General features: G+C 42.3%; 5 protein-coding genes and 1 long non-coding RNA gene across 6 annotated transcripts; 3 read left to right on the forward strand and 3 right to left on the reverse strand.

The window, feature by feature from the left end:
* Window positions 1–10,906: 10,906 nt before the first annotated feature.
* mtnr1bb (melatonin receptor 1Bb) lies at window positions 10,907–80,413 on the reverse strand. Its single transcript, XM_034099830.2, has 4 exons — window positions 79,457–80,413; window positions 20,946–21,064; window positions 18,315–18,659; window positions 10,907–13,765 (listed from the first exon to the last, which is right to left on the reverse strand). The coding sequence occupies exons 1-4, from the start codon at window positions 79,662–79,664 to the stop codon at window positions 13,343–13,345; spliced, it is 1,095 nt and encodes a 364-aa protein (XP_033955721.1). The 5' UTR covers window positions 79,665–80,413; the 3' UTR covers window positions 10,907–13,342.
* On the forward strand, window positions 51,223–52,139 carry LOC117459009 (uncharacterized). Its single transcript, XR_004553470.1, has 3 exons — window positions 51,223–51,256; window positions 51,397–51,549; window positions 52,055–52,139. It is a non-coding gene; the product is annotated as an uncharacterized lncRNA (long non-coding RNA).
* Window positions 80,414–117,048: 36,635 nt separating the features above from the next.
* Window positions 117,049–191,865, reverse strand: LOC117458026 (protocadherin Fat 3). Its single transcript, XM_071205361.1, has 51 exons — window positions 189,007–191,865; window positions 188,767–188,901; window positions 188,231–188,432; window positions 183,015–183,133; window positions 181,654–181,852; window positions 173,236–173,297; window positions 171,882–172,196; window positions 170,082–170,292; window positions 168,788–168,859; window positions 166,333–166,469; window positions 164,837–165,112; window positions 164,429–164,639; window positions 164,067–164,281; window positions 163,332–163,490; window positions 163,085–163,206; window positions 162,816–162,998; window positions 162,595–162,709; window positions 162,212–162,493; window positions 161,407–161,757; window positions 160,930–161,103; window positions 160,286–160,816; window positions 159,087–159,451; window positions 158,623–158,776; window positions 157,954–158,061; window positions 157,057–157,240; window positions 156,488–156,708; window positions 155,383–155,835; window positions 154,931–155,065; window positions 154,450–154,843; window positions 153,412–153,608; window positions 151,613–151,766; window positions 151,275–151,508; window positions 150,828–151,006; window positions 146,829–147,042; window positions 145,995–146,209; window positions 145,199–145,336; window positions 144,845–144,988; window positions 144,243–144,440; window positions 141,611–141,888; window positions 140,253–140,815; window positions 139,513–139,644; window positions 139,243–139,400; window positions 138,640–139,156; window positions 138,231–138,384; window positions 129,155–129,311; window positions 127,676–128,086; window positions 125,807–126,053; window positions 121,605–121,694; window positions 120,879–120,938; window positions 120,570–120,608; window positions 117,049–117,776 (listed from the first exon to the last, which is right to left on the reverse strand). Exons 1-51 carry the CDS (start codon window positions 191,863–191,865, stop codon window positions 117,049–117,051), a joined length of 14,151 nt encoding a protein of 4,716 aa, XP_071061462.1.
* Window positions 191,866–193,674: 1,809 nt separating this feature from the next.
* On the forward strand, window positions 193,675–206,136 carry chordc1b (cysteine and histidine-rich domain (CHORD) containing 1b). The gene is made up of 11 exons (XM_034099688.2): window positions 193,675–193,916; window positions 198,031–198,080; window positions 198,158–198,214; window positions 198,363–198,517; window positions 201,003–201,103; window positions 201,399–201,457; window positions 202,859–202,929; window positions 203,961–204,066; window positions 204,231–204,350; window positions 204,458–204,520; window positions 204,871–206,136. The coding sequence occupies exons 1-11, from the start codon at window positions 193,853–193,855 to the stop codon at window positions 205,042–205,044; spliced, it is 1,020 nt and encodes a 339-aa protein (XP_033955579.1). The 5' UTR covers window positions 193,675–193,852; the 3' UTR covers window positions 205,045–206,136.
* Window positions 206,137–208,722: 2,586 nt separating this feature from the next.
* On the reverse strand, window positions 208,723–211,593 carry LOC117458840 (tyrosinase-like). Its single transcript, XM_034099512.1, has 5 exons — window positions 210,761–211,593; window positions 209,794–210,010; window positions 209,499–209,646; window positions 209,240–209,421; window positions 208,723–209,017 (listed from the first exon to the last, which is right to left on the reverse strand). Exons 1-5 carry the CDS (start codon window positions 211,580–211,582, stop codon window positions 208,758–208,760), a joined length of 1,629 nt encoding a protein of 542 aa, XP_033955403.1. The 5' UTR covers window positions 211,583–211,593; the 3' UTR covers window positions 208,723–208,757.
* Window positions 211,594–214,458: 2,865 nt separating this feature from the next.
* grm5a (glutamate receptor, metabotropic 5a) lies at window positions 214,459–239,925 on the forward strand. Its single transcript, XM_034099729.2, has 18 exons — window positions 214,459–214,624; window positions 215,447–215,758; window positions 215,845–215,978; window positions 216,551–216,812; window positions 217,233–217,347; window positions 219,428–219,677; window positions 226,149–226,384; window positions 226,488–226,609; window positions 226,690–226,814; window positions 226,896–227,064; window positions 230,980–231,106; window positions 232,393–232,510; window positions 233,324–233,510; window positions 234,775–234,933; window positions 235,361–235,486; window positions 235,622–235,804; window positions 235,898–236,064; window positions 237,070–239,925. Exons 2-18 carry the CDS (start codon window positions 215,531–215,533, stop codon window positions 237,947–237,949), a joined length of 3,588 nt encoding a protein of 1,195 aa, XP_033955620.1. The 5' UTR covers window positions 214,459–214,624; window positions 215,447–215,530; the 3' UTR covers window positions 237,950–239,925.
* Window positions 239,926–242,772: the final 2,847 nt, after the last annotated feature.

A 242,772-nucleotide genomic window follows, 5' to 3' on the forward strand; every position in this document is an offset into this window, starting at 1 on the left:
ACTGATCACGGGGTTTGTCAAGCTAAGCACATGGTGTAGTCCCAAACGATAGCTGAGGATTCTGGGTAGTGTAGTGTCTTCTGCCGTCCAAAAACTCCGAAAATATATTTGTTTCTCCGAATCGAAGGGGGAAAATACAAAAGCATTGTACACAATTCAAACCAATCAATGTTGTGTAATTAACAAGGACAATTTGGTGTTTTTTAGTCGATGAGTAGTGCAGATATCACTGTAAAATCAATCGACAGTAAGGAGAATAGGCTACTTACTTCCGGGTGTAAAATTCTCCGTTATCCAATGGGAATGGACGCTCGTAATACAATACAGGGGACATGATCATTATCTTTTAAATAACGTTAACTGAAGGGAACAATCTATTTGACACAGCTGAAGCTCTGGCCTTCCTTAAAAACGAACTAATTTAATAAAAATAACAGTTGCATTACACACAATGCACGTTGTAGAAATGCGTGTGTGCACCACGACAAAGGAGCCTCATTCACTTTACATTGGGGTTGTTTGCGTGGTGCCGACACGCAAATGTAACAAAGTTCGTGACTCCACCACGCATTGTGGTGTTAAGGAGTCGTGGTGGAGTCACGCATTCTGGTGAGATCTGGTTGTTTTTTTCACCTACTAAGGGCAGCAATCAATTCCTTCCTTTCAAACTATCTTTCCATCTCCTACCCGTATAAGAGAAGAGTCTTCAAGTGCAAGGCAGCTGGGTGTATGGACATGAGGGAGTTGAAACTTCAAAGTGTGCACCACTCATTGGTAAAAGCTCCAATTCTGAGCCTTAAGAGAGAACCACTACTACAGGAAGCTCAGTCAAATCACCCTCAAGACATCCTAATATAAAATAAGAAATGAGTTCCAAGTGCCAAAGGTTCCACCTTGGCGCTACTTACTCGTACTGCTTCTCAAACAGTACAGATAAACCATAAAATGATATGAATGTCACCAAAATAAATACAGATAATGTTCAGTTTCAAATTCACTATTGTTTTGTTTTAAGATTAAAAGTTTAAAAAAAAAAAGAAATGTTCAAATAGTAGATGAATATTCAAGAGGTCTTTAAAAACATCACACTGATCATCAAAAGTTCATAACATGCTCATGAATATTCGAAAATATTCTGAACTTGCCACAATCATCCAAAATTCATGAAATGCTCATAGTCATGAAAAGTTCATGAAATACTCATGCACACTTTTTGGGGTTTTAAATATAATGTTGTGATTGGCTGGATAATGAAAAGTTCATAAATTGCTCATAAAAGTCTGTCATGAGCAAAACAGGAACTTTATATGAATGAACAATGTTCATAAACATTTCATGAACTGCTCTTTAAAATGGTTCATGAGCATTTTAAGAATGTTGGTTCATGAACATGACAAGTGAACATATAATGAGTTGTTCATGAATGTTTCATGAGTGCTCATGAACAGCTCATAAAGTCATGAACTCCATCTCGCAGGGGTATAGCCTTTCACTCTGCAAATTGCTTACCTCACTCCCACCCCTAGCATTTTTTTCACCTACTAAGGGCAGCAATCAATTCCTTCCTTTCAAACTATCTTTCCATCTCCTACCCGTATAAGAGAAGAGTCTTCAAGTGCAAGGCAGCTGGGTGTATGGACATGAGGGAGTTCAAACTTCAAAGTGTGCACCACTCATTGGTAAAAGCTCCAATTCTGAGCCTTAAGAGAGAACCACTACTACAGGAAGCTCAGTCAAATCACCCTCAAGACATCCTAATATAAAATAAGAAATGAGTTCCAAGTGATGTATTCAAAAAGAAAACCTTGCAAACACTTTGTCAGGAATGAAATATAAAACAATATTTGAAGGGAGAGCCACACATCGAGTATGATACATCAATTTTATTTTCCGTAAAGAACTGTACATGTAATGCATATCTTTTTACACACGGTTCACTTTGATGAGGTTCAGTGTCACAACCGAGTCGTGTTGAATTCTTAAGATCCATTACATTCCACAGATTTCCCTTTGGTTTCTCTGAACATCCTCTCGTCCTGCACCTGTTAGTGAATTATTCTCAAGGAGATTCACCTCATTAAAACAACATAAGACAAAAGCATGCACATTCGCACAGCATCTGGAAAACAAGACACAACAATGTCAATCCCACATTTCAAAATGTTCCAAAAAGACACATTTTTAATTTTTTTGTTTTCAATCTGGTGGCTCGTTTAAAACTGAAAACAAAACATTGTGAAGCAGGAATTATTGTCTAACATTCCTTAAATAATTCAAACTATGGGCAACCAGAGCTCCTTCATCACAGTGTAAATGTTTATCAGATAAAAATGATTTGTGCTTTGCAAACATTTTAAAAGCTGTTCCATGTTTGTATTAATGGTTTAAATCAATTGGCTTCCTATCTGTAAACTCCAGGCATAAACAGCCTCTGTTTCTGTGGTTCGTCATTTCATTTCCCGTGACAGTAAACTGTAAGCACATTCAATTACCAGTATGTTCCCAAGGCGTGTCATTTTATTTTCATCCAAGTGAGCGGACGTACCTTGCTCCTAATTAGATCAGCAGTGCACCCTTTTCTGCCTTAAGCTTTGAGCTGATGTTGTCCTGCTGTTGCATAACCATGTGTGACACAAAAATAAAACTGGCTACCGTATAATGAGTATCTCAAATTGAAAACGAAAGATAGAGAACATTGAGGTTTAAGAACTTGTACTCTGAATGTCCCATGAAGCTCAGAGTTGATTATGTCTTACAGTATACCTGCTTATGAAGAATAGTAGACATCTACAGATCAAGATACAATGTTGTATTTCTGATCATACCAAAGCTTTAGTCACTGATGAGGTTTCTATAATTTGGGAATATGTTGTGACATATGGCTTGCAATTTTAAACTGTATCCATAACAAATAAAATGAAGCGACTGTGTTAATAGCAGCTGGCAAATACAAGCTACTTCATATGCATCATTTCCCTCATGTTACTTTTTCTCCATAAGATCATATGGTAGAAAAGCTAATGTCTGAAACATCTGTATTCAGACATTTGTGAAATGTCTATGTGAAGCACTTTGGACTGCACTTGTTGTATGAAAGGTGCTATACAAATAAAGATTATTATCAGGAAATGTCAAACCTGCTTCTATAATGTGCACATATTTTAGGGATGGTGACATGAACGCCAACAGCATATTGCAGAAAGAGTGTGTTTGAGCACAGCACTCAAAATGACTAATACTAGCGTTAGCTTTCATCTTTCAATGAGAAACAGTGATAACCTCCACTGCCCATTTCTGTTTAAAGACACTTGTATGCGTTAGTAATATACAGAATATGTTTCTTTTTCAAATCAAACCAAAAATCTGCTTTAATTCACAGTTTTTTTCAGAACCTAAAATGTTTGGCCTTAGTTACAATCACTACCACTGTGCTGCGGCATCTCTCCTGAAAATGTGAAGCTCACCACATAGTCAGGCATGTATTAATTTACCAGAGAATAAAAGTATGTGTTATTAACTTCAGCTACATTAAAAGGTAGAAGGTAAGAAATACATCCAACTACTAAATACTGTTATTTGACCTTTTTGTTTTTGATAAGCATTGTAATGCCACTTTATTTCACATTGAAAACCATATTCCTCCTAGGATTTGGCACACTAAATCATTACCTTTATATTCCACATTAAAGTTGAATGAGAAATGTAAAAACTCAAGCTGTGAAGTTCAAACATGGTTTGTGGATCTATCCTTCAAGCTGTCGAGCATGGCGTCATTTTTCGGTCGCACGGTGAAAAAAACCCAAAGTAAGGGTGCAGACGGTGAGCATAGGGAACATAAAGGAACATAGTTGCATAATGTGGATGTAGGGTAAAAAAGTAAAAGAGAGAGAGATAATGTTTGTTCTTCTGTTTCGGCAATTGAGTCTCTTGCCTGAGGCATGCATGTGAGCTTCAGCACAATGCTGAAGAGAAAACTCGGCTGAATCCAAATATCTCTCAGAGGGGCGTGGGGAGTGGCTCCTTATTTTCATCTAAAGTAACAGACAGAGGGTGTTTCTCAATGTCGAGGAGTCTAATCATGGCGGCGCGCACAGTCGCAGCGGCTCGTAGCTCTTACTTTCTGTGCTTTCTATGTGTGTTTTCGTCCGTATGTCAACTAGCCAATGTTACGGTTAGCAGTGCGAATCCTATGTACAGCCGCAGGGACCTACTTACGATAGGATTACAGTGCAATGTGGCGATAACAAGTGCATTTTCGCACTCCCACAATATACCGGAAGAGATAGCCAGGACACCGGGCTCTCCGTGGATTGTTGTCGGCTCCACCAGGCATCGGAGGCGGAGGAGGAGCAGGAAGCAGAAGCGGGGTTGCCGGTCCGGTCAACTGGCTAAGCTAAGGAGACAACCTCACAAACCACCGCTACCCAGCATCTTTCTCACGAACGCCAGATCCATCCTCAACAAAATGGATGAACTAAACCTACAGATGTCTGAAAATAAATACGTACAAGATTGTTGCATCCTGATCATAACGGAGACATGGCTACACCCACTTATCCCAGACGGAGCCATTGAGCTAGCGGGGCGAAGAGCATACCGCTGGGACAGAAACATCGACTCTGGTAAAAGCAGAGGAGGGGGGTTATGCATTTACGTAAATAACAACTGGTGCAAGGATGCCATAATCATGGACAGTCATTGCTCTTCAGACCTGGAGTACTTGACGGTGAAATGCAGGCCTTTTTACCTCCCTCGTGAGTTTACCGTTGTCATAGTAACAGCTGTCTACATACCACCAGATGCTAATGCTAAAATAGCGCTAGGCTACCTGCACAGTGCTATCAATTCACAACAAAGCACATATCCCGAAGCCGCCCATATCATAGCTGGTGATTTCAACCATGCAGACTTGAAGACAGTTCTCCCAAAGTTTGTACAACACATAAAATGTGCTACCAGGGGTAAAAACACATTGGATAAGGCCTACTCAAACATTAAGAAGGGATTTAAGTCTGTACCACTACCACATCTAGGGCAGTCAGATCACCTGTCCATCCTTTTAACCCCAGCATACACCACTGTCAGGAGGAAAACTCAACCCACCACAAAGACTGTTAAAACATGGCCTGAAGGAGCTTCCTCGCAGCTACAGGATTGCTTCGAAAGGACTAACTGGGATATTTTTGAGGTTCAGGACTTGGAGGAGTACGCATCAACTGTACTCTGCTATATACAGAACTGTGTGAATAATGTGACTGTTGAAAAACGTATTCAGATATACCCCAACCAGAAGCCCTGGATGACGAAGGAGGTCAGAGCTCTCCTCAAGGGCCGAAACATCGCCTTCAGGTCTGGTGATAGTGCTCAATACAGTGCAGCTAGAGCCAACCTGAAGAGAGGCATCAGGGATGCCAAAGTAGCCTACAAGAGGAAGATTGAGGACCACTTCACCAACAACGATCCACGGCGGGTGTGGCAAGGTATACAGCACATCACCAACTACAAGAACAATAACAGCACAACGGTTGACGGGGACGCCTCACTGGCAGAGGAACTTAATTGTTTCTTTGCTCGTTTTGAGGTCAATGCAGTAGAGACGGACACAACAACCTCACCAGCATCCAACAGTCACACCCTCACGGTGCAGGAGCATGATGTGAGGTGTGTGCTCAGAGCGGTGAACCCGAAGAAAGCTGCAGGCCCTGATGGCGTGACGGGAAGGGTGTTGAAGGAGTGTGCAGACCAACTTACGGAGGTCTTCACAAAGATCTTCAACCTGTCACTCTCCAAATCCATCATCCCTTCATGCCTGAAATCTGCCACAATCATCCCTCTGCCGAAAAAAAACAAAATCTCCAGCCTCAACGTCTACCGTCCGGTAGCACTCACACCGCTCATCATGAAGTGTTTCGAGAGGCTGGTCCTGCAGCACATCAAAACCATTCTCCCACCCACCTTCGACCCAAATCAGTTTGCGTATAGAGCAAATAGGTCTACAGAGGATGCCATCGCCACTGTCCTTCACAGTGCACTGTCCCACCTTGAACACCAGGGGAGCTATGTGAGGATGCTCTTTGTTGATTACAGTTCTGCCTTTAATACAGTCATCCCGGGAAGATTGGTTTCCAAGCTATCTGACCTAGGATTTTCCCCAAACATCTGCCAATGGATTAAGGACTTCCTAACTAACCGCCCCCAGACAGTGAGAATAGGCCCTCACCTCTCCTCCACCCTCACACTCAGCACCGGTTCACCACAAGGCTGTGTGCTGAGCCCCATGCTCTACTCCCTGTACACCTATGACTGTGCCCCCACTCACCCCACCAACACCATCGTCAAGTTCGCGGACGACACAACCGTGGTTGGACTGATCACAAGAGGAGATGAGTCAGCCTACAGGGATGAAATCCAGAGACTGGCAGTGTGGTGTTCAGATAATAACCTTGTTCTGAACTCCATCAAAACAAAAGAACTCATTATAGACTTCAGGAAAAACAGCACAACACCAGATCCACTGTACATCAACGGCAACTGTGTGGAAAGGGTTCCCACCTTCAGGTTCCTCGGCACACACATTGCTGAAGATCTATCCTGGTCTATCAACACCACAACATCTGTGAAAAAGGCCCAGCAGCGACTCCACTTCCTGAGGATCCTCAGGAAAAACAACCTGGAGGAGAAGCTTCTGGTGTCTTTCTACCGCTGCTCCATAGAGAGTGTGCTGGCATATTGCCTAACCACGTGGTGTGCCAGCTGCTCAGAAAAGGACAGGAAAGCCCTTCAGAGGGTCATCAACACAGCCCAGAAGGTCATCGGCTGCTCACTGCCTTCTCTGGAGGAACTCTTCAGCCAACGTTGCCTCAACAGAGCAGGCAAAATAATTGCAGACTCTTCACACCCTGGACACTTCCTGTTTGCTCTTCTGCCCTCCGGTAGACGCTACAGGTCAATTCAATCAAGGACAAACCGAATGAAAAACAGTTTTTACCCCAGAGCCATACGAGAACTGAACACCGTCAAACGCTGAACTGAACAGTTACAACTTCCAACTGCACTACTTTTTAATAGTTGTATTAACCTATGAACTGATCGACATCAGAGATGCAAAATATCATCCCTGTGTTGTTTTTTTATATTGTAAACTGTATTTAAATAATGTGCGGGCATGTATGGATGTGTGAGCATGTTTAATGTGTATACGTTTATATAGATGTGGAAATGTGGAAATGCACTGCGAGGATTGCTTTTTTTTAAATTTCGTTGTACCTGGTGCGATGACAATAAAGGAATTCTATTCTATTCTAAAGGTTTCCCCCCACAGTAACTCAACTCATTGTATGTACAGTACAACTAACCCTTTTTAACTATGCGTATTTCTTTGGTTTGAATGTTTAAAAGTCATGTAAAACATTCCTCTTTTTTAGTTTTTGTTAAAAGTCACCTATTATGCAAAATCCACTTTTTCATGTATTTTCTACATAAACATGTTTGATGTCCCCTCTGTGGAAAGAGACTCTGGAAGTTTCAGGAACAAAGATTCTCTCTCTTTTTGTCCTGATCCATTTATATAACAACCTGTCTGAAAATGAGCTGATTAGATTTTGGCCACTTTATGATGTCATAACGATGTGTTGGCTTGTGTAACCATTAGCCAATCACCAACCAAGGTAACCCCCCCCCCCCCACCACCTTATCACCTGAATCTCCTCCTAGAGCACCATTGTGTTCTTTGTAACCAAATATCTCTCAGAGGGGCGTGGGGAGTGGCTCCTTATTTTCATCTAAAGTAACAGACAGAGGGTGTTTCTCAATGTCGAGGAGGCTTGCTTGGTAGCACATGTACCTCCGAGTCAGTTGCTTCAGAAGCGAGGCAAGAATCCTTCCTAGCATCGGAAAATGAAGAATTGTGGAAGAGGGTAACAGGTGTGCAGGTGTGCGTCATATGCGAGGCCCCGCCTTAAATGGAACCCGACTTCCACCAAAGATTTGGAAATTGGTCCATGTGCAAAGCATTGTGGGGATTTTAAGACTGCGGAGTCTACACATGTGCAGCCTCGAAATTTCCCGCAACGAAGGACGCCGGCCTCAGTAGCATTCCAAGTATCCTGGACATTGGAACAGTCCTTCGGCGGCACTCGATGACGTAGTATCCTTGAAATAGTGGCTCTGGAGCAGCCTTCCTCGACATTGAGAAACACCCAGAGAATCAGCCCTTTTGAAACAGGGCTGAAACAGAGGGGATTATGGGATGCTGCAATGATCTGTTTGGTATTTGGAGCCAAAACGGAGACTTGTTTTGTGTATATCTGAGACCTATAATATATTGATGAAAAACAGTATGATAGGGCAGGAGTTCTCAAACTTTTTTCAATAATGTACCCCCTTTGAAAAAGAAATGCAGCCAAGTACCCTCTGATCAGCGCAGGAACAATGTGTTAGGGATGACAAGCCTATAAAGACGTACAGTACAGCGCTGCACCATCAGTGTCTGATTTATTAAAACAACAACATGTAACTGAGAAACACTTAAATGCTACGTTTCAAATGTTTACAATCCATCACTAAATTCATGGCAAACCCATTTTAACATCATGCAATAACACTGAGACGACATTAGTTGCATTGAACTGATCTTTTTAATAAGTTGTACTTACAATGTAGTGAAACATGGGCTTGTGCTTCACTGAGCACCTTTGTCATGCTGACAGGGAGGCTAACTGCAGTTATTACACTTAGTGTTTTGAAATATGTGTAACTCTGTTCATATAAAACCCACACTGCTCAAACTTCCTTACTTTTCCTAAAATTGGTTTATATATTTATTTTGAGGCGTGGGGAATGAAGAGAAAAAGATATATGAGCATTTTATGAGCATGGGATTTTGACCCCTCATATAAACATATGCATGATAGAGTGCCGCAGTGACGCGTCCTAAAACCCGGAAGTAAGCTGCGCATGGGTTCCCTCAACAAAAAAGCAATGAGATTTCTCCATAGAATTTTGGTATATAGCTGAAAATAAGGTCTGTGGTTGAGACACATTTAAGAGACGGATCACGTTTTGTTCAGTCGGATAATCTCCACATGTCTACCCTACTTTTATAATTTTCGAATCATAAATGTAATCGATAGATTTATGATTGTGGCACTATGTTGCGCTATACTTTGCGGCCACACGCCGTTTCCAAGCAACGCTTATTGTTTAGTTGTCCTTTGATAAGCAGGCAGTCATATGATTAACTAGAACTAGCTAGATCTGATAGATTTGGACATAAACGCGAGTGAAGTATAACTGGACTCGAGCGAGAGATCAGATCAGCTGCTGCTGACGGAGAACACGCAGCTCTGCATGATCACAGCTCCGTCGCTGTGACGGACCGGTGAGCGGACCAAAATACACTAAGAGTTAGACCTAACACACTTAGCTAGTTTATCTACTCTGGAACTAGCTAAACTAGTTATACATATATGTATTTTTTACTGTCGGGTCACTTATTACAGGTTCAGCGAGCTGCACGAGACTGACTGTCAGGAGAGGGAGAGCACCCCGTTTATTGTTCCCATTTTATTATTCAGCGTTACTGTAAGCCTTTGAATAAAGTAGTTCATCTACTATTAGCAGTTTGTGTAAATGCATTACTTATGTTGTTTTCCATTAACATAAAATAAATCTCAGGTACCCCCTGCAGTACTCCAACGTACCCATAGGGGTCAGCGTACCCCCATTTGAAAACCACTGTGATAGGAGACCTTTAAGTTTTGCTTTAAACGGGGCTACCCGCTGCAATGGAAATGCGCCATAACATACCTTATTCTGACTCCTAGCACTACTTCTGGTCCTCCGTCGCTTCACACTTGCAGAGGGCGATTTCTCAACTGGCCGAACTGGTGTCCTGGTCGGAGATGACACCAGAAAGACCGATGGCACTGCATCTCCATTAAGTAATGGTTGTTTAATAAATCCCATTTTATGTTTATCATAATAAATGTTCGCTGCATACATGCGCCTGTGGATCTTTCGGTTCGGGCCGAGCACATTTCGCTAGCCACTGCCTCCGAACGTACTTCCTACGCTTACCTTTTGGCAATAGATGGAACCGAGCATTCCGTGGATTGTTCCTATCCGTATTGTGGCAATGTTTAGCGATACAATGAGGCATATTTCTATAGAATTGAGAGAGTAACGAGAGTAAACAACATGAACATCAATTTGTCCTCGACACCAAAGGCATAGTTTACGTCACTTCCGGTAAAATGGCGCCGCCCACAGGGTTGATGTTATTTCGGTAATTAATCAGTTTAAAATCACTGATAACGTCATCGGATTAAAAAAAAAAAAAAAGACTGGCAGAGACTGGTCTGTTTTATCGGATGATAATTATTTAAAAATGCGTGTCATGAGCATTCCCTCCCTTTAAGCTCTTTCTACACTGCAGTAACCTGGACACAACTCACACTTCCCGAGTGACCTTCTCACCTTTCCTTATGAGGACAGCATTGTGTCGCCATAGAGTTAACTAAATCTTTATAATTATCTCATTCTTATATCTTTAGCAAATACTCTATATGTACCCTTGCCCTCCTCTGCACCGCAAGGGTCAAATAGGTGCTTCCAAATATTCATATTTTTCTTTCAATTCAAACTCTCCATGTGTTACCATTGTTGATCTATGGCTTTGCACATGTGTACCCTGTATAAGAACACACAGACGTGTTATCATTTCAAATGTGAAAAATTCAACCCCAAGCATTTTTATTATTGTGAGGAACTTCATTTGTTTGTTTTTTTAAATGTATATGATATTTGTATATATTTTTTGTAGGTTCTAATGAAAGTAATATACTTATGATTCAATTATAAAAAAGTATTATTCAGACTATAATTTGCAATTATAAGTTGATTTAATCAAGCCACACTGGAATACAAATGTTTGTGGTAAAGCAACGTACATTCCCATTAAGCAAGAGGTTGTTTTTGAAGCACTTTGCAGTTGAAAAAGAGAGCATTAAACGGTAATACACTGTTAATCTGTTAGGTTATTGAGCTTCAGACACATATATTACAATTCCAAAGACATCTCCATGACAATATACCACAGTTAAATACCACACTGACAGTAATACAAATTTGAAATGTCAGTAAAAAAAAAAACGGTGTTGCACGACAACATGTTCAGTAGGCACCCTGAGATGGAAATACAGATATGAGCAGTAACTTCTCAACAATTTACATCTTTCAGCGCACTGTTCAGTTGAGAGGCAATGCATGTCACTCTTCTGTCAGTTTATTTACAACCAAGTGACAGTACAACTCCACAATACATCCCTAGCTGTGCTCTTTTTGTTGTTTTTTCCACGTTAAAAGCATCAAAATGTGGCCGTGATGAACAAGGTTTGTTTTATTAACTACGAAAACACATTACCTATGAAATGAAAAGCTAAAATGTTGCATAAGTACTTCAGAATAAAGACAAATAATTTATCACATTCTGCATACAGCATGATGCAGTAGCCAGAGCGACCTCCTTTATAACTCGCTGCACATTCAGTAAATGTTTTTACCAGCTTTCCTTTTTCAAGGTGCTGGAGCTTTTCAAACAAAGAAGGCAGGAGATCATCCTGAACTTGCTGTGTATTTCAGTCCTTTAGTGTGCCTGATGTGCAGCATCATTTCACACTGAATCAGTCAAATAAATAAATATAGTAAGGTGAAGGACTATTTTCCACTGGATATGAGTTTTAGTTACAACTGATGTTGAATCAGGACCACTTTGTTTCAAATTGCATAGCAAAGTGTTCTTGTGCACATACTAAAATGCATGCTGTAGTAGGCCTACTTGGCTATTCATGGGAATAGTTCTACGATGTTGTTAATATGTTGCCATCAGTGTATGGAGTTGAGCTCTCGCTGTGTAAAGACAGCACTGTGGGTTTTCTACAGTGCGGAAAGAAGTACTAACTGTATGTGATACTACAAAGCGTATTAGCATTAAAATAAACTTAAAGCCCTTCATTAAAAATACCTAATAAATCAATTTCAGCACAGTACTTGAGGAAATGTACTTTCATACCACCACTGATATTCTCTAAATTAAATAGTAAATGAATAGGTTAAGACTGAATATATATGTATTGTATATTCCTTTGTTCTAATAGCCCTATCTTCACAGTTGTGTAGTTTTTATCACAATTTATTCTTTTTTAAATATTTGTATTTATTGTGTAACGCTACAAGCTACATGTGGCTTTAACTACACATGATGAAATATGTTGAGATGTTTTTGTGCTCTTTATAAACTCATATTGCACTGATATAGCAGAACATTAGACAATTAGGAGTCAATATAATGTAATTGTGACTTATTGTAATATTTTGGGGGAAAAACATTAGAGAAATTAATTTATTGTAATATCAAATGAAGCCTTCAGGGAAAAAGATGGGTATTCTTTTCCGAATTTTTTTTGACACATACAAAAATACTACGAGGTGAGTATTTACATGCAGCTCCCAGTTACATTTCATTAAATGGTACATTTTAATTTTCAAACCAAAGCAGTTGTGCAGTATTTGTAGAAGCAATTGATACAGCAGCAGCAGATATGTGGGTTTCCTCCACATTTGTTTTGGAACTGAAAACTAAAAACAGCCATGTTAATTGGCACATCTTATATTGTGTGGTTCTAGCTTTGTGCATGACTTGTTGCTAATTTCCTGAATTATGTTTTATGTTCATTACTAACTTTGTGTTTTTCATTTATTTCAGTGCAAAAACGTTACATTACGGTCACCACATCATACTGATTATGTACACAAAGACATCATCTCCTCTTCTACAACTCTAGCATTCATTTGAGGCAAGTTATTTGAGGCTTTTGAAGTTACTAAACAGTAGTACATGTTTACCAGTGGTTACCCCGGGTCCACACCAGCAGACAATAAAGGATGTTACATATTTGTGAATTATTAATGTACCATTCATATTGTTTTGAGGTGTACGAGTACAATGAAACTGCAATGCTTGGCTCTATTCAACCAGGACAAAGCAGCATCTTTAAAATGTTTCATCTGTTAATACTTTGTTGTGGAAACTCAACCCTGTTTCGCACTTTAGCAAAGTTGTTGAGTGAAATGCAAAAATAAATCATTACATGATTCTCCAATACTTTTGATGATTGAAACACTTTTTGACAAGTTACCCTGCACTTTATTCTGATCAATGTAATTTAACTGAAACTAAGCTACGGTATGTATGTCAGTTTCATCTGTGACACTTTAGCTGCACCACTGACTGGATGTCACATAAAAACAGGATTACCATTTAACAGGCTCATAGATTTAGATGTCATTCTTTGTTTGACCGATCTCTGACAGAGTCGTTGTTGTTGATCGGTTGAGGCGGCGACTGCTTGCTCCTCACGCTCCTGCCTTCCGTGGCGCCTCGCGAAGTCTCTGTCACAAAGAGCCGAACCACCCAGTTTGACGTGACAATGCGTTTGTACTCGTTCCTGAAATTCCGGTTGAGTAAGCCATAGATGATGGCATTCAGACAACTGTTAAAGTAGGCCATGAAGTAGCTGACCACAAAAAGCCATTCTGGGATCCGGGGAACCACACGAGACGGATCGATGGCCACCGCCAAGCCAATCAGGTTAAGTGGAGCCCAGCAGATGGCAAACAGCACGAAGACCACAAACATGGTGATGAAATTCCGCACGTCACTCGGTCTGATGCGAGGACTCTCCTCTGATTTCACTCTGCGTCGCACCTGGTGAAAACATACAAGATAGGAATTGGACTGTTAATGAAAGGCTACCATTCTCTGTCTCTCTTTGTTACAGTCATACAAAAATACTGTCTTGAACTCAAACAGATACGCTGCTATGGACAATGTTGCACTAATGTACATTTCCCAAAGATATTGAACTGACTGTTTGTATATTGATTGTTGTGCTTTTATGTATGTCTTAATGTGTCATGTGTCTGTTGATTGTGTACATAAAGGTATATACACATTTTGCTACATATCTTTATATATATTTGTATTTTTGTATTCGGGATTGTGGGAAACGGTATTTCGATCCCTCTGTCTGTACACACAAACTGAAAGATTGACAATAAAGTTGACTTTGACTTTGAGATATTACTCCAGAGGTCTGCCAAATCTAATCTATGTGCTTCTCAATCATGATATCCCAGCTAATCACTTTGCTCAACTCCTGTTATATGGCATTAAGGATGTCTATGATGGTATGATTAATTTTGTTCAGTATTTACTCAAACAGTAGAGGGTCAATAATTAAAGGTCAACATTTTAAACCTGGGAGCAGGCCCGGTTCTACGGGGGTGCATAAGGGTGCATTGCACCCTCAGTTGAGTCGTTATGCACCCTTAATTAATAATAATAATAATAATAGTAATAATAAGAAGAAGAATATTAAGAAGAAGAATTTAGTTGAAATAAAATAAATTGGAATTGTGGTTAAATAACATTGCTGCATTTATTTGGTCAATTTAAACTAGGGATGCACGATAATTATTAGATATTAGGAATTATGACGTCATCCCGTTAAACCCGATAACAGTATTAATAGCCCCGATAATATACAATATATTTTTTGGGTAAAAAAAAAGAAAAAATACTGCGGTGTGGGTGGATTGGGATGAGGCGTGCTTGTTTTTCACTCGGCTCCTCCCGTTTTGCCAGTACTGTGGTATTAGTGGTTTAGGAAGAGGGGAGTTCTTCACAAATCCAGCGCTCCCTAATACTTCGACCTGATCAGTCACCTGAAACATCGCCATCGCTACGATGGTGTGTTAAAAGCGTACGAAGACAATAATACAATAGAAAGTGTGTGTATGTGTGTGTGTGTGTGTGTGTGTCTGCACGCGCGCGTTGGAGCTATGTGCAACTCAAGGCATATGCTCGAACCGGAGCTGCCTGGACGCTGCAATCATGTTGCTGAGTGTGCTGACTTTTCGTACAATGTCCCACTGTCTGGCTTCCTGCATAAAGTCAAGTGCTCGGCGCAGTTGTGGCGAAATGTCGCTCCTCTGTTTTCATTTAAACAGCTCCTTATATCCGTTAGCGCAGCTAGCTAGCACCAGATGCTAACAACAACAATGCACGTAAGGTCTCTCTCTCGCTCGCTCGGACCACACATACACACACCCTCCCGGTCCTCCAGATCGCCAGTCGGTGCCTGCCGGTGAGCGTGGAAGTGTGGTCTGCCACAAGCGGGCAGCAGGAGCGGCGCTGTCAGCATCAGCTTGTAGATGGTATTTTAAACTCGATGCGCTCTGAAACTACGGGGCGGCCAAGGTAAAAAAAATACACATGCGTTAATCGCGTTAAAATAATTAGTGGCGTAATTTTTTTTTTTATTATCGGTATCGGTCTTGAGAAGCAGGAAGTTATCGGTATCGGTTTCAAAAAACCAATATCGTGCATCCCTAATTTAAACGGTAAGTAACGTTATTATGTCAGGTGCGTGTGACCTGTGCCGCTGCGCGTTCGTCATCTGCAAGGTTCTTACAAAGCTATCAGTGTCAGTGATGGACATCAGAAAATGGTTAAAACAACCAGCCCTTATCGCCAGCAGTAACACTGCATCTACTGCAGGTAATAACAGTTCAGATCATGGGGACATTACGTTACCCGCGGCCACTGTCGTGGATAGTGCTGCGTACCTGGACTCACATTCAGGTTCAGGTCCGGACTCAAGTCCAGAGGTTCAGGTTCAGGTCCGGACTTATAAGTCCGGACCTGAACCCATGTCTTGTGTCAAGTTGTGTGAGTAACTAAAGTGAACTTATTGTGAGCTAATTATCAATTGAAAATTAACAATAATCAACTCAAATTCAAACTCGTCAGGTTTATTGTGCTCCCTTCCAACTTGTGTCTACATTTCTCTACAAAGTATAAATGTAAAAAAAACACTTTTTGCCACTTAGTCTACAAATGACTTATGACAGCAACTACAGTGAACTACTACAAAGTTCAAACATTTATTTCATTTACCAAACTAAAGTAACCGAACAGTCCCTGAGCTGACTGAGCCTAAATCCCTAAAACGTTGCTGAAAGGTAGAGTGTAGAGTAGACTATACGCATTACACTGTTAAACACCTACTATACAGTATACACTGTAGTGACTGAACAATCAGAGTGTACTGTACTGTCTGTACACCATGTATTTTCTGTGTACAGTATACTGTTAGAAATTAAAATCAATTTTGAATTAAATACACTATTTAATTTAAATCAGTTTTATTCTGAAAAAACCGGAAGTTCACACTATTTACTAAATACTTTTATTCTGAAAAGTATTCACTTCCGGTTAGCATTAGCATGTGGCGAAATGCTACGTTTTCAAACCGTGAATCGAAGGTGAAATGACATGTGATGTTGTACACTGAGCACACTGGGATTAGCACTCATTTATTGACGCTGAATAACGTTTATCAGGGAATGTTTAAATAACCACAGACACCAGAATATACGTAAGTGCTAGTTTTTTTGCGAGTCCAAGTACCGGTTCCCGACGTTCCGGTTTTAACCGGACTTGAAACGAAACTTTTTACAAGTCCAGTACCGGTTCGGCTTGCCGGTACGCAGCACTAGTCGTGGACAATAACGCCCGACTCGCCGGCTTTGCCCGCCTCGCCCACGGAGGCGGAGCAGCCGCAGCGGTCTTCGTTGCCCCAAACACCGCCACCCCTCAGCGGCCCGCATGTGCCAGAGGACCTCGGTAAAACAGAGCCTGCCCAGGTATATTTAAAAAAGTGCCTTATAAAAATAGCACTTTACCACTGCACCCTCTCTCTCAGATGCACCCTGAGTCATTTTGTTCTGGAACCGGGCCTGCCTGGGAGTGACCACCGTATTTGACTATGGCTGCGGCCACACGAGGACGAAGACGGCTAAACGCATAGGATTAACGCAAACGCAATCGCAAACAAGCTTCCGTCCACACGCAATAGTTATCCGGATAGTGTCTGCCCACACGAGACCGCTCCGTTTAGCTCCAACCGCTGGAGAAGCTGCAGTACATATGCAGGAGCCTGTACGTGGCGCTGTAACTTCCTCCACAAAAGCAGCGAAGAAGCATGGTTGTCATGGTTGCCCTTCTGTTTATTCTCCGCGGTGGGGGCCGAGGGAACCGGGCAGAGTTTTTCGCCAGTTAACGTATATTAAAGTTTAAATCTTCCGACAAAATTATAAAAGTGCTGGTCAAAGGTCTTCTTTGTTATTTATTGAGCTTTAAAATAAATGAATAACGACTCTATATATTATAATAATAAAATACACGGAGCCTCTCTTTTTCCTCCCTCTCTTTGGACAGCGTCAGTGTCTGTCTCATGCAGCAGCTGATCCAGTAATGAGTGACCCGGCCGACAGTAAAAATAAACATATTTATAACTAGTTTAGGTAGTTTGAGAGGTAATTAAAATAGCTAAGGGTGATGATCTGACTTGAAGTGTGTGTTTTGCTGCAGCGGGAGGAACTGCAGGTGAGCAGAGCTGCGTGTCTCCGTCCTGTCAGATTACACTTCACTCGCGTTTAGGTCCATATGGAGAGAAAGATAAATAATCTGAATTCAGTGTGCAGTTTACTTTGACGCGGGGGTGAGCAGCAGAGGTGGAGAGAGGCGGGGCTATTGCCTCATCATTATCAGAAAATGATCGTATAGGGCGTACACACGGAGCCGTTGGACCCCCCAGAGCGTTGCGTATGCCTTTCTATCCACTTTGGGACCCGTTATTGTTTCCTCAGTCGTTTAGTGCCGTATTCAGTCGTCCTCGTGTGGCCGAACGGTCTATATGACACTAAACAGTAACGCAAACGACCGTTTTAGTCCTCGTGTGGCCGCAGCCTATGTTTCAGTCCAATTTGGAACTGAAACCTTGTATCATTGTTTGGCCCAAGGGTGTGTTTTCTTACACCTGTTTGATTCAAGGCTTTTATTGTCATTTGTACATAGCTACAGTGTAGATATGTCAATGAAAATCTTACAGTGTGTACACAATACAACAGATAAGTAGTGCAAGTAAATACAATTATAATAGAATAGAAATAGTGCAAGAAGGGTCTATATACAAGTAATTGGAATATGATATATTAGATAAATAATGTGTGAGTTGCAAACAGATTAATTGTATGGATGTTCTTTCAAAGTTCAGGTGTTTAACAGTCTTAAGGCCTCTGGAATGAAACTGTCCCTGAGTGTGTTGGTTTTAGACCTGATATTGAAACCATAAAACGTTCTATCTGGGTGCAAAGACACGAATAACCACAGAGAGAAGCATTAGACTGACCTGAATCACAAGTACCCAGATGCGTAGATAACAGAATGTAACCACTGCAATGGGAACCAAGAAGTGAACCACCACCACGGCCACTGTGTAGGAGCTGCTGACATTCTGGTCGAAGGTGCAGGAGTAAACCCTCGGGTCGTAGCGCAGGGAGCCGACGAACAAGTTTGGGATTATGGCCACGACTGTGAGAACCCAAATTAAGGCAACACACAGCAGAGTGTTGCGATAGCTGTACAGCCGACTGTAGGAGAATGAGTGACAGATGTAGCAGTATCTGTTCACTGCAATCCCAGTGATGTTGAAAATGGAGCCAATGACACTCAGCCCCATAACGAACCCGCTGACCTGGAAAGAGAGAAAGGTGTCAGTGTATAAGGCAGTGGTGTCCAAACTGTGTGTTATAGTGAGTGTTAAGAAGCCCAATTTTCAAATAAATTCAGTCAATTAAAGTTGAAAACATTTTCTAACAAATCTAAGAAAAAAGCCCAATAACACATTTACATGACAACCTTGAAATATACCCTTCATATTTATTGTTTTTACACTGAACAAAAATATAAACGCAAAACACTTTTGTTTTTGCTCTCATTTTTCATGAGATGAACTCAAAGATCTAAAACATTTTAGGGCTAGGGTTAGGGTTAGGGTAATGTTGTGAATCGAGTGGCCCATGGTGGTGGTGGGCAGGGATCACCAACTACATTTGTCCAAGGGCCGAAATGTAACCAATAGACACTATCGCGGGCCAGCGATTTTTATATAGCCCAGAATTTTATAAATAGTATTCATATTACTTTTGGAATACTTTCTTTTTCCATAACAGATGGGTATGTTTTGGTGCACAGGAGACACTTATTTTACTGTTTTCATGGCTTATCAAGAACTCAAACACAACATCTTGGTGTCATTCTGGACAGCTCTCTCATCTGCACCCCACATAAAAAACATCACCCGGACTGCATTCTTTGTACTGTCTTAAAACCTTTCCTTGGAATATGTTATGAATTGTAAGGTGTCCTTGGGTGCTTTGAAAGGCGCCCCTAAATAGAATGAATTATCATTATTATTTATTATCTGAAACGATGTAACAACTTTTAAAACTTGTTTCAGTCACTTGCCCCATGCATTCAGCAGCAGCAGGCCATTCACTTTGATTTGATCCCGTTATAAATGTCATCATTTCGACAATAAAGAAATGCTAAATAAACGCACATTTTATCTAACCATCTCCGTTTCTAACTTTCAATATATTTTAAAAGAGATCTCTCTCGCTCATCTGCGTGCGGGGGCGGAGCCTCACAGACACCCTGGCGCTGCATCTCTCTCTCACTCACATACATGCTGCAGCGCTGTGCAGTGTGCACACAGTTCTGCCGGTAATGAATATTACATTTTGTGAGGAAACTTTTCCACCAATAATTCCAATAAGTATTCCAAAATGTATTCACTTCAGGTTTACGAAAGTAACTGTAATCAGATTACTCATTTTTCAAATGTAACGCCAGCTGAATACAGTTAGCCTACTTGATTTGTGTATTCTGATTACGTAATGCCGTTATGTATTCCGTTACAACCCAACCCTGCTTCTAGGCTACTGTCCCGCAGCTCCAGCATCTCTGTTGGACTCTGTCGCAGCGGGGCTACTGCTGTGGTGCGGAGCGCATTAACCAGACTCTTCACAACGAAGGATCACTTCTTCTTCAGGGGAGGGAAGGTTTCGCAGTAGGCAGTCTACTGTCCCGCAGCTGCTGCCTCTCTGTTGGACTCCGGTACTGCACCTTACTCACGAGACGTTGTAAACAAAGAAATGGGTGGAGGGCGAACGCAGTAAACACTCCGCCAACGCCACAGTCACCCCCGTCGTGCGGGCCGGATGAGAATGTCTGATGGGCCGGGTGTGGCCCGCGGGCCGCCAGTTGGTGGTCACTGGGTTATGGTATGGGCAGGCGTATGTTATGGACGACGAACAAAGGCCACTCGATTCACAACATTACCCTAACCCTCACACCTATACTGACTGGTTTTCGGACCCCCCCAGATCCCCCCAATAAAGCAAAAATGCACGTTTCAGAGTGGCCTTTTATTGTGGCCAGCCTAAGGCACACCTGTGCAATAATCATGCTGTCTAATCAGCATCTTGATATGCCACATCTGTGAGGTGGGATGGATTATCTCGGCAAATGAGAAGTGCTCACTATCACATATTTTTTCAGATTTGTGAACAATATTTGAGATAAATGGTTATTTTGTGTATATAGAAAATGTTTTAGATCTTTGAGTTCATCTCATGAAAAATGGGAGCAAAAACAAAAGTGTTGCGTTTATATTTTTGTTCAGTGTATAAGCAACCTGAAGCTTGGATGAGCTGCTAACAAAATAAATAAAACCCTATGGAGAGCTGGGATGTACAGCATTTTCAGGCATCAAGAATTATTTACCTTCATTGGATTGATTTGTCCAACTTTTAACTGAACTTATGAGGCGATATACCTCTAGTGAGCGTCCCAGACCTTCGTATATATATTTCTGTATGTGGCCCTCGTGAAAAAGGATTTGGACACCGCTGGTATAAGGTTTACTTGCTTTGTATTGGTAGTGAATGGAAACATGCTGATACTAATGTGATCTTACCATGCATTGTGTGTTCCCCACTGACCATCCATCGTGGAAGAGAGCATAGAGAACCATGGGGTAGGGGTAGAAAGCTACCACAAGGTCGGCAAAGGCCAAACTCACCACGAACACATTACCTGGAGAGGAAGACACAGAGAAGCAGTCTCTTAAGTACATTCAAAGTAACCTTCTCCCTGATTGTGAGATGAGTCGTGCGCTTCATTACGCAGGCGACACCATAATCAGGCTGTTCCTTTAATTCCGCTCTAATGGCTTCACGCCTCATCTTCTCATCTCAACACATTGATTTGCCTCCTGATAGAATGTGTAAGTGGCACACTTTTGATGAATTAACATTTAAGTGCTCACATATGCGCATGTAAAACAGCTTCGACATGTTTTGCAATGACATGCTGTTTGTGTTGGGATGTCAGAATCCATATAGTACCCATATACTGTACTCTATAATACAGTTGTATACATTTATAGCTTAAAGCTTGCATTTGTTCCAGAAAGCTATACTTTTTATTAGGCTGGAATGAGTTGTGGACTATGATTTATGTTCTTTGTATTGTATAAATGTGTTGTTGTGTTGATTCATAAGTTAAAAATAAGGTATTTTTATTGACTGTTCACACCATCGTCGACTGCTGGCTCCTCACTCCTTTGTTTGGCTGAGAGAGCTAACAGCTAACGAAACAACACATTTATATCACAGCTCTGTTAAAAAAAGAAACAGTTAACAAGAAGTGTTACTCAGTAAACTGCAATGAAGATGATCTGCGATCCACTGAGTGTTCCAGTTCCCGTGTTGTTTTTCCTCGTTCGCCCATCTTCACACCTGCTCTGTATCAGCCTCGTTAGTCCTTCCCTGCTCCCACAGCACTGCCTAATTTCCTCATTCCTCTCACCTGGGCTTCTCCATCTTTCCATCTGCACTTCATCCCCTCGTCAAGTTGTTTGTAGAAGTCCTGTTGTTTTTGTTCCCTCTCGGTTTAGCTTCGTGACATTAGGTTTTGCCTTGTTCACCACCCAAACCTTCACTTTATCTTCTAAGCTTTTGGTAGTGTTAACTTTACTGAGATGTAAAGTTAATGTCACCAGAAAGCAAACAGAATTCATTTATACAGCAACCTGTATAATGCTTCACAATCAAATCTAATCAAGTGCATACAAAAATCTGAAAAACGGAATATTGATGGTACCTGACTAAACACAAATTAAAACATAGCATACCACTTTCTATCTAAATGCCTGTTTGATCAGCTGGGTTTCTTTGGTCAACAGAGTCTGAATACCTTCTTTCTATAGTCTGTACACTATCCCAATGCTTAGGTTCTGCCGACTGGAAAGCAGGCTCTCCCCAAGTCTTTAAATGTGTGATACATTTAAAAAACCCTAAGTAGAGGATCTTGGAGCACAGCTTATGCAGAAAGTCCATGGTATACTGTAGAGCCTGGTTATGTTCATTTATTAGTATCAAAAACGATAATAAACAAAGAATCCTACACACCAAGAAGCACAAATATTAAACATTCATTATAAATAAAGTATACCACATGTAAGGCAGATGAATCAACTTCAATCAGGATAACTGGAAGGGAAAAATCATTAAATTAAACATTTAAATTGCACTCAGGATACATGTTGTATTAGATAATGCAGCTATGTTATTCCCTGTGCCCCTGCTTGGAATAACATGCTGCATAATGAGGGGAAACTCTCAAGGGACCTGCATTGAAAGAAAAGAAGTAAGGGGGTTAAAAAACAGGAATGGCCTTTATAATTAAATGAAAAAAACGGGTCTATCATTGCTTACAGAGAGGGAGAGAGGGCCATCCACCCTTAGCGAAGGGCTTACAGTGATGAGTGTTATAATTATCAGAGCATCAAAGGGCTTGAGAGTGGCAGCTGAAGCATCCATGTCGAAAATATCCCCATAATAAGACTGATAAGACATGTGTCTCTATCAGTAAGCACCCATATTTAAAAATGAAATACAATATGGGGCGAAGCCTGCGAGCTAGTTCAGGCAGTCAACTCGAACAACACGTGGTGCGTCTCGTCCCTCTTACAACCAACCAAACACATTGTCCTTAACTTGCCGCTCTATTTAAGCTGCCAGGTCTTCCTGCCTCTGCCTCGCTAATGCTGCTGCCACTGCTGTGTTTCATGTTGCTGCTGCTCGCCTGCCCCACCACCACCCCAGCTTCCACCCCAGCTTCCACCCCAGCATCCACCTTTAGGCTCGTGGGAGAGTTATCTAATCATCACTCAATGTTCTATGTACATCTGTGGAGTGATGAGACCCGAGCCTAGACGCCAAACTTAAACTATATGCTGCTTCTAATAAACATATTAAGAAACACGTGAGTTGTCTGACTGAAATGACCATGATTAAATGTGTGTATGCGAGGGGTTATGGCAAATGCAGCATATAATTTTCAATTACAGCCCGATGAGACTTAAAAAACTAATAGTGTTCCTTCTTTCCAGTGTTTTCCATTATTAAAAGGACTGTGGGCCATGGGGAAAGAACAAAAGAAGATTCTCATTTAAGGGTTCCTTTAACACGTTAAACGGATAACTTGTTGGTCTGGATTGTTCATTATCAAATGCTTTGTGTGTGTGGGCTTGTGTTTCATTTCAATCACTGCATTATGCAATGAAGGTAGACGCACATAAATCACGGTTAAGACAGTTTGTGTTTGAGTTCAACCTTGAGGCTACAGCCTTATTTAACAAAATGATTGCGACTACTTTTCTTCTAGTTATTTTAAAAGGCTTGCTAGTTCATTTTTGCAGCATTTTTTATAAACTTGCTTTTATGCGTTTCGACCACAAAAAGATGCATTTATGTGATGATTTAATTAAAGGTCCCATGTCATGGACATTTCTACTGATCATAATTCCATTGTTGAGGTATACTAAAATACATTTATATTGTGCAATTTTCCAAACTCACAGTGCATGGTTTCTCATACAGCATCTCTGTATAGTATGTGTATTCACTCTCTGTCCTAAACGGCTTGTTGGAGCTCCTCCCTTTGAGCCCAGTGGCCGTCTGCGAGACAGCGAGACACAGCGAAACCCAGCCCGAACACACACACACGCACGCAGCCTGGCTGGGAGTTTGTGTGTGTGTGTGCCCAGGCTGAGTTCCGCGGTGTCTCGCTGTCTCGCCGATCCCACACCATGTGAGCCAGCTCACAGTGTCCCGCTCCTCGCAGCAGCCAGCCTCGCAACGTCCCGCAGAGTGTGTGTGTGTGTGTGAGGAAGTCCGCTGATTGGTCCAAACGTAACGGCTCCGCGCACTATACCCGAAATACGTCACTATACCCAAGAAGTGGAAACACAATGGAAAAAGAGAAATTCCCAACGAGGCGTTCTGGGGCAGCATAGACAGGTATTTTCTGTGTTAGAGTTTTACTCGCTACAGGGTGTACTTTGAGGGTTTGTGACTCTGCAGACTGTTTACATGCATATAAAGCTACATAACACACAAGGGGACGGGTAATAACAGGAAAAGCATGACATGGGACCTTTAAGACTAACTGATAACATTTTGTATCACTAACCTCTCTGTAAACCCGCTCCACACATCTGATCACTTCTTCATTTCATTCTCTCTACCCCTTTCCAAACATAACAAACTAATCTCTTCTCATCCTGCACCTGTCCGCCGTAACCTCCTTTCTCTCTCCCCCTCTACCTTTGCCTCATCGGTGCTCTCAGCCCTCCCTTCCTCTGACTCGTTCCAACTCCTACCTCCAAACTCTGCTGCAGAAACTCTCCTCTCTACTCTCTCATCCTCTCTGGACTCTCTCTGTCCTCTCACATCTCGGCAGGCTCGTCAGTCCCCTCCTGCTCCCTGGCTAAATGACGCACTGCATGCTAATAGAACCGTCCTTAGGGCAGCAGAGCGGAGACGGTGGAAATCCAAACACCGCGACGACCTCCAAACCTATCAGGCTCTCCTCTCCTCTTTCTCTGCTTCGATCTCTCAGGCAAAAAGCACTTTCTTTCAAGATAAGATCCAATCTTCCTATTCCAATCCCAAAAAAATATTTTGCATCTTCTCCACCCTCCTGGACCCCCCCAAAGCCCCTCCCCCCTCCTCACTTCTGTCAAGCGACTTTGTTAACCACTTTGAAAAAAGGTTGATGATATTCGCTCTTCTTTTTCTGACTAACCTCTACTCACCGCTGGGTCACCAGACCCTCCTTCCACCCGCACACTAACCTCCTTTTCCCCTCTCTCGCCAACTGAGGTTCTTACCCTCATTACCTCTGCCCGCCCTACCACCTGTCCTCTGGACCCTATTCCTTCAAACCTCCTTCAGACTATCGCTCCTGATATTCTACCGTTTCTCACCCATTTCATCAACACTTCTCTAACTTCTGGTCACTTTCCAAACAGTCTCAAGGAGGCAAGAGTAAACCCTCTCCTAAAGAAACCCACTCTCAACCCGTCTGATGTTATAAACTACAGGCCTGTCTCTCTCCTCCCGTTCCTGTCTAAAACACTTGAACGTGCTGTCTTTAAACAACTCTCCTGCTATCTCCATCAGAACAACCTTCTGGATCCGCACCAGTCTGTTTTCAAGGCAGGTCACTCCACAGAAACTGCTCTCATTGCTGTCACTGAGGAACTGCACACTGCCAAAGCAGCATCCCTCTTCTCTGTCATCATCCTTTTGGACCTGTCTGCTGCATTCGACACGGTGAACCATCAGATCCTCCTTCGCACTCTCCAAGAACTTGGAGTTTCAGGCTCTGCACTTTCCCTCCTCACCTCATACCTCAAAGACCGTACCTACAACAACAAACTTGGAGAGGGTCCGAGTCCGACCCTTGTCAATTAACATTACAGGGGTCCCTCAGGGCTCTGTTCTTGGTCCCCTCCTCTTCTCCCTGTACACAAACTCGCTCGGATCTGTCATTAGCCCGCATGGTTTTTCATACCACTGCTACGCTGACGACACCCAATTAATTCTGTCCTTTCCCCGCTCAGAGACCCAGGTCGTCGCACGCATCTCTGATTGTCTAGCTGACATCTCTCAGTGGATGTCAGCTCATCACCTAAAACTCAACCTTGACAAGACTGAACTGCTTTTCCTTCCGGGAAAAGATTGTCCCACTCTTGACCTGACTATCAACATCGGCACCTCTGTTGTTTCCCCGACCCAGACTGCAAGGAATCTGGGTGTGATCCTATATAACAACCTGTCCTTCACTGCAAACATCGCTGCTACAACCCGTTGCTGTAGATACATGCTTTACAACATCAGGAGGATACGTCCCCAGCTGACCCAGAAAGCCACGCAGGTTCTGGTCCAGGCTCTCGTCATCTCACGCCTAGACTACAACTCCCTCCTGGCTGGTCTACCTGCATGTGCCATCCGACCTCTGCAGCTCATTCAGAATGCAGCGGCTCGTCTGGTCTTCAACCTTCCTAAATCTTCCCACACCACTCCGCTCCTCCGCTCCCTTCACTGGCTTCCGGTAACTGCTAGAATTCACTTCAAGACACTGGTACTTGCATGCCATGCTGCGAATGGATCTGGCCCTTCCTACATCCAGGATATGGTTAAACTGTACACTCCAGCGTGTGCACTACGCTCTGCATCAGCCTAACGACTCGCTGCACCCTCGCTGCGAGGGGGACCCAAGTTCCCATCAGCAAAAACACGTGGGTTTGCTTCCTGGCTCCAAAATGGTGGAATGAGCTCCCCATTGACATCAGGACAGCAGAAAGCCTGCACATCTTCCGGCGCAGACTGAAAACTCATCTCTTTCGACTCCACCTCGAGCGATAGAATTACTAACAAAGAACTGCTAACAGAGCACTTATATACTAATAAAGGACTGGCTTATCTATAGCCAGTTGAGTAGCACTTGAAATGCTTGGCTCTATGAAACCTGATGTACTTATATGATTCTGTTTTCTTCAAGGTTGTGTCTTCCTGGTCGAATGTACTTATTGTAAGTCGCTTTGGATAAAAGCGTCAGCTAAATGCAATATAATGTAATGTAATGTAATTAAAAGATGTTTAAAAAGTGCTTTTTAAAGTTGCTTAAAGAACTGCACTTGATCATCAAAGCCTATTTTGATGGAGATCATTTTAATCATGGCTGTTATTGCATTCGGTTGAAATTAGAAAGCGGAACTTGAATCATCCATTATGCAATGAAAGTTAATGAACATACATGTAGGAAGGATCTTCTTTTAATTATTTTTGTATAAACTAGACAGTTTCTGAATTTTTTTAATCAACTTCTCATAGAAAGTTAGTCATAAAAACCCTCCAAACTTTTTTCCACAAAGGCATTTTAAATCAAGCAATCACAGATGAGTGCCAATACAAGTTTTCTGATATGTGTGATAATTTGATTTGACATTTACGCATCTAACTGAGTCACCTCTAACACATCAAAGAGTGCAGCATATTTGGAATGTTGACATTTCAGCTTGCCTTACACAAGCTTTACAATATTCAGACAATTATCACTCTGCTGTGAGAGCCATGTTTTAATTTTGAGTGGCAATCACCACTTTTCTAAAATATAAAATGTCTGAACTATAAAATGACCCCTTTGTTCCACTGCGCTGCCATAGCATCACAAAACATGTGACTCACAACAGCGTCCCATAAACTCTTGTATAGCTGCACAGCTGTTGCAAGCCTTTTCATGCATAATTCAAAACTAAATCACCTTTCAGGTACTTTAACAAACTTTAATTTATTTCATCCTTTCGCTAAAGCATTGTTTAACAGAGAAATACATGGAGGGGTACTTTTTGCCATTAGGTTTATTGATGAGAGTGGAAGTCATGAGTAGAAAATATAGTCAACATAATGTTAATTGTGTGTAATGGTGTAACAAGCAACGTAAAGTATACAAGTAAATCTTTTGTTAGTGTGTTATTTCTACTAAGGAACTGATGGACATGTATTAGGACTGTTATTCGGTTGTAAAAACATGGTGACAAAAGTGTAAAGAGAAATCCTTTCTGTTGATCACTTTTCTGACCGTGCTGGTGTAACTGTCTTCATTTTCTGTTGTTCATTTGTCCCACATTGTATTTTGGTTCCAGGGTTTCCGCTAGGATTTTTTCTCGCCGGTCAAATGTCCGGGCAGAATTTATTTTACCGGACTAATTTGAAACTTACCGGTCATATTTCAATAATAATAATAATAGTTGTGTAGCAGAGTTTCCGTTAGCAGGTAATTACCGGACTATGAGCAGATATGCTTCAGTTTAAAACTCAGTTCACGGGGCTCATTTTTATATTGCTTCAGTTTATAAACGTAACAGATCGAAAAATTCAGATTCATTTTTCAATAAATGATTCCACAAACAACAAACAACATAATTATTACATTCAAACAAACTACTTGTAGTAGATAACGTACATTATTCAGAAGTTTACATCAACTTTGAATAATAACACGGGAGAAACGGATCCTCTCTTTTCCCCTCTCCCTCTCTCTCTCTCCTGACAACCCAGTCTCACGGCATTTCATGTTCACCAACACGATTTTTAATCTATTGATTCGTGTTCACCATCACGATTTGCCCCTTTTTTTCGTGTTGCACAGCACGATTTTAAAAGCAATGTATTTCTACTGGTAACGTGTTTCGTGCCTGCAGGCTGCAGCACGTCTTTTTCTCCGGTCGGGTCGTGGAAGACCGGAAGCTGTGTGGTTCATAAAAACATGTTCTTACTCAATATCAAGCCACAGTTATTGCTTTTATTTTAAATCGTATAATTTCGGACTTTTGTTGTCGTCTGTGAGGAAAATAAATGGGGCTCAGAGCCTCAGGATACTGAAATCTATATTTTTTAAATCTTTCTTTCCTTCTAATTTGTTATTCTTTTCAAAATAACACACTGTTATTTACTCACCAATAACACACAATTATCCTTGCTTTTATTTATTGGTTTAATTCCATAATCTCGGGCTTTTTTGGCATCCGTCAGGAACTGAATTTCAAAATAAATATAACCAGAAACAGACGTAGGCATTTCGGGCGATTACCCAAGATCCTCAGCTATGGTTTTAAGCTCGCTGATTGGATGTGTTAGCCGCAATGCATGCTGGGAGTTGGTGTTTATATTATATGAAATCCGGAAAACATTTTAAAAGTATAAAATAATACTTAATTCCGAGTGCTCTTGCTTTTCTCTTTGAAAGTCATCACATAACGGCATTGTAATACACGGTTCGACTGCATTACATATTACAGATCTGCCGTAGTTCTTTATTTAGAGAGCCCTGATGAGAAGACCTTTGGAAAAACTGGAAGAAATGGCGCCGAAACTGAATACTTGACGTGGATCATAAATATATCAACAATTAAACAACATCTTCAATTTCTCTTCACACAATACGTCTCCTTGCAGTATCAACACTAATTCGGCTGACTTTTACATTTGATCTAATCCATAGATAGGTTATATTTACACCATAACGGTGCACAGCTGATAGAAAAGGACTGTAGTTTGTAAAGATATTACTGATTTTCTTTGAATGTAAGAATGTAAATACTGAGTCTGAAATAGTATAGCAATATGCTGTAAAATGATGTGAAAGCATACATAAAACTATACATCTTCAGATGTTGTACATACACACTAATAATACAACGTTATTATGGCTGTGTGTACCTTGTGTGCACCTCCTAGTGGTTAAAGCAAGTTATTGAATTATTGTTTTTATGTGTTATATTTGATTAAAAAAATATTAAGAGTACATACTTTCATAGGGGGAAAGTATAAATATAGAAATATAGAATATAAAAAATCAAGAAGATACTATAAGTGATCTCTACAATAAAACAGTTTAGTGCAGGATGTACAAAGATATTAATAGGAGGAGGTGCAAAACAGAAAAACGGATTAACCTTTATTTAAACATTAAATATTAATATTAAGCCTGACAAAGTAATTAACGTCTACTATATTGCTTCCCTGCAATGTTAACTATGTTGAAGCACTTATTTTAACTGATATTATACACATTAATTATACTCTTATGTATGTAGATAGAATAAGAAATGTGCAGAATATGACAGTTTAATGGTGGAGGTACACACATATTGATAGATGTCTTGTAATGCACTGTTGAGGAACCTGTGACGCAAGTTTTTCATTCATTGCATAACTACACCGTAGTTGTGTATGATATGTCAATAAACCTTTGAAAATCTTGAAAGGGATGTGCAAAATAGCCATAATATACAGTCTTTAATTAACTATTAGTAGAGAATAACGAGTAATGAATATACTTTATTACTTGTTTCCATTCATGTCAATTGCAGATACATGTTTAGTCTTCTCAAGCACCAACTATCAAATATCTCTCCTGATTGTTGGCACTTGACAATCACCTTACCTGAATTTTACTCAGGTGTAACTAAAGTCTGATTTAAGGGTTGTTTATATATTTCACATAATTAATCAGAATCTGCAAAGTAACTCAAATAAATGCAGTGGAGTAAAAATACCAGGTTAACCACTGAATTGTAGTGGAGTAGAATTACAAAGTAGCAATGAGCTGTCATGTGGGTATATATTAATGCTGCGCATTATGGACACAAGTGATTTTCACCCATTTATTAATTATATGTTTTACATTTGATAACACCAATGTGTTTAATAATGGCAACTTCTAATTGTGGGAAAAACGAAAACGTTCAGTAGAGACGTCCCATAGAACATTTTGCGAAACACAATAGCCAGCATGTGTAGTTCTGGGGGGGTGTTCGATTCCAGTTTTGGATAATCTGGCGTGGTTTCGTTCCATTTCACACAGCTGTTTGACGCTCTGCGTAAGGACTGTAGTCCTAAACGATAGCTGGGGATTATGGGTAGTGTAGTGTCTTCGGCCATCCTAAACTCAGAAATGTCGACAATCGCAATGATGTTCGAAATGTCCCTTATAGGCCTACGTCTGTTTCCGGTTATTTTTATTTTGAAATTCAGTTCCATGACGGACACCAAAAAAGCCCGAGATTATGGAATTAAACCAATAAATAAAAGCAAGGATAATTGTGTGTTATTGGTGAGTAAATAACAGTGTGTTATTTTGAAAAGAATAACAAATTAGAAGGAAAGAAATATTTAAAAAATATAGATTTCAGTATCCTGAGGCTCTGAGCCCCATTTATTTTCCTCACAGACGACAACAAAAGTCCGAAATTATACGATTTAAAATAAAAGCAATAACTGTGGCTTGATATTGAGTAAGAACATGTTTTTATGAACCACACAGCTTCCGGTCTTCCACGACCCGACCGGAGAAAAAGACGTGCTGCAGCCTGCAGGCACGAAACACGTTACCAGTAGAAATACATTGCTTTTAAAATCGTGCTGTACAACACGAAAAAAAGGGGCAAATCGTGATGGTGAACACGAATCAATAGATTAAAAATCGTGTTGGTGAACACGAAATGCCGTGAGACTGGGTTGCTCCTGACAGCACGTCAGTTTCTCATGCAGCGCCTGCAGCTCGCTAAACAGAGGGCGGGGCTTCAGGTGATTATGCAGAGCTGCGTGTCTCGGTCAGACTCAGAAGCCGATCTGATCTCTCTCTCGCGTCCGGTTACACTTCACTCGCGTTTATGTCCATATCGATCAGATCCAGCTCTCCTGATCGGCCTTTATAGAGAGCACCGATCAAACTATTAAGAGTGAATATCGGCCGATAATGACCGGCGGCCGATTGATCGGAGCCTCCCTAATTATTACCAGACAATTTGACCGTCAGGTTTTGAATTTACCGGTTTTTTATAAATTTTACCAGCTAAAAACCGGTAATTACCGGCTAACGGAAACCCTGTTTGGTTTCTACTTTATAAAAAAAGAGGTGGAGCTATCTGCGGTGTGTTGTGTTACACTTGTTTTATTAATCGCTTTAAGTGTTAAACAGAACTACAGAGCAATACAGGATGTTATAGGAAACTAAGGGAAAAGATGCAGCCAAAGTTTATCAGCCCCTCTATAGGTGACTAGCAGCCTACGAGGTACGTTTTTTGCTGGTTATTTCTGAAGTTGTGTGTGTGTGTGTGTGTGTGCACGCGTGTGTGTGTGTGTGTGTGTGTGTGTGTGTGTGTGTGTGTGTGTGTGTGTGTGTGTGTGTGTGTGTGTGTGTGTGTGTGTGTGTGTGTGTGTGTGTGTGTATGTGTGTGTGTGTGTGTGTGTGTGTGCCGTTTATCGTGTGGGTTAGCATGCATATATTACATATTTGTTTGTGGCTAACCTTTTGTATTTGTCTGTGTTTTAACCCAGTTCTCACGGGTTGGAATAGATAGTTTAACTACGAAAATATTCAAACCCCATATTTGAAACAAGATCTCAGCCTTGTGTCATTAACTGGAGGGAGCTACAGCTGGTAATGCCTGAGGACTGGATAAACTGACATTGCCACACATGCTTTCCTCTGGCACGGACCCAGAAAATCAGTGTGTGGCTCTGAGTGGGGGTGTAATTTGGACAAGCAGCTGCTTGGAGACCTTGCATGTTTTGAATTTCCAGATGAAAGCATATACACACTGAGGCGTTACATTTTTTATTTTGCAGAAGCAATTTATTTGGCTACACCAATCAAAAAAGGAAATGTACAAACATGCATGGTAAACAGTATTTTTTGCACTGCCGGAAGTTTTTACCGAATTTTTTTGCTTAATAAGACTGAAGTTTGCATAGTTTAAGGTAATTCACAAGATGATTGAATATCGAAATAAGAACAAAATCGAATCTTGTTTGTCAAAGGCATACAGATTACTGTAATAAACCATTTTAGATCCATCTCAGTAATAACCCTTTCACCATGGGCAGATTGAGAAAAATGGTTCCTCCAATTTGCCTTTTTATTTTAAAATGTCTTTCCTGGGAAAGGACAAAGGCAATTTCGCCTAGTTTGCATTTAAATGTGTGTTCAGTGAAGGAACAGGGCCTGTACAAAAAAGATGGTAAACGAATAATGGCAATAATGGGGACAAAATCCAGAAAGTACTTATGTGGAGGGAAAAGTGGTCTCACATGTGAATCACATCTGAAGTTTCACGTGGAAATACTCGTCCTTCAAAGAGAAGTTGGGAGCCAATCTAATTTAATTTTAGAAGGGTTATTAATACAATCCCCACAAGACATGATATGGCCAATTCACAGCCTCGATTTTTTTTTTATAATAAAGCTGTCATTTCTGATTTCTGCAATCTGTTAAGAGGGAAGAGTGTGACACAAAGGCAAAAGGGAGGCATTGGTTGAATCAATCTGCAGACATGAATGAACAAAGCTGTCAACAGGAAATAGAGAATTAGGAAAAATGGTGGAAAGAAAAAAGGGGGTTAAAGGTTGGCAGAGGATCGTTCGCAGAAGAAGATAAGAGAGAATGAACTGATGACAGAGGACAAGATCAAATAGCTTTGTAGGTAAGGCAATAAACCATGCTGTCATCACTACTATAAATCAGGGCCGTTTCTCAGCATGCCAGCAGCTTTCTCGCCCTGCACTGTCTGATCAAACGTATCTGACCCCCCAAGGAGAAAAGAGACAAACCTTCCCTCCAGTGTCAGGTCTTTAGTATTCACTCAGCTGCTCTTGAGATTCCTTAAGAAGTTTTATATGGAATGACTTGACACACAAACCGCCCTTCCTCGCACCGTAATGATGCTGCTTTTTTCTTTTCTATTCTATGCTATTTCCAACGTGTTTTCAGAGGTTTTTCTCATAGAATAAAAAGAGACCCGACACTGACTGAGACTGCAAGGTGAATGGTCAGGCTATGCTGCCAGTCTGACATTGAATTTGCAGCATGACTGGCTACTACTTTAACGAAAATAACATTAAAGGTGTTCTGCATCACTACCACATTAAAACAAGTCCACAGAAGTGCTGTGTTTATATGCTCTAACTATTTCCTCAGGCGAATACTGAACAGTGAGTTAAACTTCCCTCTCATAAGCTCACACTTTTTTTGCTGGAGCAAGGACAAATATAGCCCTCAGTACTTTAAAAGTGTCTGAGTGCTTTTTCAAGACCAAAAAAAGAAGCTGCCAAGGAGGTAAACATCACAGAACTGTTGGAAAAGTGTTTCTTCAATAGCCAGACATCTTGTAACATCCACACAAAGACAACTGTGGTGTTGAGATGGCATCATATTGATCTGGGACTGACATTTGAAGGAACACAATATTGGCATATAAACAAGTGAAACAAAAAAATATACTTTTGATTCTTTGATGAATGTAATCCTCAAAATCCACATAAATAAAGCACTAGACATGTCCTTTTTGCATACAAATGCATGCCTTACTCATCATCATATTCCAATATATTCTAAGCCCCTATTAAATTATTTCTATGTGTAGAGGAGAACATCTATTTTGGGTGAGCTAATTGGTAAGAAAAACATCCCTTGGGTAACATTTTCATTAAAACGAGAAAGTATGTGACAAGTATTTTTAATTTGACCATCTTAGTTTATCTGGAGGTGGGTGCTGGAATCCTAACCAGCTCAAAAACATCAACCATGGATCAGCAGTATATTCAAAAAAAGAATAAAGAAATAACGCAGTTAACTTTTGCATCGTACAAAAAAAAATACTAGAAATGTAATTCAGTTCAAGAAAATCTTCAATGTTGAAGAAGTTTTTGCGACAGTTCATGCAAAGTTTTATACAAATCTAAGTATGCAAATATATTATAAGTTTGCCCTCTGTACACAGAACACTAAACTGCTTTCTAAAGCTGTATTCATTAAGGGTTATGTTTCTGCTCTTTATGCTGTGTGTCTATACTAAAACGAGCTTATCAAAGTCACTCATATTCTAGTTTGTGTATGCATCGGTATGTACTGCTAACATACTGATCCCACATTCATCTGAATACCATTCATTCCAAATGTGCTGCCCCAGCCTGTGCAGGAGTGTGTGTGTGTGTGTGTGTGTGTGTGTGTGTGTGTGTGTGTGTGTGTGTGTGTGTGTGTGTGTGTGTGTGTTCATCTACAAACTATGCCACCAAGTGTTACTGTTCATACATTATTCAAAATGTTATCTGTGTGAGGGGCTGAATGGACTCTTTTTGGCACAGACAGTCATTTGTTTAGTACAGTCCTCTGGGATATTTCACAAATATGTCAGAACAATTGCTTTTCACCTTGCAGCGATACATGTGAATTGGAAATTGCGGTAGACCAGAAATCTCCTTTTAAAATCGTACGCTCATTTGTTTTGCCACGTAAAAAATAGCATGGTGATAACATGACGAATTTGATGCATCACCATAATGATCTGGAAAACAGGCTATTTCCTCTGGGAACTTTGTTATGATTCTGGATTCTATATGTATGTAATAATCATTAGAACAGCATACTTTGAAAACAGATTTGATATAATAACTTCATAAATAGAGCAAGGTCAAAATCAGGAAAGAATGAATGCAAATGTACATGGTGTAAACATTACCGTAAGTGACAAATAGAGCAGACTAATGTTTTAGTATCACATTATGACGATGATAACATGACAGCATGTCATGAGAAAGTACGTTTTGGGATCATTAAGTCAAAATGCTTCTTTTTTTTACTGCAGTTATGATTAATTGCTCCATGGAAAAAAAGTTAGTTTGAAATTACAATAAGAAGAGTCAGCGTTCATATCCAAATAGAGATGTCAGCATATGGACAACATTGGTGGAATGGCAACATAAAGTGATTTAAAATGTTGTCAGGTGGAAGGATGAGTGAAGGATTTAAGGCTGGTGTTGTTATTCCACACACAGAAACCGCTAACCTTCCCAGCAAATGTGTTTTCTGTGTCATGACCACGCATCGTGATTCTGAATGGGTTGCCAAGGAAAATAACCTTTAACTCGGCTTACTTTTATTTATTTTGTCTTTCTTTTCAGAGAAGATAATTTGACGTATGTATTCAGAGTCAGCACTCACTTCCCAAGTGTCCAACTAAATGTTTCCTTGGGCAAAATGGCCTGTACCGTAATAATTCCAAGCAAAGTAGCTTTACAGTAATATGGATTTTTAAAAAAAAGGGTCTAATCAATAAGGGCTGGTTCCGTGGGTGGACTTCTAATAATAATTCCTAATTCCTTGCATTTATTATAGCGCTTTTTCCAGTGCTCAAAGCGCTTTACAGATACACATTACACACATATGTTTTATACATGCAATGGTCACTGTGGACAATACCCACAGGAGCAAGTTCAGGTGAAGTGTCTTGCCCAAGGACACACCGGCTTTACAGACGCAGCAGCGGCGGGTTTCACCCCTTGATCTGATGATCATTGCACAGCGCACTGCGTCACACCGTCCATCTTCACGCCTCGAGGTCATCGAGGCGCTTTTACAAGTACACATTAGTATTATACATGTACTGTGGACATTACCCACAGGAGCAAATCCGGGTGAAGTGTCTTGCCCAAGGACACAACGGCCTGACGCAGTGGCGGCGGGATTCGAACTGGAGTTCCCCAGCACTCCCCCTTGATCTGATGATCGGATGCACAGACCACTGCGCCACCCGTCCCCAACTTCTGACCAGATTATGGTTGCTCAAACATTTCTAGACAGCACTATCAGAATTGAATATGATAATTGCTCCACATAAGTACCATACTTATTACTAGTACCATACTTATGTATGTCCTTAGTCCTAGACTAAGTATAGATGGACTCATTTGTATTTAAAGCTCAATGATGTTTGTAATTAGTGTTTTTAATGGTATCATTTGCAATTTTCATACTAGCTTTGCTCTGAAAAAACGGGTTTGTCAGGAACAACATGAATGAACTTTGATATAGAGATGGAAAAATAACTATTCAGTGTTGTTGCTGAATGTGATACATAATGCATGTTATGTCAGGCTTTGTGAATGTGCTGTGAGCCAGAGTCCATGTGAACATCTCACAAAAATGGGCACTGCCAAATGATTTCTCATCATTTGTCAAAACAACAAAAAGAAATTGGTTTAATGAGCCTGTTATGTAACAACACTTTGAGCCTATCATGTGACAATAAATGTCAAAGAATTCCAGAAAAGCAAAATCATTCACAAAAAAAAGTGTTGAATATTTTCAAAATGTGCTTCTTTTTTTTGTGGTAGCACAAATTGCAGAGGTGGATTTCTCAAAAGCAAATCTGCATGGTACTTCCACCACGGGGGAATTTGAGATTAAGGTACTATGAGGTTATGTATGATGACAATATTCACTGGTGTCAGCCCCTGACTTGTGATTACTGAACTGAATGAGGACACCTTTAAAGAGATGGAAGGAAAGACAGAGATTGAGCAGGAGAGATCTCGGGATAATCAGAAAACATCTGAGAAATCCAGCAGTTCAGAGGCTGCATGGAAGTTCAGGTTTGATATTGATCAGAACAATCAACAAAGACACTTTAGTAGTTTCAAAGACTTGATGTTTGAAAGTTCATCCAACACAAACAGGAAGCTTGAGTTTGTCTCCAGTTCTCTCAAACATGCATGTCCACGCTGCTCGTATCTCAGTGATTGAGGACTGCGCTGTGATTTGATTAATGAGCCAGAGATTAAAATAATTTCTCCCCATGCATGTTAACAAGCAGCTGGTGATACAAGGACTGCAATGTATGTCGTGTTAATGTGGAGGGTGAAAAACCTTCACATATGGATATGACGAGTGTCCAAGGCCGGATTAACCATATGGGCAACCTGGGCAAGTGCCCAGGGGCCCTTGAGCAAAGAGGGCCCTCAGTGACAAGATTTATAAAAAAAATTAAAAAAGAAAAAATGTATTAATTTTTGTATTACTACGCGGCGGCGGTGTATAGCCGACTCACAGCCCCACCCTCACTCATGTCACATTTTGTCACGTGAGCAGAAATCATGGATGGTGCCGGTAGCCAAACGCCCAGCGGGGCTGCGAAAAGAAAGAAAAAGAAGAGAGAGTGGCGGCTGCATTAAAAAATATGCCAACAATAAATTGCTTTTTCAAAAAAGCAAAAAGTGACGAAATAGGCCAGCAACAACCACAAGGAACAGTGGTGGCGGTCATGGAGGATGTTGTTGAGCTAGCGAGCAATGTTAGCCTTGAACCTAGCATGCTAACGCAGCAGCGGGTAGAAGAGGAGGAAAAAGATGAAGACGAGCCTGACGAGGACGTCACAGAGCAGGGTGAAGGTTCGAGTTCATCAGAAGTTCCCTGTGTCTCTCAGGACCCTGCTTTTGACAAATAGGTGTGCGATTTGACATGCCAGATTGACTGAAAATTCTAAATATTGGTCATGTTGGTAGGATTGGGTAGGCGTGGTGTTACTTGTTGGTACGTGGGTTGGGGGGGGGCCCATGAGCGCTCAGTGCCCAGGGGCCCCTGGAGGTACTAATCCGGCCTTGCGAGTGTCAGGCAATAATTTACCCTGCATGTGCTACTTCGCCCTCTGACGCAGATGCCCAGCCTTGGACAGCCGCTATCTCCCTTAAGGAGGGGCTGCCCTAGCAAGTTGTTGTTGTTGCCAGTTTATGACTGGGGGTAACTCTCGGCCAGAGATAGTTTTTGTTGTGGACACCTGGAACACATCCTTCTCGGGGTGTAGATGACCCCGAGCCAATTGCTTCAGAAGTTTCCCTCACAACGAGTATGTAATATGCTGTTAGAATAATACATCCTTGTATTGATGCTTAGGGATATTTTTATATATCCGCAACTCCTAAACTAAAACTGTACTATAGTACTCTTCAATACCTTTGTGTTTGTCAAGGCTGCTGAAAATAAATGATTTCTAAAAAGATCTGAAAGTTATGAGGACATGTTGTAACTAATGTGGATCTCAAGCCTGTCCTGGCATTCCAAGTGCCATGTTTACCATCTTAGCTGAGCATGTTAACATGCTAACAGGGGCTTATTAGCACTTATCACACATAGCAGTTGTTCTATAAAAACAAACTCCCAATCCGATGGCAAAGTTTTCCTCATTACTTTTGTTACACTTGGCACTGGTTTATTTCTTTAAGTTTATCTTTGAGGAAGGTTACGACCTCCTGTTGTCATACATTTCCGGCATTTCCAATTCTCTGCTGGTGTCAGCGTTTTAGTTAAAAGAAAAACCTTAGTGAAAACCCAAAGCAGAAGAGTAATTTACTGCACAATACTGCCAGTCAGCTCTTCATGTCGGTGCCCAGCAGTTCATCTTGGCTGAAGGTGATGACGCTCACCAGCCAGGCTATGCTATCCCACTGTGGGCAGCAGCAGCACATCCTTCTGCTGGGCGGGGTATTTATAACCAACAGTAGGAGAGCAGTAAGTGTGAAGAAATACAGACACATTGAGGACTATACAGTAAAACCACACAAAAGGTTGCTGAAATATGGTATAAAACTTTGTGGGGGAAATTGGAGGAATCATGTACAAAGTCCCCCAACGGTAATATACTTGATATACGAGTTGCTTTTTAATAGCTGCAACGAGAAAACAACAAGAAAGTCTAAATACGAACGCAATACATCATATAAACTGAAAATGTGTCCTGGAGAATATGGCTGGAAAAATAGTTGATAAACAACCTCCTCCTTTTCATGCGAAGTTGCTGTGGCACCATAAGCACACACAAACCTTCACTGTGGACTCATAATGTCACTACTTTGACAAAAACATGGAAATAACATTACTTGTTAGACGCTTTTATCCAAAGCGACTTACATACTCTATACTGTGGGCAATCCCCACAGGAGCAATTTGGGGTGAAGTGTGTTGCCCAGGGACACAACGACATGCTGACTGCAGCGGGGTTTGAACCTGTGACCCCGTCATCCGAACACCTACGCACTCATTAATCTTACCTGACCTCGGGTGTGAGTGCATGAGGATCAACTCGGCACAACAATGCTCAGGTCAGTCAGTAACCCTTTACTGCCAGATTTCTTCAAACTTGATTTTCAATTAGAGGTGATGAAGCTTCCTGTCTCCCTAACATGCACATATAGTAGGCCTACACGTGTTCCTGCCGGTAGCTGACGTCTTCTGGGTGTAATTGAAATGTTTAGCTGCTGGGCGGAGGATATTTCTTGGAAAATCAGCAGACTAGTCGGGATGTAGGGAGTGTGAAAAGAAATGCTTTACCCGACAGAAAATTAAATTTTGAATGGGGAAACTTTCACTACAAAAAAGTTTGTAATAATGTGTATGCTTAAACGGAAAAAAGCAATTTACTGTGCTTTTTTACGTTATAGCGATTTTCTGTTCTTGTTTTCTCCAGTCTGTAATTGTATCTTACTTAAACAACAGGTCTCGCAGCTAGAGCTGTTTGCAATATCCCCCGCTGTCTGAAAGCCTATTACATACGGAAGTTGTCACGATTCTCATGTTATGTCACGTTTGTAGTTTTGTCTGTGTTGGTGTTTTTCTTGTCTTTGGGTTTCCTGTTTTATTGTGTAAAGTGTTCACCCCCGTTTCCTGCCTGTCTGCTTTCTGTCTGTTTCCCTCCCTGATTACCCGATTGTGTTCACCTGTTGTCCTTGTGTTTCTCCTCCCCTGTCCAGCTGTGTCTTGTTCTGTGATGATTCTGTGTATTTAGTCTAGTCTTCCCCTGTGTTCCATGTCGGTTCATTGTTTCCCCTCCATGTCATTCCACGGTCTGTGTTCCTTGTGCTGCTTTGGATATTTTGGATTCTGCCTTGTTTTTGCCACAGCTTTATTATTTAATAAAGCTCGCTTTTCGTTATTCTGCATTTGAGTCCTACCTGCTTCACCCATTCGTAACAGAATGAACCGACCACATTTGGACTCAGCAGATTTTAATGTTTTGGCCCCACAGGCGGAATGTCTTGGGTACTCTCTGGAGTACATTTTTTACACCTGGAAGAACGCCTCATCTAGACGGGGTAAAGAGGCTGCTTTGAAGGAGGCACGCCGGGAGGTTGCTCGCAAGCCCTGGCTCAGGAGCTTGTTGCCTGAGTGGCTACAAACCTTTACAAGTAGCCCTGAAGAATTGTCACAAGCTTATAACCCTTTCCTGGGATCCGACTACTGTCCTGTTGAAGGTCCACAGAGTCTCCAAAAAGACTCTAGGAGACGCAGGGCCAGGATTCCAGCCCGTGCTCCAACAGCCATGATCCCGGCTTCAGTTCCGGTTTCCACAGCCATGGATCCATGCACCAGTACCGGCCCGCAGAGCTATGTTTCCTTGCTCGATTACCTGGCCCACACAGCCATGGTCCAGGCCTCTGTTCCGGTTCCAGCGGCTCCAGTTCCAACCTCAGACCTTTTCTCAGGAACCCGTCTGGCGTTTGGAGGTCCACGGAGCCTCCAAAAGGTCTCTGGAAGATGCAAGGCCAGGATTCCAGCCCGTACTCCAGCGGCTCCGGCTCCAGTGCCGGTCCCAGCAGCCATGGTTCCGGCCCCAGCAGCCATGGTTCCGGCCCTGGTTCCGGCCTCAGCAACCATGGTTACAGCCCCAGTTCTGGCCCCAGCAGCCATGGTTCCGGCCCCAGTCCTGGTCCCAGCTGCCATAGTCCCTCCTCAGGTCACTTTCCTAGTCCCTTCTCTAGTCACTTCTCTAGTCCCTACTCAAGTCCCTTCCCAAGTCCCTTCTCTAGTCCCATCTCCAGTTCCCTCTCGAGTCCCCTCTCCAGTCCCCTCTCGAGTCACCTCTCGAGTTCCATCTCTAGTCCCTACTCAAGTCCCACGTCTAGTCAATTCCCTAGTCCCATCTCTAGTCCCTCCTCTAGTCACTTCTCGAGTCCCCTCTCCAGTCCCCTCTCGAGGTCCCTCCTTTAGTCCCTCCTCTAGTCCCCTCTCTAGTCCCTCATCAAGTCCCCTCTCAAGTTCCCTCCTCTAGTCCCTCATCTTGTTCCTCCTCGAGTCTCTCTTCTAGTCCCCTCTAGAGTTCCGTCTCTAGTTCCCCTCTCGAGTCACGTCTCAAGTCCCTACCCAATGTCCTGGTCTGTTGGAGGTTCCGCTGGGGGTCCTGCCAACTCCATGTCCTGTCCCGTTGGAGGTCCCGCCGTCTACTCTCCTGCCGGGGGTCCTGCCAATCCTATGTCCTGTGCCGTTGGAGGCCCCGCCGACTACTCTCCTGCCGGGGGTCCTGCCAACCCTTTCTCCCGTCCCGTTGGAGGTCCCGCCGACTGCTCTCCTGCCGGGGGTCCTGCCAACCCTTTGTCCTGTGCCGTTGGAGGCCCCGCCGACTGCTCTTCTGCCGGGGGTCCTGCCAGCTCCTTGTCCTGTCCCGTTGGAGGTCCCGCCGACTACTCTCCTGCCGGGGGTCCTGCCAACTACTCTTCTGCCGGGGGTCCTGCCAACCCTATGTCCTGTGCTGTTGGAGGTCCCGCCGACTGCTCTCCTGCCGGGGGTCCTGCCAATCCTATGTCCTGTTCCTCTGGGGGTCCCGCCGACAACTCTTCTGCCGGGGGTCCTGCCAACCCCTTGTCCTGTTCCGTTGGAGGCCCCACCATCACCTGTCTCACCGGGGTCCTGCCAACTACTGGTCCTCTTCCGTGGGGGATCCTGCCGAAGCCTGTCCCACTGGCTCCGGTTCCTGTTCGGCCGACACCGGGTCCTGCCCGGCCTCCGGAGCTGTCTGGTCTTCGCCCTCGAGCCCGGCCCCCTGAGAGCCGCGGTCTTCTCCCTCGAGCCCGGCCCCCTGAGTGCCGCGGTCTTCGTCCTCGGGCCCGGCCCCCTGACTCTTCCTGCCGCTGCTTTTGCCCTCATGCACGGCCCCCTGAGTTTGCCCGCTGTGGCCTTCGCCCCTTTTTGAACTTTGCCTTGCCCCCAGGCCGTCCACCCGAGACCCCGTCCTTGGTCTCTGCCTTGCTCCCGGGCCTTCCGCCCGAGACCCCCTCCTTGGTCTCTGCCTTTCCCCCGGGCCGTCCGCCCGAGACCCGTCCTCCAGACCCCCTCCACCCACCCTTTCTTGGCCCTAGTTATGTGTCCTCCCTCCGGTCCCCCTCCACCCACCCTGCTGGACCTTTTTTTGGGACGTCTGGGATCCGTCCCTTGAGGGGGGGGTTCTGTCACGATTCTCATGTTATGTCACGTTTGTAGTTTTGTCTGTGTTGGTGTTTTTATTGTCTTTGGGTTTCCTGTTTTATTGTGTAAAGTGTTCACCCCCGTTTCCTGCCTGTCTGCTTTCTGTCTGTTTCCCTCCCTGATTACCCGATTGTGTTCACCTGTTGTCCTTGTGTTTCTCCTCCCCTGTCCAGCTGTGTCTTGTTCTGTGATTACCCTTCTGTGTATTTAGTCTAGTCTTCCCCTGTGTTCTATGTCGGTTCATTGTTTCCCCTCCATGTTATTCCACGGTCTGTGTTCCTTGTGCTGCTTTGGATATTTTGGATTCTGCCTTGTTTTTGCCACAGCTTTATTATTTAATAAAGCTCGCTTTTCGTTATTCTGCATTTGAGTCCTACCTGCTTCACCCATTCGTAACAGAAGTAATGTCAAAGGTCACATGTCATGGTCCTTTCTACTGATCATAATACCATTGTTGAGGGATATTACAATAGAAAAATACTGTGCAATTTTCCAAACTCACATTGTTTCGCATACAGCATCTCTGTAAACTACGTGTATTCACTCTCTCCACTAAACGGCTAGTTGGAGCTCTTGCCCCCCTCCCTGTGAGCCCAGTGTGCTCCGATTGACCAATCCACAGACTTCCTCACACACACACGCCAGCTCAGCTGATGTCTCCTCCGGGCTGCTGCTGATAACAGACAGTTGCGATCGCGGCGAAATTCTCTCTGCGTACCCATTCTCACAGCGTTTATCAACCTTTTTCTTCTCAATATCAAGCCACACTTATTATTTTTACTTCGGCTGAGACTTTGTGTGTGCTCCGAGTGATTCACAACGTCCGATTGTTTCACATTGTGAATCGCGCTGAGCTCCGTGGAGGTGTGATTTCCTTGTTTAGCGATACACAGCCAAACTCACCCTGAGCACACACACAGTCTCAGCCGAAGTAAAAACAATAAGTGTGGCTTGATATTGAGAAGAAAGGTTGATAAACGCTGTGAGAATGGGTCTGCAGAGAGAATTTTGCCGCGATCCCAACTGTCTGTTATCAGCAGCAGCCCGGAGGAGACATCAGCTGAGCTGCGTGTGTGTGTGTGTGTGTGTGTGTGTGAGGAAGTCCGTGGATTGGTCAATTTGGACCAATCAGCGGGGGCTTAACGTAACGGCTCCACGGATTGGTCCATTTCGTTCCGGTTACAACATGACGTCCTGATGTACCCGGAAGAATCAAATGGATGATGACGTTTCACCAACGAGGCGTTTTGGGGAGTTCTTCTCTGTGTTAGAGTTTTACTCGCTACAGGGTGTACTTTGAGGGTTTTAACTCTGCACACCGTTTACATGCATAAAAACCATAACACACAAGGGGACGGGTAATAACCGGAAAAGCATGACATGTCACCTTTAACATGATTCCCTGGTGAGTACAATTTGAATATTGTTAGGCTATTGTTGTTTATCACAGACAAACATTTTATTTTGCCGGTTTTCTAAATAGTAAGTAAAAAATAGATAATATAAATCTATTTATATTTTGCATGGCTGTTGATCGAGCTGTCTTTCAAACCAGAACATTGTGTGAGCATCACAAATTGATGAAGCTATTGTTGAGCTTTTGTTCAAGGTGAAGATGAACTCACTTCAGAACGATAACATTAGGAATGCACTTTGGAGATGCTTTGCTTCAGGCAGCAAAACCCTCCATATCCTCCCCCCCAACATTATGGATGCACAACACCGGCCCTCGTTGATTTCCCCTCCACTTCTCACATTTATAATGCCTTCTGCTCCGTCTGCTGGCACATGCTCACAGAGACGTTTCACAGCAGACCCTAACCCTATCTCTGTCTCTCTGTGGTATTTGCATTAATTCAATGTCTAATCTATGCCATTTAGAACAGAAACTGGTGCAAGTTGCCATGCTGTGGAAAAGAGGCCTATCCGCACAGTAGATTCTGTAGAATATGTTGCACTATGCGTGATTTGTTACATGTACACGTTACTTTGTCTTCACTAGTTTTTTTAATGAATGCAGTAGACCAGGGGTGCCCACACTTTTTTGGCTGGTGAGCTACTTTTGAAATGACCAGCTCACCGAGGTCTACCAACCAAAAATAAAATCCCAAATTGCAAGGGTTGCTGAATAACACGTTTTATTTATACATGGGATAACTACAATAGGGCTGCAACAAACGACTCATTTGATAATCGATTAATCTATCAATTAATGAAACGATTAATCGACTATTCGGACTATTACTGTATGCCTTGCACAATTTCTCAAACGCTCTTATTTAGCAATCAACTTTTAGATGTAGTTTGAGGTTGTTTTAGGCATGTGGAAACTAACAATGAAGACAATAAAGATGAATACTTGATTCAAAAATACATATATTATTAAATTAACTAAACAAATTGTGAACAAAACTAACATTGCTTTTTATTTAAATTAAATAAATAATATTTCACATCAAAAGAAACAACAATGTTTTAACAAATCGTATTAAATAATCTGATGACAGCACTGTAAACAGAATAGCTGAAACTTTAACAAAATAAAGAGTAACTCTGTTACCTCTAATCATTAACCCATGCTTGTATAATTGAGTTAACTCTGTGTGTTGCTGCTAGCATACATGACACCTGATGTGGAAACGTTACTCGTGGATGGAGCTACAGAGCTACTAGAAACACAGTCGAACCCGGTGCATTCCTCCGTCTGAATGTGGAGCACTTTTGCTAAATGTTTCGATAAATTGCTCGTGTTACCGCCCTTACATGCTAAACACTCTTGGCAAGGAGCATTGTCCACCTCAAGACGGGTAACATTTAACCACACCTTGGGGCGCTTCTCTCCGCCATCCCCGCCGTGTGTTGCTGCATGTAGCAGCCGCGTGTGTGTAAACTGCCCCGCCCCCTCGCACACAGACGGGGGAGAGAGAGATCTCGTCTGGATTGGAAAGGTCGAAAATACACCGACCATAGACGCATTTGTTTGTCTTTCTGCATATTAGAAACGAGTTGGCGACACTAAGACTGCGAGATAATGTTTGTGTAGCAATAATCCATGACCTTTCTCTTTCTCAACTCGCTGCTCGGAGGAAAGTCGCTGTCATATGCCTTGTGAACACTCCGATAATGCCTCTCCACGTTACCTTTCTTTGGCAGAGCGACGCTTGCTTTACAAATAAGGCAAATAACCTTTGAATGTGACATCACAAAAAAATATTCTTCCTCCCATTCTGGGTGGAAGTGTCTTTAGCTTTTTGCTCGGTCCCGCACTCATTTTGTTGTTTGCCTCTTTAACTTAATTTGAGTTTTCCCGGCACTTGACTGATTTTGTATCGCTTTGCATTCTGGGTTAACAGACTGGAAAGCGATAGGTCGCTTTTTCTGTCAATCAAGTAAACTCCTGAATTAAGTGGCAGGGAGGCCAAGGGAGGAGGGATCAAAACCTGTTTTGTCTATTTTAACGGAGCTGGATTATTTTTTTTATAAATGACTCGCGATCTACCAGCATTGCCCCCGCGGTCGACGTACTGGGCACCTCTGCATTAGACAGACATTAAGTCTGGTTAGCCGAAGCAGATTGACATTTGAAGAGCACGCTGAACTGTGAAGCAAAACAGATTATTAAATTAGAAAGCTGTTCCAGCTCATCAGTATAACAGGGAACATCTGGAAAACACACTTTGCACTTTTCGAGAAGGGACTAATTCCAATATTGAATATGGACCCACCAACAGCTGATGGTTAGGCCAACCTCTCTCACAATGTAAAATGGTTGGCTGGTTTTTTCACATCATACCAAGAAGGGCCATAAGCAGGGGCGTCGCCTGGACCTGGAAACATTCGGGGCTTAGCCCACAGTGGCGGCGCTAGTCAAATGTTCTACTGCAAGACTCCCCACACGCACATACACAATTGCGCCATCTGGTGTCACAAACGTGTGCCTGCATTAGCTTTGTTACGGCAATGGATTGTGGGAGATTCTCATAGCACGTGAGGATCTCTTGAGGGTAAGGTGCCTGTATTATCTCGGTGGACAAAATGTATGTTTTTATTTTATAAGGACAATAATGTACTGTTTTGTTTGTTTAGTTTAATGTTAATTGTTTAATGCTCACAGTCACATCAACATGTTTTTGTGTGATCATCAATAGCTAATCTGAGCACCAGAACCCAGCTCACGTGTCCTTTTATGCTGTCCATTGAAATGCAGGTATGTGAGTTTTGTACACCAGTTTATTTATGTTTAATGTTTCACATTGCTCCACATGATGCCTTGACTACAATGTCTTCCATGTTTCTACGCTTCTTCCTCTGTGTCACAGTTTCGGGAATATCAAGATCATTGCACAGGGCCTTGGTCTTGTCATAGACCTCATGGGCTTTCTCGTTACTTCGGTAACTTTTCAGTGTGTTCTCAACTGCCGTTTTGTAATCTACTGCCTGCACCAAGTCAATTGTTTCTTTCTGCAGGCATTTGTGCAGGCCCTGAGTGGTTGAGAGCAGTGTCTGGAACATGACAGCATGTACACTGGAAAAAGGTTTTCGAGCTGTACTCCATCCAATTTATAATTCTCCTTTCATTCAATTTAACATTATTTGTTTTATTTTTTCAAATAATAATTTGTTTTTCAATATATTTTTTGAATGAAAATATTTTTAATTCAGAGCTCAACTAAGAAATATCCGTTTTGACGAATATACAATTTTAAGGTTACGCATAGGCCCGCACATGCGCATTAAACAGAAAGCTATAAAACAGGACCGTCTTCACACAACCCAGGCCGCCCAGGAAGAGAGCCATTTCTCAGCACGACAGATCTTTTCCTGCACCGGAGAGACAGAGAGCAACCATTACATTGTGGTAAGTGAAAACAACAATTTAATTATGCTGCTGTATTTCGTAGCATGCTGTTATTTCCATGCTATATATTTTGCCATTTCTCTGCAAACGTACTTGGTAACATTATTTGATGTCGAGGTTGGTAAATGTTAAACTTTAGTTTAGTTTAACATTACACTTGCTAACATTACGTAATGTCCACGTTGGTAAGTCTTAAACTTAGTTTAGTTTAACTTTACACTTGGTAACAATACGTGATGTCGACGTTGGTAAATGTTACATAAATTAACTCATGTTATCCGTAACTTATGTTACAGCGGTAACGTTAATTAGCTAGCTAGCAAGCAGCTAGCATACCACCATGTTATTAGCTGGCTACCTAGCATACCATGCGTCCCGGCCCGCATGGTGGTTCTAATTCAACTTCAAGTTTTATTTTTCCGTGCTATATATTTTTGCCATTTCTCTGCAAACGTACTTGGTAACATTATTTGATGTCGACATTGGTAAATGTTAAACTTATTTTAGTTTAACGTTACACTTGCTAACATTACGTGATGTCCATGTTGGTAAGTCTTAAACTTAGTTTAGTTTAACTATACACTTGGACTTGGTAACAATATGCGATGTCGACGTTGGTAAATGTTACATAAATTAACTCATTTTATCCGTGACTTATTGTACAGTGGTAATGTTAATTAGCTAGTTATTAGCTAGCAAGCAAGCAGCTAGTATACCACCATGCGGTCCCGGCCCGGCCCGCATGGTGGTTCTAATTCAACTTCAAGTTTTATTTTTCAACCTCGCTTTTTGGACCTGCAGTGCATGTTTTTATCTTTTGGCTTTTGAGAGATTTTTTGTTTTGTTAATTTGTAATGTAATGTCAATTTGACCAACAAGATATGAACTTTCCAATCGAAAAACACTGTTAAGTTAACCTTACTATAGGTGTGTACAATCGTAGATAAAAAATATAGCTAGATGAACGCACACAAAGGTCTTCAACAACTATATTGATTGCATTAAAGTTAAATCATATTCTGCCATTGATTTGAGCATTTATATTGGTGATGTTTTTGAAGACTATGAGTTAATCTCTCTTTTTTTCTCCCTCTTTCAGACTCCTCTCACTCCTATCTAGGATATTGATTTCCTCGAGTGGAAACATCTATATCTTCAGCCTCAACCCTCTCATCGCTGCTGTTACGGTTGGACATACAGTAGAAACTTTTTGGGGATATAAAAACTTTCCCCTTCAAGTGGACAGATAAAACAAACTGTCCCCATCCTGTGCCTCTTACCTATGCAACAAGGAGAACAGTTGTTGGCAATTCTCACGAGAATTGGAGTTTGATCAGGTTTTTGCCGCTCCTCCTGGGATAGAAAGTGCCTGCTGATGAACCTGCCTGGAATCTCCTCACTGACTTGAAGGACATAGTTGACCTTGTTGTCACACCGGTGCACACTGACGAAACGATAGCTTATTTGAATTTCAAAATCTCTGAGCATAGAGTACGGTTTAAGGAGGTTTTCCCAGACTCCAACTTGCTTCCTAAGCATCACTTCTTGGAACACTACCCACAGCTAATCTATCAGTTTGGTCCTCTAGTTTCTCTCTGGACTTTAAGATTTGAAGCCAAGCATAGCTTTTTTAAGAGAGTTGTACGACACACTAGCTGCTTTAAAAACTTGTTGTTGTCCTTGGCAGAGAGACACCAGTTATCCATGGCACACCAGCTCTACTCATGTAGCTTTCCTAAGCCTCTACTGGAAGTGAAACAGTTCTCAACTGTTAGCATTGACGTCCTGAAAGATGATATTGCACAGGCTGTCAAACACAAGAACCCAAATGTGAAGGAAGTTTCTTTGGCCGAAAATGTCATCTATAACGGATTTAACTAGAGACTTGGAATGATCCTTGCTCGTGGATCAATCAGAGGGATGCCTGCATTCACGGAAATCATCCAGATGGTGGTTCTCAAAAAGGAATTGGTCTTCATTGTTCGGAAACTAAGTTCTTGGTACATGGAACACTACAGAGCCTATCAACTCGAAATCTCGCCTTCGAAGGAGATTGAAGTTTTTGAGGCATCTCAACTGACCGATCCTTACCCCCTGGCAGACTACACAGTTGGGGCCATGCGGCTTATTACACTCAAGCGATATATTCAAGGTTAAGGTTAGCATAAAGTAATATCTGTTTGGGGTGGGTCAGAAGCAAAGTGGATGTGATGAATTATGCAGGTTAATTTTGTTTTCATTGTAATTAACATGAATGATCATATCATTTAAATTCAACAAAGCTAATGTTGCACGTAAAACTATTTGTTCATAGCACACAATCATTAGTCAACCATGAAAAAAGCACATCTCTAATATCTCTTTCTCTCTCTCCAAACCCCACCCTGCTTTCTTTCCCTCCCACTCAGAGGATCTCCAAACATGGCGGGCGTCACGCGGCTCCTGGTGATTTTAGAAGAGGACAGTCGCATCAAGCTGGAGCTTCCTAATGGCATCCCCTCCTCGGTTGACGAAGTCATCCAAGAAATAACGAATTTCTGTGGTCTAACTAATGAAATACGGCTTCAATACAAAGACGCTGATTTCGGCACTTGGGTTAACTTAACTTCTACTTCAGAACTCAAGGATCTTGCCACTTTGAAAGTTATTAATGTAGTACCCAGTGTGACTTTATTCTTAGAGCCAGTGGAATACTCTGTGGATAAGGCTAATTTTCAACGCCAAGATGATTCCAGTATGTCTTCATCTGCATGCTCGGGTGACACATTACCCGTAAGCAGCCCTTCTTCGGACACCTACAGAAAGGAGCAGTGGCCCAAGGTGTTCCTCATCCCTACTTTCTCTCATTCAACAGAAACACAACTTAGGGATGGAAATGCAGAGTACCAGAGAAACCAGGTTAGACTCACTCCCAGCTCTAAAATGCTTTCCAACATACTGGAAACGCTCGCTGACAAAGTCTATTCATACAAATCCTATCCTAGCGATGCAGACTTCAGTGAAGTGGCAGAGGCACTCACACAGACACACCCCTGTATGAAAGAACCTGGGTCCTTCAACCACAGTTACGGATGGAAACAGAGACTCAAGACGAAGATGTACAACTATCGCACATACCTGAAATCACACAGTTCATCATCTGACGAGCTGACTGTGAATACTCTGAAAAAAAAGTTGCTGACGGATGCCCACCCAGCAAAGAACATAAAGAAACCTAGGCGAGCTGAGTCTAACCATTACCCATCTCTGCCTTTCAACGAGACAACAGAGTCCATGGAGCAAGAGAGAGTGGCCCTCTTGTCTGAGGTAAAGAAAAGGAACAATGTCCAAACAATAAGACATAAGATGGCTCGGACGTTTGCATTTCGGAGGCAAGAAATTGTCGACAAGAAAACATCTTTGCACAAATGATCGAGAGATGGCCAGCACTCTTCGAAGTTCAAGAGGTACACTAACTTTACTCATAGTATGTATGTATATGTGTGTGTAATCAAATGTACGTAAAGCTAAATCACATGCTTTTGCATGAGGCACATATCCTTTGTCTGTTTTTGATATATATACCTATACTACCTATATTCCCTAGGTGAATGAAGAATTCATCAGAGTAACCACAATACCCCTTGAAGCAAGGTTCATGCAGAAACTTGACGAGAAGTGCAGTGAACTAATTCAAGTCGTCAGAAAGAAGGGTGGAGCTATCCGGGAGAAGACAAAGCTCCTGCCATTTGTGGAAACGGTATGTACAGATGTTTTTTACTTTACTGCTCACTTACATATATGCCTCAATAACAATAGATATATCTTTCAATACATAATCAATTATCTATAGCATTGGTCACTGATCCGACACAGCAACCTTTTAGCCAGAGGTTTCATAGACTTGGCACATTCATTCTTCATGTTCATCTACATGTTTAGACATTCATTTTGGCGTAATGGGAATTCTTGTCTGTTTTTTCATGGCCTTAATATGGTTGACACACTAATTGACTGATATTGTAATCATTATTTTATTGATATGAAAGTGTCCAGCCCTACCTTCACGCCAAACTATGCTCTTTTTTCATGTCTCTACTGTCTAAATGCATCCTTACTCATTTATCACCTAAAGCTCATTCCCATGCATTCATTCCTACATACACTAGCTCTCAATCCCACATTAACAAACCGTGGCACACTCGCACTGATTGAATGGACGAACTGAACAATTAACATTAATTATTGTGACTGTCTTCATGCAGGATACTGACACCACTACAAAGAGGGAGATTGCTCTCAAATGTCTCATCCTCAACATGGGAGAATCGGTGGAGGACCTGATCAAAGCATTCCTGGTGAGGCAAGATTACTGTTGAGGTGTTAAAATTCCACTTTATATGATGTGTGTTACATTTTACATAACATTTTAGTTATTTAGCAGGTGCTCTTATCTAGAGTGACTAACAACAAGTGTAATAGGAGTCAAATTCAAATGTCACCAACACAGCGAGTAACCAATAGGCAGTCCTAGTAGTGTTTAAAGACGTGCTCAGACAATAGCTACAGACAAGAGCCAAAGCTATGCATCACAATACAATTCCTTCTTACAGCCAATTATGGCCTTCCAGGACATCCACGATATGTCTTAACCGTTAGGCTATTCATCTGGGGGGAAACCCGAGCTATATTGATTTCAGATTCTTTTTTCCTAAATTATTTTCCAGGTGTCGGAGAAGGATGAGGCTGGACAAATTCTTCAGCGGGAAACTATCGCAATCTTCGTCATCAGAGATGCACAAGCCGCAACCAAAGACATTGGCATCATTCTTGAGGGACAAGAGGTTGTGAATAAGTTGGCGTCTGTTGCAAATGCTGTCGCCATTCTCCTGGGCTTCCTTTATGTTCTCAATCTGGAATATCCCAAGACATTAAAATTGACATTTGAATATATCCAGAAAGTCTTCATGGAGCTGGACCCGAAAGGCATGGCCACCAAGGTCAAGAAGCTCTATGACCAGCTCTACAATTGAGTTTAGTTCAGGTTTCCTACACGTCATGGAAAATGATAAATCAAATCAAATCAAATCAAGTTTATTTATAAAGCACATTTTAAAACAACTTTCGGTCGCGCCAAAGTGCTGTACATGAATAAAAAATATACGGAACATATTGCAATTTGTAGCATTTAAGTTAAAAACAACAAATATAAAGGCAGACACAGTTAAAATACAAAATGAGAAATGTCATGCTCTGCTCACTTTTAAAAGGCCAGAGAGAAGAAGTGTGTTTTTAGAGAGGATTTAAAAGCCCCTAGTGTCTGGGCCGACCTCACAGGTAAGGGCAGTGTTCCAGAGCCTGGGACCAGCTGCTGCGAAGGCTCGGTGCCCTCTAGTTTTTAGCCTGGTTTTCGGCACTACCAGCAGCATTTGGTCGGCAGACCTTAGAGCTCTGGCTGGGGTGTATCGCTGGATTAAGTCAGCTAACAAATAAAAGGAGTTTAAAATCTATTCGGAACCGAACTGGAAGCCAGTGAAGTGAGGCCAGAATGGGGGTAATGTGGTCACGCCTTTTGTGGCCAGTCAGGAGACGTGCAGCTGCGTTCTGTACTAGCTGCAGGCGTTTTATGGATGCCTGATCCATGCCCACATACAAAGCGTTGCAGTAGTCCAGTCGCGATGTCACAAAAGCGTTAATTACCCTCTCTAAGTCTTTAAAAGATAAAAACGACTTGGTCTTAGCCAATAGTCGTAATTTAAAAAAGCAGGTTTTGACTACGCTGCTGACCTGTTTATCGAATTTAAAAGTGCTATTGAAGGTTACTCCAAGGTTCGTTACAGCGGGGAGGATGTTTTTACTCAGGGAGCCAAGAATGTCAACCTGGGAGGCCGGAGGTTGGGGTCCAAAAAAAATTACCTCGGTCTTGCTCTCGTTGAGGGTGAGGAAGTTTTGGCTCAGCCAGGATTTAATTTCAGCCAAGCAGTCCATCAATTGCTGTAAGGAGTTGGCATTAGCATTGAGAGGTAGATATATCTGAACGTCATCAGCGTAGCAGTGGAAGGGGATGTTGTGCTTGGAGAGAATTGCACCTAGGGGCAGTATATATAATAGAAAGAGGATGGGGCCCAGAATAGAACCTTGGGGAACCCCACAGGTAAGGGGGGCTTTTGCAGAGGAGAAGGCACCTAGCTGCACTGAAAGGCTACGGTCTGTTAGGTAGGACCTGAACCATGCCAGAGCAGAGCCTGTGATGCCTGCGGACTGTTCGAGCCGCGACAACAGAATGCTGTGGTCCACGGTATCGAAGGCCGCTGTCAGGTCCAACAGCACCAGGACAGCTGGGCTACCTGAGTCGGCGGCTAGGAGGAGATCATTAAAAACTCTTAACTCTTCTCTTGATAAAGACAATAACAAGTCACAGAAAACGTATGTGACTGTCCTGGAGAATGAAACGGTTACACACCTGTTGTGTGACTAGTTATGGTTCGTCATTCTGAAGTTCAACTGTTTGAAAATATAAAAACTGTTATAGCAATTACCCTGTGGCACTGATGGGCTCTGCTCTGGCTGGTAGAGTACGCAAGTTGCGTCCGCATTTGGTTTCAAAGGTCAATATGTTTGGCTGTCAGCTCTTCAAAGTTCCAATCTGACCCTTGAGAAACTTGACTGTTTTCTGGCAAGAATTATTTTTCATTTTTATGCCTTTAGGCATACAACCGCGGTGCAGTTTTTCTATGTATTTTAAATTGTTACATTTTATTTGAACAATGCAGATACCCTGTACATATGTTTGTTTTATAAGTAATAAATCCGTTATTAAATATCACAATGTGTAATGAGAATTATTGATGTAATCTATATTTTTTTGGATTAGATTAAATGAGAAAATTATAGTTTAACAAAATGTATACATTTTTGATTGGATAAAACAAATAATATTTAGTTAATTTTAACGAGAAAAAACTGTTTGATAAAATCTATATTTGTTTGTTTGGATTAAATATAGAATTTAAATTAATTGACTTCCTTCAACAAGAAAATATACTTTGTACCAAGTCTTATATCATAGTTTCCATGGACATAAGAAATATTGTTTGAGGCAAGTTATTTATTTTTCATTGGCTCAAGCTATAGAGTATAGATGTGAACCATTACCCTAAAAAATTTTAATTGGTTGAACGAAATACTTTTATCAGTGTAGATGGTACTATATTTTCAAAGCTTGCTTTCCAGTCCCTTTGCTAGAGGGGCTGAAAGGCTCCCTGAAGTCTTGATCAAAGCAGGGAGGTTTTTGACATGCCCAGCGAACAAGTTGTTTGTCCCCTACCTCTAGCTGTTTCTGAAATGTTTGCAATCTCTGATGGTGGACAAGAGATGTGGAGAAGAAAGAGTAGAGACACTCCAGTAGATCAACGCAGGTATGTGAGTTTTGTACACCAGTTTGTATAAGTTTAATGTTTCACATTGCTTGTGAAAAATATACTACCACTATACGATCACTGATGTTTTGTTGTTGACTGGACACTTATTTTGTAAAAGAGATAGCATGAGAGGATCTCTTAAGCAATGCAGCTCACGTGTCCTTTTTATATGCTGTCCATTGAAATGCAGGAAAGTAATCACCAGGTCTGAGTGATCTGTTGCCGAGGGGACACTACACCGGAGTTACATAAGCAGAGATAAAGTGCTATTTTGGGGGGAACTCACCTCCTCTGGGGTCCCCCAGGAAGATTTTTTTTAAATACTGAAGTTAAAAGCATCAATCTTGTGCACTTTGAGAGCAACATCAAGAGATATGATACATCTCTCAACACCCAGATGTCAAAAATAAATCAAATAATCAGAAACAGGTTTATTATTTAAAAACACTTCATTTTCCAATTAAATCATAAACTATGTCAAATTCTTAGAAGTTGTTAGTAATCAGATTAAACAGAAAAAAGGGATGGAAGGAGGAAATAATAATCCCTTATCACTTGCTGTTTGCGGTTGAAATTATCTCTTTTGCTGGCCAAACATGCTGGATGAAAAGCAGTGATGTCTCACTTGCCTTACTGTGTAGGTAAACACAAACAAGTATGTAAGTCAATCAGTTTCCAGCTCTGTCAAATAAATGAATTTCAAGATACACAAATGTGTCTTCATTAAAATGAGTGTCACCACACTGTCACAAAATGTAATACTAACCAATTGAAAATAGTTAAATTTACATTGGAAACCTCTTGTAGATATCACTGTTAGAGTAGTTATCTGCCAATAGGACAGAATCATTCCTATACAAATGCAGTTTGAGTAATTCACTTAATATATTTTCTTAAAACTTTAATATAGTCATTTTCACTTAATACTCTAATATAGTCATCTTTCTGCATTCAACACTAAGGAAAGCTGTACAATTTGACATGATAATGAGGAAAAAAGGCGTCCGACAATGCAGATCATTTTTTGATCATATCAATTTTAAGATGCGGGTCAAGGCTTAATATTTGGGAGCATAGCGTCCCTTGCCCCCATTCAGGAGCCCCACTGGATTGGCTTTGATCTGAAATATTTGTATAAAAAGCTTGTTAGCTGGCTGTCCATCTCATAATGTTCACATAGAAACTAGCTGTCAATAGGAAATATCAATCAGAAGAATTATATTTTCATGCAAACATCTGTTACAAAAAGAGGTTGCACATTTAAATGCAGGTGTTGTTATGGCAACGTCAGTGGCAGTGACAGCCACATTTACTGCTGCAAATACGTTCAAACATGCTGTCGACACGTAAAGCAGTGGCAACTATGCCACCATTTCAGCTGACTTTTTCTCAGAAATACTGTCACATAACATCCATATATATTTCAGTGCTAGGTTGATGCTTAGCTAAGCTAACTATGAAACACTTTAACTGACAGGACTCAGGATCAACTGTGTACTACTGTAAGGTAGCTTCTAGCTTCATGTCTAACACAGACAGTAAGTCAACATTTCCCAACATTTCGATTGTATGACAAAGTGTTTATTTAATATATCTGGCTAGCTATAGCTACTTGGTAACGGTTTAGCTTACCCGCGCGATTCAAAGTAACGTCAACGTAGCTATAATGTATGCTTTGCTTACATGTTGACATAACTTGTAAGTTTACTGACAGGTACATAGCTTGTTCACCTGGCTCAGGTGGTGGCTCTGGGGTTGTTGTGTGAGCCACCACTTGAGAATTGCCGTCTTTGTTATTAAAGAAATGTCTAATGTCCATCTTCAGAATCTCCGCGTCCGGGGCTGACAGTTTAACGTTTAAACATTGTCACAGAGGTACGTACCTGTCAGCCAATAAAACACGTTTATTTCCATGCAACTCTCTGATTGGTCTGGTGGCGTCGTCTTGCCTCTGTGTTGCATTCACTGAACATGGGAAATTACAATTCTGCCGTCCGTCCTATAGGTAAAGTAGGTTAATGTATTATATTATTGAGGGAGAATTAGTCCGGGGCAGAGCCATATGGCTCTGGTCCGGGGCTGACGGCGACGCCCCTGGCCATAAGGATCAGACCTCCGAGTGCCCGAGGCCATGCTCTATGTGGGAATGGTGACGAAAGAGACGAAAGGATTTGTTTATCCGCGAGTGATTTGTATTTGTTGAAAAACTGTTTTTTTCCTTGAACAAGGCGTCATCCTTCTGTTAAATTATATAAGGAAAATATCACTCGACACCAGGTTGAGAATCAATAATGAGGTACTAATTTATTCTTGCAAGAAGGAGCAGAGTTTAATCACAAAAAACATCAGGCTTAGTCCAAAACACGGAGATAACAAAGTTGTAAATCGAGGTGGCGCAAATATCATCCGCGGGATGATATCTGTCGGAAAGGTGTCGGGGTCATCTGCGACGTCTTCTGGAAAGAGTTACGTACTTCCCATAGAAATTAGATATTTAGGAGGCAACAAGTATGTGTCTTCTCATAAATATCAACAACCTGAAATGCCCTGCCTCAGAAGAAGAGGCAGCTGCAAGGTCGTACACAGTGCAGAGTCACACATAGCAGTGCATTAAAACAACCCATAAAGTGGAGACAATATTTCTCCAACAAATTCCATGAAATACCAGGCCAGTAGTTTTTCCGCAATCCTGCTGACAAACGAAAACATACCCTCCTTGGTGAAGGTAATTATGTCCGGTGCACTGACTGCAGCCTTTGAAGGGTTTACATTTCTCTAGGCATTCTGTTTGATCATAACACTTGGCATTTTGGTTGCAAAGCATTTCAGTGCTTAAGTTATACAGGGCTGCAATAATCAGGACAGAGATTCAACTTACTTACAAATACCCCTTCTGCTAATTAAAAATGTATATATTTGTGTTTTAGTGAAGTCCCTTAGAGCTTTCTGATGAGCCTTTCCCAATCAATTTCATGATAGTTGAATACATTTTAATATTAAAATGTAACACTCATAGGTTAAAGTAGGGGGACATTGTATCTATAGGGAACATGTCAATGTTGAACTTGTTCTCTGGAGCATCTTCAAGCTGAGTTTGAAAAGAGTAGTATTCATTCACGAGTCAAAATCAATACGATCTGATTACGCGTCTAATCAAGGATTTCTTTCAAATCAAGAAGCATGATGGGCCCCTTTTCACATCTTTATTTACTCCATATTTTTCTCAAACGGACTAATATGCTCAGCCCTAGTGAGATGAACTGCTGTAGCATATGTATCATGACTTAAAGGTTTATATGAGAAAACTAGTTGAAGGAAAATGTAACACTTTTCATCTTTTGACCTTCTTTGAAGCACAAATAAAAAGGCGTAACACATCCAAGTGCGGCTCTCAATCTTGTGCTTATGAAGTTTGATGGAAATTAAAAACATTTCCAAGTGCATTTCACTACGATTTATTTGGCTTTTATGATGATTAATGATATGCTATCAGTTGTGCTGTGATCCTGTTTCAGTTCAACATTACCATGTAGCATTTAAACATAACAAAATTAAATAAAGCTCCAGATGCATCACACTCTTCACATTTGGCCACTAAACCTTTAGTCTATATTTATGTAGGGTTGCATCCAAGAGGAGATAAGGCGGTAGCTTCCATCCTGCTCCGCTGGCTCTGGCTGCGTCATGACTTAGACACACATTTTGTTTTTCTGTCTTGTTTGCTGGGTCGTCCGCAGTTCTGCACATCTCAGTGACAACTCCCTCCCTCCCATATCCTACTCCCATCCTAGATTGCCCTTCAGTTCTCACGTCTTCTGTATTTCACCTCCTTTCTCCTGCTTCTCTTGCAGCAAACCCCTTGCGTATTCCACGTCTTCACCCACGGCTGCCTGAGGGTTTTGAGAAACTGTTACATAATGCACTTAAAAATGATCGCAAAGCGTGCATTATGGATATAGGAACAAACAGCTAGCTTTGTGGGATTTTGAATACTCATAAAACAATGAAAATGCTAATCAGTTACTTTGCAGATGAAATGGGTCAATCTGTCTTGGTTGCTGAGTTTAAAGAAAATGGTTCTGTCAGTTGCTGTGTGTGTGTGTGTGTGTGTGTGTGTGTGTGTGTGTGTGTGTGTGTGTGTGTGTGTGTGTGTGTGTGTGTGTGTGTGTGTGTGTGTGCACGCTCATATGTGCAAACTTGTGCTATTGAGTCATCCCCCATCTCAGCACTAACGTACTGATAACAACTCGGTGACTGTGATGACACTTGACAGTATAGTTCCTACATTGTCTCGGATGTGCCTCCTCCCTTTATGAAACAGAATCACTCCTACATTTCGTAGCGAGGATATTTTCCTCTCCTTTCTAAAAGCTGGACTGTCTATCTCTACTTTAAAGCCTTTGTTCTTGTCCTATTGTTTTGCTTTTGAAGTATACAAACCTTCCTTATTACTCTCTTTCTCTCCCCTTTCTCCTGGGAGCTGGTCTCAGCTCCTCCTGCTTCATCCAACTGTCTGTGTTCAAAGGAATAACCGTCATGGCTCACCCAAAAAGTATAGAGGACGGTGTCTGGGCACAGCTCAGGCTGAAGTGGAGTCTCAGAGCACTTATTCAACCTCTTTCTAAATACACAGTGAGCAAGAAAAACTACATTAAAACAAGATAATGATACAGTTATATGAGAACAAGTCTAATTTCATGCAGAAAATGCCTCATAGATCAGTGGGAAGCTCCCCTATAGAACCTGCGTAAAGCTACATGATTAAACCAGACCGAGGCTAATGTTCATTGCAATGGGTTGTATAATGGGATATCAAAAGCAATTTCCATGCTTGATTCCAAATGATTCAATATCAAGAAAATAGATCATTTAAAATCAAACCAGCAACAAAGCCCCTGTGTCTAATCTCTCCCCCCTTTGCTTTCTGAGCTACAGATTAACACTCTCCCATATCCATTTAGCCAGTTCTATGATCTCTACCTCTCTCTCTGTTACGCACATAAGAAAGATCCAGGAGAGTATTTGCTTTGCTTTTAGCAGTCTGTTGGGTGTGCAGCAGAAACCTGAGACAGTTCCTCAACACCTTGACCTGTTCAGCTGTTTGATCTCCTGCTTTGCTTTTAATGAAATATAATCAAACACAAAAGTGCTTGTGAGGCAAAAAGAAATATGCTGGGAGCATTCATTATCGTAGAAACCATACAAAAAACAAGCATATTAGGATTCAAGGCTTCTCTACACGTCAGAGTGGAAACGAAGGGCATAACTATGTTTTAAAAAAGGATGAGCTGAATATTAACATTCATGAGGTTTTGAAATTTTAACTTGGCCAAAATACTTTTAGAAATGATAAATACTAGTGTAGCAAGTAAGAGATTCAACACCTTTCCTAACATTGAGACCGTGGCTAGAATGTGCTTCATATCAAAAATGCAACACAAACCTTGTTTTGTCTGTTGTCATTTAACTTGTGCATATTTGATGTTGTTTGGATGGTTTTCAGTTTGGTCGACTACATCATTCTTCATCATTCCTATCCTCGTATGTATATTGCAGTATGTATTATCGTTTATGATTCCCATTACTGCATGCTCAACTTTTGCTAATGTGCTACTCAATTCAATTTGTAAAAGTAAATCTCATTAAGTAGCACCATGAGTATTCAAACTACGAGAATGCAATTACAAGTCAAGTGAATCAAGTCTCTCGTTAAACCATCTGTCTTTTTGAAAGATTTAAATGTCAATGTTGTTTTTTGTATCCCTATTTTAAAATAAAAGCAAGAAATAGTTGCAAGAGACACTTTATTTTGAAAAGATCAGCGTAATATAATCTGATATAGGACGATGATAAAATAAGGTTGGTTTAGCTCAGCAAGGCTCAGTTCCAGCTGGCATTTATCAAACATTTTGTTATTGTGTCTGGGAGGCGTGTGGTGCAGGTTCAGGTACAGGTTCAAACCCCACTGCAGTCAGCATGCCGTTGTGTCCCTGTGACACTTCACCCCAAATTGCTCCAGTGGGGATTGCAGTACTGAGTATGTAAGTCGCTTTGGATAAAAGCGTCTAACAAGTGACATGAAATGTAATGTAACAAAAAGAAGTATAACTTGAATACACTGCATGATACATCTGTAAGAAGCCAGGTGCTTAAACCAGCATGTCCTAACAATAATCAGTATAGACAGGAATGCAGTGTGGGCAAAATGGATCCCACGCATTGTCTGTTCTATGTCCTGTCAAAATGAGACACAGAAATCCTCCTTTCCCTTTTCATTGGGAGGAACTCTGGATTAATGTGTCAGAGCCACGGTATGCCGAGAATGTAAAGTTTTCAAATGTAGAGGAACTGTTCAATAAATTAGGAGGTCGAAGATGTCCGTTCAAATCAACATACTTTCTCTGTCTACGAGTTTGCAAACTTTTGAGGTTAAGGTATTGAATTGAATATATTTGCAGGGGCCAACCCTCACAGAACAACCGACACTACAACTCAAAATGAAGTTACGTTGGTTATCTAAGCAATGTGTAGTTTAGGTCAAGTTGAAGATTGGGTGCGGTATGAGGGGCGTAGAGAGCGAGGAGGGGGCCATTATAGAAGTAGTTGTCACTGAGGACACTTAAGACGCAAAAAGATTTGGAGAGAGACTGGATTTGAATGTTTCAGTGCCAAGGAGAGAGTCAGACAGACTGGAGGTATTTTTCCATGGTAGAGCTCGCGTCCTTGGGAGTTTGTACTTGGGAGTTCAGACTCTGCAGAGCGCAGCATGCTGGATGTGAAGCTGTAGCCGCAGCGTATCTGCTGCCAATCCTGCTCAGCTGGGCTCTAGTGATCAGGCTTCACTCCAACACAACTGTGCAACTGTTCTCTGACAAAATAACCTCAAGTCAAAGCTTCACTAATAGGTTCTCTGGGGAAAACAAAACAACTTCTTGGATGGAGCTTTGGATTTTGAGATGCAGCCAACAGTATGTTTGGCTGTAAAAAATATCTACATACATTCACACGATAATGACCCAAAAGTAAACAAAGGCTGCAGTATAACATTACTGTTCGACACTGAATTGGCAAAGTTCACATCTCGGGAAAAACTTTCTCAAATCATTTTTACGATTTGAGCTGTACTCTAAAAACCCTCTCCCCTCAGCACCTCACAGATCTCCTCCACCCTTACATCCCGTCCCGCACCCTTCGATCCTCAGACTCCGGCGTGCTCTCCATTCCCCATTCACGCCTCCGCACCTTCGGGCACCGTGCCTTCAGTGTCGCTGCCCTCCCACCCTCTGGAACTCCATAACGCCCCTTCTCTGAACATCTTTAAATCAACCCTGAAAACTCACCTGTTCAACAAAGCCTTCCAACATTAACTCACTCCCCCCCCCCCTGCAATGTAACACTTCAATTTCTGCCCCCTGTTTTATGTCTTGTCCTTATGTGTTTCTTTGTTAAGCGACCTTGGGTTGATGAAAGGCGCTATATCAATTAAAGTTATTTTTATTACTTGCTAGAAACACATTTGGAATTTGAACAGTTTTTGGATTACAAGTCATGACGTTCCGAAAGATCACGAGCACAGATAAGGAAGTGGATTGAGAGCACTTAGGTTTCCAGGTTGCAGCACCATGGATAGAGGCAGAGTCTTTACCCTCAAACCTACCTCAGGACTATTTCAGGCATTGTGTTTGCAGAGGCAGAGAGCCGTAGCTAAAGGGAATGAAGAAGCAAATATGTGTTTTAAATAAATTCTCTGTGAAGTGAGTCGGTGTAATGTGTGATCCTCTCTGAAAGTTCTCAACACCTACACACCTTGAACAACACATCTCAGGAGACATACACCTCTGCCCCTCACAATTGTATAAGACACCTTGCACACACTCTCACAAAAAAATTCCACAAGACATTCAAATGAGATGTGAAGATGAACTGCACTGCATGTTCCTGAATGCCCTTTGTGTTTGTGTGTGGAAGCGTTCCTTAAACAAAACAAATGGCTCAATCAAAGGACAAGTAGCTCTAATTTCTAATGAATACATGCATGCGTGAGTGTGTGACGGTGTGTCAAGAGCACAACCTTTCTCATACACAATCACGCCTGATGAAAGAGGCAGGCCTGATGAAAGAGGCAGGCCTTCTACGGAAACATTGAGGTTTTTGAAAAGACAAAAGAGGAAAACGAAAGAAATTGTGCAATGACAATGTAGCTCCTTACGTGGGCAACACCGTTTTGATCAGTTTATCATATACTGGTATTATAAGTAGCTGAGAAGGATGCAGAGTTGGTCATCAATACCTTGCATGTCAAATGTTTTGGTCCAACACTCAGCGGCCATTTTCCCCCTGCAAAAGCAGCTACTTATGCAAAGCCAGGAGAACTGACATCCGCAACACTGACTCTCTCCCCATTTTAAAATCACGCCTCAAAACATATCTCTTCACACTCGCATATCCACCCTGATCGTTATCCATCACACATCCTCTGTTTTATTTATTTGATTTGTTATATACTGCATTGTCTTGTTTATGTTTCTTATGCTTGCTGGTGTTAGGTATTGTCCATCCATCCATCCATCTTCTCCCGCTTATCCGTGGTTGGGTCGCGGGGGTAGCAGTTCCAGCAGAGAGCCCCAAACTTTCTTTTCCCTGGCGACATCAACCAGCTCTGACTGGGGGATCCCAAGGCGCTCCCAGGCCAGCGAAGAGATATAATCCCTCCACCTGGTCCTAGGTCTACCCCTTGGTCTCTTCCCAGCTGGACGTGCCTGTAACACCTCCCTAGGGAGGCGCCCAGGTGGCATCCTAACTAGGTGCCCGAACCACCTCAACTGGCTTCTTTCGACGCGAAGGAGGAGCGGCTCAACTCCGAGTCCCTCCCTGATGACCGAACTTCTCACCTTATCTCTAAGGGAGACACCAGCCACCCGGCGGAGGAAACCCATCTCGGCCGCTTGTATCCGCGATCTCGTTCTTTCGGTCATGACCCATCCTTCATGACCATAGGTGAGGGTAGGAACGAAAATGGCCCGGTAGACAGAGAGCTTTGCCTTCTGGCTCAGCTCCCTTTTCGTCACAACGGTGCGGTAAAGCGACTGCAATACCGCTCCCGCTGCTCCGATTCTCCGGCCCATCTCACGCTCCATTGTTCCCTCACTCGAGAACAAGACCCCGAGATACTTGAACTCCTTCACTTGGGGTAAGGACTCATTCCCTACTTGGAGTGGACAGTCCATCGGTTTCCTGCTGAGAACCATGGCCTCAGATTTGGAGGTGCTGATCCTCATCCCAGCCGCTTCACACTCGGTTGCGAACCGATCCAGTGAGTGCTGAAGGTCGCAGACCGATGAAGCCATCAGAACCACATCATCTGCAAAAAGCAGTGGTGCAATCCTTAGTCCACCGAACTGCAGACCCCCCCCCCCCCCCCCACGACTACGCCTCGAAATCTGATCCATGTATATTACAAACAGGATTGGTGACAAAGCGCAGCCCTGGCGGAGGCCAACCCTCACCGGAAATGGGTCCGACTTACTGCCGAGGACCCGGACACAGCTCTCGCTTTGGGAGTACAGAGATTGGATGGCCCTGAGCAGAGACCCCCTCACCCCATACTCCCGCAGCACCTCCCACAGTAACTCCCTGGGAACCCGGTCATACGCCTTTTCCAAGTCTACAAAACACATGTAGACCGGATAAGCGTACTCCCAGGCCCCCTCCAGGATCCTTGCGAAAGTAAAAAGCTGATCCGTCGTTCCACGACCAGGACGGAATCCGCATTGTTCCTCCTCAATCTGAGGTTCGACAATCGGCCTGACCCTCCTTTCAAGTACCTTGGAGTAAACTTTCCCGGGGAGGCTGAGTAGTGTGATGCCTCTGTAATTGGCACACACCCTCTGATCCCCCTTTTTGAAAAGGGGGACCACCACCCCGGTCTGCCACTCCTTCGGTACTGTTTCCGACTTCCACGCAACGTTGATGAGACGTGTCAACCATGACAGTCCCTCAACACCCAGAGCCTTCAGCATTTCCGGGCGGATCTCATCCACCCCCGGGGCTTTGCCACTGTGGAGTTGTTTGACGACCTCAGTGACCTCCCCCCGGGAGATTGGTGTTGATCCCCCGTCATACTCCAGCTCTGCCTCTAACATAGAGGGCGGAGTTGTCGGGTTCAGGAGTTCCTCAAAGTGTTCCTTCCAACGCCCCAACACTCCATCAGTTGAGGTCAACAACGTCCCATCCTTACTGTACACAGCTTGGATGGTTCCCTGCTTCCCCCTCCTGAGGTGTCGGACAGTTTTCCAGAACAACTTTGGTGCCGCCCGAAAGTCCTTCTCCATGTCTTCTCCAAACTTCTCCCACACCCGCTGCTTTGCCTCGGCCACGGATGAGGCTGCTGCCCTTCGGGCCTGTCGGTACCTTGCAACTGCCTCGGGAGTCCCCCGGGATAACAAATCCCTGAAGGCCTCCTTCTTCAGTCGGACGGCTTCCCTGACCACCGGTGTCCACCAGGAGGTTCGAGGGTTACCGCCCCTTGAGGCACCTAGGACCTTGAGACCACAGCTCCCCACCGCGGCTTCGGCAATAGAGGCTTTGAACACCGACCACTCTGGTTCAATGTCCCCAACCTCCACAGGAATGCCCGAAAAGCTCCGCCGGAGGTGCGAGTTGAAGGCCTCCTGAACTTGGGCCTCCTCCAGACGTTCCCAGTTCACCCGAACTACACGTTTGGGCTTACCAGGTCTATCCAGAGGCTTCCCCCGCCACTCGACCCAACTCACCACCAGATGGTGATCAGTTGACAACTCCGCCCCTCTCTTTACCCGAGTGTCCAAAACATACGGCCTCAGGTCCGATGATACAATAACGAAATCGATCATGGACCTTCTGCCTAGGGTGCTCTGGTACCACGTACACTTATGAGCATCCTTATGTTCGAACATGGTGTTTGTTATGGCCAATCCATGACTAGCACAGAAGTCCAGTAACAAACCACCACTCCGGTTTAGATCAGGGGGGCCGTTCCTCCCAATCACGCCCCTCCAAGTGTCTCCATCATTGCCCACATGTGCGTTGAAGTCTCCCAGCAAGACTAAGGAGTCCCCTTCAGGAGCCCCATACAGGACTCTTTCCAGGGTCTCCAAGAAGGCCGAATACTCTGAACTGCTGTTGGGTGCATAAGCACACACAACAGTCAGAGTTTTCCCCCCCATAACCCGCAGGCGTAGGGAGGCGACCCTCTCGTCCACTGGGGTAAACTCCAACAACGAAGCACCTAACCGGGGACTTGTGAGTATCCCCACACCCGCCCGGCGCCTCACACCTTGAGCAACTCCGGAGAAGAATAGAGTCCAACCCCTATCCAGAAGTAAGGTTCCAGAGCCGACGCTGTGCGTAGAGGTGAGCCCAACCAGATCCAACTGGTACCGCTCCACCTCCCGCACAAGCTCCGGCTCCTTCCCCCCCAGAGAGGTGACGTTCCACGTCCCCAAAGCCAGCTTCTGCCGCCCGGGTCTGGTCCGTCGAGACCCTCCGCTTTCACTGCCACCCTTCTGGCAGCGCACCCGACCCCATCGATGTTTCCCGTAGGTGGTGGGCCCACGGGACGGAGAAGCGGAGGTGTTGCCCACGTTGCCTTTTCGGGCTGGGCCCGGCCGGGCTCCGTGGCAAGCCCGGCCACCAGACGCTTGCCGACGAGTCCTCCTTCTGGGCCTGGCTCCAGAAGGGGACCCCGGGCTTCCTCCGGGCCGGGTATCCTCACTTCCTGTGTCGTCTTTCATGAGGTCTTTTGAACCAATCTTAGTCTGGCCCCTTGCCTGAGACCAATTTGCCATGGGAGACCCTACCAGGAACACAAGGTTCCAGACAACACAGCCCCCAGGTTCATCAGGGCACACAAACCTCTCTACCACGGTAAGGTGCTGGTTCTTCAGAGAGGTATTGTGTATCTTGTTTTTATGTGTTTGTACGGCGACCTTGAGAGCCTTGAAAGGCGCCTATATAAAATAAATGAATTATTATTATTATTATTATTAACTGTAGTGTGCCATCGTAGGGTACACTTCTGCTGTGACTGTTTATGTGTTGATCAGGTGTTTTTCTACACTGTAGAGTGGGTTGTTTCACGCTGCAGTAGTCGTCCTTCGAGTTCACTACTGTGGGTTCAGTGTGGTCTCTCAACTGCTGAGTGGGCTGTTTGAGTTGCGAGAGATCAGCTTTAAGGCAGAAATGCACCATGTGAGTGGCAAAACCTCCACTGAAAATGTTTTTTTAAAGCACTCTGTCTAGTGAGGTAGGCTATAGGAAACCTAGAAAAAAAACAAGCTGTAAAATATATCCGGTGTTGGAAATTATTCAAATTGTGGATGAGATTGACAGGTGTGCTATGTGTCCTGCAATGTACAATGTACTGATCCGCTCTTAAGTGTTGTCATGATCCTAATTGTGCAGAAATGCGAATGATTACCCTTTGCTCTAACAGCCAAGCCTCAAGTGCTTCCTCTTAATAGCTCGAGTGGCACTTGAAACAGGCCTTGTGGACAGATAAGCCTTTTTTTCCAAAGGGAGAACGTGATTACAGTACAGAACACAATATTTTCCAGAGTCTTTTATAGGATACCAGTGTGTGTTGTGTGAGACAAAAACTCCCACACTCCTTGTTTCAATCAGCCCGGGGCTACATGGCTTTTTGCACTCTTAATAGTATTTTTTGTATGGATGTACTCCCAGGCTGCATGTCTTATATTTGAAAGGTTGTAGGAACATATGGTAGGAGTCATAGAGATGTTAAATACATGCTCATGGTTACAGCATTACAGACATCTCTTAGTCATCTCTCTCATATTCATTCAAGAAGGGGGACGATCTTTTTTGTTTGATTAATGTAAAAGCCGTTTGCATTTGGCTACTGAAAAAGTCCACTCACTGGTTATTCTCAGTTATTGGTATGGTTGAGTTTAATAACGTATAGCTCAGTGACATTCTCAGTAGGTTCTGTATGTTATATTAATGAGAATGCTGCTGTGTTTCTTGCTAAATTTAATGAGGTACTAAGTGCACGCAGCTTTTCATGGTGGCCATAGTTACTGTATCTTTTTATATACTGTAGCTACTAATAAGCGATATTTTTAAATCTATTTTTGGAAGTGTCTGTCATTTACTTTGGCTCAATTCTTCCATGAGAATATTTATTTTCAAAACAATACAGATTTGAATGTCTTGTTCATAATAATGAATATTACTCATGTACTCAAACGTTTAATACAAATGTCTACACATGCTATATAACCACTTGGGGTGTACACGGGTTACTGATCAACACTGATGAGTTGATTCTCATCGTGAGAGCCATCACTAGTAAATATTAATCCTTTATGTTTTGTATTCTTTCAGATATAAAAATTGACAAAAAGCTCTGGCCCGACACACAGCACCAACAGGATGCCCACCAATTCACCCATTAGAAAATAACCTGTGAGGAGGTATATTGTTCTGTTTTTTATTGAAGTACTGCAGTTCTGTTTTTGTGGCAAATATTCTGTTCACTATATGACTTACTATGAAAGACCAGTGATGATTTTTTGCTCTTTTTTTATAGAGTATGTAACCTATTGCTAAAAGTACTTTATGAGCACAAAGGAAGTGTGTTTTTTACCAAATAACAAACACGTGTTGCTTAAAGGTGGGGTAGATAATTTTGGAGAAACCAGCTCGAGTGTGCTAGAATTTGAAAATACACAGCTGGGAAGAATCTATAGGTTACTTACGTAACCCCAGGCCTCGGAGTAACATGAAGTGAGATGTCTCACTATGGGATGCGCCTCATCGCGGAGCAAACAGAAGCATCAATCTCATTACGCTCTGATTGGCTGGTGATCTTGACGTCAACGTCAGGGAATCACCACCTATAAGTAGCTTGCGCCACGACGCATGCGTCATTCAAAATAGGCACCTCTTCTCGCTTCACCATCACTTCATGTTACTCTTAAGACTGGGGTTAAAAAGTAACCTATAGTTCTCATTCATAACACTCCGTTCGATGTCTCACTATGGGAAATTGTAGCTCCCGTATTGTCAGACGAGCTTATCTCGAAAATCACCAAACCAACCAGAACTTAACAGGTAGAGCTCTGACTCAACCAGGTGCCCAGCACTGCTTGAGTCACACTGGGAGGAGAACGTCCAGCCTGTTAAGAGGCGGACAAAAGTGAGCGGCGAGGACCAGCTCGCCGCTGCACCAATGTCTTGGATGGGAGACATCCTGGACAGAGCCCAGGATGCAGCCAGACCCTGAGTCGAAAGAGCTCGCGGACCCGAGGGTGCCTGCAAACTCTGAATCGTTTGGGCCCCAAAGCAATTGCTTCCACAAACCAGTGGGAGAGCCGTTGCTTAGTAACAGGCTTGCCCTTATAAGGGTTATCCCAGGACACAAGGGGTTGGTCATTACGACGAAGCACCCTTGATCTGTCCCTGTACGTGCGTAAAGCACGGGCTAGACACGGCAAATCCGGCCGCTGTTCCCCGGAGGAATACAGTGGCGGGGAGGATGCCTCAATGTCAACTGTGGTACCTGAACCAACCGCCTTAAAATAAAGGCAGGGTTGGGCTTCAACCACACTCTGTTTGCCCTGGGGCGAACTGAGTGCATGAAGACTGTACAGATACCTGAGTGCCACTGGCTCTGCCAGTGTCAGCTTCATGTCACACTGTATTCAGATTGTACCACTCACGGGCCAGGCCCATAGAGCCAAGCGCTCTGGGTGTGGGTGAAAGATCTCCCCCCCCGCTTGGGACAGTATGTCCCTGCGTAGTGGGAGCTGCCATGGCTGCCCGCACAGCAGCTGATATAATAATAATAATAATAATAATATATTAATTTTATATAGCGCTTTTATGAACCCAAAGACACTTTACATTTGGGAGGGAGGGTAGACAAACAAAACAAAAACAAAGACAGAACCAAAAGAAACAAAACACAACAGAAAAGCAGTCAGGAGGAAGTTGATTGAGAGGGGGGGGGGCTTATGGATAGAGAGTTGAAGAGGTGGGTTTTGAGGCGGGACTGGAACAGGGTAAGGGACTCAGACTCACGGAGGTCTTGGGGGAGGGAGTTCCAGAGCTTCGGGGCTGCCACAGAGAAGGCTCTGTCCCCGAAGCTCCGGAGTTATCTCCGCTAGCCAGTACATAGCTGGCCAGTGCGGAGCTATCAGGATGAGTGTGTGGCGTTGCTCTCTCACTCTGGCCAGAGTTGGGGGTATCAGAGCCAGGGGTGGGAACGCGTACAGCCAATCGTGCGCGAGTGCATCCACGCCTAACGGTGCATTTAGATCGCGCATCGAAAAGAACAGCTGACACTGAGCGTTGTCTTTCGATGCGAACAGATCCACTGCGGCTCTGCCGTAATGCACCCACAGCTGGATCACAATCCTTGGATGTAGAGTCCAGTCTGCATAAAGTGGTGTACCTCTGGACAGCAGATCTGCCCCGAGGTTCATCACTCCTGGTACGTGCGTCGCTCTCAGAGAGAGGAGACGTCTACCGCTCCATAGGATCAGTTTGCGCGCCAGTGTGTGTAACTGGAGAGAACGCAAACCCCCTTGGCGGTTAATATACGATATTGTGGTCATGTTGTCTGTCCTCACGAGGACGTGATGTCCCCTGAGGAAAGGCAGAAAGCGTTTTAGGGTGAGAAACACCGCTAAAAGCTCCAGGTAATTTATGTGCGCCCGCTGGAGGTCTCTGCTCCAGAGACCCCTCACCGGGCGACCTTCATAAATACCTCCCCAACCTGTCAGACATGCGTCCGTGGTAACCACTTTCCGCGATAGGACAGCACCCATAGGCACACCTCGTACTAGAAAAGTCGGGTGCAGCCAGTGCGCAGTGCCATTACGCATTTCACAGTAACCATCACTCGTTTAGTTTTAGGGCGGCCACCCAGCGCTGAAACTCCCTCATGTGTAAGCGTCCCAGTCGTACGACCAGAACGGCTGACGCCATGAGCCCCAGCAATCGCAGGCATGATCTGAAGAGAACATGTTTGCGCAGCTGGAAAAGAGCAAGACGAGCTCTGAAAGCTTTCACTCTTTCCGCTGACAAGCGAGCTGAAAAGGGCACCGAGTTCAGGCGTAAACCCAGGAAGAGTATAGTCTGCGCGGGGCACAACATGCTCTTCTCTGTGTTTATTATGAAACCCAGGTTGAGCAGGTGCTTTACGAGGACATTTGTCTGCGCAACAGCCTCCTGCTCTGACTGTGCGAGAAGCAGCCAGTCGTCCAGGTAGGTCGCCAGGCGAATACCCTGTTGTGTTAACGGGGCTATCGCGGCTTCCGTACATCGTACAAACTGAGAGACAGACCGAAGGGGAGTACTCTGTATTCGTAACAGATCCCCTGAAATGCGAATCTCAGATATTTCCTGTGTGGATAATATACTGGGATGTGAAAATATGCATCTTTCAGGTCGACTGATGTAAACCAGTCGTCTTGTCGCACGAGCCGCAGCAGAGATGTGTGAGTGAGCATTCTGAACTTATATCTTTTTAGATATTTGTTCAGAGCCCTCAAATCAAGTATTGGCCGAATTCCGTTCCCTCCCCGTTTGGGAACGAGGAAGTACTTGGAATAGAAGCCGCCCTGACTCTGCTCGGTGGGTACAATATATATAGCCCTCTTTTCTAGGAGTGAGACAATCTCTCTCTCCAGAATATGGGCTGACTCTCCTCGGGCCTGCGAATGCAGAATGCCCGAGAAGCGAGGGGGGGTGACAGCGAATTGGAGTCTGTAGCCCTGTGTTACTGTCTTGAAAACCCAAGCAGATGATGTGAGCATCTTCCACTGCATGCTCCTTAGAGCCAGTGGAGATGTCATGTCTCTTCCCCTCTGAGTCTCTATTTGTTGTGTTATGGGGCCCTCCAGTGTCTGAGCACTGTGGTGCCCCATTTCGACAAACCCCACCGACACAGCGCATGCGCGTGACGGTGGTGCCTTCACGACCCCAGCCGGCACTGCGCATGCGCGTGACGGTGGTGCCTTCACAGACCCGTCAATTGTCCGCCCTTTGAGAGAGGCCGTATCTGCTCTCAGAAGGGGAACAGTTGACGGACTGTTTATTGTTTTTATTGTTTTTCTTTTAATTTTTTTGAGCTGCGCCCTTGGCTCGAAGCCTGGATGCGTCAGCGGAAAATGTTTTATGACAGAAAAATTAATAAGTGTGTGACATGTGTTTATGCGGACTTGAGGATGGTGTTGAGGCATCTCTCGAGGCGGTGGGAACACATTTAGAGCTAGGGAACCGTAGACTTCCAGCTCTGTCACAGAGGGGAGAAGGAGGGGCTGTCACGCCGCTCGCTTCTTCTTCCTCGACTGCTGGCCGAAATTCTGGGTTGGCTGCGCCTGGGCTGCAGCCGGAACCGGAGATTTTCTAGGCCAGCTCGCCCTCATCCCCTGCCTGGGCTGGGGACTCGGGGCGGACTGTGACCTCTGCGTTTTTGGTATTTTGAACCGAGCCGGGTTCGGGGCAGCTTGGACGAAGGGCTGGGCCCTTCGAGGGAGGCAGAGGTGGAGGGCCTCGTCCTCCTTATTTTTCGACTCGCATCTCCTCTGCATCGAGGCAAGAGCGGAGCCGAAAAACCCTTCGGGATCGATGGGCATGTCAAGCACATCCTCATTTTCCCGGTCTGGGAGGTTGGTGAGGTTGAGCCATCGAGCTCTTTCCTGCACCACCATGATCCCCATTGTTTTGCCCGTGGCCTGGACGGCGCAGCGTTGGACACGGAGACAAATGTCTGTGACCGCGGCCAACTCGTCCAGAGCGGCCGGTCCAGGATTACTCGACATATCCTCACAGAGCTCCGCTTGGTATGCAGTTAGCAGTGAGGAAACGTTCAGAGCCCTGGCGGACAACGCTGCGGCTCTGTAGGACCGTTCAGTCATGGTCGACTGGAAACGGTCCACCTTCGCTGGCAGCGTGGGATTCCTGCTTGATGACGGGACCAGCCTCGGTAGGAGGTGGGCTGCCACCAGCAGTTCCATCGGCGGTATGCGGAGCAGGCCGAGCCTCTCCATACCGTCGCAGTCTAGGGAGGAGGCACCCTGGATTGGGGCCTTGTTGCTAAAGGGTCGGTCCCTCCACGAGACCGACACCTCATCCAAAATCTCCGGGAAGACCGGGAGGAGTTGCCTCCTTGTCCTCGTTGCTTGGGGAGAATGTTTCCCCTCGTAACGGGACCTGGCGGTCTCCTTGGCCATTTTGGACCACGGGATGTCTAGCCTGGACGCAATGCGCTGACACGCGGCCTGCAGGTCCATGCTCAGACAGGGCGAAGCTGGTGTGCTATCGCCCGGGAGAGCAGCCATCGCTCCCGGCTTTGCCGTTTGAGCCGATGACATGAAGATATCTTCTTCTTGCTCATCCTGTTAGGATTTGTCTGTGTTTGTATTTTTCGTGTCCTTTTCTATCTTTGGGTTTCCTATTTTATTTTGTAAAGTGTTCACCCCCATTTCCTGCCTGTTTGCTTTCTGTCGGTTTCCCTCTCTGATTACCCAATTGTGTTCACCTGGTACCTATGTGTTTTCTCCTCCCTCCTCACCTGTCTCGTGTTTATGTGATTAGTCCTGGGTGTATTTAAGTTCTGGGTTTTCTGTCTCTCTTTGTCGGGTTGTCTTGTGATTTGGCTTGTCCTCGGTGAGTGTTCTGTCCGTGTATATATAGCCTTGAAATAAAGGAATTATTTTGACTTTAATCTGCATTTGGGTCCTACTGGGTTCACACACCGTAACTTTACAACCCGACCAGAAATATGGGCCCAGCAGATCCTTTTGAGCAGGAATTATTGGACTTTACTTTTTCTTTGGCTACCTGCTCTGATCAATGGATAGGAGCGGTCAGGGTTCAGCAGCGAGATGCTGCTCTGGCAGAAGCAGTCCACCTTACACTGAGGAATCAAGGTTTGGTGAAATTCTTACCTGCCAGGCTTTTAGATTACCTCACAATTTGTTTTCCCGATCCTGACCGACCCAGGTCTCCCAACTCCTGCTTTGACACCACACGCATCGGTGTGGTCCGTCTGGCGTCAGCCCCTGCTTCTCACCCAGTGTTTGCTACTGTCCAGGAGCCATTCGCTGGTACTCGTCTGGCCTTTGGAGGTCCACGGAGCCTCCAAACGGCTCCTAAAGGAAGGGGTCGCAAGGCCAGGTTGGCAGCACGATCCCAAAGGGCCAGGGTTCCAGAACCAGTTCAGCTCCCAGCTGCCATAGTCCCTACTCAATTCCTTTCTCAAGTCCCTCCTCTAGTCACTTCCCTAGTCCCTTCTCCAGTCCCCCATTTAGTCACCTCTCTAGTCCCCTCTCTAGTCCCCTCTCTAGTCCCTCCTCTGGTCCCTTCCCGAGCTCCTCCTCTAGTCTCTCCTCTAGTCCCTTCCCAAGTCCCTTCCCAAGTCCCTTCTCTAGTCCCATCTCCAGTTCCCTCTCGAGTCCCCTCTCGAGTCACCTCTCAAGTTCCATCTCTAGTCCCGCCTCTAGTCAATTCCCTAGTCCCATCTCTAGTCCCTCCTCTAGTCACTTCTCGAGTCCCCTCTCCAGTCTACTCTCGAGTTCCCTCCTCGAGTCCCTCCTCTAGTCCCTCCTTTAGTCCCCTCTCTAGTCCCCTCTCGAGTCCCCTCTCAAGTTCCCTCCTCTAGTCCCTCCTCTAGTCTCTCCTCTAGTCCCCTCTCGAGTTCCCTCCTCTAGTCCCTCCTTTAGTCCCTCCTCGAGTCCCTCCTCGAGTCCCCTTTCTAGTTCCCCTCTCGAGTCTCCTCTCGAGTTTCGTTCTCTAGTTCCTCCTCTGGTCCCTCCTCTAGTCCCCTCTGTAGTCCCTTCCCTAGTCCCTCCTCAGGTCACTTTCCTAGTCCCTTCTCTAGTCCCATCTCAAGTCCCTACTGAAGTGCTGTTGGAGGTCCCGCAGACTACTCTTCTGCCGGGGGTCCTGCCAACCCCAGGTCCTGTGCCGTTGGAGGTCCCGCAGACTACTCTTCTGCCGGGGGTCCTGCCAACCCCATGTCCTGTGCCGTTGGAGGTCCCGCAGACTGCTCTTCTGCCGGGGATCCTGCCAACTCCATGTCCTGTCATGTTGGGGGTCCAGCCGACTGCTGTCCTGCCAGGGGTCCTGCCAGCTCCTTGTCCTGTCTCGTTGGTGGTCCCGCCGACTGCTCTCCTGTCGGGGGTCCTGCCAACCCTTTGTCCTGTCTCGTTGGAGGTCCCGCTGTCTACTCTCCTGCCGGGGGTCCTGCCAACCCTATGTCCTGTGCCGTTGGGGGTCCCGTCGACTACTCTCCTGCCGGGGGTCCTGCCACCTCTGTGTCCTGTCCCGTTGGGGGTCCCGCAGACTACTCTTCTGCCGGGGGTCCTGCCAACCCCATGTCCTGTGCCGTTGGAGGTCCCGCAGACTGCTCTTCTGCCGGGGGTCCTGCCAACTCCATGTCCTGTCCCGTTGGGGGTCCCGCCGACTGCTCTCCTGCCGGGGGTCCTGCCAACCCTGTGTCCTGTCCCGTTGGAGGTCCCGCCTCCTACTCTCCTGCCGGGGGGCCTGCCAGCTCCTTGTCCTGTCTCGTTGGAGGTCCCGCCGACTACTCTCCTGCCGGGGGTCCTGCCAACCCTTTGTCCTGTGCCGTTGGAGGCCCCGCCGACTGCTCTCCTGCCGGGGGTCCTGCCGGCTCCTTGTCCTGTCTCGTTGGGGGTCCCGCCGACTGCTCTCCTGCCGGGGGTCCTGCCAACCCTTTGTCCTGTGCTGTTGGAGGCCCCGCCGACTGCTCTCCTGCCGGGGGTCCTGCCAACCCTTTGTCCTGTGCCGTTGGAGGCCCCGCCGACTGCTCTCCTGCCGGGGGTCCTGCCGGCTCCTTGTCCTGTCTCGTTGGGGGTCCCGCCGACTGCTCTCCTGCCGGGGGTCCTGCCAACCCTTTGTCCTGTGCTGTTGGAGGCCCCGCCGACTGCTCTCCTGCCGGGGGTCCTGCCAATCCCGTGTCCTGGTCCACTTCGGTGGGGGATCCTGCCGAGGCCTGTCCCACCAGCTCCGACACCGGGTCCTGCCCGGCCTCCGGCACTGTCCCGTCAGCGCCTTCCTGCCCGGCCTGCGGAGCTGTCTGGTCTTCGCCCTCTAGCCCGGCCCCCTGAGTGCAGTGGTCTTCGCCCTCGGGCCCGGCCCCCTGACTTTTCCTGCCGCTGCCTTCGCCCCTCCATGGTCCCCACCTTGGACTCTGTCTTGCCCCCGGGCCGTCCGCCCGAATCCCCCTTTTTGGACTCTGCCTTACCCCCGGGCCGTCCGCCCGAGACCCCTTCCTGGTCCTCTGCCTTGCCCCCGGGCCGTCCGCCCGAATCCCCCTTTTTGGACTCTGCCTTACCCCCGGGCCGTCCGCCCGAGACCCCTTCCTGGTCCTCTGCCTTGCCCCCGGGCCGTCTGCCCGAGACCCCTTCCTGGTCCTCTGCCTTGCCCCCGGGCCGTCCGCCCGAGACCCCTTCCTGGTCCTCTGCCGTGCCCCTGGGCGGTCAGTTCAGTGGACATGAGGGAGTCCTGTTCCAACAAGCTAGCTTGGTGTGCTAGCCGTCGGTGGAGGCTCTTTCGGATGAAACGGGCACAATGCCCGCACAAGCCGGGGTTGTCGATAGCCTCCTGGGCGTGTTCCAGCCCGAGGCAGGACGAGCAGACCTGGTGTGAGTCTGTGCTTGCTATCTTCAACCCGCAGCCGCATGACCGAGCCTCTGAGTCCCTGACTCCTCTGGTGTGAGGGGGAGAGGCGTCCATCTTGTTCGCCTCGTGGCGTGGAGAGGACCTGCTCGTAACAGGTACGTCGTTGATAGAAAAGTGTTACCAACCCGTCCTTAATCCGGAGAAAAAGGGACGGTGTGGGTCCTTTGTTCTCAAAGAATATTGACTGGTGTGTCAATATACTTCTAATCCTTTTCTCCTCCGTGAGAGAGAAAAAGAAAAGCGTCCTCGCTACCGTGGTGTCGGTAGTAAGGGGAAGCTAGCTAGCAACAGGTGTGTAGCTAGCTTGAGAAAAATCAAAACCTTACCTTACGATTTTAATACTAACCGGTGTTAGTATTACCGTCTTCTTGCGAAGCAGAAGGAGTAGCCGGCGAGCGCCCGTCGACCGAAATGTTTTGGATTTGGGTTCAGTCTGTGGACCGTTAAGCTTGTCCGGCTACTGTAGAGATGTGCTCTGAAGCGAGAAGAGGTGTTTGAATGACGCATGCGTCGTGGCGCAAGCTACTTATAGGGGGTGATTCCCTGACGTTGACGTCAAGATCACCAGCCAATCAGGATTGGCGTAATGAGATTGATGCTTCTGTTTGCTCCGCGATGAGGCGCATCCCATAGTGAGACATCGAACGGAGTGTTATGAATGAGAACTGCCACTTCCTTACAGAGCCCCTCCTCCAACACACACGAACAAGCACATGACCAATGAGGGCACGAGATAAGTTTGTGCACAGATGGAAGGCTGACAGGCAGGTAGGCCATCCAGTTATTTTAGCCGGGCCGGCTCAAATGATTGGTCGTGCTTTTTACAGCGCCACGGCTTACACAGATGACATTTTTTTTATGGATTTTTTGTCAAAGCACTTAAGATATTCATTGCTATCGGGATGTTAAGAGCATCCCATGGAATATAACAAAAAGTGTATCTCGAGCCGGTTTCTCAAACTTACCTACCCCACCTTTAATAATATGGTACTTTGAATAATGGTGAAGAGTATCTGAAGGTGAAGGGTATATAAGTTTGTAAAATATTGTTTGTATAAAGTGGTTTAGTTCAATAAGATAATGATTAAAAATGTATTTGACGGTTAAGCCTCACACAAATAAAATCACCCTATGATCCTCTTCATTTCTAAATGTGTGAACTTGAAAACTTCTTAGCTTTCATTTGTAAAGAGTTTTACTAAATAAATGTCCTTGCAAACTTAGTTGACAAAGGATTCAATGCTCATCAATGCTAGAGTACCGTGTGGGAGTAATTCTTGTTCCATTTCAATGATCTTCTAATAAATAAGTCCAAGGCAAAAAAAAAGTTTAAATAAGAGAAAAAATGGAAAATGTTGTTTCATAAAATTGTGTTTTTTGTGTTACTCCTCCAGGTATCTTGCCCATTGACTCTAATGAAAAAATAGTCCTGGTTGAATTCTAAAAAAATAAATGCATATTACCTTGCCCAATAAAGAGCAAATAAAATGGTCAGGAGGATACTCACATTGATGTTAAACAATTTCATCCAAAAAATATTAATAATCCCATCAGGGTGCAGATACTTGTTTCATTATCTTTCTTAGTAAAGAACAACTATCAGTTGATTCATGTTAGGTGGTAAACAGGGAACATCAACAACATAAAAACTATGCATAATTCAGTATATTTTTGAAGGCGTTCATTATCATCAGAAAAGACTTGAATAACAAGCTCAAGGGTGCAATTATACCCATAGGAAATAGTATGATTGGCATTATACTTCACAGCAGCCGCATAAGGCCTCCTGGGTAATTACAACACTGGTATGACAAGATTTTCTGAAGGACTCACCTGGGCTCATTCAACTGCTCTTACACATCACACAGGAGATAGACTACCTTTGAACTTTAAACAGCAGAAGAGAAAGAGACACATGCATCTGCTACAGCAGTGCAGTGTGTCAAACAAGTCACTATAGTGGCATATGAGCTGTGAAGATAATAATCTGTCAGTCAGCGCACTGCAGGGGTTAAACCCCTATCAGGAATTACTGTGGCTTTCAGCAGATATGTGGTACAGATCAGCAGGAATTGGTGTTCTGGATAATGTCATAAACTGGGAGCTATAGCATTAAAGTTGCAAGCAAACTAACCAGAATAAGGCATTTGGTTGAAACTACTGCATGGTGTCAGTTAAATGTTTTTTTTTTATTATTATTATTGTAAAAGCAGTATAAGTAAGTTAAGATGCAATAATTTATATGGACTGGTTTTTGATATTGGAGTTCACTGATTGAAGTGATATTTTGGGGGAAAGCAATCTCCAAGGTGGCTTAAAACATGAAATGTGCAAAAATGCCAGCTAAAACACATTCACTATAGAATTTATAAGAGACATTCATTAGTAATGCAAATTATTACTGCCACAACAAAAGTCGTACAACAGGCACAAATGCACAACGCCTTTCATTCACAAATGTGAGTGATTGTTAGTGACTGACTGTGATATATAATCACCTTTGTAAATACAACACCAAGGAGGGACATTTCTTACCAGAGTTCCTCAGTTTGCGGTTCCTGAACACGGATATGATAACTAGCAGATTTCCCAGCACGTCCACCACCGTGGTGAAGATCAAGACGCTGGCCAGGATTGCTATGACCCAGGCGGGGCGAGCGCTCTCGTCCGTGTCCAGTGCGCGCTCCAGGTGCCCCAGCCGTGGCTCTGTCCGGTTCTTTATGAGTGTGAATGTGTCCGGCATCACTGGCCCACAGCCCAACGCTGCCTTCAAGTCCCAACTGTGCTTTAAGTCCCGCAGGTACCGCCGGTACCTGTGTCCCCTAAACAAAACATGGATCGCGCCTGGATGCCTCTCCAAATTCCAAAACGCACGTAAAGTCTGCTACATAAAGTCGAGAGGAGTTCGTTTAACCATGTGGTTTTCATTCGTGACCTTTATATAATGTCACATGGAGTCTTCTCTTCATTTGTGTCCGCGCAAAAGTCATCCGTATGCCAAGGACAGCTGATCGGACACCCAGTGGTGCCACGCCTCCTCCCTGGTGAGAAGATTTCACTTAATTGTCGTTCAAATAACGTTTCATAAAACTTACATTCAAGTCTTCATCCTCTTCGAATGCTTCTGGCTTGCTGCTTGGCATCACAGACTCGTGCGCCAACGTAAGACATGATGACAAAACATGTCAAACCATTACACCGCCCTGGAGTCCTTGTGTTGTATTCAGTATCATCTGCAAAAACCGAGGAACAAAGTGTCTTCCCGTTCCATTTTTGATGCCCTTACAATTCGACCAAGTACGACGCAGCCGGCGCTGTGTGTGCCGAGGAGGCTCAGTGGTAAATATCACGGAGATGCCCTCAGACTGGCACACGGCTCCGCTCTCCACAGATCTCTCCTCCTTTCTCCTCCTCTCTGTGATTTCAACGCACCATCTCCAATGACCATAGTGGCCGGCGTGCAAACAACGACTCCCCTCATTTAACCTACACGTACCCAGCGGTGGGTCTGCGCGGGAAGTCCAGCGCACTGGGATTTATGTGGACCACGTGTCACAGACAATTTGTCAATTTGTGCACTAATTGAGAATAACAAGATACACATCTTCTGCTAGAGCTTAATGTTTCTAGTATAACTGTTTTATTTGGTTTCCAAAAGCCTGTGTAAGAACTTGAGAAAAACCGCATGGAGCTACCTTTCTCTCATACAATATTGATTCAACCAATATCATTTAGCAGAGTGGGCATGCATCCTCAGGGGTGTCATTGTTAGACTCAGGACTATTTGATTGACTTTATGCCCCATGTAGTGAAAGCAAGTGGAGGCGGCAGTTTAATCCCATTAATCCATAACGGGACTCACTGGTGGCAGCCAGTTGAACTTTCCATCTCATCGTGGACGCATGTTTCATTGATGCTGTCAGCGCCTGTGGTGACACATTGAGGCCAGCACCATACCATGCGCTTGTTTAACTCTTCACCGCTGGAGGATTGCTAAAGCACATCAGCAGGAGCAGACCAGTGTCAGCTTCAAAGCCAGGTGATGTGATGACCAGGCTACAGGCTGTGGGGTTAGCTAGATTGGCACACACACACACACACACACACACACACACACACACACACACACACACACACACACACACACACACACACACACACACACACACACACACACACACACACACACACACACACACACACACACACACACACACACACAGAAACTGAAAACCCCAGGGTAAGGGCTGAACATTATCACACTAAGAGAACCAATGGCGTTGATGTGCAAAACATAAATCTGCTAAATAAAAACGGCAAAGCCCTCATAATATTATGCTATGAGTGTGGTGGACGTGCGTCATAGACTTCTAGTGGGACTTCTGTGTTTGCTCGCTAGGAAATAACTTTTAATAGTCCTAATGACTGATTCATGAAGCATATATGATTGTGGGTGTAAAAGCGACAGGAAGTGAATGGATGATGGCCACAAAAACTGGGCATCAACATTTTCCTCTTCATGAGCCAATGGCGTCATTATTTCATTGATATTGATTAGTGCTTGTTTGTTTGTTTATTTAAATGACAGTCCACATTAATCCACATTGCTGTAATTGTGCCATTATTAGCCAGCAGGCTAATTTTCAACTGTTGTCCTTGGCAAGATGTTAAATAACCACAACAAGACAAAAAACATAATTACAAATAATACAACAGACAACAGCAGTACAACAATAAATAGCAACAATAAATAGGAACAGACAAACATGCAAACAGATGAAATACTATCATACTACACTGTAACATGTTTTACTGTAAATATTTCACAGTAATTGACTGTAAATATTTTACAGTAAATTAGAATAAAAGTACAACTAAATACTGTGACTTTACAGTTGCCATGCCATGGAATTACTGTGATATAGCAGTACAGAGCTGTGGTATTATGGTACCTTGCTGTACATAAATTACAGTAATTACTTGTATTTTCACACTATTACTGTAGAAGTAATGCAACACATTAGCCAGTAATTTACTGTAAATATAAAAATGTAAATAATATGATAATATATTGTAAATTTGACTAGTTAACTGGGATTTTACCATAACTACACAATTCAATCAGCTGAAGAAAATGCCCATTTTAACTTTGTATTACTCCATTGAAGTGCAAAGTACATTTCACAGTGTCTTGTACATGTTGTTACGGCCCCAACCTCTACTCCGCGGTAGTGGCTCGTGCTGAGACCCGCAACATGAAAGAATACACGCAATAACCGGTACTTGGTAACGAGCACTTATTGATAATCAGCCGTTTGCTCACACAAGCGAAACGGGAAACAAAAAGAGGTCTGGAGGACTGGCCAAACGGAACAAACAGAAGGAGGGAACCCGAGCCAGCCACACGCCGTAGGACCCAGAGCTCCCCCCCAACCAGAAATCAATTATAAACCCTATGGGAAACAAAATAAAGCTGCGAAAACTGGACTACCAGGTCCTCCAGAAACACATCTGCAAAAATATGGCCTACAGCTCAAAATGGCAAAGAGGTATTTTAAGGAGAGTGTCTCCCGGCGTTAGGATAGGCGAGACATCCTTCTCCTCCAGCTTCTCTTTATATATACACGGCTGAGTGGAATTTGGAACACCTGGGCAGAGGCGGAGCCAGGGGCAGACCTGGTGTACCTGCGCAGCAGGGAGACAGAAAAGAAAACAAGGAGGGGAGCACATGTCTACACAGACATCTACTCGAAGTCAACAATTTTCTGAAGAATGTGCTGCCATGGGGATGTCGAGCCCGTCTCAGGGTTAATGCCCAGAAAGCACCTGAAACCAATAAGCCAAGACAACAATTTCAATTTTACATAGATTTATATGTTGCATAGTTTATTTTAAGGCACATGCAGCACCTGCCCCTTTCAATTTAAGTAAAACCTGCACCAAAGAAATAAATTAGCATTTAAAGCCAAGCAAGAGCGGTAAAAGCAAGAAAATCACTTAATTTGTTGTGTTATCACAGAGGATGGTCTGAATACAGTATTGTACTGTGAAATAATACAGTAACATGTTGTGAAATCCTGGTAATCATTTATCCTGTACATTCACAGTAATTAACTGTGCCTGTATTGATTTCACTGTGAAAATCAAAATTACAGTATTATATTGTGAACATCACAGGTAAAGACTGTAAAGTGGTAAAACAGTAATTTATTGTAAAATATTACAGCTAAATATTGTGAAATCATGGTAATATTTTACAGTGTATGATACAGTTAAAAGTGTTCACATTTTTGATTGCTTAAAAGCCAGTTCTTATGATAGTGGTTAAATGTATGATAGGAGGTGTTATTCCTTATCTGTATCGGTAGTGTGTTCCAAAGTGTTGATGCCCTCACAGAGAAACAGTGTTTACCAAAGGAACTGGACCTAAGAGGTACTACACAGTCCCCTCTTAGGGCAGACCTTGTGGTTCTGCTGTTTGCATTTTTCTGCTGTATAAAAGTGCAGAGTGGTGGGGGTGCTTGCCGTTTATAATCTTAAAATGAGACATGCATCAGTGTGTTTTTAAAAGATTTCCCCAGCTGAGCAGGTTATGTTTGTCCAGGATTTTGCAATGGTGGTATAGCTTAGGTTTTCTGTCCAAAACATTGAGAGCTTGTTTGTGAAGTGATAGGATAGGCCTTAATGTTGTGCTATTCACCTGGGTCCAGCTGGTCATACATGTTAGGTGGGGAATGATCATGGCAGTCATATAGTTTTGCTACAGGTGTTGTCAAACAGTTCTTTATATATCTAAAGTTTGCTAGATTGTATTTAGTTATTTGCATTACCTTTCTCACTTGTTTTTTGAAGGATAGAGTAGTGTCAAGGATAATGCCTAGATATTTAAAATGTGTAACTGTTTGAATGACCTCCCCAGACACATAGACCTTGCTAAAAAACATACAGACTGTCTTCTTAACGTTTAGATATAGCTGGGAGTCAGTAAGCCATTGATTTACATGAACCATTGCATCACTTAGTTTGGCAGCAGCTTGTACCTTGGTTTTTTCATGGACATAAATGGCAGTGTCATCAGCGTACATTTGCACCTCACATCCAGTGCACACTGATGGCAAGTCATTTATATAAAGGCTGAATAGAATTGGGCCCAGGATAGATCCCTGGGGTACACCCAGTTCCTTCCTCAGGGGTAGTGATGTCTCACCACTTACCCTTACACACTGAACTCTCTGACAGATAGGAGCTCATCCAGTCTATAGCACTGGGTGAGAAATTAAAATAAGACATTTTGTGAATGAGTACTTGATGATTGACTGTATCAAAAGCTTTCTTAAGATCTAAGAAGATTGCTCCAACAATGCCTCCATTTTTTATTTAATATGTTCCACAAGGAAACAATTTGCGGTCTCAGTGGAATGATTGGCTCGGAAGCCAAATTGCATGGGGTGTAGTGTGAAAGGACTACTGTTAAGATATCCAGTCAATTGCTCAGCTACACTGTCTCGGAGATCTTAGGCTGCGGCCCCACGAGGACGAATTCGGTCGTTTGCATTACTGTTTAGTGTCATATAGACCGTTCGGCCACACGAGGACGACCGAATATGGCACTCAACGACTGAGGAAACGACAACGGGTCCCAAGGTGGATAGAAATGCATACGCCACTCTCTGGGGGGTCAAACAGCTCCGTGTGTGCGCCCTATACGGACATTTTCAGATCACTGATAGTGATTGCGCAATAGCCCCGCCTCTCCCCACTTCTTCTGCTCACCTCCGCTTACCCCGCGCCAGTGCTGAAGTGTTTCGCCACCAACAACAACAACAATGGCGGATCGCAGAGTTGCTATCGTGCTCCGGACGCTATTGACCATGCTACAGTTGTTTGTGCAACATCTACAGCAATAATGATGAGGCAATAGCCCCGCCTCTCCCCACCTCTGCTGCTCACCCCCACGTCAAAGTAAACTGCATCCTGAATTCAGATTATTTATCTTTCTCTCGCGAGTGAAGTCTAATCTGACAGGACGGAGACACGCAGCTCTGCCCACCTACAGCTCCTCCCGCTGCAGCAAAACACACACTTCAAGTCAGATCATCACCCTTAGCTATTTTAATTACCTCTCAAACTCCCTAAACTAGTTATAAATATGTTTATTTTGTACTGTCGCCGGGTCACTCATTACTGGATCAGCTGCTGCATGAGACAGACACTGACGCTGTCCGAAGAGAAGGAGGAAAAAGAGAGGCTCCGTGTATTTTATCATTATATTATATAGAGTCGTTATTCATTTGTTTTAAAGCTCAATAAATAACAAAGAAGACCTTTGACCGGCACTTTTATAATTTTGTCCGGAAGATTTCAACTTTAATACACGCTGACTGGCGAAAAACTCTGCCCGGTTCCCTCGGCCCCCACCGCGGAGAATAAACAGAAGGGCAACCATGACAACCATGCTTCTTCGCTGCTTTTGTGGAGGAAGTTACAGCGCCACGTAGAGGCTCCTGCATATGTACTGCAGCTTCTCCAGCGGTTGGAGCTAAACGGAGCGGTCTCGTGTGGGCAGACACTATCCGGATAATTATTGCATGTGGACGGAAGCCGTTTGCGATTGCGTTTGCGTTAATCCTATGCGTTTAGCCGTTTTCGTCCTCGTGGGGCCGCAGCCTTAGACATGACAGGTAAAATACTAATAGGCCTACAGTTGTTTGCATCAGTTGTGTCCCCGGATTTGTGGACTGGCACAACAATGGCTAACTTATAGTTTGTTCCCTCCCTAAAAGAGGTGTTAATTATTTTAGTAATTGAGAGTGGCATGTTTCTTTAGAAACAGAGCATCCAGTCCAAATGTGTCTTTTGATTTGGAATTTTTTAAAGAAGAAATTATAGAATTCACTTTGGATTCAGAAGTCTCTGTCAGGGAGAAGACTGGCTGTGAAACTATCAATAGGTGATGAGTGTATTTGACCAATTTGGGGACTGTTTATAGTCAGCCTCACAGAATTAACAAAATGGTTATTAAAAATAGCCACTATTTCCGCTGGTCCCTTACATAAGGTTCCATTGTTATTGATCTCCAGCTGCTTTATTATTTTCCCTGTTAGGTTCTGCAGATAGTCCCAGATTTGTTTATGATTTCCCTTAGATTCATGAATGAGATTAACAAAGAAATTGGATTTAGCTGCGCTGATTTCCTTTGTAACTCTGTTTCGTAAGGACACAAATATATGCCTGTCAGTCACAAAATGTGATTTAAGAGAGTGCCTTAGAGCATTATCTCTCTCCTTCATTGATTTCCTGATGTCACTATTAATCCAGGGGAGGGTGTGTTTATTTTTGGCCTAAGATTTGCTTTTCCTTAGGAATCGTTTTGATATGTTTTGGATTGTTGACTTAAGGGCATGTGTGTTGGTATTGTTAGAAATTAAAATCAATGTTTTATGGCATAATTTAATTTAAACATACCGTCAGCTTAAAAACTGTTTTATTCTGAAAAAACGGAAGTTCTCGCACAATCTTAATGCCAAGCTTTTATTCTGAAAATCCTTCATCTCTGGTTAGCATTTAGCAGCGCCCAGCGCCATATAGATAGAAGAGTTACGACAACGGAAGTCCAAAAACGGTTATCGTTACGTGGTTCATGTAGACGAGGATCGCTCCCCGGAAGTTCATGGCAATGTGAATGCATTGATAACAGGAGATAGAACTACGATTTTTGGTAATTATTAGTGAATAAAGGTTTTGATTTGCAATATTTATACAACAAATCAACACATCCTCACTCCCAGGTCGGCCTATGTTGACGTTTTGTGAAGTCCCCTGCCGGCTTTTCTAACGCAAGGGGGGGGGCCTTAGAGTCCATTTTCAACGCAAGGGGAGGGCCCTTAGCGTCCATTTTCAGCTTTCCGGGATGTCCATATGCTTCTATGGACGCTCATGGAAGCACGGCATTCGTTTGTGTCGACTGCCCAGGCAATGAGAGCGTCCATTCTCATTGGATAACGGAGAATTGTACACCCGGAAGTAAGTATTCCCCTTACTGACGATTGATTTTACAGTGATATCTGCACTACTCATCGACTAAAAAACACCAGATTATCCTTGTTAATTACACAACATTGATTGGTTTAAATTGTGTGCAATGCTTTTGTATTTTTCCCCTTCGATTCGGAGAAACAAATCTTTTTCGAAGTAAAGGATGGCAGAAGACACTACACTACCCAGAATCCCCAGCTATCGTTTGGACTATACCATGTGCTCTGTTTGACAAACCCCGTGATAGTCCTCAAGCTCTGTGATTGGAGAGTGTGCTCCGAGGGTTACCAAGCCTCGAACAGCACTTGAAATGGGATGGAACCACGGCAGACTGTTCAAAACTGGATTTGAACGGGTCCACCGCGTCCCCCCCTCCCCCACCCCGTCCCCAGAACTACACATGCTGGCTTTTCTGTTTCGCAACATGTTCTCTATATGGCACGTCTCTACTGGGAGTTGTCGTTTTAAAAGACGTTTTCGTATTTCCCATAATAAGAAGTTGCCAGTATTAAACTGTGTACATCCCTGGAGGTTTAGGGGATAGGAAACACACACATTTAACATATAATTAATAAATGGGTGAAAATTGCTCGTGCCCATAATGGGCAGCATTAATATATATACACACATGCCAGCTAAGGTCAGAAGAGCTTTATTTAACAGCTGGTCTTATGTTTGTGACCCCTCCTTTTGTTAATTGATAACATTATATTACATTACATTAATTGATAAGCCTGAAACATGCACTTGTCAAGGTTCAGAGGCAAATTTTGCAAATATGGCAGTAGCCATTGTTATGGAAATCTAGGGCCCAAACACAGCTGGAGAGTACAAGTCAAATGAACAATACAAATAAATGGTGAATCAAGCAAAGCTGTCTTTTGGTTATTTATTTGAAGCTTCAAATACACGATACAATAATATAAATATGTCACAAGTCGCACAGAGTATAAAATAGTCTGCGCGAGAGTGCGCAGGACAATGAAAAAGCAGAGATTATATAAGGAAAGAGTGGGAATATTATAACTCCCCTGTTCACACGGGGAGATTGTTATGAGACACCCAGTGGCCTTGAGTAGATAGCATAACGGTTCTCAGAGCAGGGAAGTTCGTGATGTGTCTGACTGTGTATGAGTCTCCCAGTCTGCTGAAACAGCTGTGGCCTTGCAGAGACTGGGAAACTCATAAGAGAATATAATAGAATAATAATGGTAAAAGCACAACAAGAGGAAATAAGAAGCATTTGGTTTAAACATATGAAAGACATAATAAGGATAATAATAAGGATGATAATAATAAAAATTCCCACTACATTCCCCCCTTTTGATCATACTTGATCAATAGAAAAAAACAAATGATAGGATAGACTGATATAACACATCAATGAATACACTCCATCGCTGGTTTAAGTAAACACATCACAAATATATCATAGAAAACTGGCTGTTTTTGTGGAGGACAGACTCCAATATAATGTAAGCATAAAAGAGGAGATACACACATGATTATATTGATAAATCGGAATCAGACTCTTCTGATTCTAGCTGATCTATCTCACTGTGGCGCAAAGGATTGTCTTGTAATGGAATAGTAGTATACTGAACGAAAGCTAACAGGTTGTTAAGATGCAGCACGGTGTCAGTGATGTTCTTGGTGGCGTCGGGAATGTAAGTGCAACAGGAGTCACCGATCACATGACACAGGCCACCCTTTGAGGCGAACAAAAGGTCAAGAGCGAATTGATGCTGCATGAGCATGTTCCTAGAGGCTATTATGAATGGGGTCAAAGCCTGGAAGCCTTGAGTCGTCTCATAAGTCAGATTCTCTAGCCGGACGTGTAAGGTATCTATTTTATGGGCATTGTTTGCTGTACCCCACCATGGGAACAGGCCACCCATGAATTTAGCTGACAGCGGACGTCATATCTCTTTTTACCTTGTGGTGGTCGGGGTGTTGGAACTCTGGGTAATGATGTGTCGTGTGCATTAAGGACGTGAGTACAGTGACTGCTGGATTCAAATCCACTAGAGTGCATGTCCCTATCCAAAGGGGAGCCAGAACTTGATAGAGCTTGTTGCCGCACAACCAAACGTAATCTTCTGGCGCGCTAAACCCAGCACGTTAGAAAGGATTCTCTCAGGGGCACCAGATATGTGACAATACGAAATTTTGTAAGCACCGTAACTGCATGTGTTCCGTAGGATACGAGTACAACCAGTAGTAGTGCCTAGGAAAAGATAAGGTGGTGTAAAAGACGTTTTGTGGTAAACTCTCTGGATGCAGAGGTTGTGTTTCATCCCTCTCAAATGACTGGGGTGCACATGGCTGACGGGTTGGTACTTTGCGTATGTGGTATCAAGCGTGGATGCACGCAAAGAGGAGTCAGACCGATTGCTGCATGGTGGGGGAAGCTGCCTAGCATAATGCCACTCGGTTACGCTGTCTTCACCCTTGATGGGCCTTGTCAGAGCCATAAACGCGCAGAGGTGTTCAACCTGGGTCAGAGAGCGCGGACGAACTGGCACGGACATTGATGAGTCCTGGGGGAAAAGAGTGCATGCATAACATGACCCATTTTGTCCTGCGGCCTGCAACAATGATCTCAGAGTGTGCCACCAGACGTTACCGGTGATCCCATTACTGGTCTGACCCACATCAATGTTGCTATGGTCGCCTATGTATAGATTAAATGTAGATGTACCTATGGATGTCAACAGTGGCGTCAAAGGTTGCTTACGCTTTTCCGGGTCTGAGTTTTGGGCGCGATGTCTATGTAAAATGTGCCACACGGGTCGGCGCCGGATACATACATACAGACGCCAAAATAAAATAAATGTGGTTCGCCCTGCTTTCCCCATGTACCTCTTAGATACCTCGATTTTGGCTGACATGCTGTGTGCTGAAATGGATACATAAAATATAGGACTAGTCCTAACACAACTATCATGGCAAGTATGCAGAGGAACCATTCTATGATTGTCCAGGCTCTCCAGTAGCATTCACATTGCTCACGGTTGCGTTGTCGTCTCTCCAGGCGAGCCCTCATCACGAGGGGGAAATGTTCCATGGTGTGTGTGAGTGTATTCTCTCGGTCGATTTCGTGACACGGACCGTCAGACTTCGCACACTGATAACACAAACGAGGAACCAGAGAGCATATGGAACCGCTCAGCTGGCACTCGCTCGTGACACCTTGTGTGTAGTGTGTTTTGGTGTATGTAGTGCAAGTGTGGTGCTGGTGGTGACTAGGACACGTCACTTGTTGTCATCTGTTGGTGACTTGGACATGTCACTTGTTGTCATCTGTTGGTGACTTGGACATGTCACTTGTTGTCATCTGTTGGTGACTTGGACATGTCACTTGTTGTCATCTGTTGGTGACTTGGACATGTCACTTGTTGTCATCTGTTGGTGACTTGGACATGTCACTTGTTGTCATCTGTTTCTATCGTTTCTCCTTTCCTGTGACCACGACCTTGCAGTGGCTGGCGTGGACCCATGTAGCTCTCTCGGCGACCTTGACCGCTGTCTGGGTGACGAGAAGCACCTGGTAGGGACCTGCCAACGATTGGATTTCCAGCTCTTTCTCCGGAAATCCTTGACCAGCACGAAGTCGCCCGGTTGAAGGCGGTGAAGCGGACCAGTGGCAGTCGCTAAAGTGGATGATAGGTTAACACAATATGACAACATAGCATCCTCACACACAGTTGTGGAGGGAGGAGGACATCCTGGAGCCTTGAGTCCAATCTGGATTAGCATAGGATTTCAAATGGGCTGAGTTGACTCCGTGTTCTTTTCCGCATCCTCATGTACATCAGCACAATGGGCAGAGCTTGTGTCCATGACAGACCTGTGTCTGCACAGCATTTTGCTAGTTTGTAATTTTCACAGTGCTTTTGAGCTGTTACTGTGAACCCCCTTGTGAACCACTCCTGATTTATAGACTCTAACATCCCCCCTTTTGACACATGATCCCACCCATGTGTCAACTTAGCGAAATGAGGGAAAAAAATGTCTGGGAAGACATGGATTAGAATTTGGGCCAACCCAGATGCTGGATTTTGGGTCAAAAACAGCCCCAGCAGCCTTCCATTGAGCTTTCTCAACTGGCGTAGCTAGCTGCTGCATGGAGGTCAGTGATGACATTTTGTCAGTGAAGGAGGGGACAGGGATTTTAACAAATGAGTGTGCGTGAGGTGCGAGAGGAATCAGGGCAGCTGCCTTTGCGGCTGAGTCAGCAGACGCATTTCCTAGGGAAACTGGGTCTGTACTGCTTGCGTGTGCGGCACATTTACAGACTGCAACCTCAGATGGGAGCAAAATGGCGTCTAGTAAGCCTGCAACCAGCACATGGTTAAGTACTGGTTTGCCATCAGATTTAAGAAATTGTCTACACTTCCAAATAGCCCCAAAATCGTGTACTACCCCGAAAGCATATCGTGAGTCAGTGTAAATAGTCACGGTTTTGCCTTCTGCAAACGTGCAGGCTTCAGTTAGTGCGATGAGCTCTGCTGCCTGTGCTGAGAGGTGACATGGAAGCGGTCCAGAACGGAGTACAGCAGAATCTGAAACAACAGAAAAAAACAAAAACAAAAAAAACACAATAGAAAAAAACAAACAAATAAATTAGTGCCCCCTTGGTCGCGAGAGGCAGACCCATCAACATACAAAATGAGGTCAGCGTTGGTCAGAGGAACGTCTTTTAAGTCCAAACAATAAAAACCTGTCTGTCTTTAAGTCCGGTCTACAGTAGGTGTGCACACAATGGAAATTACGTCAACCGTCTTCAGGCAATATTCAAACTAAATGAAGTCTCTCCTTTTGAAACATCATGTGTTGAAATAAACACCTGTAGTTAAAAACAAAACAAAATGAATTGCCTAATATTTTTGTTGTGGAATCCATTAATTTCTTTCTTTAAAGGCAAAAACATGAAAAAGCTAAGAGAAAAACCCTATTGATACAATATTATTTGGAGCAACTTAATTTATAAATAGTTGTCAACTTAAAAACATGTGTTCATGTTCAACATGTGGTAATTAAGTACATACAATTTAAGATTAGATTTAAATCATACGGTAAAACAAGTTGGAACTTTTGGAGTAATCAACTTAAAAACGTGTGTTTATGCTACCAATTATTAAGTGAGTGGTAATTGAAAACACCTCTGATTGCAGAGGAAAAGCCTTCTCCCCTAACCCAAATAACTTTGTTGCTTTAACAACATTTCAATAGAAGTTGTCTTAACTCAATAACCATCGATGCAACCTATTGCCTTGATTTTCTTTGTTAAGCCAAGGCATTTGTTGTTAGAGTGTACGTAGACTGGGCCTCCCATATAACCTGGCTGAGCCGATATAAAAACCAATCAGCAAATAACTTTCCAATACATTATTGATTACTATTTTTTAGGTCCTTTTAGGTTGGAAGTGAACATAAGTCATAGGTACATGGTGTACTTTTCCTTCACTACATGTATTAATACCTTTAGTTACTTCACAGATGTGGATGAATGATGTGAAATATAATCAAGTGTTAAATCAGACTTTAGTTCCACCTGGAGTGAATCCACAAGCTACCCTGCAGAATACAAATGCATTCAAACTAGCTGCACCTTCACCAGCTTTGAGAACACTTTCATGATCAATCATTATAAAACATATCACATATATTATTCTGAAATGGACCAATCTGCACAACGACTACTTTTACTGTCTTTACTTTCACTATATTCTGATAATACTTTTCTACTTTTACTTGAAGAACATTTTGAATGCAGGACTGTTACTGTAACACTCTGGTATTTCTACTTTTACTCAAGTACAAGATCTGAGTACTTATTCCTTTACTCAAATACAATATCTGAGTACTTCTAATTTCACTACAATATCTGAGTACTTATTCCACTTCTGGTAGTGTATTAGTCTGAATTGTAGCTACAAAATCACACAGAGCTGCATAAAAATAGAATAATATGTACACGTGTGTACAATGATTTGTAGGTAATTTTGACTACTCAAGACACCTCACTTATACATCTTCAAAGTATTGGCTTTCAGAATATTAAACTTGTTTCGGCAAATTCAGATGATAAATACAACTTTGAAGCTTGTAACGGCATAATTACAAGCAGAGAACGGACTAATGTAACGTCACAGCAAGCATAACAACAGCCGTGTGTTATGAACACATACGCAAGAATGACATCATCTGTTGCTTAGTGACTTTTTTAACATTTAGTCTTAACACAAACGTGTGAATGTGTAAGGTTTACCATTATATTCAAATGTGAACAAAAATTGACTGTCTTTGTGTACCGGAACACTGAAAAATGCATTTGAGACATCTATGGCAGTAAATATGTTGCAGAGGCTGGAACTTTTGGAGTAATCAGATAAGAATTCCGGACGAGCGTGCATGCACAGCTGCATTTACATCGTAAATCCTGGACAAATCTCCACTCGTCAGGAGGTTTGTCTCTGATCTTTTTGACAGGAAACACTGGAATCGTTACACGGAATAATGACCCCTTGTTTAAGCAGAGAGGTAAACACTGGCCATCAACAGCTTCACGTTTCAATGAGTACGGTACGTGAACGTGGACATTAACCCTACGACATATCTGTGAGCTGCCCAGAGTGAGTATGGCCCATCTGAAAGCGCGGCAGGAAGCTCAGAGATATGAGAATTACCTTATCCTCAACCAACAGCAATGTGCGCAGAACGGCTACGTTCGTGCACATTTTCCTTTGATACACGTCACGTGACATAGAGTACATGACATATTCTGTGTGTGTAGGTGCCCAATCAGTGACTGACTCCCAATCTTTAACGATTGGACCCAAATCCCTCCATCTATCAGTGGGGCCCCCTGGCTAGTGAAATGTGTGGACCGCCCCTGGGATTTGACACAGCTGGTTGTGTCTTGTGTGTGTGTGAGTCTAACAGAGATAGTGCTACCCAGCAAATTCCAATACATTTTTAAATATGAGCTCATCATTCACACATTCTAACAGTAAAACTCTCATCATAGCATTTACACGGATCTTTCAACCACGTTAGTAGTACAATGCAAAATGAGAAGTTTCCACACAGCAGGTGGAAAACCACGTTGACCAGTCAAACGCAACAACTCCTGAAAATCAGGATATGTCAGCAGCCCATTGATACACATTCACCAGTTCTTTATCATCAAATGACACTTTTTGAACCATCGTAGGAGATGGCTGTCGGACTTTAAGACCCTCATTTGTGGAAAAATGAGGTCCAAGCCGAACCGGAGAACCAGATCTCTGCCCAGTAAATGTATTGGGCAGGCAGATGATAAAATAACTGTTTTTTACTGATGTGGGAAATGGATTACTGTCAACACCGTTATCTCCACTCTGAAGTGGTACAGAAACTTCTCCTTTTCATAAACCCAGCACATGAATAAATCTATCACTAAATTTGCATTCAGGCAAATCTACCCTTTTTTACCACAGAATGTGTAGCCCCAGAATCAACCAAAAATGTGTGGGACATTTCTTAACGCAAACATTCACTGTCATATTTCAAATATGTACCCTTTTTAATTACAGACATGTCCTCTAATTCTTCTAATTTCTCAATAGCATGTATGATGCGTGTGTGTGTGTGTGTGTGTGTGTCACTTCCCTGGTTTGATGCTGCTGGCTGAATTTCCATCTCGCTCGATTGGGCCCCTTCCCTGCTGTCCCCCTCTGCCTCCACTCCAGTGTTCTGTGAGCAGTCCCATAATCCAATGTTCAACACTTCCACACTTGGAAACATCTTTCTTCAAATGAACGTCTTGCTTCTTGTCCTCTGCCTCTGAAAACCTCCTCTGCCTCTCCCTCGGTATTGTGAGCGTCCAGCATTTTGTTTAGCTTGCGCTGTGTCTGTGAGTCCGTTGAGAAAGGCATTACTGAGGTTTGTTTCCCAAACACCTGCTTGGTCTCCTAGGGCATCGGGTTTGTTTATCCCGCTGTTGTCGAGCTTGGAGTTGACGCTGACTGCATGGCTGGGGCTTGTAGTTGAGGTGGTTGAGGTGTTCCAACCAGATTGCCAGGGTTGTACGCCGGAGGAGGGAAGGGATACCCAGTCGAGGAGAGGTCATTCAGGCCTGCAATGGAAGGACACAGAGATGTCTGGGGTTTACATTGCCTTGCCTTGCCTTGCCTTACATGTTTTTTGGAAATAATGTATTTCTTTTCTTCACATTCATTTTCAACCTTAATATTTTATTTAATCCCCAAGGCCAACTGCCTTTTTTTTACTCCCCAGTATTATAAACACTTTCTATGAGTGTCCTTTTAGGTTTTTGATTTTTAATTTACTCAAAGAACCTCCCTTAGGAAATCCGAACATTTCCATCCATATATTTAATTTAGACAGACTTTCTTCACCATATTTTGCTCGCATGACATCAACTATCGGACCCTCAGGAGGCTGTACATACCCCCTCCCCTGCTTTGCCCCCATAGCAAAGTCTTTTAAAGTGTCACCAAAACACTCCGTGTCACCAAAACACTATTAAAGTGTCACCAAAACACTCCGTGTCACCAAAACACTATTTTTCATCCGTCGATGCTAGATATGCCAAATATCTCTGTTTTCGAGCAGTCCCTCTCCTGATGTCATGGAGTTTTAATTACGTTTAACTTTAAACAATTTAGACTTTGCACATCTCACCGAGTATTGAAAGCCCTTTGAGTTCGTTGGATCTCGTGAAGTCAATCGGTTCCACCCCTCACGCTGGTCCCCTCGTCCCGTACGTTTTATGTCGGGGTAGAGGAGGATCCAAGATCCCGGAGCTAGCAGCCACCAGCGTCCAGAGGTTTCCCCGATCAAACATACAGAGATCCTGCCGACAACGCCATTTGTTATGGAAATCTAGGGCCCAAACACAGCTGGAGAGTACAAGTCAAATGAACAATACAAATAAATGGTGAATCAAGCAAAGCTGTCTTTTGGTTATTTATTTGAAGCTTCAAATACACGATACAATAATATAAATATGTCACAAGTCGCACAGAGTATAAAATAGTCTGCGCGAGAGTGCGCAGGACAATGAAAAAGCAGAGATTATATAAGGAAAGAGTGGGAATATTATAACTCCCCTGTTCACACGGGGAGATTGTTATGAGACACCCAGTGGCCTTGAGTAGATAGCATAACGGTTCTCAGAGCAGGGAAGTTCGTGATGTGTCTGACTGTGTATGAGTCTCCCAGTCTGCTGAAACAGCTGTGGCCTTGCAGAGACTGGGAAACTCATAAGAGAATATAATAGAATAATAATGGTAAAAGCACAACAAGAGGAAATAAGAAGCATTTGGTTTAAACATATGAAAGACATAATAAGGATAATAATAAGGATGATAATAATAAAAATTCCCACTACACCATCGATCAGCTTAAGATAAGATATACTTTATTGATCCCAAGTTGGAACATTTGCGTTACATCAGCATGTGTAACAGTTGTAATGCAGTGGTGTTTATTTGTAAATCATTTAGTATAATCACACAAATTCTGTGTTTTATATTTAACAATTCTGTGTTCTTTATTTATTGATTGTTCAATACCTGACAAGGCCGGAGATAAAATATCTGCATACATCTTATAAGAGTATAATACATTATGTATAATATCAGTTAAAATAAGTGCTTAAACATAGTTAACATTGCTGGAGGTATGCACACATATTGATAGATGTCTTGTAATGCACTGTTGAGGAACCTGCGACCCAAGTTTTTCATTCAGTGCAGAACTACACCATAGTTGTGTAGGCCTATATGATATGTCAATAAACCTTAGAAAATCGGGATGTGCAAAATAGTCATTATATACAGTCTTTAATTAACTATTAGTAGAGAATAACGAGTAATGAATATACTTTATAAGGATCCTATTAATATCTAATAATAAAAATAATGAAATTCAATAACATGCTTTAACCACTAGGTGTCCCTTTATATCAGCTGTGCACCTTTATGGTGTAAATACAGCCTATCTACCAATTGGATCAAATATAAAAGTCAGCCGAATTAGTGTTGATACTGCAAGGAGACGTATTGTGTGAAAAGAAATGTAAGATGTTGTTTAATGGCTGATATATTTATGATCCACGTTACGTTTTCAGTTCCTCATGTTTGTCTAGAGGTCTTCTCATCAGGGCTCTATAAATACAGAACTACGGCAGATATGTAATATTTAATACAGCCGAACCGTGTATTACAATGCCGGTATGTGATGACTTTCAAAGAGAAAAGCAAGCACACTCGGAATAAGGTATTATTTTTTTTTTTTTAAATGTTTTCGGTCTGTTTCCGGTATTTGTTAATGACGATGTGCTCTGAGATGTGAGACTGGAATTGCACAGGGGAAAATAACGTATCTTTAGATGCGGATTTTGTTAAACTAATATGTTTGCGCTGTGGACCAACACTATACATTGACGGGGAAGGGGGTAGCAATAAAGATAACACCATTAAACAGTTACACAACATAACAGAAATAATATCGATAGCAGCGTCCCTAGCAACCACCTTGGTAACAATGAAAACGTTGGACGCAATTTCCTGAAGTAATCTTCGTAATAACTAGCAAACTAAAGATCATGTACATCCACTGCACACATCATCTGAAATAACAACTCATATTTCTCGCATCAAATGACATCAAAACGCATTTTAATGGCCAAACTAACTTTAAAATAGGCATTTTACACCGAGAATAAAACGAAGTTCGGCCATGTTTTTTTTCTGCAGGGAGAAATTTGAAGATCACGTGACGTCAAATAGAGCTTATGGTGTAGTCCAAACGATAGCTGGGGATTCTGGGTAGTGTAGTGTCTTCTGCCATCCTTTACTCCGAAAAAGATTTGTTTCTCCGAATCGAAGGGGGAAAATACAAAAGCATTGCACACAATTTAAACCAATCAATGTTGTGTAATTAACAAGGATAATCTGGTGTTTTTTAGTCGATGAGTAGTGCAGATATCACTGTAAAATCAATCGTCAGTAAGGGGAATACTTACTTCCGGGTGTACAATTCTCCGTTATCCAATGAGAATGGACGCTCTCATTGCCTTTAAGGGCAGTCGACACAAACGAATGCCGTGCTTCCATGAGCGTCCATAGAAGCATATGGACATCCCGGAAAGCTGAAAATGGACGCTAAGGGCCCCCCCCTTGCGTTGAAAATGGACTCTAAGCCCCCCCCCTTGCGTTGGAAAAAGCCGGCAGGGGACTTGACATAACGTCAACATAGGCCGACCTGGGAGTGAGGATGTGTTGAACAAATCGATATGTGTATGTATTTACATCAATATGTTTTAAAAAATAAAATAGAATTTGCTAATATTAAGTGATAATATTAGGATTAGTGTGAACAACTAGTTTACATGTTAGGCTAACAGTGTCTTGGTTAAAGAGCCTGTTGCTGTTTATTTATAGCTTTGAATTCTTTAAAACCAATATTATCTTCTTAAACCTGTATGGTAGTCAGGAGCATCAGTTTCTAATGTTTATTGATATATTTAGAGGGAGGGGATATGAAGCTTAGCGCAAGTTCAGACAGGAAGACCTCTCACTCCGTATTGCACGTCATGGCAATACTCGCTCCCTTCACTAGATGACAGGGAGCGCCACTCCTTAGCCAACCTATCACTTCCCTCCATTCACAAGCCTAATTATCGCACCTGTTAATCCCTCTATATATGCTCTCCCCTTTTCTATCAGCTGTCTTTCAGGTGTCAACGCGCAACGGTAGTGCAAACAAACCTCCGCATACGATCAATCTAACCTCAAAGATGTCCAATTCGGACGATTCCGTGGACGAACTCTTCCAGGAGGATCTCAATCCCAGCCCTGACGCTCCGCCCGAGGCAGCTTCCCCCTCCTCAAGCTACCGGCGCTCGAGCACCCGTGCGGGTTCCCGCAGCAGCTCTCATTCAGCAGAGGCAGATCTCCTCACTCTTCAACTGCAGCAGAAGGGCATTCCCCCAGCCCCTACTCTCTCCCAGCTTCGCGAGCTCTCAGACCAAGTAGCAGGCGCCGTTCACCAGCTCACGCCAGCAGCTCCAGCCGGCCCCTCCGACAGACCGGGGCGCGGCCGCGGGGGTAAGAAAAAAAAAAAGCATATAACTGGTGGTGGTGTCATTAGCATATCAACTCACATATCATCGTCATGTTTCTATCTGGATTCTATTGCATCATCAATCTAAGATCACGGGCACGTTTACACTACAGGTCCTGTCGTGTTACATGGTTATTCAAGTCACATTCCACGTGTTCTGACCGAAGGGTCTCCGGCTCGAGTGAGCCAGGACGTGATATCCACGCATTTTTATTTTCATTTTGAGCGGAAGGGTCTCAGGCTTGTGAGCCAGGATGTGACATCCACGCATTTTTATTTCACGTCTGGCCGGAAGGGCTTTTACTTTTCATGTTTGACCGGAAGGGTCTCAGGCTCTGTACATGACAACGCTCTGTTTATATGCCTTGACCTGTACCTGTCTGCTTTGTGAATTTGTATTTTAGTTTAGTTTGTATGTATATGCTTGTATTTTTGTTTAGTTTTTATGTTTTTATTAGGGCTGTCAAACGATTAAAAGTTTTAATCAGATTAATCACAGCTTAAAAATTTATTAATCATGATTAATCACCATTCGAACTATGTCCAAAATATGCCATTTATTTATGTATATTGTTGAGGGAATGGAAAGATAAATGAAAGAAGGCGGATATATCCATTTAACATACAGTATCTATGTTTATTATTAAATCAAGTCAAATCATAAGTCAAAATGAAAGACAACACACACACCTATCAATCATCAAACCGTGGGGTCTTAATTCATTACGTGTTGATTTCTATCAACGGGGGAGTACTTCAGGAAAGTCGACAGAGTGGGGGGGGCGGCGGCGGGTAGTGGAGTACTTCGTGTGAACGTTGTGATCAGCTGTTTTAGCGCAGTTCTCCAGTGAAGGGGGGAGTCTCCCTCCGCAGCCGGTTAGCGTAGTGTTGGCACAGTTCCGTTGTACAGACCGACGTTAACAGCAGCCCTGTCTGTGCACACGGAGACCACTCTGTCGTCCGGTGATCTACGCACATAACCTGTGTACCAGTTATGTGCACCCCTGTACCAGAGCCATATTATTACTATTATATGGCTCTGCCCTGTACTACAGCAAGAGTATTCTGCGTCGGGACTTCCTGCAACAACACCACGCCGTTATCAAAGATGTTCTATTGAGAAGACGATCACTACGTGACAAAAGTTTTCAAAACCGTGGCTACTGAAATCAGTCTTACTAACTGCTGTCTGTGCAATTTACTCTGCGAGTTGGCAGACTTTATTTTGCTTACTTTAACATCATTTTTCATGGTGGGGCTAAGCCATTTCTTGGTATGGGTGTAGCCTACCGCAGCCATACCCTGGCGCTGCCACTGGTGGCACGTATGGGGCGGGCCATTCTGCACATGCGTTAAATGCGTTAAATATTTTAACGCAATTAATTCAAAAAATTAATTACCGCCGTTAACGCGATAATTTTGACAGCACTAATAAATATGTATTCCATACATCACGTCTCTCCTGATTGAAATGAAGCTTAGCGCAAGTTCAGACAGGAAGACCTCTCACTCCGTATTGCACTTCATGGCAATACTCGCTCCCTTCACTAGATGACAGGGAGCGCCACTCCTTAGCCAACCTATCACTTCCCTCCATTCACAAGCCTAATTATCGCACCTGTTAATCCCTCTATATATGCTCTCCCCTTTTCTATCAGCTGTCTTTCAGGTGTCAACGCGCAACCCTCCTCCACCCCTTCGCCTCCTGCTTCCAACTCAGGGCCAAGCTTAACCTCCTCCCTTCCAACCGGACCTAACCACTTATCACCATCACCAGTGTCTAGACCAGGGGGGGTTCATCGGAAACGGTTCTTTCCCTTCCCGAATGATATCCTACAAAACCTGGGCCTAATCGCCAAACACCATTTCGTTCTCTTGTTATAAACTGTCATCATTATGTTTCATTTATATAATGTGACCGATAATAAACATGTATTCCATACATTACGTCTCTCCTGATTGAACTAAAGTAATGCTTTAAAATTCAGATTAGATTAATTTCTACCATTTTCTTAAATTCATGGTATAGTTTCAGTAATCCCATGGTAATTGAGGACACAAGTTATCTAAATGACTAATGTCATCTTTATGGCTTTCAGAAAGGACAGGAGACCGACAGGTGACTATCAAAGGACTAGCAGCAGCATGATGATGTTAAATGTGTTGTTTTAGGAACATCCATTGCAAATACATGGAATTCAATAAACATTGAATAGCATATCATGCAGTTTGTCGGTGCCTTTTCCTCCGTGTTGTCCTGGTTTGCTGTGCTGCCTCCTAGTCGCCACCATGGTTTTCTGTGCTGCCTGGGGATGCTCAAATCGCTCCGAGAAAGGAGTACGAATGTACGGCTTCCCCACTGACACAGAGCGGAGGAAAAAATGGCTGGCTCAAGTCAGCAGGAGCAATTTCACGACCAACAGCCAAAAAATATGTGATGTAATTATATACAAACACTGCATTTTTACTTTTTCACAAAACGAAAACCACACCATTGGGAAAGCTTAATGTTTTGTTTAATACAAAAAAACAGGGAAAGGCTTGAAAAACACAGAGTTGAGACTCAGGGTGCAGGTTGAGGGTCTCAGTGCAGGTATTCAGGCTCCATTGAATCCCCCTCTGGTTCTTGTGCTGAAAGAGGGAGTAACAGACAGGAGAAAGGGTTATACACACCTATATAGCACATCTATTGGATGGGAAATTGCCTTGGGGAGATAAGGTGTTTACTTATATAAAATAGTAGTATTAAACTTACCTTGTGTTTTCACTCTCACTTAAGTCCCTCTCCCTTTGCCATCAATCCAAAATCAGCTGAGCTGCAACATTATACAGACAGGTAATAATCAACATAATCACAAGGACACAATATGGCTCTGCTAAAAACACTCACTCTTACACGCACCAACGTTATATTTATCTAATATTTAACTCCCTCCACCCCCGCATACAATCCCATTTAGAAGCCCCTCTTCTCTAATTCAACAACGTTGGACCAAATAGACATTAAGAGAACGGAATTTACAATTAAAAGGCTGTTCAACGTGTGTTGCTTCGGTATCCTAGCTTAATCTGTTATCTGTAAACGTTCCCTAAATCTACTAATTTAGGGATAATTCACTGACATCCTTTAATACACATGTTAATTTGAATCAGATGTACTGATAATATCCGCAATATAAATATTTAAACTTCTTCTTACCTTTAAAAGTCCGTCACGAACGGTCTATTATGCTGCAACTCTATAGCTCTGCTAGCCTTGGTGCTAACTTCCGGGGAACGATTGAGAGGCTCCACGATCCGCCATTGCTGTAAAAAAGTGGTCCATTGGAGTGAACCTTATTATACATCCATGGAGTGAACGGAGATGACATAACTCTCAGTATAGATAGTCTATATGTCTATATGGCGCTGGCATTTGGCTAATATTACCTCTCCTAGAAAAATGAATGTGAAATGACACGGAGTGTTGCACACCAAAACCTACTGACTTTAACACTACATCTATAGACGTCGAGATATTATTATTGCTGAATATTAAATGAAGGTACAGTTTATTTTAATAAGTTTTGTTTACAGAAGTATGTATCTATGACGACTTCCGGGGCTACCGTAAATGATAACTGCCGTAAAGTACTTCCAGTATTACTAAAAGTAACGATTACAGCCGTTAAAATGCAATAAATAAAATACCATGAAAGAGATAAGAGGAGAAAAGCCGTGTGGAAGTAAGCAATGAATGTAAAATGTCAAAATCAGTGTCGGACATTGAAGAATAAGGCGGGCAGCACAGGAGAGGATAAAAGGAGGCGGCTGAGCACGGCTTGTTCCCTTTTTCTTCGCTGCAGCCACATCAGAGACAACGCCGGATTTTGTCTCTGCATTACCTTCTGCTTGTTCTATTACCACGTTACTTAATTACCCATTTGAACCTTTTCAGAGACTCCATTAGTCTCGTTATTTTAAGTTTCTTTCCTGGGTGCGAGAGGAGCATCACAGTTTTCTTCAGTATCCACATCTGTACCTGATAACATTTGGCTCCAGTTAATGTTTTTAATTTCCCTGTCAAATTCATCAATATCACTCTTGGGTATTCTTAAATGGTAAGATTTTGTATTGGGTTTCAAATGGAAGCAGGATTTAGTGAGCTCTCTGGCTATGTAGGTTGTGGTCAGACAGACCAGTGATACTATTGAAGATTTTTGTCACCCTTTCAGGTTTGTTGCTGAAAATCAGGTCATTTTGGGTTCTTGAGGATGTGGTTATTCTAGTAGGCCCCTTCATTAATTGTGTGAGATCAAATTTGATACCCGTTCTAGTGCCTTATTACTTGCTTTGTCCTCCCAATTAACATTGAAGTCACCCATTAATACTATTTCACAAAACTGCATTCCCTAAGCATTATTTCTAATTTGTCAAAGAAAATAGCTTTTGCAGATGGTGGTCTATACTCCAATGAGAATGAAAGACATCTGTGGGGACAGGTGGGGACAGGTTAACATTAAGACAGATATGCTCAAGCTCATTCTCAGCAGAGCATTGAACCTCATTACATGATATGTGGTCTTTGATATAAAATAGTAACCCCCCACCCCTGCCCACAGCTCTATCTTTCCTAAAAACATTATAGCCAGGAATATGTATGGCTGAGGATGGGGAGTTTTTATTCAACCAAGTCTCTGACAAACATAAATAGTCCAAGTTAGAGTCTGTTAAGAGATGTTTTATCTGATCACTTTTGGGAACAAGACTGTGGATATTCAAGTGAGCCCCCAGCAGACCACTGGGTTTTGCATGATGGTCCCACAGCACTCTGGCATTGTTCACTGTTTGAAAGAAGTTGAGTTTTCGCAATTTTGTAATTGCTGGATTTAATCCTGCGGCTTTCCGTCGGGCGGCACCAACTCTTGTTCTGAGTGAGTTCTGGATTGGCCCACGCTTACCTGGACCGTCGCAGAGAGTGTTGTTTTGAGATCGACTGGTTGTTGGGTAAATCTCAGCGCCATTGTTCCACAGAGGGTTTAGCTGAAATTACCAGATGGTGCCATCAAACACATTTGGACAGAGAATGTTGAAAGAAAACAAGGGAAAACCCGTCTGGAAATACCCAACTGTGTATGTTTATTTCATTGTAGCGAGTGTCTTTTGAAAAACTGCAACAAGAGTAATCATAGTGCAATCATGCAACACTTTGTAACACTACTCTGAAACGACAGGTTTGGGGAAGAAAGTGTTGGCATTGAGGAAGGAGTGTGTTTTCTGTACAAGGTCTTTGGCATGCTTTGGATGGGAATGTCGATCCGCTTGTTGACACTGCATCTCAATCACTGACATTAACTCAAAGCACCTCTGCCAAAGTGGTTCCTCTTATTCTAGGCAGCGCTTCTAGGATGTGTCATTGAAATAAGCATTTAGGTAAAAGCAATTGTGGTACCACACTCTGATTACCATACCTTTTATAGTGTCGACTAGTTGACCAAAATCACTTGTTTAAACAATTTCTAGGCATTTATGATTTTAGATCTGATGACCTACCAACGTTGTTAATGGTATGTTTGGAAGTTAAACAACATTTGACCCTTCCTTGATGATAATGACTTAATATTTGTCACTGTAGAAAAATATGTTTTGTTAGAAATATATAAACCCTTTATCGAAAGCAGGTGATAATACAGTTAATATTCATTGAGATATAACTACTTTATTTTGTTGTGTTGAGTGATTGTTTTAATTATTGGGTATCACAACCATTGGTAAATTGTCTTTCAACTCATAACTGCTCATAACTGGTTGCCAAAGCTTAAAAACAGAGTATGGAATTTGGTGCAAAATCAGCCCTAAACCAATGAATGTTTTAAAGAAATGTGGTACATTTTGGATTTGGAATTTAGAATTAGAATATGATGTTATACCATCAACAAAGAAACTGATGGAGGCTTAAAGTGCATTGTTAGAAAGTTATTTTACTATGCTTTTGCATTTGTTTTTGAAATCTGAGTATAAGTATGTATATCAGCAAAAACTTTCTGACAGAGTTTTTGACTTTTTAGGTCTTTTTGACGCACAGTTTTGTGCTTTATGATTGTTCTTACATTTGAGTCAACAGATGGACTGTACAGGCTATTACCACAGGCATTTCACGCTTGCACAGTTCAACGAATACCTTATAAAAGTCATACAGCTGTTGCAACTTCAGCAAATTGAGATGCTTTTTCCGCTGTCAAGCATAAGAAACCCTGATGGATGATACCCAATATAGAACTGAAGACCTGCTTCCTACCAAAATCAGATCCCAGCAATCTCCGGGTGACAGCTTTCCAATTCCTCAAAGCTGAAGTATATAACGAGCAGAGTTCTGATGCAGCCAAATATCCCCGCAGCATTTGGATCAATCATTCTGCCAAACATTCTTTACAAGATCAAAAAACTGGGGTGTTGTAGCAAACTCCAAAAGCGTGACACTGAAGACCGCTGTCAAATAAACACAAAAGAGCTCAAGCCTGATGTTAGGGTGGACAAAAAAACATATCCCCTGGTAATTGGATTCAACTTTTTCTGTGCTCTCTGTGGAGTTTGCAGAAAGTGGGCAAGAGAGAAAAATATAATATGATAATAGAGAAGTCTGGCTTAATCTAGGCAAGGCAAGGCAAGACAAGTCTATTTATATAGCACTTTTCAACACAAGGCAATTCAAAGTGCTTTACAAAAAATTAAAGACATTAAGCATTAAAAAAGAAAAGCTAATAAAATAAACATTAAAAGAAAAAATACATGGATAAAAGTTACAGTGCAGTTTAAGATATGAATAGTTCAATTAAAAGCAGCGACAAAAAGAAAAGTCTTCAGCCTGGATTTAAAAGTAGTAAGAGTTGCAGCGGACCTGCAGGTTTCTGGGAGTTTGTTCCAGATGTTTGGAGCATAATAACTGAACGCTGCTTTACCATGTTTAGTTCTGACTCTGGGGACAGAAAGCTGACCAGTCCCTGAAGACCTGAGAGATCTGGATGGTTCATCATTTAGCAGGAGGTCAGTAATGTATTTTGGGCCTAAACCATTCAGTGCTTTATAAACCAGCAGCAATATTTTTTAAATCTATTCTTTGACACACAGGAAGCCAGTGTAAAGACTTCAGAACAGGAGTGATGTGATCCACTTACTTAGTGTTAGTGAGGACTCGAGCAGCGGCGTTCTGAATCAGCTGCAGCTTCCTAATAGATTTTTTAGTGAGACCTGTGAAGACACCATTGCAGTAGTCGAGTCTACTGAAGATAAAGGCATGGACAAGTTTTTCCAAATCCTGCTGTGACATTAGTCTTTTAATCCTAGATATATTCTTTAGGTGATAGTAGGCTGATTTAGTAACTGTTTTAATGTGACTGTTGAAACTTAGGTCAGAGTCCATGACTACACCTAGATTTCTGGCTTTATCTGTTGTTTTGAACATTGCACACTGAAGCTCAGCGCTAACTTTTATACGTTCTGACTTGGCTCCAAAAACCATTACCTCAGTTGTATCTTTGTTTAATTGGAGAAAGTTCTGACACATCCAGTCATTGATTTGTTCAATGCACTTACTCAGTGTTTGAATTGGAGCACAGTCTCCTGGTGAAATTGTTACGTACATTTGTGTGTCATCTGCATAGCTATGGTAACTTATTTTGTTGTTCTTCATTATCTGAGCCAGTGGTAGCATGTAGATGTTAAAGAGAAGAGGCCCCAAGATGGAGCCTTGAGGAACCCCACATGTCATATTTGTCAACTCAGATGTGTATTTACCTATAGAAACAAAGTTGTTTCTGTCCTTTAAGTAGGATTCAAACCAATTTAGAACTGTTTCCGAAAGTCCCACCCAGTTTTCCAGTCGGTCTAGTAATATGCTGTGGTCAACAGTGTCAAACGCAGCACTGAGATCTAATAATACTAACACTGAAGTTCTGCCACTGTCTGTGTTTAAGTGGATGTCATTAAAGACCTTTACAAGAGCAGTCTCAGTGCTGTGGTTTGGACGAAAGCCTGACTGGAACACATCGAAACAGTTATTTAAATGCAAGAAATTACTCAACTGTTGAAAAACAACTTTTTCAATGATTTTACCTAGAAATGGGAGGTTTGATATGGGCCTGTAATTGTTCATTACTGAAGCATAATAATAATAATAATGCATTTTATTTATGGGCGCCTTTCAAAGCTCTCAAGGACACCTTACAGAGCATAATTAAAAACAAGCAACAAAGAAGAGCACACAGTAATACAAGACTTAAAAAATACTTAAAAAACAGAGACTTAAAAACAACAATCAGTTTAGCAGAGATTAAGAAATGGAATACGCCAGTTTAAAAAGGTGTGTTTTCAGGCTGGATTTGAAGGTTGGGAGTGAGTCCATATTGCGGATGTCTTGTGGGAGAGAGTTCCAGAGACGAGGGGCAGAGTGGCTGAAGGCTCGTGACCCCATGGTGATCAGGCGGGCAGAAGGTACAGTGAGTTGGAAGGCAGAGGAGGATCGGAGAGTACGAGAGGGAGTGTAGATGTGAAGGAGCTCAGAGAGATATGGAGGTGCAAGAGTGTGAAGGGCCTTGAAGGTGAGGAGCAACACTTTGAAGTCTATGCATCTAGATTATATTTTTTTAAGAGTGGTTTAATGACTGCAGTTTTCAGGGCCTCTGGAAAAATACCTGAGTGAAGAGATTTGTTTACTATATGAAGTAGTTCTGAGGCCATGCAAGGCAAAACATCTTTGAAAAATCATGTTGGAATAATATCAAGGCAGCAGGAGGAGGATTTCAGAAGTTGTATAATGTCCTCTAGGTTTTTATCATTAATCTGATGGAATTGTGTCATGATGTCTGAATTGATGTTAAGTGGACACAGAGACAACACATTTGCTGTTCCTGATGCAGAGGCACTGACTGCTTGTCTGATTTTCTGAATTTTGTCAGTGAAGAAGGAGGCAAAATCATTGCACGCCCTGGTGGATAGAAATTCAGAGGCTACTGACACTGGGGGGTTAGTTAGTCTGTCGACGGTAGCAAACAAGGCACGTGCGTTGTTTTTGTTTTTGGTAATGATGTCAGAGAAGAACGATTGTCGTGCGTTTTTCAATTCCAAATTATAAAGGCCAAGTCTCTCTTTATAAATGTCAAAGTGAACCTGGAGATTTGTTTTTCGCCACCTGCGTTCAGCTTTTCGACATCCTCTTTTTTCTGTTTTCACGGTCATGGCCTTTCTCCATGGAGATATTTTCTTCCCAGTCACTTCCTTTACCTTAATTGGAGCAATGGCATCGATAACATTTTAAATTTTTGAATTAAAATGATCGACTAGCTCATTTACTGAGGTGTTAGCACGGGCAAGTGTGGAAGAAAAATTCTGAGTAAACATTTCCCTAGTATTTTCAGTTAAATATCGCTTGACATTTATGTGCATTCATCACACTAGAAAATCCAATAAAATGACATAAAGTACGCTGTTAACTTCCCTGTCTCACAAATAGCCGTTTTCCAGGCATATGTCAGAGGATTGCCTTCGTAATAATCTGTTAAAAAAGCAAGAGGGGGGGTCGATACATGACCCCATCCCATAAATTCCCCCCATGCCCCCTGTTCCCGTGTTTTTCTCAGTGTATGCGTGTTTTGTCTGATTAATCGTCAGTTTAAACAATGTGTGAATATAACGTGATGGAATTGCATCACACACAGACAGCAACTGGTAGCCATTCTACTCATGTTGATGTTATACGTAAATGTATGACTGTCTGTGTGTGCCTGCGCATGTGTCACCAGAAGCAGATGTTAGCACATACTGTAGATTAGGTCTAGCCGGGGGTGTAATCCTGGTGTTACTGAGAAGAGTGTGGATTTCTAATCGCCCACACAGCTACTCCTCAATAAGCAGAAAGCAGGGAATCTCTTATACTTGTCTCCCTTCTCCTCTCATCCCCTACTTCTCTGACATGATCTCATTCTCACCCCTAATCCTTATTCATGCTTCTGTCCATCACTGCTGTGTCCAACAAGACCTGGAGCAATGTCCAAAAAGCATAGAAAAGTAAAAGTAAAAGATAAAAACATGGGGGGTGTTCAGGGTAAAAAGAGGTTATTAGTGGCTTAGCTGACTTCATGTTGTATGTTGTTGACCAGATGGTCCGATGAGAGACAGCGGAGTTAAAGTGAATGGCTGGTCCGTATCAGTTTCCTCTGACGCATGATAAACAAACACACCAGCCACTCTGTTTATTGCTCTCCCTTTCTGTTTTGTTGCCTTTGGTTTGACCTATTCTTTTCATTAGGAGAGCCAACATGTGTGGAATAACAAAAAGTGTTATGGTTGTCAATTATTTGGGAAATGTTGCATATTCCATAATAATGAAGTACACTGTGAAAGTTGATGAATAAATATGTCCTATCCCTCAGACCACAGAGCTAGACTTTTCTACCTGCGGTGTGTTTATAGTTTTGTTGTTTATTCAGACAATACAGCGGGAAGTAGGTCATGTTAGGTCTCGCCTCAATGGATGCTGTCCTGTAGGTAATGACTCTCCTTTTCTCTCTCAAACTGAAGTCAATATCACAAAACAAAACAAAAAACATGAATGAATGAATGATTGGATTCAGAGAAAGCTGACACGCCGCCCGAAGCATTTTTTGTTGCTGTTATTGTTACGATTATTGTGTTATGTCACGTTTTCTATGTCTTGGTTTGGGTGTTTTGCTGTTCTCCCTGTCATGTTTTCCTCTGGGTATATTGTCTGGTCCTTTTCCCTGTGTTTTTCCTCCCGTCGTTAGTTTCCCTGGTGTGTCTGATTGTTTTCACCTGTGGCCCTTGTGTTTCTCCTCCCCTGCCCGGCTGTGTCTCGTCTTGTGATTACCCCTCCCTGTATTTAGTCTTGTCTCTTCCTGTGTTCAGTGTCGGTTCGTCTTGTGATTTGGCTTGTCCTCGGTGAGTGTTCTGTTCTGTCTTTATTAGTATAGCCTTGAAATAAAGGAATTTTCACGTTAATCTGCATTTGGGTCCTACCTGCTAGTGATGGCGAGATGAAGCCTCGTGAAGCTTTGAAGCTTTCCAGCCAATTGGTTCGCAAAAGGGTTCATCTGATGAGGCTTCATCATGGGCTTCATCTGAACACAAACCCCCTGTTGGTCAAAGTGTGTAAAACAGGCAGATTGGACATCTCAACAGTGTGCTGTATCTCATACCGAGTTCCCATTGAGTAAAGCCTTAGAATAACTCTAAACAACGAACATTAAATCATATTTTCATGTTAACAATATTGTTTTTATTCCAGTTGAATGATTGTGATTGAAAAGCCTAAGGAGGCTGGTAAACATTGCAAAGAGGGATTTGTATAGTATTCCTTAATAATATTCATAAACTTAACCATGTTGTAGCCTGAGAAAGGCTAAACCATATCAAAGAATACATTTATTAACTACATTATCTAATTTAGCTGTAGCTTTTATAAACAACAACAAATACGTATTGACCAGTCCTTGAACCAGAGACCCTGCGGTCGTGAGTCTGCTTTCCAGCTGAGCCGCAGCACACACACTGAATCTCACTGAAAACACTGCAGCATATTTATTCATGTATTTATTCATGTATTTATTCATGTTTTTATTCCTACATTTATTTATGCTTGTATCTATTTATACTTATGACATGTTCCGACCTCTATATGAGTGAGGGTCTGAGCTCTCTTGATTCCATCGTGTCACCGGGCCCGGGTACAGGAGGGGTAATATGGTTCTTATTATACATCCAGGTATTATGAGCGTTGTGGTTCAACGGTTCAACCGATCTGAATCGCTTCCTGAAGCAGTCACGTGGTATCGACAGGCAGCGAGGCTTCGTTTGTCATCGATGACGTCACTGGCCCAAAACGATACAAGCCTCGATACAAGCTTCACAAAAAGCTTCGGGGATTACTCGACACACGCTCCGAAGCCTCGGCGCAATACGTAACATCACTACTACCTGCTTCACACATCGTAACATTACGAACCGACCCAAATATGGACCCAGCGGATTCAGCTTTTTTGATGCTTCAGGCGGACCGTCTTGGGTGCTCTCTGGAGTACATTTTTTATACGTGGGATGACGCCTCATCTATACGGGGTAGAGTGGCTGCTTTGAAGGAGGCACGCCAGGAGGTTGCTTGCAAGCCCTGGCTCAGGAGTTTGTTGCCTGAGTGGCTACAACTTTTTACCAGTAGTCCTGGAAACTTTTCTCAAGCCTCTAACCCTTTCCTGGGATCTGACTTCTGTACTGGTAGAGGTCCACGGTGTCTCCAAGGGGCCAGGATTCCAGCCCGTGCCCCAGCAGCCATGGATTCGGCTCCAGAGCCGGCCCATACAGCCATGTTTCCGGCTTCAGAACCGGACCTTACAGCCATGTTTCCGGCTTCAGAACCGGACCTTACAGCCATGTTTCCGGCTTCAGAACCGGACCTTACAGCCATGATTCTGGCTTCAATTCCGGCTCCAGAGCCGGCCCATTCAGCCATGTTTCCGGCTCCAGAACCGGACCTTACAGCCATGTTTCCGGCTCCAGAACCGGACCTTACAGCCATGTTTCCGGCTCCAGAACCGGACCTTACAGCCATGATTCTGGCTTCAATTCCGGCCCCGCAGCCATGGTTCCAGACCCAGCTCTTGCCCCAGCTGCCATAGTTCCTTCTCTGGTTCCCTCTCTAGTCTCTTCTCGAGTACCCCCTCTAGTCTCTTCTCGAGTTCCCCCTCTAGTCTCTTCTCGAGTTCCCCCTCTAGTCCCTTCCCAAGTCCCTTCTCTAGTCCCTTCCCTAGTCCCTCCTCAGGTCACTTCTCTAGTCCCATCTCCAGTTCCCTCTCGAGTCACCTCTCGAGTTCCATCTCTAGTCCCTCCTCTAGTCAATTCCCTAGTCCCATTTCTAGTCCCTCCTCTAGTCCCTGCTCTAGTCCCTCCTTTAGTCCCTGCTCTAGTCCCTCCTTTGCTCTAGTCCCTCCTCTAGTTCCCCTCGCGAGTCCCTCCTCTAGTCCCTCCTCTAGTCTCTCCTCGAGTCCCCTCTCGAGTCTCCTCTCGAGTCCCCTCTCGAGTTCCCCCTTGGTTCTCCTCTCGAGTCACGTCTCAAGTCCCTACCCAATGTCCTGGTCCGTTGGAGGTTCCGCTGGGGGTCCTGCCAACTCCATGTCCAGTCCCGTTGGAGGCCCCGTCGACTACTCCTCTGCCAGGGGTCCTACCAATCGTATGTCTGTCCCGTTGGAGGTCCCGCCGTCTACTCACCTGTCGGGGGGCCTGCCAGCTCCTTGTCCTGTCTCGTTGTAGGTCCCGCCGACTACTCTCCTGCCGGGGGTCCTGCCAAGTCTTAGTCCTGTGCCGTTGGAGGCCCCGCCGACTACTCCCCTGCCGGGGGTCCTGCCAACCCTTTGTCCTGTCCCGTTGGAGGTCCCGACGTCTACTCTCCTGCCGGGGGTCCTGCCAGCCCCTAGTGTTGCTGATATAGGCTTAGTTTGTCAGGGGACATCTTACTTCTTCCTTCTCTCTCTCTCCCATTAACCCAGCGTCTATATACGCCGGGATCCGGAGTCATGGATGATCCTGCAGTCCTGTGTCCTGGATCGCGAGTCGTGGCTGTGGTCCTGGATCATCGGTCCTGGATGGATATCCTCGTGGATTTATCTTCCGCACATGCATTTCCAAACATTTGGACTACCTATGTTGCAAATGTATTATCTTTTCAATTTACACACGGCATCTATTGCACGTCTGTCCGTCCTGGGAGAGGGATCCCTCCTCTGTTGCTCTCCCTGAGGTTTCTCCCAGTTTTCCCTTTAAACTGTGGGTTTTCTCCGGAAGTTTTTCCTTGTACGATGTGAGGGTCTAAGGACAGAGGGTGTCGTATTGTCATACTGATATTCTGTACACACTGTGAAGACCACTGAGACAAATGTAACATTTGTGATATTGGGCTATATAAATAAACATTGATTGATTGATTGATTGTCCCGTTGGAGGTCCCGCCAACTGCTCTCCTGCCGGGGGTCCTGCCAATCCCGTGTCCTGGTCCTCTTCCGTGGGGGATCCTGCCGAGGCCTGTCCCACTAGCTCCGACACCGGGTCCTGCCCGGCCTCCGGCGCTGTCCCGTCAGCACCTTCCTGCTCGGCCTCCGGAGCTGTCTGGTCTTCGCCCTCGAGCCCGGCCCTCTGAGAGCCGCAGTCTTCACCCTCGATCCCGGCCCCCTGAGAGCCACGACCTTCGCCCTCGAGCCCGGCCCCCTGACTTTCCCGGCCGTGGCCCTCGCCCTCATGCTCGGCCCCCTGAGTTCGCCGCGGTGGCCTTCGCCCCTCCATAACCCCCACCTTGGACTCTGCCTTGCCCCCGGGCCGTCCGTCCGAGTCCCCCTTCTCGGCTTCTGCCTTGCCCCCGGGCCATCCCTTCCGGGTCCGCCGCGGTGCTCCTGGGTTGTCAGCCCAAACCTGTCCTCCTGACCCCCCTCGACCCACCCTGGTGGCCCTACTTTTATCCAATTTTCCAAAACATAACAAGATTTAATTTTTTTTGGGGCTGTGAAGTTGGTAATATGAGTGGTGGTACGTCTCCCACGTTGACAAGATTCATCAAGTTTTGGTGCGTTTGACACACAAATGCATGATTTTTCGCTGAGCTGAGGATCCATCTCCCTCGGGTGCTGCCTTGTACCTTACTTTTTTGAGTCTTTTGTGGTTCAGGGATCCTTCAGGGAGACAGAATATAACTGGAGCTATTTCCATCTATTGCACTGACACATACTGGCATACACTAAAAGATATATGAGGTGTTTCACTCAAAGTGATATTCACCGCTGTAACACTTGTTCTGACAAAATGATTGCTGCCATGGAAATACAGCTATGGCTGCAGCTGCTGACCTTCTTTAAATGTACTTTTTTTAAAAAAATAAATAAAATTGTAAAGGATGTAATGATAGATTATTGATAATAGTTCAATAGTCCCCAAGCAATATTTAAACATACAACTCTCCTCCCTGACTGCATCAAAGGACACACAGGAGCAGACATGTTGGACATCATGCATCTGTACAAAAACACACACACAAACACATGTACTGTACTCTACTGTACACACTCACACACCTCCCCTTTAATTGGCCATAATGTGTCGTATGTGACAGTGAAAATGAACATCAGGGGAATTTCTAGTTTTTTTTTTTGCACAGTGTGCCTACTGTTGTTTAGGGGGGTTGGATGATAACAACTTCAAAGATTGTGTATCGTGAAAGGAAATTATAATATTGTTAGTTACACACGGTGTAGGCACTGACCATCACTCTCTTTTCTACCTTTGGTCAACAAAAAAAAGTTTTTGGACCGGTCATCATATGAGGATGTAGATAAAGGGATTTTCGAAAACACCACCTTTCACCTTTAACCATGCAGTGATTATAATTGCTTTTTTATGTAGATTTTGTTACGAGGTGCATGTTCTATTAGTGAAATGCATATTTAATTTCTATGTTTCATGCTGAGCTGGTGTACATGACACATACACATTTCTGCACTGACTGCAGAGTGTTGTCTAATCACTGACAGGTGCTTTTTTGAGAGCTGCACAGTCAGCATCATTGGATCACTGCACTGGGTCAGTTTGGAAATAAACTCAAGAGGAACAGAAAGTGCCACACAATAAGCTATTCAAGTCAGCAGAGTAATCAATTCCCGAGGTAAACAAAAGCTGATAGGGAGAAGATTATGCATATCGGCTCATCTCTAACCCTTCATGTCAGGACATCAGTGACTTTAAACTCTGCTAAATGAATCTGACAGATTCCAGTCGGGAAGGACATGTAAAACATCATGTAGGAGGCGTGAAAGGAATGATTTGATAGGATTATATATTTGATGGGGATTATTTATCTCTTCTAGTCTGCGTGGAGATGGAGCTCAGCTGCTACACCACACCAGGTACATGCTCACCCTTAGGATAGGAGCCATTTCCTTTCCAAATAAGTTGAAATGTGTATGATAGGAGCATACTTTTTTTAAGTCGTGAACACCCACAGTAGAAGATAAATATTGTGCTTCCGCATGTCAGCCATGTCAGACTGGGAAGGTACTATGAGGATGATTGATGGCAATAAAACATGACAGTAAAGTAAAAGTAAAGTCTTGTTGATCGCTCCATTGAAGCTCTATACAGTAGGTTAAAATGTGAGCCTTTGGAAGCTGCTTGGTCTGTGTCGAGTTTGCGCCTTCTCACAGTCTCACAGTATTCATCTGGGTTTCCTTCAGTGGCTCCATGTTCCTTCTTCAGTCCCGATGCCATGCGAACTGAAGACTGTCAAGTGACCACAGGTGTGAACGTTTTCTGTACTTTCCGTCAGTCTGACCCGCCCAGGGACGTTGACCGACACAGACTTGGACACGCTTCGGCTACACACTAACACTAGACCTGAATAGGAATGAGGAAAGAGGATGAATGGGCGGATAGAGGGACACAATACTGTGCGACATGAATACATGGAAAAGTGACACTAAGCCCATGACAACTGTAAGACAGTACTGTACGTACAGCTACTTTAAAGAGTTAATCCCTAGGTGCCCTAGTCAGTTTACCATTCTTCACAGTTATTATGGAAAAACACAGAAAACATCAACCCACCGGCAAACAGATTTTTCAATATCAACAAAAGTAATTTAAAACATAAAACTTTTAATGGCATTTTCAGCTAGATTTCTAAGTACTCCATTTGAATCCTCTAACAATGTCCTCCTTGAATCTTTAAAGGCTATCTTTCTTTACAGTGTTACATCTTATTTAAGATACATGTACCGACATACTGTTTGATGTTTTTCTCATCACAACGAAAAGAAAACATTTCAATTCAAAACACATATTTACCAGGAGATACAGTGCTTAAAGATGAAGGCAGTGTATTGCAGTTGTGTCTGACAGCAGACTTTTGTCCTGCACCTTCACAATCCACAATTGTCCTGAACTGCCGTTATGAATATGTAAATCCCAAATGAGTCCTTTCTTTACATACCGCCTGTCTTTTAAAAGCCGTTTAGTCTAATTCCATATACATTCCATTTAGTTGTGTGGGAGTGGGAGCGTTATGAGTGAGGCAACCATGTGTAAACGTTTAAGGTGCAGCAATATACAGATGCATTTTCGCCTCGTTCTCTTTCAGCACATAAACTCTGCAAATTCCCATATGTGGGATTAACTCTGTCTGCTGCTAAAAAATAAGCTTTGGTAAAATACACAAGGTACATAATGTATAGAATCTGTGTGCTATACAGTAAGTGAATCTGTTTATTTCAACACATTGTCTTTCATAACTCTAAAGAGGGCAATGAGTTCAAATGAAAGGTAAAAACGATTTGCATGACAACAACTGTATGTAATCATAGCTTATATTAGCCATATACTCAATGATTTGTTTTCATTTGGATGCTTCTAAGCAACCAAACAAAGAAAAACACATTAATGTCTGGTAATCTTAATAGCTATATTCCAATAGCTCTCTGGGGCTGTGTCTGATTCGGGTGGCTTGTTCTCTTCAACACTGACAAAATGTGCCAATTCATATCACAAACACGTAAAGCATTGCATGGGCGAGCTTACAATTTGATTGTGTTTGATGTCAACGGAACGAAGTATGAAATACACCAGAACACACAAGTTAATATCATCTAAAAACACACACACACAGACTGGTTCCTTTCATATTTGCATGTTGATAAATGCTAAGCTCCAGTGGTTCTATAAGTATTAAATGTATTCCTCCAGCTTATAAATTACCCAGGGGGTTGTTGAGGGATAAGTGTTTGCTTACAGCAGGAGGCTAATAAAAGTATATATGGTAATACTGTATACCGCTTTCAATATTTCTATTTGGTGGACCACAATATAAATGTCAAATACAATCAGAGAGGGTCAGTGCCTAGCTACTAAATCTGTTTGTTTTAAAGGGTCTTGAGTGCTCATTTCAACTCGTCCCAGTCTGTGGAGGGGTCGGATTGGGTGGAGGCTCTGTTTGTCCGCGTGGCCCTCCTGGCTCTGAGGGACACGAGGTTCAGGAGTCTCTCCAGCTCGTCCCCGGACCCCGACAGGCTGCCGGAGCCGAGCCCCCTGCGGCCCTCCTGGGACACCCGCCACTCCCCCGTCTGTAGGTCCCAGGCCCTGAGGGGGGGCAGCAGCTGAGCCGGGTGCAGGTTGACGGCTGAGGGGCTCGACGGGTACCCTTCGTAGGCTCGTCGTGTCGGGGGCAGGGTGTCATAAAGGCCGTCTTCACCGTGCTCTGGGTCACGCTCTCGGTATTCCTCGTAAACAGGCGAGGAGTTTTCTTCCCCGCTGTCAGGCTGCAGGTCCTCGCTCGCCCCCCTGTCTCTGCTCCCTTCTCCCTTCTCCTTTCCTTCCCCGTCGTGCCTCCTCTTCTCTTCTTTCTCCAGGAGGCGTTTCCTCACCCACTCCCCCGCCTCATTCCTCTCCCAGTGGAAGGCCCCCCTCTCGCTCTCCGCCTCCTGCTCTCCGCCTCTGTCCCCGCTGCAGCTCATCACTTTGTAGTCCAGCTGGAGAGACCGCGTGCTGCCCCCCCGTCTGATGTTCTGCTCGCTGTCACTGAGGTTCAGATTAGATCCCAACTCCGGTAGACGCAGACGTGAAGGTGACAACCAGGTCGTCGTCTGACTGCAAGGCTCCCAGCGGTATGCTGAGAAGAGAAGAACACACGCAGGAAGAGTAAGTCTTTTTTTAAATAATTGAGGATAGTTTCAGTGAGACGTTGCTTTTTATAGAACAAAGAGACGACCAGTTTTAAAAGAGAATGATTTTTTAGTTAACATACTCTGTTGGCAGCCTGAGGACAAATGAGTGCTGCCAAATCACTTGAAGTATGTAGTTCTCTCTTACCTTACGATCAGCCTTTGTGCAATGCACAGCGTGAGCAGAGAATGAGATTATGCATCAAGGCGAAAGGCGTGTTTCTACACTGTGGATGATCTACTCTCTTCTTTTCATTAAATGTGGTGCTTGTTTGATGCGCCTGTGAGTTTGCCTGTGTAGATGTGTGCTGTCTGTTTAGGAGTATGTACGGTTTTCGTTTTGTGATGCAGAGGGAGGCTTGTGTCTGGCTCTGTTTCTTTCTGAGTTGCTGTGAAGTTCACTGTGTTCACTGGCACTGCGTGTTTACATTCTGTAATTGCTCCACTCCTCATTAAAATGTGTATCTCTGCGCAAATACAACCAGTCAACAAACATTTCTTCATGCTGTTAAACGGACTGACACATAACTCCCCGCTAATCCACTTTTCATTCAAGTTACAGCGTGCAGGTTGCATAAGTCATGGTCGGGGTAATGAGCTGAGAGTGAATAAATATTACATTAATGGAGAGAGAGAAGACAGGGGGGGCGTCCCCTGTGTGGAATGGAGAGCACTCTTCACAAGCAGTGCCAGATTGTTGTATATAATTCATGACACGTGTGGAAAGAGAAATCTGACAGACTGCTGTGCCAACACTCCACAAAACATGTGGGAGTTCTCACTTTACGCCAAGGAGCTGAAATATGTTTGGATGAAAGCTTAAAAGATTAAACAAATATATAATATTATGTTCTTACAATCCACAATGGACTCTTTGATGCACACATTTCGTATTTGCTATGCAGGTGTGGACTTGTTGTCCGATATTAGAAACCAAAAATAATATATCACGGGACAGGAAGCCTTTGATGTTGAAATGCTCTTTACACAGAGACGACTGAATGCAGAATCACAGAGTGAATAGACGAACACGACTGGATGATGGGATGGAGGCTGCAAGAGAGCTATCGAGCACATCACTGATTCGGGGTACACATGCCAACCAAATCACAACACATTAAGTACACATGCACTCAACAGACACATGTTAACTCATGCAAACAGGAGTTATGATATTTCTAAGGGGTTATTACATGAATCCTGTTCACCTATTCTTAATTAATATTTTCTTCTGATTATATTCGTATTTGTCTTTTTAATGCAGTTTTTTTTCTCCGAACTTTATGTTTTCGTCACTTTTTAGGACATGAAATAATAGGAGAAAATATACTTTTGCACAAGTGTTAAACACACTGAGTAAAATGGGTAATTTAGAAACGACCTTCTGGAGAATACTTCCATTCATCGTGTAATGCTATAGCTGTCTGAAATTAGGGTTGTAAACACAGTCTTGTTTTGGGTTAGTTGTGAGGTGCTTTGTTGACCCATTAAATTACATTCAGCTGAGAACAAACAGACTTGGTAACAAGAAGCCAATTATGTTGTGTTTGAGACTGTAGCACAAGCCACTGCCAAAACATTAGAGGAAGTGCAACTGGATCATTCCTAATCTTTATATAACGCTGCATGTTATAATAAAAATCCATCCATCCATCCATCTACTCCCGCTTATCCGTGGTCGGGTCGCGGGGGTAGCAGTTCCAGCAGAGAGCCCCAAACGTTCCTTTCCCTCATCAACCAGCTCTGACTGGGGGATCCCAAGGCGCTCCCAGGCCAGCGAAGAGATATAATCCCTCCACCTGGTCCTAGGTCTACCCCTTGGTCTCTTCCCAGCTGGACGTGCCTGGAACACCTCCCTAGGGAGGCGCCCAGGTGGCATCCTAACTAGGTGCCCGAACCACCTCAACTGGCTCCTTTCGACGCGAAGGAGGAGCGGCTCAACTCCGAGTCCCTCCCTGATGACCGAACTTCTCACCTTATCCCTAAGGGAGACACCAGCCACCCTGCGGAGAAAACCCATCTCGACCACTTGTATCCACGATCTCGTTCTTTCAGTCATGACCCAATACAAAGTATATTAAAAATGTGTTGCAGAATCTGTCTCAAATCTAAATCCTTTGTCAAACCAGGACATGAATAACTCTTGGAGGAAATTAAGATTTCAGCTTTAAAGCAGACCCACCACAGATTTGAGTGGGAGACGAAGTAGTTATTAACAATTTCGAAATGGAATCCTTATCTGTAACTACAATGAGCTAGAATACTATTAATATAGGTCCCTTGAACTAATGAACTAGCAAGGTCACACTATTAATATTAGATTATTACATTTATGAGAGATATTATACACATTTTATATGACAGATGGGAGATCAAGATTGTTTTGCCACTTGTAAAACAACTCACGATGGTAGAAAAGTGTGTGAAAGCGTACAGAGTCTTTCTGATCCTGCATTTTTTAAGTCGAAGCTGATATTGATATTTGAAATCTACCCAAATTATATTTCTAACCTAAAAAGTACAATTGTTTTGTGAGTAACCCGCATTTCCATACAAAGTCTGGGTAGTTAAATACATGTGGATAAACATAAATACTAATATATGTTCCATAGGGCATGATATAAGTATTGAGAGCGAAACCTTTTGAAAACAGAACGGGTTCGTTTTGGGACCTTTGCTTGAAAGCTGAAGCCTGAGGGATGGAAAGTTAATGGGATGTTGTTGCTTTGTGTTTCGCTCACCAGGGCTGTTCCGCTGCTGTTCTTTTTCCATGCTTGACACTACAAAGGGAGAGAGAAAGCCAAAGTCACATAGAAAGACTGACACAACCATCTCAGAAAACCAAAGGGGAAACTTTGAAACACAGAGAGATCCAGTGTTAGAAACTGTCAGAAATACTTAAAAAAATCTAAGCAGGGTGTTTTTTCGTCTGAATAGAAAGGATGGACAGTCAAAGCATGGCTTCATTCACTACAGAATATCTGAGAGCTACACCAGTAAACAAAGACACACATGAGAAACAGTATTTAACAGGAGATATTCTTTCATACCTTCACTTTCAATATTATCAACAGCGTCATTGACTAGACGTATGACTGTCACTATGGAGGCTAGGCAGAGTACAGAAAGAGAGAAGAACAACAACAGAAACAATGTCAGTGCACTTGTGAATGGGGTAAGGCGTTGGTGTGAGCGTGTGTGTGCACAGGTGTTAAGAACAGATATTTGTCCTCCAAACACATTTGTATGCATGTGTTATTTGGTGTGTGTTCTATAAGACAGTAGGGGATAAATTAGGACTCTGCAGCTACACTGCTCGACAGGAGAAACACACACCCACACACACACACACACACACACACACACACACACACACACACACACACACGTTCCACTCCCTAACATCAAACCAAGTAAAGATCACAATATTGATTTATCTGGGGGAAATACAGACTATAAGACTGAAGAAAAGCGTTAAAATAGATTTTCTTTCATGAACACTTATACATAACCTTTTGATGAATGTTATGTATGAATTTGGTTGCATTGAGTTGATGTCTATTTTTAGCTTGATTTTCAACGTGCACTTAAAATGCAAAGGTACTGTCTTTACACTCAGCGAATTGTATCACAGTGCTTCACAAACTTTTTCTGAATGTGACTTTTACATTTGAAGCAAGGTCTTCTTGATGACTGGTTTCCCCTTTTTTTTTTTAAATAACGTTTCAAAGCAGTATGTGGTAAACTAGTAAACAAGCGTCTTGGTTCAGTCTTACCATTGTCATCGAAGGACTCTGAAGTGTAGGAAGAGTGTTCCTCAGAGGTGGAATCTGAGAGACGTGTCACTTCCTCCACCAGCCCTGACACTTCTGACACACACACACACACACACACACACACACACACACACACACACACACACACACACACACACACACACACACACACACACACACACACACACACACACACACACACACACACACACACACACACACACACACACACACACACACACACACACACACACACACACACACACACACACACACACACACACACACACACACAGGTATTAATGTGTTTCAAAACCCCTTCTATGAACGTACTTATTGACACATTGGCAATATAGTCTCAACACGTCCCTCCGTCCTCTCCCGTCTCTCGAGAAGTTATAACAGCATCCAACACTCCTTTCAATTCACATATGTGCATCATTCATCAAACTCTTCACACCTAAGACATTGAATTCAGGTATATTCGTAAACACATCCTGACTACTGTGGAGTGTCATCCCACCCACTCCAGGCATCTAATACCACCTGCAGCAGCTGGTGGGGAAGTCATTGAGGGTACAGAGGTATTCTGGTGTTTGTGCAGCAAGATTTAAAATGGAACTTCTCTAAACGGCAATGCAAACAAACACTTTGAAACATTTAAAAAAGTTACTCAGAGCAGCCTGCTCTCTCCTCTGTTATCATCAAAGCCACAGTCACAAACATAAACAACTCAGATTGCATTTCATCTGGAGGAAGCTGCTAGCATCTCCAGTTAGCCCCAACCTGCTTGTCTTTAGAAGCAACATTTGAAATGAATAGGCTTACAAGTCGGCATTGGCAGAATTGCGACTGAGTGATTGTTTTCAAACGACTGCCACAGGGTCAGAGCTGGTACTTAGTGGCTGTGAAGACTGTGTGTTAGTACTCAGATCTACCAGGTATTCTAATCCAGCAGCACTGAATTAGTCTTTAAATTGGAAAAGTGATTCAGGAGAGCAACGGAGCAGAAATCCCTGGTATGGGTTTAAAAAGAAAAATCTATTTGTAATATAAAACTGCTTGAAAATCAGAACTGACAGCTTTGCTGATGTGATTAAATGTTACTCAAATGTAAATACTCCATGGAGGTTACCGGAACAAATGGAGAATAGCAGAAAGAGGGAAGTGTTAGGACTTTCACTGCCACCTCTGCAGACTCTCTGTGCCATTAGAGCAGGGTTTCTCAAACTTTTTCATACCAAGGACCACTTAACCAATAAAAAAACACTCGCGGACCACCTAACTCCACAAATATCCAAAATCGCATCGTTTTTCTAGAACCGATTACAAATCGCCTGAAAATGGTACAAACAAGTGGCAAAACTTGAAACTTTAGCTCGCTCCATTGCGGAGATATTCCCGCGAGAGTGCGGAAAACTTAAATTTATTTATTTAATGTGAAATGTTACCAATATACTCGCGGACCACTAGGGGGTGGTCACGGACCACCAGTGGTCCGCGGACCACACTTTGAGAAGCACTGCATTAGAGTATCAACCTTGATTGTCATGGAATGCTCAGGATTTGTAGTCTTAAAGGTGGGGTAGGTAAGTTTCAGAAACCGGCTCGAGATACACTTTTTGTTATATTCCATGGAATGCTCTTAAAATCCCGATAGCAATGAATATCTTAAGTGCTTTGACAAAAAATACATTAAAAAAAGTACATCCAATCCGTTTGTACTACCTGCCTGTCAGCCTTCCATCGGGGCACAAACTTATCTCGTGCCCTCATTGGTCATGTGCGCGTTCGTGTGTGTTGGAGGAGGGGCTCTATAAGGAAGTGGCAGATTTTCTCAGGTTGTGTATTTTCAAATTCTAGCGATCTCGAGCCGGTTTCTCAAACTTACCTACCCCACCTTTAATCAAATATTTCCCAAACTCACAACTTTGATTTTATGACTTTAAGTACATTCTTGTATTGTAAAACTGCTTGTATTAAGGTATATTAAGGCATTTTGCATATTTTGCCGAATGAAGAAAAGTTTGTTTCTAAAACTGAGGTAATAAACACATGTTTGAATTATCAGTACAGAAACTCAGGAACAGTATCACATATAATATAGAATTCATACAGTATATCATGAACATCATATATAATATACATTAGTATTTAGCTTGGCTTTTATTTGGACTGAGCAATTTACCGTCCGTTTGTATGTGTTGTTTAAAAAGGTTGCATGCTTCTCAAAACCCAACCTATCCTTGTTACCCTTGTCTACTGTCACTTCCTCTAGAAACATCCTTGTTTTATTCAAAATGATGCATTTCCCCCACAGCAGTCTCAGAGCAGTCAGGGATTGGTCCATCATATAAACAGAACTCTGTCCATGAAGGCCAGGTTGTCTGAAAATCCACTTCAGCTTTCTGAGCCAAAGTTAGGTGTTCACGGTCCGATGCGTGTGGAACGAGTCAAATGCTCCGGTGGGAATGTGAGCGGCAGAGCGATACCATCAATCAAACTCAGCGAGGAGAGCAGCGGCAGAACCACCGGTGTGATTCAGCATGCAGGTGATGGAACACATTCCCAACACAATAAAGACGTCTTTTTGTTTTTAAAGACAACTTTGTATTTTTCTATCTTTCTCACACACTTATTGTGCCAGTGACCATCGTGCCATGATTGAGGCTATGACATTGACCACTGCTTAAATAATGTGTGCATACGGTATGTGTAAATGTGTTGTATAGGATATACATATTGTATACATATTTGTATATCTGTATTATTGTATTTTTGTATTCGGGATTGTTGGAAACGTTATTTCGATCTCTCCGTCTGTACTCACAAACTGAAAGATTGACATTAGAGTTGACTTTGACTGCTTTAACCCTACCAATGACACCAAGCCAAACCATATTCTTATCCTGGCACCTAAACATTTTGCAGCCATCAGGCTCAGTCTTTCCATTATGTTTCTCCATTCAGGCAAGTTAACATGGTCTTTTTAATTGGAAATACTTCTCACACAGCTCCTAACTCCAACAAATGTTAACACTATATCTCGGCAGCTACAACAGGTACCCAGATTGCTTTCTGGAATGCATCCTGTAATTGGAACAGTAATAGCTGTGGCTTTCGGACTGGAAAATGTTCCCTAAAAGCGTTCTGCATTTTAAGGAGCAGCTCAGGTTATAATGTTTTTTGTGAGGTGAAGTCATCAGTAAAATGTATTTTGAGACATCAAATATATGAAAGAACGGTAAGCAGTAATTGCACATTATAAGACGTGACTTGTTAAAGTTACTTCCAGTTATTTCACAGTTTATTAAATGTAATTTATTCATGATCAGCCGCGGGTAGTGACAGAAAAACAACTAAAATTCCTCATCAACTTGTGCGCATCTATGGAAATATAAAAATGTGTTCTTGTTTGTATCGCTGTGGTGGAAAATGTTTAATTAAACTGTAACCCTCATAACGTATTCTACTGTTACTGTGACCGCCATAGGGCACATTTATTTCCTTTTATGTGCATGCACTCAACAGGGAAGCAGAGCAATCAAAATATCACAACAGGAAGTTCCCACCGCAGGCTGTATTATTCAAACAGGTTGAACAGAGAATCACAGTGTGTGAAGTCCACCTCAACACAGAGATGCAGCGTGATTACTTCACTGACAGAGCGCAAACTGTGTTGGCCGCTGAACATCAGACTGGATATATCGACTTCTCATGCCCTCTCCGTAGACAAAGGTATACTTGAATAAAACTTGGATGAACAAATACAAGTGTAAGAAAACGTTGTTTCTTTTTTGTGGCAGTTCTGTCTGACTTTTTAAACAAAAGGGCACAGGGGATGTAAGACAGTCATTTTAACAGAAGGGGACAAAGCAGCCAAATTCAGCAGTGTAATAGAGAAGTATTATCATGTAAAGCTCCCAGGCAGTTAATAGTGAAACTAGAATGATGTGAGAGCAAAATAAAATATAGCTCTTAACCACTCCTTCTTACTCTGGGCTATTTTCTTTGATGTGTGGGATCAAAGGCATGGATCGCTGTGAAATGAGCTCTCTCAGAGGAGATGATGGTACGGGTGTAACACAATAAGTACATGACCATTACACTGCGCTTTTTCACAGGTCTAAATCTGTGTGCGTGCGTGCGTGCGTGTGTGTGCGCGTGTGTGTGCGTGTGTGCGTGCGTGATGGCAGTCTTACCCTGTGGACTGTTATCTCTCTGTGTTCTCTCCAGCTCAAAAGCTCTCTGTCCCCATTCCTCCACTCTCACTCTCTCCATCCCCTCACCCCTCATCTCCTCTCCCTCCCAGGACACTTTGTGAGCTGGACTGTGGTCTGAGCAGCAGGCTAATGCAGAGGGGAGGTTGGGTGCCACGCTGCACACTGCGATACCCCTCCGATTGGCCAAACCTCGAACATTAGACATGTCTGAGAGGAAGCTGCTCAACTGTAGAAGGAGAGAAAAACAACAATGCACAGAAAAGACTAGTAAGGTTATTGTACTGTCAACAAATACAATGAAAAGTCAATCATACACACATCCTACTGCTTCGCTAGGACATGGCTCAAAATAGTCCCAAACAAATGCTTAGTTACAGTGCCGAGTTCCTTGAGAAAACCATTCAGCTTTTTATAAGATAATAAAATAAAAGTAGATATTTAGGAGCTATTTTTTTATAATTTACTACTTTAGGTTTAAGAGCCAAAGACAGGGCCAGGAGGTGAGAGACTAATGTGTGTTGACTTTGGTCTTTTTATGACACTTATATAGACTATCCCCAGCCTATACTTTTTTTTAACGCTTTTATTTTAAATCATATTTTATATTGCTTGTATAGCATTTGCTTTAACGTTTAAAGAACAAAACAAAACCAGAGAAAAATTGTGCAGTTTATGAATTCATTTCAGCCCAGGTCGGATCATTATAGCAGCAGGAGATTTGTTTTAATACCACCAATCAATGGCACCTGCGTTATGAATTCTCAAATTATTCTCACGGTGGCTCTGAATCCAAATGACTTTTTTTTCCTAATCCTGTAATATTAATATTCGCATCACAGCACCATACATTCTGTTATTTGACGCCATTATCACTAATCGAGACAGGAGATTATGCACCAGAGAGCTGTTTTGGATCCACTCTTTAAGAAATTGCAACTTGAGTCTTAACGAGGATTAACACATCATTTATTAACAGCATATTCTTTAGTTGTATATGGTATATTGACACAAGTGTTCTTTGAGGCTAATGTTGTTGTTGTTGTTGTTGTTGTTGTTGCCTTGAAGCAGGTCTCTAGCTGAAAGCTTGCTTATTAAAAAGATGCTTGCACAGATTTGAGAGCAAAGGTTTTTGGTTTTGTTTTTCATAACACTTTCCATTATAACTGCAATTTCATTGTGCCATAGTTTCTTTGAAATCAGAACGCTTTCATCACTCTACTTCCTACCACAAAAGCCCTTTTTTCTTTTTCGCAATTCAACTGCGAGGACAGAAAAACACGTTTTAATATCTGGCTAAATATGATTAAAAGAGGTACTATCATTTTTGAGTCTTTGTCAAACAATAAAAGACTAACACTGAATAACAAAAGCACAACATCATTAAAGGGGGAGCTGGAAGATATTCTGATATAAATATTGATAGGTCTATACATTTCATTTTCTAATCGGTGTACAGTGTGACATTACAGTATGTGTTCTGGTTTTATGTATCAGTATTTTGTAAGCAACTGTGACTGAAAGAATATTGCTTTTATTTATTTTGTTTTAAGAAGGGGCAGGTAAAATAAGATTTTCATCTCCCTGCTCCTTTCCCACATGCGCTATAAAAATAAATAAAAATTCAACCAGTATAAGTGTACATGTTTCGTGAAGTGTACATGTGTTGGTTTAAAATAACTGCCATGTGTGGAATAAACTAATACATAAATGATTTAAAATATGTATATCATTTCTGACTCACTATCAAAAACCAAAATTGCCACGACAAAGTATCTCAGTCCTGTTAAGATACAGGAGACATGCACATGAATTATGATCATTAATACAGTCATGCACACTTTTGTATACCTGACTGCCCTCACTGGATGTGGTCCTTTCCCCATCTCCCCCCCTCATACCCTGGCTGCTGAATGCTCCTGGTAAGGGGGAGTGGTTAGTGGGGTGCACCATCACCTGGGGGGGGGGCCCAGTGCCGCCCCCCACCTCACCATAGGTGCTCGTGGCGGCTGGAGATCCCGACACACGCACGGCTTTAAACTCAATCCCTTCTGCGCCCATGCCAGTCTTGTGCAGCATGTATCTGGTCTCCGTGGAGATAGCTGAAACCCCCATGACAGCCTGAGTCCCCGGGCCTGGGTCTGACTCTTTCCTGAATCTAATTTTCTTCCTGAAGGCGATGAAGAGTATTAGGAGGAAGATGATGACAAAGATAAGGACCCCGATGCCCACAATCTCTCCTGGTCCGACATAAGATAGGGGCTCCGCCTGGGTAACACAAAGATAAATATCATATTTAAAAACATCCAAATAACCGTACTGTATCGCTGTCTGGTTGAATTCACCTCCATTTAGATAAATAATAATTACATATTTCATATTTGCTGAGAAAAGAAGGTTTAATGATAAAACCTGTCCTTAAAAATGCACATTATCTCTAATAAGAAATGTTGCCAAGGTAGGAATCCAGCTTTTTTCCCTTACTCCGATAGTTACAGTAGTGCCAATTATTAGAAAGTATCCAAGCAACCATACAACTGTAGTAAATATGCATGCTTATGGTAGAGGGCACATAGACAGTACAGTTGACCTTCCAAGCCCAATTATTCAGTTCAGAGTTTAATGTAAAACTAGAAAGACTACCAGCATTACACAAATGTTAGAACCAAAAATAATGTTAGTGTAAAATTAAGATTCTATATCATGTGATGTTAGATAACATGTATTGTATTTATTCCTACTGCTCAGGATTGCAAGCATCCCATCTTTGGTCTTGGAGTAAACAGGACATTAATTAATTTAGCATCATTGTTTCTTAATAAGATACATGATAAGTAGGCTCCAGTAAAAAGGCTTTATTCCTAGCAGAAGACCTTTAAATGTCCTTAAAAACAACAAACAAAGCAAACGTATTAATTACTTGTGAAAGCAGCCGAATAAGATTTTTCAAATGGCTACTTCTCTACTAATTATTGTCTTCTACGGAATAATTAAGCACCTTCTCAAAATGTGTAACATGAATTGGTGTACCGTCTCTATTTAAGAAACATAGTGCATGACAAAAGTCGTGTGTGACAACTTCAAAAGGACACTTACATTTCCCCATTACCACACTTTTATTCATCTACTGCCAGGACAAAGATACAGCTAATGAAAAGCCGTCTGGGAGTCTGCTGCACAATAACAATTATTGACTGCTTCACAAAGTTTGAGAAAAAGTCCATTGAGAAGCAAGATGAAAGCGCAAAATTGAGTACTTTTTCAATTACACTTTTAATTATATTCTGTAAGATGTACTCCTATGTGAATTCAGAGTTTCTCAAACGTTACCTGTGTGTCATCCCTCTCATCGTCAGGTGACTGATCATCACAAAGCTGCCCCTCGTACCCCTCTGAACAGTTACAGTAGAACGACCCGAACGTGTTCACACAGTCGGCTTCATCTCCACAGCCGTCCTGCTCACACTCATCAACATCCTGGTCACATCTGCAGAGGCACATGGACAAAAGCATTGCTATGCGTGGGAGTGGTGAGGATTATTAGCATCAAAGTGAAGGACAACAATGAATGATAAAAGTGTGTCAGCGAGTTAAAAAGAGAGAAAGAAAACTGGCTAAAAACTGGCCGATGTATTACTATAATGTTGAAAGCCTGCCCTTATGCAACACCATCAATTAGGAAACTGGTGTCACAGCAACTCTCACCTAGGGTACCTGATGGCTGCGTGGTCCTATGCTGCAACAAATATGTGATACAATTCCAGCTTACACAAAATAGAGCCTAAAGGCACGTTTTTAACTTTAAAACTCAGTTAAACAGAACATGTAGTGTCTGGGGATCTTATTACCTTCACACAATAATTAAATTAAATATCTTTAAAAAAAACAAACACTTAAACTAGAATGAATGACAGGGACCAACCAATATTAATTATACATCAGAACACAATGTTTTGTTTGGGGTTTTGAATAACTTGTTTGTTTAATAACCTCTGATTAATATATTTGATTAATTTCTGTTTTGATTCCTTCGATTTCAGATGTGTAATTGTATGTAATTTGTCTCTGTTATATGATTATGCTGTCAGTGTTTGTTTTACTTGACATCCTGGGGGGTATACTGCGAAGCAGGATTTTCGCTTAGCCGGCTAAATTCAGGGAAAACTCCGGCTTTCCGGTCATCCGAAGCTGGTTCTCTTTTTAGCAGGCTAGATCTCCATGGTAATATATGCTAAGCAGCTAACCTGGTCGGGACCAGGTTAGGTTGCAGGCTAAGAGCTCAACTCAGTGAAAGCACCGCCTGCTGACCAATCAGAGCTCAGTGTGCGGAGTTTAAAGCGATCAAGTCATATTACAGGAGAAAGGAAATACAGAAAAACTGCCGTCGCAGGAAAGACGGCCGGCAAAAATCACCGACTGTGTGAACGTGAACATTAATAGAATATCACCTCCCATCTTCAGAGCAATCTGACTATTCATCATCATCATCATCATCATCTTTATTTAAAGAGACTCTTGGTCCATTATTACAAAACATACAACACTCAAATACAAACTAAAAAAAGGCAGCCATACCAATGTTTCCACAGAGGTGACTGGTATCGTACAGCACTGAGACACGGATTTGAAAGCAGCATAATGACAGAGTTATGAGAAACATTCAATCGACAGATGTATTTGTACATCAGACCTCTCAAAAGAGCATGGAACGTGTTGACTCGTGCATTACAGAACATTTCACTTGCACTGCACCACCTTGGTTTTCTAAGCAGTATACGCAAACAGTCATTATATGCAACCTGGAGCTTCCGGAGGCTCGCCTTCTTATACTTGACCCACAAGGGGGCAGTATAGAGAGGAGTGCAATACGCTCTAAAGAGGTTCACCTTAACCTTATCTGAACACCAAGAGAACTTTCTAGCCAACATGTTGGCTTGTATATATAAGACACGCCGCTGTCTATACATGTCATCATCATCAGCCATTTCATCGGTGATGATGTGTCCCAGATACTTCGTGTTACAGCAAACAGACAGCACCTGTCCTGACAGATAGAATGTTGGAAAACAAAGGTTCTTATCCCCTTTTGCTCTACAGATCATTACAGCGCTCTTCTTAGCATTGTATTTAACGTCAAATTTGACTCCGTAATCAGAACAAACATTTAGCAACTGTTGAAAACCAGCACTGCTAGGAGAAACAATTGCCAGATCATCGGCATACATAAGATGGTTTACAATCACATTACCAATCACACACCCTGTTTTACAGACACTTAAATCATCTGATAGATCATTCATATAGATATTAAAAAGGCTCGGTGAGAGGAGCCCCCCCTGGCGGACTCCATTACCAACACCAAATGGCGCCGAGACTGCATTCCCCCATTTGATCCGCATGCTCTGGTTGGCATACCAATAAGCCAGGATCCTAATTATACTGTTGGGCACACCTCTTTGTCTCAATTTTAAAAACAGTTTATGATGGTTAACTCGGTCAAAAGCCTTAGAGGCATCAATGAAACCAATAAGAACAGTGGAATTCTGTCTTCTATATGTTTCTACCATTTCCTTCAAAGCATAGATGCATAGCTCAGTACCATGCTTAGCCTTGAAGCCAAACTGGTTATCTGAGGTACATAAATAAGAACATAGTCTATCCAACAAAATTCTTTCCAGGACTTTGGATAACACACTGGCCAGAGCAATTGGTCTATAGTTATCCAAGCTCCCTACCTTGCCCGCTCTGTCCTTAATGACAGGGACCAAGGTAACCGTCAACATGGAGTCTGGCAACACACCATGAGTCATGAGGCCGGTAAAACAAATGGCAAGAAGAACTGCAACCTTCGGGCTCGCCAGTTTAAGGTGCTCTGCAGTGATTCGGTCAGAGCCGCATGCTTTGTTATCAGCTAGCTGTTCAATTGCTCGATAAACCTCTTTAGCTGTGATTCCCACTGTGTCACTTTTCACAACACTACCAACTTTGTAGGGGTCACTTTTAACACAATTAAGTATAGTAGAGTAATGTTGCCTCCACAACTCGGCTATGTTATCGGCTCCAGATACTCCCTCTATGGTACACGGTAATGACGTACTGGCCCTGTTCAGAGCTCTCACCTCCTTCCAGAAGCCAGTCACATCATTATGAAGGAGCTTTTCAGCCATCAAGTCCGCTCTCAATGTTTCTGTGTGTTTGTTGACATAACGAACTGCATATTTATATCTAGCATGTGTACGCTTTTTGAGATCCAGGACAGGCCCCTCTCTGGGCCTTCCTGCCTGGACCCAGGCCCCAAAAGCATTCTTGGCTTCAGCATATTGATCAGCCACATGTGTATTCCACCCTGGCTTGACGTTGTGTCTCTTCCTAGAGTAGGTACAGCACGGTATACTGGCCTCCCATACAGCTCCCACAATACAATCATACATGTTACAGAGGTCTTCACGGTGAGAGCTTTCATTACAACCCACATCAACACACAGAGTTGCCACTTTGGGTAGATATACATCACTTAATAGGACATCAGTTCTCCCATAGTACAATAGCCTATCCTATTTGTGAGCTTGGACCAGGTCCACTTTAGTGGTACAGGCATGTTTAGCCTCCTGAGACATTCTCAGGGAGACTATCACAATCTAGTGACATTATAAAAGGAATTGTGATCTGACATTGATGCCTCATACACAATCTCAATTGATCTTACAATGTCATGGGCATAGCAGTGCTTATGCAATGGTCAAGCCATGAGTTGTATGCCAGGCCTCGCTTATATATGAATAGCTATCTGTAGGCAGAAGTATTTGGCTTGATAATATAAGATTGTTATCATCACAAAACTGTAGCATATGCTTAGCAAACAAGGACCTTTTGTCTGATATGTCAGCATTCATATCACCCACTACATAAACACTGGAGGAATGATTATCAACAATAAAAGAATGTATAAAAGCAAGTCTGTTCAGGTATTCATCTTCATATGCTGTGACTCATATGGTTGTATATACATTGAGAATGCTAAACTCCTTGTTATTCATTTTGATCTGTACAGCAATACACCAGTCAACTTCAAGCCTGATGACATTAATGACAGCGTCCAGCTTTTTGTGCCACAGGATAGCCACGCCCCCTGCTATCCTTCCTCTCACTATTCCCAGAGATAGGTCCGTAGTGGACTCACCAGCCCCGTGAAAATTGTCATTAAGAGAGTTCAACTTTCCCAAGTCCTGCTTAGGTAAGAAAGTTTCTTGCAAGCATAAAATGTCACATTTTTGTAGCAAGTTGTCCACCACTACACGTCGGATCCTATCAGCAGCGCTGTTGCCCAGGCGCAGCCCGCGACAGTTAATGATCCAACCCGATAACGTTTAGCTAAGCAGCTCAGCCGTAGCCCCATTCAGTACCCTCGCACCAGCAAAAGGTCTAGCTCTGCTAGCCCCTATCACCTCCGCTTTACGTGGTTCATAGTATCGCCTCACAACTGAGCCTTCAGGCCAGAGTTCTGGGTTAAACATCTCCGCAACTTCATTGCACTCAGCACACACTTTTAAACGAGCTATATCTGCTGCTCGCAGTGTCAATACGGTGACAGTTAACATCACGGCCGAGTTGTTCAGTTAGATATTCGGACAGTGTCTCAGCGTCAAGGTCTGGCGAGAATTTGGTAGCAAAAACACTCACCAACTTCGTACGGATCACTTTTATATTCCCTTGTGCAGCAGTGCCAACAATAGGCTTAGGCATCCTCTTATTATCCTCTTATTATAACATTAGCGTTAAGAAAGCTTACTTAAATATCGGCCACAACATAAGTAACCGGATCAGAGTACATTAAGTACAGTCCGCGGCATATCACTTCATAATGTATCATATATCTCCTGATCTGAGTCAGCTGAGCCGTATCTGGCCGTGCAACACTCACAGTGTCACATACTGTATGCAGAAGTATTATTTTAAGCAACACATTAAGTTGACGAAACACTCGAGACAAATGTAATTGAAGTCAGATCGTGTTTTAGACGGGGCAGTGATATCATAAACCTGTTAATGTACGCATTCAAACACTTTTTCTTTTGCCAGCTGTATTCACCTTGCAGGTGCAGCTCTGAGGCTTTGATCCTGGATAAAGTGTTTAAGTCATGGATGTTTAAAGTTTAACTTCTTCATTTTTGACTAGTATTAAAGTTCACTTTTCATTCAGGAAGTATGACGCTGCGCTGTCAGTACGCTTCTCCATGTTTGTGATTGGTCGAATGCTCCAAATACCACCCCTTTCATGTGAACGCGCACCTAACTAGATAGGACACGGCTGGCTTGAGCGATCCACTTGATAACCAGCGTCGTAGGCAGTTTTAGCGAGAGCGCGTATGTTTCGGATTAGGCCAACCGGCTAACTCAAACATATCCAGGTTAGGTTGAACCAGGTTCGTAGCATAGGCCCCTGGTCACATCTGCAGAGGCACATGGACAAAAGCATTGCTAGCATGAGAGTGGTGTGGATTATTAGCATCAAAGTGAAGGACAATAATTAATGATACAAGAGTGTCAGCGAGTTAAAAAGAGAGAAAGAAAATGTATTATTCCCATTGATGTTGTTCTTATTAAAATAAAATAAATATTTGTGAATGCAATCACACACACACACACACGCACACAACACACACACACCACACACACACACACACACACACACACACACACACACACACACACACACACACACCACACACACACACACACACCACACACACACACCACACACACACACACACACACACACAGTCTTAGATATTGACTTAAATTAAAACCACATCCAACACTCATAAGTGCTTCTCATTGTCATTCCGCGCATGGTGCCTTGCTGTGACAGAGGGGGATACATATATATTTTTTTATTTTCAATTACTTTGTTTGGGTGACATTTTCAAAACAAAAACAATTGCTTAGAAACTTACTTGTAAAACTACCTAAGTTTTGCTTTACATGGTAATTAAATGAAGGAGTCATTAAGCATTAGTGTCTGTCTCAGGCCTGGATATATTGTCCGGTGTTATCCTCATGTAATACATTACAGCCTCATTTGCATAATCATGACCGAGCAGCTTTTACAATTGCGAGTCTAGGATTCAGCTTTTAAATGAAATGTTTCCCCCTTTAACGGAATGTTTCAATTAATTATATGATATGGTATTGTTATAAAAAAGCTTCCCCCCCCCCCCAACTCTCTCTCTCTCTCTCTCTCTCTCTCTCTCTCTCTCTCTCTCTCTCTCTCTCCTCTCTCTCTCTCTCTCTCTCTCTCTCTCTCTCCACTTTCAAAATCTATTTAAAACTCATAACAAACAAACAAAATTCCCAAAGTCGTCTTGAAATTAACTAATTAAATAAACGAAACGAAAAATATAGCCTACTTATGCAAACAACATAAAACGGAGTGTCGCACTGCACCCGCTTTGCGATTATGTAGATTATCTCATTTTGAACAGCTGGACTCAAGTATTTCACAGAACCTTGTGGTTGCTCAACAAGTTCTTTCAGAACCGGATCGTAACATGATAAATGTTCTATCATATTGAGAAAGTTTCCACTGTTGGGCTGTCCAAGAATCTCCCTATGTCCTCTAAAAGCCAATTTACAAGTGGCCAGAGTGATTGTAATGTTGACAATACGCTCAAGTACCTGTCTCCAGTAATTAGCAGCATTCCTTGCATTCCTCTCCATGTTTGCATCGATTCTCCCGTTTTTCTTCCACTGTTCATATATGACACACGCTCCTGTGTGCATGTGAGTCAATCCTTGCAGACAACACATGTCCATGCATCACTGTAGAACGGTGCACCACGGTCTGCGGACAGCCAGCACGGCTCACAATAGGCACAGTCCAGGGTGGGGGAGTAACACAGCCATGTCCGTGGCAGTTTGATACCTGCTCTGGTAGTGGTGGTGTAATACATCTCGGAGAAACACCTGTTTCCTTGATGTGTGTCTCTGGGGAATGGGCCGATAGGCCTACATAGACCGGTTGCTATAATATAGCCTTTGATCTTGGCGTCGGGGGTCTCAATAGCGCCATAGAGTCCCCTATCGGTTGGGGGCGGGGCCCTTGCGGGAACTGTAGGACCACCGCCGGGCACAGCCAAATCCATCCTCTCCTCCTGGCTCATGGCTGGAGAAGAAGGTCGCACAGCCACGGATACAGCTTCACTTGTGGAGCTAGATGATGGTGAGGCAGGTGAGCTATCGTTAGCCTCCGGCTCCGGCTGCCGCTGCACGTCAACATTACCAACGTTAGCGTTCGATTTCGAGGACGATGTATAACAAAATAAACTGTCTAATTGTGTCTGTTTAGCCTTTACATCTCCTTGTTCTCTCTTGTCCTTTCTCTTTTGAGCGCCGCTCTTGTGTTTTGGTTTGCTGTACATGCAAGCTATTCAATTTGTTATAATTCTGCCGATCTTGCTGCTGCTATAGCTGTGTAGTACATATCACTTTTGATGTTGATTAAAAGGTTCACTCGTCACGCAAGGTATCACATGACATGAAAGGGTGCAAGGTCATTGGACAGACAAATTAAAAATTAATTTAGGTTGCTAGGTTACTTTGAAGACTGCGTGAACCAGTCAATGCCATTGGGGCCCCAAAATAAAATATATATAACAATTTTTTTTTGGAATTTAAACAAATTATATATATACATTATTTTTTTTTATTTTTTTTTGCATGGGCCCCTGGACGGCTGTGGGCCCCGGTGCAATGCACCGGCTGCACCGGCGATAGTTACGCCACTGGCTTGAATAGTATTCACTATAGCAGTGGTTCTCAACTGGTTGGTCGCGGACCCGTTTCGAGTGGGTCGCGGATGTGTGAGTGAAGAAAAAAGAACTTTTTTTTGGGGGGGGGGAAGTCAAACTTTTATTTTGAAGGCCCGATTTTCTAACGCTGTGCATGCAGTCGAAGTTGGACTGGAAGTACCGGAGACCATGAACGGTTTTGAAAACGTCTGTCAAGTAGTGATCATCTTGTCAATAAAACATCTTTGCTGATGTTTTTTCGAGTCTTCTGGCCAATCAGAATCAAGATTGTTGCCGGAAGTCCCCACGGAGAATAACTTTGCGGTAGAACTCTTCTTTATACATCCATGGTTACAACTTCAGATAGAAATGAACACATCATGAAATATGACCCCCGGTCTGATGACTGACAGGACACAGAACAATGGGAGCTATCTACCCCGTCCCTTGCCCATCATTTAAAGTAAGTCACACAGACTATCTCCTCTTTACTCTTCTCGCAGCAAGATGTCAGAACAAAGTGAAAAACAAACAATGGCATAACATATTATTAATATGTCGGGTAATATATTTATTTATTTTCTTCTGAGAGTGTACCAGAATGCATAGTTTATGTTAGTATTTCTAAAAATCTCCTGGGGGAGAATCTCCCCAGACCCCCCTGCTGGGGTTGGGTTTTCAGCATGCATGCCTTTTATATAGTTCAGCTTTGATCCCATCATCTCATTAAACCTTTTTTAAAAGCATACTTTAGTTCTGTGAAGGGATATAAGGGATATATGTACTGTACTTCACTTTTATTAATAGTGTATGCTGAAAAGCTTATATTACAGCACGATTTTTTGTTAGATTTAAGTGCTTCAAAATGTTGGGTCGCGATGATTTGACCAAGTAAAAAGTGGGTCCCGAGGCCTGACCAGTTGAGAACCACTGCACTATAGCAATGGTTTCAATTTGCGTTTATCATTAACTGATAATGATAAGTACAATCTGCTGCCAGCAGAGAACATCTTCATTTTTATCTTTCTTATTATTTAGCTAAATTCAGTTCAACTTCATCAAAAGCTTTGTCAGTACATAAAAAAGCAGAAACATGAACTCCGTTGAGGGAAAACTTCTCTCTTGTGGCGGCTTCATTGAACAACCACAGTAGCAGGAAGATCATTTCAGACGCAATTAATGAGCTGTAATTAAGAACGCAGCTAGAGAGTTATTACGTTTTTTCAAACTAAATTATACTGAATTCAATTAGAAAAGTCATTTATTTCACTCAATAAGTAAACATACATAATAAAACAACACAGTGTACTAATGTGGAGGGATGATTTTGTGTGTGTGTGTGTGTGTGTGTGTGTGTGTGTGTGTGTGTGTGTGTGTGTGTGTGTGTGTGTGTGTGTGTGTGTGTGTGTGTGTGTGTGTGTGTGTGTGTGTGTGTGTGTGTGTGTGTGTGTTTCACGTTTGAATGCATGAGAGTGTGTCACATTCTAAATCAATACTCACTTCCCGTCAGTGAGTACGTGCTGTGTGAACAGAGATCAACATTCATCAACACTGTTTTTACAATCAATAGTTTAGGTCTAAAGTGTGTGAGGGTGAGGGTGCAGGATACGTTTTCTTACATAATTCCCCCGAGTCCTGCAGGACAGCCACAGAGGAACGCACCGCCGACAGGCTTACATTCCCCCCCGTTCTGGCATGGGTTTGGCATGCAGGATGTCAATTCAACTTCACAGCGCCCCCCAGTGAAGCCACCGCTGCAAGTGCACACGACGCCTGTTGGAGAGAGATTCAAAATGTGTCAAATAAAAATGTAGATTTAACTTGAATAACTGACTGTATATATAACCTATGATCTTAACACAAGCTGATGGTCACTACTGCACAAACAAACCATCAAATTCAAATGAAGCTGAAATTGAGGCAGAAGCTATAAGATTGAGTGAATCTGTTTCAGATGGCAACATTTATTACGCTAATTTATTTATACAACAAGATGACTAACACCCACACACATCCATCCACACAGACCTCCAGAGGGCAGGCTGCTGCACATGGCTCCGTTGAGGCAGGGCTGACTGACGCATGGATCCGGATAAAGCATGCAGCCCAACTTGACCTCGCTCAGGCCGGCGATCTCGGCATAACGGCTCCTCTTATTTTGGAGAGGCAGCTCGTTGCCGTTCAGCCTCAGCGAGCCCAGGCATCCCTGGAATCCGTCCTGGGCTCTTGGCTGGGCCTTCGCCCCCCGGTCCCAGAGCCCGGGCCCCGGGCTCGGCCTCGGCCTCTCGCTCTGCCCGCTCACGGGCCTCACTTGGGCCCCAAAGAAAAATGATGAATCTGGGGCCAGAGGCCAAAGGCGAACAGGAGCTCTGGCTGCTCGCCTGCGCTCAACATAGCTGTCATCCAGTGACAGGAGGGTATAGTTCCTAGTCAGCTCCAAGGCAACAGCATGCCAGAGGCCGTCGTTTATTGGTCTGCCAGAGATACCCATAATGCCAAGGGTGTTGTCACAGTCCAACTGGAACCAGAGTCGACCCTCTTCAATCTGTGGAAGGACAGGGAACATACGCTTTAATGATGATGATGATGCTGAGAAACAGCACACCCTTTGGGACACGATAATGTGCTTACCTTGAGCATGGTGCAGGGGTTAACACGTGTGAACATGATGACTCCTCTTCTCTGAAGTGTTCGGATCCTCAGGCCGAGCCTCATCTCTTCACTTTGGCCACTCTCTGTCACTCTGTACTTGATGTAGCTGTTTCCAGAGAAACTAAGAGAGGTTTGGCCTACAAGTCCACAAAACATATACACAATTAAAAAAGAGAAACTGATCAACTTTTTTTTCCCAAATGCATCAGATACATAGGTATAAAATTCAAGCAGCAAAGTAAATCATACCTGCACACTCGTCTAGTCTCTCAGGCTGACACTGGCAGACAGATGGCGCTGTAGGACCAGAGCGGACACACTGCATGTCTGCTGGACAGGACTGACCTTCACAAAGTTCCACAGGACTGGAGCAAGTCCCCCCTGTTTGGGCCAGATACAAAAACCACATTAGAAAATAATAACTCTAGGAAGAAAAACAGCTTCAAAGGTCCCCTATTATTCTGTTTTTCATCAATATATTATAGCTCTCAGATTTATACAAAACCTGTCTCTGAAGTGTTTCCAAATACCAAACAGATCATTGCAGCATTACCCATAATCCCCTCTGTTTCAGCCCTGTTTCAAAAGGGCTGATTATCGGTCTGTTACTTTAGATGAAAATAAGGAGCCCCTCCCCACGCCCCTCTGAGAGACATTTGGTTACAAAGAACTCAATGGTGCTCTAGGAGGAGATTCAGGTGATAAGGGGTGGGGGGGATGACCTTGGATGCTGATTGGCTAATGGTTACACAAGACAACAACTCGTTATGACATCATAAAGTGGCCAAAATCTGATCACATGAAATGAAAAAACATGAAAACGTGGATTTTGCATAATAGGTGACCTTTAATGCATGTATACATCTTTGCTTGCATGTATCCATCTCTCTGTTATGTGTTTTTCATTTTAACTTGACTAGAAATGCACTTGTGAGAAGCAACTGTGACAGATATACAGAACACTGTCAATGTCTGAGTGCAGTGCTCACCGGGGCAGGTGCAGGTCTCTTTGCGGCTGAACCTGGGTGACACCAAGCTGACCCTCTCTGTGCTGTAGGTGACAGTCGACTCCACGTCCATCACCAGGGTCTGCTCACACAACCTCTCCCCACACTCCAGCTCCCCAGAGCAGGCAGAGCTCACCACCTCCGCCCCGGACAGGATGCCCCGAATCTGCCCCCGCACGGCTGCTTCCTCCAGCTTAGCAGAGAACTCTTGCTGCGAGTAGATCCCACTCATCCGTCCGCCGGCTGATGTCTCTGGCATTTCCACCGCCAGAAGCAAATCCACTTTTGTTGTCCCCATCACCGGCTGAACACCCAGTATGTGGAGGGGATCCTGTTGTCCTGGTGACCATTTCCAACCGGCTAGTCCCCGCAGCGTTAGTTTGATCTGGTTCAAGTAGCGGCCAAGCAAGTCCTCCGGGGACAGAGAGCTGAAACGTAAGGTCAGGGCGCTACGCAGCAGCACATCTGTCACCTGTTCCACCTGCACTGACACGTCTGCTATCACAGCGAAACGTCCATCACTCACTGTGGCATTCATGTGGTATCTGAGGGAGGACAAGGGAATGTGTTTGTGGTTCAAGTTTTATCCATTTTCTTTATTATTTGCTATCAACATTAGCTTCAACAAGAGCAATTTCTATTCTTTCTTAGATTCACAAGAAGTGAAACAAACACTGACGGCATAATCATATAACAACAGAGACAAATTGCATACAATTACACATCTGAAGTCTAAGGAATCAAAACAGCAATTAATCAAATGTAGAAAGTACAGAGGTTATTAAACAAACAAGTTATTCAAAACCCCAAACAAAACATTGTGTTCTGATGTATAATTCATATTGGTTGGTCCCTGTCATTCATTCTAGTTTAAGTGTTTGTTTTTTAAAGATATTTAATTTATTTATTGTGTGAAGGTAATAAGATCCCCAGACACTACATGTTCTGTTTAACTGAGTTTTAAAGTGAAAAACGTGCCTTTAGGCTCTATTTTGTGTAAGCTAGAATTGTATCACATATTTGTTGCAGCATAGGACCACGCAGCCATCAGGTACCCTAGGTGAGAGTTGCTGTGACACCAGTTTCCTAATTGATGGTGTTGCATAAGGGCAGTGTGTGTGTGTGTGTGTGTGTGTGTGTGTGTGTGTGTGTGTGTGTGTGTGTGTGTGTGTGTGTGTGTGTGTGTGTGTGTGTGTGTGTGTGTGTGTGTGTGTGTGTGTGTGTGTGTGTGTGTGTGTGTGTGTGTGTGTGTGTGTGTGTGTGTGTGTGTGTGTGTGTGTGTGTGTGTGTGTGTGTGTGTGTGTGTGTGTGTGTGTGTGTGTGTGTGTGTGTGTGTGTACCTGCCAGGTTCCAGGCCCGGCAGAGCCACAATGCTGCCATCCTTTCTGTTTATCGTAAACATGCTTTTGGGCTGAAGCTTCTGGGTAAATGACAGCACGTCATTGGGGTCGCGGTCCGTTGCGTAGATCTGACCAATTGGCCCGCCCTGGAACGTGTCTGTTACCATGACGATGAAGATTTCGATGGGGGAGACAGCGGGTTTATACTGACTGTTCCCGATGACTCTCATAAATATCCAGGAGGAGGAAGTCAGACTTGGTTTACCAGAGTCAGTTGCCTAAGAGACCAAAACAAAGTCACAGTCAGTGGTGGATAAAGTACTCAGATCAGTGGTAAAGCACAGTGTAAACATGCCAGTCCTGCATTCAAAATGTACTTTTCCGAACAAAAGTAAAACAAATGTTGCTCAAAAAGTTCCTAAAGATCATGAAGTAAACGTACAGTACTAATTCTACACAACGGCCCATATCAGAAAATTAAACTATCTTATTGTATCATCCTTTTTAATGCATTAATTTGTCTATCAAGGTTTTTTTTCTATATATTGCCAGGTAGGTAATTTAAGAGAGGAATAAGAAATAATAATACAAATAAATGATTTGATCCGTTTTATAAATCTTTATCCAAATATTCAATATAACTAATGCTTTCAGGCAAATATAGTGCAGTAAAAATCAGGGCACATGTACTAAAGTTACATTTACTCAAGAACGGGGAATTAACCATTGTAGTTAAGTACAGTACTTAAGTTAGTCTAGTATTAAGAAACTGTCTACTATTGGTTACATCAATCTGAGATCAAAAGCGTTTTGTTTTTTTACGCTGTGGAAGATCTCAAAAGATGGTAATAGCAAAGGGTGGCATTGTAGCTTAAACTGAAAGACACATCAATATTAAAGCTCAGAGCCCCCTTCAGTCTCATCATAACAATGGTGTTTCAGGGTTGCCAACTCTCACGCATCTGGCGTGTGACACAGGCTTTCACTCTCAATCTCACGCTCTCACGATGCCCAAACTATTCTCACGCCAAAAACAATAATACCGAAGACAAGAAACGGTTTTGAAAACTGTTGTCACGTAGCATCTTTGATAATGTCTTCTGGCCAATCAGAATCAAGATAACGCGTGGTGTTGTTGCAGGAAGTCCCAACGGTGAATACTTCTGCTGTAGTACATCTCTATATACATCGACAACATTATGTGTTGATCGAAATCGTAATGAAATAAGACCCCACGGTTTGATGATTGATAGGTGTGTGGGCTGTCTTTCATTTTGACACACAGAACAATGAGGGCTATCCACCCTTATGGATAAGGGTAGAGGAGGGAAGAGTCATTCACACAGCCTTTTCCCTCTTCTCTCTGTGAGGAGCAGCAGGTTCAGCTTTCAGAACAAAAGTAACACAAAACTAAAATGGCATTCATTTTTAAAATATGTCGTGGAGTAATACATTTATTTATTTGTCTTCTCAAGAGAGTAGGCTACCAGAATGTGTATTTTATGTTAGTATTTCAAAAGATCTCCTGGGGAAGAATTCCCCCAGACCCCCCTGCAGGGGTTGGGTTTTCAGAATGTCAACTATTTCACCTGTGGGGAAATTGCAGGATTGGCTCCAGGTCGCCCTTTTTATTTACTTCAAGACAAATGTGCCTTTTTATTTGATACAGTTCAATTTGGATTGAGACAGGGAAATAATCTAAACCTCACGCGTGGCGTTTCACTGTCAAGGGGATATTGCAAATTACATTGCAAATACTGACTTGAGCCCCACCATAGATTACTCAACAAAAATACTCTGGAGCCGCAACTGCTGACCCGTATTGCGCATGCGCAGATCTAAGATCCAGTAGAAATGATAAAAAAGTAAAAGTCTACTGCTTATTGTTCTACTAGGTCAAAATACAGTCAAAGAATATATGAGAGTGAGAGTGTGTTAATTAATATATTTGGCAGTTTGGAGTAAGTCTGTAGATTTGTTTGTGTCTGTGTGTTTCATGTATGGGCCTCTCACGATAATTAATTTCGTTGGATACATTTTCCCGGAAATTATTGCGATAAACAATAATATTGTCGGCACCGTTGTATGACCATTTTAGACTACTGACATAATGATAATATATAATAATAATTCAAGTACATCCTTTCAAACGGCTAGTCACATCCTCATGTAAATGGAAATGTATCGAGTTCATTTTTATTTATCGTACGATAAGTCAATTAATTGCTTATCGCGACAGGCACACAATAAAACAGTAGAAACAAACATGTGTTTGACTTTCATTAGTGAATGAAACTGTGTGCCCTTTATAGTCTGTGTCCAATTTTGTGTATTTGTATATATTGTATATCCTACATATATGCTAAGGTCCCGCTGCTGACACGATAGCAGTCATTTTGTGCGCATATGTGTAATTAAACCCATGATATCAAAATCTCACTCCAGCCAGGTACCCAAAGTTGGCAACCCTGTGTTCATACAGTAGCTTCTCTATAATTGAAATGAGTTCATATGAGGCTATCAAGATGAAACAAATAAGCTAATAGCCTCACATTTAGAAATACTGACTGTGTGTAAACATGCTAACACAGTGTACTAGGAGTCAGGAGTCAGAAAACCAGCTACTGCTAACCTGGATTTCAAGAGTGAACTCTCTGGGGGCTTCAGGGCCAAACACACGTTTGGCCCTCAGAGTTCCAGTCTGGTCGAAGGAGAAGAAATGTCCCTCATTTCCTGACACCAGTCGAAACTCAAAGGGAGGGCCATTTCTAGGGCAGTCTTTATCACTCATTGACAGCTTCAGCAGGGTGGTGCCGGCAGCTTGGTTTAACTGCAGGCATTTGGAGAGAGAGAAGAGTTAATGTCACCCAGGAGAGAGCAGGAACTGTGATGGCCAACACTGATGGTTTATTTGGAGCTTCGGCCGGAGAATTCACAAGACGTGTGCTCTGCCACGAGTTGACACAGCGGTTGCCCGACCAATTATGAAGATCTCTGCCCCTAACCCATGTATTTAGCTGGTTCTGAGAGAATAATCAACATTGTGCATAACAAGACAAAACCATAACACCTCTATCAGCTGACGCCAACAGGCAGGAATAGGAAGAGGAAACACTGAGAGGGCAGCTGTGCTCAGCGAGGGCAGTACAAACTGATCAACTGGGTCAAAGTTATTGGCCTAGGAAAATATTTCTCCAACAAACATGAATATGAGAAAAACACACAGACTGGTACCTGTATGACGGCTGTGGAGTTGGGAGGAGTGAAAACAGGGGGGTTGTCGTTGACGTCAGATATGTCGATGTTGAGGGTGACGGTGGAGGACATGGCAGGAGAGCCACTGTCGAACGCCTGCACTGACAAAGAGTACTGGGATACCTAGATGGAGCAGGAGGGGATGAGAGTCCTCTTTGTGTAACGGGATATATGAGAAGTACAGCTAAGCCTTTATGACGTAAATACATCGGAATATAATATATAACTTCATTTGGTGTTGACCTTGAGCGGACTTGGTATTTTGTGTGCTCACGAACCATAAAATTGCTATTGATGGTAAATGATATATTGAACTTAGAGATGCATCCTTACTAGTTCTCTGTCGAGCCGCTTATTGACTTTGAGCAGTCCTGTCACAGGGTCAATCCAGAAGTGGTTAGTGCGGTCCCCTTTCAGGATGGAGTATGTGATGCGCCCATTCACCTGGCTGTCCAAATCTTCTGCGGAAACCTAGAGAAACACACACACACACAGAAACACACACACACATGGAGTGAAATGCAGTTAATAAGAGAAGATAAGATCTACTTTATTGACACCAAATTGGGAATTGTTTGCAATGCAGCAGCATAAAAAACAAAACAAGGCATTGCACATAAGTAGAAATGAACAATTCTAGAATGTCAAAATCTCAAAATAGAATTAAAACAGCATTACAATTAGAAACTATACAGTAGATAACAAATCTATAAACTCTAACAATAAAACACTATTGAAGGGCCAATTTTTAGTTAACACAATAGAATAGAATCAGAGGGATGAAACCCTCTTTAATGGTCACACATGCAGAGCACACAGCACACACAGTGACATTTGTTCTCTGCTTTTAACCCATCCTAGTACCAGGAGTCTTGATAAAACAGAACACTTAAGATCCAATGTGTATTATTGTAATCATTCTTTCTTTGCAGAGATGTCACACAATTAAAAGCAATGCACCAAAATTAGCTAGTTGCTATTTGACATCTGTTGTTCCAGGTCAAGTAGACAAAGACAACCATAAAACAACTATGATGTTACTTAAAACAGCACATATCACACAAAGTCCATCGGTGCGAGATAATAAATGGAAAACATGTACAAAATAAGAGAGAAAATCAAATGTTACCCTCGTTATTGTCTGCCCGACAGACGCATCCTCGCTGACCAGAACATTGTAGATGTCCTGACTGAAGGTTGGAGCGTTGTCGTTGACGTCCATCAGTTCAATGGTTACCATGGTAGCTGTGCTGAGAGGAGGGTTCCCGCTGTCCCAGGCCTCCACGGTGAGGTAGTAGTCCTTACACACCTCAAAGTCCAAATCATCAGCCACAGAAATAGAGCCTAAAATAAACACATTGTACGGCATGTATAGGATTGAATTTAAGACACATCGTTTTTTATTAGCAACCCCCCACTTTAAATAGTCGTTATTATTTACGTACCTTTATATTGTTTTATTTATTTTATAGGCCTTAAAGGATTTTATCTTATTTTATTAATCTAACAATAGCAATATTTATTTTTACATAGATTTTTTTATATTTTAATCGTTTAAACTTTATTAGAATTATGGCATTTTTATTACTGTTATCTTTTTATTTTAATTTCTGTTTATTACCTATATGTTCACTTTGTTTTATGGGATTTTATATTGTTGCAACGATTCAGTTGTCTTGAGAGAAATCATTATTTATTTAATTTGTATTATCATACCTTTTACCTCATTGTGTCTATTAACCTGATAACATGTTATATTTTGCTGCATGTACCTGTAAAGTTCTTAAAGAATTATCTGAGCGGAATTTCTTGTTGTTTATTTTTAACTTGTGATGTGTCATTTTGTAAAGCACTTGGAGCTGCATGTGTTGTATGAAAAAGTGCAATATAAATAAAGCTTTATTATGATTATTTGAAGTGAGTTTTAGTTTTGCATTCAGCACATACAAGGACCTCCGCTCACCCTGGTTTCTGTCTATGCTGAACTTTCTCAGCTCGTTGCCTGACCGGATGGTGTAGGCGATATCAGCATTCGGTCCGATGTCCACACTCGTCGCCATCACTCTCAGCACCTCGGTTCCCACAGCAACATCCTCAGGGACGGTGACGGCGTAGTCCCTCCTCTGGAAGACTGGAGCATTGTCATTCACATCCAGCACCAAAATGGTCAAATCCACCTGAGGGAGAGACAAACTCAATTCACTGCAATGAGAGTTCAGTTTCAGCTGAAGATAAGATAAGGATATTCATGAAAGAAAAGATACTGAGAGCTCCACAAACAAGAGCGGCGTCTGGGGGGGAAACCCATTGGCGTTTTTGTCCACCAAAGCCCCGAAGAGAATCTATTGAATTCTTACTTTCTTTTTGGTCACTAGATAAATATTAAATAGAAAGTAACCCTGGATGTGTCATTTTGTTTCTGCTCTCTGGGAGGTCAAAACAACTTCAAACAAGGCTGTGATGTTACAGAAACATTAAACCTTGTTATAATATGTATATTTTATTTTATTTTGGTAGGTTATATTGCAAACAAAAGTCTATAAACAATTGAGAAGTTCATTGTAGCTGAGGGTTGGGAATAATGTATCATCAGTTTCTAGTATTTATGTATTGGAATGAGTTTGCAATGTTTCTGCACTCTAAGTTGTTCCGACTAGTTTTACCACATAATTTAAAAGGAATTTTAAGTTGTATGTACTTAATTACCCTCATTCGGGATACAAGTTTTTAAGTTGACAACCATTTATAAATTAAGTTGCTCCAAATATATTGTATTCAATCGTTTTTTTCTTATCTTTTTCATGTTTTTGCCTTTAAAGAAAGAAATTAATTGATTCCACAACAAAAATATTAGGCAATTCACTTTGAACTGCAGTTGTTTATTTCAACACATGATGTTTCAATCAGGAGAGAATTCATTTTGTTTGAACATTTATGGACACATGCCATACAGTATGATAAGGTGCATGAACACCTGAAATCACAGCTGACTGCAGGAGAGAGGAGAACCATTTTATAGTTTGGCTGCAGCACGTTGATTGGCTGCTGGAGAATGAGGTGAAATGTAATAGGTTAAAGAGAACGCCTGGATGAGCTGATTATAAGCAGCTGCGGAGTGAATGTATATACACCCAGTCTTCCTGAAAGAACTTGCGCTGAGCTTCATTTAAATCTTGAAAAAAAAGATAAATATCACATTTAAATTGCCCCACAAATAATAAATAAACACATTAGCCATATTACCATGGGACATGGGGACACAGCAAATACATGCTGCCATCACATCGAGGTTAGAGGCCTTTGCATATTTAAAACCAGAGCCAAATATGTCAAATCTGTAAAGTTTTTGTAGAACTACAGAAACAAACTCTCAATGGCCACCGTCTGCAGATCACACACATCCATTTTACAAAAGATGTAACAAAGATGTTTGCACTGCCGACAGTCATTATTTAAAACAGTATTGAACACATTTAACGCAGAATGCTTGCTCATTCATTTGTTTCCCTCCACCACGATGGTTGCCATCGTATGGTCAGATCCTGGGTGGACCGGTCACTGATGAAGGCGATATTCATGTCCTTTTGAAGAACATTACATAATAGGATAGCGCATAAGAGATAATGAATTAGGTAATTTCATACTTTTCAAACTGTCACTCTTAGCGAATTCAGAGCCATTATTACCAGCTGCTAAAGCAACGCTGGTATTGTTTTCACCTATTGAGTCTGCATGTGTGTGTCGTCATGGCAACGTGGTCCTGAAGACACACAGAGGTGCTTTTGAGTACTTTGCCTAATGTTTAAATGCATGTGGACAGATTTAGTAGATAAGTTTTAGTGTATATTTTTAGCAGGTTCCATACAATATGTGAACTGGTTTAGTGAAGAGCAGAAGCCACTTTTCAACACCTATCAACACCTATGCTGAACGTTGCTAAGATATTATATAGGCAGTGGATGGCTATAGTTCTCTGCGTACTTCAATTGTATTGTGCTATTTTTGAAAAAGGAAAAAAAGAGAAATGACGAATATATTCTGAATGGGTGACTGCCAACGACTTGCATTTCAATGACAACTCTAAATAAGGATCCTAGCTCAAGAAGCATGTCCTTGATCTGCTTCACCGAGATTCATTTTTAATAAAAAGCGATATCACAATAGTAACCAAAGTATTTTTACTCTCACAGTAGCCTATGCTACTTTGTATCCTCTCACAGAACTATTCACAGTTCAAAGGCTGCTAATTTTGGTCAAACAGCAATTTACATATACAGTGCAACTACAAGGCATCTACTGTATTTGAATTACAAAAGATGACACTCACCTTAAAATGTCCTTTGTATATTTCTATTTGTCTTAACTGTGGGAACTTGTCCAGGCATGTTAAGTGGGAGTGGACTTGAAATCCTTAACTCAAGGTGTAGAACAATTAAGTTATCAAGCCAATTGCATTACTTACTACAACTTGAATTTTGTTTTAAGTCAATTAACGCAGAAATCAGAGTTCAAATTACACACAATATTAAGTTGATGTAATTACCAACATTGTTACGTCAACACAACTTATAAATTAATGTTTGCAACTTAAAATGTTTATCAAAATCAATTAACTCACATTTTTATCTTGCAACCATGCATTTAATTAAGTGGAGGTGAAAGGTCGCCTGAATGTGTGTGCTTTTCAAATATTGCTTCATTTTTACATGAGAATGTAATATTATAAGTCTCTTATTCGTTACTTTTTATTATTAAAACAAATATTGTTCCAACAATTTTGATAGGTTTGTTGAAATGAAAACAAATCTGTTTATTTGCCTTTCTGTGTTATTTCAGTTTTTCTTGTATGTCGTTTCATTAAGTGTTGTGGTTGTTATAAATCAGAGACCCCTCTTTTAATCAAATTGAACATAATTGCATACGGTCACACCGTCCTCCATTAGGCATTATGTAAGTAATAACCTTTAGGTGTAAGGTTAAAACTGGTTACATAATGGTATTAGTTTAGATTGTCAACTCTATTTATTGTTAGAAATATGAATTGGCTAGTATACAGAATGGGTAGATGTAAAAGTACAAAGATGGATAACAGAATCACATGCTTTCAAGCTAAACTGCATCGGACCTTCATTATTTTCATCCCTGTTCTGTATTCTGGCATACACACGCAGCATAATGGTGCGGTATAATGTAAGCTACATATGGAGTCAAAGAGGAGAGACACTTGATTCCAGTTCCACTCACTGCAAGTGGGATGTCTAAGCATTTATATATTTTCTGCTAGAAGTGCCTGGGAATATGTCTACTACTCGCTACTATGACTACCGCAGCTGTTATTCCAGTTGCTACAAATTTGGTCCAAATAGGCACAGCTGGTCTCACTTTTGTCTGGGGTTCATCTAAAGGTATAGCTAGTGCTGGCAGTCCTAAAAGAACCCCTTTTTACCTCTTTTCTGCCTGCCTCTGCGTCTGTATCTGTCACCTTCCCCACTTTCCCATCCAAGACACTCCACAAGTTGATGATTTATCTTGATTAAATCCACCAGGTTCTTTATCTGATCTCTTCAGTAAACAACATGTTTTTATTCATTGGTTTCTTGTTATTCAGGTGTATGGACAGAAATACAAATTGCACATTATGAGCTGGTGGACTTACTAATGTGCCTCTTAATGTTTAGTGTATAAAATCGAAATGCATAATTATGGTAAAATCTATTCCTTTTTTTTAATATACATAATTGGTGTAAAGAAGCCGTTTCCATTTAGTCTGTATCTCATTTAATTTCCATGTTTATTTCACCTTGTTGGTAATTTGTGTGAGGACTGTTATTGCCCCTGTTTCAGAGGTGTCATATGTTGTGATTTGGAATAGCTTTTAAGATGCTTTTCCCTGCACTTATGCTTCGTGTATAGCATGCGAATGACTCAATGAGATTGAATGTGTGTCACTGGCATCACTTACCTGGGAGGACAGCGCCCCCTGTTGCCCATCTTGATCAGTGGCCTGGACACGGACTCGATAGGAGTCTTGGCTCTCTCTGTCTAGAGTCTTCTCCAGAATTACCATCCCTGATACGGGTTCAATGGAAAACAACCCGTTGACTGAATCCACCAGAGAATAGACTACCGTACGGTTAAATCCTGGAGAGAATGGGAGATAAAGATTAATATTCATGTCAAAATGTTTTTCTTCCTGTTCAAGGTTCAAGGTAGTCTTCTCTATTTTACAAATTGTGTGTGTGTCTCTTTTCATCAAAAGCTGCAGATAATTAAGTAATCTCATGTGCGAGTCAGCAGTTTGAATGCTTAGTGACAGTATCTTCAACCTGCATTCAATGTAACTTTATTTGTTCATTACATCCTTGTTTAACATCTTACTCGTCCAGCAGGAAACATCTTATTAGCTTACCTTCATCTGGGTCGCTGGCTTGCAGCCGGGTGAGCAAAGCCTTGGGGGCGGCATTCTCATAAACGCTAGCCAGGTAATGGGGAGAGGAGAAGGAGGGGGCATTGTCATTCACATCCAACACTTTGAGAGAAATGTCAGAGCGGCAGAACAGCCCTCCTCCATCAGTAGCCTGGGCAATGAGTTTATAAGTGGTCGTCATCTCCCTGTCCATGACCGTGGCCGTGCGCAGCTCACCTTAGGACACAAACACGGAGATTTAGAAAGGAGGCTTATTCTCGGACATACTGTGTATATTGTTATTCCTAGGAAAGCTTAGAAAATAGAGCAACTGAATGTACCGGAGTTGGCATCCATGTAGAAATCTTCAACCCCGATGCCAAACAGTGAGTATTGGATCTCAGCGCTGGAGCCTGAGTCAGCATCTGTTGCGCCCACTGACACAATGCCCTTGTTAATGGGAATGTTCTCAGGGAAAGAGGCACTGTACACCGCCTGTCAAAACACACACACACACACACACACACACACACACATACACAAGCACTAAGTGAAACAACAGTGTCTGAAAAAAACCAATCTGTCCAACACATAAAACGATTGAGCACGGCCTCCATTATCCCTGGTGATAAACCGAGCATAGCAGAGTAAAGTGCCCTTTTCTGACCCGGCATTCACTTTGGTCGTCTCTGGAAATGAACTTTGTGACCCCACTAATTCCCCAAACACAGACCAGCACATTTAAAGAACTACATACTTTTTTTCTCTGTACTTCTGACTTACACTTGGTGCAATTATTTGTCCATTGCATGATGTTGTGGTCGATCGACGTGTATCACTGCGAAACTACTATATCCACTGCTTCACTTTCAACTGCTATTACTTCTACTCTTTTACCACTATACTTATCGCTATTATTTCTTTTGTTGCGTCAAACATGACGAAACACTAATATCAGCAGTGGAGGTTGTTTATGAACTTCTATTGGCATTACTGCTACTACCACTTTTACAGCTGACTTCTGCATCTACCGTTACTTGAGATAGAAATGATTTTGTTTCTCTTGTTACTGTTAGAGCAACAGGCACTACAATACTACTAATACTTCTTATGCAACTGGCACTTTTAGTAAAAAAACATGAGAATAAGGCCATGATAAGTTAGGGAATCGTGTGTGACTCTTAACATATTTTGATAAATGTCACGTCATGCCAGAATAAAACAAACTGTGTAGTTACCCTGGCTGAACTTGTAAAGGAACAGAAAGAATATGAGAGGAGAAGAGGGACACAGCGAGGGATCATTTCAAAGAGAATAAGTACGTTTGGAGAGAAAATGTAACTTTGTCAACTAATGATGTGAAATGAAAGGAGGGTATTTCCAGAATACTGCACAGCTCAACGGTTGTCCCTTTTCACAGTTTTTGGTCTCTTATACAACGTTCATTTGAGTTTGCATCTTAAAGTTGTCGGCAGAAAATAGCACCGCACCTGGTGTTAAATGTTTTTAATTGCCAATCATAAGTTAGTGTCATTGTTGCAACTGGAAGATCATAAGCTTTTGACTGTGGGCATTTAAAAGATTACAATATATTACGTTTCGGAATGTTACTTGTACTTAAGTTACAGTACAGTACATTCCTAGAAGTATATTATGAGTACTATTGATATAATGTTGAAGTAATTTAAATGCAGTGTGTACTTTAGTAAATGGTGAAACAAAACATATTTAACTAATCCTGTTCTGAAGCTTTTTCACATACATAAATATTATTATGCAAACATTATTCAACAGCATTTAAAATAGAGGCGCTGCAGTTAATGTTTGTTGCTCTCAGATTCTGCATGACACGATAAGACACTGATCAACTATTTGTTATTCAACGTGTTACTATTTGTTCAATTTCACCTTAAGCACGAAGCAATTTGTCTGTGGCCAGTGTAACTCGGTTTTCTTTCTATTTTTAGCCAATAGTAATTGCAATATGGTTAGCATGGACATACGCAGAGCACAGAGGCAATTAGAGTGCCATGAATTCTAAAAAAAGGCTATAATAATACTTCACTGTCCTACATTCCATTGAATTATTTATTTTCTGTGCATATTTGAATTTGTACCCACTACATGTGTGTATTCTGACCTGGTTGCAGATGGGACTGTTGTCATTTGCATCCATGACGGTGACTTCCACTGCAGTGCGAGCCACATATAAGCCGTCGCTGGCTGTGATGTTGAGCAGATACCAGTCCTGCTGCTCCCGATCCAGCAGGCCGCTCACATAAACCTTCCACTCTCCCTGAACGAGAGCCAGGCCAAACACGCCCCGCGGGTTCCCCCCTGAAGATTAAACGGATGAGAATTAAACCGCTGTCACTTCACCGCAAAGAAAGAGGCAAAGATGCATTGTAACAGACTTGTGAACAAACAAGAAGTCTCATTCAGTCCCAAGAAGAAAAATCACCAGCTCCCCACCCATCCCCACCCCCACACAAATGATGCAAGTACCCTTTGGCATAATCAATACACCACTATCGTCATGGCCTAAACAATGGTGGTGGTGAAACAGTTATGGCCTTTCAAAGTTTAAAAGATGTGACCTTTTGTTGTAACATTACAAAGGCCAAAATAGATCATCCTTAGATATTATCAGACCATTTTATGTGAATACAAATTATCAAGCTCAGTGTCAAGGTGAGAGTTTTCCCTGCGAGTCTGTGTAGGGGTTTTATTACTCCCATAAAAAAGAGTTACTACACAAAGTCATGTGCGACTGTGTGGAATCCCAACCAATATACCAGCTTAACGTCGTTTTAAAGAATCATTGAGACATCCTTGTGCTGGTTGGTGCTCTATATATTATATAAACTTTACTTTTTTTAACCAAGCATTCTTTTAATATATTCATAAATGAAAATGTGGAAAACAGGGTCTCTCTGCCTTGATTGAGAGGTTTTCTTTGTACAATGGGTACATTGTGGACTCAAAAGGAAATTCATAAAAACAAAAGGTCCGTCGTGTTTGACATTTCATTTGGAATTTATTTAAATATGACCTTTAATAATAACAACCTCCTTAGTGAAATTAATTATTATGCAACACCACCTTATCTGACTAGATAATGCAATTACTGTAACACATTATTCCGCCATTATGTTAGTATTCTCTTTAATTTCCTCACCGGTTATGTAAAAGTTGACAAGGCGGTTTTGGTCCGTGCCGTCTTGATCTTTAGTTTTTAGAAGAGCTACTACCTCACCGAGGGGGTCGTTCTCCGTTACTGCCCCCCGGTAAAGCTCCCTCTCAAACTGCGGGGGGTTGTCGTTAACATCGGACACAGTGATGGTAACCACTGTGGTGGAGGAGAGAGACTGGGACTCCCCCAGGTCAGAGGCCACTACTTCAAAGCTGTAGCTGGAGCAGGCCTCGTGGTCCATCTGACTCAGAGTGGTGATCCAGCCTGTTTTACTGTCAATAGCAAACACTGAGCTCATAGTGATGGGGCTACTGACGGTGCGAGCGTCCTTTGTCAAGTCCAAGTTGTAGTTGATCAGAGGTCCAAGGCTGTAGGTTACCTGGAATTAAGAAAACAAGTATTGACAAGCTTCTAAAGCATCTACAACACTGCAAACTTATGATAACTTGTCTTGGCTGTCACAGACCTGTCCATTCGAGCCCCAGTCTGGATCAAGTGCACGGACTTGTATCAATCTGGTCCCTACTGGCATCCCCTCCATCACTGTGGCAACATAGGCATTCGTCTCAAACATTGGCATGTTGTCATTCACATCGAGGATCTGCAAATAAAAATAAATTCAAAATAAAGTTTCAATTATACTGAAAAATATTGCAAAAGGGAATTAAAATCCACTAATTCTCAGAATTATTCAAGCTTATGGTATTCAATTTCCTTAATGCATTGATTTTGTATAATTTCCACATTTTGAATTATAATCCACAACACGTCTTCCTTTTGTGCAAAGTTTAATTATGTTATGAAGCAACTTCAGGCCCTCAAATAGAGGAATCATAGGAGAGAAGACAGGTTATTTCCATGTTGTCACGCTTTCACATAATGAAATCACAACAGTCTTTATTTAGCTGTATCACACACCTTAACCTCGACGTCCACAGTGGAGACGGACTCGATCAGGTCTTTTCTTGTTGTTGCTGCGACCTTAAAGCGGAAGATGCTGATGAGCTCATAGTCGAGTGGCTTGATCAGACGGATCAGCCCCGTGTCCCTCTCCACCAGGAAGGTCCCTCCCTGGTTGCTTTCGAGCGTTTCTCCTCCAACTGCAGAGAAGCTCCCAGTCTGTCCGGGGACCATGTACACAGACCCCAGAGCTGTCCCTGCTGCTGTGTCCTCTGGGATGGTGAAGGAGTACTGCGGCTGGCTGAAGGAGGGAACAAATGCATCTGATGGGACGACGTGGATGAAGGCTGACACCAGCGAGTGTTTGGCCGGGGAACCGCAGTCTGTGGCTTTGACGAAGAAGGACAGCACCGTCCCCTGGAGGTGGTCCACGGTGCTTTTAGTCATCATCCAACCGCTGTCCGCCTCCACCTGGGCTCCGGCAGAAACCACAAGGAATTTTAAATCTTTAGATACAATCAGAATCAGAATCATTCGCTCCACAGAGGGGAAATGTACATTTGTTAAAGCAGAAAGGAGCCAAAGGCAGCTTAATGTTAACTTGCATAAAAAAAATATTAAAGATAAAAAAATGAAAGAAAATTCCACAATTTACAAAATACACATCTGTAACAATAATCATAGTAATAAAGACAGTAATATGTATTCCACTATCACTTTCTTTATTTTCATCCATATCAAATTAGCCGTTTGTATAGTTCTTTATTTTCTCCTAGCTCGTACTTTTGTTTACCTTTGGAGCAGCTAACTGAGGCATCAATCTTAATGTAACGTCATTTTAACTTAAAAATGTACAATTACAGATACCAGATGGCTTTTAATCCAATTAAATGGGGAGCTGGAGTCTGTTAAGAACATTTCTTAATTAAGATATGGTATATATGAGTTTGAATATGGTCAACTCTCATTAAATACATTGGTTGTTGTAGAATTGTTCTCTTTTTCTTAAAGAAGACTGAGAAAATGTTTGCTGCTCTATTAAGTTATGAAGTGCAAATATAATTATTATATTATGCGAAGTACAGCAGTATAAATTATAAAGTTGTAAACCAAATGTACTGACCTCCAGGACATCCACCAGCGAAAGGCGTGCCTCGCTGTAAAGGGAGTAGGTAACCCTCCCATTAGACCCGGCATCAGTGTCAGTGGCTTGGATCTGTGTGACCAGAGAACCTTTAGCAACATTAGCTTTAATGCTCATGCGGTACTCCACGGCTCTGAACCGAGGGGCGTTGTCATTCTCATCAGCAAGAACCACTCGAACTGTGCAAAACGATGCCCGGCCTGGAAAAGAAACACGATATAAATGTGATTCATACAGACATAATTAGCCTCGTGAAACTGTTTCAATCACTTGAGGTTATAGCGAATGGCAAAACGTAATGAATCTTTAATTCAAAAATGCTAATGCTTTTAGAAATTCTCATTTTGTGATCTTCTTATACAGAGGCTATTATCTTAGAGGCAAACCAATGCAAGAACAGTGACTATTCGTACATTAATGTTAGCTACATGCTTGGTCTGCCAGATGTAGGTAGAACTTAGACTATTGTGTACGTCTAAAGTCATATACATGGGCTGATTTGAAGATAGCCTTTGTCAGGGAATCAGTGTTAGTGTCAACAAGTATACCTCCACCATCCAGGGCCATAATGGTCAGCACCATGTCCTTGTTAAGAGGATTTTCTCTGTCTAATTTCTGAGCGGTTGATATGAATCCATCTGCATCGATGGTGAACTGAGTCTTCCCCAGGTCATTGATGAAGGAGTAGCTGATCTGGCCAAACAGCCCGGAGTCTTCATCTGTTGCACGGACCTGGAGACCAAATAGAAAACATATATATTTCATATTGGTCATTGTAAGGCTCTACAACTTCTTCCATGTAGGAACTTCCAAATAAAAGCCCTGATGGACAGATAACTTAGTGAGCAGAACAATATTGCAAAAGGGAATACAAATTCACTCTTTCTCAGAATTATTCAATCAGAATCAGAATCAGAAACAGGTTTATTACCAGGTAGGTTTACACGTACGAGGAATTTGACTTGGTGTCATGGTGCATAAAAACAAGAATTAAAAACGCAGATAGAGAACTAGAAAAATATTTTAAAAATCTAGTAAAATCTAGCAGTATTTACATTGCAATGGTATGGAATAGAAGGAATAACATATACATCAGCAGTAATACAAAATATTGTTGTGCATTGTGTGCATTAACGTAACTAATGCACACAATGGCTGTGGCTCAGTGGATAGAGTGCTGGACTTCAAATCAGGGGGTAGCAAGTTCGAGTCCCACATGTCGTTGTGTCCCTGGGCAAGACACTTCACCCCAAATTGCTCCTGTGGGGATTGTGCACAGTACCGAATGTATGTAAGTCGCTTTGGATAAAAGCGTCTAACAAATGACCTGTAATGTAATGCAAGATAATTTTAACGGTATTCAATTTCCTTTTTGCATTGATTTTGTATAATTTCCACATTTTGAATCATCATTAGCAACAACCCATCTTACTAGGCAAACTTACTTGAATGACCTTTGACCCTGGAGGAGCATTTTCTTGGACTTCAGCCAGGTAGAACCTCTGGCTGAACACTGGGCTATACAGGTTGGCTCCGAGGACACGTACAATCACCTGAAGATCACAATCATTCTTAATATACTCATCCCCCTACATATCATTCTCATTTTGATGCCATCACAATAATCATTACTGACCGATTTGTCAAACATGATCACATCAATATGACATGCACACAGGCAGCGAAAGCATCAGGCCTGTGATCTAATGGTGATTGATGCAGCTGTAAACACTCGGGAGAAACTACTGTGGAGGTCTGCTGTGTTCACATCATGTCAGAAGGGGAAGCAAAAGAATGAGGTGACATGTTGTATCTACAACATGTAATATAGACTGTCAGAGATAAGGGATATCAGAGCCTACTTGTAATTACCACTATAGGACAGGTTTTTTTACAGCTGGCAGGTCGTCCTCACAGTAAATCTCATATGACACAGCACACATTAACCTCTAACTGCAGAGCGACTCAGCAGCCAATGGTACGAGGCATCAGTCGTACTCGACAGCTGCAAATGTTTGAGATCAAATTGAAGCAAGGGATTTGCTCGGTATGAAACACTCCAAAGGTTAAAAAAAATAGCAAATCGGTTAATAGTCAATTGTACTCTGTCTCACCTGAGCGGTGTTGGTGAAGACTCCATCTGACACGGACACATTTAGTTGATAAGAGAGTTTCATGCCTTGTCTCCTCTTGTTAGATAGACTGAGCACGCCTGTATCTGGCTCCATCGTGAAAATCATTTTGTCATTCCCGGAGAGAATAGTGTACCTGAAAGCAATTTGTAAAAAAAGAGTACAATGGTGTTTACGTTGTTTCATGTTGTTTTGCTCAGAAGCCGCTGGAAACACAAAGTACCGACTTGTGTTGTGTTTGCCTGAGAAAAAGACAAACAAAAGTCCAAACCACTACGATTGCGTTCAAAACACAAAACTAAGATTGCCTATAAGAGGTGTGCTTTTCTGAATATAATGAACAGAAACATTTAGACGGGACTCAGGGGGGAACAATGCACACACATTCTAACTATCACTTTTAGAAGAAACACATCAAACCCACAGGTATATAAAACATATTTTACCTGAGTCTCTGAGCATCACAGATGTCGGCATCCGACGCCTGAACACAAGTCACAAAGTGCCCCCGGGGAGCCAGCTCGCTGACAAAGGCCTCATACAACGCTTGGCTGAAATTAGGAGGGTTGTCGTTTGTATCGGTTATAGTCACAGTGACACTAACATCACTGCTGAGGGCAGGGTCTCCGCTATCTGTCGCCCTGACAATGAAGTTGTAGCGTTGGACGAGCTCATAGTCGAGCAGGCGTGCCGTGAATACCAATCCGCTGTTACTGTCAATGTGGAAGTAGTCGGTGCTGTTGTAGATGTCGGATAGGATCTGGTAAGTCACCGCAGCGTTTTTCTCTGAATCTTGATCCTGAGCAAACACCTACAGGGAGAGAAAGATTAAACATTTGCACTGCCTCGTGCATTATTCAGAATATGGTCTGATTTGTTTACCCTGACATACTCAATCGTTACAGTACTAAGTCACTGCACACAGAGTTCAAATGAAAGAAAGTATGGATTGAGATCCAGCATTTAAATCTAAATCAAAACAATGTCAAGCGTCCAGCATAAACATTGTGTTGAAGCGCAATCATTTATCCACAGAAACCGACAATTATGCTGTATTCTGAAACCATTGTCCTTTATATTATTAGTGTTTTAGTTCATTTGAATATGCATATTTGTTGAGTGAAGCTAATGTTAGCATGTAAGGTGGCACACAACTTTATATTTTAAGTGAAAAGCCACAACCTGCGTTTACAATGCATGCATAATTATTTTAGTAGACAATACTAGAATACCAGTGAGCAAGCCAAAGTGTATTTAAAGGAATGAAAAACAATATATACAATATTGTTAGATACTGATTCTTTCTAAAAATCAATACTACAGTCAAACAAGGTCATTGACCTATTTTGATACCAATATATTCATAAATCTGTTGTCTGAAATTCAGCTCGGGGCAACCTGTTTCTCAGTGAGAGAACATCACGGTCCATTATTTGCCAAAGGTCAAGGGCCCCCACAGGGAAATATTACACTATCATCTCATAAATAAATCAGTAAGCAATCACTCTAATATTCATCCACAATACTGCTGAAGTGAGACCTAAGTGTTAACAGTTATTTAATATGAGTACACACTGGACTCACTCAATCAATAAACACACACACACACACACACACACACACACACACACACACACACACACACCTGTAACACGGCTGTCCCAATCATGGAGTTCTCAGCGATCACAGAGGAGTATGATGTGTTCTGAAACAGTGGCGGGTTATCGTTTACATCCAGCACGACGATGTCCACATCGACCTCAGACTTTGCCCCGGTCAGCGTATCTGTAGCCTTCACCGTCAGCCGGTAGTACTGCGTGCTCTCGTAGTCTAACAGGTAAATCACGATGATGATGCCTGTGTCAAAACCAATGTCGAACTGCAGTGAAGGGTCTCCGTCTGTGATGGTGAAGATGATGCTCTGGCCTTCAGGGCTGGTGGCATTGATACACAGGACAGAGGTGGAGACGGCTACATCCTCTCTGACAGTGAGACCGTAGAAAGGTTTGTCAAACACCGGCATGGCTTTATTCACTATGGTAACAGGCAGCTCCACCTCACTGGAAAGAGGCGGGAAACCTCCGTCACTGGCCACAAGGACCAGCTTGTACTCGGCGTTGGATAGGTCAGCCTCAAAGGCCCTCTTTAACGTCAGCTCTCCTGTCAGTGGGTTCACCTGCAACCAATACGATTAGTTGTTTTATGACATAAGGAGCATGAGAATATACTAGAATGTTTTTCAAATATATAGCACCCCGTAAGAACACATTTAAAGCAGGAATTTGTTACCTGAAAGTTCCTGTGCTGCTTCTTAAGACTGTATGTCACTTCTCCATTAAGACCGTAGTCTGAGTCGGTGGCGGACACTCTGAAAATAGCGGATCCAGGCTCTGCTTCGACCTGCACTGCAGCGTAGTAAGGGAGGTTCACAAACTCTGGAGCATTGTCGTTCACATCCTCCACCTGCAGAAATAATCGTTATTTTAAAGAGGCCCTAAAATTCTTTTTGGGGTTTTCCCTTTCTTGTAGAGTGTAATATGTTTTTGTGCATGTGTGAATGGTCTGCTCCCAAAGTCCATGCCAAAGGGAGTTTCCCCAGAACACATCAATTGGATTGCCTTTATCTTCAGTAATATAATGACATCACTGTATAACACTCGCTCTTCTATTGGTTAGCGCTTCAACGCATTGTAAGTGATAGACCTGGAGGTCTTTAAGAAAATCCAATGGGCTCTGTGTAAAGAAAGTTAAAAAAGAGACACCCACCTGAACTTGTACGGTCACCCTGGCCACCTTCACTATTTCATCTTCTCTGCGGACCTCCACCACCAGCTCGTAACTGTCCTTCTCCTCCCGATCAAAAGGCACTCCAGTGGTGAGCACCGCCCCGCAAGTTGGCCGAATGATGAAGCGTCCGCTGGGGTTCAGCAGAGTGTACTTCAGCGGTTCGTTGAGACGGTGGCCGACTGTGTTGACAACAGTGACCACAGTGACATCGGGTATGTTCTCTGGGATGGAGGCGGAGTAGACCGGGAAGGTGAAGAGAAGGCCGCTATCTATCGCTTCTCGGACAAGCACTGTGACCGACGCCATGCTGGAGAGACGCCCATCCCAAACCTTAAAACCAACACATACAGAAGAGCATGAGTGCCTTTTTTATGGGCATTCAGCGCTGAGTGGGAAAGCATTCTTTTTTTGTTTATTTGACAGCTGACCCCCAATAAGCTAATGCAGAGGATGTAATGCTGGGGTGTTATCGTGTACTCAATGACACTATGTATGCATAGCTTTGTTTATCTTCTTAGCAAAACATAACACAACAGAAAAAAATTAGTTATTACCGATTTACCTGGGCATAACACCCTGCGTCATTTAGCTGAAGTGTTTCATAGCAACACGCTGAATAACAATAGGTTTTCAGCTGACCCAGTGCTCTGCCATCCCTGTGAGAATAATTCTTATGCAAGCCAGTTGAAGCCAACTACACGCTGTAAATCTAAGCTGGTGACAGGATACATAAAAATGATATTTATGTGTCATGTCCGCTGAGCAAATGTAGCTAATCACTTACCTTCACATTAAAGCGGTAACGGTCTTTACTGAGGTCTTGATTGAAGACGGTCACAACACCAGTGTAGCGCTCCACAGAGAAGAACTCCGCATTGCTGTCCACCAGGGAGTAAACCAGCTGAGGGGTGATGGATTTGTCAGGGCTCAGGGTGGGGTCAGAGGTCATATCGGGGTCCAAAGCCTCTACCCTGAGGACTTCGACTCCTATGTAGGTTGGTAGGAGGAGGACCGCCTCATAAGTGTCCTGTGACAACTTTGGAGGTGAGTCATTGATGTTGATCACCTAAGATTGAAAACCATATCCACAAATAAAATACAACTAATACAATTGAGTCAGGTAGGTTTTTAAAGCGCTGAAAGGGGACGCATATGTCATTAACTTACCTTTATAATCACCTCTGCTGGGCTCTCCGCACTCAATGGAGGAAGACCACTGTCCCTTACATGAACCCGGAAGACAAACTCAGAGAAGTTCTCATAGTCCAGGCTGGAGATCGTTCTAAAATTCAACAAACATCCACATAATCACAAAATCACGAGACATATTGGTTTATGAGAAAGTTAATCATATGCCCAATATTTGTGGATTCTACAATTTCACATACCGGATCGATCCAGTCCCAGAGTCCACGCTGAAAAACATACGAGCGGTGTCGTCTATGATCTGGAACACCAACAGGGCGTTGTGGTTTCGGTCCCTATCGGTCGCATGGATGACGAGAGGGTTCCCATCCTCTCCCAAGACCACCGTGTTGACTAGAGCAGCCTCACTGATTACTCCCACATACCTGTTGAGGTGAAAAGATAAAAGACTGCTGCAAAAGACGAAAAAGTATGCTTACACATCTGGAAAATGGCATGTGGTGATTGATACCTGATTTCTCGGAAGACTGGTGGGTTATCATTCGCATCCCCCACCTGGACGATGACGGTGGTGCTGGCCTCGACTCCCGCCATGCTCAGGGCATGCACCACCAGAAAGTACGATGTAGTTTGCTGTCAAAACAAATAAATTCAGTGAGTAGTCGAAAGGGATATAATAAAATGTTATCTGCACTCCTTGTATAACAATCATGTCAACACTGAGAGCTTCAGCAGATGAAACAGAAGCGTCAACAAACCTCAAAGTCAAGGGGTCTGCGTGTGGTGATTACACCCGTGTGATGGTTGATGAAGAAGCAGTTCTCGTCGTTGCCCCTGGAGATTTCATATATGACGGCTGAGCGGCTGAGCGCATTAACGGTGATCACATGTGTTCCAATGGAGCTGTTCTCCATTATCTGTAAAATCAGAGACATCAGTATCAGTCCATAATATTAATAATATTTGCACAGTATGCACACAATACTTTCACCACACTGCTACCTGCACATTTACATATATATTATGTATGTATGTATGTATGTATAAATAAGTGTGTGTGTGTGTGTGTGTGTGTGTGTGTGTGTGTGTGTGTGTGTGTGTGTGTGTGTGTGTGTGTGTGTGTGTGTGTGTGTGTGTGTGTGTGTGTGTGTGTGTGTGTGTGTGTGTGTGTGTGTGTGTGTGTGTGTGTGTGTGTGTGTGTGTGTGTGTGTGTGTGTGTGTGTTTGTATGTTTGTTTGTACATTTAACCTTTATACATATCTGAATATATGTACATTCACCTGTATAGAGTTTAACTGTTATATTTATATTCATACTATTACTGCATGTTTATTTTATGTTTTATTATTTTATTTGTATTCTTATAATCCCATGTGTACTATCTGTGTTTCTGTCTTGTTCTGTTGTTCCTGCATTTCCCTATGGGGATCAATAAAGATCAATCGTATCCCCCATGCACCCATCCTTTCAGTCAGCAATCTGTTTCTCTTTACCTCGGCCTGATACTCATTCAGAGAGAATTTGGGTTGCGAAAGGTCGGAGAGTATTAATGAGATGCGAGCTGAAGCTGTGGCCATTAATGGAGGAAATCCACTGTCTGTGACTCGCACAGTTAAGGTGTAAAAGCCCACAGAGCTGAGGCCCAGGTCCCTGGCGATGAAAATAACACCTGTGACATTATCAATGCCAAACACACCAGCAGTGTTCCCTGAAAGCAGCAGAAAGATTACAGACATCGTTACTAGTAAATAAACAATTTGTTTTCCTGTGACACAACATTACAAAGCCCATCACAGGTCGAAACACTTCACAAAATAGAAGCAAAAATATACATTAAAATAAGATAGCATCAAACCTGCTTCAAAGGTATAGGAGAGTTTCCCGTTAATCCCGTTGTCTTTGTCTAAGGCTATCACTTGTAGGACAGGAGTGCCTATAGGAGATGACTCATAGGCCACAGCATCATATACAGTGCTGGTGAAATAGGGGATGTTATCATTGGAGTCCTCCACTGCCACCAGGATACGAGCCAGGTCACGGTTAAATGGAAACTCCTGATCCTTGACCTGGAGTCAAATGAGAGATGAATATGGATACCGTTTTAGGATGCAGTAAAAAAAAGAAAAGAAAGAAATTAGCCAAAAAAGACGGCACATTTTCAGAGAAGAGCATCATTTTGAGGAGAGCCCAGGTAATGACTCACACACAGATTAGTGGTAACAGCCAAACAAGCAAATCCCAAAACAAATATGTTTGTTCCCACCATGATAGTGAGGATGTGCTGTGTTCTGGCCTCGTAGTCCAGCCGGTCTGCGGTGTAGACCACCCCGGTGCCAGGGTTGACCCTGAACAGCCTCATACTGACTGGGTCTGCACTGCCATAGATAGAGAAGCTCAAACGGGCACGCTCGTCCATGTCCGAGGCTCTGACCCGCAGCAGCTCCATGTCCACTGGTGCGTCCTCTGAGACGCTGACATCATAGGCTGGCTGGGAGAAGACCGGAGGGTTGTCGTTGCTGTCCAATATTCGGATAAACACCTGAATGACAAAGAGACAGAGGGAGAAAAGTAGTTCAGATAAGTAATGTTGAAATAATCTATATTATATGATCATGTGTTAAGTCATGCTCATGAGTTTCATCCTTTCATCCTTTCAGTTATTATGCTCCAAATATCTGGAACAAACTCCCAGAAACCTGCAGGTCCGCTGCAACTCTTACTACTTTTAAATCCAGGCTGAAGACTTTTCTTTTTGTCGCTGCTTTTAATTGAACTATTCATATCTTAAACTGCACTGTAACTTTTATCCATGTACTTTTTCTTTTAATGTTTATTTTATTAGCTTTTCTTTTTTAATGCTTAATGTCTTTCATTTTTTGTAAAGCACTTTGAATTGCCTTGTGTTGAAAAATGCTATATAAATAAACTTGCCTTGCCTTGCCTTTAGTTTATCTAAAGAGCCTTTGTACCATGAATGTGCACATGTCTGTCTGCAGTGTGTTATTGAGCATAGGATCTTGTAACATGTGATTATAAAAGGTCAAAAGCTGTAGGGCTGTGCAAACTAAAAAGAAGTGCATAAAACCTGTGAGATTCTGTTATTCTTTAAACAGACATCTACTGTATACTCTTAGCGGACTTGACGCAAGTAGTCTGGCTCTTATACTGTTGTACAACAATATAATAATTCCTTCAATCAGCAGTGTGTCTGTGTTTCTATTTCGTTATATTTGGTTATGTCTTGAGTGTCTAAGGTTTCGGATCCACGACAGCAATGAGAGTGCTCCGTATATTTTTTTTATGGATAAGAGCCATGTTGATAATACTGATAATATTTGATACAGTCGAGGTGTCGGGTTATCACATTCATCTTTCATTTGCAAGTTAGAAATACCAGCACTATTCACACTAAATCTCCTTAGTCAAAGCCTTTTGGACAGGGTGTTTTCAATAAAGAATGTAACTTTGGCACATGACCTTTATTTGCACAGTCTAATCCCATTAATCCACTGATATCAAGGATTTCCCTTACGAGGCAGAACAAGTAGACCAGCCGGAGGAAATGTCAAAGACAAAACCACATTTCATAGTCAGTGAGAGATCCTTTCAGGGGAAGGGAGCGCAAGCATAGGAGGGAGAGATGCTGAGAGTATACAGCTCCCAGAGGAAGAGGTACCAATAATTTAATTTGATGTGGGTCTGACTCTGGAGTGTGTAAGAGGCAGTGCCAGTGCATAACAAATCATCAAGTGTGCTCACCTGAGCTGTGGCAAAGTTAGTCCCATCTGTCACTTGAATAGTCATGTTGTACACAGACTGCACCTCTGCATCCAGGGGCTTGGCCACAACTAGAGTTCCCACCCCCACCTGAAGGTCATACTGCATGTCAAAGCTCCCTGCAATCACACACAAACACATACACAAATAGCACACACAGAGTTTCAGTCATTTAGTATTCAAGGAGCGTGCTAAACTCAGATGCTCTAAGTTATTACTGTGTAATTGTTTTGGCCAGGTTCCTACATCTGGAGCTGGAGGGTCTGTGAAATAAAATGAACTGAAAAGCAATGCAATGTAGCAACGAACCCACTTGGCAGCCAGAGAACTGTTAACAGCCACACAAACATCTGTCTTATCACTCCAAAACACAACCCATCTCAGGGATCAAAAACCTGCAGCCGGGTCTTTCCACGGGCGGCGAGTACAGTTTAGAGGCTTAATGTTTGATTAGGACGAGGGAGAGGATTGATATGTGTTCGGTATTCAGTGCCATCCTTCGTCTCATTCCAGCTTCTCTCCAGAGATATCTGGGAGCTGAGCTCTCTTCAACATATGAATACTGATTGGCCATTTTTCACAGGAGCACTGGAGCATGTTGAGTCGCACCAAACCGCTGGGATTCGCTTTTTAATGCAGGTTTAGATTGGTCAATATTACACTGTGATCACACAGCATTAAAAAAAAGCTGAAGTCACAGTCTGTGGTCTCTAAATAAAAAGAAGTGTGCTATGTTAGAGTTGCAGGGGTTCTCAAAGTGCGGCCCGCGGGCCAATGGCGGCCCTCGGAAATGTTTCTGGCGGCCCGCGATAGTTAATGTGACACGCTGAAATGCATGCGTTATATTTTAATCCTCCATGGTTGTATCTAGTAAGAATTAGAATGGAATTTAAGAATGGTAAAACTGCGTCCCCTGGGTTGTCATTCCTAAATTATGAATGACAGCTTGTGGAAAGTTTGCTAGACTACTGGTTGCATGGCAACTAGGCATCAATCAATCAATCAATCAATGTTTATTTATATAGCCCAATATCACAAATGATACATTTGTCTCAGTGGTCTTCACAGTGTGTACAGAATATCAGTATGACAATACGACACCCTCTGTCCTTAGACCCTCACATCGTACAAGGAAAAACTTCCAAAGAAAACCCAGTTTAAAGGGAAAAATGGGAGAAACCTCAGGGAGAGCAACAGAGGAGGGATCCCTCTCCCAGGACGGACAGACGTGCAATAGATGCCGTGTGTAAATTGAAAAGATAATACATTTGCAACATAGGTAGTCCAAATGTTTGGAAATGCATGTGTGTATAATAGGAAGATGAATCCACGAGGATATCCATCCAGGACCTATGATCCAGGACCACAGCCACGACTCAAGATCCAGCGCTCGCGATCCAGGACACAGGACCGCAGGATCATCCATGACTCCGGATCCCAGCGTATATAGACACCAAAAAGAAAGACATTTGGGGAAGCTGGGTTAATCGGAACATGAGTGTACACGGGTATCTTGCGAGTTGCGGTAATTGGTTAGTACAATAAAGAAAGGATTTGTTTTGGAATTATGTTGTGTTCCGTTTTTTTCTTGGGCGGCCCTCAATCCAATATTGGGTACCTAAATTGGCCCTCACTCATCAAAACTTTGAGAACCCCTGCTCTAGGGGGTCTTCAGACTTAGTTTGACTATTTTTGGTAGGATCTTTTACAAACATACACTTATCTAAACACCTACAATGTTAATACTGTTTCAGAGTATACTGTATGTCTGTAAGTGCAGTAGCAGCAAATGTTTTTAATTTTGACAAACTGTTTTAACGACCGACTTTTAGTCTTAAAAAGCTTGATTTGCTCACAGTGAGATAAACGACATTTGTCTTGAGCGGGTCCCTGTTTTGTTCTTATTACATAATCTTCCAGCGTTTAAGAGTGTATAGTTAGGCTATGTCTATGACACAGTTTAATCTCACCACACAACATGAAAATGAAATTTGGTAAAGGTGAGAGAACTTATGCAATAACATTGTTGACACAGAGTACCATACAGTTTTCCCTCTTTTGTAACAGAGATTCCTGGCGTTGAAATCCTCAGGATGACTTATATTGTAACTTAAGTGGTAAAGGTAATTATTTCAAATGTATTTCCATTTAGAAAAAAAGGCTCTCGGATGTAAGAATGCTACAGTAAGAGGCTGAATGTGTCACACAGAGTGGAAAAGCACAGTGGCTAAACTAATGATTTGAACCTATATGCTGCCTGGACCAGAATAACAAACTACTAGTACGTGTGGAGTGCTTTTTCAAACACAGATCAATCAATACTGCCTTTGGCTAAACACAGCCCTGGCACTGTTTGCTGCATTTCCTGAATTTTCTACTTTTCTCCAGACCTGGGGCAATTTAGGAAATCATTTGGCAAAATATGCTTTTACCAGACCTGTTTCAAGTGAGCAGTTTCTTCCACATGCATTTTGAGGAATGTAGAAAGTTTCTCTGGCAAGACGTCCGCCTTAACAAGAGAGAAAGAGAAAGAAAAAAGAGGTTAGTTGAATTTTGGAAATCAAGGATGTCGTTGTGATCAAAGGTTTGCCTCATCTACAGCACTCTGAAAAGTCAACTTCTTGAAGTTTTTCACATTTCTGTGCGTCATTAAATACTGCAAGAGGACTCAATACGTGTGCGAATGTGATTCATTCATGGATGATATTCAAGGTCAGAGAAAAAATAATATAACTATTCGTTAACTTTTTGAACAAGAAAAAAGCGAAATATTAATGAGCTGCACAATTACTTCACTGACATTAACAGTAATAGTGGAAAATTAATGAAAAATGTTCATGTTCACGTCTCTTTTACGCGTGCATAAAGACGAATTATCAACTCATCAAGTTGTTTTTAATTCATTTCCAAATGAACATTCAAGCAGGCGCTGTGTTTGAATTATTTAATCAGGGAAGCAATCAATAATCAGCTTTTTACTGATACTTAAACAATACTGAATCAAGAGGCAAGCTTCCCATTTTTCAACAGGCAGACAGATATAAAACCAGTTATTTAAAACATATCCTTGTTTCCAACAGAGCAAAATAAACAACAGGAACCTTTATTGTATTGTAATTTGTGCTTTTGGCAAAATACATTTTAAGAAATTTTTTATTTAGACAATTCACTTTTACCTGTGTACAATTAATCACAACAAAAGAGCCGTTAGATTTTAACAAGGACATTTGCATACTGAGAAACTGTCTGCAGTACATTTACTGCATTAAGGGGTAATGTAAATCTGAAATATGTCCAAAGCTGAAGTCTGTGGGAAAGCCTGCAGAGTCAACCATTGTAACACTTGCAAACTATTACACTGCATGGTGTGAAATGCATCACTTCCATTGTGTTGGTTTGGCTCACCCAGGATAGGTCTGACCCAAAAAACATCTCTCAAAACTATTATTATTATATATATATAATATATTATTATAAAACTCCAGCATACAGATGGAAATACTAATACAATTCTGACCGTCGCTTTACAGTTATGATAGATAGTTGAATAAATCCAAAATTCCCTTTTAAATACATAAATTATACAACATTTTAATATGACAAATGACAAGTCTCATTTAGTTCAATTTGATACTGTGGCCGGGGGGTGCATTTGAATGAATTGGTCACCTAAAATATTATGAATACCCATTATTCTTTGTTCGTTTATTGTCACACATTAATTTTCTTACCGATAATATTGAACCAGACAGGTGTGCTCGACTGGCTGACAGCCACTACTCCCACCGGCTGAGCCACGACAGCTGTCTCCAAAATAGAGAAATTGTAGGACCTCTGGGTAAATAGCAGAGTTACAGGCGAGGGGACGGGTTTTCGAATCCATTCTACGTGGAGTTTGACCGTAGACCATAATGGGGGATCACCGCTGTCCTCAGCTTTTATCTGAAAGACGGAAAAATAAGGACAAACCAAATATTCAGCTGACACATGCGGGAGCCAATGAATCAGGCATTTGGGGAACATTTAACAATGATAAACCAGACAGGTGAACAAGCGAATGGAGTGTTTAACATTATGTTGGTATGCATGTATTCAGGGCAAGAAAGCATTGAGAAGATATTAGTATTCTGGCCACATTTATGTAAAAACGATGCCAATGAGCTCTATACTCATCTACATTTACTAACACCTGCACCTAAGCGACAACCTCCTATCAATAAATAATATTTTATTAACCTCAAAATTGATTCCAGCAATTACAGTTTAATGGGATGGCTGTCCCTGCCTGACTTTAACTACCTCGCTCTATTTTTCACACATTACACAGGAAAACATCTTACTCTTCGGAGGAACCTAGAGCATCTGAGAGGTAATTTAAAAAGTAGCGCTAAGTGGTGCTCATTTAAAGGTGGGGTCGGTAAGTTTCAGAAACCGGCTCAAGATACACTTGTTGTTATATTCCATGGAATGCTCTTAACATCCCGATAGCAATGAATATCTGAAGTGCTTTGACAAAAAATCCATAAAAAAATGTCATCTGTGGAAGCCTGTAAAATTGCCGCCCTGTCTGTCAGCCTTCCATCTCGTGCACGCACAAATGTATCTCGTGCCCTCATTGGGTGTGCCGTAATTGGGCGTGCATTGCGCGTTCATGTGTGTTGGAGCAGGTGCTCTGTAAGGAAGTCTGAAGGAAGGGGCGGATTCTTTTCGGCCGTGTACTTTCAAATGTTAGTGCACGCGAGCCGGTTTCTGAAACTTACCTACCCCACCTTTAAGAGCAGAACCTGTGAGCCAAATGCATTATTCAAAAACAAAGAAACACAGTTGAAAGAGAGAAAATCGGTGTGTTTATAGTCGATTTCACTTTCATGTCACACATGAGTTATTTTCCACTGAAAGTGAGCACAACCCCAAAGGGCTCATGGGCGTGAGCGACAAATCAGTGAACCAGACGAATAAGACAAATCAAGTCTTCGTAGCGCATATGTAAAAGGGACTGGAGCAGGGTGAACACATTGTCAGCATGAATAATTTGATATACAAATACAACCACAAAAATTGCAATAAGGAGTGCCATTTACTGCCAGAGAATCATAAATGCTTTGTGCCACCTGATGTGCATAAACACACATTCAGCTGTGCCACTCCATCCACCTGGCGCTTTTGAGCAGATTTGCCCATGGAAACACCAAAAACGAACAAGCTCTCATACCTGGGCTTCTGCCTGATGAAAAATGAACTACGTGACTGTGTTTGCTACTGCCACATTTGCAAATATATGGACGCAGATCCACTAACCTAATGGAACCCAAGTGGCTATGAATTTATTTTGAAGAAAGGAAATTGGGACAGCACTTCGCAAGTAGAAAGAGAGGAGCACTGTTCCTGAGAGAGGTCACAGTCTTATCCATAGTAAGACCATATGAATGAATATAGATGTATCCTTTTGTTTGCCATTGATAATGAGTCGAGACCAAATAGCACTTCAGTAAAAATGTATTTATAAAACAAACTTGGAAAATAACACTCACGGTGAGGATGTCATAGCTTCCCGCCGTCACCATCTTCTTGGATGACACCATGGCCGACCTGGGGTCAATACTGAACTTGTCTTCCTCATTACCATCGACAATGCTGTAGGTGATGTTGCCATTGGCTCCTAGGTCACGGTCATAAGCGAAGACACGGTACACCTGTTCGCCACGTTTGTTGCGGTCTCGTTCGGTCAAGCTGATGCGATAGGTGATTTCGGGGAAAGTGGGCGGGTTGTCGTTCTCGTCCTCGACGTGAACTATGACCCAAACAGTGGACTGCCGGGTGGTCACTGGGCCGTCTATCACTGTTACCTGAGGAAGTGTATGAGAAGACATAATGAGTTAGTCATTAATGTCTTTTGAACATGGTTTGTCGTGTGCTCTTCTTGCATGAATTTATTTACATCTTCAATCTTACACTGTGTGGCTGAGCTGATGGGAAATCTCTTTGTGTTATTGATCTCCTGGAGGCGGAGGCAGAGGTCTGATCATTGATCAATTGGATCAGATAAGGGTGAACACCGCCGCTGCCAGCCCGACTGCTCACTAGACTATTAATTACCAGCCGGCAGCAGAGACTGGCTGGCGGAGCAGTGGGTGGCACGCATGGAGCGGCATTTCTATCAAAATCTAAGGACAGGAGGATGTAACAACAAAGACTTCTCTGCCCCCAATTTAAAACTCGCTTTAGGTGTCAATGTTTAGGGATATGATGCTGTAAGGTGGAAGCGTCCTTGCCCAACTTTTTTATTTTGTAGTGTAGTGCCATACGCTGGGTTCTTATTGCATATTGCAGCTGAACAAAGCAGAACAAAGAGTTATTGTATGTAGACAAGTCAATTGGCAATACGGAAAGAAAACACCACGCTGCAATACTGCGGGTGAACTGGGGGTTATTTCATTCCATTTTGCAGAAGGGCAAAGTGCTCGCAGATTCAACAGCATTTAATAATGTGTAAGAGAAGTCTGGGGAAGTAGAAGTTTGCTCAGGTCTCTGAAGTGGAGAATCTCTGATTATCATGTTCATCTGCATGCAGAGCAGCAGGAGCATGGTAATCACAGTTATCTGTGTGCCCAGTGTCTGCGCTTATCAAACGCTGGGCAGAGAAACTCCTCTCCTCCCTTTTCCCGTCCTGAGTAGAGAAGATAACAAATGATGAATGATTATATTTAGAAATTCCTAAACCTGGGGCACAAAACTACAGCCATTCATCAGAGTTTATGGAGTGTTGAGGGCCTGCCAGGTTTGTCCTCCACACCGTCTCTGTTAATGGTGGCTAGTGGCAGGTGGCACGGCCAGATAAATAATAATACTAAAAATGTAATGAACACTGTTCCGGTTATTCTGTACCTCTAAGAAGTGCTCCGCCTGTTGTTCTCTGTCCAGTTTTCTCGCGGTTGTCTTGATCAGCCCTAAGAATCGTGATAAACAACTTCAGATTACACAAACACAGACGTGCAGATCTTGGATAGAGACGCTAGATTACAGACCTCGTCTCTTAATAATTTAGTGTTTATACAAGTTTCATTAAAGATGCACCAGGAAATATCAGAGAGGCCAACTCAGTGGACATTTTTAAACACCAGCCAAAAACACATATTTTTAGATTAGCCTTTTATTAGAAACACCCCACTTTAAATGTTCTTTTAGTCTTTATTACACTGAACAAAAATATAAATGCAACACTTTTGTTTTTGCTCCCATTTTTCATGAGATGAACTCAAAGATCTAAAACATTTTCTATATACACAAAATAACCATTTCTCTCAAATATTGTTCACAAATCTGAAAAGATCTGTGATAGTGAGCACTTCTCCTTTGCCGAGATAATCCATCCCACCTCACAGGTGTGGCATATCAAGATGCTGATTAGACAGCATGATTATTGCACAGGTGTGCCTTAGGCTGGCCACAATAAAAGACCACTCTGAAACGTGCAGTTTTGCTTTATTGGGGGGGGTCTGGGGGGGTCCGAAAACCAGTCAGTATCTGGTGTGACCACCATTTGCCTCACGCAGTGCAGCACATCTCCTTCGCATAGAGTTGATCAGGTTGGTGATTGTGGCCTGTGGAATGTTGGTCCACTCCTCTTCAATGGCTGCGAAGTTGCTGGATATTGGCAGGAACTGGAACACGCTGTCGTATACGCCGATCCAGAGCATCCCAAACATGCCCAATGGGTGACATGTCCGGTGAGTATGCTGGCCATGCAAGAACTGGGATGTTTTCAGCCTCCAGGAATTGTGTACAGATCCTTGCAACATGGGACCGTGCATTATCATGCTGCAACATGAGGTGATGGTCGTGGATGAATGGCACAACAATGGGCCTCAGGATCTCATCACGGTATCTCTGTGCATTCACAATGCCATCAATAAAATGCACCTGTGTTCGTCGTGCATAACATACGCCTGCCCATACCATGACCCCACCACCACCACCATGGGCCACTCGATTCACAACATTGACATCAGAAAACCGCTCACCCACACGACGCCACACACGCTATCTGCCATCTGCCCTGAACAGTGAAAACCGGGATTCATCCGTGAAGAGAACAACTCTCCAACGTGCCAGACGCCATCGAATGTGAGCATTTGCCCACTCAAGTCGGTTACGACGACGAACCGGAGTCAGGTCGAGACCCCGATGAGACAGTTTGTGCAGAAATTCTTTGGTTATGTAAACCGATTGTTGCAGCAGCTGTCCGAGTGGCTGGTCTCAGACGATCTTGGAGGTGAACATGCTGGATGTGGAGGTCCTGGGCTGGTGTGGTTACACGTGGTCTGCGGTTGTGAGGCCGGTTGGATGTACTGCCAAATTCTCTGAAACGCCTTTGGAGACGGCTTATGGTAGAGAAATGAACATTCAATTCACGGGCAACAGCTCTGGTGGACATTCCTGCTGTCAGCATGACAATTGCATGCTCCCTCAAAACTTGCGACATCTGTGGCATTGTGCTGTGTGATAAAACTGAACATTTTAGAGTGGCCTTTTTATTGTGGCAATAAGGCACTCCTGTGCAATAATCATGCCGTCTAATCAGCATCTTGATATGCCACACCTGTGAGGTGGGATGGATTATCTCGGCAAAGGAGAAGTGCTCACTATCACAGATCTTTTCAGATTTGTGAACAATATTTGAGAGAAATGGTTATTTTGTGTTTATAGAAAATGTTTTAGATCTTTGAGTTCATCTCATGAAAAATGGGAGCAAAAACAAAAGTGTTGCATTTATATTTTTGTTCAGTGTACATTGTTTTATTTATTGTATAGGTCTTAAAGGATGTTATCTGATTTTACTAATCTAACATGTTTCAATAGCAATATTTCTTTTTACGTTGTTTTTAAAAATATTTTAATCGTTTCATCTTTATTAGAATTATGGCATTTTTATTACTATTACCTTTGTATGTGTATTTCTGTTGTTCCTATATGTTCACTTTGTTTTATGGGGTTTTATAAAATTCTCAACAAATAATCGGAGGGGAATTTCTTGTGGTTTATTTTTAACTTGTGATGTGTCATTTTGTAAAGCACTTTGAGCTGCATGTGTTGTATGAAAAGCGCTGTATAAATAAAGCTTTTTTATTATTAATATATTTTTAAAAGCCAAACTCAATACTAATCAGGAAGTCTTCCACTTAAAAATGAGCGTATGCGTGCACTAACACGCACCCGTACAGACTAACCCTGCAGTCCTGGCAGAGATGACGGCACTTGGCACATGTTCATATGGAACTGTATAGCTGAGGGTCATTCGGTTGGCCAGCACGCCACCGTGACAGAGCGAAAGGAGTGAGGCTTTTCATAGTAACTGTGATCGAACCAGATTATTCCGATGACAATTTGACAAACTGTAGCAAGCTGCAGTTTTGATCACACACATTTTCCTCTGATGGTTTATGTTCTCTTTTTTATTTAAAGGTCACCTATTGTACTGTTTTTCATCAATATATTATAGGTCTCAGATACAAAACATGTTTCTGAAGTGTTTGGCTCCAAACACCAAACAGATCATTGCAGCATCCCATAATCCCCGCTGTTTCTAAAGTGCTGATTCTCTGTCTGTTACTTTAGATGAAAATAAGGAGCCCCTCCCCACGCCCCTCTGAGAGATATTTGGTTAAAAAGAACACAAGAGGCGCGTTCACACCGCAGTACTTTTCCCACTTTAGTTCCGATATAGTTCCGAAATGTTGCGTTCACACCAAAAAGAGCTGGAACTAAAATTATTTCATGAGAACCTTTTCACCCCCTTTTCCGTCCCTGCTAGAGAGCAGGGACTTTCGAGCAGCTCTTTTGTGAGAAAAGAGCTATATTTCTGATTGGCTGGGCGGATTGCAAACCACGCCCCGTAAAATTTCCCAAAAAGTTTTGTGAAGCCCCCATTTTATTATCCTCGCATTAGCATTATTAGCATTAGCATTAGCCCAGCGCAGAAACGCAGAGAGACTAACTTATGGCAACACAAAATAAAACATGGGAGCGGTGGAGATGAGGAGGTGTCGGCGTTCTGGCGATTTACTCAGAAGGCGTCAGTAGAAGCTTCTGGGACTCCCAGCCAGTCCCCAACTCCGGGGATTTCCGGCCGGGGACTTTGGGCAGCAGTATACACCGTGAAGTTGTTTGCGGCCTGCCAGTAAACCCAAAGCAGAAGAAGAAGAAGAAGTGACGTCAGCGGTTTCATTTGCCTAATCCACCCCCAGGGTCTTATTCCGGTGTGAACGCGGTCTTAGTTCTCATGAACCTTTGTGGGAAAAGTACTGCGGTGTGAATGCGCCTAGTGGTGCTCTATGAGGAGATTCAGGTGATAAGGGGGTTACCTTGGTTGGTGATTGGCTAATGGTTACACAAGCCGTTATGACATCATAAAGTGGCCGAAATCTGATCAGCTCATTTTCACACAGGTATTATATAAATGGATCAGGACCAAAAGAGAGAGAATCTTTTTTTCCCTGAAACTTTCAGAATCTCTTCACACAGAGGGGAAACATGTTGATGTAGAAGAGACATGAAGAAGTGGATGTTGCACAATAGGTGACCTTTAAGGGTTTTAATTTGTTGTTATTTATTCTCCACACACACAGAAACAGTGTGTGGTAATTAATATCTGCTTTGTTAATTGAGTAAAAACTTTGCTAGTTAAAATCAAAAGCTCCCATGACATTATCCTCGCCAGAAGGCAAACATGGATTAAATATGCAGGCAATAATCCATAAGCAAATTCAGCCCTAATGAATGACAGTTTTACAATGTTGTAAGCAGGCTTTGTTTTCCATAATAAATAGATTGTATTCATCACGATCCTTGTATAATATGTAACATCTCTCAAAAGCATCCAAACACTGGAAAACGTGGATCTCGTGTTCTAACACACAAATGCAGAAAGAAATGTATTGATTCGATACAAGTTAAAATACTATTATTTTCTACATACATGGGCACATTAAGACGCGGAAATACACACAAAAGCACATGCACAAATACACATTTAAAGAGGTACAATAAGGAACTATTTATGTGTAGATTCGTTGACTTTGTTACTGTGCTTGAATGGCAATGATGCATTTGTTTTAGGGTAATGAGCCGTTGCATGGAAGTTATTATTTTGGACGCATACAATATCCATGCAGTTAATGGATAGACTAATACCACGGTGCAAACTCACGCACTTTCACATTTTCGTGCTGGTGCATATCACAGTGTCACCGTGAGCTTGCTATGCAGGCTAACTTAAATTAAGCAAATTAGGAGTAAATCTAGAGCAGCGGTCACAAGCTGAAAGGGGGTAGAGGGGGAGGGGGGGAGGTGGGGCTTATTCAGCAGAACATAGAGTTACTCTGATACAAATCGATGATCTACAGAGTGCAGCACATCTGCAACAGTACATCTCCCAGTTCTATTGAAGATAGGTAAATATTCTCAAAATAATCCTCACCCACGCCATCACAAAATGTATGTCATGGTCCAGTACACTCCCCCTTCCTTTAAAATGCTTTTCAGTAGCACATAAGGATGTGCTCACAATAACTACTGTCTGTTATGTCATTGTATAACTTATTTTTTTTTTAGGCCAGAATAGCTGTCATATGATTTCTAACTGGAACAACAATAAAAAACACAAACTTCTACGCTTGTTCATTGTATATCTTGAATATTGACTGAAACATGTACAAATGATTTATTAATATCATGAGACGACAAAGCCAGTGCAATCGAACAGTAGATTGCAGGAAAAGGTCACACAGCCACCATCATTCCATGACGGGCCCTCTGAAAACATGCCATTTTTAGAAACCAGCACTCCTTCTTCTAACACCCTTTGTCAACACTTGTCTTTTCCGTCTTCGCCCCCAACGGAGGAAGGCTCTACTCTCACACCCAGAGACAAACAGACAGCCCTGCAAGCTGTGACAGCACATGTGCACACTTTGCACTCGTTCAAAGTTCGGCTTCAATACATTTTGGGAATTGAAGCAATACCTCAAACCCATCAAGCTGACAGTGAAGTTGAAAAATGTATTACTTTAAACCCCCTCAAAACCCAGTTCTGAAAACAACCATTTTGAATTTTGACGGGGTTTTGCAGCAGCTCGGGTCCTCGTTTGGCTGGCTGCCAATTTGTGAAATGAAATCAATCGACTGAGTAATGTTTTTTCATCTATCCAATGAAGCCACACTGGTACATGGAAAGTTTCTGACTGGACAAACACTGAGGCATGATATTTATTGAATGCAACTCTCCTTTGTGCAAACTAATAGACTGGAACTGTCATGCCATTTGTTTTAATAGTAATGTAATGGATATGCCTTTCTAAAAATGCAGAATATAGTCGATCCACATTTTTAAAAGAATACACAAATTGAATTCACATTATTTAATGGGCTTCAATAAGCTAATGGGAGTACACCAGAAGGGGAAAAGACCGCATTAAACATGAAAAACCTATTGCTCAGTTTTTGCAATGAAAGTCCATTTATCACAGTGTGAACAAGATAGGCATCCATGTGATCTCCATTGAATTAAATTAATGAGTAATAGATAACAGAATACTGTGGGTCTCTGACAGAGAAATACAGCAGGACTCAGATGGCTAAAAACTCTCCCCTGTGGCGCGTACACACACACACACACACACACACACACACACACACACACACACAAATCATTTGTATACAGCTGTTGGATGTGTGTTCACACAGAGACGGGAACACATGTGAATGAACTCTCTCATGTGAGTTTCACACATTATGAGGTGGCTTTATCACCATTGAAACCTTGCAATAGAGCTGCTCTCTGTATCCTACTGTAACCAATTAATCAAATGGATTCATTTGCCACACTGTCTCTCCTAATCTCTCACACATGTTCATGCTGGATGTATGAACAGTACTAGAAATCTGCTGAAAAAACAATGACAAACGTACTAATGACACATGTGATGGATGCACCAGAACAGGGACAGAAACAAATCATTACAGCTGAGGAGTAACCCACATAAATCATATTTCAATCTCAAGGATTTCAAAGAGTCATGAGTAGCAGAGCCTGCCTGTTTGATGGCTACAGTTTGCATATTGACCAGTGTTTCTCTTTTGGGATCAATATTAGCCTTTTCACCCTTGTTAAGTCCAGTCCACTTCCCTATGTGATATCAATATTGTATATATATGATGTTGTAATGTACAAAGGCTTATTCACAGAGGGAAAGAGGAAGAGAAACGTACATACTGTAACAACTCTGATTTGAGTTAACATGCAACCATTAGGGAATTATTTCTCCCATAATGCTTCATAACTGTCACATACAGGCCATTGCCTTTTGCTTATTACATTGACATTTCTTTGAATCAGAATACAGGTCCCCGTGACATTCTGAAAGTTGCCCTTTGTTGTTTACAAAACACTCACAACCTAAACTAGGGCAGAGATAGCAAAGACTTCAACATTTTTACTTTTTCCTCAAGATTTGAATAAAACATTCCACCTCTTTAATAATTCTTTAAGCTTCAAGCAAAGCGTGTACAGAGAATGCACGGGGACCTCTGCAGACATCAAACTTGGCAGCTAAAAGTGAAGCATGTCGGAAATGTGTTTGTTTTATTAATGTGTGTATTCCGTGCAGATATAATGTTAATAAATCAGAATTACTAGAAAAATAAAAATAGCAGAATTGAAAATAGTTTATAGTGCACAGAGACTGTGAAAAGTGTGGGATCAATACAGGCCCAATAGAGTTTTCCATCAAAGAGAGATATGGTAAAGTCTGAAACTTGGGCTAAAAGACTGTGAGTTTTGAAATGTTGTTCAAGCATAATGTTGGGAAATGAGATCCAGCTCACAGGCTGCAGTTGTGAATGTTGTTTATTGTAAGCCTGTTGAAATGCATCGGGAATTTGAGTGCGTGAAATGTCTAAAATAAGATTTTTCTGAGCACATAAAATTCCCAGATGTGTGTAAAACGATTTGTGGTTCTAGAAGCAATTTGAGAATATATAAATAAAGTATGTGCACAAATGATCTCGTAAGGTAAGTCGTGCTAACAGTCTGTTCACTTTTGGGACGACACAGGTACTGATTAACAGCAGGAAACAATGTGTAAAATGAAAACTCAAAGATTTAGTGTTTAATTTAAAACTCCATCAATGTTTCCTTATCATGTGCTTAGAAGCCTTTGAGAGTACTACTGTTTCAATGAAAAACTTTTTAAGCTGTCTGTCATGAGCCGGCAATGTTATAGCTCAGTTGGTGGAGTACTTCAAAATACACTCACCATTTGTTATCCCAACTTTATAGCTCAATCTAACTAGACTGAAATAGAACCGTCTACTCACTATTACATAAATCAGGAGGCAGGTTTTACCACCCAATTGAGCCACATTCACAGAAACAGGCGGGTGCACATTAACGGTAAATTGGTCTGGACAGGAACAGGGAACACAAAGTATCTTTCTGCACAAAGGTTTTTTTTTACCGCAGTCACAGACTTTCATTTCTCATGCAGTATTTTCCCACACGCTCGAGAAAGTAATATACAATCACAGGCTGTCTGAGCATCCTTTTCACAAGCTCAGACTTAAACCCCATGGTGATCCCATGGCACAGGACTTATTGTGAACCCATATGGTGGTTTGCAGTACTTTTTTGATTAAAAATCTAATTCCAAATCCAAGATAATACTCCTGAAACCTTTTGACAATTTTCAGATTTCCTTTTCCTGTCTACTTTCTTTAAGTCTCTGAGAAAACCCATGTTTTTATTCATACGACTATATATCACATACAGTAATGCAGAAATGTACTAGTTGTGCGTCCTTCAGAGAACAAAAGTAATGGAAAAGAAAATTGCTTTCACTAATTTAAACTCCTTCTTATCTGGAAGATATTCACCCACACACCGGCCAATAAAAAACTAACAACATGAATGTCCTCAAGTGCATTGCAGAGAGCTTTCACCCCTTAAGATGACTGAAAGCAATATTCAGTTAAGAGCGTGGGGAAGATTGTGTGGAGGGGCAGCTCATAAGTGTCATAGATGTTTGATTGTGTGGGCACAAAAGTCTTTTTAATTTGTTGTGTGGGATTCAAGGCCTTTTATTGAATGAACTTGGAGTAGGAGGGACATGATGAAAGAACATTATACTGATTTGAGAGGCATGCAAACAGGTAAACACAAAATACTTTTATTTGTTACTTACTAGTTCAAGAGTCTAACATATTAAACCGTCAATTATGATGCCAAAATGGTTGCATTATTGGTCTTACCTGTTCTGGGGTTGATAGAGAAGAAATTCTGCGGGTTGCCGGCGGTGATGCGGTAACTTAAACGACTGGGAACGGCAGTGAGGTCAGGGTCCTGCGCCTGGATACGGATGATTGACACATCCTTTGGAGAGTTCTCCATGACGACTGGGTGGAAGATAGGATCTGAGGTGAGGGGAGCATTATCATTTACATCTTCTACCTGAGAGAGAAAAGGGGGAGAGGAAAATGAAGAGAAAGAGAGAGTGATACGTTGAGAGAGGGAGAGAAGGCGGAGGAGAATGACAAGAATAAGCAGTGTTGTTTGTTTATATTTTAACCGTCTACTTTATCAGAGTTAAATCTAATTGGCCTTAGATGTGTTGATAAAACATAACCCTCTAAATCAGAATGGTAAAATTGCATTTGGAATCTTTTTTTAATCAACAACTCATGGAATGCATGTTGCCCTTGGTCTGGGTTGATCTGTTATCATTCACAAAATGGAATGTTTTTTACCAGAAAACGTCATGATGTCACACTTTAAATGCACGGCAAATTAATTTCCCTTCTTACAGCATAGATCTAGAATATTGATGGCCAACACAGCGTTGATGGAGTGTTTGCTGCAAGGCACAGAGAGCCAAGACGTTCAGCCGGTGAATGAGGAGCACCTGTGCCTGATTAATCTCCCTATTGTGGTCGTGACGAAGCGGCCGGGAGTAAAGCGCCCGATCACACCGCCACACCTGAATATCCTGCAGCCAAACAACGCGGTTTGTTTTTGTATCCACTGCTGAACTCTGCCCCAAAGGGGTGTTGGAGCAGTGATGTGTGTTTTTCAGTGTTTAGACTGTGGATTACTTGGTGAAAAATAAAAATAGAGGCAGAAGCAGAGACTTCTCTCTGGTGGGTATCTGTAGCTCACACACAGAGCATGGCTCTAGTTATCCACTGCACTGAGCTCCATTAGCATTTCACTCTGTAGCACAACAATGTTCAGATGCATAAGGTTACCCTGGAGACCACCACTGCAGTAAAATTGCAATTTGAGTTTAAGATTTGTCCTGATATGATACAAAGAATACTCCACACAAGCTATTTCAGATACAAAACATCAAACAATAACCCCCTGTAGACTTTAGAATATTCTGCGTCATGAAAAATGTCTTTAGGAGTGACAAACAAATAAGCATGATGTTTTTTATATATTGCACCGTGCTTGTCACAGACCCACACGGGTGGAGACGTTCGAAATGAGGCGCTACATCTGTAAGCAATTAAGGTTGAACTAATGAGTTTTTAATCAAAACAGCAACATACTGTAAATAACTACTTATTAAAGAACTGCATGATTATGAATGTGAATACAGCCAGCAGAATACCTGTATGAAGACTTCAATAGACGAAGACTGGGGCGTAACTGCTCGGTCTGTGGCAAAGACGCTAAGCCAGTAGGAGTCTTTGGTCTCACAGTCCAGGATTCCAGCTGTGTAAATAACCCCTTTTGAAGCAGAACAAAAAAAGATTCATGCAGTTGTTACTGGGGTTTGAGAAAACATATCTATTAGGTGTGTGTATGTGAGTGTAGGGACAGTGTGGGTGTCTTCTGCAGAATGCACTGTCAAAATATCTCATGGGGAAAAGTCTTTCAGTGCTAACTTTCTCGAGGCAAATACAGACATTCAGAGAAAACACGTTGTGTCCCGGCTACAGTGACATTCACGGGCATTAGAGGCGCCGCTGTAGTCACCTTCAATGTTTCAGCCTCTCTAAACCTAATCACAGCTGACCAAACTGCTCCCAGCTGCAATTTGCTTGGTGCTAAACGTACCCTGAACGGCCCTATACACCAATAAAGACACACGCAGACACTCAGACATTCATGCACAGTGACTGGCGTGTGTTTAGTGGCCCTGAGGAAGATGAGTAGCTGACAGCTCTGGTGACCTCTTGAGAGACAAAGAGAACTCTCACAATGGACGACACATGGGTTCCTATTTGACTTTTTTTGCAGGACGTCAATGGACAAAATGACACACATGCTCACACACTGGGTTTTAGCCTTCACTCAAGTGCACTGAAGCTCAGCGCTGGTCATCACTGTCACACACAGTTTATTTGAAAACCCATTGTTTGGATTAAAAAAGAAACACATATTCAAACCTTTTTATTTACGGAAAATAATACAAGTCCACTGAACTAGCTGTTGATGAATTTCCGCTCCGTGCGCACACACTTTTAAAAGCCAGCATGAGTGTGTGACTTTAACTAACTTTAATAAAGTCAGTTAGAGCTAAGGTAAGTGTTTTCTCAATGCTTGCAAAGTCATGCTTCAGCTCACAAGCAATTAACCCCAACAAGATGCTAGGCAGAGCTGAGACGGCACTGTGAGAGTATATATTTGCTTTCGACTTACCTAAATCTCACCACGGCTATTTCATTTCTTACAATTAACAACTGAGTGATGATGTTAGTGAGTTTATGCTCTTGCATGCAAATACTTTCATTATGTAAGTATCACCATTTGAATACTTATGAGAAGTAGCTGTATTAATGGAAGGAGAAGTATTTATTGATGCTCGATGGCCTAAATTCATATTTCTGAACATAAAATGAATGTGTCTTAATTTTCGCCGTAACCACTCTGCTGCCATGGCAACATGACTGCTTAAATGCATAATGTTTGGATGTCAGCAAAAGGTTTTTGGGTTTTTGTATTAACCTCTACATAAAAGCATGCACTTGTGTGACTGGAAGTGGGTTCTTAAGTCATTTGGTATATTTCTCAGCCCCATGCCCTGAGTGTTACCTTACCACAGACAGTGTGTGTATGTGTCAGGTTATGACTAAGTAGCTGCCCAGGAGCATGCACAATGCATAGTAAATGTGTTTGCTGAAACACATCCTTGCTCTGACGTCCTTGACCATGTCCTTTTCAAACCCCATCTCATCTCTGTCAGATAACTCGATAGAGAGAGGCGAGAAAACAGAGCTGGCTGTTTCAAAAGCTCTTTGAACTTTAAGACCGACAGGCACTACTCACTGAATTCAATATAAATCTGACTTGACAGCATCCATTCTCACCATAAATAACACTTCAAAGAGTGGACAAAAAATGAAGGGGTCATGGCATAATTTCTAATCTTGAACTTCACAGTAGTCTTGGGTTTACATCCATCTGTCATGTCTACTCAATCCCCCAGTCTTGGGGAAACGGTGTAGGGGTCCCACTATTGAATTTATGCCGCCATATCAAATAATCAATCCCAAGATTGATGAGGAAAATACTGTTTGTATTTCTCTAACACTTGAAGCACAATCGAGTAGCTCTGCGTGTGGCAGGAAAGAAGAAAGTAAAAAATGAAGGATAAATTACTTTTCAAAAGTGTGTTTGCCTGGAACTCAAAGACTGCTTTATCCTGAGTGCCCAATGAGAAATAGCAAGGTTTGCTTCCACCCTCACAGATGACAAGAATACCAATTCATGTTCAAAGTACAGAAGTGCTAAGGAGTTAAGCCACAGACGATCCTACTTCCCTTTTGATGGATAGCCCTTGTACTCTCTATCCATACTGGAGTGAGTAATCTTAGGCATCTAAATAGCAAACCCAGTACATCAATAAACATGCAATTAAGTATATGACAGACAATGGTGATGTCATGAGAACCACAAGATGCATCATCAAAGCCAATTTACAAACTAAAGGAGGAGGTAATGCACACGTTAAGGCAGTCTTAACAAAATAGATTCTTCACACAATGTCTAATTCTCTCTCTGACCCTTTTACTTGAGACTGTCTGTCTCAATCTATCTTCCCATACTTAGTTTTGGCACTAAGAGCCGCGGATTGACAAGCAGTCAGAGCCGAGCCACTCAGCATGGCAGCTAAATGCGTGGTGGGAGGACAGAGCGGTACTCTGCCCATGCCTGACAACACAAACATCTACGCTACACGATAAAATGAAACACTTGATGAGAGGAAACTTGGTATGGGCTTACTGTCGCTTCTCATCTGATAGAAAAAAGGGTTATGGACTTTTTAAGTTGCTTATGGGGGAGTAGCTGCAACTCGAAAACACATTCCAGAATATACACTATTTATATATATATAAAAGCCAGGGAAGAAGAAAGCATTATTTTCTTTTGACAGTTTGTATGCACTTCCCTCTCCCCTGCATCCTCTTCTCACTTCCACTCCCCTCTCCCTCCACGTTCTGCTCTAACAATCGTTCTGCTTTTGCCTGGAAAATCTGCACTCAATACACTTTCTCACTGCTGTGATGCTGAGGTATTAATACCAGTACGAGTAAATAACAGCACAAAGTACCATTGAAGAAGACTGGCTGTCTTCTGCAACACTGTTTTGTCCATCACTACAGCATGTACACATACTGTACATATACGTTAGTAAATATTTATACATTTAGTATATTAAAAGGGACACTTTTTCCATTTGGTAATCTGTTTCTCTCTCGCTTCCTCTCAATAAAGTCAATACTAATTACCCCGGTTAAAGTCAATACAGGCCTCCAGTGCAAGTCCTGTACAGTAGGGACCAGCGTGACAGGAGGACAAGAAAGAGGCAGAGGAGGAACGCTGTCGTAAAAATAACAACTCAAATCAAATGTACTGGCTATTTATATATATAGCCACATATTGTGTTGTCAAATCCTATTGAAAATCGATATTTGAAGTTGTTACTAAACAATATTGCTGTAATTATACACATATTAGTGACAAATGTGGGTTAAGATACTAATTTACACTTATATTTCACTTGCTATGTTTGGGGACTACATAGCTGTTCACAATGAGTCACTAAATAACCTGCAAAATTAAAATGCATTGGTTAATAAGAAAGTAATATCAGTACAGTATATCTATATTATCTTGGTGTATTATTATATTGCTGCTACTTGATTGGCAGAATTTAGGATTGCATTTGACCAGCTGCGTACATCTGTGATACAATACATCAATAGGACTTTGATTCCAAATGTGCATGCTTGTACAACTTACAGGACCTGTCAGTGGTAAGAGGTTGCACCAGTTGTAATTATGAGGCACTACTCATTACGGGGTACCCTGGAGAATGGATGAATACGGGACTGATTTTGGAGCTTGAATGTTTCAGCACCATGGAGAGGGACAGATTGGGTTTAAAAGCTTCGGCAGCAGGGATAAAAGAGAGACTGCGAGCCTTGATAAGAAGCCTTGATGGGAACGTGAGAGTTCTCTAACCTGCTTTTGTTCACATGGAAAAATCAAATGAGTCCTCTTCCTTGAACGGAAATATAGAAAATGGGAGAAAGTTGGCGTTTCATTCTGTATGAGCTAACATGAACTGTCCTAATTTCATATTTCAATTTGATACACTGTATCCCTGGGTGAGTGAGTCTCTCTTTGGATCAACATGTTTATCAGCTGTGGTCTGACAACGGGGGACAGTTGGAGACAAAGGCACACTTTTTTGTGTCAGGCCTCTGTAAATAAGTCACAGTGATTTCACTACTTGAAAAGGATGGTGGAACTGTGCAGGAAATCCTTGATCAATGTTATCCACACTGCATTGGATCAGCTGTACTGAGCGGCCTGAGGCTCTGCCAGTGTGGCTGCCATGATGCCCTCATTACAGTAATGATCTCCCAGTACACAGTGAGGCCCGTTCAACACACTGACTCTGGCTGTAACTCACACCCTGTTCACCTCTTTCAATGCACACATTATTTAAAGGGGACCTATCATGGGAAATGCACTTTTGTATGTCTTTTATACATAAATATGTGTCCCCGGTGTGTCGGGGAAATCACGCAGCGTTTTCCTCCGTACCCAATTTTTTTTTAAACAGGGATACAACGAGCAGATACTGCCGTTCTGCCGATATGACGTCAAATCGGCGGCGGACCCAAAGAAAGTTGCTATTAGAAACAATGCCTGATGTCTTTTGGACGTAATCTCGTCTTTGTTTCCATTAGCAAGCTTCGCTAACACTCAGAGCTAAAAAGCAGGAAATAAAAAAAGGAACTCACCTAAGCACTTTGAATCGCCACGTGCTGAAAAGCGCTATATAAATAAAATGGCCTTGCCTTGCCTTGTGATAAACCCGCAAGTGAAAAATAATTTGTCGTCCATAGTATTTCAGAAATAATCCTTGATGTGGTTTAGAACAGTATGGCGTTTTATCACAGCAGAATTTAACTTTATCTCTGGTAGAATTCTGATCAGGCATTAGCTCCGCCTACTCTCTTTTTCGTTTACAAGCTAAGGACCCAAAATCCACGTTTCTCTAACAGGGCTGCAAAAGAGGGGTATGAGCAGCATGAGGCATGGCGACAATGGGTGATCTGTTTGGTATTTTAAGCAAAACACTTCACAGACATGTTTTGTATAGGAATGGCCATACGATATATTTTTCCAATATAGCATGATAGGTCCACTTTAATTTCACATGAGAAAGTCATGGCAGAAGCATAGTACGATTTCCTAAACAAACGCAAATCACTTGGGTGTTTAAATGCCATGCATGGGACTGTGAAGTAATGGAGAGCCACTTAATAAGCCACATAAATAGGCTTCCATATTGATCTTTTGTCGCACCTGTGTCTTCGTCAACGGTGAAAGTGCCCAGTCCGCTGCCTCCTCTGACAGAATACCTCAACACCCCATCTCGCCCCTTGTCGTCGTCCTTAGCGCTGACAGTCAGGACACTTATGCCCGCTCGAGAGTTCTCCTTCACTGAGCCTCTCACAGCAAAGTCAGAGAAGTAGGGTGCATACAAATTCTCATTGACGTCCACCACCTGAAAAAAGGTAAGGGTTCCCTTTAATTTTGACTGGAAATCTGAAAAATTTACTGAGTATCATACACAATAAATATGCACAACAGAGCTTTAGACTGATATAAAATACTACTTTTAATTACATTACAACTAGCAGATTTTCTGATTAATACATTTTTGCTTTGCAAGTGTACCCTAAATACTTATTTCAATAGAAGTTAATAACACTTCAATTAATTAAATGTAATCTATTTGACACGTGAAATTAATCAACGGACCTATGAATTTCAAATTGATGATTTAGACTTTGCATGTGACACACATTTTCTTGTACTTGTGTGTGTATGTTACGCACCTCCACCTCCACAAATGTCTGACTGGTGAGGCTGGGTATCCCTCTATCCTCAGCTTGTACTGTCAGGTTAAAAAAATGTTGTTTCTCAAAGTCCAGCTCCTTCCTTATCCTCAAAGCTCCGCTCCCAACATCAATCTGTAAAAAATGCAATACAATCCCATGCATCATTAACTATAACAAAAAAGAAGAGGATCTGTATATGGAACTGATTAGACAATACACATTTGTGACATCACCTACCTCAAAAGTGCCATTGAAGTCATTAATCAAGGAGTATCGGACATGTCCCCCGGGGCCCATGTCTGGGTCCTGAGCCTCCACCCAGGTAATCACGGCGCCTGGAGGCAGGTCCTCAAGCACTCGAGCATTATAGCTGCTGGGGATGAAAGCTGGAGCGCAATCATTGATATCTTCCACAATTATGGTAAGAGTAGTCACTGAAGACCTCCGAGTGCCTCTCTCAGCCTTGTCCCGCACTTCAATCTTTAAAGGGAACATTGGGATAGTCTCTCTGTCCAAGTGGCTGGAAACAAATACACTTCCCGTTTCGCTGTCAATACCAAACTGAGGGACACTGGTCAGCATTACGTATGAGATTTGTCCATTTGGACCCATGTCTCTGTCAAAGGCAGTGATTGTGATAACTTCGACACCAATGGCCGAGTTTTCTGCAACAACCGCAGAGAAGCTCTCCTGATCAAACTGAGGGTCATTGTCATTTGTGTCCTCAATTATCACAGTTAGTAGTCTCCAATTGGACATCTGAGGAGAGCCCCGGTCGTAAATAGTAATATTAAGGAAGTAACGATCCAATCGCTCACGGTCAAGTGGCTCTAACACAGTTATCAACCCGCTCTCCATGTTGATATTAAAGCAGTTATCCTTGTTACCATCCGATATGGAAAAAAGAATACGGCCGTTAAAGCCTGCGTCCCCATCTCGTGCCCTCACCGTAAATACACTGGCACCAGAAGTCAGGTCCTCTTTCACCAGAATACTAGTAGGTAAGGCTTCAAACTGTGGAGCCTGTTTGTTGATAGAGAAAAGTGTATCTGTGTATCTCTCTTCTGGTTTTGGTCGAGCCATAGCGGACACTTTTGAAAGCATTCTTTCTGCCAACATCTGGGCAACCCTGGTCTCCTTGCAGTTGAACCCCCTGGGTGGCTGACGACCCCTCACCACAGACACATTCACAAATGTAGGGTCAGAAAACAACTCACCATCTGTAGCAACTATTTTTAGGTTAAATATCCCGCTTTTTAAATTAACCACCCCTAACGATCTTTTCAAAGTCAAAGCCCCTGATTCTGGATTTAAGTCAAAATAGTCCAACTCGTTACCAGACAGTATTTTGTATGTTACCATTTCTAGCTCGTCCATGTCCACGGCTGACAACGTGACAATAGTCTGACTGACAGGGAAATCACGGCTTATCATCCCTCGACAGGAAACACTCTCAAAAAGAGGCTGGTTGTCATTTATATTTGTCAGACGAACGGTGACATTAACTTCACTCTCCCTTCTGAAAGGTGAACCCCAGTCTGAGGCCCGCACTGCAAACGTATAGATATCATCTGATGACTCAAAGTCTAGGTCTCTTGTTATTCTCACTTCCCCTGTGACCTGGTCTATTGTAAAGGGAAGAGACTGTTCTCCGTTTATTGTGTGGGTTACATACCCATTCTCTCCTTTATCAGCATCCACAGCAGACACCACAAGCGCAACCGTGCCAACAGGTAAGCTCTCATTGATTGCTATTTCATAGACGGGCCGGTTGAACACTGGAGAGTTGTCATTAGCATCCTCTATGGTGATTTGGACCCTTGCTTGCTGCTGACTGATAACATCAACTACCTCCATCTCCATGAAATCCTGTGATATCCTTGTCAGCTGCCTTGTGGTCATGATAACTCCAGTCAAAGGGTTTATATCAAAGTACATTAGATCTAAGGGGTTGCTGAAGCTGTAATTGACACTCAGAGGAGCTGGAGAGATTTTCACCACCTCCACAATAGTGCCTGGGGGTGATATTTCACTCAGCCTTACTTCATAAACATCTTTCTCGAACTTCCCTAACACTGGGTCTGGCTTTGTAACCAACAACTGAACAACTTCAGTATTGGAAAACTTAGGAGGCATACCTCTGTCTTTTGCTTGGAAGGTTAATTTACAACCATAGGGGAATGTATCCCAGTCGAACAATTCTGACGTCTTAACCCTATACTCATTACTGACAGGCGATCGATCAATGACAAATTGTTCAAGGTGGTCACCCTCAATAATGGACACCCATTCTATATCCCCAGATACGCCCTCGTCTTTGTCCTCCACAGTCAATATGGCATATACTGGGTCCTTGTCTGCCCATTCTGGAACGACAGCAATTACATTGAGAACAGGGGGAAAGTTATTGACCCGCTCCACTGTTAGGACCAGCCTAGCAGTGCTGCTGATACCATTGCTCCCATAGAGTTTCATCCCTCTGTCCACCACCTGCACCTCTAGGTTAAATCGCTCTTGCCTGTCCAACCTGGGACGACCAGTTAGGGTGATAATACCACTAGTCGGATGAACAGCAAAGAGTTCAATCCTGTTCTTGAAGAAGTAGTAGAACTCCCCGTTGGAACCCACATCAGCATCTGTGGCTGTAACACGTCCGATGCTGGCCCCCAGTGGGGCACTCTCAGAAACAACGAAGGAATAGGAGGTCGGGGAGAAGAGAGGTCGGAGATCATTGGTATCCAATACCTTGATATAAACTGTAGCTAAAGATTCAAGGCCTCCGTGGGCAGAAGCCTTAACTGTCAGTGTGTAATTGTCCTGTACTTCCCGATTTAATGTGCCGCCACTGCCTCCATCGGTGCGTACACGGAGGAAACAAAAATCTCCCATTACAAACTCCTCAGCCTGGAAGATTCCCTCACTGTCTCCAGACGTAATGGAGTATTTTATGTCTAAAGACCTGGGTGGCCCCAGAATGATGCCCATTTTAGCCTCACTCCTGGTATACGTTCTCGTTGCTGAGTTCTCAAAAATGGAAGCATTATAGGCAGGCTTCGTGAAGAGCAGCAGGCCTTGTCCTGACCTAGGTTCTGTCATGAACTGGGCATTGATGGAGGTTAAACAGAAGAGGAGGAGGATAAGAATGAAGCAAATAAAATGAAATCGAAGAGAGAAGCTGTGTTGAGGAAGCATATTTCCCCACCGATTAGGCTTCATCACAATTCCATCACCCAGTCACCCTATATGTGGATAGAATAACAAAGAAGAAAATATCTGTTTTCAGTTGGTGAGCTGTTAAAGACATGCACTCTAAAAGCTAAACATTTAAAGAACTGTGAGATCAAAATTCCAAAGACATTTCAGGACTGCTTATCGCTACAAGATTAAGATAGCATGTCAATGATGCGCTTCAAATGTTTGCTTTCAAACACTGTATATTGCAAAGACTCCTTGACATATCTTTAAACAAACCACATCAAAACCAGGTGAACTTACACAGCCTCAGGGAATCACATAATGTCAACAAATAAAATACCAGGGATCAGGAACAGTCACTGTTACTTTAATAGAGCTCCTATAAAGACACAAGGGCTTGTTATTTTTTAACAAGTGACTTCCAGGGTTGCATTCATTTCACAAAAGAACACCATGGCCTGACAAATATCATCTTGCACAATTAAAAAATACGACACTTTTTAAGGAAATGATGATGTATTTGTATTACCTACATATCTGGATTAACCAGCAGCAACATGTGCAATGCTTACACAGTAATGCACTCATGTTGATCCAATAATATGAAATATATTATTCTGAATTGGACCATTTTGCATTGTCCATTGTACTTAGTAACACTTCTAATGCTACTGATTTAACTAAGATATCCAATAGAGGCCTTCTATTTTAAACAGAGCGTTGATACGTTTACCTAAATAACAAGTGATTCATCCACCAAAGGTTATCATCAGGTAAACTGTAAAGCAGAGCCAACTTTAATTACAAGTTTAACTCATGGGTGACTGACTGCCAGAAAAGGACAGAAAATGACATTATGGTGGACTTTTCAACGTGTTGTAACATATTTTACTTTAGATTCCGCTTCTAGATAGGCCCTCGTGGTCTACTGTTCACTTAATGCTAAATGCATTCCCTCATCGCATGTTCTTGATAATTGTACAACTTCAACAGAAACTAAATTAAAAAAAGAAAGCCTGGTGATATGACATATGCCCATTTACAGATTCAAGGACATACATTTAAATCAGCAACAAAAGGGCTAGGCTGTCATAATCCAACGACTCAAATTAAAATTCCCGAGGCAGACTGTCCCGGGAGATATTGGGGTGCATTTATCGGCTCCCATGTTGATGCAGATGCGATGGAGCTTGCCTCCGTGCACAATCCACGACTTTACAAAGCTACAGGCTGAAGCCACAATCTATATCTTTAATAACTACACATACTTCACTCACACAACGCAGCGTGTCCTACCTTTACGAAACAGCGGTAATCAGTGAAAGTAAATCATTTCCCATCCTCTCTCCGACAGTCCTTCACAAAAAACAAAGGCAAAACGCACGAAACAGTCGCTCTGAAGTCAGAATACTCGAAACGGAACATTCATGAGCACATCCCGACAGGCAGTTGTCTACTAGGCTGCAGCCATCCTCGTAAAACTAAATAGGCTATTGTCCCAGTTTCATGCACCTGACTAATGTAACCCTGGGTGCAGGGGGCTACTCCGGCTTTATCTGCAATAGTTAACACAAAACACACGCTAAAACAGCCCGGTGTCATTTGCTGGTTGATGTTAAGTTCCGAGAATAAAGTAGTATAAAGAACATGTCGCTTTACGCAAGTTGTGAAGCAGTCAGCATCAGTTGTCGCTTCAGTGGGACTACAGAGCGCTCACTGGATAGAGGTGGCGGGTTGGGCAAGCTCCGATCTTTACCGAGTGGAGCCGAGAACTTCCGGAAGTGGAATGCAGTCCACAAACGGCTAGGGCACTGTTTCCCACACTCACGAGCCGTATAGTGGTTAGTTAAACATCTGGGCACCGGTAAAACTTCTTCCACCCGGCACCATGTCCGTTTTGTGTTATAATAAGGGATGTGGACAGCAGTTTGATCCAGAAAATAACCCAGAAGGTGAGTAGTATCTTAGTTAACGTGCACTGCCCCGTGCCAGTGTGTTAGCAAGCTAACCTCTGATCATTCTGGAAATTTCTACAGCGAGAAGGCCTGCTGGGCCCATGTAGCTAACCTGAGGTGACTGAAACAGACTGGACCCAACACAGTTACTACTTCATTCATTTGCATTGCTGTAACCGATATCTCAGGAAGCTAGTAGCATGTGGTCCTGCATAGATGATGTGGCTATTCACGATGTTGTTAGCATGTTAAGCTCATGTGATTAGCAGGTTAAGTTAGAAATGAACGTTAGACTTCCAGAAAGCATTGTCCCAGACAGGATATACAGTACACCGGTGTTTGAACAACAAGCTGTCTATACATAGCATATTTCCATCGCTATCCCACAAAACACGTGTTATTGCCAAGACAGCGAAATGTTTTTTTCTAAAACTTTATAGACAGTGGGGAGGGAATCTGAGAGAGCCATCAACAGTGAGGCTTTTAAAGGAAGCTAACTTCACGTCTGTGTTTTTAGAAACATTTACTAAATTACTTGTTTTTTAACAGCTTTAAGAGCTGTCTATCACCTTCATAATTAGTCTCGTAATGCTAACGCAACACTGCAACATATTAGGGAACTAAAGACAACAGTAGCACCAGAGAAATAGTTTTCCTCTGAACTCGACCTGCCTCCCATACACTATGATGTACCTAAAAACAATACATTTTAAATCTTATGTAGGTTTTCTTCTAGGTGTGTGTAACTGCAAACCTCATATGTTTGCCATCTCTGACCATCAGCATGCAACGATGCAAAACTAGGAGCATATAATATGTAAAAATCCTATAAGAGATGTAAAGTTGTAAGAGCATCCCTCAAGATAATGTTATTTGTGAAGCCAACTCATTCTTAGGGAATACGCTTTGAAGTCAAAGTATATTTTGAACCCACACTGTCTGGGGGCCTCATTTAGAAATCAGGACATTTGACAAATGCCGTCAGGATGAGTTTACAGTGAGTATTCTTCATTGAAACAGAGGCCAAAGCCTTGAGTTAATGTAACACAAATAAATGTTAAACACCGCTCATCATCATGAGTAAAACTAATTATTTCGATCTCATTGCATTTTGTCATGTTTTAGGTCATGGTTGAGTTGGTGTTTACAGGTTTGGCACATAGTTAATGGCTAAAATTGTCCTTTTTAACGTGAGAAAAGGCATATTTGTGGTACTTAATTCTTCACACATTTGGCAGCAATGTATCAGCATAAATGATTCCATTGCTGTTCTCTTAAAGGTCCCATGTCATGCTTTTATTACCCGTCCCCTTGTGTGTTATGTAGCTTGTTCTGCATGTAAACGGTCTGCAAAGTCACAAACCCTCAAAGTACACCCTGAAGCGAGTAAAACTCTAACACAGAAAATACCTGTCTATGCTGCCCCAGAACGCCTCGTTGGAGATTTCTCTTTTTCCATTTCTTTCTTCCTGAGTATGGTGACGTGACCATGCCAGGGTCCAAATGGAGCAGAGTTTCCGTTATAATTTTTTCTTTTTTAACATGTCCGTTAAAGTTGAAATCTTCAGTACAAAATGAGAAAAGTCTTAAAGGTCTTCTTTGTTATTTATTGAGCTTTAAAACAAATTGATATGATTCGATATTAAACAAACTAATTATAGTAGATTAACTACATTATTCGAAAGTGTACAGTAACTTATAATCAGAGATGGGGTCGTTACTAAAAAAAAGTAATATATTACATATTACTTTAAAAAAATAAATAATATATTACACTACTTCGTTACTCTCTACATAAAGTCACTCGTTACTTTACTCGCAGGGCCGGCCCGCCCCTCCCTGCAGGCAGATCACGCAGACTGCTAGAGTTTCAAATGTTCTCTTTAGTTCAGTTTCCATAAGACTGATCCAGATCCTGAATGTTTTCCTATCTGACCGTGGCTGTCCTCTGTCTCCTGCTATCTGTATATTGTGCGCAGTCTATCTCTGCTCACGCTGTTGCGTCGGCGTGTTCTCCTGCGTATTGGCCATGTGTTGCACTGGAGCCAGACTGGAGCACACCGCAAAGACTTCAGCCGAGCACGTACGAACTGCGCATGCGTGAGTGGCAATAACTCTCCTTACCAGCAGGTGGCGGTAGTGTGTATTCGTCATCCAAAACAGGCAACAACCGGAAAACAGAGCAGAAGAACAGACTATGTGATATAAACAAACAACAAATAGCTGTGCGTTAGCTTCACCTTAGCATGTGTTCTTTGCAGGTGTTTGTTGAGGTTTGATTATGATTGATTTTTAGTAAGTAACAAAGTAACGCGTGTCGGAGCAATGTCAGTAACTGTAGTGTGATTACTGAATTCTAAAAGTAGTGCGTTACACTACTCCGTTACCGACAAAAGTAATATTATTACAGTAACGCGTTACAGCCAACTCTGCTTATAATAACACGGGAATAATAAACGGAGCGCTCTCCCTCTCCTGACAGCCCGTCAGTATCATGCAGCTTGCGGATCCAGTAATGAGTGACCCAACAGTAAAACTAAACGTATCTATAACTAGTGTCGGTAGTTTGAGAGGTAAGTAAAATAGCTAAGTGTGATTTTCTAACATGAAGTGTGTTTTCTTCCGCTCACCTCGGCATGTGATCATGCAGAGCTGCGTGTCGTCTCGTCAGCAGCAGCTGATCTCTCTCTCCTGTCAGATTAGACTTCACTGGCGTTTATGTCCATATGGATCTGATCTAGCTAGTTCTAGCTAATGATAGGACTACCTGCTTATCAAGACACCTAAACAATAAAAGTCGCTATGATACCGGGTGAGGCCGCAAAGTATAGCGCAGCATTATGCATTTGTTTACATGCCCACCGGAACCCCGAGGCATTACCAACAGATCAACCCATACGGGACATCTCTTTCTCAGCCTGAACTCAGCCTGAGACAGCGATACACCGCGAAACTCAGCCTGAACTCAGCCTGAGCACTCACTGTGTGTGTGTGTGTGTGTGTGTGTGTGTGTGTGTGTGTGTGTGTGTGTGTGTGTGTGTGTGTGTGTGTGTGTGTGTGTGTGTGTGTGTGTGTGTGTGTGTGTGTGTGTGTGTGTGTGTGTGTGTGTGTGTGTGTGTGTGTGTGTGTGTGTGTGTGTGTGTGTGTGTGTGTGTGTGTGTGTGTGTGTGTGTGTGTGTGTGTGTGTGTGTGTGTGTGTGTGTGTGTGTGTGTGTGTGTGTGTGTGTGTGTGTGTGTGTGTGTGTGTGTGTGTGTGTGTGTGTGTGTGTGTGTGTGTGTGTGTGTGTGTGTGTGTGTGTGTGTGTGTGTGTGTGTGTGTGTGTGTGTGTGTGTTCTCAGACTGAGTTCAGGCTGAGTTTCGCGGTGTCTCGCTGTCTCGAAGACCCCACGCAGCAACCAGGAAACGACCCCAGTAATCTACTTGGTATACACTGTCCGCAGCAGCGAGCCCTGCAATGTCCCGCCAACACGGAACCCAGACCCCACGCCGCATTCTCATCTGTTTCTCATTTCTGGTGGCATTGCGGTCTATTTTTTTTTAAATCCTCTGGAGCTGTGGATTATTGTTTTCGATTAATGCATCAGTGTTTCTTAGGGTCAAAAACACTAAACTTAAAATGAAAGCGTTTAGTTCATTTAATAAAAGAGCACATGTTCAATGTGAAAAATGACAGATATAGATTAGTTGCAATTTGGTAATATATATATATATATATATATATTTTTTTTTTTAAACACCTTGAATTTCAGGGGGGGCTCCGTTGGTGTGGTGCAGCGCCCCTCCAAGACAATGGTAGGGGAAACACTGGGAGGTGTGATGAGGTCTTTGGATTAACTCTCCTGGCACTGGATAAGATGAAAGGAGGTGGGTGGGGAGGAGGCGGGCGGCAGCATGAAAACCTGAAATCACAGCTGACTGCAGGAGAGAGGAGAACCATTTTAAAGTTTGGCTGCAGCACAGTGATTGGCTGCTGGTGAATGTAATGGGTTATAGACAACGCCCGTAATGAGCTGATTATATGCAGCTGCGGAGTGAATGTATATATACCCAGTCTTCCTGAAAGAACTTGCGCTGAGCTTCATTTAATCAAAGCTGTGTTTCATCTCACAGATGGCTGCACCCATCACCCAGGAATCCCAGTATTCCATGATGCATTGAAGGTAAAACCGTTGAAAATGCACAGATTCCTTGTGTTTTGGTGTATGGTCCAATCTAATGTCTGTCTGACTTCCTCCAGGGATGGTCCTGCTGCAAGAAAAGAACCACTGACTTCTCAGACTTTCTCAACATTGTTGTAAGTTTAAAAGTCTCAGATTGAATCCATACTTCAAATCCTCCATGGACATGTTTCCATTGCCTCCGTTTTCACAAGCGTTGACTTCCACCTTTGCTGTGGCCACATTGTCCCGAGCACTCATTGTTTGTGACTGTCTCCTCCACAGGGCTGTACAAACAGTTCCCACAACAAGGAGAAGCCCCCTGAGCCGGAGAAACCAGATGTGACATCGTCAGGAGAAAAGAAAGATATAGACGACCCAAAGTTCAATGAGTTCATCATTTCCGCACCAAAGCCTCATGAGTCGATACGCAGACCAAGGTATCACAGTTTGCATACATAGCTTTTTCTATTGTAATCAATATCATGGGAATACCCTAAGGCCTAAGCTCTTATTATCTGTGCAAGAAACTCTTATAAGACAGGAACATGACAAGAAGGACACGTTTATTTTCTATTGTAATCAATATCATGGGAATACCCTAAGCTCTTATTATCTGTGCAAGAAACTCTTATAAGACAGGAACATGACAAGAAGGACACGTTTATTTTCTATTTAGTACATCAGCAGGGCTTTCAGTTTAACTCTATATCCCTATAAAGTACCTCATAAAGACACCGAGATCTTGGAGAACTCCCTAGTCAAATATATGCTGTAATTTATTTAAGCATTACATTGCCTGGTGATTGAACGGCGAGGACTTTTGTTCTGGAAACTGCTCAGAAACCTCCTCATTGCTAATATTCTTATACTTTCCACGCTGATAATAGCAGCAATTTAATTTTTGTTTGACAAGTGACTCAAACGCATAAAAAGATGGGTAGCATTATAGGTATTAAACCAGCCTGAATTCTAATGATCCACAGGATAGTCAGAGGCGTCCTCTCTGCTCTTTGACCATGAATACTTCTCGCTAGGATTGAATAAGCGATTATATGACTGAATAAATTGTTAAACTACTTTCAAGTTTTGTCTTGGTCTTCGTACCAGAGACCTGATTTTGAAGAGGGCTACTGATAATGTAACCCTTGTAAATGACATTACCCCAATCATAAAATAATAAGAAACACCTTTGGCCCAAGTTCAACGTTTCCGCAAGGGGGCGTCTTGCCGTCATTTGCCCTTATTCAGCGCGGAACGCCCTGAGCTCGAGCCGAGGGCGTCCAAAAAATAATAATAATTCGAGAGAAAATTGAAAGTTTTTATCGCTTGAAATTACGAAAAGGCACCGGTTCGCAACCGAGTGTGAAGCGGCTGGGATGAGGATCAGCACCTCCAAATCTGAGGCCATGGTTCTCAGCAGGAAACTGATGGACTGTCCACTCCAAGTAGGGAATGAGTCCTTACCCCAAGTGAAGGAGTTCAAGTATCTCAGGGTCTTGTTCTCGAGTGAGGGAACAATGGAGCGTAAGATGGGCCGGAGAATCGGAGCGGTACTGCAGTCGCTTTACCGCACCATTGTGATGAAAAGGGAGCTGAGCCAGAAGGCAAAGCTCTCTGTCTACCGGGCCATTTTCGTTCCTACCCTCACCTATGGTCATGAAGGATGGGTCATGACCGAAAGAACGAGATCGCGGATACAAGTGGCCGAGATGGGTTTCCTCCGCCGGGTGGCCGGTGTCTCCCTTAGGGATAAGGTGAGAAGTTCGGTCATCAGGGAGGGACTCGGAGTTGAGCCGCTCCTCCTTCGCGTCGAAAGAAGCCAGTTGAGGTGGTTCGGGCACCTAGTTAGGATGCCACCTGGGCGCCTCCCTAGGGAGGTGTTCCAGGCACGTCCAGCTGGGAAGAGACCAAGGGGTAGACCTAGGACCAGGTGGAGGGATTATATCTCTTCGCTGGCCTGGGAGCGCCTTGGGATCCCCCAGTCAGAGCTGGTTGATGTCGCCAGGGAAAAGAAAGTTTGGGGCTCTCTGCTGGAACTGCTACCCCCGCGACCCGACCACGGATAAGCGGGAGAAGATGGATGGATGGATGGATTTCGAAAAGGAAAAGGGACATGGACATCCCTCTGTTGGAGGGGCAAAGGAGTCTGGTGGGATTATGTTTGCCGCCAGCAAAGCGTGTTCCTGTGACGGAAAGTGTACTTGACGGGGGGGTGCTAGTGGAGCACGCGGGTGAACTGCGAGCGCCGGCTCACTAAAAAAAGCCGGAATTCCTATCACTAATACGTAAAGAGATCAGTGTTTCCCACAGAATTTGATTCTATTTGTGGGGGCACCGCACCCCCCCCAAAGTTCCCTTAACATACAGCAGATAACAACAGATAATACATGCGAGTTCATGGCTACTGTAGACAACGTTCTTGTTGCTCTGTGTTGCGTTATGAATGAGTGAGACACACCAGAGTTGAGGATCTCTGGGGTTTATTCTCCCAAAAATATAATTTACAATTTAGGCATTTAGCAGACGCCTTATTCCAAAGCGACTTACAATGACCAATTACAGGGACATTCTCCCTGGAGTAACTGAGGGCTAAGTGCCTTACTCAAGGGCATACGAGTAGTGGTGTTCCAGGCAGGATTTGAACTCGCAACCTTCCGATCATCAGCCCACCTCACTAACCATTAGACCACAACAAAAATAAAAAATATTTTTTTTTCTTTTTTATGAGATCCATTTGTGGCGGACGATATTTATTTGTGCCGGCCCACAAATAAATCAATGTATGGGAAACACTAGAGATAGTAACTATCCCCCCCCCCCCCCCACTCTCAGGGTGGACGCCCTCTCAGCCCTGGTCTGGCGGAAACACTGCCCAAGTTTGTTGTTAATGTGTCCTACCTAATAAATGTGTTACTGTTACAGTGCTGATGAGCCGATGGGGAGGATGCCGCACAAAGTCTCTTCATCTCTGAAGCAGGCTTTGGAGAAGCTAAAGCTTACTGAAAATGCAGAAGAGAAGAAAGGTAAGAACTGAACTTCACCTTAACCTCTGTCTCTTGTTATCTCATCAGTGATTCTGTTTGGCCCGTTTACATCCATTACCATAGGCTTCTTGTTACAGTAGACAGGAAGGTCATGTTGACAAGGGACGTTAATGGATGTCCTGTGGGAATTTGCCCAAACCTGAGTCTTTCACATTGTGGCGTTCGAGTTAAAGCTGGCAGGGACAACACATCACAACCGTGGATACACTTTTTTAAACCTCTTCAAAGCTTCTAAATCAATTCATTGTCTCTCTTTCTGTCTCTGTCTTTCTAGAGGAAGATAATGACGAGGTCAAGATTGGAACACCCTGTAAGAATGCAGGATGTACTAAAGTAAGTGAATGTTTTTGATGTACACGGGAGGAAAATGGTATAAATGATTATGGTGTTAAACATTGTACAACCCAACATGAGTGATTTGAAACTTTTAAATGCTGCCAAGACAAAGCTCATGATATTCTCGAAAGCAAAACCCAAGGTCTTGAACCTTCCTCCTATCACCACCTTGCATGGGTCGGAGGCTGAATCTGTGTTGCAGTATAAGTATTTTGGAATTATAATTGACAATTTGCTTTCTTTTAAACCACACATTGTGGAACTCTTGAAATAATTAAGAATAAAATGAGGTTTTTTCTTTAGATACAAGTCCTGTTTTTCCTATGAGGCCAAAAAGAGACTAGTGTCTGCAACCTTTCTGTCTGTGCTGGATTATGGAGATGTGGTTTATATGAATACATCTTCAAGTTCCCAGTGGCTTCACTCGCTGGATACCGTCTACCACGGAGCACTGAGATTCATCACAAACCTCAAACCCTTGACGCACCACTGCAATCTATACACTCGTGTTGGATGGTCTTCCCTGACCATGCGTAGACTGAAACATTGGCACATCCTTATATATAAGGCTATTCTTGGTGCTCTCCCCCCTTATCTAAGGATGTACATAAACAGAAAACTATTTAATATACATACCTCTGTAGAGATTTGGCAACAGCAGCTCAAACGTTTCAAGTTATTTGGCTTCATGCTAAAACTGTGGATTCTGTTAAATAAAGTTTCCGCATTTCGTGATTTGAAAGCTAATTGTAATTTGCATCATGAAAACATAAACCAATCATGGTGAATTATGTCATGTCAAATGAGCTAAGGCAAAATTGATTTAAAAAAAAAAAAAAAAAGTGTCTTCCATGTTTGCTCAAGCTAATCTGTTCTGTCAAAGCAGAAACCACACATGCATTTTAAGTAAAGTTGCATTAACATCTTTTACAAAAGCTTGGAGCATGACTTTAATGCTTTCATTTTATCCATGTATTTTTTCTTTTAATGTTTATTTTATTAGCTTTTCTTTTTAATGACTGATTTTAAATGCCATTTTCTTAATGTCTTTCATTTTTTGTAAAGCACTTTGAATTGCCTTGTGTTGAAAAGTGCTATATAAATAAACTTGCCTTGCCTTTAATGATTTACATAAATTGTGCTTCAACTGATGTGATTGAAAGCCATGAGATGTTCTCCCAAGGGGCGCCTGCCTATCGTTGATAAGTCAATAAGGGTCTTTTTGTCGAGGTGAAATCAGGACATTGAAACTTTTCCAAAGTCTTCATTGGAAAACAAAATACTGTACAACTCCATCCCATAACTATATTTGCTATACAATCAAGCCCTATTTTTATTTGTGTCAACAATAGCAATCTGCTTAATTCTTTTGATCCTCACTTTTGTTGTCGTCTTTAGAGCTTTGATGGACCTGCAAGCGATTCGGAAGAGTGCTCATACCACTCGGGATTTCCTATCTTCCACGAAGGGTTAGTATTTCCATCACAGCACTTCACTGTATTGACATGGAATAGTGCATATGTGACCCGCTATATCGAAATCAGTCGGAAGTCGCAACGGCTCATTTCAAAATAAACGTGGATTTGCGTTTTCGGGGTTCGGTGTTTTGTTTGATTTTAAATAAACAAAGTCTTGGCTTTCAGAATATGAAACTTTTATTTCCAAAATCACACGATAAATACATTTTTGAAGCTTGTAAAGAGAAGATGACGGCTCTCTCTCGCACCCTGCTGTTCCGCAGTGCCGCCCCCCCTCCCTCCGGCTGACATTATGAATGCAAGGCGTAGTAATCATAGATAACACGGCAGGGTCCGGGACAGTTTGTTTTCATCTGATTTCAATTAAACAAAGTCTTGGCTTTCAGAATATTAAACTTGTTTCGGCAAATTCAGATGATATATACAACTTTGAAGCTTCGGCATAATTACAAGCGGAGAACGGAGTAACTTGACATCACAGCAGGCAGAACAACATCCGGTGTTTCTCGTGAGGGTTTTCCCCGGGAAACAAACACAATACACACAAACGCAAAATTATACAAACACGTATACACACACACACTCGCGAGCTTCCTCCAGACCAGTAATCCAAACGAAAATATCTTCCCTCCGTAGTATTTTGATCATTTGCTAATAATCAATCAGATCGATGGATTCCAGAGAAGAGGAAACTTTGAAGGCCTTTTTCTCAAAATGATGACTCGTGACAGTCATTATATAATGTGACATATTTGGAGTACAACAACAAACATGATATCATTAGAAAGCTAGGAATCTCCTCTTTCCAGCAGTATATGCAACTCAAAATGTGTCTTCGGGTCAATGCGACTGAGTGATTTCGATGGAGCAGGTCACATATTCTCTCTCAACTGTAAAAGAAGCATGAGGATTAACACTAGTATTTTCCTGTTGTCTTCTTGTTAGTCTTTTTCACTTTTTCTCTTGAGCGACAAGTAATTGACAGCTAAAAACCCAACGGGTGTCTATTCCTGCATCTTCAGGATGAAATACTGGAGCTGCTGTAAGAGGAAAACCTCCGACTTTAACACCTTCCTTTCTCAAGAGGGCTGTACCACGGGAGAACATCTATGGAGGAAAAAAGATGAGGTAGGTGCCGGTTTGACAGCAAGTGATCATTCATGTATGTGTGTCCTGATGAGAGAGCCTCAGCTGTGACTCCATCTAGTGGTGTGTGGTAAACACTTGCATGGTGGAGACACTGCGTTGGTTCAGCTTGACTTTGTTTAAAATGTTGTGAAATCTCCACGCAGGGTAACAAAGTGGTTCCATGTCGGTTTGACTGGCACCAGACGGGGATGCAGGTCATCGTCTCCATCTACGCCAAGAATGGCATCCCAGAGTTGAGCTACGTGGAGGCTAACAGCACCACGGTGAGGGATTATTAGATTGTAGAGACTACAATATGATTTCTGTCCATAGCTTGTTTTTGTGTTTGTGGTCTTCTCAACCTAATGTTTATTTATGTTTTCTCCTTCAGATCGACATCCATGTTATATTTGAGGGAGAGAAGGAATTTTTGCAGAAAATCAGCTTGTGGGGAGTAAGTACAGCATTACTTACAAACTGATATAAAGTCTTTGATATATGCAGGTTTGAATACATACACTTTTGTGCAGCATTGCACATACAGCAATACATCATAGTTTCATTCATGAATATATGTCATATTCATATATATATATATATATATATATATATACCACTGATTACCAATATAAATCTTTGCTGTCAGGCTACAAAGGAGCAGTACTTTAAAAATACAATTCCTCCCGTGTGTATTCCACCGGTTTAACATGACGTGAAACTCCTCAGAGCTCCGTTCAGTGTATCTGTGATCACCCTATATCAGAGCAGAAAGCATATCCGTTACATTTCCTTGTTTTCTTTTAGGTTATAGACGTGAGTAAAAGCGTAGTGAACATGATGGCCTCCAAAATCGAGATAGCCATGAAGAAATCTGAGCCCTTGACATGGGCACGCCTTGACCTTCCTCCACCGGCCCCACCCAAAGAGGAAATAAAGGAAAAAGAGGAGACTGATAGCGAGGAGGAAGATGATGAATGACGAGGTATTACATTACAAACATGGTGCGTTCCTTTAGCTGAATCCAAGGCATTCCTTACCTCTCTTTTGCTGTCATGGACTATTGGCCTCTGCTCTTCAACAGCGTTCCCCTTTCATTGTTATTTGTCAACAAACTTGATTTTGCCGGTTCTTCTTGAGTTGTTGTCCTTTGTATTGCTCAATATAAATGTTGGAATGCTTAGGAATCTGCAACATTTGTTTACAAAATGTTTCCACTAAAGGGTTACACTTGGTAATTGCACTGAAATTCCCTGGGGATTACTACCACACAGTAAGATAAGAGTCGAGTGTGACTATGCTTAAGTCAGTTCTCTATTCCCACGATGTATGTTAAAAGATTCATTCCATCCCATCATTTCATATCTTTAATGATTGCATTGTTTGTCCACCAGAATCACTTCTGACTGATGCAGTGCTCATAGATATGTTCCCATAACAATGAAGCAGCTCCATGTAGGCTAAGCAGGAAGTGTTGATCTCCAAGACACTTGTTTAATATGAATAAATTGTGTTTAAAAGAAATACAACAGCTAATTGGGACCCTTAAACTTACAAATTAAGATGTGCTCCTACTACCCCCTTTCATTCACATCACAAAGTGTATTTTTTACCATGATTATACCTAATGTATATTTGTACAAGTTTTGCTTCGAAATGATCAATGCTGTCTTCAATTGATTTCTTGTTAAAGCAACACATCGCAGTTTGTATATTGATAATGTACTATTAGAGAATGCTAATTGAATACAAAGTATTTTTCAGCAAAGTAGTGTATTGTTCAAAATGCTATGCTAGAGAGCACATCTCAGATTGGGTTGAATGAAAATATGACGTATGGGTAAAAATGATTAGAGAACCAATTTACCAAAAATAAACATTTGTGTTGAACTTTTGAAATGGGGTTGATGTGTGCGATAGATTATATCCCAATGTAAATATTTCTTAGAAACGGTATAAGCAGAGGAAGTTTTGCGGAGGGGCATTAATGCCATGTTTTTCCATCAGTTGTGACCTCTGATTTTGTTTAACTATTATATGCTTTGGGGTTGGAATATTAAACCATGTCCCAGATGTAAAGATGTCTGTCCTCTTTCCAGAAGCACGTCTCGCAACACAAACAAAAATCTATTTAATCAATCAATCAATGTTTATTTATATAGCCCAATATCACAAATGTTACATTTGTCTCAGTGGACAGTGTGTACAGAATATCAGTATGACAATACGACACCCTCTGTCCTTAGACCCTCACATCGTACAAGGAAAAACTTCCAGAGAAAACCCACAGTTTAAAGGGAACATGGGAGAAACCTCAGGGAGAGCAACAGAGGAGGGACCCCTCTCCCAGGACGGACAGACGTGCAATAGATGCCGTGTGTCAATTTAATTGTCAATTAAAATGTGATTTGTCAGCTCCCAATGATAATGAAAGAAAGTCCCCCGAGGCTTTTGTAAATGCTTCTAAGGATTCTGGGATTCTAACTCTGAATGGAAGTGGGATACATGTTGGATTTATTTACTCCATAATAAATGCCCACTTTGGTACCACTTTACAATAAGACTACCCTTAGAAAGGGTTTACGAATAGTTTGTAATTCATTTATTAATTGGGTTGTGAACTCTTTATAAATCATAAGCTTTTATAAGACATGAGATAAACAGGGCAACTGACCGGTTGCTTGCCAAATAGTGAGCCCACATTTATCTGTACTGCTAAGCCTTATATTGGCTACTTAGCTTACTTCGTCTTATTCATCAGCCAGCATCCTTGGTATCTGTTTTTCACGGAGTTGATTCTCGCGAAGTAACGGAGCGTCCAGCTTGGAGCTGGGCGTGTCTGTAGCTTGGGGATTTTATTCAAGCAACGCGACCAACAACCAATCACATGAATCTCCCGCCCCCGACATACAAAGCAAAAAACCCCGGGGATTTTATGGGAGCAATATATATATAAATATATATAAACTCCCCAAACAGGCGAAAACCTACCAGTTTCCCCCACTGTCTCTGCCACCTCCCTCCATGCCTGGTTCCTCCGGTTTGTATCCCGGTAGGTGAAGAGGGTCTGGTCATACAAAACCGGGTGATTTGCTCCGGCGATAATTAGTTTCTCCTCCAACTTTTTTTGGAATATAGAAATGAACGGCGGGATATCTCTCCCAGCTTAGACGCGGTTTGATTGGCTACGGCTTGAGCTGTCAGATTTTCCGAAACGGGATTTGATTGGCCGGCGCTGGCTATGCCGGAGACGGCGGAGACGGACAGCTATGCTACCCACAATTCAGTTCGGCGAAAAAGCGAGGCAACGTGACGTCACCCCATTCAAAGTGAATGGGCAGACTGGAGTTGTCGACGCTGTAGTGTGGACGGCGTGCGTTGACGCTTCCCCATTCACTTTGAATGGGGTGACGTCACTTTTAGCCGAAATGCTTCGTGGGAAGCGACGTGGAGCGTAGCTGGCGTGTCTCGCTGCAAAAGTTGAGCAATGTTCAACTTTTGACGCCTCGGCGAGGCGTCAGCCAATCGAATCATATGCCAGTACAAGCTCTAGCCAATCAAACCGCTGCTTGTGTGTCAGGGGCGGGAGATTCATGTGATTGGTTGTTGGTCGAGTGTCAGACACGCCCGCCGGCAAGCGTCAACGCACGCCGCTGTGTGGACGGGCCGTAACCCAGCAGCTTCAGAAGAAACTTCCACCGCTTCCAACGCTTCTCTGCCCATTGACTTTGAATGGGGATGACGTCACTTTGCCTCGCTTTTCGCCGAACTGCATTGTGGGGGAGCAAAGCGAAGATTTCCAGGATGTCCAGGATCTCCAGGATTCAAAGGTTGAGCAATGTTCAACTTTTGAAGCTGAGCTGGAAGCGCCAGCCAATCAAACACGTTTATGCAAATCTGACAGTAGAAGCGCTAGCCAATCAAACCGCGTGTAAGCAGGGAGAACCAGACCGTTCATTTCCTCATATTCCAAACGAGAAATTACGGTAGCAAATCACCCGGTTCTTTACGACCAGAACTATTAACGGGATACAAACCGGAGGAACCAGGCATGGAGGGAGGTGGCAGAGACAGTGGGTGAAACTGGTAGGTTTTCGCCTGTTTGGGGAGTTTATATTGCTCGCATAAAATCCCCGCATAAAATTTGCTTTGTATGTCGGGGGCGGGAGATTCATGTGATTGGTTGTTGGTCGCAAAAAATCCCCAAGCTGTCAGACACGTCCAGCTCCAAGATTTTCAAGATTTTTGAAAAGCTGCTGGAGCCTGTGTTGATCTATGAAAACGATGTTACAACTGGTTTATAAATGGTTCTTAAAGGTCCTGTCATGGCCATTTCTACTGATCATAATTCCATTGTTGAGGTCTACTAAAATACATTTATATTGTGCAATATTCCAAACTCACATTGGTTTCTCATACCGCATCTCTGTATAGTATGTGTATTCACTCTCTGTCCTAAACGGCTTGTTGGAGCTCCTACCCCCCCCCCCCCCTCACAGAAAGTTGTGTGAGGAATATGAATGCCTCTTAATAACAAACTTAAATTTGTTTTACGCTTTAATACAGTTTAAATACATTGCCGGTAACAAAGATTGCAATGCTAATTTCAATAAGCCAATATAACATATCATTCACAGTGCTTTGATATTAAAATGCATGGATGCATGCGTCAGAGCACAGGGTTGGCTGTGCCTTCAGATAGCTGTTTGGTAGTTATGGTGTTTGGCTTCTTCATTGCCCCTGATAAGTAGCTCTCTCTCTGGGAGAGCAAATACGTTTCTCCACTTCCTCACGCTCAGCCAAGATGGCCCTCCATATCGCCGTTTTGCAGTTAAGACAGCAGCCGCTATGCTCACTGCTAAAATCCCTCCACAGACCCCTGCAACCAGCAGCCAGGGCCACACGTCCTGCAACACCTCCAGGTAAGGACCCATTGATTCTGCTAGCCTCTGGTCTGAAAAAAAAGATATAAGTAGTCACAGGAAAGTAGGGAAACGTTTATTCAAGTTAACCAGGGATAGTACAGTATGTAACCAAGCCTAAATTCTATTTTCCTTTACAATATCTTTCCTCTATAGTTGCAGGGGACATTTGAAAACAGAGATGATGGAAACCTATGTACTCCAAATGCAAATAGATGTTGAAAATAGAAAGCCTCTGTTTAGATTGAACTTACTATAATCTAGAAGGTATGAATATTCATATCCCAGATCCTTGCTGGAGATGAAGAAGTCTCTGTGTCTGTGGAGGGGCAGGAAGGGCACCATGTGGGCGTCGCCGTTGTGCCCTATAGGTGCATCAGAGTCTGGAAAATCTGATGGAGACGGCCTGTACCTCCTGAGCCACTGCTCGTAAATGCTTCCATAGACAAAGTGAATGATGTTGAGTGCAAGTGTACTCAAATATAAAAGGTGTGTCGTATGTGTGTGTCTCACCTGTCAACAAAAGCGTGGTGGAGAAGAAATATGGGGTCATTTGCTGAGCCCTGCACTGAAGACATGGATCCGTTCATGAACACATGGAGAGCAGCATGCAACCCCATTCGAGGACTGTTCCCTATTCCAGTCTGAGAGTCCCCGAATCCTGCAATAGTATTTACCGGTTAATTGGCACTTACAATGGTGACAGCAGCATCTTATAAACGTCAACAAATTATAATTAATATAACTTTATTGGGGGGGGGGGTTTGTGTCTGTGTTATTTATTTGTTTGAGGTCAAGCTTATCTGACCTTCCAGAGTGTTCCTGAAGCTCATGTTGGCACTGCGGTCCATGGCTCCGGTATCATAGTCGGTCAGACTGAGAGCGAACTCCACCTCTGCTGAAGTTGGTATTCGTTCAACCACGTTACGGTTGTGGTTTCCAGGGTTACGCCGCAATGGGCCTTCTTCTTCAGCATTACATAACACACCCCTGTTACTGTAGTCCTCTGCTCTGGAGCACAGCACCTGTTGATGGAGGCACTGGGTGTCATATTGCTGGGATGTTGCAAATGATATTTTTGCTTCTTGAAATTGGTTACTCTGAGTTTGAAAATGATCCTTATATTAGGTGTTCTTTGTAAGGTTGGTTGATGTCAAAGTATCCCGCTTCCAGACGAGAAGGAGGAAGGCAAAGTATGTTATAACCTTTTGATCAAAACAGATGTTTTTAAGCATTAATTCAAAAATAAGTTATCGATTTTGTGATGGACCAAAAATTAGTATGTAATGATCTTTAAGTAAAAATTTCTTAATGTGTTAAGATCAAAGCCAACTCTTTAGACGACTAAAACCTTTAATACTTTAACTGAAAAGTCCACTTAAAAGCCTATCCAATTTTAACTAAGCTCCTTATGCATAATAACATCCCTGTTTACATCACAATACTTACTTTTGCAATGGCTGTCTACCACAAATATATATTATTGTATTTATATTATCTATACTGTATGTTGTATTTTTCCCTATAGTTTAACTTTGCAATATTTTACATCTTGGATTCCCTTTTATGACACAAGTGATTTTTGTTGTATACATTGGCTAATTATTGAGCATTGTTTGTTAGATAGAGATCTGTAGACTATACCTCTTAGGCATAGCTTATTCATGAACTATCTTGAAACTGTATCACTGTAAGACATGAAAAACATGGAGAGAACACAGAACAAAACAAACGTTGTCACACCCAGACTGGAGAAGTATCTCAAATATGTTTACCGTCCAAGAAGAGAAGACTGAGCCTGGGCTGAGCAGACTGGGGTCATGAGGGCTCCGTTCCCCCATCAGCTCGTCTGTGCACACGTCACATCCCTGGGCATCTCTCCAGTCCCAGTACGGGATGGTGAAGCTCATGTCTCCGGTCAGCTTCCTGATCTCATGCTCCCAGTGCAGCAGGTACACACGGTGCCATGGGAGGAACCCCGGCGCCCAGTGGGCAAAGTCCACATCGGTCCACACATTCCCCGGGCCGCCGAGCAGCGCGTTACGGGACACGTAGTAATGCATCCACACAAACACATCATACGCAGACACATCAGCAAACATCGGGTTGGAGCCGTTTTCCATCTCCTGGTAGGTCCCGGTGACCACTACATAGTCCCGGCTGACCGTCTGCTTGACCAAGTTCAGGTAGGAAACAAACCTGGTCTTCTCGGCCCGGGACAGGTGCAATATGTTCCTCCTGACGGACTCTCTCCTCTCATTGCAGTCCACACCAAAGTATCCGAACTTACAGTCTGCGCAGTTGAAACCCATGAAGTTCCCCGCGCACTGGCAAGTCCGGTTGAAGAAAACCAATGGCCACTTTTCCCTGTCGTCCAATCCGGAGAAGGGGTACTGCGGCCCGTGAGGCCGGTCCGGCACCTCCACATCCTCGCAGGAACCCCGTCCCGAGGTGGCTCCACAGGGCGAGCCGTCCCCTCCCCAGGACGGGCAGCACTCCTTTGTGCGCAACACTTCCCGGGTTGCACAAAGACGGGGAAATTGTTGATATGACGGTACCAAACACAATACGAAACTAATAATTGCAAGTTGCCACATTTCAGCTAGGTTCTATTTTGAAGACTGCAAGTTGGAACGAATACACACATTGAATAAGGTCCAAGTGAATATTTCCCAAGCTTGAATTACCATGCACCCCCTCCTCTGTCGAGCCAGTCACATGCCGCTTAGCCTCAGGGTGAAGCTTACTTCATGAGGGGGCAATTAGAAGAAATGCAAACATCCCGAGACTTCAGCGAAACTACTTCCACTCGAGGCCCATATGTTGTAATAACAAAGATGGTACCGTTGTTTTCCGAGTCATGAGCGTAAACAGCCTAACCCATGATGTGGCCACACACACATAACCGCAGGCACATTATTCCTCAAATAAAGTAAACTGTTATGCCTGGCATTATAGGATGTAACTAATTACCATGATAAAACACGGACTACAGAGTGAATGAGGAGTTAAATAAAACACAGGGTATAGGTTCACAATGTGTAATTGCTTATTTGTATAAATAGTAGGCCTATGTTTTTTAATAATGTTGTTAAAGGCAAATCAATATCATCCACAAATGTATTATTTAACTTTAAACAGCCAACATTTTACACTGCAGTTAGGTATAAAGTATTGAACAATAAACCCCTGTCTGGATTCATAGTTTAAATGCCAAACTACCAAATGTCTTGTCTATTCATTTTGTTGGAAAGTGTTGCCAAAAATTATTTTAATCAAACAACATTTGTGTAAATGTCTTTGATTGTCTGTGTGGTCATATGACCTTACTTTCACTTCAGACGGATGACTTTAAAACAAATTATTCACTGAGAACAATCTGATAACACATGCTCAAAGCAAGCTGTTGCCTGTGGGAAGTATGTGATTTATTTGCATATCAACGCTATATCAGAAGATCGCTTTGATGGAGTTTGAGCTTTCCGAGTACTGCTGTCTCTCATGGCTCTCTCCACCTGAGAATATAACACTGTGTGTTTGTGCCCCCTGCTTGAGTTCAGTGATAGGGAACTCCTTGCATGTGATATAATGAATGAGCTTTCTTCACAGCCCCACCAGAGGGCCCCATCGGACTTCTTCCTATACTGATCTCTCTAATGACAGTTCACCAAAGCTACCTTCCTTTCTCTGTCTCCCCAGGCAACTAACAAACCTGATTTTTGCAGAGAGAAATCCATTCATTTGGCTCCTCGTAATTAATCCATGTAGAAAAATCCTCAAGCACATATTTGACCTCCATTTGATTAGACTTTCCAATCATCCTGTGAAAAGATTGTTGTTGGATATGCATCATTATTCATTTTCACTGTGCTAATTAACTGTGGCTGGATATGCTTTTGTTTATTTGGGGGCCTGCTGAAAGCCTTGATCATCCCTGCGTCTTACACCAGAAGCTTCTGGATTCACCTTTACATTGTGGAGGTGTTCTCATGTCTGATGAAGCTTCAGAAATGTAAATAAGTTATTTTGACTTTCTCTTCTGTAGATGGAATAATTATACCCTATAATTACACTAAACAACATTTTTGCTTTTGTTCTTACGGGGGTGTAACATTTAAAAATCAAAGCAGGATGTGATTCTTTATCAGTTGAAATGAAACCTGGCTATACTAAACTTAATATTAGTGGTATCAAATCCAGCATATTTCGCACACTGTTGTCGCCATGCTAATTGCATCTATACTGATTGCGTTCTTTGTTTTATTCAGATTGTGTATTTGCCTAGATGTCCACTTCATATAAAGACAGACATAGTATAATTAAATTACATAATTGTTTAAGAGAGTTCTGTTCTCTCCTATTCATAATTCACATCAATATTCTCTCCAATTTAGAGTGAAGAGCTTCTAGTTACCACAGAATATATTTGATGTTTGACTTTGATTCAAATGTTGGCCCTCATGACAAAGAAAGAAATACATGGAATTGGACGAGATACTTCATTTAATAAAAGACAAACCTTTCATATTTTCTGGGAATCATTTGGACCCGAGGCAAGAGAGAGAAATAGTTCTGTCCTGATACCATCACTTTCTTTGCAGCTCAGAGCCACAACCATATGTATTTGAACACAGAGACTTAATGACACATTAATCGCAATAATGAGGCATTAAGGAGAATATATATATATATATATATATATACCTTTTTTTTTTAATCAAACGGTCAACATTTCCTCAAGCACAGGAAGGTCAGAAATAAAACCATTTAAATCATAGGTCCTGGATGGATATCCTCGTGGATTCATCTTCCTATTACAGTATACACACTTGCATTTCCAAACATTTGGACTACCTATGTTGTAAATGTATTATCTTTTCAATTTACACACGGCATCTATTGCACGTCTGTCCGTCCTGGGAGAGGGATCCCTCCTCTGTTGCTCTCCCTGAGGTTTCTCCCATTTTTCCCTTTAAACTGTGGGTTTTCTCCGGAAGTTTTTCCTTGTACGATGTGAGGGTCTAAGGACAGAGGCTGTCGTATTGTCATACTGATATTCTGTACACACTGTGAAGACCACTGAGACAAATGTAACATTTGTGATAAACATTGATTGATTTAAATCAAACTAAAACATGGACCATTTCGAATCGGTTATTACAGTGAATGCTGCATGGGTGTGCAGGTGAAAAATAATCACGCCTTACCAATTAATTGCACACCAATCGCATATAGATCATCACGTTCCTCAATACCATTGTTGCTTCGACTTACTTGTGAACAATTACCATTTTTCCTTTATATGTGTGTACTTTTTGTTCATGCTAAACATGCGTTTTCTGTGGCTCGGCTCCCTTAGCTTTCCACAGCTCTGCTCGTTTAGTCACTGTTGCTGTTCCATGCTCTCCACTGTTTTGGAGTAGGAGGAGGGGGTGGAGAAGGAGGGGGGCCGCCGTGTGCGTCAGTAAGTCAAACATGTTCCAATAACGAGCTATATTATCTGCTGCTATTTGCAGTTTCCTGTAACCAGGCGCCAGACTGAGCTTGAGCAGAAATCTGCAGCGTTTTTCTTTTTGCTCTTCTGTGATGGAAACGCTCTCAAAAGGGATGGCATCTGCAGGGCTGCGGGCAGAAAACAGGTAGGCTGAAGTTGTCTCTTAGTTTGGATGTGCGCTACGCAGACGTAATTGATTCTTAAATTCAGGAGCGATGTTTTCGTAGGGTGTTTATTCTTCATGGTACACAAAGCCCAGATGTAATTTATTAAAAGTTGCATGAAGCCTTGCCAACATAATTTCAGCACAAGCAGCTTAATGACATTTTAAGTGGGTAATAGAAAGTTGTAAATACACTGGCATTTGTAAAATATAACCAACCTACTTTTCTTTGTTCCCATTATCACTGTACTTAAAATACATGTGCTGACTCAACTGAGTAAGTCTTAGAATCAATCAATCAATGTTGAATTAAAGGTCCTAGTTGACTGTCTGGTATAATATTCACTTGCAGAAGGAAGAGGTGTAGCATACTTTTATCCATATCTCACCATTTTATTCTGCCATTCCAATTGTTTTACTTAATGACTTAATATCATTGGTATCTGTTTCCGAATGACTTCTTTTTGAATAATCATTTTAAATATCAATGTATTTCTGTAATGGGAGAACCTTAGCACCTAATAGTAGCCTTTGCACGGTTTAAATATACAATAAAATCAATGGATAGATAACATGTTTGCTATGGGTCCTTACCTACAGTATTAGGAAGTATTCAAAGATAACTTTCTTTAAATAATAATCTGAATCTGTGATTTTTTTCCTTCAAATTGTATTAATTACATAACAATTCTGTTTTGAGAAAAACAAACTATAATGGTCGTCAGTGGTTCTTGTCAGGTTGGTAAAATAACGATTGCTTACACCCTGAGCTCATTCACCTTCTACCCCTTTCCCTTTCTTCAGGAATATAACCTCTACCCTGTGCACTAAGAGCACCGTCCCAGAGAAATCACATTCATCAGAACGTCAGCTCTAAGAGGAATAAGGATGGCTGGAGGAGCAGGGCGAAACCCAGGGATGGGAAATAAATTAGGGTTATATGTTAGGCTGTTGGCAGTGACTGTGATTCTGGGAGCTGATCCGGGCTGGCTGGGCCTCAAAGAGCGGGTTGGGGTCAATGCCCAAAACACTGAGAGAAGGGTGTTGACACATATCCCTGGTGACATCATTATAGGAGCTCTGTTCTCCGTGCATCACCAACCACCTGCAGACAAGGTACATGCTGCGTGTTCATGCGTATGTGCCCATTTTCTCCACATGTGTATATGTGATGTCATCAATCTCACTTGGGTTTTGCTCAGGTCCATGAGCGAAAGTGTGGTGCGGTGCGTGAGCAGTATGGGATCCAGAGAGTGGAGGCCATGATGCACACTCTGGATCGAATCAACGCAGACCCCACTATCCTCCCCAATATCACCCTGGGATGCGAGATCAGGTCAGAAACCATTTACAAAACTTCTGATGTTGTTGTTCTTTGCGACGTTTACTGTTAAATTATAAATGGGCCACACAAGGAAGAGCTTTATACAAAAGAAGGGTCTTGTCTGGCCAGGGAGACTTACGGTAAGGGAAGAGGGCTGGCTACAGGCAGGTGGAGTTAAGAAAGTCTTAAGAAAAGATTGACATGTTTCTTGTAATGAAATCCCATCGACTATTGTAACATCAAATAGAATTTCAGGTTTTACGACACACAGGTCACACTGACCATCAGGTCAATCTGACCAACTAACAAAGGGTGGTATGTATCCGAAATGCCATGTGCATCTTGAAGAAGTAGGTCGCTGCAATGATTCCTCCTCTCCATAAGGGCTGTGAAAACACAGCCCAAAAAAGGCACATTTGTACAAACAAGACTTTGTAAGATTGATGTGACTGACTCATATCAGCTTTTGCTGAACTCTGGACTGCATATTGCTCACAGCTCTTTTTTTTGTTTTTTCCCAAATCATCTATTTGGCTTCTCCAAACCGTCACCTTTTCCCATCATGCATGCCTAAACACTATCAGGGACTCATGCTGGCACTCTGCGGTGGCGCTGGAGCAGAGTATTGAGTTTATTCGGGACACACTAGTGTCTAACGAAGAGGAGGAGAGCCAAGGCAGGTGCACTGCAGAGGCAGGGAGCATGTTGCTGCAGGCAAAGAAGCCCATTGTGGGAATGATTGGACCAGGATCCAGCTCTGTGGCCATCCAGGTGCAAAATCTCCTTCAGCTCTTCAACATCCCACAGATCGCTTATTCAGCCACCAGCATGGACCTCAGTGACAAAGTAAGACCGCAAACAACATTATGAAGGCTTTAGAAAACTTCATATTGAATTACAAGGTTGCAAAAATGTCTTCATCAAATGTTGTATTTTCATTTGCTTACTGGTTTTGTATATAAATTATATATTGTAATATATATTTCCCTAATTGCATTGTATTGTACTTGCAACTCTATTATCATGTGACTATGATGCAGCCATGACAACTACAAGGGCAGACATTTCATTGAGTATCTTAAGGATGGTTATATAATATGACTAATGGAAAGCTGGGGATAATACGCCAGGTAGAAACTAAAAAAAAACACAGCATGTGGGGTGTTTTGTTCATCAAATGTAACTGGAATGATGTTTATAATAAGGGTTATAATGGACGCAAAGGTATACTGCCAGACTTATGGACATATGTATTCCTTTCAACAGAGCCTGTTCAAGTATTTCATGAGGGTGGTGCCATCCGATATGCAACAGGCCAAAGCCATGGTAGACATTGTGAAGAAATACAACTGGAGCTACGTGTCCGCAATACACACAGAAGGTAAGAGTGTGTATAGTGTGCGTTACAGCTTAACATTTGTCATTCTGTCACTCTCCTGTCATACCTCTCTCATCGTTATTTACACTTTTCTTTGTGTATTCAATATTCTCTCTCGTGTTTTACATTGGGTCAGAACATCTGCATTTTTGTGGGCAGTGCCTGACTAAGTTCTTATTATTAGTTCTTGGTTTCAGTCGTTTTCCATCTTTTCCTTTGAAGTAGAATTGAAGAAATATTATAATTGTACTCACTAATATTCTGACCTACCGTTGGAAGAAGAAGAAGAAGAAGCTGAATCTCCACTATCATTATCAGTGTGAATAGCCTCAAGCACACTGGGGACACATACACACGAACACACATCACATTTGAGTTGTTACAGTTCAGGGGAGGCCATTATAGATGCATTATTATCAAATTCACATAAAATTAGCTCTGATTATATATTCTTTGTAATCCTGTTCATTATTGGCAAAGCTTTCCAGGGAACATCTGCCATGGGCTTTGAACTCTCTGGGAAGCATGGCACCGTGTCCACTTATTTCAGTGTTGCTTCACTGATCCCATTCTCAGAGCAGTCTCTCGTTATACCCTTCATTTTTAATTTTTTATTATTGTACCGTATGTATGCTATCTTTTAATACAGTGAAAAAGATAAGAGACCAACAATTGATCTCCCATCATTATAGGGAACAATCAACTTTAAAAAAAATAAAATTTTAATGGACGGATGTGTATGTGAAGGATGGCTTAAACACTTGTACATCTCCTTTTTTGTTACCACAAGTGGATCTAGGATATTTTTGTAGAGCAGAAGTTCAATGCAGCCCTAACCCCCTGAACTATAGGCAAAAGCAACACACAGGGATATCACAGCTTCAACACATTCAGCCCCTGAATCACGAATCTCACCAGAGACACAATATATTGTATTGGCATCATTCTCAGTAAAAAATACCCAACATATTCGATACCGTACCCTCTATTTACTGCGTCTTTGTAAAGGCTTGGTGGCTCAAGGCCATGTGTCTATAAAACATGTGCTTTGACAGCAATACATTCAAGTGTTGTCCTTATGAATACAAACATATGGTAGATGATATTTAGAGAAGAGGTCTGCTGAAAAACCTCATGCCCTGGGTAGCTCTTCTTGTATAAAATACTTATGTGTTACTGTTTATGTTGCAGAATATTGCTATAGTCCAGAAGGCAGTAGGATGTCACTGTTTAACAAATTAAACTGTCTGTATATATGATAACCATACATATTTGTTCTCTTTTGTGATCTATTTGACACTACCTAGACAGCCGTATCAATGTTTTGCGTAGTTACAAGACAAACAAATAAACAAATATTACATTGCCATGCTCAGTTCTGGCGTTTCGAATCTATGTTATTCCAACCTTGTTAGACCAAGACAGTGACTTTAATGCCCTATCTGACAAATGTAAATGCACCTTGCTTGTGACTCTTCATTACATTTTCATAATCTAATAACAAGCTTTATAACCCAGTTCATTATATCAGCATTCCCACATACAACGCACACAACACTTCTCTTTAAAATAGTCTAATGAGCTGATGAAGGCACAGAAATCCCGATGACATCAAAGAAAAAATAACTAAATAATTACGACGCAAATAGAAATGGCAGCCCCATTTTCTGACACATTAACAGGGAGTTGAATCAAGGTAACAGTTTAACACGGTTAACAAATTACTACTCAAGAAGGCATGCCACATATTAGAGTAAAACTCACACGTAGTAAAAAAAAAAAAAGGGTGCCTCAAACGGTGCCTTGCCCAGAGTGAGAGCACCCTCGCTAAGCAACAGAAAGTAGGTGACCTCATTTTGAGCAAAAACAGGGAAATGTAACCCCTGACAGTTGCCATAATGGGGACAAATTCACAGTGTTGTGCCGGCATTACATCAGAGTGTTTCATTGTGCACACCCCGTGTATGCCTGTGTGGTAACAGACTGACAGGGTGGGAAGCAGAAAAACAAGAAACAAATGCATAAATGTTTACGAAATATTGCAATGTGAAAGACCATTTAATGAATGTTTTCCCCTTCTTAGGTAATTATGGTGAGAGTGGTATGGAAGCATTTAAAGACATGGCAGCTAAAGAGGGGATCTGCATCGCCCACTCCGATAAGATTTACAGCAACGCAGGCGAACAGGGCTTTGATAAGCTTTTACAGAAACTACGAGCCCATCTGCCCAAAGCCAGGGTGGTGGCCTGTTTCTGCGAGGGCATGACGGTCCGAGGAATACTGATGGCCATGAGACGGCAGCGTCTTGTGGGGGAGTTCCTGCTGATTGGAAGGTGAGTGGGCGATTGTGCTGCGTAGAATTCATTCTTTCTAATGGACCCTTTGTTTTGCTTTCATCAGCAGTTGATAATTGAAATATTTGTGCTTCAGATTTCTTCATAGTCATTTTCAATCCAGTCTCTGCAGATGTCCAGCATCATCAGACAAGATGTGTTTGTTGTCATTGGGGCCATCTTTGTCTTCTCATCATCATTCCTGTTATCAAATTCATCGCATTCATCAACTTCATGGTGGTCTAGGAAAATAAAGGTATTTTTGTATGTTTTTCTTACAAGTGACACTGTGCTGCAAACTAATTTAAGATGAGTGAGATTAGGACTATTTTTTCATTTGGTCTCAATCTCTGTACTTGTTGCTATTCGTGGAAAATATAACTGCTAAAAAGCTGCTTTGATTTAACAATTATTTTAATTGTAATACAATTAGTTTTATTCATGCAGGTTTTTTATATAACTACATTCAACCTGCAAAAATGTGCTTGAGATTCAATCATATATTATATACATCATCTATATTTAGTAGGACACTATTGGTATTGGCGCTTCATACCAGGTATTGTTTATTAAAAGTGGATAAATACAGCAGTGATGATTTTCCAATAATAAAAAAATGTAGCAATGTAACGACATATTAAATCATTATTTTTTCTTTTAGGGAAATGTAACCAGTTCAAATCTTGTTATGTGCCGGCTCATTTAAAGATTGATTTAAGAACCGGAAACAATAAAGACTGGGCAACTGATGCAGGAGGGACAGAATGCAATTAAAAACATGAGGCAAAAAAATAAATGGGAAAGAGGGGGTTGATTTAGCAGGAGGTTTCACACTCTCCGAGAATAACATGTTTTATTTTAAGGTTTAGCTCTCTGGCTCACTCTCGTCCCTCGTGTTCTATAAATGCCTTTCCTCATTAGGAGCCACATGTAGGCTGTCGCTCAAACCTGACAGCAGGAAGCATAAAATAACCTTGAACTACATTACAAAACACTATGCTCTATAATCCAGGTTAAGGTGGCAAATGTATGTGTCTTTTTGTGCGATCAAAAATGAGCCAGCACTATATGTGTGTCTTATTAATGCTGCTTTCCTTCAACGCTTCTGACCTCACTTTGTTGGCCCCATCCTCCGTCCTTTTCATCAGCATGGAAGATTTGTCACCAGGTTTTTGTATGTGCGCAGTGCATTCATGCTTAGTTTCCATTTATAGAAAGAGACACACTGAAGGAGACGATAATGATTTTTTTTGTGTGAGTTTTATTGCCAGCACTGCCTAAGCCGATTTCAAACTGTTGTTGCCAAGCCACTGTCATCCTTCAGACTGTACGTATAGAAATCAGTTGAGAAATGACAGTTATTGCATATATTGCAAAGACGTTGAGTTGTGATATTCTAACAGGCTTTGTCCTCAAAACAAAGATGACAAAGAGTCACACAAGTGCAGTACTGTCCTTCTTTGTATTTAGCCGACTATTAAATGGATTTACATTTTTCTTTGGTGACACCCTGAGGTTTTGAGATAAAGAGGAAGTATTTTTCCTTTTTTTTTAATTGGTCTGCAAAAGCTAAACTCCCAAAGTTCCCTCCATAGGAAGTTTCTCTCGCACCCCTAAAGGCTAAAGGGCGGGACATCTCTGAGCGGTTGACCAATCACACAGACCCGGTCAGCTAACCAATCAGAGCAGACTGGGCTTTGGTTTCAGACAGAGGGTGAAAAGAGGTGCTGCAGCACAGGCAGCATGAGAAAAATAAAGAGTTTTTTGGACCTTGACGCATGGAGACATGTCCCATTAGATTGGGGGTAAAATCGATCTATGTGCTGATGTTGAAACTGCATTGTCTTATTTTTATTTTGGTTTTATGAAAATGATTGATAGACATGCACCCCTGCGTACATTTAGAGTGAAGGGACGAGACAATCCTTGGTTTTCTGCTGAATTATCTAGTCTCCTACATGAGAGAAACAAGGCCTGGGCAAAGGCTACGAAATCAGGCTCAGAGGTAGAATGGCTGTGATTTAGGCAGCTAAGGAATAGCTTCACATCACAAATCAAAAGTGTGAAGTCTAAGTATTATCTGTCAGTTACCACAAAGAACCTGAATAATCCTAGAACATTTTGGAAAGCTATAAAATCGTTATCCACCGGTGAAATCCGAAATGAGCTACCTCCTTGCCTTACCACAGCATCTGGCACTATATCGGACAGGGCTGCTATTTTAAATTGTGTTAATGAGCATTTTGTGTCCTGTGGCTTTCTGTTTGATTCTGTTACTAACTCTGCTACTGTGAACACTACAGTCTGTGACTCTGAAAAACGTGGTATGCAAAACCCTTTCAGTTTTTCTCCCTTTACTATTGAAGTCGTTCATTAAGCCTTAACCAAGTTAGATTAAAAAAAAAACAGCTGTTCCGGACAAAACCCTTCTTTTTAAAGATAGCTGCAGATTTTATTGCACCACTTGTTACTTCTCTTTTTAACCTCTCCCTCAGCACAAACACCATATAAAAAATATGGAAGTCAGCTTATGTCCTTCCTCTACTAAAAGGTGGGGAGGCCACTTTATTAAATAATTATAGGCCCATCTCAAAATTGTCAGTTCTGGCCAAGGTTCTTGAAAGCTTAGTGAGTGAGCAGGTAAAGGTGTTTTTATGTAAAAATGACATGTAAACATCAGTCAGGTTTCAGAAAGCAACATAGCACCATCACTGCGACAATGAAAGTGGTGAATGATATTGCGGGTATCTTAGACAAAAAGCCGAGTTGTGCAGCTCTATTTGTTGATCTTTCCAAAGCTTTCAATACCGTCGACCATCACATCTTGAAGCAGAGGCTGGCCAGTATTGGCATATCCAGCCATGCAGTGGGGTGGTTTGTGAACTACCTCTCTGAAAGGTCCCAATGTGTTCATTTTGATGGGCTGTCTTCTGAGTGGTTAAACATTACAAATGGTGTTCCCCAAGGTTCTGTTTTAGGACCACTTTTATTCTCCATCTATATCAACAGTTTAGGTCAAAAATGTGGATGAAGCAACTTTACATTTGTATACGGACGATACCGTGAGGTACTGTGCAGGTCCCTCCATTAAGGAGGCTGTTGTTCAATTACAGGCTGTTTTCAATATTATTCAAGCTTCTTTTAAATGTTGATAAAAAACTAAGGTAATGCTATTTTCAAAAGCCAAAAAGACACCGGAGATATAAATACCTTGGTATCTGGTTTGATGATTGTCTCTCTTTTAAACTTCAGGTCAATAATCTGCTTAGAAAGCTAAGGGTGAAGCTAGGTTTCTTTTTCAGAAACAAGTCCTGTTTCTCGCTTGAGGCCAGGAAAAGGCTAGTCTCTGTGACCTTTTTACCTGTGCTGGACTATGGGAATCTGATGTATATGCATGCACCTGCCCATTGCCTGAACAAGTTAGATGCCACCTATCACAGTGCGCTGAGATGTGTGACTAACTGTAAAGCACTTACTCATCACTGTACCCTGTATGCCAAGGCAGGTCTGCCTTCACTTACTGTTCGGAGGCTCAGTCATTGGTACATGTTCATATATAAAGCCATGCTGGGTAAACTACCATCTTATATCTGCTCTCTGATTTCACAGGGAGTCGCAAGTCTGAGATCCCAGGATGTGTTTTTATGTGCCAAGTGCTAGGACTGTTTTAGGCACGAAAGCTTTTATGTGCGCAGCTTGGAACACTGTGCAAAACATTTTGAAAATGGGCATTTTGGTTCCCCTGCATCATTTTAAAGCACAGCTGGATGAAATGATATGTGATACTCCTGGTACCTGTCATTGTGAATAGGTTTGTAATTGTACCCCTGTAATTATGTTGTATGATTGTTTTCTGTTGTATGTATGTATGTATGTATGTGTAACCAATGTGCTGCAGGTCTCCCTTGAAAAAGAGATTGTTGATCTCAATGGGATTTCACCTGGATAAATAAAGGCTACAAACAATTAGCGGGAGACAATACAAACATGAACCTAAACATTTGCATAATCCAGCCCCTTTAATTTATGATTTAGTTATATAGGTGTGAATCAGTTATCACTTAGTGGATTTGAATCCTGCTGTTCAGTTTAAAGATTCGTAGTCACCTATCATGTTATCTTTGTAAACTAAACTAAGCAGTCCCCTGCTAACAGCTGGCAATTCCTTCAGTCACAATGTAACAATGATTCAGTTTAAAACAGAAAAACAAAGCTTGCTTAGGTTGTGTGTTTTTCCTCTGTTACCTTCAGACAGTAGTTACATTTTTTTCTTTCATATCTCGTTCAGTTTAATTATAGTAATGGACACCTATTCAGCCTCAAGTTAGTACCACTACACAGTAAAGTGTCCACTCAGTGAAGATCTGGCCAAAAGTTAACTACCGGTAATGTGTGTGTTTCTGTGTGTGGGTGGATGTGTGTGAGAGAGAGCTCACACTTGTGTGTCTTGGAGCTTGTAGGTGGTGTAGCAACACGCTGCATACAGCATATTGCCCTCCCAGGTCGATGTGTGGGTTTCAGAGCTCTCGTTCAAGAGTGATTCAAACTATCCAGAGTCAAAGCCATCCATGCTTTTCATTTCCATTCCTGTCTTTTTTATGCCAGCATACCATTTCTGTGCTTGCTTCTCTAAGGATGTGTTATAAAATGATCTCCTTTCTCACCAAGAGAAACAAGCATCATAAAAAAAAAACACCCACACTTCTGTTGTGTAACTCAGTTGGCTAAGTTTTCAAAAATGACTTCCTTTGCTTTTTATGTCAGTTAGAGTAGATAGAGAGGAGTTATTTTATTTGTGTGAGTGAGGTGTGCCTGTTTACATGTGTGCACATGTGTGGAGGTATAAGCTGCCTTCTGTGTTTGTGGATCGTAGTGTCCATGGGGAGGGACAATAATAGATGGAGCAGAATCATCTCAACCGTTCACTGATGAGATAGCTTTTTGAGTCCAAGCTTGTTGTTTTTAAAAAATGTGTCTGCAGATGCTGCTGTGTTCATGCTGTTAAAAGTGTATTGACCATCAGATATCTTTTGTCATCATAGTCAAGTGTTGATGAATCAAAGTTCCTATAGATAAAATAAAATTAGTAGATGAATCCTTAACATTTCCACGTAAAATGAATTACATGCTTTGACTTTGTCTGTATTTATAATGCATTGAGAGATTGATGCAGAGGAACTTGTTTGTGATATTGAGATATTTGCTCCTCAAGTTATTCAATCAGTAAGTTCTTCATTTAAATTGTATCTAAACGGCCTTCAGTCTATGGAGATTGTATTACTCAGCATTCAGACACCAACTTTGCAAACTAAAACTTGTGACCATGGAATTGATATATACAAAACAAGTCATACAACGCCAAACATGTTGTTTAAAATAAGTCCTGAAAGCACCATTAACCTTTGATCTCTTAAAGTGTTCAAGTTATCTTTGCAATTGAACACAATTCTAATTAAATGAAATCTTCAGCTTGGATATGTGAGCAAATACTTTTTATTTTGTATCACCCAGTGAGTTGTGTGTCGGTACATCTGAGTCATCATCAGAAATATTTTAATTTTACTGTAACTCTCTGCTCAGTATTCATTAGGTTTATTTAGCGAGACACCACCTGTCTCTTTTCAATCTGTGCAATCACCCAGCTCTTCTCCAGCAGGCCACATTAAACGTCACTGCCATCATGGTGTTATTCCTCTTTAAAAATACATTATGAAGTACGCATGATAATCTTGTGTTTCGTTAAACCCCTACATTTTGAATCATGTTGCCTGAAAGTATTTTCTTCACATGAGCTAATGTTGGTTGTTATGGTAACATTTGCCTCCTGCAATGCTGATCTTGGCTATTTCAAGATGTCGAGTCTGGTCTGTTGGTGAAACCAGTTGCATTGGTGTATTTGTGAACCAGGTTTAAAGGCTACAGTGTTGGTTAGGCGATTAAACTGTCCTTCAACAACATCGTCATTATGTTTAGAATTTGTTTTCAGATTTTTTTATACAAAATAAACAATATACATTTAGCCTTTTAATCTTTTGTTTCTCTGTGTCAGGGTTCTCTGTTCCTTAAAGATAAAAGACAATAAGAAATCTTTCTGAGGCGACAATGCTATCCAAGCAATGACATTTCTGTGTGGGTGCAATATTAAGCAAGCATTACCAAGAGGCTCAAAATAGTACACAATGTGCTGCATATAAAAAGGAATAGTTCATGTGTAAGAATGAATAAGCAATTCTTAAAAAATGTCTGAAAGTCAACACATTTTCTATTATTCCTATGTTTGCCTGTAATATATTTTTTAATTTAAAACGATTATATAATCAAGAGCTTTACGAAAAAAAGACTATTAATGTAAATACAAACTCAACAATCGTTTAAAACTAACATGTAAAATAGTGCCTCATATCAGTAATCCTTATCCTCACTAATGTTGTGCTGTACTTTCGTCCGTGTCTCTCTCCTCCTCATCTCCAGTGACGGCTGGGCAGACCGGTCGGATGTTACCGATGGCTACCAGAGGGAGGCAGCTGGTGGTATCACTATAAAGTTAAAGTCGGCATACGTGACCTGGTTTGACGATTATTACCTGAACCTGAAGCCGGACGCTAACCTGAGGAACCCCTGGTTCCCCGAGTTCTGGCAGCATCGCTTCCAGTGTCGGCTGCGGGGCCATCCGCTGGAGAGCCTCACGTACAACCGCACATGCACCTGTTAGTACGACATCATGTAGCACACACCTCCTTCTGCACATCCTACAAATGTGGATTACAGTGATTGGGTTTCTTCTTATGAGCAGGTCTCTGTCCTCCACAGGGAGAGAGTCTCTGCGCCATCAGTATGTCCAAGACACCAAGATGGGTTTTGTCATTAATGCCATATATTCCATGGCTCACGGCCTGCACGAAATGCAGCAATCCCTCTGTCCAGGATATAAGGTACGTTAATTGACTGTGTGCTCATTTGCATGCTTTCTCATTTCACAGTATTGAAAATGTTTGATTTTTTCTGGTGCCAGGGTTTATGTGAGAACATGCGGCCGATCGATGGCCGCAAGCTGCTTGAGTTCCTGATGAGAACAAACTTTACTGGTGTGTCTGGGGAGACCATCTACTTTGACCAGAATGGAGACTCACCTGGCAGGTAAAGATTATGGTGGGAGAAGTACAAAGGGAACTATGAATGTATGCATGCTGTTTCATGCACACTGTAATTGTGCCTCAGGTATGAAATAATGAACTTCAAGGAGACAGGGGAGGATGAGTTCTCTTATATCCATGTGGGAAGCTGGGATCAGGGTGGCCTGAAGATGAACGATGAGGAAATCTGGAGTAACACCAGTGAAATCATCCAGTCGGTGTGCTCTGAGCCCTGCCAGAAGGCACAGATCAAGGTATGTACTACAACACACAGTTTTACACTGTACTGTACATAAGATGTGTTTTAAAGTTATTCTAAATGTAAATGATAACCCATTTGTATAAAGTAACGATAAATGTGGTAATTTTGCCACAACTTCTTTATATAAATGGTCTTTATTTTAATCATTAAGCCCCCCCCCTCTGAGACAAATTTGTGTTCTTGGTCTTTATCAATAAAATGTACATGACCTGACATTTTATCTATCTGCACCTTCCCTTTTATTTGCATACATGATGTCAAATATATATATCACCTTTTCAGGTTATTTAGATTCATAGCGTATGTCATACCATGGAAATTCAGTTTTAAATATATTGGCAGCCATTTCATTATGATGATCTCCAAACCACAGACTTGGTATCATTCATTCATGTTATAGACAAGAGAGCATGTCGACATTTTACAGAAGAAAACTCTTAACCTGTTAAACCCGGAGGCCCCCGCCTGCTGGGGCTGCGTTTTTTTTTTTTACAAAACTGTGTCTCAGGGCTTCTTAACATTTAAAAAACTATTGATGTGTCATACCCACTTAACGGGAAGAAACTCAGCTAACTGACGATATGATTTTTTTTTACCGAAACAAAACACAAGTCTCACAAGAAGCGTCTAAATGAGCCCTGAGCGAAAAAAGGCTAACGCACTAACTCACGGTAAAATACCCTTATTACTTATCGGATCTGCACAAACAAGATATCGATTAGCAAGCTGAGATTCCATAGATTCCAGAAATATAAGTATCATCACTGAGCGTTCAATGCATGGGAAGCAAACCCAGACATCACACCACGTAGCTTTACGGAGCAAACACGGGACATTGTCTTACCTTTGCTGTTGTTCTGATCAAATGTTGTGTTCAATGGCATTAAAACGATAAAAACGCTGCTGAAGGTTAATCCATAGGTTTGAAATGATTACTGATAATCCATCTTCATATTTATGGCAAAAACTGAGTTTTCATATATAGCTGCTATGATAGCTACTAGAGTGTATGACTGCTTCCAGTTCTGGGGCATTCTGGCTACGCATCACTCATTCACCAATGGGTAATGTTTAGATGGATTTTAGGAACTTCCCCTCGATTCTATTGGCTCTAACGGTTAAAAAGAGATGTCAATCATCAAAATCGACCGAGGGGGGTCAGAGATATGGAAAATGCACCAAAATGACCCCAGAAGTGGGTTTTTTTCTTCTAAATCTCTCTAGAAAGGTCAAATTTCACTTGTTTTGCATCAATCTTGATACAGGGTACTTATTATGTGTTATAGTTTGGATTCCTAAAGCTTTTAGTCTTTCCGATCCCATCATTCAAGGGTGGTTTTCACTATAAGTAATGGGGTTTTTTTGGACGGACACTATCATTTACATTTTTTTTTTGTGTAAATGATTTTTTAATCTGAATTTACTTTAAAATATACAAATTCTATATTGATTCTGACTTTTCTACATCCAACTCACAGGTTTATCATTGCTTTGAGGAAAAAAGATTATTAATTTACCCCTTTTTAGAGATGAAGATATAGTCATTTGTTCTAGGAATGTTATTTTCGAGCCTGAGGCCTGAAAAACCGACTCAGGGCTTAACAGGTTAAGCAATACCCACGCAGCAGTCGTGATTTGGGCCCACAGGTTTGCAATCTGTAAAATTGGTCCAATCATATCCAGGGCCGGCCCTGACCAATTTGCTGCCCTAGGCAAGATTTTAGCTGGCGCCCCCCCCCCCCAAATGCAGACACTCACTATGACTCGCACGTGCACGTTTGTGGCATGACCACCAAAACAGAAAGATATGGACACAAGATGTGTGCAACTGTATTTAGTTTCCTATCCATTTGAACATGATTGAAGTGGGGGGGGACCTCACCTCCTCTGGGGGGGTCCGGGGGCATGCACCCCCGCGAAGACTTTTTTTTTTATATTGAAGTTAAAAGCATCAATCTTGTGCACTTTGAGAGCAACATTAGGAGTACTATGGATACATCTCTCAACACCCATATGAAACAGAACTGTAAGCAGATTTTCTTTTTCTTTATGGATATTTTATAAATCACTCCCCTTTCAAACTGTATTCTTGTTTATTATTAACAACTTTTTTGTACTGTCATATAGTATTTTATACCTGTTCACCAATGGGTAATGTTTAGATGGATTTTAGGAACTTCCCCTCGATTCTATTGGCTCTAACAGTTAAAAAGAGATGTCAATCATCAAAATCGACCGAGGGGGGTCAGAGATATGGAAAATGACCCCAGAAGTGGGTTTTTTTCTTCTAAATCTCTCTAGAAAGGTCAAATTTAACTTGTTTTGCATCAATCTTGATACAGGATACTTATTATATGTTATAGTTTGGATTCCTAAAGCTTTTCGAGCTTCCGATCCCATCATTTAAGGGTGGTTTTCACTATAAGTAATGGTTTTTCTTTGGACGGACACTATCATTTACATTTTTTTTTTGTGTAAATGATTTTTTAATCTGAATTTACTTTAAAATATACAAATTCTATATTGACATTTCTACATCCAACTCACAGGTTTATCATTGCTTTGAGGAAAAAAGATTATTAATTTACCCCTTTTTAGAGATGAAGATATAGTCATTTGTTCTGGGAATGTCATTTTCGAGCCTGAGGCCTGAAAAACCGACTCAGGGCTTAACAGGTTAAGCAATACCCACGCAGCAGTCGTGATTTGGGCCCACAGGTTTGCAATCTGTAAAATTGGTCCAATCATATCCTCGAGTATCCCACCGGGGACTCAGAAAAGCTCTTTGTTCAAGCTGTAATCACGTCCCATCTGGGCTTCTGTAGTTCCCTGTAGCTCTTCCAAACCATGGAGAACACGGCAGCCTGCCTTCTCTTAATCATCCCAAAAGTCTCTGATATTAAACCCTTCCTACACACTCAACATTAACTCCCAGTAATGTGGCAGCTTGTGGGGAATTAAAAGCGCGAATCTCACACATAACAATTTGAGGGGACCTGTTTTTTACACCTCCAGGCCTCAGACCCCAGCCCACGCTGCATAGCTCGGCTCCACCAGCCACTTGGCTCTCTTTTACCCATGCCGACCTTGACAACACATTGGAGTCGTTCCCTACCTCCTATAATTTTAGCAATGCATTTCTTAAAAAATAAAATACTTCCCAATTTCAATCCTTTTCATCCACCTATGAAGCCTCATGGTTACTATCACAGGACTACTGTAACATGCAGGCGACACGTGTTTTTAAGATTAAGAGCAACATAACGTTTTCCAGAGATGGAAAAAGTACACACATCCTTTACTCAAGTAGAAGTAAAGATACTACAGTGTTTAAAAATACTCTGGTAGAAGTAGAAGTACTGACTAAACTTCTTTACTCAAGTAAAAGTAAAGAAGTTTGTGCTTTGAAATGTACTTAAGTAAAAAGTACCCATAACTAGCAGCTGTTTTAAAGAGTACCTGACCTCCCTTTATATTAATAGAACACTAATGTCATTGTTAGCTAATGAATGTTTCGATGCTGAACAACGGCAACATGACAACGTTTCCATTGGTCCCTCTTCTTTAGAGAAGACCAGGAAATGATGGATACACGGATCGTGTTCAAATCAATAGGCACGCAATGACTCTAAATAATAATGATCACGCCACCAAACGCAGATTAATACTAAAGTAACAAACCTGTTTGGAAAATGTAAGAAGTATAAAGTACAGGTATTTGTGCTAAAAATGTAAGAAGGATAAACGTATTCTGTACATCTTTCTCTTTTTTCTCCTTTGATCCCCTGATGAAGACCTCGTAATTTCCCTGTCCTACAGAGCAGTCAGAGTGTAAGATTAGCTACAGCAAAGTGCCATTAGAGCTTTGAGACCTTCCCACCCCTTTTACTACTGTGTGTGTCTCCAGGTGATCCGCAAAGGAGAGGTGAGCTGCTGTTGGACCTGCACTCCCTGCAAAGAGAACGAGTTTGTGTTTGATGAGTACACTTGTCGAGCCTGCGTCCTTGGCTTCTGGCCAACAGATGATCTCACAGGTAAATAAAACACTTTTATTCACTCTGTCATATATGTTGCACTGTTGAAGGAGCCTGTGACATACATTTTTCATTGCCATATCTACAGTGTAGCTAATGACAATAAAGCCTTGAACATTTCTTTAAGTGTCTGATAAATGCAACTGCATATTACCAAACAGATTGGAGAAGCCTTGAATCTGGTTCACACTCTCATAGTGCGCCTTTCTCCTTACATCTTTTGTCGACAACCTCAAAAAACTTGACAAGACTCTAAACTAAGACGCAGAAATCCACAAAAATAATGCAAACACTCCACAGTACTTCAGATCCTTGTTTGAATAGGGCATTTGGCTGAAGCCTTTTTAACTCAATAGTCTGTCAAATGTTTTGAAACCCATTTTCTTGCCCCTTTGTAAACACATATTGTCTCCCACGGTAATTCTGTTGTTGTTGTTGTTGTTGTTGTTGTTGTTGTTGTTGTTTATGTGTATCCTACATAAGAGAAAAGCAGTGTGTTTATCCTGTCTTCTCTCTGATCCCTCTTTTCTCTGTCGCAGATCGCTTTTAATGTTTCACAAAATATAATTGCCTCCACTCTCATTTCCCACCGCATCATTCACTGAAGTGTTACCCTTAACAAGTTGTTGTTCAGGGTAAATAGTGCAGTAGATATGATAAGATAAGATAAGATGTACTTTATTGATCCCAATGGAAATGTTTTCGTTGCAGCAGCATAAAAAGACAAGGCATCGTACTTTAGAGAAATTAAAAGACTAGAAATAAACAATTCAAAATGTAAACATCTCAAATAGAAATAAAATAGCATTAAAAAAGTAGAAAATATACATGTTGAAATACAAATAGTAAACAAAATATAAGTGTGTAAGGAATACACAATAGCTTGCATATAGACTCTTATTTCACTACTTCACTTTTTTTAAACTATTTTTCTTTTTGTATTTACTTTTTAATATTTACTTGCACTATATTGTTCTGTTTTCTGTATTGTGTTGCACTGTTGGAGAAGCCTGTGACCTAAGATTTCCATCGACATAACTACAATGTAGCTATGTTCGTATGAAAAATAAAGAACATTGACCTTGACCTTGATATTACACTAAATATAAATGTGCACTGTGAGTTTAAGTCCAGTTAAGTCTCAAGAGAAGCTATGGAGCCGAAACACATATGGCTGTAACACACACATACATGAATGCACATCTAACTGTCCCTTTTGCAGACAATACCATTTAAGTTGTCCTTGTCTCTTTTCTCTCTCCCGTTCCTCTCTCTGTTTGCTGCAGGTTGTGAGCCGATCCAAGTGCAGTATGTGCGTTGGGGGGATCCAGAGCCCATCGCTGCGGTGGTCTTCTCCTGCCTGGGCCTCTTGGCTACACTTTTTGTTACTTCGGTCTTCATCAAGTAATTACAGCCCATAGCTTTACTGGTCAAATATCAGTCAAAAAGTTAATGGGTTAACTTTAACAACGATGACTAGAAAACTTTTATGTTCTATATGACGGTCTTGTGTTTTTATGTTCTATATGACGGTCAGATTACTCATCAAAAACAAACTCAAATTGAACTTGCATGTCACTTTGTGTCACTAATAACTTTGTTTTTGTATGTCACATGATGTTTTACAGCTAATAATAAGTTAGTTGAATGTACATCTTAAGATATTATGTCTGACATCGGATCAAAATAACAATGGTTCAGTTTAACTCTAACTCTCAATGGTTCAAACAACCTATTTCTTTAATGCAGGCCTTATTTACAGGCACCAAGTGAAAATATATTTAAATGTAAAAAATATAGTAATACAATTTATTCATACAAATAAGATTTTAACTTTTAATGCTATCTTGATTGAAAACCAAACATTATTGTATATGTTGAATATCATTGTGCAGAAACAATGAAGAAGAAATTAATTAGAATGAACATATACATATTGGATCAAATATATCTAATATGTATATATGACCCAATATGTATATGTTCATTCTAATTCATTTCTTATTTTATAGTTATTTTATCATTTTTAAATGTTTATCTTTAATCGTATTAATCTGTGTGAATCTGTGCTGTCCTGTTTTTCATCCTTTCCCTGTTGCTGTTAAACTCCCTGAATTTCCCCATGGGCATTAATAAAGATCCATCTTATCTTCTCTTATCAATACCTTTACTAATTCATCTGTTATGGTAATTACGTGAAATCTTATCTATCTGTAGGTTTTGGGACACTCCGGTGGTGAAGTCATCCAGTCGTGAGCTCTGCTACATCATCCTGGCTGGGATATGCCTGGGCTACCTCTGCACCTTCAGCCTCATCGCCAAGCCCCACATCATCTACTGCTACCTCCAGCGGCTGGGCATCGGCCTGTCCCCCGCCATGAGCTACTCTGCACTCGTCACCAAGGTACTTTCTTTTCTATTTCATTTTAATGAGGTAGGGGCCCATATATAAACTGTTCAAGTAGTGCAAGTTAGTGTTATGTCTCACAAAGCCCCTATGTTCAACCATCTGACTTTGACATCAGTGTTTTGTTCTGTGACACTGTACAATGCAGCCTAATTACACTTACTGTCTGTTATGTGTGATTGCACTATTGGGAATACCTGGAATTTCGCTGTACTCTGTAATTTAAATCAGGGGTGTCCAAACTACGGCCCAGGGGCCAAATGCGGCCCACGGACCATTTTGAATCGGCCCTCGTCAAATTCCAAAAGTATAATGCAATATGGCCCACAAATGAAACTTGTGATTGTCTTATATTGTACTTCTTAGCTATAAATGTAAACATATATTACACAGTAGTATTCATGTGTTAATACGACCACTTTTCAAACACATTCAGTCAATTAAAGTCGGAAACATTTTCTAACATTAGTTAGAATGTTATCTTAGTTGATAAGAAAAAAGCCCATTGACTTATTTACGTAATAAGCTTGAAATACACCCTTCCTATTTCTCCTTATTGTAATCAATCTGAGGCTTCTGTTTTAAGGGATGAGCTGCCAACACTCACGAGCATCATTTACCTACATTTGATTGATTTTGCTAACTTATAACTGAACTTATGAGGCGATATACCTCGAGGGAGCGGCCGAGCCCTTCGTATATTTTTCTGTATGTGGCCATCGGTGAAAAAAGTTTGGACACCCCTGATTTAAAATGAGTTTTACACCTCCATCTCAAATTGGTATTGGTATTGATTTGTATTGTTTGCCGACAAACTACGAAATGTACACTCAAAATAGCTATCGATGACCCATTAATTTCGTTTTACGCACTTACTGACTTGGTGGAGAACTAACAGACAACCATGCAGTGAGCAGCTAACGGTGTTTGTTGGACCGTTTGGCAGAAGAGAGATGTCGATGATGTTGCAAACCGAAATATGTGATCTGTCTAATTTCCACTATCGCAGTCTAATGTTTTTTAGCATAAATAGAATGGCATTTGAGGATAAGTGCGGGAGTTAAAAGGCTACCTCCAGAGATTGGATGATGGCCAATTGTTAGAGAAGTACATTAGAAGTGTAATCTCTGTGTGTGGGTTGAGGCTAAGGTTTCAAGATCTAAAAAACTGAAGAGGGGATTATCATTATGAATCAGCATGAGCAGTTTTTATCGACATTGTAATCGAAGCCTGCATAACCATTGAATCTATTTTTATCCAGACCAACCGTATAGCGCGGATCCTGGCAGGCAGCAAGAAGAAGATCTGCACCAAGAAACCTCGCTTTATGTCCGCCTGCGCACAATTGGTCATCGCCTTCGTACTCATACTGCTGCAGCTTGGGATTATTGTGGCGCTGCTGATCATAGAGCCACCACAGGTATATAAGAGTGTGTCAACGACGTTCATTTAGATCAGAATCAGAATCGGGTTTATTACCAGGTAGGTTGACACGTACGAGGAATTTGACTTGATGTCATGGTGCGTACATAAAAGTTAAACAAAAATTCAAAACACAGATAGAGAACTATTTTAAGAAAACTATAATAACGTAAAAAAATATAGTAAAATATAGCAGTATTTACATAGAAATAGAATGGAATAAAATATGTGCAGTAATAAAAAAAAAAACTGATATTGTGTACAGTACATTGTTTGCATTAATGTATACATTATACACTATGATGACTTTCTATCATATTTTTGTGATACAATACTCCAGAAAAGAATACATTTAGCATTTGAAATGGAGATTTTTTACAGACGGTTGACACAAAGAGTGATCGATTCCCTTTCTCTTCTCCTAGGTGATCTATGACTACCCGAGCATCAGTGAGGTGCATTTGATCTGCAATCTGACCACTCTGGGGGTGGTGGCGCCGCTGGGCTACAACGGCCTGCTTATCCTGAGCTGCACCTTCTACGCCTTCAAGGTACCTCAGCACACCCGTACTTATTAATACAGTCCCAATGCACAGGTTCATGGTTTTCTTTCTTGTACCTTGTCTCATGTTTCTTCTTCAGCCTACACCGTTTTTCAAATTTCTGTTCTTAATTTTCTCCCACAGACCCGTAATGTTCCAGCTAATTTCAATGAGGCCAAGTATATTGCCTTTACCATGTACACCACCTGTATCATCTGGCTGGCCTTTGTTCCAATTTACTTCGGCTCCAACTACAAGATCATAACCATGTGCTTCAGTGTCAGCCTCAGTGCCACGGTGGCTCTGTGCTGCATGTTTGTGCCAAAGGTAAGACAATGAAAACATCACACGGTTGAGAATGTTCTTCAGACTCTGCATCTTGTTGCTGATAGCTATTGTGTTGTTCATGTTCGTGTTCAGGTATACATCATGCTGGCCAAACCTGAGAAAAATGTCCGGAGTGCTTTCACAACATCCACAGTGGTGCGCATGCATGTCGGCGATGCCAAGAAAGTTACAAAGACCGGTAAATCCACGAGCAGCATGGCCAACTTGTTTCGACGCCGTGGCTCTGCGCAGGACATCAGGTATGATTATAAGTAAATACACCTGTGCACAGTTGCATAGAGGAGAGGGAAAACACCTCCTTAAAGTTGCTCGTTAAGTTTATATTCAATTAATATTTAATTGAATGTTGTATATTGTGCATTTTGAAATCTTAAATTATGTTTTCTTCTACATGTCCCCGGCAATTGAAATAAGAAAAGATACTTAACGTATTATAATCCAATCCAACTTTATTTATATAGCACATTTAATAACAATAGAGTTGACCAAAGTGCTGTACATCAATAAATATATAAAAAGCAGCATAAATACATACAAAACCAATAAACCAATAAATACATACAAAACCAATAGGACAAAAATAATTTTCAGCTATTACACAGCACAGGATTTTTTTCTAAAATAAATCTCATGAGGGCGTTATAATATTAGTCTTCACCTTCTGTACTCCTTCCATCTAATTGTTTGATCATTTCATTTTCAATATTTACTCACTGATTTTATATCATGTCATCTTTTGGCCTATAATTACACGACAATTTGGCGTCCTTTTCTGCTGAATTCTGTCCATCAGGAATACACAAGCAAACTCTGCTAAGACATTTCCATGAATTATCCGTGTTTCTTCTCCAACTGTCTTGGGTACATCAGAGCCGATTCCACTACAGCAGGGTGAATATGCCAGGAACAAACTGCTCCCCGAGCTGAGAAAAGGCTACCTCATTTGGGTTAAGTACTCCCAGAGGAGACTCGCCGCCTTAAGGAATTCTCTTTCTAGGGAAGATAAAAAGAAAATGGAGGGAGATGTGAATTTACACAGACGGCAAAAGATTAAATGGGGGGATGGAAGAAATTCAAGCGAGAAGAAGTAGAACAGGAAATTACTAATCCTGGTGTTATAGTAAAAGACGTTATTTGCCAACATGTACTTTATGTCTGCACTCAAATGTATATACCTGTATTTATATAGAAGATATGGATATTTACCATTACTTCTTATCTAATGTCTTTAATTTGTTTTGCAGTTCCAATGGAAAATCTGTAACATGGGCGCAGAATGAACGCAGCTACAGACCGAACATATGGAAGAGGATGTCATTTCATGTGAAGAAAAAAGAGGCAGTGGAGGTAAACCAGACGGCCATCATCAAGCCGTTCTCTAAAGGAGAAGACGCTCCTGCGGACACCGTGGTCAAAGAGCAGTATGGCGACCAACATGTGCCTCCACCCTTCACCTGCTCCCCCTCCCAGTCGCCAAGGGGTTTCCAGGGAGGAGTTACGGGGGAGGACGGGGGAGCCTTACCCACCTACATACCTGAGAACGGAGCAGGGGTCAGAAGAAGAGGAGGGGACAACAGCCAGGATGTTTGTATGTTGGACGGGGGGGACATTAGCGTGATCGGCGTAGGGGACATCGGCACAGGGATGATTGGAGGCCAAGCTCAAGGCACTTGTATCATGGACCAAATCAGCTGTGTGGTTAACCGTTTCACTGCCAACATCAGCGAGCTGAACACCATGATGCTGCCGGGGGAGGTCACCGCTAGCCCCACGTCTACCCCTGCTGTTCCTACAGATGCAGATGCCTCCCCCTGCCCACCTCAGTACCAAACATCCAGGAGCATAGAGGCCCCCTCCACTGTCACCACATATGCAGAGGTTGCAGCCGTCTCCAATTTGTGCGAGAGTCGACCAGCAGGGAAGTTTTATGAGCACCTGGCTGGGACTTGTAGCAGGCGAGCCAAGGATATGGAGGAGCTGGTGGCTCTGACGCCCCCCTCCCCGTTTAGAGACTCATCTCTGAGCTCCAGCGGCAGCTCCACCCCCTCGCTGTCCCCCGCCTCAGAGGCTGAGTACGACCAGCTGCTGCTGAGACACTACAGCCAGAGCTCCTCCTCCCTCTAAACCTGCTCTCTGCACACCTTTCTCCCCTTGTTGGAGTATTTTTTTTAAACTTTCTTTAGATGGGACCAGACTCTTGGATTGCTTTTTCTACACATGGATATTGAGAAATAAATAAAAACACATTTTCAGATTGGATTCAAATGCGCACACACAAGCCTCAATTGAGAGGACTGTTAGAAAACACATCAGTGGCCAGACTACAAATACAAAAGGATTAAATTAAGCAAGTCAGTGCTTCATCATTTGTCTTCAAGTGAGTACAAAACTTGGCAAACTAAAAGACACTTACGGGCGTTTTACACCACTTTCAAATGCTATGATAACTGTCACAATTGTTTCAACTTTCCAAATTCCAAAGAACATACTGAGAAGCTGAGAAAACAAATGTGAAATAGCCTATTACATTTGTATTTCATTATAACTTTGTCATTGATCCTAAGTTACCAAATATTTATGTTCAGTGTTTCTTTGATTATGCCAAAATGGCTTATATACTGAATTTCAAATATACATTTGATTTTCTTTTTAGGTAACTACAGGTATTATTAGTAACTCTTGTATTTCAGTTGTATATTTTCCATCACATGTTATCATAAACACAAAAAGCGTGATTTGTTTTTATTGCTTACTGTATCGCTGTTGTACATGTGATGTTTTTTTATATCTCTATTAATGTGAGATCTGGTGGATGCCGATTGTATCAGCATGATGGCGTCTGTATAGAAGATAAAAGATAACTTTCCTGAAATGAAAAGGTTAGTTTTCCATGTCTTTTTCCTGACCTCTTGTTTGTTTTCAGTCCTGAAAGACTCAAGCAAGCATTTTGTATCCTGATGCTAGAGGAGAACATGTACAGATGCTGCATGAGGTGAATCAGACAGCAGGGTTTTCCAGTGTGGAAAGTTCTCAATGACCCTCCCTTTTCTTGGAAAGAAAGAATGAATCCCCTCCCATTTTGATAGGACAAGAGCTCTTTAAAAGAGTTAAAATACCTTGTCTTAATGGACTCAACGTCATCAGGTGTCTAACCGACAAAGACATGGACTACTTGGATGTGTTTTTGACTCTTTTCTCTAGAAGTGACTTAGCTGAATGTACAATAAGTTGTCATTTGAAGTGGACCAAAACGATCTTCCTCCTCAGGATGTGTCTGAACCAAAATACCTTGACTTTAACTCATAACTGCGGAATGAGCACCGTCTTTTGTTGGCTCAGTTTGCATGATGTCAGGATTTGGTTTCCAATCGTTAAGGTACATTTGTAATGCATTTCTTTTTGATATTCTACATGTTAAACCAATAAGATGAATAGATACAGTAGCAAAGTAATGATACCATGTGTGGGTACATTGATGTGTTTTGATCACATATATCAGCTCTAGGAGAAGAGAAGCAAACTGAAAATGTGCCAGATTTTTCAGACATCCATTACAAAACAGTTGTTTCTCGTCTGGCTTTTTAACTCTGTATGTGCGAATGTCTCTTTGCAGTAAATGACATGTTTCTATGAATGGGCTCATGGTGCAGGCATTATAAGGAGGATGTTCTTTTTTTTATAATATTTTATGACATTTAACTATGTTATTGATCAATTATTGAACATTCTTTTTTTATATCTGCATTTGGACTGTCTGATGATAGTGACAATGTCAAATAACAGGCTAGCAGATGTAACTGATGATATATATGTCATAGCTAGCTTATGCTCGTTTAACAAACATATTTCTTCTGTGTGTTTACAGGCAGAAATGTGTTCATGTTTTTTCAAATTTGAAGAATTTTTCTACTGGCTTTAGTTTGTTAAAATTATCATGAGTAATTCTCATATTTGCATGCAGGTTTGTGCCAATTTTTGCAGTTGCATACTACGCTTTATGCTAATTATTCAATCTAGAGAAGATGTTTGTCATATTTTATCATCTGCCTTTGATCATTTACAATCTAAACTAATGTTGAATTAAAGGTTTACAACCAAAATGCAACATATGTTCTTGTAATTGTTTCAATTAATTGTAAATACAATAATTAACATTGTAAAAAATGAAATGTTTTCCCCTTATTATACGATTAATATTATATTTCTCTATTCAAAGTCAAAAGCAATGTGGGCAATGATGGAGACACTTGGAGGGACGTGATTGGGAAGAACAGCCCCTCTGATCTGAACCGGAGTGGTGGTTTGTTACTGGACTTCTGTGCTAGTCATGCATTGGCCATAACAAACACCATGTTCGAACATAAGGATGCTCATAAGTGTACGTGGTACCAGCGCACCCTAGGCAGAAGGTCCATGATCGATTTCGTTAACGTATCATCAGACCTGAGGCCGTATGTTTTGGACACTCGGGTAAAGAGAGGGGCGGAGTTGTCAACTGATCACCATCTGGTGGTGAGTTGGGTCGAGTGGCGGGGGAAGCCTCTGGATAGACCTGGTAAGCCCAAACGTGTAGTTCGGGTGAACTGGGAACGTCTGGAGGAGGCCCAAGTTCAGGAGGCCTTCAACTCACAACTCCGGCGGAGCTTTTCGGGCATTCCTGTGGAGGTTCGGGACATTGAACCAGAGTGGTCGGTGTTCAAAGCCTCTATTGCCGAAGCCGCGGGGGGGAGGTGTGGTCTCAAGGTCTTAGGTGCCTCAAGGGGCGGTAACCCTCGAACCTCCTGGTGGACACCGGTGGTCAGGGAAGCCGTCGGACTGAAGAAGGAGGCCTTCAGGGATTTGTTATCCCGGGGGACTCCCGAGGCAGTTGCAAGGTACCGACAGGCCCAAAGGGCAGCAGCCTCATCCGTGGCCGAGGCAAAGCAGCGGGTGTGGGAGAAGTTCGGAGAAGACATGGAAAAGGACTTTCGGGTGGCACCAAAGTTGTTCTGTAAAACTGTCCGACACCTCAGGAGGGGGAAGCAGGGAACCATCCAAGCTGTGTACAGTAAGGATGGGACGTAGTTGACCTCAACTGATGGAGTGTTAGAGCGTTGGAAGGAACACTTTGAGGAACTCCTGAACCCGACAACTCCGCCCTCTATGTTAGAGGCAGAGCTGGAGTATGATGGGGGATCAACACCAATCTCCCGGGTTGAGGTCACTGAGGTCGTCAAACAACTCCACAGTGGCAAAGCCCCGGGGGTGGATGAGATCCGCCTGGAAATGCTGAAGGCTCTGGGTGTTGAGGGACTGTCATGGTTGACACGTCTCATCAACGTTGCGTGGAAGTCGGAAACAGTACCGAAGGAGTGGCAGACCGGGGTGGTGGTCCCCCTTTTCAAAAAGGGGGATCAGAGGGTGTGTGCCAATTACAGAGGCATCACACTACTCAGCCTCCCCGGGAAAGTTTACTCTAAGGTACTTGAAAGGAGGGTCAGGCCGATTGTCGAACCTCAGATTGAGGAGGAACAATCGGATTCCGTCCTGGTCGTGGAACGACGGATCAGCTTTTTACTCTCGCAAGGATGGAGGGGGCCTGGGAGTACGCTTATCCGGTCTACATGTGTTTTGTAGACTTGGAGAAGGCGTATGACCGAGTTCCCAGGGAGTTACTGTGGGAGGTGCTGCGGGAGTATGGGGTGAGGGGGTCTCTGCTCAGGACCATCCAATCTCTGTACTCCCAAAGCGAGAGCTGTGTCCGGGTCCTCGGCAGTAAGTCGGACCCATTTCCGGTGAGGGTTGGCCTCCGCCAGGGCTGCGCTTTGTCACCAATCCTGTTTGTAACATACATGGATCAGATTTCAAGGCGTAGTCGTGGGGGAGGGGGTCTGCAGTTCGGTGGACTAAGGATTGCACCACTGCTTTTTGCAGATGATGTGGTTCTGATGGCTTCATCGGTCTGCGACCTTCAGCACTCACTGGATCGGTTCGCAACCGAGTGTGAAGCGGCTGGGATGAGGATCAGCACCTCCAAATCTGAGGCCATGGTTCTCAGCAGGAAACCGATGGACTGTCCACTCCAAGTAGGGAATGAGTCCTTACCCCAACTGAAGGAGTTCAAGTATCTCGGGGTCTTGTTCTCGAGTGAGGGAACAATGGAGTGTGAGATGGGCAGGAAAATCGGAGCAGCGGGAGCGGTACTGCAGTCGCTTTACCGCACCGTTGTGACGAAAAGGGAGCTGAGCCAGAAGGCAAAGCTCTCTGTCTACCGGGCCATTTTCGTTCCTACCCTCACCTATGGTCATGAAGGATTGGTCATTACCGAAAGAACGAGATTGCGGATACAAGCGGTCGAGATGGGTTTTCTCCGCAGGGTGGCTGGTGTCTCCCTTAGGGATAAGGTGAGAAGTTCGGTCATCCGGGAGGGACTCGGAGTTGAACCGCTCCTCCTTCACGTCGAAAGGAGCCAGTTGAGGTGGTTCGGGCACCTAGTTAGGATGCCACCTGGGCGCCTCCCTATGGAGGTGTTCCAGGCACGTCCAGCTGGGAAGAGACCAAGGGGTAGACCTAGGACCAGGTGGAGGGATTATATCTCTTCGCTGGCCTGGGAGCGCCTTGGGATCCCCCAGTCAGAGCTGGTTGATGTGGCCAGGGAAAGGAACATTTGGGGCTCTCTGCTGAAACTGCTATGGCCACGGATAAGCGGGAGAAGATGGATGGATGGATGGATGGAAGTCAAAAGCACAACTGGAACTACAATAAAATGTCTCAAAGTGACTTTAAATTACCTTTTAAATATCAAAATGTATGTGCTATTAAGGAGCCATAATTATTATAATTGCAAGAAACTGGATCATGTTCAGCGTTATTTATACACTTCCCAAGACCATGTTACTTATGAACCTTCTCTAAATATGAAGATAATTGTGTCGAATCATTAATAAAGAAATAAGGTTTCTGGGGCA

Source organism: Pseudochaenichthys georgianus, chromosome 14 (assembly GCF_902827115.2).
Source record: "Pseudochaenichthys georgianus chromosome 14, fPseGeo1.2, whole genome shotgun sequence".
NCBI classification, from domain to species: domain Eukaryota; kingdom Metazoa; phylum Chordata; class Actinopteri; order Perciformes; family Channichthyidae; genus Pseudochaenichthys; species Pseudochaenichthys georgianus.

Excerpts from the sequence above, each read along its gene's own strand:
- chordc1b (XM_034099688.2), top strand. The coding sequence starts at position 193,853 with ATGTCCGTTTTGTGTTATAATAAGGGATGTGGACAGCAGTTTGATCCA. Across the intron at positions 198,215-198,362 it reads CAGACTTTCTCAACATTGTT|GGCTGTACAAACAGTTCCCA; the intron begins GTAAGTTTAAAA and ends TCTCCTCCACAG. Across the intron at positions 204,521-204,870 it reads AGAAAATCAGCTTGTGGGGA|GTTATAGACGTGAGTAAAAG; the intron begins GTAAGTACAGCA and ends GTTTTCTTTTAG.
- mtnr1bb (XM_034099830.2), bottom strand. The coding sequence starts at position 79,664 with ATGCCGGACACATTCACACTCATAAAGAACCGGACAGAGCCACGGCTG. Across the intron at positions 18,660-20,945 it reads TGGGGAACACACAATGCATG|GTCAGCGGGTTCGTTATGGG; the intron begins GTAAGATCACAT and ends CTCTCTTTCCAG. Across the intron at positions 13,766-18,314 it reads TCTGGGTACTTGTGATTCAG|GTGCGACGCAGAGTGAAATC; the intron begins GTCAGTCTAATG and ends TGTTTTCACCAG.
- grm5a (XM_034099729.2), top strand. The coding sequence starts at position 215,531 with ATGGCTGGAGGAGCAGGGCGAAACCCAGGGATGGGAAATAAATTAGGG. Across the intron at positions 215,979-216,550 it reads ACCCTGGGATGCGAGATCAG|GGACTCATGCTGGCACTCTG; the intron begins GTCAGAAACCAT and ends AAACACTATCAG. Across the intron at positions 236,065-237,069 it reads GGCTCTGCGCAGGACATCAG|TTCCAATGGAAAATCTGTAA; the intron begins GTATGATTATAA and ends TTTGTTTTGCAG.
- LOC117458840 (XM_034099512.1), bottom strand. The coding sequence starts at position 211,582 with ATGTGGCAACTTGCAATTATTAGTTTCGTATTGTGTTTGGTACCGTCA. Across the intron at positions 210,011-210,760 it reads CAGTCTTCTCTTCTTGGACG|GTGCTGTGCTCCAGAGCAGA; the intron begins GTAAACATATTT and ends CTCCATCAACAG. Across the intron at positions 209,647-209,793 it reads CTTCAGGAACACTCTGGAAG|GATTCGGGGACTCTCAGACT; the intron begins GTCAGATAAGCT and ends ATACTATTGCAG.
- LOC117458026 (XM_071205361.1), bottom strand. The coding sequence starts at position 191,865 with ATGACAGAACCTAGGTCAGGACAAGGCCTGCTGCTCTTCACGAAGCCT. Across the intron at positions 173,298-181,653 it reads CTCTATCAACCCCAGAACAG|GGCTGATCAAGACAACCGCG; the intron begins GTAAGACCAATA and ends CACGATTCTTAG. Across the intron at positions 160,817-160,929 it reads AGCAGCACAGGAACTTTCAG|GTGAACCCACTGACAGGAGA; the intron begins GTAACAAATTCC and ends TATTGGTTGCAG.